We start from the raw sequence: 288,358 nt of genomic DNA, 5'->3' as shown, positions 1-288,358 counted from the left end.
ATTATTAATTTTGGAACCATTGGTGTTCATGATACTTAGAGATGGCCTTTTTGTCTTGGGTCTCTGTCCTTCCATCAGATATGGCTGTAATTAGTCAATGGATTCCAAATGTTTTACAGATCTTCTGATGAAAAGTAGTTCAAACAAGTAGCAATTTTCTTAGAAAGCCGAAATACTTGCATGTTTTTTTCTTCGCCCCCTACCATCTTTGAGTAGATCCATACTGTTATAATTATCTGTGCAACAGTCAAAGGGCAAGTGATTACAAGAGGGTATTTAAAAGCATGAATATGTATTCATATGCATGTATATAATTTGTACATATAACTCATTCACATTTATCATGTTTCTTAGCCTATCTCTTGTGGTTAGAACACCACGCCTGTCATACAAAACAATATTGTCACTATACCCTTTGACCCCAGTAGTTCGCTATGATTCTGTAATTATTAGGCTGTCCATCTAAGATCAAGGAAAGAGAGCCTTGTGGAGTTTTTCTTGTTGATTTCAAATTATTTGTGTATCTGCTCATCTCTAAATCTCTTGTTTGGATGTGAGTCAGCTGGAAAAAAAACCCCAAACAAACTCTGTCTCTGCTTTTCTGAAGCTGATAAAATTATATAATAATCACAGAATCACAGAATGGTAGGGGTTGGAAGGGACCTCTGTGGGTCATCTAGTCCAACCCCCCTCCCAAAGCAGGGTCACCTACAGCAGGCTGCACAGGACCGTGTCCAGGCGGGTCTTGAATATCTCCAGAGAAGAAGACTCCACAACCTCCCTGGGCAGACTGTTCCAGTGCTCCGTCACCCTCAGACGGAAGTAGTTCTTCCTCAGATGGAACTTCCTGTGCTTCAGTTTGTGCCCATTGCCCCTTGTCCTGTCGCTGGGCACCACTGAAAAGAGCTTGGCCCCATCCTCCTGTGACACCCACCCTTCAGATATTTATAAGCATTTCTATGGTCCCCTCTCAGCCTTCTCTTCTTCAGGCTGAACAAGCCCAGCTCGCTCCCTCAGCCTCTGCTCGTAGGGGAGATGTTCCAGTCCCCTCACCATCCTTGTAGCCCTCCGCTGGACTCTCTCCAGTAGCTCCTCATCTTTCTTGAAGTGGGGAGCCCAGAACTGGACACAGTACTCCAGATGAGGCCTCACCAGGACAGTGTAGAGGGGAAGGAGAACCTCCCTTGACCTGCTGGCCACACTCTTCTTGATGCACCCCAGGATCCCATTGGCCTTCTTGGCAGCCAGGGCACACTGCTGGCTCATGGTTAACCTGTCATCCACCAGGACACCCAGGTCCCTCTCCACAGAGCTGCTCTTTAAGAAATAATAATATATATTAATAATATATATTGATAAACAATATAATATATATAATAAATTATATAATTTTATATATAATTTATTATATAAAATTATATAATACGTGTCAGTTAGGCTGAGCAAAATAGCTTCCTGTTGCAAAATACTTGGTATTGAGTCATAAGCAGTAATATTTATTTGTATTCTTAAATTATCAAAAATTTTATTTAGTGTAAGTGCTGGATGATCCAAAGAGTAGAGAATCTGTCTCATCTGAGTAGCTCTGATCTGCCTAAAGTTGAAACAGTAGCTTTGAACTTTCATTGTGTGACCTGCTAAAAATCAGAGTTGCTCATGTTTAAAGCCTTGGGCATTATCTCCTGTGCTGAGTTTGTGTGGCAAGGTTTTGGTACCGAGGGGACTACAGGGGTGGCCTCTGTAAGAAGTTGAGAGAAGCTTCCCCCATATCTGATAGAGACAATGCCAGCCAGCTCCAAGACGGACCCACTGCTGGCCAAGGGTGAGCCCATCCAGGCTGAGCAATGGTGGTAGCGCCTCTGGGATAACGTATTTAAGAAGGGAAAAAAAAAAAACAACTGGCTAATGGCAATTGCAGCAGGAAAGAGGAGTGAGACGATGTGAGTGAAACAACCGTGCAGACACCAAGGTCAGTGCAGAATGAGGGGGAGGAGGTGCTCCAGGCACTGGAGCAGAGATTCCCTTACAGGCCATGGAGAAGACCGTGGTGAGGCAGGCTGTCCCCCTGCAGCCCATGGAGGTCCACGGTGGAGCAGATCTCCACGTGCAGCCCGGGGAAAGACCCCATGCCAGAGCAGGTGGATGCCCAAAGGAGGCTGTGACCCTGTGGGGAACCCATGCTCAAGCAGGCTCCTGCCAGGACCTGTGGACCCGTGGAGAGAGGACCCCACGCCGGAGCAGGTTTGCTAGCAGGACTTGTGACCCTGCGGGGGACCCACGCTGCAGCAGCCTGTTCCTGAAGAGCTGCAGCCTGTGGGAAGGACTCATGTTGGACAAGTTCATGGAGTACTGTCTTCCGAGGGAGGGACCCCATGCTGGAGTAGGGGAAGAGTGTGAGGAGGAAGGAGTGGCAGAGACAACGTGTGATGAACTGACCACAACCCCCATTCCCCATTTCCCATCCCCCTGCGCTGCTCAGGGGGAGGAGATAGAGAAAATCAGGAGTGAGGTTGAGCCTCTTCCTTTGGGAAGAAAGGAGGGGTAGGGGAAGGTGTTTTAAGATTTAGTTTGGTTTTATTTCTCATTAGCCTACTCTGATTTGATTGGTAATAAATTATTTTTCACCAAGTCGAGTCTGTTTTGCCCGTGGCAGTAATCAGTGAATGATCTCTCCCTGTCCTTATCTTGACCCAGAAGCCTTTCGTTATACTTTCGCTCCCCTGTCCAGCTGAGGAGAGGGAGTGATAGAGCGGCTTTAGTGGGCACCTGACGTCCAGTCAGGGTCAACCCACACACATACTCAGCTCCTTCTCACAGTCTCATGTTTTGCCTTTGAATGTGTAAAATAATTGTCTAATTTTAGTTATGGTGTCCTTCTAATTAAGCAACTGGTAGGTGGATCTGTGTGTTTGCATCTGTTCTGCTTTATCTGTCACTGCAATCTGGAATTTATGAAAAACAAATTGAAGGCTACTCACTGATAGTGCATTATGCACACCAGTTCTTTGACATCTGATTCAATTCACAAGAAATCTACATAGCATTTAGTAAATAGGCTATATACACCCCAACAGTTAGAGAGCTCCCATCACATCTGAACAAACTGCTTTCTTTCGAAAGGTGCCAGACATCTGCTCCCTTAGTAGAAATACCTTCAGTCCTGAAAGACAACTGACTAGAAATGTGGCTGGTTGAAGAGATTTGCTTAACCGTTTTTTTCAGTACACTTAAAGGAAAGGGGGCATCATCCTCACTATAGCCACAATAGCTCTTTTGGTCCTATGTGCACTTATTGAGAACAAATTAAATTTGCTTCTCCCTGTACCTATTTCTGTGCTTTACTGCATTTGTCTTAACACTGTATTTAGATGCACTTCAATTATTCCAGTTTTTTAATACTTCTGTTTGGCACTGTAATTCACAGAAACCCAGCCGATATTTATGGCTCTTTGCAAAGTTAGATCAGTTCATGTAATAACCTCCTCTGTGACCTGCTTATAATTTAAACTCCTTAGAGTTCAGTCAGAAAGTTTGATAGAATTTTGATAGAATTTGGAGAGCAAACACTTTATAATTTCCAGTCCTAAAGCTTATCTAATTATTTGAAGCTTTTACTTTGCTTTATTATATACTTCTGTAACAGTAAATGATCTATCTGGGATTATTGGCATTACTTGAAAAAATTGCATTTTATGCATAAGTTATCAAAGTTTGCATGGGTAGTTCAGTAATCAACTAATCATCTTGGCTCCACAAAATTCCTATTAAAGTCTCCAGCTGTTTGTACCTACTGAATGTTACTCCAGGATTTCTCTTTCTTCTATTTGTTTTTTTTTGTTTGGTTGGTTTTTTTATGAGTATTATCATTGTGTAACTGCAGGCAAATGTAAATAAAACTCGGGTACCCCTTTGGATCTCAGTCAAGTTCTGTTTTGAACAGAGTGATTGGGGTAGTTTTGTTCATTTCTTACAGCAGCCAGGACTACACCTTACAGGTTCTACATTTATATGCCTTCCCAGTTCGCTTACTGAGTGGCATATATCCAGTAAGTTACTACTTATCATACCATCTGCCAGCTTCACAATCCACAACTACTTAGCAGTACTGGCCCAAGGAAGTAATTATTAGATATTCTCACTCTGTGGGTACTCTTTATGGAACAAATTTGTAGTACAGAAAGCAGAAGGCATCATCTCATGCAGTTTATGGCACACCTCACTCTGGAAGTTACAAACCTTTATTTATTCATTCACTGCTGAAAATATAATATGCAGAGTTCCTAGTCTTATTTTTAATACAGTAGAACACTGTATGCTTAAAAGAAAAGTGATAATACTGATGAGAACTAGAACTTGGAGGTCCTTAACTTTTTTGTCACCCATCTTTGCCTCATTGAGGTAGACAGGTTTTGCTCTAGATTCCCTGAAAGAAAATCAGAAACAAAGTTTTTAAACCCTTTCTCTCAAAAATAACTTGAACTAAGAACTTAAATATATGACCCTTAAAAACATGGTGATGATATTTTAGTACTTCAGGCCTTCCTGTATGCAGAAATACATTCTTAGCTATAGCTTATCTTCTCTTTTACAATGACAGTGTTCCTTTGGTACAGCAGCATTAATACTGAAAGGAGAATACAACATAGCAATGACAGAATGAAGCCATTTAAAGGGAATGCCTTCTGTTGCAGGTTATCCTGAATGCAGAAGAGGCTTCATATTTAAATATTTAACAGATTTTCATTTCTAAATAGATGTAACATTACTGAAAACTCTGCACACCTTTTCTTCTCAGTGGTTGGATTTCAGATCCAGAAATGTTCCATGAAATAAGTGTTCCCTTGTATAAATGTGAAGTTGTTTTCTGTAGGAGGAGGCACGATGTTCAGATTCAGTGGGGTGCCAGTTTAGTAATTTTGTTCAAAGTGCATGGTGAGAATAATCTTTCTCCTAAAATGAAGCACAAGGATAAGTAATAACTTTTTATGCATGATAAGCATCAAAAACATGAGCCTGCTGGTCTTTGCTTTTCATTTTTCTTTACCTTTGTCTTTAAGTCAGAGCCTCCTGCAGTGTGCACACAATGTGATCAATAACCCAATAACTTTTTTCATGCAGTAATTATCTCTATGTGGTATTATCTGAACACTGTTTTTCTTTATTACCCAAAAGATGCAGGAGATATTTATATAACCAGCTGATCCCATTTTGGATGAAGCTGCTTCATGACAGCAGGAGAGAGTTTGTTTTAAATAGCCTTTTTAACAAATGCTGTATGGAAAGCTACTGTAGGCAGTACTTTTTTCTAAGGCAAAAATTATTCTAAATACTTCTGTGCACTTAAAACTTTATATTTAATTAAGTACAAAGTAAATGGAAGTGTCCTGTTAATTAACAGAATTTTAAGAAATTATGCTAAGTGAGTGTCTTTTAATAAAAAAGCCTATTCAGAAAATAGGTACAACTGTTCTGAAGTTCCTAGATCATGACTGTACTACTGATTTTTCAGACTGAAGACTTGTCTTAAAAAATAACATTCCTATCTGGAATACATTCTCATTTCAATGTCTTCTAATTTTCACAGATTGAGATCTTACAAGAGTCACGAATGATGATTCCAGACTGTCAGCGCAGATTAGAAGTTGCACATGCAGATCTTACTCAACTACTAGTAAGTACAGCACCAAAAAACACTGATCAGTAAATGCTGCTGATCAGCATTGATGCTGATGAACCTGGATAAGCATGCTTGTCTGCAGTGCAATTGCAGCATATTAGAACTGGATTGAAGAATTACCTTTTTATAGGTCCTGAGACTAGTGTCCTATAACATACCAATATTTCATTTTAGATAACTGTCTTTGCAGGCTTGGTCTTCAGTCTATGAAAACTGTGTGTGTTAGAATATTAGAAGCTGTCTTTAATGGAATGTACGCTCCACATAAACTTAAATATTGAACTAATAGAATGGACTCTGAATTCCTGTGCTAGTTGCATGATCAGAAAAAAATAGTTCACCTGCCTTAGGTGGTTTTCTAGATTATGCAGATTTATGTAATATGCTTGTAGTGAACAGAAATAGTGAAAATACTTTCTTACTACTTTTATTATGCTATGGGCAAGAAAAGAGACAGCTGAGTCCTTGCCAAGTACAGCTTATATGATTTATCAGTGAGGTGAGCGCAAGTGCCACATTTTTATGATACGAGTATCTGCAGGAATACATAGTATCTTGTACAAATATATTCACTGGAACTATACCAAGCCTGGAGACCATCAAGCTTATTTTAAAAGCTGACTTCCGATCAAGAATTCAGCTACACATGTAAATACTACTGTGAGGTTGAAAATACATACCCTAAAATACATACATCTGATGGCTAAAACACAAATCCCTTCTCAAAGGAGAACTCGAGGTTTCTTATCCTCAGGTAATATGTCTCTACTGTTTTCCAAAACAGATCCTCCGTATTTGGCAGGATTTAGGGTCCTTTTGTCATTCAACTACTTACTTCACAGTTAGCTGGTCTAGATTTCAGTGGCATGCAGAAATGGTGCTATTGATCCATACAGTGTGCTGTACAAAATAAAGACAAGGAATGGCGGGGAACTACTATTGTTGTTAAGAATTTGGAAGTCTTTAAGGGTTGCTTTCTGTGCTTTGCTTGCCTTCAAGTGCTTTTATTAAAATCATTTGTACCGTATGTTTTTTCAATTGTGAGTTTGCCTAAGCTTTTTCATAATGGTACTCTTGTTCCAAGGTCTGTTGTTACTCATTCCAGTTATGCTGTCCTTGGTTTTAAACATTTAACAGAATAAAATAAACATATGCCTAGGTCAAATCTACTCACACATGACAGCCATTATCCTAGACCTTAAGTAGGACAAAAGAAATTACCCATGTTTTGAATCATGTAGAACTAGTGTTTTCAGCAATGATATAGCCCTTGTTTCACACAATCATAAAATGGTTTGTTTTGGAAAGGACCTTTAAAGGACATCTAGACCAACCCCCCTCAAATAAGCAGGGACATCTTCCCCTAGATCAGGTTGCTCAGAGCCCCATCCAGCCACACCTTGAATGTTTCCACAGATGGGTCGTCTACCACCTCTCTGAGCAACCTGTTCCAGTGTTTCACAACCCCCATGGTAAAAAACTTCTTCCTTATATCTAGACTAAATCTACCCTCTTTTAGTTTAAAACCATTACTTCTTGTCCTAGATCACTACAGGCCCTGCGAAAAGTTTGTCCTCATCTCTCTTAGAAGTCCTGTTTAAGTACTGAAAGGTCACAATGTCTCCGCGCAGCCTTCTCTTCTCCAGGCCGAACAACCCCAACTCTCTCAGCCTTTCCTCATAGGAGAGGTGCTCCAGCCCTCGGATCATTTTTGTGGCCCTCGCCTGGACTTGCTCCAACAGGTCCATGTCTTCCCTGTGCTGAGGGCTCCAGAGCTGGACACAGGACTCCAGGTGAGGTCTCACCAGACTGGAGCAGAGGGGCAGAATCACCTCCCTCAACCTGCTAGCCACGCTGCTTTTGATGCAGCCCAGGACACAGCTGGCCTTCTGGGCTGTGAGCGCACATTGTTGGCTCATGTCCAGCTTTTCATCCACCAGTACCCCCAAGTTCTTCTTGGCAGGGCTGTTCTCAATCCCTTCATCCCCCAGTCTGTATTGACAGTAGGGGTTGCCCCATCCCAGGTGTAGTACCCTGCACTTCACCTTGTTGAACCTTCTGAGGTTCAGCTGGGCCCACTTCTTGAGCTTGTCCAGGTCCCTTTGAATGGCATCTCATCCATCAGGCATGTCAACTGCACCACTCAGCTTGGTGACATCTGCAAACTTGCTGAGGGTGCACTTGATCCCCCTGTCTATGTCACTGATAAATATATTAAACAGTGCTGGTCCTAATACAGACCTCTGAGGGACACCACTCATCACTAATCTCCACCTGGATACTGACCCATTGACCACCTGCCATGGTTTAACCTGGCAGTCAGCAACCAGCAACACATGCCTGCTCATTTGCTTCCCCCACCCCCCCATTCAGTGGGATGGGGAGGAGAAATGGACAAAAAGTAAAACTCATGGGTTAAGATAAGGACAGTTTAATAAGACAACAAAGGAAATAATAATACTGAATACACAAAAGAAGCAATATGCAATACAATTTTTCTCACCACCTGATGACCAATTCTGCAGACAGTCCCTGAGCTGTGATTGCAGAACCCACAGGTTTCCCAGAGGTCATGGATTTTGCTGAACTCCTGGAAAAAGGGTGAAACTTCTGGAAAAGTTTCTGTCCCCTGACCAACCCCCCATTCACAGGCTGAGCATGCCATCCATGGTAAGGAATATTTCCACTGGCCAGCTTGGCCCACCTGCCTGGCTGTGCTCCCTCCCAGCTCCTGAACACCTGCTCATTACCTGAATGTGGGAGACTGGAGAAAGTCCTTGGTTTCTTAGCAACAACTAAAAACTTCAGTGTATTATCAGCAATCATCTTCTACTAAGTCGGAAACACAGCAGCTACTGGGAAGAAAATTAACTTTATCCCAGCCAAAGCCAGGACACCACTACCCTCTGCATGCAGCCATGCAGCCAATTCCGCATCCACCAAACAGTCCATCCATCAAATCTGTATCTCTCTGATTTAGAGAGAAGGCTGTTGGGGGGACCATGTCAAAGGCCTTACAGAAGTCCAGATAGATGGCATCTGTAGCCCTTCCTGTGTCTGCTGATGTAGTCACTCCATCATAGAAGGCCACTAGGTTGGTCAGACAGGACTTGCCCTTGGTGAAGCTATGCTGGCTGTCTCAAATTACAGCCATGTGCCTTAGCACAGCTTCTGGGAGGATCTGTTCTGTGATCTTCCCAGGCATAGAGGTGAGTCTGACAGGTCAGCAGTTCCCAGGGTCCTCCCTTCTACCCTTTTTAAAAACAGGTGCAATATTTTCCAGTTTCCAGGGATGTCATCTGACTGCCACGATTTCTCAGATATCATGGAGAGTGGCTTGGTGACTCTAGAATGCATCTTGTTGGGTCCTATAGTTCCTCAGGTGATCTCAGACCTGATCTTCTCTTACAGTGGGAGGGACTTTGCTCCCCCAGTCCCTACCTTGCGGTCCATCCACTTGAGAGGTATGGAAAGAGAGATTGCCAGTGAAGACTGAGGCAAAAAAAGTTGTTGAGTACCTCAGCCTTCTCCTCATCTGTTGTTATCAGTTTTTTTTCATAGTTACCTTCTTAAAATTAATCTCACGGCAATTATTTTCAAAGTACTCAAAAAATTTGTTTTTAATTCCAGGAAAATGAGAAAGAATTGGAAGAAGCTGAAGAGTATAAAGAAGCACGTTCCATACTGGAGTCAGTGAAGCTGGAAGCCTAGAAGTTTTTCAGTACTTTCTTTATATGCATTAGCACTGGGTCCATTCCACACTTTGATTTGACTATGGCTCTATTACTATTGTTGACTTGCTAAGGTTCCCTTTATGCAAACCAGCCTTTCTCTAACTGCAAGATGCATCAAATAAAAGATGTTCTGAAACATCTGTGTGTTGCATATTCAGGCAAAATAGAAACATTTCACCTCAGTTACAAAAAAAAAAAATAAAGCAAATTTAATGTAAGCATAATAGTGTAGTAGCTAATATACAGAACATAATCTGAACAATTCAGTCTAAGAAACAGAGTTCAGCTATGTAAGGAATGTGAGGGACCAATAAATACTTTAGAATGAAATCGAATCACAGAATGGTTTGGGTTGGAAGAAACCGTAAAGATCAACTAGTTCCAGCACCCTGCTGTGGGCTTTAGAAGCACCTTATATTTGAAATAATTGCAGGCCATTATAGCATAACAATTTGTACTGAAAGAGGAGATGGACTAAATGACCCTTCAAAGTCACCAATATTTTTTCTATGATGTAATTTATCTGTAATTTTATCAAGTATCTAGTCAAGACCTAATTAAGAGCTGGTTCCAAATCTTTCTCGGTTTGCCTGGAGTTGATTCTTAGAGCCCAATTCACACAACTACCATTGATCGAAATTCTGTTACTTTTTCAAGAAATAGAATTTAGCAGCTGACTAGTATGTTCTTAGCTGGATCTGCTGGTAAGAGTTCTGGATTGAATGCTTTTCCTGAAAACACCTTGGCCTAAGTGAGGTTTTTTTGAACAAAAGCTCAAACCCCAGAAGGTGAAAGAGAACTAATGGGTAAGGGAACAATGCTGCATCTGCCTGGAAGACCACTAAAACATTATGTACAAAACCTGTGGTTCTTTCAGAATAGCTTCTCTAAACAGCAAGCAGTAAGTGCTGATGATGAACAAGAAAGCTTTTTACAGTAGTTTTTCTAGTTTGAAAGTATTCTGGCACGTTCCTTAAAGGCAACACAAAGCACATTGTACCTTTTGTGTGGTGCTATATTGAATACTCTTAATAAAATTTTTTGTTAATTTGTCTGAGTTTGGGTAAACTGCAGTTTCAGTACCTCTATTTGTGTACCTTAAGCACACCGAGAGTAATAAGTCTACTTCGCCACCACTCTTAAGCACTGCTCTGACAAATTATCAATACTACAAGGTTTCTGATTGACTGCAGAATGACCTACTTTTGAAGTGACCCCAGACCAGTACTAGACAGTGCTTAGAGGTGAAACCTTTTGTGACACTGCTATGGTTTCATAAGAGTACATGCACACCTTCTTACCAGCCCTGTGTCCTAGGCACGTAACTGCCAAACAGACACGCTCCATTCACACCACAAATGAACTGCTACTGACGGGAACATCTACCTTTGAATACTTATTTCAGTCAGCTTCTTCTATGGACCTTCACCAGGAAAGGTAGCTGGAATGGACAAGCATGTCTTTTAGCTGACTGGCTGCAGTCACCATAACAGTAACTCTACATTTGTGGCCACTGAGTGGAGTGCAGTGAATAAATGCTGAGCTGAAAAGGGGGTGTTGGGAGGCATTGTTTCTGCTGGGTAAAGCAGAAATTAAAAATTACTCTTCTTCAGAAAAGATAATCCACACTTCAGGAAAACAAACCCATAGGAAATGACGTGCCATTGCCAAGTACCACAGGAAATGCAGGTCAGCATAAAAACTAAACAGAGGGATGACCTATAGTGGCTGATGGACAACAGTTGTGACCTCTGTCCTCTTCAAACCTTGTCACTAGCTTTACTGATGCCTTTCAAAGTCTACCTGAGATTGATGAGCTGTATTTACCTTCTCGTATGATGGTACACACTAATTTATCACTCAGTTTTCATGCTGCACTCAATGCATTTTTTACATCCTGGACAGAGGTACTATCAATTATACCTCTCTTGCTGGTAGAACATGTTTAAGAAGTTTCTCAATTATTTGCCAGTTGAACAAAACGTTTGTGTTACTGAAGATTATAGCAGAACAGGAGTCCATGTTACCCTGACTAAAGAAATAAAAGACGTGATTTGAGAAGAAAAAGGTAGACTGAAAATAACAATTTGGAAGTAAGTTACCGTTATAAGTTCTGTGCCCATTGCTGTGCTCACGTGCTTGCTGGCTACTACCTGCTTTGAAGTTTACCCTTGCACAGTGAAGATTCTTGCCGTTTGATTCAAAAGATGTGCTGCATCTGAAATACAACTACAGAACAAACTTGGTACCTTCACCAGGAAACAAATATTTCGTAAGGCCTCATTTATACTGCATAATCAAAACTGAAAGGAGTGTCAAAACTCTGTCCTCTAATTAAAACTCCTTCCTTCACCTGAAAAAATTCCACATCTAACTGGCTAATTTGTAGGCCAGTTGCTTTTGTTATGTTACTAAAAATGTTTTAATTAATCCAAAGCATTTTCTTACCCAGCAATAATTGCCCAAGGCTTCTTTGACGGTAAGTTTCTTATATTCATAAAAGCAACCATGATTCTAAAACAATGTTTCTGATAGGCCTCTAACATATCACAGCTCAAAATAAAGTCCCTCAAAATAGTCTGCATGAAAAGCAAAACTGTGCAATTTGTTAGCATCATCTTTTGGGTTTTTGTTTTATAGCGTTCATGTTCTGGGAGCAATATCCAGAAAAAGAATTTAATTTTCTTCTGAAAACCACAGGTTGTAGTCGAATACGTAAGACAGGGATCCAAGAAACATCCACACTTGAGTACAAACAATGGGAAACACACCATTAAGCCACAAATCCCTTCCGCACCCCTACTCTTCTGGCTCTAACTGCAGTAACTAAGCTGCATCTCTCTCTCTCAGATTTGCAACCCTGAACCTGTGCTTAGAGTCCAATGTCTACATCAGTTACTTCTTCCAAAACACAAGCAGAGGAAACAGCTGCCTCTGCATCCTTTTACCAAACAGGTACCACTTCCTTGAAATATGGAAATCTGTTCTTATAATTGGCCACACTGTACTAGAGACCAACCAACAGAAGACGACAACTGAAATTTTATACTAAAATATTTTGGAATTACTCAAGAAGTATGGGGAGCAAGGCAAAACACAGTCTGGTCCAAAAGCACTTGCACAAGGAGCATCACTATGTACAGGTCATTTCTGGCCATCGCTTATTAGCATAAAAGGGAAGAGACTGAATAATGTGGTTTTTTTCCAATCAAAATATTGCTCATTGAGTTGAATTAGCTGAATTTCACCAAGATCACACAGCATAGGTTAAAAGGAGATTTATCGACTGAAACACATTTTCAGAAGGCACAGAGCGTGTATCGGATCCAAGACTTAAGTTAACATCCGACAGAATAAGCCTGCAGGGATATAATTAGCCACAAAAAAAGAACAAGGTACATCTCCAGGCAGGAGGCTCCAACATCTTTTGAAAAGCAGGTAGACCTAACTGTTTTGGGTTAAATCCTCAAAAACCATAAAGGTGGTACAGCACATCCTTTTCAGAAGTCCTGCTAAACACCCTGAGGTAGGGAAAGGGGACGGACTGCAGAGTGCAGAGTCAATTAGCGCAGTGCCACTGAATCCAAGGGGAAGCATTTCATAAATGTCTAATGCTTATGGATCTGCAGAATATAATGTACCCTGTGCTACAAACAATTCTGACACACTCTGTCACATTTTTGACTTTCAGGCAAGGGAAAGGTTTGAGCTTTCAGAATCGCATTCACAAGAGGCAATAAACTAAGCAAGAAGTTTCTAGCTAGCAGGAAATGTCAAGATTAGGAGCAGGCAAAGTACGGCTTTATCGGGCACGTAGAAGACCTATTTTCAAATCCTTTCTGCTTAACCTAAAGTAGAGGCTTGAATCTAAATCTGCCAGTTAAAAAACCCAAAACACACAGAGCTGTTCTGGTTTTGCTTAGAATAATGTACTGTTTTTGGCAGCCAATCTCCCACACCTCTGGTGAAAGCCTTCAACTCTGAGTTGCAGTCAATCCCACATTCCTCCAACTCCAACTGAACTGGCTTTAAAAGCCCAGGCTGAGACCTCTCCCACCAAATACCCAGCACTGACAGCTCAAAACAGTCTCTTAGAGAGTGGCGGGGGGGGGGGGGGGGGGAACAAAAGCAAGAATTCGAGTCCTTGGTCTAACTCAAGCAAGCAGAAGGGTTCAGATCAAGGGAAATGCTTAACTACTGGGCAATACTTGCCACCCATTCCTGGGGTCCTCAGAGTAACCACATTAGGAGGATACTGCTAATACCCCTCTTACATGGGCTAGTTACCAAAAGTTTGCTACTAGAATTGAAGGGTCTGACCACCCCAAAAGATGCAGTTCTGTTCAACTGACCCATATAGCAAAGCAAGTGAAAGAGGAAGTGCGTTGTATTTAATATGTGGGTGATACAAAGATGTTCAATATCTTGAAGGACCAGATAAGAAATCTAAGGGCTTCTGACAACTGGATAAAGTTGAGAAAATTGCATTTCAGTAAGAGCATATTTAAATATGGAAAAATGCAAAATGTTATATGGCAGCAGAAATTATCCGAGGCACAAACACAGCAAAAGGTACAAGCTAGACAGCATTTCTGAAAGAGACATAAGGGCTTTAGTGAGCTATATGCAAAACATCAGCCTAGCTCACAAGACATGGGCAACAGCCCTTACGCTCTCCTTCATATTAGTAAGGCTTCATCTAGAAGCAGCATCACAGCTAGAAGCTACAATTATAGGAATGAACAAACAGGAAAGATTCAGAAGGGAACAGTGAAAACTACCAAAAAGACAGAAAAATGGTCTCCGAGAAAGATGGAACAAATCCAGACGTTTTAGTCTGGACAACACCACGGGTGGCAATGGTGTAATAGTCTTCAAGCAGATACAAGGCTATGGAGGAAAGGAATGAACTTTTGCTCGGCATAAAGAGTAAGACACAATGAGCTTCAGTTACATTGAGAAAAAAAAAAGTTGGAAGGGTTCCTGCCTTCTCACAAAACGGCTAAGACAAATGAAGCTCTGGAACGGACTGCCCAGGCAGGCTACTGGAGATACGTTCCTAGGGGTCTTCTCTCAACCAAGCAGCTCTGTCACACATGGCACGGGGACAGCTGATCCTGCCTCATAGTTAAGCGCTAGGGAAAAGCATCTGAGGTGGACGGAGCAACCATCCGTCCCTCAACAGCACTCACCCCCTTAGGCTCACCCACTCACACAGCAATGTAGAAGGTAAGATTCACGGCACAGCTGCAGTGAACTACTCTGGCATCAGCGAAGAGGTGATCCCGAGAGCCCCCTCGAAGGGGAGGATTTCAGTGATACATACCAGACCTTTCAGACCTTGCACTGCACATTGCAGCGCAGTGGATTCAAGGAAGCTGAAAATGGTCCTCCTGAACGAAAGGACGAGGTTATGACCCAGATGATGTAATTTTGTCTGGCTTCCCACTTTTTATTCACATTTCTGAACACTCACCACTAATGCAATGCCAAAAACACCTTAAATTCCCACTTGCCAGTAGTATTTATTTTGTGCACAAGCGACTCATTCAGGCAAAAATACGAGGCCACAGGTTTGGACTGAGGCTGGAAACTGGAGGATGGAGCTTGCAAAGCACCAGAAGTGAACTGCTGGGCTGCTGGAAGCAACTGGGAGAGAAACAGCAAATTCAGCTGAAAGTCTCACCCTTAGTACAGACTCAGAGCAGGACTGCAAGCTTGAGGGAAAGGAGAGCATATGCTGCTTATGGCCTAGCCATCTTAATGGCCTTCCTCCCACCCGATCTCTAGAGCACCCACTCTTTATAAGGACACCACAAACAGACAGGGAGAACCACTCACTAGGTTCTCTTCCATGTGCAGTCTTGGTTATACTCTGTTATTATACATAACAGGGGCCTCATGATAAATCCAAATGATGGGCTTAGGGCTTCAGAGGAGATGGCACAAGAGATGTGAAACTGCCACCTTCCTCCAGTTTTGTGAATACGTATTCCACCACAGTGAGAAAAACAGCACTTTAACTTGCAGATTACTTGCTAGCACATCCTAAGATCCAGCATTTCAGAGCAAAGGTCACTGGACTTCACCAAAGTCCAAAATCTAGAACCACTTCGCATAAACATTAGCTTTAACGGGAAGAACGAAAACCTCAACTCCAAAACAGTTTTGTTTCCTTATTGTTCTGAAGTTCCTGTAGCTGTCACATTAGATAGAAGGAAACCAAATGACCCATAGAAAGAGGCTCAATTAGTAAGGTTAACAGAAGCTGAATAGGTTGAAATTGGAAAAATAAGCACATTATTTATGTATCAATTACTACTTGCTCCCCATTTCAACAAAAGGAAATAAAATTTTCTCATCCTTTCTAACAATCCAGAGGCCTCCTCCTGCCCCAGCATAATTAGTGGTAAATTTCACCACAGCTCTCCATAAGCAATCAAAAAGGCTACCTAATTAAAAAAAGTAATTAGTTTACACAGATAGATGTGAGTGGGTAGATTAGTTTATGAAAATAAAATGAAACTCCTCTGGATGCTTTTAGTGACTTGGCTTCCTGCTGTTTTACAGCTTCTACACATTTGCAAGGGAGTGGGTTTAAAAAAAAACAAAAAACACTCCATTTGCAAACAAAGATGGTACCTTTCAAAACCAGTTGATCAGACATACCAATTTTATAATTTGTCCTCCGTTTTCAACATAGAAAATAAACTTTATATTTTTGCACAAAAATCAATGCCTGCACAAAAGGACTAACACATTATGTTTCATTCTCTCAGGTCATTTACACAATACCTAGGTGTCATCATCCAGGTGCCAAGCTGAACAAATGCTGAACCTGGAAAAGGAAGGCTTAAGGGCTATCACTCACCACACCACAGGATTTGTAACAAGCCAGAACAGCTCCCAGTATCAGACTAGACCAAGGGCTCTTCCACTCAATCATCCTGCCACCAGCAGAAGCCAGGGGAAACACCCTGGGCAGGAATGCAGTTTTCTTAGGGTGAAAATCAACCCTCACACTCCTGTATGCCGACTCCTACAATTTCCCCAAATGCATTGCATCGTTGTGGCAGCAGCAGGGAGCTGTATTCTCTCTCTCTCTCGAGCTGGGGGACACAAAAGCCAGTAGCCAATATGCAAGGAAAAAAGTGTAGAAACGAGCATAACAGCCATCCTTGATGAGAACTCGGAAGCTCTGCCAAGAAGATCAGCGAGTTGGGAAACTACCTCCCTCAAAGGCTTTATCATGGCCAACAGATAATGATAGACCTCACCTCCATGAACGCATCAAATACCCTTCGTCACCTTCAAAAAAAAATTGCAATAAAAACTCTAACCAGCACAAGAGAGCAAGGTGCCTTCTGAACAGTGTGAAAAACCAGAACCTAAACTGTTACTCTTAGTTGAGCAAATTAAACAGCTGTAAACTTAAGTTTTATCCTCCTTTAAATTAAGAAGCTATACATGAAACTGAACATTTAAACAGTGATATCAAAAAAGATACAACTACCTATACTGAATTCTTTAACTGATTGGTTGTTAAAGGATCCAGAGACCAGCTCTCATTTTGTTTGCCATTGCTATTTTTGGAGTGCTACCCCTTGATTTGAGGAATATTGAGTCAAATGAAAATTTCTGGCTAACGTGCACTCATCAGAATCCAAACTGAAGACATCTGAAATTCCACACGTACCCACAGGCACAGTATGTGGAACAAGTGTGGGGAGGGGGGAAGAAAAAAAGCTTTCGGAGTAATCAAGATTAAGCAATTTTCACATCAAAGTTAACAAACCTCAGATTACTTGGTCAAACCAATTTTAAATCGGTAACTATCACATTAACTACACACTGTTCAGCAGCCCACATAAAGGGAGATGGTGAACCTAGTCCATTTCTGATTATTATTGAGCTTTTCCAGAGACAACATCTAAAAAGCCATCAAATTTGGTCCTCACTGTGCCAGAGTGTGTACAAATAAAGGCAAAAAGTAATCCAAGCAAGTCTATGGTCTCAATGATCATGTGAACACATGTATGAGACATGCAAAGACTTTCAAAAAAGGTAACCAAGAGCCTCAGCAAGGAAGAAACAATGGTGGCCACGCCATCTGGCCACCACTGAAAATGAGCTTCTTTCCACAAATAGGCAGAGTTGAGACTGCATTAATCTGGAAGAATGCAGTCTTACAAGAACAAATGACAGCTAGGAGAGCAGAGGTGACAACAGAAATCCTGTAATACCATACAGTAAATGGAACGTTGCTAAACTATGAAGGGTTCCAAGGCAGAGCCATTTCTCTCATGGGTAACAGAGGGACAAGAGGGGAGAACCCAAGTCCTAAATACTGGCCCCTTCAAACGAGCCTAGAACTGAGCTGACATGGAAACTAAACTACCTTCCTATCATGAAACTATATTCTTATCATTAAAAGGAGTACTGCCAAAGCAACATCAAGACACACCACAGAAATGAGAAGTCAAGGTAAGGAAGGTCATGCAGTTTTGCCAAGACTATGCACGTCCTGTGGATAAACAGAAGATTCCAGTCCCTTCTGCACCAAACATGTCACCATGTCACCTTTCTGAAAGGCTCCTATTCATTTTTAATGAAAGATTCAGCTGGAGCTAGACCAATACTCTCTATTTAGACTTCCAAATATCAAACTTTACTCAAAAGTTGCAACATCATCAGCTGCCTACGATCGAGAGCACTTCACAGCTGGCTTAATTTCAAAGAGAGATGCTACTCTTCATACAGAGGTCCTTCAGAAATGGACAATTTACTTGCAAGTTCTACGTCTCCTTGATGAAGCTCAAACAGGAAAATATAAGGAATGTTCTGTAGCTTCAAAAGGAAAACTCACAGAGTGGCCAGATGCTTGATGAGCCAGACACAAGACAAACTACTTTGTTTTAGAGTGATTACTAGGCAGAGCAGCAGACCGCTATTTGGGCCAGCTTACAAATAGCACCATAGTTTCATTTTGTTGTTCTTCAGCAAATCAATTAGTGCCTCAAATCTTTAGTTCACTTTTCCACAAAAACAAAACAAAACAAAACCCACAACTTAAGTGTTTTAAGTTTTGTTCTCCCAGTGGTGATGTCAGGATTATTTCAATTTAGTACTTCTGTCCTCTGGTGAAAGCTAAGCGAAAAAACTACACTTAACTGAAGAAACAAGAAGTACTCTATCATTAAGAAGTTTACACTCAAACACACAGGCTTCAGAACTCCTTCACAGGTTTAAGCACAGAAGTTAATCATCCCAGAATATTTTAAGTATGCAGTATGTTGTATTACAGGTAGTTAATACTGTTAATCAAGCAGAAGCAGTTATTCTTTTACAAGAGAACACACACATTGCAACATCAACATGTGAAGAGGTACTTTCAATCTCTAGATGGTTTTTTCCAAGTCTTCTGCACTAGAGCTCAGGTTGTCCACAGCAGTAAATCTGAAAGAAGTGCCCACGTGGAGAGGGCGGGATGAAGAGTAGTAAGAGCTGGAGAGCCTATTGCCAAGTAGTTGGACTAACTCTGGATGCATGAGAGCTGGGCTCCATGCAGAGAATGAATACAAATGTGTACCTCATGCCAAAAGGAAAACCATACCCTACCCTCCCAAACCCAACAGCTGCCTGAAAGCACATACACTGTGCTGAAAATGGAATCGTGGCAAGATGATCACAAAGGACAGAATGCTTTGCAATCCAGGGTAAAGACCTTATAAAGATGTCACAAGACAAAATGTTCATCCCCTGTCAGCTACCTTTTGAGCTACAACTAGGTGAGAGAAGTTTTACCAACACTTATATACAGACAACCCTTCTTTGAGCTCTCATTCCCACTAGGAATCTCAATAAGCAGTCCAAGGAGCCCGCTACTGTTTTCAAACATTGAGTTCAAAAAGGAACACACTTACCCTGACTGTATTGGGCTATTTTATCTCTGCCTCTCTAATTCTCCCCCTGCAGAGCAGAAGGAAGGCATGCTCTGAAGACAGCATAAGAGAGAAGAGCAGTGACAGCTGGGAGCCTTCTGAAGCAAAGAAGGCCGTTTGCAGGAGGTTTCCTCCCTCAGCATGTCACCATCCCCTACACTAGGCTCTCTCTCCCGCAGCCCCTCACTGCTTCATTAGCTGTAAATGATGTGGCTTAGGAAGGAAGCAGAACTTTATTAACATTCGGAGAGGCCAGCATTGCACACGGAGTGTCTATTTGCTGATTACTGGCAACCAAGCCCTACATCGTGTTCTGGCTTCCTCCCCAGTTTGGACACCCCAACACATGACTTTCTCTCTAGTTCCTCGCCCTCAAGGAGCGGAAATGAATAATAACACCACCCTTGCCTCCAACGCTAAAAAAGGACACCCACTAACTCCAGTCTAAAACCACTCTCACGCTGCCCATCTGTGGGCCTGACACCACCAGAGTATGAGGGTGGCAGTATTTATGACGGAGTTGCTGGACTTGGTGACCCAAAAGGCCTCTTTCAGCCCAGTCTTACAAGATGCCACAGCTGCTATCACGTTCTGCATCTTCTGTGGCTACAAGGCTAAACTCTTTCATGCCATGACTCTCAGGTGTTGGTTTCATGCAAGTTTACCCACCTAAGTAACAGCAACTATTCTAGGCTGAAAGTAGCCCACCTAAAGCAAACTTCATCTATGCCAGGCGCAGATAAACCTAGTCAGGCACCTACCACACTTGTGATGCATTATTGCTCCACGGTGTTGACTGAAAGCCTCTATTAATCAGATGAGTACAGTTTGCCCAGCGCTTGTCACTAGGGGATGAGGCACCTGCAGTCCGACCAGCTGCAATCACGAGCACACACTGCTCTTTCAATAAGGGAGGCAAAGGAGGTTCCAGGGCTCTAATCATCTCATGCCTGGTCACTATCTACAGCAAAATAAAATACTTTTTCTCTACAGTACTCCAGTCTCCAAACAGACTATTTCTCCCAAAAAGACCTTCTGCCCATTATAAAATTCGACACCTCCTTCTCAACTGGAGCACAAAGGAAAAACGGCTTTCAGTCCTGTAGCTGCTCCAGTAACAGAGGATACAAAATTCTGTGTGCCGAGTCCCAGCTCCCCTTACAGCACCCTGCTTACAGTAAACATCTGCTACAGTTAGCCTGTGCTTTCAGTTGAGAAGGGACATTTGGGTTTACACATGAAGAAGTCCACAAGAATTAGGCTGAGGTTTGTACGATTTCTTGCTACAGCTGGAGCATGAGAACACTGTCCCACATTCATGACAATTTCAGGAGACAGAGATGCTTCTTCTTGCAGAATGTCATTTCAAACACTGTAAGCTGTAACTGAAATACCAGCCACGGGCCATGCTAACCAGGAGGAGAGGCACGTGCAGGCAGAAGAGTTTGTGCCTATGCAGAGAGAACGCAGATTAAGCAAACAATGGTAGAAGGTCTGCTCAGACAAAAAGCTGAAAAAGTGTTTTTTGAGAAAACATTTATTTACCTCTTTCCAGCCAGCAGCAGTATCTCCCGAGAATCCTGACTTTATTTTTCTCCAAACATGACTTGCAATTACAACAGAACCAATCATCCAAAAACCCAAAATGGTTTTTCCTAGAAGAAAAAAAAAAAAAAAGCAGATTACAATCTTATGAGAGCTGTCCCTTAGGGCTACTTCAGAATTTCTAATGTGTCTGTGGTCATAAATGTAAGTGCTACCAACAGGATATCCTGAGCTAGATTCTGGCTGGCCTTGGCACATCTCCCCTGTCTCACAAAGGACCAAAATGGGAGAGACAAATGTCACCATTTGGGATGTACCTACATAAGCCGTAAAGAGCTTCAGACTACAAGCCACTCTGCATACACAAACATACTGAAAACACAGAGACAGGCAGTCAAAAAAAACCCAAACAAACCGAAAACCCAGCCAACGTCACCATGGTAGAAGAGCAGGACGAGGGTTCAGCCCAGGGGCCACCGCTGCTCCTGGGAGACTCTGCTCCCCCGCCGCCGAACACAGCCCTCCTGTGTTATTCGCTAATGTCATGCAGACCTTTTTCCTAATCAAGAAACTTGACCTTTACCGTCTACTGCAGGTACCGCGCTGAAAGGTGAAATGTTTTTGCTGATAATGAGAACAAAATGCAGATTCCATCTCCTTTTTAAGTTACTGAGAGCACAAGCAAAGAAAGAAAAATACCCTGGCTTTTATTTTATTTTGGCATTTCATATGCGAGCCGTTTTTCTTTATCAGACTACAAAACACCAGGACGTGCCCAATTTTACACTACTGAAAACAAAACAAAAAGATGGGGGCGAAGGCAAAAACAGCGCATCTCCCTCCGCCGCATAGCCGCGCCAGGGAAAGCCCGGCAGCCTGCCGCCCCGCTTGCCTCCATTTTTGTTCCACACAGCGGCAGGCCTTCGCCGCCAAACAGGCCCGCTCCCGCCCCGCCGAGCCCCGTCCCTCAGGGGCGGCGTGACCTCGCACTGTCCCGGGGCCACCCGCGCTGGTGTCACCGCAGCCTCTCCTCCCCCGGTGCCTGGCCTGAGCGTGGCCACCACGCCCCTTGCCCGCCCGCCTCCAGCCCGGCACTTGGCGCATGCGCGGCAGGCGGCGCGGCCGTTTTGGCGGCTTCGCGCTTGCGGTGGGTGAGGGACGGAGGGAGTGAGCGGCTTGGCGCCTTTCCGTGGGCGAGCCGTAATTAATTTTCCTGATTAGCCGTTTTAGGTAGAACCCGCATTCCCTGGCCCCGCCGCTCGCCCCTGCTTTGTTGCCCGCAGGGAGGGCGGGCTGGCGTTCCCCCAGCTCTGGCGTTTTGTTTCCCAGCCGGCTGGCGCGGTGGCCGCGCACGGCGAGGGGGGGCTGCGCGGGAGGGCCGCGGCGAGCGCCCGGTGCGGTGGGAGGGAACCGTTAGGCGTTGCTGCTGCTCCTCTCGTTAAAAATGGCCGCGCCGGTGGTTTGGGGTTTTTTTTTTTTCAAAAACCGGCCGCGGTGACGGCGCCCGTCCTCCGGCGAGCGGGCTGGCGGGGCGGGCCGGGCGCGGCGGCAGGGCGCGGACTGGGCCGAGGCCCGGAGCCCGGCGCTGGGTCTTCTGAGCAGTTTAGATATTTTGTGCAACTCCCGATATTCACCCAAGCCTCATTACCACCTCTTAATGAGACCCCTTTACTCCGTGACGTGCAACCGCTCCATCTCATTAAGGAAATCGCTCTTCAATGCTGATTATTTTATTTGCAGCCATAATTATATTTCTTTCGGCTAAATCACGGTTTAATCGAGCCCACATGGAGGGCAGCAGCGCTAATTACAGCGGGAGATGCGGCGGCGGCCGCCCGGCCGGCCGGAGGAGGAGGAGGAGGAGGCGCGAGGCGGGCGCGGGGCGGCGGCGCCCGGCCGGAGGGTCGGGGCCGGGGAGGTGGTCTCAAACACAACAACTTATTACTTCTAATTCCCCGACTGTCACCAAATCACCTGCACGAAACAAGAATCTAATTTTTTAAGCTGGCATTTCTGCAGATGGAAGATCGATTTTCTCTTTAGATTTCTCTAATTGAGTGAATATAGACGCCCCGAATTAGCCGCGCTCGGGCCAAGAGGGGAAGGGAAGGGGAGAGGGAGGGGAGAGAAGAAAGTCAACAAAAATCATCCTCGCAAACTAAGCCGTATTACCTCTGGAATTGCCCCCTCCCGCCCCCCGCCCCCCAACAATAAAGGAAGGTGGATCGAAAGGTCCCAGATTGAGTGACAGTCATATTCCTGGAACTAACTGGTTTTTAAAAGAAAAGGTTAGGACGGCTGGAGAATGCTAAGTGACGGCGCGGGGGAGAGAAGGCTGAGCTCTGAAATTGCTTACAGAATTACATTTGTTTTTCTTGTGATTTTATTAAAAGTCACTCCTCATCTCCAGAATGCGTGAAAATATCTACTTTCCACTCAGATACACCACATTAACTTGTTGGAGGCGAATTTGTTTGTTTGTCTATTTTATTTATTTGCCAGATAAGATTGATGCAGTCTTATTAGCGCTATATCTAGTTATAGGATAAGGATGAGATGTTTTCTTTTTATTCCTATTACTAGACTTGTCACCTAACCGAAAAACTGATATATGATTATTTATCTTGAGTAAACAGAAATCAGAAAAAGCAGCCGATTTAACACGTACAAGCAAAGTATGTACGTTCCTTGTTATTATATACCGGCTGTGTAAATGGAGGGATTAAAACCACGACGCTAAAAGGGACGAAGTCGCGCACTCCACCCCCGTCGGCCTCCGCTGAGGCCCCCCGTTCGTGGCAGCCCCCGGCGATTTCTTCACCGCGCCGGCTGGGGAAGGTTCTGGATTTCAAACACGCGGGTGGGCGCTAGGTAGATCCCTGGAACCCGGGCGGGGAAGGGTCCGTCCCCGGGCCCGCACCGCGCCGGGCACCGGCGCTGCCTCCGCCACCGGGGCAGCCCCGGTAACGCCGGCCCGGCCGCAGAGCCTGCGGCGCGCACGCCTGGCGCCGGGCCTCCGCCGTCTGAAGTTTTGCGAACTTCATTAATGCCGAAAGCCCCTGCGTGCATGCCTACAGGCAGACGGAGCTGGGGGGGGCGACTTCTGTGTGTGAGGAGTTTGCATCTGGACGGGAGAAAGCGGGTGGGGGGTGCCGGGAGTACCTTGGTGTTAAAACAGCTTACACACCACCCCCCACGCCCCCTCGAAAAGACAGGTTGTCACTGTTCTGACGATAATTAATTGATAGAAGTCGTCCTGTCGGTCTAAAGCTCCGCTGCCGAGAGCCTCCCCGCCGCCTGGCAGCGAGCAGACGGCCGCAGGCACTGCCTCCGCCCCGGCCAGACGCGGGTGTTTGGATAAATCGTCAAACCCGGGGAGCGCGTTCCCAGACGCGTTCGAGAACGGGGGACGGGAGAGACCCGGGCCCTCCCCGCCGGGCTCGGGTCGGCCCGAGCGGCTGCCGCCGTCCCACCCCCGGACGCCTTTACACTAACTTGGTGAAGTCGCTTCCGAAGAAGCGTGTTCGTTTACTGCCGCTGCCAAGTGCCGCGTGCAGCCTGGTGTCGTCAAGCGGCGATCATCATCGCGGTGAGCTCTGACCGGAATGAATAAACCGGGACGGGTAGCTGCTGCCAGCCCTGTCCTCCGTTCCCGAAGAAGTCATATTTTCGAGAGGGCTGACTGAAATAAAAACACGTGTTTATGTTTTTCCATTTCTTAAATCCGAATTACGCCTAACGAAAGGATATAGTTTGATTTGTCGTTTGCGTTTAGAGCACGCCGACGTGGAAATGTAAACAGGAGCCTAAGTCACTTGATTTGTTTTCTATAAGCAAATAACACTCAAAAGCATAGCTGTAATTTACAACGAATTAAAATTGATTCTTTTCATCAGGCAAGAAAACAGGGAAATGTGAGGTCGTTAATTATTGAGGGAGGCGCTTCTCATTAGAGCGAACAATGTTACAATGCCGCACTGAGGAGCGAGAACGTGAATAATAATATCCGATATTTCAGCACTACTGTCTGGAAATAAAAAAAAAAGAAAAAAAATTAAAAGAAGAAGAAAAAAAAAAAAGCCGCGCGAACAAACCAGGCAACCAAAAGTTACGTTTGATAAACGCAGGGAGCGTTGCTAAGTGTAATGGCAGCCCCCTTAACTGGATGGATGCTCAATAAATACATAAATAAAATATCAAATTACAAACCTTATCAGCCATTTACGCCAAGCCACCCAGCTGACTTTAGCGGTTTAACCTTATTTTACCGCGTTTCTCGCTCCAAATATAATTATTCTGACAAAAGAAGGTTCTGTTCCTAAATCAGAGCAATATTGGTTAAATACACTTGTTTATATTACAGCCTCATTCAATCAGGGCTGGGGTTTAGCGGGAGGGGAGGGGGAGCGCTCCGGGGGTTGGAAAGTTCTCTTCCCCTCTTCCCGGGTCACGGCCCCCGAGAACTGGAGGTGACCCTTGCTCCCGGGGGCGGCGCGGAGGGGAGAGCCAGGACCCCGGGATCGGGCCCGCCGGGCAGGGAACGGGTGGAAGAGGGAGGGATAGGAAAGGGAAGGAAAAGGAAGAGGGAAGTGAAGGAAAGAAAGAAAGGTGATGCGGGGGGGGGGATGATCTCCCAGCGCCTAGCCCCTTGGCAGGCGCTCCTGTAAGAAATTCAATCTCTATTTTTTATGAGAAGTAAACTGTCTAAATAAATTTTATTAGGGGCAACCAATATATTTTCTGGTAGTTCCCTTTGTTCCAGTTCTACGTGTGTGTAACAATCTAAAACCTATTTATTGAAGAAAAATAGCTGGATCCGTCATAGAAAATCCTTTTACTTTGCTGTGAAGTGATTTCTGAAGACGCTCGTGTCACTCCGAAGATTTTGGGCCTTCGTGCTAAAGCCTTTCCTTGTTAGGAACTTCAGTTCCCGCGATCATGTGGGGAATACTGTAAATTAGAGCAGGGAGAGGGCTTGACTGGCAGTTCTCTGGCTACGCTGGGAAAATGGAAGGGTGAAGGGGAGTGAAATCCTTGTAAATACACCTCCGGCGCTGCCCGGGCGAATTCGGGCCCTCGACAAAGCAGGAGCGCGCGGAAGCGGGGCACGATCAGGGTGTTTTACGTGTGCCCGCTTGTCATTTTCTGCCTGACACGCTCGGGCGCCCGCGCTGCCCGCTCTCGTCTCCCCCGCAGACTTCCTTCCACGATTTTCCCCCTTTCCCCAAAGACGATCGCGCTCCGAAGTCTTGGAAGAAATGATTTAGTTTGTTTATACTGCTATAAAAATCAAGAGCAATAGAAAAGTCATAAAATGAAGCGCGCTATCAATCACACCGCAACATTGTTATTCAGCAGTTACTAACAGAGATTGATAATCCTTTGATTTCATCCCGTTGTTATTACTCTGATGTGCCTGCACATTAACTATTACACTTTTATTTATCGACCTGGAGTGCAGGACGGCGCGGGAGAGGTGCGCAGACCCGCCGAGCCGCCCTGCCCGCCGGCACCTGCACCCCCCGAAACTGAGCCCCGAACCCCTCGGCCGGTCCCCGACGAGGGATGGGGGGCTCAGACCCGCGGAGTGCTTCATGCCCCGCAGCTGACGCCGGCCCCGGCCCCGCACCGCGACCTCGGGCTCCTCTCCGCCGGTCCCGGCAGCGGGCCTGGGGGCGGCTTTTGGGATTTTTCACTGCCGGGGCTTCCCCTCCTGCCCTCGGAGCTGCACAGAGACAACAATTTTCAAATGAGGAAAAAAAAAATTAAAAAAAGGCAAAACAACTGAGCCATTTCCACAATCCTCCATCCAACGGGGCGAGGGGGGGGGTGGTGGTGGTGTTAAAAAAAAACAACCCGAAACTCCCACCCCACCTCCAGCTCTCCCATTCTCTCTCCCTGTCTCTCAGCTAAATCGTGGCCCGGCTCCGGGTCTCTCTCCCCGCTCTCAGCGGCCGTTCCTCGGCACCCGGGTTCACTGTGACAGCCCAACGCCTCGAATCAATGTAGCCTGAGCGGGGATGAGGGAAAGCAAAACAGAAAGAAAGGAAAGAAAGGAAAGAAAGGAAAGAAAGGAAAGAAAGGAAAGAAAGGAAAGAAAGGAAGAAAGGAAAGAAATGAAGGAAGAAAGGAAGAAAGGAAGAAAGGAAGAAAGGAAGAAAGGAAGAAAGGAAGAAAGGAAGAAAGGAAGGAAGGAAGAAAGGAAGGAAGAAAGGAAGAAAGGAAGAAAGACAGACAGAAAGACAGACAGAAAGAAAGACAGACAGACAGAAAGAGAGAAAGAGAGAAAGAGAGAAAGAAAGAGAGAAAGAAAAGAAAAGAAAAGAAAAGAAAAGAAAAGAAAAGAAAAGAAAAGAAAAGAAAAGAAAAGAAAAGAAAAGAAAAGAAAAGAAAAGAAAAGAAAAGAAAAGAAAAGAAAAGAAAAGAAAAGAAAAGAAAAAGAAAAGAAAAAGAAAAGAAAAGAAAAAGAAAAGAAAAAGAAAAGAAAAGAAAGAAAAGAACCAGCAGCAAAACTGCCTTAGAGATCGGTCGGCCGGTTCCTTTGTCTCCTTGTTCAGTCGCTGCCGAAACCCCTGCACATCTGAGCTGCAAACAAAACTGCTCTTTCATCTGTTCGCGTGCGGTATTTACAAAGTTTTGTGTAAGTCAATTGGATGGCAGAAAAAAAAAAAAAAGCTATTGGCTCTGTATTATTTAACACAGACTTCACTGGGCTCCCTTTTTTGGTGGAAGCTTTATTTGCACTAAATGAATAATCTTAATTGCATCATTTTTGAATTAAAAATCGATGTTAATCAAGCTGGAAGTAGTAAATATCAGTTTTCATTGTGCCCGGGTAGAGGGTATTTTTCTTGTTTTGCAAATAAAAATGCAAGTTAAATAACTTTAAAAGGGCATTATGTTCTGCTACAAATACAATTGAAACGGATTGTTTAGGAGCGGATCAGAAATGGTACAGAATTTTGCACTTAATTTCCTCAGTTATCATTTACAATAAGAACCTCTTGGCTTGACAGCCAAGTCTAAACAGTAGTAAATTAGTACAAATTTATACTGATTTTACTCTAATAATCGTAATAAAAGCTTATAGATTTGGCACTAATTACATAAATGCCTAATGATCTTGAAAATTACTCTGGTTAGAAATATATTACTAATCTAAACTTTGTTGTTGGCTGGCTTTGAAAAATCAGAACATTAGAAATGGTTCGCTTCACTTGTGCAAAGCACTTTAAATTGTTCAAGTAGTTTAACATATTCAAGAGGAAAACAAAAAGATTTTAACTTTATTTACTGCTTTAAACCGAGTATTGTGGGCGAGCGGAACTTGGAAACTTTACCCGAAAAAACCAGGGCGTACGAGCTTGTGAATCCCGGCGAGGGAGGCAGCGCTGGGCTCGGCGGCCGGCCAGGGGACGCGGTGCTCGGCTCCCCGGTTCCCGGGCTGCGGGGAGCTTCGGCACCGGGCCGGCACCGAGTCCGGCACCGGGACCGGCGGGCGGGGAGCCCTGCGTCAGCCTACGCGGCCCGGGCCGCCGAGGTAACCGGCCCGAGTTTCTGCTTTCTCGCCGCCCCGCGGCCGTCGGGGCCCGGCAGCGCGTGGGTGGGTGGGGGAGAGCCGGTCCGTGGTCTCCGCAGCCGCCGCCCCCGTCGCCGGTCCCCGGGGCGGCCGGGGAGCGTGGCCAGGGCTGCCCGCCCCCGCGCCGCCCCGCGCCACCACCCGCGCTCGCCCACTTACAACCCCTCGGCGGGCGCTGGGCTGGCGAGCCACCCCCGGGAGCCTGGCCGGGCAGGGAGCGCTCCGAGGAGACGTTTAAAGGAAAAAAAAGAAAGACAAGACCATTAAAAAAAAAAAAAAAAAAAAAAAACAAAACAGAAAACGCGACAAAAATGACAGGTGACCCGGAGCGGGATCGTTTGGGAGAGAAGGGGAGCGGGGCGAGGCGGGCAGCGAAGGCGAGCGGCGCGGGGGACGGGAGCGGCGGGCCGGGCCGGGCCGAGCCGAGCCGTGAGGGGCCGCGTGGGGCGGCGGGAGGCCGGGGCGGCGGCGGCGGGCGGGCGGCGGGCGGGCGGAGCGGGGCGCTCCGGGCGCTGACATTTGCAGGCTGCCCTCCTGATTGGTCCCCGCGCCGAGCTGCTCACGGGTTCATTCAAGTGTTAAGCACCTCCCCGTCTCTCTAAAGGACATTATAATGCAAGAGACCCCCTTTTTAACCACACACCGAATTTTCTTTCATTTAGGCGATCTATATATATCTTATATCTTATATCTATTTTAAATAACTTAAGGCCGCTAAAATTTGGGGGGGAACAGCCTTCGCCCTGGAGCGGTGCGCGATGCTGTCTCACGCCGACCTCCTGGACGCCCGCCTCGGTGAGTTTCCCCCGGCACCCCCCCGCCCCGCGGCGGCTGCACCGGTGGCGGCGGCGGCGAGCGGGGAGGAAGCCGGGGCAGGAAATTGACAATTTGTTCCTTATTTTACCTTAATGCGATCTAAATGGGCTAATTCCTTTAAAAGTAATTGTACTGTATTAAAGTTTAATTTGATTTAACATCAAAAAAAAAAAAAAAAAAGAGAGAGAGAGAGAGGGAGACCTACGGAGTATGTAGATCTACAGCGAGTCGTGGATCATTTAATTTCTCTCTCCTCTATTTTTATATACATACCTACACGTTATTACTGTGATGATGATGATTATTATTATTTTAGGACAGACGAGCTCGATGGTATTTACTGATGAGTTCTGGGTGGCCTTTTCCTGCTCGCCTGCTCGCTTTCCTCTCCCCTTCTTTTCCTTTTAAAAAAAAGAGAAACGTGTGTATCTGCCTGTTGACGGTTATTCTCGCGTTTGTTTAGAGGAGCGGAGGAAGGAGAGGGGAAAGACCGGCCAGGGTGACCGAGGTCCCCGAGCGTCTGTCGGGAAGGTGAAGCTCCCGGCAGCCGGGCGGGTCGAGTGTTGTCTCTTTCTCTCCGTCTCTTTCTTTTACCAGCCCCACTGGAAAACCCGAGCTGAACCCGGCAAAACTTGCCTTGCTCCCCTTCCCCTCCCTCGGCCTCGCAAAGGGAGGCCCGGCGGGGAGCTGGTTATTTAAGCAGGAAGAGGAGCCCCTCGATGTAAACTTTTCTCTGCCCTTGCCCCGAGTCGCGCCGGGCCGGGGCCTCCGCTCGCCGCGGAGCCGAGCCGGGCTGCGGGGCCTGGCGGGCGGCGGGGGGCGGCGGGGCGGAGGCGGTGGCTGAATGCCTCTCGCCGGCTCGGTGCGCTGGAAAGCAGCTCCGACGGATGCGTGCCCGGCTGCAGGGGAGTGACCGCGGGTCCTTTGCTTCCGCAGGGATGAAAGACGCGGCCGAGCTGCTGGGACACCGGGAGGCGGTGAAGTGTCGCCTGGGCGTAGGGGGCTCGGACCCGGGGGGTCACCCGGGAGACATGGCCCCCAACTCGGACACGGTGGAAGGGACCACCCTGCTGCCGGGGGAGGACATCACCACGGTGGGATCCAACCCCAGCTCCTTAGCCGTCAGCGCCAAAGACCCCGACAAGCAGCAAGGCCAGCAGGGCGGCCAGAACGCCAGCCAGGCCGGGCAGCAGCAGGGGCAGCAGAAGCAGAAGCGGCACCGCACCCGCTTCACGCCGGCGCAGCTCAACGAGCTGGAGCGGAGCTTCGCCAAGACCCACTACCCGGACATCTTCATGCGGGAAGAGCTGGCCTTGCGCATCGGCCTCACCGAATCCCGGGTGCAGGTATGACCAGCCGCCTCCGCGCAGCGGCCACCCCCGCCCCGCTCGCCGCCCCCTTCCCGGGACCACCGACCGCGGCCGGGTCGGTCACAACGGGGCAGGCGGTGGGGGGGCGTTGAGGGACGTGACGACAGGCGGCGGGGGAGGAAACCCACCTCTAAACCCAACGCTTTGGGCTGGAAGCCTTGAAACAGGACACATTCCCCCCCCCCGCCCTTTCTGCCAAGCTGTCCCCTTGGCGTGTCCCCTCGCCCCCTACCCGCCTGCAACGCGACAGAGCTCCCACCCCCCACCCCCCCCAGCTCCACCGCCAAACTCGGGTCAGGAAAGAGGAGGAACAACCCGAGGGGGGCGAGTCTCACAGCCGGGCGCTACCGGCCGAGGAACGGACCCCGTCCGCCTGCGCGGGTCCGGCAGCGGCTGCGGGGGACGCTGTCCAGGGTGCTGACGGCTCCGCGCCCCGCAGCCCCCGCCGGCCCCTCGCAGGAGGGTTGCGGGAAGGCACACGGGGTCGTAAAGAGGGACTTCGGTGACAGGTAGGGGTAGCGAGTAACTTCGACATCCAGGCTGCACTTTGTTCCCTCAAGTACGTGCATCCATGAGCATAGACACAATTTTTTTTTTTTCACGCAGGCACAAGAGGAGCGATTTAGCCAGAAAAACGTAAACGAAATTTGGAAGGGGGGTGGGGGGTGGGTCCGGCCGCTAGACGGCTCAGACGCCGTGTTTGTGCGCGGAGGGCTATTTTAGAGATTTTCTGGGCGAGTCCCTTCCGAGGACGAAAGCCCGCACAATGGAAGTTCTTGCGGGATGCGTGTCCCCGCTCGGCACAGCGCGCCAGGAACGCCGCCGCGCTTTACCGCAGCCGGTGCTCAGAATTCCTCCCGGCAAGGCTAGGCTCCTCGGCTAAATAAAGACACGTCAAAAGAAACCTCCAAATGCGTGTTTTTATGAACGGAAACTGACTCCGTTCTCGAAAGCGACAGAAAATGCACGCCTGCGTTTAAAAAGTAAAACCGTTTGACTCAGCCTGCACAGGACTGTAATTAGTTTAAATTAAGAAAGGAATTAGATTCACAAATAAAATATAATTGGACAACTGACTCTATGAAAAAAGAAAACGAGGTCTATTAAACTTTATTGGGTTTCCCAAAGGTTAATGATACCAATTTCAATATTAGGAGTGTGGTAAATGAAGTAAAATATAAAATATAAAATGGAAATAGTTATTTTCTAACAGCACATCAAAGAAATTCGTAGGAAGAAAGACAAAGTGTTTTAATGGCCTCGGCATAATCTTAAACCAATGCTAATAGCTCGAGACTGCCGATAAAAACAGTTTAATAGAGTGGCAATTTAAATATTTTTTACAATAATGTTCCCTAGTTTAAAAAGTAATCAGATCAACATAACCTTCTTAATTAACACTTCAAAATGATTAACATTATGTAATCTGAGGCAAAATAATTCATGTAAAACGTATTTACTTCACAATCCGATGTATCACTGCTCCTTGACCAAATTTAAATTAAATAGTAATTGGTTTATGTTCTTATACAAGTACTTTACAGTTTTCTTTATAGTTAACAGATTGCCTACACGTTCCTTGTGGTATGTGGGCTCCACACTGATTAAGGGATGCTCCAAACAGTTAATTTATAGCGGCTGTATATGTTTTTAAAGGTTTTAGATGCTAGGATAAATCACCCCTTTCCTCATTTTGGATCTATATTTAATGTATATGATACGTTTAAATAATTATTAAAGTGGTTGGTGCTTAAACGGGAGTCCAATTCCACGTTTGATATCGCTCTGCTTTTCAGGCTGCTGCAATAAAACCATTCTTTTTATAGCATGCCATTATTAGAAACCAATTTCAGAATTATTTATAACCTGGAATGGCTTATTAAGCAGCAATGCGAGAATCATGCAAATTACGCGATCAAATGCAATATAATAAGCATAATCATTAGTCTCTAGCACGGATTAATTAACTTTCAATATTTTATTTACATAAAAACCAAATCAGTGAAATAACTTCTGCACAGTCAGGCTTGCCTTTCAATATTTTATACGAACAAAAATAATGTGCTGTAATTCCATTGACCGTGTCCCCCACAATGGTCCCGTCATCTGCCACATCTTAATAGGGGACAAGCTGAGAGTATTTTCTAGTTTTCTAATGGAATGAGAAATTGCATTTTCTTCCTCTCCCAGCACTATTAAAGTGTAATGAATTCGGCCCAGAGTTCACGGCTGGCTGATCGAAATGAACCTGAGATCTGAGCTTTAATACAGCTCTCCAGATTTCCTACCAAATCTTCACATTAATCATCCGCTGGATTCCAATGAGATCTTCATAAAGCTTTGGCTCCTGGAAAAGGAGGAAAAAAAAAAAAAAGAAAACCAAAAGTGATATTGTCTTCCCTTCTCTCTTTCTCTCTAACCCATTTATAGCTGGGGAATTAAATGGGCTATATATTTTAAAATACATTTACACTATGTCTATATTACTGTAACAGCAGACATCATCAGGGTAGATTTTTAGATTCCAACCTCCATTAGATTCCTACTGTTGTATTAATAATTTTCAGGGGCTAGCTGCATTTCGAAAGGAGCCCAAAGTTGCCAAACGCTCGTGGTTAATATATTTCTTGAGTTGTCATGTGTGCGTTTTCAAAATCTCCCCCAGGTTTTCCCTGCGTTTTAATCTGTCATACACTAATTTTCAGCTGGAAACGTTCACATTTTAAAAGCACATGCGGCGTAGCTGCGAGCGGAGGCGATCAGACCTGATGGAGATTCTCTACACCACCAGCAAACCATGAAACATAAAAAGATTTTGTAGCCGCAGCTTAACTATTAACCCTGAAACGTAACCGACGGTGGTTTTTCGATCGTTCCCGCAGCACCGAGCTCAGTCACGACCGCTCGCTCCCGCCGCCGAGCGCCCGTGTTTCCCAGCCCGGGGTCGCGGGGGGCTCCGGCCGGCCCGGACACCGCGCTCCCCCGCCTTCCGCCGCCGACCCGGTGCTTCCACGCTGACCGCGGCCCCGGTGACTGCGGCAGCGGCGCGGCGAGACCCCCCGGGTCACCCCGCTTGCACAAACCGCCGCCTCTTGCTCTAAACGCAGCAGCTCCCGGCGCGGCGGGGCAGGGCGGGGAGGGGGGGTGTCGCGGCGCCGGGCGGTGGGGTCGCCCGGGGCAGGGCTCCGCGCCGGTGGCGGATCTTCCACGCGAGGCAGGGACCAGTGGGCCGGGCGTCTGTTTGTTGTTTGAGTTATTTGGTGGGTTTTTTTTTTTTTTCGGCGGGAGAGGAGGCTGTCTCCCGGAGCCTCCCCCCGGGGCAGGGGAGCCGCAGGGGACGGGCGCATCTGTGGGGTTCACTGTGAAAAGTTGCAGCGGCCGTGGGGGAGACCTTGGGGGGGGGGGGGGGCAGGCGGCAGGAGGCGGGGCGGGGGGTCACGTCCCCGCACGGCGGCGGCTGACGGCGCTTGTCGCTGTCCCCCCATCCCATCCCACCCCATCCCCCCCCACCCCGTCCCGTCCCGCCGCCCCTTAGGTCTGGTTCCAGAACCGGCGGGCCAAGTGGAAGAAGCGCAAGAAGACCACCAACGTCTTCCGCGCCCCGGGCACGCTGCTGCCGACGCCGGGGCTGCCGCAGTTCCCCTCGGCCGCCGCCGCCGCCGCTGCCGCCATGGGCGACAGCCTCTGCTCCTTCCACGCCAACGACACCCGCTGGGCCGCCGCAGCCGCCATGCCGGGGGTCTCGCAGCTGCCGCTGCCCCCGGCGCTGGGCCGGCAGCAGGCCATGGCGCAGTCCCTCTCCCAGTGCAGCCTGGCCGCCGGGCCGCCGCCCAACTCCATGGGCCTCTCCAACAGCCTGGCGGGCTCCAATGGCGCCGGGCTGCAGTCGCACCTCTACCAGCCCGCCTTCCCCGGCATGGTGCCCGCCTCCCTGCCGGGCCCCAGCAATGTGACGGGCTCGCCGCAGCTCTGCAGCTCGCCGGACAGCAGCGACGTGTGGCGGGGGACCAGCATCGCCTCCCTCCGCCGCAAAGCCCTCGAGCACACAGTCTCCATGAGCTTCACCTAATGGCCGACGCCGCGTCCCCGGCCCCCCGCCGCCGCCCCCCCGCCGCCTCCTCTCCCACCCGACCCGGCCCCCGCCCCCCCAACACCTGACTTACCAGGGAGTCGACTCAGGATCTGGAATCAGGCGCCAACGGACTGGTTTGTGGGCCGTGAAACCCCCACCCACCCCCCAACCCCTTCCCCCGCACACCACCCGCCCGGCGGCTGCCTCTGCCCGGCGGCGGGAGAGCCCGAGGCCTCCCCGCGCCCGGCCCTGCCTCCCTGTCCCACTCCCCCACCGCCCCCCGGCGCTCCCGCCGGCCACCCGGCCGGCTTTGCAAAGAAACGCGTTTTGGATGTGTTTCCTTATTTTTTTTTTATTTATTTTTTTTTCCCGGTTTATTTAAGAACAGCGAGCTGCCGTCGGGGGGCGGCCGGGCGGGTCCGCGGAGCGGTGCGGGGACCCCAGAGAGAATCAAATCCGTTTCGATAAAACGTTTATGAGCAGGAGAAAGCGAGAGAGATGGGGAAAAAGAAAAAAGAAAAGAGAAGAAAAGGGAAAAAGAGAAAAGAGAGAAAAGAAGAGAAGAGAAACGAAGAGAAAGAAGAAAAGAAAAAAGAAGAGAAAAGAAAAGAAAAGAAAAGAAAAGAAAAGAAAAGAAAAGAAAAGAAAAGAAAAGAAAAGAAAAGAAAAGAAAAGAAAAGAGAAAAAGTTGCTCTTTGTAGAACAGACTGGGGGGGGGGGGGAGAGGGGGAAAAAAAAAATGAAGCAAGAGCACTTCCCCTGTTTCGGACCTTCGGTTTCGTGACAGCGGAGTTGCCGGTCCGCCCCGCCTTTACTTACGCATTTCTTTACGTTCCTGCTGCTATTGTCCCTCCCGCGTCTTGCGCTGCCGTCGGCGGAGCCGCCCCCGCCCCGCCCGGCCCGGCCCGGCCCGGCCCCGCTGCCCGCCCGCCCGCCCGCATGTGCCGGTCACCCCGCCGCAGGGCAGGGCCGCTGAAGGAATGAACAAACGATGTGAAATAGGATGTTTTGTGTAGATAAAGCATTCTTGTTACATACTGGTCGATTCGTGATATGTTTTAACCTTTTGTCTGTGCTTATTTATTGCATTTTGGGTTTCTTGATGAATGTTTGAGCTAATATAAAACATATTAATTGACTTTTCCGGACACCTTTATATCAAGTTAATGTAAATGGATAAATAAAAATCATTTTCAGTATGTGATATGAAGAACCATAGGTTTTGATGTGGTGTGTGAGATATGAAATGTGTCTTAAATAGCAGGCAAAAAAAAAAAAAAAGACGGGACTTGCTTCTGTGGAATTCACCAAGTCCTTTGTCACAAGTTTGGGGATAGTTTGCTTGCTTGAATTTTGCAATGAAGCCTTTCATTTATCACAGTTTTACTATTTCATGATTAATAAACTTTTGTTAATCTTTCTGTGTGGTTTATTTTTCAACTGCAAGAGACAGAGCAGTTCGGCCGCAAAGCAAGGCAGAAGCAAAGAGTGAGGGGGAGCGGGGGAATGGGACGCTGAGGGGAGCGGTGGCAGGGGGAACCTGCCTGTGGGCCTGGATGGGGGACGAGGGCTGGGAGGGCAGCGGGAGTGGAGGGGGGCTTCGCCCTGGACCTTTCTTCCAGCACTAGAGTGAGTGTGTGGCTGCTGGCAGGGCAAATCCTGCACAAGAGAGAACATTCGGTTTAGTTCCCTGCAAACATCGACACGGGTGAAAGGAAAAGGGCAGCACTTGGGCAAGCATTGTGCAGCCTGGTTTGGGTTTATCCACACATCCCCCCCCCCCCCCCCCTTTTCTTTAAGGCAATGCACTGAGATCTCTTCTTATACGTCAATTACACATCTCTTAATTACACACCTGAGAGTGCCCGGCTGCATAGGCACCCACAGAAGGGTCCTTGCCTACTTCAAAGTGCGTATTACATATGCATATTTAATTTAAAAGAGAAATAAAAGGAGAATAAATTATTGCAGATCCAGGCCTGGAGTGAGTCCGCTGGGGGTCACCTGAGGAAGCAGCCCTGCGCCCTTCTGCCAGAGCCTGCTGGCCCCAGCTGCTAAAACAGCCCAGGCTGTGCACACTGAGGTAGCACAAGCCAGCAAGACAGGTCCCACACCACCACCCGTACCATGAGCAACCCCTCAGGGGAGCAGGCGCTGGGCTCTGCCCTGCCTTCCATCCTTCCCTCTGCTTCCTGGCCCAGCCTCGGGCCAAGCAGTAGCCCCCCTGCAGCCAGGCTTGGTTCTGAGTTTGAAATTCATGACCTGTTTAGATCAGCCCTCAAAGATACAGGCGCACGGGGTGCGTGTGGAGCAGGGCTGGTCCGCATTCCCTCAGCCCCACTATCCCACAGCTGCCCCTGCATGGGCTGAGAAGAGTGGCGGCCCGGCTGGAACATCCCTCAGTCCTCCCAAACCCACAGTGGTCCCTGCCCCGTGCTGTGGGGTGCCGGGAGAAAAAGCCAGTCTCCACTTTTGTGCGGAGGAGTGCAAATCTCGTTCTGCTTCTTCCAAATGTATGGAAGGTTGTTTACAAGCATGTAATTTTTACAGCTGCTTTATATTGTTATAAGCAAGACAGTTTTATGAGGTAGGAATGTCGTAAAGTGTGGTATGGAAGATCTTTAAAAAATATGTGCTTTTTAAAGGTGGAGAAAAATGCTCTTGCTAGCTGGGAGCAGGGGATTGAGATGCAACCTGTAAGATCCAACTCTTGACATCAAACGCTGCAAATCTACGGCAGGGGCCTCACAAAGGCGCTTTGGTTGAATTCTCGCTCCTAAAACATCCATTATTTCCTCCATATTCTAATGCAACTGTTGTCCTGGTTATGAGCAAAGCTTTTTGATCCTACCCAACTTTGATACAACATATGTTTCCATGGCAATAGATCTTCATGTTCTGAGTCCTGGAGATTTTTGAAACGTTCCCTTAGCACCAGCTGAAGCTTTGCAACATAAAACATCTAAGCTGATGCTCTTACGTATTTAACATGGATGAAAGGAAGGGGACTGCAGGTTTCACTCGTACACGTTACAGGTTGTGTGTGAATGATTTTATTAGAAAATCTCTCTTGTGCTGATATTAAACGACAAAAATTCAACAGCACAGACTAGTTCTACCTCACAACAGGAAGAGCTTTGCTTCATTCACATAAAGTGATCAAAATAAATGAGTGAATTCCATATAAATCGAGAGGGAATATTTATGCTGCATAACAATTAGCCTATTACTGACTAAGTAGCTAACACCAGGCACTGGAGCTGTTACAAGCTGGGCTTATTTGCTTACCTTAAGCTGTGCTCCACCCAGCATGTAAATAGAACCAGATTTATTTTTGTGTAGATGGATTCATTTCCACACCACCACGTATGCACGTCAGTTTACTTCCCTCTAAACACAATATCGCCCCTAATGTATAAGGAATATACAGAATGATAATGTCACTGAACCTTTCATTTTCTCTCTTGATGAAATGCTTTGACTCTCTCTCTCTCCTCTCTTCCTCCCCTCAAATCCCCCTGGAAGGCAGAACCTGCTTTTACCTGCTGCTGGAGATTGCATTCACTGAGCAATTACTAACATTGGAAGAAAGTTTGTGCAAGGCAAGGGATCAGACAACACTGCAGCATGGATTATATTATTGTACTAGCAGCAACGAACCCTGCTCCTAGAAATGAAAATGTGGTTTAATTTGTGTTGTGGTCTTTAAATTTTCATTTTTCAGAATAAAAATCTCTGCACATGAAAATGTATCTTGCAGTAATGGAGGTATGGCAGTTAACCTGTCAGTTGAAAGTATGTAACCTTCCTTTTCTCCTTTTCATGACAAAGGTAATCTCATCTGAGGGCATTTATGTGAAGAAATAACAGCATGGCATGGTGAAACCGCTGGCTCATTAATCCTGGCATCTACTTCCTGCAGGGCTTCTTGATTAGTTAGATTCATTCTTTGGGTATTTCAGAGTTTTTGATTTCTCACCACTGGCTAGGTTCACTGAGTTCAGGCTAAATTGAGCCAGAAGCAATGTTTATTAGTAATTTTGTAATACAGACTACCCTAATAATTCAGTACAATATCTCATCTGAAATACATCCATTCACCCTAGCACCCAATGCAGTTTGCAGCTGTGTCAGAGAGGACTGAGAGAACACAAGTGATTTGGCATGTATTTTCTAAATTATTAATAAGAGAGCTAATAGCGTACTCTTCTTCATTTCCAATGCTGGAATTAAGATCCCCCCCTTTTTTTTTAAAGCAAGCGCTGACACAGAGGCAACTACCTCCTGCCTGCCATTAAGGCTGAGCTCAGAGCGGTCGGTCTGGGAAGCATGGCCTAGTTAGCCTTTTAGCATAAAGATGAAAGGGAGAACAAAGGAATTTTATTTTTTCCCTCATGTCTGCTGTAAATATGGGAAAAAATCTAAAGGCTGTAAAAGGAAAATGAAGAGGAGTCCTTGGAAATTAGCATCCCGTAATGTCACAGATCCATCTCAACTGTCTGATAGCTGATAACAGAGCCACAGCTTGGACAAAAGGGACAAAGAAGAAAAGGCCCCGATCCCACAGCCTTTGAAGCCCATGCTGACCTGGCTGCGAGTTCAGCAGATGCATGTGTGAAGATCTGCGGGACTGGTGCTCAACACTGTTCTGCCAGAAAGCTTTCCCCCATTAGCTACACTGTCTTTTCTAAAAGAAATGATGACCACACATGGACTGCATTCGAATGTCTGACCACAGCTTGTGCCACATTGGCTTATCCAGGCATAGGTGGGATCTGGGGCCTGAGAGCCAGTTTGTCCATGAATGCACACAATGCACCCCAAAATCTCTGGCCAAGACGGCCATGCTTTAACTCAGAGAAGCAGAACTTGCTCCAAAATATGTAGGACCCACAGGCTCCTTTTAAACATCACCCTAATGTTGGTGATGCAACCGTGAGAGGAAAACGAAGGTGGTGATGGTGGAGGGGGTCAGCAGGGGCAACACGGTTTTAATTTTTCACCTCCTTATGACAAGAGTAGCAAGAATAGCAGCAAGAGCCAGAGGGGCTGGTCGTGTCAGTGATGTGGTAGGGGACTGTCTCTGATTAACCGTCACCTTTTTATTTGAGTAGTGCTCAAGGGGCTGCACTAATAGCCATGTAAGGCCCCCTGTGAGATCTACATCTACTTCTCAGGGAAAAAAGGACAGGAGGATGCCTCTCTTCTCAGGCTCCTCACAGCCAAGGCTCATGCACAGATCAGCCCATCTTTGTCTTCCACCTGGTATGTTGTACAATGGTACGGGTGGGACGTCGCCTCTCTTATTTGCCAATAAATCGTGCCTGCTTCAGCTTCTCCCGAGACCATCTTTGAGGCTCAAGAGCTCTGCTTCACTTTTATGTCACATCATTTATCAACACTTATGCTTAAAAACATTTTTCAGAGTGAAAATTATGCTTTTACGAGCTTTGAAATCTGCCAGAGGAGAATCATTCCCTGGGAGAATGGAATCCAGAGATGTTTGTGCAGGATCTGCCATTGGAGGTTACACAACCATTCTGCAGCAATCCTCACCCTCTTTTGAAGGTCAAGAGGGAAAATGTAGAATATGCTTAATACACTATATGTGAGGGTGACGTTCTTTCCTGGCCCCCCTACACAGTTTGTGCCTTGGCGTATGAAGTTTGATTAGGCTTTTCTTGCAGCACTGGAAGCGCCATGGTAGCGACCGAAAAAGTACTTTGGAAAGAACAAACCACAGACTTTCTCTCACTGACGTCCTGCTACAGTGAATTTCATAGGCTGACGATGCACCCTGTAAGGACAAATTTCTTTTTTACTGGTTTCAATTTATTGTCCTTTAATATAATTTAAGTGGCAGCTATGATTCCCTGTGGCTTCTTTACAAGTTTTTAAGGTTTATTTTTTTGCTAACTTTTAAAAGAACATTTCAGAACGACTATGAGCACTCTCCCTTATTTTGGTATCTAATAGTTAAGAGGAAGAATCATCCCCCATTTCAAGGCATAAACATTACTTTACAACAAAAATCCTATGTACTGCAAGACTGTGATGTTGAGCTTCCTGCCTTACATCACAGTGCAGGCAAAACTTGATTTACCTGTAACACAAGGACTCCCCGTGTCATGGTAGCTAGAGGATTTGGTTGCGCCACAGTCATAGCCAACTTAAGTCAATGATACGCTGGGCAAGCAGGGGATGTGATATTCGCAGGGGGCTTAGTGTGGTCTAGTTGCTCTTTGCCACGGCCATGGCCATTACGTGGTGCTTTTTGGTGTCCCCTGGCTCCCAAGGCCAGGGCGTGCTCAGGGAACCCCCGGGAGGGAGGGAGGCTTTCACTTCAGCAATGTCACCTGGCTTACACGCTTGCGTTACTAGGCAGATATTCACTGGATTCAGATTTACAAACAAAACCTAGTGTAAAAAGATATTTCAGCAGCTACAGAGCCACAAAATGTCACCAGAAATTAAACAGCTTTGCTCTTTCAACTGGAGAACAAAATGAGAAGTCTACAGAAGGTCAGACATATAAAAATGCATTGAGATGATCAGGGAAGAACATTAAACTACTAAATAAAGAATTACACTTGGTACAGTTGGTGGCTCTACTCTTTGCATCTATTATAAGCAATAATTAACAGCCACAACTGTATTCATTGTCAGCTTGTGTTCTTACCTTCAGGTCTCGGTAGCAAATAAATGACTCATGCTTTATTCTTAAAATTTTAATTATTATAAGAAGTACTTGAAGACAATTCCACTCTATTTTACATTACTGTTACTTTGCCCTTTCTGCTTTAACTTCTGTGCAATTTTAAGCATGGGTTTACCTGAACTGTGACCAGAGAGATCCCCACCGCAATGGAGAACCCTGTGGGGCTCTGAGTGACCCCACCTAGGTGAAGACAGCTATGATGGAGATACCTTCCACAGCATGTAGGATCCTGTGTTATTAGCTGATTGCTCTGGGCTTTCTTCACACCTCACAGAAGAAGCTTCTGCCTCTGATGTACTCATTACGTGGTTTGTACCCTTGCTTAAATCAGACCTTTTTCATTTCTGTTGGAGAGGATTCTTGTCCTGTCTCCAATAAATTGCTCTAATAGTCCTTCATTCGTTATCTCCTCCTCTCTTAACCTCTCCAGCAGGCTGTAATTCTGTGGATTTTATTCGTGGATGTTACAGCCAAACTATTTCACCCTAAATATAATGTCAGCATGTTACTTGTTGATGCCTTCCATGCACATCCTTCTTTATGTTGTAACCCTTGATGGCAGCTGGTTACACCATTACTTGCTAAAGGAAAGTGTCCAGCATTGCAAGTATTTTTTTGAAAAGCGCCCAAGTGTCTTAGTACCTAAGTCTCCTCTTCGAAGTAATGTAGGATGCCAAGTTCCATCAGTTTTAATCCTCTTGTTACCTTCAACAGCTTCTTATCAAACTCCACAACTAGTTCAGAATTTTCTTCTTTATCAAATAACATCCTCTGAATGTGTTCTGTCCGAAGTCTCTACCAGTACACAAATCTCTTCTTTCCACTAATTGAGCTGCTCTGATCCTGGCCTCCTTTGACATTGAAGTTGCCCAGTTGTTCTAGAAGCACTCTTTCTGCCAAGCCACAAAGTCCCATCTCAGCTTTAAATCTCATCTTGATTCTTATATTTTACCTCTAGCTTCAGAATGACTTTATGATTAAAGTAGTTTGGGATCCTCCACGTGAAAAGATTATCTACCTGTCTGCTCCTGCTTTCACCAACGGCTCCAGGATTTTGACACTTTACATATTCTTCTGATTACCTCATGAATCACACCAGGTGAGAAAGGATTTAGTGCACTGTTCCTGGCTGTGCCTTTTGCCCTCGCCTTCTGCCATTGTCATGGGTGCCACTCCACCGGTGAACCGCTGTGAAATGACTTTGATACATCTAGGTCACATCTAGGTCTTCTCATTTCCAAAGTGGCAGAAAAAATTCAAATGAGCTGGCACTTGACTCATCAGCAAATTGTTCAGTGACCAAGGGCTTCCTCGTTCTAGGTACTCAGGGCAGTTTTAATCGGTCCTGCCTTGTATCAGGGTCTGTGCAGCAGTCGAAAATGCTGAAGGCATCCTGTTTGCCTCAGCACAAGTTTCTTGAGAGGTTTCCAGGGGAGCAGCTTGACCGGCAAAGGCAGTTGGAGTCCCATTTGTGCTCTAGCTGAGCTGCGCTGGCTGGACCAGCTGTGTGCGAGGCCAGGTCATTGATCCACACCTTTCAAGAGACCAACATCATCTTGGGAGCACCTGCATGACATGCCTTTTCCTAGGGCTGAGTGTGCCCTGCCTTGCACAAGAACACAACATATGAAAATTTCTCTCAGTTTTGCATTCTTGTGGAGAAATAGTTATAATGCAGAGCATTGTGGAGACCTACACTGTGCTGTGTTCGAGCACCAGCAGCTGACACATAGGAAGCTGGAGTATTCCTGACTTCTTGAATTGCTTTTGACTGCTCTGCTTCATAGCATTACCCTAGAGAACAAGTGGGTCTCGCTAAGGGTTATAGCAGCACTCCTGCATTTGCTAAAGGTGGATTTGTGTTTCACGTATTCCTAGTTGATTTGTGTGCCTGTACCAGTGCAGCTGGGGCTGATTTTCAAGGTGGTGGTACCTGAAGCTCCTCAAATTTGTGGTGGAGTTGTTGGTGTCCAGGTTCTCTGAACATCACATTCTCAGGTTGTTGCATGGGTCATTGGACCCTGGAGGCACACAGAAAATCCTCACATACTTCTGAAGTTTATTCTTATGGGCTGAATTCAGAGTGCAGTTTATAGTTGTTTGGGGAGAGCATGATAGGCACAAGGGATGAGTGACAGGCTTCCACAGCACTGTGAGGAGACCCTGTTCCTCTCCATTGCCAGGAACAATGCTGCATTGCCACAGCAGCCTTGCTCCAAACCACTCCTTGCTGACTTCAGTTTAGGTACCATAGTGCATTCAAATGTCCTAAATTTCACCAGTATCCCTGTGCTCACTCAAGGCATATCTCTGAAGACTCTAAAGAGCTACAAGAATAAGCCAACAGGAAATACAAAGCACTGGATTTGTGCTGAGTTTAGGTTGTCTGTAAACGGCTGGGTGTGACGAGTGCTGCTGCAGGACATTGTCTTGCACACTGGGATCCAGTGCCAGGGCTTGGAGTTCAAAATGCAGTCCCAGACATGATTCACTGGCCTGGAGTTTGTATTTGGTGAGTGGTAATAGCAATTTTAGAATCTTACTTGGTTTATTTACTGGTCTTATTAGCATGTGAGCTGCTTCATGTTGCCACAGAAAATGTCTGCTTGCATATGAATGTTCTTATGCTATCAACTGCTTCTGATACCTCACAGATTTTTTTCTATCTTCTCCCTCCTAATCTATTTTTTAGGCCAACAACCCTGCTTCAACGCCAGAATCTGCCTTTCTAGTAATGTAACTATTTACTGCATCATTGTGCTCTGCTCTCATTTCATGTTGTCATAGTCTCCACGACATTATTTGAAAATTGTCAAAACCTTCAGTGAGAAATTTCTACCAGAGGGAAAATGAGAAATGCAAACGGTGCAGCCTGGTTACCATGAAAAGGCATGGAGACTGAAGTCACGCCATGCCTCCACAGCATGACCAGCTTCTGGACTCGGGTGAGACACTCAAACCACATATGCTAGAAAAGCTGATGCTTGTTTCTCCTTCTCCTGTGTGTTTTCAGTACAGATGCTGAATTTTGCTCCAAGTCCCTCTGGACAGCTCTGCACTGTGTTTCCATCATTATCTTTTGTGTCTCGCAGTCCACAGAGTTCACTTCTTTCTTCAGCAAGAAATGTCCATGCAGCAATCAGTGAATTAGAATAAAAACAGGAATTGCTTATACGGAGCTGTGTATCCAGGGCTGAGGTAGCCTGACTTAGGCTAAGTGGCTTTAACTGAATCAAATGCACTAGATGCAGGAGAAGCAAAAATAACTTAGTGAGTATGTTGGGAGGTGTGCTTTTTATCAGCAAGCATCAAACATTTCCCTGAGATCAGTCCCCAGACACCTCTACCTACAGTGGCTCACAGTTGCTTTGTCTGTGTCAAGGTGGAGAAATAGGCTGGGCTGGCAGTGCCTTGTCAGAGCCCTTCGGCTGGGTGGCCTCTGCAGACTGTGGCAGCCCAGGATGTGCTACAACCATCATGCTCAGGGTAGGGAAGAAAAGATGATTTAGGAAGAATGGTACTTTTTGGCAATCAAGTGTTCAGGGCAGCTTGGCTACAGCAGACCTCTAGGATGTGCTCGCTATTTTCATACTGTTTTCAAACTTCCCTCTCACATGCCCCAGAACTCCACCAAAGCTAGCCCTGAACCACACCATGTTTCAAAACCCCTGAAGGTGGCTGCTGAGCTGCTCCGCAGCCTTGGTACAGAAAGGTGCACCTAGCACTGGGATGTCCCTGACTCCTCCAGCAGCAGCGCATATCTCAATTTCCATGAGCTGACTCCAGCCAGAATGGACACACCAAGGGTTAGCCCATTCAATTCGCACCCTGGAGGTCAGAAACACTGCTCTTCAGGTGTTACACCAGGGCTGTTCATGGCACAGACAGGAGCTGTTGCAGAAGATGCCACCACAGAAGGGAGCAGCTCAACCATTGCCAGTCTGGGTGATGCCTGCAAGCATTTGCTTCCCCATGTGCTAGTATTACACGGACAATGTCTTCTGCAATCTGGGAAACAAGAATTCTCAGAAACAAGAGATCCAGCAGGATCTCTGCTTTGTAACCAAACAGTTTAAAACTGAACTGGACAGAATGTTCCTCAGCTGTTTCACAAGCTTCTGCATAGAACAAGGTAATTTATTTCTGGAGTCAGTGCTGAGAGGACATGAGGGCTACCTGCAGCGGAAAAAAAAAAAATGTAGTGGTACACATTTAGAGCATCCCTGCTCAATAAAGAAGCCAAATTCAAACTGGTACTGTAGGTTTATGAGGCACAAAACTGCTGGATGTCTGCATGTCTTGCTCCATGTAATAAACATGACATTGTGTAATGCTTTATGTCCAGAAGTTTGAAAATCTCGCCCATGCGGTTACATATTGTCCCATATCCGACACGGTTGTAGGGAGGGCTTTTCCTAATGCTGAGAAGAAAAACATGTACTACTAAAAAAATACCCACCCCCCAACAGAATACACAATGAGTAATTTTAAGCTGAATCAATAATCAGAAAGTCTTCAGAATAAAGCTGGTGTCATTTTCTAAGTTTTCTTTGGCTAATCCAACGAGGCTACTAAGTATCGCCAAGTATTAAGGATGTGATGTTGAAAAGATTTTTTTCAGCTCAATTGTGCTGAATGGCAATTACACATTCTGAGCAATCATACAACTTCTTTAATCAAATGAAGTAATATGAAATTGGCTAGATTTTCCTCAATACTTTCAACTTCAGTAAAAAATACAATAATTAAACTCTCGGTACAATGACTTTCAAACCTGTGTGCACTCCCAGTCCCCTCCCTTCTTCTGTCTCTGGTTAATAAATCCTTATGAAAGCTGCCACCATGACTGAGACAGGTTGTGAAATTGTTTAATAATGTTGACTCAAGTAGTGACATAATTTGGAGACTTTTGGTTTTCTTGCAACATCTTTAAAGACAACTGCGAGCTGTCAGATGTGACAGAGCAGATATAGCTCACAGCAGTAGGCAGGAAGGTGTCTGTAGCAACGGGGACTCTGTATCCCTCATGGAGATAGAGGTGAGACAGCTTTAGGGGCAGGAAACCTCTGTGTTGTCCTCTTTCTCCTTCCCTGGTGGCCTGTCTTACAAGCCCTTCTTTGAAACACTTCTCCTAGGAGAGGGACAGAGACATGTGTATTGATGCCTCATATTTTGGAGATGGGGGAGGGTGTCCAATCCACTCTTCAAAGCCTGAGCAAAACATTTTAACCTGCTTGGAAAAAAAAAAATATCTAGTGGAAAGTAAACCCCACAGAGACAATTGCTTTCTCTATTCCGAGGAGCAACAGCCATGTCAGGCCCTGGGCGCTTGCTGAACCCGTGTGGAGTTGGCTGTTGGACTCTGGGAATATTTGTTTTACAAAACTGATCATTTCAGCAGGAAGACACAAATCTACTTTAAGAAGGAGATAAAGAAAGAGCCTGCAAGTTTCCTTCTCACTGTCGTGCTTTTTCATCTGTGAATGACATTAGCCTAACTCCAGCAAAAATTATCAGGGTGTATCTCAACTGGCTGTATATTGGGAAAAAAATCACTTTTGTTGTGCCTTGTACAGGAGATGATGTGAGTCTGAGCACCCTGGCTCTGGTGTGAGAACCACACTGTGTTTCAAAAGGCGGTTCAACTCCCACAAAGTACTGCAAAATAATAACATGCTCCCCAAATATCTTGTGGTTTTAAAAGTACGTATCTAATAAATCTGAACATTATCTGTTTAATTGGAGGTAAAATGCCTGTCTCAAAAGCTGGGCTGTAATTCTAAGGACGCCATGGAAAGGAGAAAAAAAAATTACTAGCACTAGTAACAGATGTGAAATTACATTAGATAAATATAATCATTAGTTTCAGTCTCACCCTGGTTAATTTGTTTGTGGAAATGTGCAACCCATTATTCATTAGGTAATTTTTCACACATTGATTAGAAAGCCATGTCGAATTGTGACCCAGCACATTGGGGTTTGCCTATCTTGCAGTGAACTATATCACTTACAATAGTGGAAATGGGGGACAAAATGTTTATCTCAGGCTGATTTTGTGCCAATAAATAAAGTAAATCAATAGCCAGTGAAGTGTGAACGGCATTTCTCTGCTGTATAATATGGTTTTGGGGGCAATTTGACATGCTACAAGGGGAAACAAGGGTCTTGAACAGAAAGGTAATAAAAGCAAATCATGCTGGTAACTGTTACTGAAGTCCTGTATTTTTGTCTACATGGGCAGCTTTAAGATGAGAAAAATAATGCACCTAACAGTCTAAAAACACTGACACACTCCCCAGCTTTGTAAATACTGGGAATCAAATCCAGATGTGGTCGAGGGAGGAGCAGGTTTCTGAGAAATCAATGTACCCACGGATGCCAGCTCTGTGTTTAGATGGGACCCTGAACTGCGCTGCTAGTGCCAATGCTTCCCTGACAGCACTTGCCTCCAGTGACTTCTTCCCTCCAGTAGCTTCCTCTCTAGGGATTAAATTCTGAGGCTATGAATAGTTTTGCATCAAATTGCAGAAGAAGTATTCCCACATCCCCGTGAGACTGCTGCGCACAGATGCATCTTATTTTAAGTGGCATTTGCCGCTGGTGTAAACTGGTGGAACTTTCTCAGCTTCAGTGTGTTACACAGGTTTGCACCAGTAAAGAAGCTGACCCTTCATTACTGTTACTTGACTTTGATGTTTTGCCTTGGAGAACTGCGAGAAGTAAAAAAAGAAAGGAGAGAATTACACATTTATGCCTGGTGGCATTACACCTTGTTAAAATTATTCTTCCCAAAAGACAGTTTTGGCAATGCAGGTACATGATCAGTGGTTTTACCCAAGTTGTGGGGTACCTTGTTTTGTCCACACTGCTTCTCGACTCAACTAAATGCAAATGGGAATAAACCATATTCTTTTTTCTCTTTTTTTCTCTTTTTTTTCTCTTTTTTTTTGGCATTGCTATAGAGAGTGGCATAGATGTTGCAGTACAACTCAAGCAGGACTTCAGCAAAATCTCAGACCTTATTCCCAGATATCACTAAGGCTGGCATCAGGATGAAAAAAACCCCACATGACATACATGGGGAGAACAGCTCCTATAGCATATTCCAATATCTCCAAAGCACTCTGTGGATGAGTCACCTACAATGCCCTGCACAAACCATTACATCATTCGCAGCAGTCTGTATAAGGTAAAGTACAATGATAAACTTGATCTGGAGGAAATGCAGTGTAATAAACCCAGGCATTGCCAGCCAGGAATCTCTCCCACCTCTGTGCCCACGGTGCTTTGTGGGTCTCGGCTTCCTCCTGTGGAGACCCAAGAAGCCACATCTGCCCTGCAAGTGGGGAAAGCTCGGGGGCTAAGTGAGCCATTGGTCATTTCCCAGCTCTAAAACTGTTTAGTAATGCTGAGATTCTATCAGCCGTTAAACAGAATTTTAGCCAGTGCAAGCAGGTAGGAAGAAGTTATTCTTGTGTCACCCCAAAGAGGATTCTGTGCTTTCTAGTTCCTTCCTTCCTTCCCCACCACTCTCAGCTCTGCAGAGCTTGGGCCAAGCCAGGAGAAAAACTGCAGGCTATTACCTGGCTGGGATAATGAGGTCTCACTGCCCAGGTACCAAGTAGTTTAAGACAAGGTGAGTTGTTTAAGCAGCAGGTTGCAGGAGGGAGGCAGATTGCTTTAGAGAAACCTTTGGAGTTGGGAAGTGAGCAATTCCACTTCCTTTGGGATCCTGGCAGTTATTCACTTGTGACACGGTCCCTCTGAGGACGGCTGCCTGAGTATCTGCCCACCGGAGGGTGGGCAGCACAAAGATATTGGTGTGTACTCAGGCATCAGGATCCTTAGAATGAATCACACACTCTGTCTCCTGAAATTAGAAAGGAACTGACTTCTGATGTATTTTTAAACCAAAGTAAATAATTGATGTAATAAAAAATATCAATAAATCTTAATACCCTTTAAAATTGGCTATTAATGCTGCATTTGTGGTTTTCAGAGAAATCAAATTAAATTGTCTGAAACAGTTGCTACCTGAAGGTCTGCAAAATAACAGAACAACATGTCTATTAAATTCATCGGAGTCTCTTCTAACACCAAAGGAGCAAAAGCAATATATATCTGTTGATTTATCAGGTGCCTCTGCCTGGCATTTTAAGCCTCAGATGTTTTCTTTAAAATACAGACTAAAATAACTTGCATTTTTCCACATAATACAGACTGCATTAAGACAATTAACATTTAATTAACAGCAGGTTTTCCTCGGCAGGTCAGATTGAGAAGGGCTCACTGTTGTTGCCATAGAAAGTAGAAGGCTGGGCTGTTTGGTTTCCAGAAATGGAACAGCTGTGTTTGAGCCCTGACAGTCTGAAATTATCCTGGGCAGGCTATAATGCTCCAAAGGACAAGGAGAGGAGGAGGCTGTCAGTGTCACAGAGACCATCTCTTACTACTGGAGAATGTCATCTGCTTTAGAAGGCAGCAGGCTGTTGTTAGGGTATTTTTTTTAATTGAACTGACAGTAGAGCTTTAAAACTCCTGTAAGCACTCTGTAAGCTAATTTAACTGTTTTTCTCCGATACGCTTCTTAATTGCATGAACAGAGCAGTGCGATTATTTCTTACAGTTTTGCTTTTCATCTTTTATTTTTGTTGCTTCTCTTCTCTTCAGATTCTTCACTCTTTCTCCTGGTAGCCGTTTGGGGCTTGTTATGAATATTATCCAAGAATAGATAGATGCACGTGTTTTATTAAGAAGTCACATTGTTGCTCTGAATTGAAAGCTGCTATCAAGATGGTGCAAACAATATTTGTAAAGGAATCTTTAAAAATGACAGAAATAGAGAAATGAAGATAACAAGATAGATACAGTGAGTCTGTAATAACACAAACTAATATCTCCTGGGGAAAAAAAGGGGAAAAAAGCAATCTCAAAGGGAACTTGAAAGAGCATGGGGGAGTCCCAGAGGGTGGGTGGAGTTTGCCTTTTCCCTTCAGCAGATGCAATACAAGATTCTAAATGACGGTATCAGTGAAATGCAATAGCAAGAACACAACCGACTGTATTTTTCAATAGTCTGATTCAAGGCTTCGTGTTGCGGAAGGAGGTTGTGCTGGTCTACTGTTACACTTTGGCAACTGCAGGCAGAGCGGGTCCTACAGTCCAGGGCAGTCAGAGACAGAGAGATTCAGATGAAAAAAGCCCACAAATGGTTTAGGTTGTGGTTTTACTCCTCCCTCCTCTCCAGAGAAGAGTGATAGATCAGCTTTCCCTCTTTTGGGAGCAGATTTTAACCATCAAAAGTTCTCCATCTGTCCCGGTGAGTTCATTTATCCCCACATCTGCATATGTTTGCTAAAGAGCCTGGTGAGGAAGAACTGCAATGCAGTGACAGACCTTAGGGAAAGTGTGATCCCAGGAATATATAAACATGTATAATGCAGGTGATGTATGTATAATCCCAGGAAAGGGTATGAATCCAGATTACAATTTTAAAAGTATAGCTTGGTAACTGCTGTTTGATGCTGTTCCTCAGATTGTGGAGGAGACTTCAAGAAACACAAGGTACATGAAAAAACTAGTCTGCTGAGGGCACAGGCAGGAGCAACAGCTCTGCTGTCTGCGAGTGATCTATCCAGCCTGTCCCAGTGTGGCCCTTCAATGGTGTTAGCTAACACAGTGGGATGCACTGGTCCAGGAAGCCCAAGGCATGTGGCTTAGATAGATGCAGACGAGAAAGCCAGAGATGGAAAGCAGCTGGTGCTCTCTGCCTCTACACATTGGTGCCAGGAGCTGCAATAAGGAACTAAACTCTGTTTACATGGACCCTTTTGGGCTGCTTCTCCTTGTGAGGCTCTTGGGAGCACAGGAGGGCTGTGGGCATTCTCCCTGGATCCAGAGGTGCATTCAAGAGCCAGGGCTGGGGCATCCCTGCCCTCCTGGGTGCCCTCCAGGTCCTCTCTCTCCACATGGAGGGTTCTGCTTAGTGGAAAATGTCTCAAAAAGAAGACCAAGGTGATTTAGCACTGTATTTGTCACAAATAGCATGGGTCGGCATAGCTTCAGCTGAGGGCAGTGAAGAGTGCTGGCTTTCTCTCAACACTGGCTTGACTGCCTGTGAGGGTAGTGCTCTCAAAGCATGTGTGGAGTACAACACAGAGAGGGGGAGACAGCAGGTTTGTTTAGGTTTGTTACTTGCGGTAACTGATAGATGGTGAGAACCTGTCTACTTGGGGAAATCAGTGTAGAGTCATCAGAGGTGGGGGTTTCTGGAGAAACAGCTCCCCATTGCTCACTCGTGTTAGGCTGCTGACTAGAGCAGAAGGAGTTTTGGAAAGCTTCCTCTTTGGAAAAGACAAACCACGCCAAAACTACCCCCTGTGTAAACACCCTGTACAAGGAGGAGGAGGATCACTGAGATGCCCTGATATCTAGATTGCCTAGTGCCTGCCCTCCTCCTGGGGCCAGAGCGGCATTGTGTCCAGGGAGTAGGACTCCCGGAGACCCCCAAAAGATGTGCTCTGCATGGGAGTGAGCCACTGCAAGGAGTGCAAACTGCTCCTGGACAGGTTGAGTTGCTTCTGAGCTGGCCATGTAGGGCCCAGATGTTGTGAATCAGTTGCCATGCCTTGTCTCTCACCTTCCCATTTTTCTTTTGTTTCACCGTTATTATAAAAAATTGGGAGACGGCTAATATTACAAGTCCAGGGCAAAACTACTCATACGTTTAGTGTAAGGACATTTAAATATTTAAAGCAGATGGTTCCCAATGACCTTACATGTCTCCTTTATAAATGTATGTACTGTCTTATAGAACCATCTGCATCCCAATATGCAGCTCATATGTTTCCAAGTGTTTCCTCGTTAACCAGCAGAAAACTTCATCTTCCTTCCAATGTGAAATAAAGGTTCAAGCTCAGTTGCAGTTGTGCAAAGCAGCACTCCAGTTGGGAACAGCATTTAGCCCAGGACAGTGAGGTGTTGATCCCTTACAGTTTGCATATCAGATGGATCAATAATGGTGGGATTTGGAGTGCACTGGCAGGCTTCCTCATGTGAGCTGAGCCTGGGAAGTCCAATAGGAGAACAAACAACTTGCAAAAGCATAGCCACTGGTAATGACAGGGGATACACATTGCCTGATGTGACTGCATTGCCTTGACAAGGCTTTTTGTGAAGTGCAAAGCAATATATGGTTTCCCATCCCCCTAGATCAGCCTCACTCCTTGCTCTGTGCTTGTACAGAAGAGCAGAGCCAAACGAGTAAAAGCAATTTTCCATTCTCTGAGGGACCTGGGGGAGATGAGCTCTGATCTTGTGCTCGTCTCACACTCCCTTGATTCCCTGGACTGGCAGCCTTCCTGTGTGAGTTTCCACTGTGCAGAGCTGCTCTGTCATTAGAGCAATAGGCTTGCCTCACTTCTTTCAAAGAAAAATCCTTTAATTTTTTAGGACTTGCCCTGTGACTGGCTGTGTGCTACGTGCACTTTTTTGGTAGGAAATCATCTTAAAGAATCTTTCGTAAAACATATATAAGTGGCAGGTAGATGGGAAGTGGCATGCCTCTAATTTAAATTTCGATTAGAAAAAAATACAGAAATGTATTACATGAGAAACTGTTAAGAGTTGTATGGAATATTGTGTTTTAAGACCTATTGTAGATCTATGTCGGTGCCTGTGAAAGAGAGGATAATTAGTGCCCGTACTCTCAGTCATATCAGACTAAAGGTAATGGGGTGTAAGAAATGGTTCATTAGGCTCTCTCAAGTACTTTTACTGTGTCCATACTATTTATACCAGCAAAAAAAATTCAATGTCTTTAAAATCAAGTCAAAGCTTTCGCCTTAGATTCTTCAGTTTAAGAAATAACATTGAGTGATGATCTCTTAAAGTCAAATGGAAAAAAAAGTACATAAAAAACCCCCTTAAACCAGTTTTATTAGCATTCTGTGTCACTCCAATGCAGTCTCCTTGCCTATGGAAATCTTGGCTCTTTCATTTGTGCTTCCCTCTATACGTTTTTCTTGCATAGGGGAAAATTTGTGGACACAGGAGGCAAGAAGGCAAATGCACAGCATTTATTTTTGAGAAAAACCTGCATATGGAACGTCATTTGCTCTCTGGTCTGAACAAAAGAGCAAACTGTGTGGCGAACAGCAACAAATGTGAGTAAGAGAATGGAAACAATGACTGATAAAAAAGGGTTAAAAACAAAACAAAAATGTGTGTCTTGACTAAGTGGGGAGGACAGGATAGCATACTACAAACCTTTGAAGGGTACAGCTATCAAACGAGGGTGGGAAAGTTATTTAGGCTGACGAAGGAGGTATAAATAGGAGTAATAGGATGAAGTTAACAAAGGAAAAATTTAGGTTAAGAGTCAGGAAAAGCTTCCTGACAGCAAAATATATAATACAGGTCTGGAGCAATTTCTCACGGGAAGCAGAGAAGCCCCATCACATGAAGCCCTATGCATTTAAAACTAAATTGGAAAAGTATTAGAAAATATAAGGAGAATAAAATATCAGGCACTTTTCTGCACACCGGAGGCTGCACTCGGTAACAGAGGGTTTCTCCCCCCACCATTTATTTCCACTTTTTTCTGGTTCTTTGCTTACAATGTGCCATTTGTATTTTCTAGAATAGTAACTAGCACAGCAAGGGTAAATTTGGGAGTCAGTCTATTAGCATAAATTACACTATATATCTACAAGATAATAAGGGCATAGCAAAGACACATTGTACTAATAACTGCTCGCAATTCTAAGTGTACTTTTGAAGATACCTAGCTTTTTATTTTGCAGTCTAGGGCATCTCCATTTTCAGAATTTGGCCCTAGGTAAGTGCTTAGCCTGGTACCTTTGCAGTCTCCGCAAGAATTAAATGAGCTTTATTCGACACTGTACATTCTACATGTGGAATGAGAGACACCACTAAAACCAGGTGTGGAGCACCCACAGCTCCCACGGGCTTGAGGGGGGACTGGTGGTGCTCAACACCCTTTGGTGGCAGGTCCTACCCACGGCTCTTGGGTCAGCGGCTTGCGGTGCAGAGGACTACAGAAACAGAAGCCCAGGATTTTGAGCTTGGCATGGAAGGCAAACGTTTCACAGGGACAGAAAGTGCGAGCAGGACTGCAGGACACTGTGGTGGCCTAGACTGGTATCCCTCTGCCTTTGGGCACCAGAAAGGGGCTGCTTTTACCATTCTGGTTCCCCTGGGATGATACGTTTTTCATTTGACCTATCTAGGGCACAGATTGGCCCAGTGGCCATATTGTATAAGGACAGGTAGGACGCTCAGCTCTTTAACATACAGACAATGAACACCCGTACCCAGAGAGAATACACAATTAAGGCATCCTGATTAATCTGATATCACAGAACAGATATACAAGGGGAAATAGGCATATCGTGAAAGAGGTAAAGTGTAATTATCTACCTATGCAAAATATATACCAAGTGCAGTTAAGTGCCAATTTAAACTTGGGCTGTTGCCACCTGTTCTAAAACAGTCCCGTGAAAGGAAAAGCTTCTAACTGCAAAATATTATTGGGAGGTTTAGTTATATTGGCACCATAAATTGCCCTTGCATACATTTTAGAAGATGTGGCATCTTGGTTTTAGGAGATTAGGGTTTCCCTCAGAAGCACCTCAGAGGTTTTTGGATTTATATATACACAAACACATGTTCAGTAACCCATGACCTCTACCCAGGAAAGTGTTTATGCATAACTTCAAGTTAAATACAATTTAAATAGCAGTTAACTGCTCATACGTTTCAGATAAGCTTGTCCTCTAGAGATTTCCTGAGTACAGGAGCTTGAGTCTTAAAAGCCAGTGAATCAGAACATGTACTGAGCCCTCACAGGGTGCTGCACAAAGGTGATGAAGCTTTTGCGAGTGTCACAAGCACATGTAGGCTTTTGTGATGAGAAAGCCTGACGTTTTCCTGCATGCAAATGTTCCCTCATCTTCCATAGAAAGAATTTTTGTTTACCCTGAGGATTTAGATTTACTAAAATCAGCCTCTGCAGTCCTTACAGAGACCAAGGAAATGCTCAAAAGTCTACTGACTTCAATGCTTTTTGGATTTATTTTTTAATCCTGCACCAGGACTGCAGGACCCCACCATAATTACTCTGTAAACTGAGTATTGAGCTTTCAGAGCTCCCTGTGTTTGATATTTGCTCCGGGAAGACAAACTGAAAAATGGCTCATATGTCTTATGTTCATTTAGAAAGCAACAAGATCTCCTCTAAGCAGAATGCAGAATGCAGAATGAAAGCTGGTCTCATGTGTTAGCATGAAAAACATTTATCAAATGTTTAGTGAAATTCCAGCGTACACTTGCTTTGCCTCAAAACCATTCCGTAAATTGGCCTAAATTTGTACTACTTTTTAAAAAAATCTCCTCCATACTGTGGAATTGCTTAGGGGCTCCCGTAATGAGCCATGATCCTGCTGTGCCAGGCCCTGTGCAAAGAGAGAACCAAAAGACGATGCCTGTGTGGAGGAGTTGACACTGATTACATGTGAGAGCACTAAATGACACCTGCAATGTGTTTACTGCATGAGTTGAAAACTCTGGGCTAATTCTTGCTGGCACCAGCTTCAATGAAGGTATGTCAGGTCCCCAGTAAGCTGAAAAAGCATGGAAAATGCCAGCTGAGACGCTGCACCTTGCACGGAGGTACAGTGCATCCCCCTTGCCAGGAAGCTGCGAGGAGTACAGCACTCCTGCAATCACTCGCACTCTGCACGTTACAGACGTCTTTCTTGCCCTGCCATGACTCATTTCAGTAAAGCGAGGTACTTCTGCACAGAAGTGCCCTTTGTAATAAACTTTTGGACCATTTCACAATTTTGCACAGGGCACCTCTGAAAATAAATCACTTCTCATATGCTACTTTGTGGCTTTCTCTAGTTACACTTCCCCCTCCCTCCAAAATTCAGGGGAATTCCAGAACATTTTGCAATTAGCTAAGGATTATATTTCCTTATTTTTATTAATTTTATGTAAAGTGGGATTTATCAGTGGAGCATTCATTGACACTGACTTCAATTTATTCTGATGAAACTGACTGACATCTGTGTGTGCTGTTCATCAGTCATAATTTAAACCATTCTTAATTGCATTAAATGTAAATTAAGACATTCAATTTCAGCCATTATTTTTCATAAAACACTGTGAACTGAATTTTAGTGGGTCATGAGATCTCACATTCAAAATAAATAGGGTAAATTCGAAACTTACCATTGATGTTCATATTTCACCCTTTGTCGGCTGTATTTCTTTTGTAGCTTACTGGATTGGAACAATTAATTTTCTCTCTGAAGGGAACATGAATGGCTAAAGATGATGTGGCTGAGTTTTTTAACAAATGACTTTATCATTTCTAGATCTTGCTTGTTACCAAAATGTATTACTTATATTAAGAGAAAACGCAATTAACCTTTCATCTAAACCAAATGACAAATTAAAACAGAAAATGCAAACCATGCCAGAATCAGCCCTCTGATTTTGAATTCACAAGGCTACGCTGCTGGATTTATTTGCTGAGCTTCCTCGAGGAGGTTTTGCAAAGTAAAACCTGTTTAGCAACAAGGGCTTGGGTCGGGCAACGCTCAAAATAGCAAGAGGATGTGCAAACTGTCTTTGCAGTAACAGAGGGTGGTGTTCAGTGAGTGGGTTGGGGGACTGTCTGGGAAAGGTTGGGTATCTAATTTTTCAGAAGTTAGGACCAAGGCTCCCACTTAGTCCAGTGGATCTGGTCCCAAACGACTAGCACAGCAACCAGCAAACTCCAACAGTGATCACATGATTTTTAAAGTCGAGTGTGTTTTGCTCCAATTGAGGGATTGACTGCATGATGTGCCTTAATGGAGGGCACATCCCTGCCAGGCTTGCTTTTTGTTGGAGTGCAGCAGGACTTGGCTTGCCCCCAGCCTAACGTGGTGATCTCATCTATGCTGAACTTGCAGCAGGGAAAGTTGCAGCTGCCATGTCCGACCCAGCCTGTGCTAAGGGCATCACCCCCAGGGCGAGAAACAGCTTGTGCCTGTAGGGCTCACCCTGAGAAAGACCAGCAGGCCAGATCCTGGCACCTGGGCTACTGAGCTGGTTTGCAGCATGGGACTCTTGGAGAAGGGCTGCAGAGTTTCTCTCTCTGGTTCCTTGCTGTGGATTTGGACAGGCAGTTACCCAGCTGTTTGCCACTTTATATCACAGGACTGCTAGTCTGGGAGTGGGTGGCCTGCCGGTGTAAATGAGTGTCTGCACTGGTATGAACCAAACAATACATCCATTTGGCAAAACTTTCCAGCCCAGCTTTAGCACCTGCCTTGTTGCATCTCTTGATCATGTGCTCAGGGGATGCTGGTGTGAAATGGTGGTGAACCCATCTGGTGCCAGCTTTCCTCCCAGCCCATCATTAAGGAAGTCCCTGTTACATAGCAAAAGCCCTGGTGTGGTCCAAATTGGGACTCCAGTCCCAGGATTCACCCTTACAAATCACTGAGTGAAGTCTACTCTTGTGGCTATAGCTCTTCAGGAAGGGGTGCAAAAATTGGCTGGCAAAGTGGGGACCATAAACCTCCCCTTACACATGTAGTAAAATTTTATATAACTATTATATATGACATTTACATTCCCATGCCAGTTCTACTAATGGAGAATGAAATGTTGCAATAAGTCTGGAGACGGGTAGTGATGCAATCATTTTCCTAGTTTCTTGCTATTAATATATGTCTCTTACTCATTTTTAAAGATAAAGTAAATGAGAGTACTGAATATAAATGTCTTTTGTAAGTCATTGAGGTCAGTGAAGCATGTCATTGTTTGCAACTTGAATTCCATGAAAGCTCAGGCTGGCTGAGAGGCACACTATATATTTTTCTCATAAATAAAAACCACAAACAATATTCAGTATGTTTAATGATAATTATAAAATAATACTGTGTACAACAAGTTTCCAAAGCCAGAATTAGTGGAGAGTGCTTAATAATATGACCTTACAGAGTCATCTTTAGTGTACGTGATGCCTATATGCCAGCAATGTATAAATTATTTCTCTGGCTGTACGTTAGCAAACATTTGATTATGATTTATTTTGGGGTTCTCTGAAAGATGAAGTAAGTTCTTTAATATTAGCATTACTAATGATTTTAATGAGGCATTAAAATGTTGCAGTATTGTAGGAACATTTTTCTTTTTAAATATTATTTCATTAATAGTTTACATGAATGTTAATGTTAAATTGATTATGGAACCTGAAAGAGTAATCCACAAAATGTCAAAGTGCCATTAGCACAGTGAAAAAGCCCTCCAAAGGCAGGGATCTGGTAAGAGCTAATGAGATATCTCTGTACTGCATAACACTGAAGTAGCTTTTTCTAAAATTAAGACTGCAAATTAGGTTTTAATATCCTTCACTCTGGGACTCTCCAGCCATTTCAGCGACAGAGTGTTCAGCCTCACGCACACAAAAAGCCAGCTCAGACTCTGGGCCCAGAGACTCCCACAGAAATCGGTCTTACATATGTGAGCCTCAGTTAAAAACTTGAAAAAGACAACTGGAGAAAGATTTTGAAAAAAAAAATTCTTTCACAGGATTCGATGACTGCATTACCCACCTATCGACACCTCTGCAGAGCAGATCAGCTGTAGTGATCTGCGGTTGATGTGCAGTAAGTACTGCACATATCACTCTTCCGGTGAACAAGAAAGGGTATGCTGAAGACTTCCAGTAAACTGTGCAGGGCAAATTTCTAGCTAATGTGGTATTTCCTCACCCCAGAGGACAAATGTGTTCAGAGAAACGTTGAAATATGGTACATTAGAAAACCCAAACAACAATAGCAGGTAAAGAGGGCCGGAGAAGGCTCTGACACACATGTATGAGGTTCTCCACTGGTTCACAATTTTGGGAGACAGGAATGTTTTGAAAGACTTTTCCTACAGCGGCTCTTGCTTAAGCAACCAGCCCCTATGCTGGGGGCTCACCAACCCTGGCAGCTTTACAGGTGAAAAGTTGACATAAAGATGAAGTGTTCTCAAAAAATTTAATCTGTGTGTTAGATAAATCCATGCTGTTAGATGATGTCTACATATGTCTTGAATTTCCAGTGACAGTTTTATATTATAAGAAGAAATTAGGAGGTGAACTGGATCTTTTTATGGTTCCCCCCTAACTTAGTCCCATGCTATGGAATATATAACAGTGTCCAGGGATGCTTATTTGTGTAAGACCATCAGGTTCACACCAGAGCAAGCAGTATATTGTCTTTTAAGTATGACCATCAATAAGCTTGCCTGCCTGCAGTCTCCCAGCAGCCCAACAGCTGCTATGATATTCCGCATCAAGTCTGGACTACTGATGTCCAAGCCTTTCTCACATTTCTAGGATCCCGACTTCACCACCAGGACCAGTCTTTTCCCAGGACCTTTCAACAGGCATGGCCAGAGGTTCAGATATCCCAGGGGACAGCCCCAGGACAAGGTGTCAGGACAGGGGAGGTGGCCCTCATATCTTCAGCCTGAAGCACGCTGCAGATGGGTCAGGAGTTTGGCCCAGCACAGCACCCTTTGCTTACTTGAACTGCATCCTAAAAACAATAAGCCCTTGCATCATGGCAGCCAAAACTGTGAGGTATTGAACTTCTTGTGCTGTCCAAGCTCAAGAGGAGAACAGGAATTCAGACTTTCTATGGTTTGGGGCTGCCAGACACTGGCTCCCTTACGGGTGGTGGAGGGAGCCAAGTGCCCAGCCGCAATCTGGATTTAGGCAAGGTGCCACCCTGGCAGCTCTGGGCAGTGTATGATTTGAACAGCTCCAGGTGTCCCTCTTATGGTCTTCCAAACAACCACAATGCTCGAACAAACTCCAGGCAGCAGCAGGTGCTGAAGAAAACCCTGGTCCTTCACAGCCTGAAGCTGTACTGTACCACCCTCATCCCTCCAGATCATCTTCCTCTGAGCCAAGGCTCAGCCTGAAACAGAGCAGAGAACTCAGCCCCAGGTGGAACAGATCTCTCTCTCTCTCTCTCGTCCATGTAAGTCTCTTGAAGCAGTCTGGTAGCAGTAATTAATTAGCCCAACAACACCCTTAGGAAAAGTACTTCTCTGTCACAGATGAGGAAACTGAGGCTCCATACCCCATTGCTGCATGGGGCCCTGTTTGTCAAAACTGGTGAAAATACTTTCCTGGGCTACATGAGAGGACTACAATCCTTGCCCAAAGGAAGAAATGGTTGCTATAGACAAAACTCAATAGAGTTTTCATTATTGCTGGAAACAAAAGTGGTTGGGGAAAATACTCTAAATCCCTGTATTGCAAAATTCTTTCATGGATGTTAGTCCTTCTGCATTCCCCATAAAAATTCCTTTGGTTGAGTTCGTAATTCACATATTCAGAATCTATTTTTTTTTCATAAGTAGGAAAATTGGGTTGAAAAAGGGGTTGAATCACTTTCTTCTACCACAGCTTATTTGTGTCCTTTTGGTTGGAAAACTGGCTTGATGTGGCTTCGCCTAGTACATGGACTAAAGGCAGAAAAACTGGTCCTATGCATTGCTGCATTGCCAGAGTTCTGGATTTCAATTACCCCTTGCTCCTCTGTGAGGCAACGGGCAGCAATACACAGTTTTGAGTAGCCTTGAGAATGCACTTAGCTGTCGAGAGGCAGAACAAGGAGGCAGTGGTCTCATTCCTTTTTTCTCCCACTTTGGAAATTCGTGGTGGCAACCTTAATCATCATCCCAACAACTTTAAAAAAAACAGTTAAGTATTTAATAAATAGATATTTTCCAAGATTCAGGAGAGAGATAATTGGCTGAGAGAGAGATGCTTCTGCCTTGTAGGTGGAATTCTTCATTCCTTTCCAAGTCCATGTGGAGCTCTTCTTCATTTTGATTTCACTTGGGAGTTCTGTGCAGAAGCTTATGGTATGATCTGGTCTGTTATACTTCAGAGGTCACGTATACACTACACCATTTATTTATGTAATCTGAATATTCCAACTGGCATCTAATATATGTAAGTTACAAATCAGCTCAATATGAAGTTCTGAGTGCAACGAATATGTTTATCCTGTAAAGACCTGTTTTGTTAAAAATGAGTCATAAGAGTAATATGACACTAAACTGGATTGCTTTACTCCCTCTACTGTTGAAGCAAACCTAACGGCCTCTCCCTGCACTCATATGCAGAAGACACTTCCATTGAGCCTAATAGGTGATTTTCCCTGTGTAGACATCATAGGCTTGGCCCTTCATCCATTTCTAACGTTGGTGAATAAGCAGAGTTAATGTGGAATACTTTGCGATTTGCAATCCAGTGTGCTGGTTTCCTGCTAGAGAGAGCTCGGGGTGAATTAATTTTCAGCTGAATATGACACTAAGAACAGGATTTATTAATGTCCTATTAATGCAGACAGAGTCATACTGAGCTCTGGTGCAAATTCACTAGGATTCAAAGGGAATACACAACTGCTTATGGGGCACATGATCTGTATATGGCTAGTTCCTGCCACCAGATGTGGATATATAGGCAATGTTAAGTATTTTGTTTAACACTATACACTTATATTCATTACCACTCAGAATAATAAAATCTTCCCATTTTACAGTGACATTTATTTACCCCCAAGCATCAGCCCAGGCAGAAGAACTCCCAGTTCACTCCTGTATGTAATCTCAGGGTCTGTCATTCACATGTAGAAAACTCAGCTCTCTATTTAGGACAGTGTTGGTGAAAGATAGACATTTACAGGGCCCCTCTGCCCTTGAGCTGTTCCATTAGTGCATGGAAAGCACCTTGCAGCCTGTGACAAGCGCAGCAGATCGGCACTAAATCAAAAATCAGTGCCAGCCAGGGATCTAAGCCACCATGAAGGTCACAGCCATCAGCTGCATGCCATCTCAATCCAAACAAAACATGCTGGATACAGGGGGATTTTCACTACTCACAATAGGAGACAAACGTATCATGTTAAGAGTAATCCTCTGATAGCAGTGAAATGGGTAACTGACCTTTTAAATACTTTGGAGTATTTAATAAAACTTTGAAGACTGAGAAAGGAGGTCTTGGTAATTTTTGGGTGCTTTTTATAATGTAACAGAAACATTGGCTCTGTGCCACGGCAACCCAAAATATTAACAAAGAATTTCTCTTCCAGTGCTGGGAGAGCTTGTATTTTTTAAAAAGCTCATGAATTAATTCTCGATGTTCAGTATTTTTCCCTAAACAAAAGGTTTCTGAACAGGGGTTCAGAAAAATTTTCTCTATTGAATGCTAAGAAGCTTACCCACATATCCTTAAGTGACCGATTAATCTGGAAGACATTTAAGTGAAGACATAGTCTTGCACAATATCTTTCCTAAAAGTGTAACCCAAAGCAATGTCCAGAGTTGCATACTATAATAGCAGCACAAAGCTAAATGAGTGGAAAATAGAGGGATTAGAGATCAAGACGTTTAAGGCAGGCAGTCAAGGTAGTCTACTGCCTGAGTTGAAAGGAGATGAAGAGAGATTGAATGGCAGGATCTGAACAGACAAAGCTGTGTGCCTTCTCTCAGCCAGGCTGCGGGAGGGGAATCAGGTGTGTGGTGATGCTCTGTATGAAGCCCCACACTGGTATGGACATGTAGGGTCTGAACTTCTCACTGGGATCTGCGCAGGAGGCTCCTGTGTCATACATAGCTCTCTATCTTTCCTCCACAGAAAGTGGTGTTGAAAACGATTTCCCTCTACAGGATTCCTCAGGGTCAAGAGGATAGAGAAGGAAGAACAGTGATGGAGATGAAAAAAGAAATACTTCCTTCCCCTGTGACCACCAGTGGCTGATCTCCCTGCTCAGCCCTGGAGGCTGGAGCTCGGGGTCTCCTCTCCTCCCATGAGAGCTTGATCATTGGGTCAGTGGGTTGACGCACAGTGGACCTCACCACACAGGTTTCTGTTTCGGGTGCCCTGGTCCTCTGCAAGTTCCCTCTGGATTCACAGAGATCTTGGGGAAATTTAAGGGTTTGGGAGCTAAACCCCAGAATCATTCCACTGATTTAGCGCATTCTCTTTGGACATATTTTTGAGCAAACTCCCTAAGTTAGCACCTCCCTTTCCCAAGTCCCTTCCCTCAGGCTTTGCTCAGCGGAAGCCCTTCCCATTCCCTCAGGATGAATTATGAGCTCTGATGGACAGAGTCTTTATTTCTCCAGATCCACAGTAACTTACGTTGTGCAGCTAAAAAGGAAAAGATACAAGTATGCTTCTTGAGTGCCTGTGTCTGTGGCATACAGCATGTGTGGGGCAGCAGGATGTTTTCCCTCCCTTCACTATGCTAAAGCACAAAGCTCATGTGCAACTGCGTGAGAGAATGAGGCCTTCTTGGAAATAAAACAACCAGAAGAGGGAAGGTAGACCTGCTGCCTCTTGGAGATCCCTACCTCCCGCTCTGGAAAGGAGCATTCCTGTTAGAAATGTACATGTAAAATGAAAAGAAAGGCTCTGAACGGGCAATATAGAAACAGCATTTTTGTAAGCTACGTGAACTGATTTATTGCAATGTTCAAGCTTATTTTAGCTATGGTATTTCAGCCTTTGACTGATTAATTGGCTGTGTCATTAATTATACAGAAACTAATTTAAATAAGAAAAAACCCAATGCACTGGGTCAGGTTACAGGTTCATTGGTGCCCAGCAGTGGATACATTTTCTGAAGAAAAGAGTATAAGAAGCGGTGCACATACAGAAGTCATCCCCCCATACCGTACTTCCGTGGTGGTGGGAATCAGCCCCAGCCAGATGTTGAACTATCACGTTTAAAAGTCACCAACGGACCTAGCTCTCATGAAACCGCTTATTCCTTTCCTGAAACTATTTCTGTGTACTTTCCTAAATAAAGATGAGAGACTTGCCAACGCGTTTTTGGGGAAGAAATGTTTCTCGTAGAGGAGAGTGTTTGTAAACATGAATCACATGTTTACATCATATTGCTGCTCTAAATGTCCATTTCGCTACTAAAAACCCGTGCGCATCCATGTACACGCAGCTGACGAATAGATCATTTTATACAGGTTACGTACATCTTATTTTTGTGTCAAAATAATGTACCTCATCTATATACTTGCACACAGAAGAGCTCTGCAGCCGAGAGCGAGTACTCCGACCACCGGCTGCCAACGGAAGGCAGCGTCTTTGAAAACCCGGCGCCGTGAGAGCGCAGCGGGCAGCGGGAAACTCGACGGCGTTCCCCCCGCTTCCCCCGCAGCCCGCGAAGCTCTCCGGGCCGGCTGGGGGCCCGGGGCTGGCGCCGCGGACACCTGCGCTGTGCGCGGCTGCCACCTGCTGGCACCGGCCGGCGGGCCCGGGGCGGGGGCCAGGCGCCGGCCCCCCGCGCCCGTCCTTCCTCTCTGCGGCTGGGACCCAGGGTAGCGATTTTGTCTTCTCTGCGCCGGGGCTTTCGGCAAACCCAGGCGCATCTCCGAGCGGTGTTGTCTGGTTTGCGTTCTCCTTCACGGCGGCTCTGTAGGCTCTCGAGCGAGAGAGGCGCTTGAAAAGGTGCTGGCGTGGCGAGGTGTCCTTTCCTCTTCCCTTTTTCTTGGTAGTTAATCAAGTTTTTGTATTCGTCACTCATCAGGAGTCAGCCTGGGAGTACGCTCTGTTTAAACGCTCTGACTTTTTGCTTAATGCATCCCATCTGTTTCTGAAATAAATTGCAATAATCCGTGTTTAATGTTAATCAATGTATTACTAAATATGCAAATTATATTAAAAGACGTGGTTTGAAAAAGCTTTCATTTGTAAATATGGTAGCTTAAAACAGGAAGCATATCTAAAAGCCATTTAGATACAGTAGCCTAACTCTAACAGTGTGGCTGATTTATAAAGCGGTTTGCAAGTTGATCTTTCTCCCACAAGGGGATATGTAAAACTGTTGCATATCAGATTTTGTTAACATCTGATCGGTTACTGCTAATAGTGTAAAAGCCTAATATTCACAACCATGTCTCTTATTTAAATTAAAGCAATCTTATTCCAGCTTTCTAATTTTTGTGCTCATCCTAACATATGAATTTGCATGAAGAGTTTATGAATTACAGTGAAGGCAATTTGAACAAGGTTTTTAATCAGTGCTACATCTTAGCGTCTGATTTAGATAATTCATTGTCTAAGGGGCTCTTCTGGCCTCTCCTACTCCTCCTTTTCAGGGGGCCTGGTCTATGAAGCTGGCTGTCCCTGATGGTGCAGCCACAGTCTCTCCGCTCCAGCGTGTCACTTTGCAGCAGGGTCCTAGGCAGGGCCCCGGCGATGCTGCTCCCATCACCAACGCGGCTCCGCATCCCAGCTCACAGAGGCCCTACAGCGCTTCTTGTGCTGCTGTTAGGCATACAGTAGAGGGTTGTTGCACTTCTCGACTTTCCTTCAGGCAGTGGTGCTGAACGTCACGGAAGTGCATCTGCATGAAGTTTGCAGGCAGGGCATGACCCCTGTGTCCAGCCTCACGGCCCTAAGTGCAGGAAAGGAAACACTGGTGAGGAGCGTTGGAGAGAAGATCCATTTGGAAAGATGGACTAAGAAGGAGTAAATCTGGGACAGTTTTTAATGACCCTCTTTCAAATGACCATTTGATGACATACTGCTAAATGTTTGATGGCTTTGCCACAGTTTCCATGAGAAATTGAGCACAGGTGACTTTGTAGCTAAGTTTTGCTAAGTTTTGTAGATGTCCTGAAATGCAGACCTGGTCTTGTCTATACATGTGAGTAAATCTCTAAGGAGCTAAAAGTGGAAGCATGGTTAGCACAGACCCTGTGAATCCAAACTGTTGAGTTCCACATGGGTCTATTTGTGGCATCACTGCTACAGCTCAATAGCCCTGTAACACCACAAAATAGGTAGAGGGCAGGAGAGAAAGCAAGTGCTACTGATCTACTGTTATGCGTTTACATTCAGACATGTGGAAACATTCTCCTTTTTGCCCTGTAAGCTTAATAAAAGTATTTTGGGAAATGAAAAGCTGAGAAGTAAATAAAACCTCATACTTTCTCCTGGAGAGGAAATAAGAGGGACATGCGTACAAACAAGTGGATGCAAACCTGCTAGGGCAACAGCTGAACTACAGGGTTGAGGCCTATACTTGCCCACATGGCACGGAGCTCTGAGGGGAGGTTAAACTGATGAGCTAGTTGTGATTTCCCTGTCAGTTCCTTGTGTCAAGACACTTAGCGGATTAGTAGCACAGGTCTAGGCACTTCCGAGGGTACCCTGGGCAGGGTGACACAGCACCATGTCCCTCTTGGTGGGCAGAAGCCATGTCTGAGCTTCTCGCAGGAGGTACTTTTCACTGCTGCAACTCAGCAAGTTGAGTCCCCACTCCTGGGTCTGAAATAGCAGCTTGCTTTGACTTCTTCTTCACAAAGCCATGCTCTTCCTTCATGTCACGAAGACTGGGGTTTGCCCTCAGCCCTCTGGGGATTTCAGTGATGCACTGTGTTTGGTGACTGAGATTGCCCTCAAGGAATTTTTTTTTAATCTCCTCTAATCAAATAAAAAAGTTAAAGTAGCAACTAGGTCTGCAATGAAGATCCCTACTCATAGAGGATTTATTGACAATACCTTTGAAAGTACTGTTTAATATGCAAGGTAAACAAATTAAAAATCCCAGCTTGTGGTCCAAGGGCATTCGCAAATTAGAAATGACCCCCTGCATGCCCTGAAAGTGCTAATGATGTAAAAGCTGAGAGGAGCTGAAGCCTCCTGGGAGAAGAGAGCGGGTCAGAAGGGCTTTTGTTGAATGTACCAATCTGTTTGGCTTTGACAGGCTCTTTGTCTAACTTGGGAGATGACAAGAGGAGCTGAGCTGTCTGGCAAAGGCGGGGATGCCTGTTTGCACGAAGCCACAAGCTTTATGTATTCCTCATTTTGTATTCGCTTAACTGCTGGTACCTCTTGACTGCCTGAGACCAGAGAAAACACTCGCCAGTGCCTGCAGCTATGGGGAAAGAGAGGCAGCAGCCTGAGTCAGTATCAAAAAGGGTGATACAAGAAGGGTCTTAAATCACAAAGCCAGCAACCACATTTTATTTCACAGCTGTTTTCATCACAAAGGTGTGGGATCTAACACAGAGCTGAGAAATCAAAAGCCCATCCAGTAAACTGTGAGTCTACATCTCATTCAAAGGCTGTCAGAGGGAGTGGAATGCAAGTGGTGACAGTGTTGGTATCAACCAGCAATGCACTGGTGAGGTCTGAAGGCTGAGCTGGGTGTCTCCGTGCTGCCAAGGACTACATGTAGGACCCAGTCTTCTCTCAAATACACACTGACCCTCGACCTCCAAACCACACTGCTACTCAGGATAGGATATCCTGTCCTTTTTTTTTTTCCCCCCAGCTGGGCTGTTTTGGGGATTATGTAAATCCACTGGGAATTCTAACACCTTGCACAAGAAGGAAAAGCTCTGTCTCCAGGGGTGCATTCTCAATTTTTACTGAATCTATCATGAATTTGAATGAAGTTCTGGCCCTACTGACATAAAAAAAAGCTGCACCGTTAACTGCAGGTAATGCCAAGACGGATATCCAAATGCATATCCAGGTGGATATCCATGGAAATCCAGATGGCTATCTAGGAAGTGCAGGAGGGGGACCCTGGCCATTCTTGGCTGCTGTACAAAGGAGAAAGAAGAAATTGCCTCATCCTTTTCCTTTGCTTTGCTTGAATTCTCACTTGGATCCGGAACTGATCCAGCTAAGATACCATGTGGACACAACTGCTGCTACAACAAAAAAAGAGATGGTGGTTCCAAGCCCATAGTCACAAAGTAGCACTCGTAGAAATTGCAATGAATAAAATCATTCAACAATCAAATATGATTTCAAAAGTTGCTGCTGGAGAAGGCCTGACTGGCAGTGCAGCAAGTTGGCTGGATAGTGGCGGAGCTGATTCAGCTGCTTTGGAAGCCTTTGTTTAGAAGCCCCTGGTGATGCATTTTCCAGAGGCACTGAGCACTGACAGCTGTCGACAACCCTCTTCTGGTGGACTGTGCTCAGCACTTCTGAAATTGCACCTAAAGCTTGGCACCCCAAATCAAAGCACCCAAAAATGTGTTCATTTAAGATGGAGGCTACTGAGCTTTTTTTCTGCAAAGGTCCAATAGTGTTTAGAACCTTAGTAGTTCTTGATGGGAAACATATCTAGCTGCTGAACAAGTCTCTGGCAGAGAAGAGCAAGAGATTGATCAAAGATTTCCCTTTTTATGCTCTTAACTTAGTGAGTCCTTGCCAGTTCTGTCTCACATCCACCCTTTTGCTAGCTCATGCACAGGAGGTGCCCCTTGAGCCTACCAGGGTGTTGAACACGGTCAAAGATGCTGGGCCACAGCACCACCTTGTTTGGGTCTGCCCAAGAACACCCCCCTTTCTCTATCAGTTTTGAAGGGCCTCAGAGGTGGGAGAGCATCTATGGGCCTTGTATTTCCACATTCCCTGACTACAAGTGATAGGAGCTGTGGCTAGCCCCAGAGTAGGGATACTTGTCCCCTAGTTCATTCAGTCAGGCTGAGGTTGCCTAGATCTGGTGGCTCTGTGTAAAGAAACAGCTCCTGTCTGTGAACTGCGGTAACTGGGCTTTTTTGTCTCTCTGGGTGCATGCTGCATGACAAAATGCTAAAACCTTCTGACTCAGAACAGAAGGATCCACAAATGATTCTTGATGATTTTAGTGTGAGTATCATCATCTGAACTGTGTTATGTTTTACCATGGCTGGGTTACTACAGCTGAAACAGAAGCCATCTTATCTCCTGGTGAATTCATGATATGTAAGGCTCTGCGAAAGCAGCTGATCGTTGATTTTTAAAAACTGGTGTTCAGCTGAGATTTGAACTTTAGTCTTTACCAGTTGGGCTCAACAGTCCTCAGAGCCTGCATTTTGGTCACCTCAAAAACAGAAGTCAGTTTTTACTTCTGTGGATTTGCTCAAGGACAATCCACACAAAATTTCACATGGTATCTGGCAGACACCATCCTCTGAGTCCTTACTTAACTGAAGATGACTAGTGAGACAAAGTGAGACTATGTCACAGGGCTTGTGTTCTCACATGTCTGTGGACAAAAAAGGAGGTATAAACAGGCGTGTAAGCTCACAGCATTAGAACAGTAAAAAGGTGAGAAAGGAGACCCCAGCTGCTGAGGTGGAGAGTAAGAATATATCTGGGAAAGAATAAAAAAAATATTTGCAATTACAGGAAATCGCATAGACGTACAGCGAAGTACTTAGTTGCTCACGTTGTTGGCTTGACTAGAAATGAACGAATTAGCTATCGAAAACTAGCAGAAAAATACACACTGTGGTCCTGGTGCCTAGATGTTATAGCCAGTCAAATTTCAAGATGCTTCTAAACATTTTTAAACTGTGAGGGGAATCAAGCCATGGAGTAGCTTGACCAAACATACACCAGATTCTGTCACATGAGATCCCTAAATGCAGAGCAGCTGCATTTATGAAGACCTACTGTGGTTTTCCTGGAAGCTGTAGAAATGGCTGAGTGAAGTTTTCTGGTTGTATTGCATGGAAGATGAGAATGATTGAACATAGTAGTTCCTTCTGGCTTAAAACTTATTTTTGAAGACCTGGACTTTTGTAGGAAGAATGCTTGGGAAGAAAGAAAAGGAAGTGTCTAGAAAGGACTGAAAGCCTATTAAAATGTCCTTCAAGCTAGGACACTATGGAGACCAGTGCGCTCCTCAAGAAAGCAGTATTGAAAAAAGAGATAACCTAGCCCAGTGTTGGTATCAACACAGCCTGTTCAATTCTAAGAGGAAAGCAAGAGAGGACGAATATGATTCTGAGGATCCTTGTTTAGACAGAGGAACCAATTCTCCTGAAATTCATGTTGCTTTTACACCAGCTTTGTTCTTTTGACCAAGGCTCCCTGTCCCATCAGTCACCCATCTTGACTGTCTTTGTGCCATTCTTGTCAGGAAGAGAACAGTGTAAAAGAACAAGCTCTCGGGAATCATTCACGCATTAAGTGGAAGATTTCAGCTTTCACCTAACTTTCCTTGCAGCCCAGATGCAGCTTCTGCCTGTACTTGCTCTGGAAAAAACCAAGGCAAATTTCATACTGGAGGAGGGGAGGAAAGCCAGCACAGCAACAGGACAAATGACACAGCTGGTTAGCTGGCACTCAAACACACTATGCTACACCATCCAGACTCTTCTGCCACAAAATTAGCCTTGAGAGTGACACTCTTAAGCTTCCAGCTGTACATCGTGCAAGGATTTATGAGATCAAGGCCAAAGAAAATGGGGCCCTCTCCTGACTTAACCTTACTCATTACTTTAAGGGGGAATTTCTGTGAAAAGAGAGCAAAGGATATGGCCTAATACTGCTGTCTTTTTGTAGCATTTCTGTAGTTTCATACAGAGAAGGAAGTCAGAATAAGAAAACCATTTTATTTAATGACATAGTATGAATTAATATAGTAATATTTTTTAACCATGGTACATGTAGAAGAGAACTGTCCCCTAGCTAATCTTCTAAATCATTATGGCTCATCAATTATAATTTTTGTTTGAACTTATTATATAAAGTTGAATCACATTTTATTTCAAACTGTGCAGAATGAAATGGGAAACCCCCCCCTCAGTATATGATGCTTATGTAACCCACACTCCGGTGTATTTCTTAACTGGAGTGCTGGATTTTACAGTCAGACTCAGATATCACCTTTTCTGACTGAGCCTTTACTCCTTCAGATATCACAGAATCATAAAATCATAGAATCATAGAATCATAGAATCGTAGAATGGTTTGGGTTGGAAGGGATCTTAAAGATCACCTAGTTCCAACCCCCCTGCCATGGGCAGGGGCACCTTCCACTAGACCAGGTTGCTCAGAGCTCCATTCAAACTGGCCTTGAACACTTCCAGGGAGGGGGCATCCACAGCTTCTCTGGGCAACCCGTGCCAGTGCCTCACCATCCTCATAGTAAAGAAATTCTTCCTTATATCTAATCTAAATCTACCCTCTTTCAGCTTAAAGCCATTACCCTTTGTCCTATCCCTACATGCCCTTGTAAAATGTCCCTCTCCAACTTTCTTGTAGGCCCCTTCAGGTGCTGGAAGGCTGCTATAAGGTCGCTCTTGGGGTTGGAGAAGAGCCTTCTCTTCTCCAGGCTGAACAATCCCAACTCTTTCAGCCTTTCCTCACAGGAGAGGTGTTCCATCCCTTTGATCATTTTTGTTATCCTCCTCTGGACCTGCTCCAAGTCTTTCCTGTGCTGACGGCTCCAGAGCCAGATGTAGGACTCCAGGTGGGTTCTCACCAGAGCAGAGTAGAGGGGCAGAATCACCTCCCTCAACCTGCTGGCCACACTGCTTTTGATGCAGCCCAGGATACGGCTGGCTTTCTGGGCTGTGAGCACACATTGCTGGGTCATGTTGAGCTTCTCGCCAACCAACACTCTGCAGTCATTCTCCGCAGTGCTGCTCTCAATCCATTCTCTTCCCACCCTGTATTTTTGCTTGGGATTTCCCCAAGCCATGTGCAGGACCTTGCACCTGGCCTTGTTGAACTTCATGAGGTTCACACAGGCCCACTGCTCAAGCCTGTCAAGGTCCCTATATTTAGCTGCCTGCTTCCCAGTAACTTGACTGGAATGAATGAATGAATGAATGAAACATTTTCAAGAATTTGGCTTTGATCTCATTTTCTGGCCCAGAAGATTGCCCTTAAATAATGGACAGGCTATGCCACATGAAAACCGGTTATCCACGTGCCGCACATGGCATTTGGGTCTTGTATTTAAACACAAACTTGCCTTTTAATATTTTGGTGAGTCAATTCAAACAGTGCATGTTGGAAATGTGATGGAAACACCTTGCTAGACTGGACCTTGTCAAATAAACAGTGAAATTTCCTCATCACCCCCTCCCTCAGTTCAGAGAGCAGAGCAAGGTGTATATATCTTTTAATCCCACCTAATCGTATAGCTGAAGTGAGTACATAGTGCCCTTGTGCCAGTGTGGTGGAGCAACCACCACCTCTGTCCCTACAGGCCCATTCCAAAGCTGCCCATGTGTCATTGCACAGCCACTTAGGGTTTTTACTACCAAAACCTCACTTTTCAGCAAAAATCATTCTCATTTCCCACTCACCTTTGAGTAAGTGTCTCCATCATATACTAAGGAGAGCTGTTCTACCCTTTCCGCTTGTGTATCATTGAGCGGAATATTTGGTGTCATCTGGTGTGAACAGCCTTGGGGGTTATGGTGACTGCTCCCTGCTCACTTATGGGTGTGAATATATCTTTTCTGACTGAGAGACAATAGTTGTACGTAACACAGCGGGTCAGGCCTTGCTAGCATCCTGTGCACTGGTCTTTATAAATCCATATCTGTACTAGAAGTACCTCACCATTGTGGTGGCACAGATTAGTTGCACAGTTGAGTTGCACTGCCAGTGTATTCCTATGGCCAGGAACTGAGTGCTGCCCAAAGAGAAAGAAACAATTAACCGTAGAGGACATCCAATGACTTCTTTGCCAAGGCCCCAGAGGACACCGAGAAGTGACCCATCCTCCCGCTGTGGTGACTTAATGTGCTGTAGGTATTGAAGGCTTCTCCTGTAGCCACCAGAGTGTTCACTGCAGCTAAGGCAGGAAGGCTTTTTCCTTTTTGGACCACTTTGCTGCATGCATGAAACTTTACTATTATCAGCTGCCAGGCTATATTCTTCAAGGGGAACTTTTTGTGAGGGCAAAGGCATCTCTCAAACATTTTTGAATTAGGGAAGAAAGGAATACCCCGTGACTATTTCTGCACTTACTGTGAAGGGGACAGGCTAGTAAAATTATAAATCTATGCTTAACACTTATCCATACCCATACCTAAACACTACTAGAAAACACAGGGTGAAGAAATGTGATCAACAAATAGGACGATAACTAAACAGAAATACATCACATGCACAGTGTAAGACAGTCTAAAAAGGGTTATTCATAAGTCTATGGACAAAGATAATGGCCTTGTTTCAAAATCTGTTTAAATTCAAAGGAATTTTTAATTTGTTCAGTCCGAAGCCCAGTGATACTACCTGCAATTGACTACTATGAACTACAGCTTAGTCCGTAAGAATATAGTGAAATGACTTTTCAGATGTGCTGTTGAGAGTTTTAGGGCTGAAACACAACAGGATAGATGAAAATTCGAACTTTAAACTTTCCCTCTGCATCTTCAAGCTACCCACAATCTTACACTGCCTCAATAATTTGGGTTTTGGTGTTTAAGTAAGTGTGGTTTACTGTCTCCTCCTAAAGTACAATCTGAAATATATCCAGGGCATTGCGTAGCTATGTCTTTTATTTTTGACCTATTACATACCAATGTATCTTAAGCAGTAATTTAAATTAGCTCTGTTTGTTTTATTAAATATCATTACTTCGTATTTGTGCTGCTATATCCCACTGGAATCCTACAGAGGGATAAAGTCCCCATTTATCTGAGTGCTGTACAAGTACAAACTAAAACGTCCCACCTTTCAAAGAGATTATAATCCAAATACAAGTGAAAAGATTGCAAGAAGGCAAAGACGGGGCAACACATGGTGCATGTGATGAGGTGAGAGTTTTAATCAGTGCCATAAGGACAACTTGCAGCACATCAGCTCAGTGTTTTTGAAGGAAGTTGTGGGTTTTATTGCAAAGGGAAATTGGAAGAAGGGATTTGAGGGTGGGCGGCGAGGTTTTTTTGTGGGCAATCCTCTCACATGTTCAGTACAGTGTGGGAGAAAGCACATAGGTATTCACCAGCTGGGCATGAGATGGCTGAAAGGGAAAAACACTACAAGAGTGACACTAGACCCCAGCCATTGAACCACGAAGCTGATGGGGAAAGAAATGCTTCAGCAGGGAGCAACTCGGAAGAGGAGCTACCTTGGATAGTCCAAGTCAGTCTCTGTGGGACCTATCCCTCTGATGACGGAAGGAGCTGAAGACAAACCATCAGCACCCTCAGAACCTAAACTGGGTGCCTAAGCTAGGAAGTGCAAGTCATGCTCTTTGCAAGGGGCTGCCTGTTTTTACTCCTGAAAGGGAATGGAAATACCACCAGAATCCCCTCAGTTTCATGTAGCTATAATATCGAATTCTGCCTGGATTTCACCAGTTAATACCTATGTGTTGTAAAGTATTAGACATAATTGGATTTACACTTTTCTCATAAAGTTTTTGAAATGTAACTAATTTTACTGTATTTCTTATCTTTAAAATTTGCATGGTATCTTTTATTGAATAGCTGGTGCAGGGCATCATCAGTTTGTGGACTTTAATATCTGGAATATAGTATAATATACATGATTCCATTGAATGTCCATCAGATTTCAAGTTGGCTTTGAGGCTACTGCATTTGAATTACCAACAACTCACAAACTGGAAACTTGAAAAAAAAAACGGATTAGAGTACAGCTTTAATTTCTTTGTTCAAATCTACCATGAGGGTGAGGAAAATTTCTTTTTAAACAAAAGAATCAGAACCATTCCTTATGAAAACAAATGATTTAGAAAAACAAGGTTAGAATGCCACCTGGGGGCTTATATTGCCATCACACTTCACTTGAGATCAGAGCAGGCTGCAATTTGTGCTGTCAGATTAAAAAAAAAATTGTTTGCTCCATTTTCTTCACAAAGTACAGTCAGACTTTTAGGACCACACGAAAGTGTTTTTCCATTTTATGGTACCTGCTTCCTTAGTCCTTTAGCAAGAATATAATAGAATAAATCGGCGCTGAAGAAGCAAACCAGTTTGCTTTGCAAAGGGGAACACAGCAATATGGCTCAATGTAGGATACTCTGCTTCTTTTCACAAATACCTGTAAAGCAAACAAGATACATGAAAATAAGCATGTTTATTCGCAACATGCAGTAGAAAACACTAGATTACATCAGCCATACGACAGAGAATGTCACAGAGTTTGTGAAGGCAGAAAAGTGATCATTCAAGCACAAAAAAAGTGTGTAATGCAGCAAACCAAAGCATTAAAAATGGAAATATACAGACGACACTTCTAATCCATTTAATTGGTATAAAAGTAAGTCCTTCCTTGACTTCAAAATAGGGGATTGTGAATCCATTGTGGCATAAGTGAGAACTGACTCCAGTCTTTGCCAGAATGACACCTAAATACAAATTCTCACTATTAGAAACATATGGGCAGCCTCTCCCTACCATTAGTACTCAATGTGATACCCTTCTCCACTCCTCCCCAGTCTCTTGAAATTCTCCATGCAGGGGCGGATGGGATCACTGTGCTTTCCAACTCCATCTCAGATTATGTGATCAGCTGCATCACAGTTGTAAGACCCTAAAGCACTCAGGCACCTACTGCTGGATTCTTCCACTGAGTGAGCTGCTCCAGGGCCAAAGACCTGGGAACCTGACTGTCTTACTCCACGTGGTCCTGGAGGCAAGGGGGACTATGAGGGACACCTATCTCTAGGGGCAGAGCTTTTGTGTATTTGCCCATATCAGGGATCACCTGATCAACAGAGAAAGAAGGTGGCATGCAAAGGGGACCCCATATAATTGGGCAACATATGAGTTTCTAATGTGGCTTCCAGGGTAGCTGAAGCTGTTGACTGATAGGGGTGACAAAGCCTTTTCTTGCAGCCCTAAAAATCTGGTAAAATGTAAAACTTTTTATTTGCATTTATGAATCTGAATCCATGCACTTCTTTGACCCATGGGCAACTCCAGCTACTCTTGATGGAAGCAGCCAATCCCTTCTTCAGGAGAGAAACATTTCTGCTCTCAGAGACAACACTGTGACTGGCACTGCAGAAACCCTCTCAGAATGCACAGAACCAAGTTAATTACCACCTGTGGTTGACCTTTCATTCCCTAGCAAGTTCCTAGAGGAGTTTAGATCCAAGATTACCTAGATCAAGCTAACACCCCAGGCCTAGTGCAACCTGGACTCAGGCCAGGAGGAGACACTCAATGTGCTCGGTTGGCATTGCTGGATTATCTCCTGCCTTCCTGTTAAACCTCTATGTGCTGATGGTTAGATGCAAGTTAGGTGGTGATGTGCCAAAATGCATCAAATCCTTGAAGAAATGCTCCCAGTTTGTCCTGGTCTACCACAGTGACATTGAGCTGGCAAGAACCACAGGATCTGTTTTTACCTCAGCTCTTTTCATCACCTTCAGTCACTAAGTGAGCTGGTTAGACAGTGTGGCCTCAAGCACCAGAACGCTGTAAGTGACATTTAGCTGTGTTATCCTATCCCCCATCATCCAGGTCCACATTGTACTTCCAAGAGGGTCTATGGATTGAAAGGGATAACTTCTCTGCAGGAAAAGAATGCTTCTCTGAGTATTTGTATCCGCTCACCTGATCTGAGGAATGCAACATCATAATCTGTTAGCTATTTCCAAAGAGGGTGGATTTAGCAGCCATTGAATATAAGGAACAGCAGAATGGATTTTTAAGGCATGTACGCTGATAGTAGAGGAGTGTAACGTAGGCTGTGCATTGAAATATCATCTGTTGGTTGGACTACTCTGCTTCTACCTCTGTTTCTTTAATATGTGAAATAATTTGGACTGTATTAGATCACGACAGAGTGTGAAACACTTGCAGGCACTTTTCAACTGATGTGTTTATTAAACATAAGGGAAAATACTGCCTGTATTACACATGGATTTTGAAACTGAACCAGAACTAACTAGATCTCAAAGGTATATAGCTTATAGCATCTTTAAAAGAACACTTCCTACTACCTTCTTTGTAAAAATATCTCTAAGCAATTCTTAAAATAAGACTGATTCTAAACTCTTTACTTGTTTCTAGCTACTTTATTTGATGAACATAATCTATAGAAAAATGTGAATTGTGTGAATTCAGGAAACTGTAATGGGCTTCAATTTGTATACAGAGAAGCAATGTCAGTGAATTAAACAGCTTTTCTCTCTCCTATATAAAATCAAGTTCTGACGTACATATATGTCAGCTACACAGATCTATAACTGTGTGTTTTTTATGTGTGCATGTACATACAAATACCTATACATACATGCATGAAAGTTCATGCAGCAAACAAACTGGTCCATTTGTTTAAGTGTCTTGATGCCTACAGGAAACTAAGGCATTATGCAGTTTATTAGCAGGACTGCAGATGACTGTGTGAAAATCTTTCTATTGTTAATGACTATTGCAGGGATAACACGATGGGAAAATGAAAAAGCCATATGTGACTGTGACACAAAAATGATGGTGTTTGGGAGAGAGTTACAAATGCTAAGGATCCAAACCCCTGGTACTGCTGCACAGTACTTCTACTATGCAAAGCTCATAGGAACATTAATGTTCTCAGTCTAATGAAGTGATTGCAAAATGACTGTTTCTGAAGACTTGGGATATTTAGAGATTTATGTCAGTGTATTTGGTTGATCTAACAGAAGAAGCCAGGCAAGAGCTATACAATTAAAATGACACATTAGAAAAGTTAATTAAGAGAGCACAGATAACCCTGTGACAGTTTCTGTGCCTAATTGCTACAGCAGAGGCCAGGATCTCATCTGTGCTAGTTAAAAGTGAAGCCATTGTGCTAGAAGCTAGAAAAAAAAGGCACTCCTCCATCAAGCTGCAAAGGCCCAGGGACAAGAAATACTAAGTTTGTGGAAGAAAGTCTCATTTTGCAAGTGTAATCATAACACATGCTGCAAATTTCCTGCAGTGACAGTTATCCTCAGACAGACCCATCATTTTCATATCGTTGAAGTGGCTTTATGCAAGCCTTCACCAATGGCCTACAGTTGACAGCAACAAACCATTACATTGCAGAAGACACTCCATCTCGGCCTGGCAACTGGAACGCTGTGGTGGATTGCACTCTTTACCTAGACATCATAACAAGCATAGCACCTGTGAAAACTACGCTGGGAAACGGAACCATTGTTTCTGCTTGCAGCAAGTGTAAAAGACATTAGATGTTTGGAAAAACAACAACAAAACCAACAACTGTTCTTTCAAGTTTACAAGAAGGATTTAAAAAGAAGTATATACAAATTCATACACCATAAAAAGGTAGGGAAATGGTAAAATGGAGTAAAAGAGCCAGAAGCAGACTGCATTGCTAATTTAAAGAAGGAATTCGAAGATGCTCAGAAGCAGAGTTCTAAACGCAGGTCTAATTAATGAGACAAAAGGCACTCTCCTGAAGTCTATCAAAGCCATGCAAGGTTCCACATTCACCATGCAGGGACCTGGTGCATTTCTAGCTCCTGTTTTGGAGAATGCATTCCAGCACTGTTGTTACAAAGACTGTACACCACCTACAGCTTTCCAGACTTTGCCACAAAGGTCAGAGCTGTGTATTTATCTACAAAGATGCTGCTCAGTGTAGTACAGCACTGCGTTTTTGCTGTCCTGTCCCTTCCAGATGTGTGAATCATGATACAGCAGCATAGGTTAAAATAATCATGTATGGCAGGAAAGGAGAGGTAAAGCCACAGAGTGTATTTTCCTCACTGCATTAAAGAAGAAAGAAGATCCTTACTCACGTAGCTAACTTGAGTCAGCAGCAGTCCCTGTCCCCGCTTCCGGTTTAGTAAGTGCTGTCCTCTCTTTTTTTTTATTTTGGAGGGTATATCACAATGGATACTGTATTTGAGGATTACAGGTCATACAGCTGTAAGTAGTGTGCTGTGCAGTGCTTCCTTCCAATAAATGAGATGCAATGAAATGAGTCAACACTTGCCAGTTTGGAGAAGATACCATATTATTTAGGGAAACTGCTGAACAGCAGATTGTTGATGACAAAATATTACCATGGAAACCCTGGCAGATGCAGCTGCATGCACAAAGTAATCCCAACGGCTGTGCCCTCAGTCTGCATGAACAGCACCCCTGAACTGGGAATCTCACACAGCCGAACTGAAATAGAAAAGCAAGAGCATGCTAAAGCAGGAGTAAACATCTGCTTTAAAACTGGTTTATGGTTGTCACCAACTTTGGTTTGCTGAGAAGCTGCCAAGAGTTCACAGAAGTTAACAAAGGGCAATACTCGGGTTGCACGCCACCAACATTTGTCAAACTTGTGTCAGTAAAGCAGCACTTCATCCTAGGCCTGGGGCGCGTCCCATGCTTTCCACACACAGGTCGGTCACTGCTAGAAGCTCAGGTTTTGGCAAACCACCATTACCTCCTGTCTGAGGCGCTTGGGAAATTTCACGGATGTCTGATGACACCGTCTGGTGCTGGTTACTTGAAACGAGCGGGTGAAAAGGCAACAGGACACGGGAAATGTGTGGGTTCAGACATCCGCAGCGCCCGCTGCACAGGTCTACACGCGTTAGTGGTTTCTTTGTTACCTGCGTCTGCTCAAGCTTGGGGTTTCTGCGGCCTTCTGGGCTTGGTCTTGCTCCACACACACCCACGGCCCGGAACGGCTGCCCAGGTCACAGCGTTCGGGACAGAGGAGGAGCTGGCCTGTGAACTACGCGAGGCCGTCGCTCGGCTCGCCGGCGCAGCCGCATTGGGCAGGTGGTGTATTTGCAGGGTGTCAGCTCCTCCATTGTGGCAAAGACATCGCAGACCTAAGGGAGGTTCAGTGGAGGAGAACGAGAACAGCCACCGCCAAGGCAAATAAATCTGTTCACACAGAAACTTCTGGCGGTCGTTTACTTCAGGAAACGGGACATACGGTCACAACAGAACGGTAACAATTATTCTTTTGTTGCAGCATAAACTTCTTCTGAAACTGGAAGCCAGGGAGTAAAGCTCCGGTAAACATTCCGTTTGTCCGCTGGCAGCCCCGGCAGCGACACCGCGGAACTCCACCCCCCTGCCCCCCGGACTGCCCCCGCCCGCCCGGGCCTCCCGCCACCGCCCCCTCACAGCGCCTCCCGCCGGCGGTGCGGCACCGGCTCGGCGATCGATTGCTCAGGCCCATCTCGGCCCCGCCCGCTGGAGGGCTGCTCTCCGTGAGGAGCTCGATTAAGAGGGCCTTTCCCGCCGAGCGGCGGCGGGGGGCAGGCAGGTAGGGGAGTCCCAGTGCGCAGCGGGGTCGCGGCTGCCGCTCCTGATGCTGCGGTGGCTGATCGGCGGCGGCCGGGAGCCGCAGGGCCTGGCGGAGGTGAGGCGGCGGGTGGGAAGGGGGCAGAGCGGCGGGAGGCGGGGCCGGGAGGAGCGGTAGGGCCGAGGCCGGGGGCCGCCGGGCCTGTCCCGAGGGGCAGCCGGCCTCTCGCAGCGCGACGCTAGCGGAGGGCCGTAGCGAGCCTCGAGGGCTGGCGGGGTCGACTGGAGGCCGGCCCTCGGAGCGCCCCGGTCGGTAGTGCGAACAGCCAGGCGGCACCGGGGGAGTCGTGCGGCCTGGCTGTTGTTTGTGGCGGTCTGCTGGCGTTCCCCCTCGGTGTGTCGTCGTCCGCAGAGCGAAGCAGGCCTGCGTCGGGCGCCGGCCGCAGGCGTCCTCCTCGTCGCCTTGCTGGGGGAAAAGAGTTCTGCTGGGTTCGAGGCGGAGATTGTTGGGGCTTCCTTGTCCCTAACGCTCCGCGGAAGTTCTCAGCGCGGACTTAACAAGAGTTAATTGGCACTATTGCTCGGCTCCCAACACTTGGCGCTTCTGTAACCTAGACAGGTATGAGGAAGGAGTTGTTCTTCAGCTGCTGACCGTGAGCGGGCCACAACAGTGTCACGGCTGATTTCAAATGCCGATAGTTACTTCGGTGGAGGTTTGAGTCGGAGCCTATTTGCAGTGACGATGTCCGAGAATGCCTCTGCCCTTTGGCATCAGGCAGAGTGTTGGCTTTACTGCAGTCGAATTTAGCCGGTTTGCGTGCACTTGTTTTTACAAGAAAGATGGGAAGTGTACAACAGCTTTCTAAGATGTTAGAAAAACTGTAGAAACTAGAGTTAGAAAAACTATGTTAGTGTGTGTCCCTCTCCAAAGCTTACGCTCTGGCAATGGTTTAGTTGTACTGTGATTTAGTAAAGCATGAGTCAAGCTGTGGTCCAGTTCTTCCATTCTGCCATTTGTAGCTAGGTTAAACCTGATCCACAGGACTTCTGTTCACATTGGTGCCACTAGTTTGCTGAATGACAGTCATCATTTTGCTTATCTATGGAAAAGCTGAGTAACAAATATTCATAAGGGTTAGTCCCCAAACTCTTTTTGTTCTTCTTTTTTACTGTGTTGTGTAATATTTTTCATCTAAAGATCATCTTCATAACCATTTGTTGTCTCCGTACTCTCCTTAAACAGATAAGGAAGCTCGTTACAGCATGTGGGCTGTGGACTTATGGTGTTTGTTTCATGTGCTGTGGCTTCAGCCAGCCAGATGTATTAGAGTGACATTGCACTGGGTGAATGAAGAAAGCCTCTGGCAAAGCTGTCCTAAATTAATGAGGTGGAAAATTCTCCTTACCCTTTTCTTTTTTTACTATGGAGCTGAAGATCATGTAGACTTAAGCTCGTGAATTTCTTCAGCTGATGGCCGTGGCGTACCTCTTAAGCAGGGTGGCTCTGGTAATGGGAGCAGTCTAACTGCAGTAGCAGCATGGTCCGTATAAGCTAATCCGTCATGCTCCATGATGCATACATAAGTGTACCTGTATACTCAAGTATCCATATTTTTGGTGAATTGCTTTCAAAAAATCCCACTTGAAAATGCTTCAGATCACGGGGGTTGTAGGAAGTTCTGAAGCTGAGATGAATGTTGTGGGTAGTGATGCTTACAGGTCCTGCATAAAAACATGCAAGCTGGGAATGGATTCCATTAGCATCAGCATCTAGCTTTCTATTCTAAGAACTTGATGGTGCTAGAAGAGAGTTCAAGTAATAGTTTACATCAGAAATAGATTTCTTCGGAGAAAGAATGTGCATCTAATCCAACACTTTGGTAAATATTAATGAAGGTCTGAAGAGAGCAGAGCTTGTTGTATGACAGTATTGGGGGAAAAACTGTTATTTTGTTGTTATCTATAGTACTTCATCAGCACTGTACCTTTTAATATTCACAGGCATTCTTAGAATTAAGAAAAAAATAAGATTAGTCATGTTGCTCAAAGGAATTAGTACAGTCTTGTACTGAATAGGAAGCAACAACAGAATATAGACTTGGGTTGTTAATGTTACAAACTCTAACTTCTTCAAAGCAATGTTACCATTGTTTTGTGAATGCATGCTTCTGTTGGTAAATAAAAATGGAAGTCTTCTGACTACAGTGTTGCTAATGTCATCCAGTGATGCTGAGATTTGCTAAGGAGTTTTAGAAGTCTGAATTTTTTTTGAGGAATGTTGTGATTAACAGCTGAGCTCCAAGTTTCCATATTTGTCCAACTTTTCTTTATAATCATGCAGAATCTACTTGTATCATTTTAAATGGGAACTGCTATTCACACATAATTGCATAAAATGAGGAACAGTTGTTTCATGAAATGCATCAGATAGCACAAAACTAAGATAAAATCACAAGAACTAGCATTTTGACAACCTCTTCATTTTAAAAATAAATACAGATTTCTTTCTCTTTTTATTAACTTTGTCATTCTTAACTTCTGAAGAATAGTATCATAGTACCGATACAGAGGTAATAGAAAATAATTTATTATTCCTGCAAGAAAATATTGAAGTTTCTGAGGAGAATATGTTTGCCTTTCATGTAGGATTACCTCCCATGTATGCTGCATGTTGTATGGTGTTCAGTAGTTTCTGTTTTACAGTTCAGCTTTTGCTGAAGTCCTCAAAGAAGAGACAGTCCTGGAAGTAAGATGATGTTGACTGTCACGTAAAATGAATCTAGAAGGAAGGGAGTGATGTCACTGAGTTACTACTGAGCTATTTAGTTGTTTATTTGTTTTTTTTAAATAATGTCTAATAGCAAGTTGTTCCAGAATGTTTCAATAGCAGACAACTTTTTTGTATTTAAGGTCTTTCACAAACTGATGATTGAGATAAGCAGAACTGTAGTGCCTTGAAACTGCAGTCCTATGCAATATTTTATTGACCCTGCCTGGTGATCAGCTTGCTCTGAGTGATTGATTGTTCTTTCAATTATTAGTCTAGTTGGAGGTAATTGCAGATGCTGTTCTAGAAAATGATTAATATTTTTCTGTGTTTTTGTAAGTGGTTTGCTTTTGTATTTTGTGAATAGAGTCCCAACGGATGATTTATATATTATGTAACAGAACAGCATTTATTCTTATTCTTATTTATTTTAAATATGTCATCTTTATATAGGATTTAAAAATTGAACAGGAGATGAAAGATATGAGAGGTTCACAGACCTTTCAGAAGAGGTGTATTTTATGCAAAACTGAGTATAGGGTGAATTGAGTCTTGAAGTTGGCTCCACATGACAGCTCATGACTAAACTGGGTTTTCATCTTGGTGTATCAGTGATTAAAGACATAAAAAATGTGTTTGTTAAACAGAAGATGCTATATTATAATTTAAAATACATGCTATAGAAACATCTTATTTACTTGAAATAAGAAGACATGATCTTTTGTAATTATTTTTATTAAGGCAAAATGATATTTCAGAAACTTAATTTAATTTCAAATATAACTATACATTCACACATGTACCTATATGTAGATTGTTAGACATTACAAAGACCTGATGAAAATAATTATTTCAGTACAAAATAAATTTCGTTCCTTTTTCATGAATTTTAGAAATCATCTGTACAGACAATTGGTGAAGAACAAATACAGAACCCTTATACGGAGCTCCTTGTGTTGAAAGGCCATCAAGATATAGTACGATTTCTAGTGCAAATAGATGATTGCAGGTATGAAATCACATTTCAAATTGTTTCACAGCATCGTTGGCAATACTTCAGAGAGTATTTATGAAAATGTAATAATATTTTTAATCCTCTCTTTATTTTTGGTGGGGGAGGGCAGGAAAAGCCTAGAGTTAAAAAAGGCAAGGGGTGAACACTCCTTTTTCTTGGTATGATACTGTATCTTTTGGCTTCTCTTGTAAATTATAACTTCATGAGAAAATAATGGTGATAGAGTTAGGTTTCTTGGTACAAATTAATTTGTTTGAAAGAAATGCCTTTAGCTAGTTCAGCCCTTCTTTTTCAGGCTGTTCATAGGTTGTACATTCCCTTCTGTACATGCCACACTTTGTCCCAGGACAATACGCAGTAGTGTCTGCTTCAGTTCTGAGTGGATGTATGTGTTTCATGCATTTGCATTGATGACAGTGGTTATTTCACCTTTTGGTTCTACAAAATAATGTAATAGACTCCTACAGAAACACTGTAGCAATTGAACATGACAGTCTCAACAATATTGAATGTTGTTCTTCCTTTCTTCCCAGTATTTTATAGCACTTTCTTCTGAAACTCTAGTGCTTAATTCACTTGAGCTTCAAGTAATGCAATTTTTTTCAGAACTTACCAGATTTTGGAATTTTCACCACTTTGTTCAGAATGACTGCTTAGTAGAGTTCAATATATGCCTAATCTCTGCATTACCTGTCTCCTCCAGTTTGATCTTTTTCATTGCCGTACTTCTTTGAAACCCAACATTTCCTTTGTTTCTCTCTCCTAGTCTTTATCTTTGTACGCTGTTTTTGTAGATTTCCCTGACAATTGTTATCTATTCTGTTCTTAGTTCCTTGTAGCTAGGTCCAACTTTATTGTGAACTCTGAGGATGGAGTGATCTAAGAACTGGAAAACTGGCTATGAAGCAGAGATTAAGTCCCTACATTTGCTTTTGTCACTTTGGAAGTGTGATTGAGAGAATGAATTATGATAGTTTTACGTTACGGCCTGGCTTCTGTCCTAGCTTTGTCTAAATTAGCCTTGCATGTTCTCTAATTTATCTTAATCCTGCATGACAGGAAATATTTATCTGCCTTAAAAATAGGGTTGTGAAGCCTTTAGTCAATAAGAAGTGTAGTGACTCCTGGCTGATGTGGAGAATTAAATAGAAAACCTTTAGAACTAAGAATGTAATAGGCAAGAGTCTCTGTTAAGGAGCTGTAGTAATTTATGTCTTTTATGGATTAGGCACAGAAGGGGATTTCTAATATATTAATCAATACACTATATACAAAGTTAACATGGGTAAGCGTTTGGTTTATATCCTTGCAGTGTACAGTAGGTGTTTTGTGAAGGAAGGTTCTTTCCTTCCCCTATGCACATTGATTGAGCAGGTGGTCTCTTCTAAATTTGGAATGCCCACAGAATCTTCTTTTCTAAGAATTTTGTAAATGTGTATAGAAAAAATTCACAGAAGAGTTCATGGAGAAATTTTAGCTTGTCAGTTTTCATTTGTAACGTCATATATATTTATATCAGAAAAGTTACATGCATTACCGTAGAATTAATTTTTCTACGTTGTAGTAATCCAACAGAAGATTCATATAAAAATAGGAGAATCTTGTGGGTTTTTTCCACACTAGTTTATTTTAATAACGCTTCCTCAAAGCACATTTTTCCCAAAACACATACTCAATAAATGTCATTGGTTGTTACAGAAATACCAGAGTATTCTTAGACTGTACCCCCCTTTGATGTAAAGGGATCTTTTACCATTTGGGCCTTCATTGTATGGTAGCAGGTAAATTGTTGAAGCTAAACTAATGACAATCAGTGTAAAACTGAAGCCTGGATGGCTGCATTGAGGATAGGTTATAAAACAGCATATGGATAAGGAGTAAGTTATATAGCTGGTTAATATTCTGAGATTTTAAGGAGTTTAATAGAGTCGCTTCACTGGACAGTAATTCTAAGGTTTTATTTTTCAAGAATATAGTAGTTTCTGGATTGTTAAACAGCTGATAGTATTTTTCACGTGATTCATTTCAGTAAAATTGGTACTGTTACTCAGCTTCTGAAATGTTTTTATTTAGTTTCTGCAGCTATTCCATTGTGTGTTTTTTGTCAACTGTTGTAAGCCAAGTTTCACGCTTCAGGTCTTGAGATAATGTCATCTTATTGAGAATTTTGCAGAAGGATTTTCTTGTTTTCTCAGTGGCTCAGCTAAAACCAGTGAGTGGAAAATTTTCTCAGATTGGTTTCTGAAGATACTAAATAAATCCTGTATAAACGTAACAGAAAGCTGTTTTTTTTCTTCTTTTCTCATGTACTTTTTGAACATGAAGTGAGGGGTCATATTGATTGGAAGATCACTAAAGAAAGCTAAGCCTCAGCAAGAGTCTTTGAAAAAAATGGACTGAGATAAAATTGCATGTAATACTCTAGCATTTGACACATTAAACTAAACAGAGTTCATAACACATTTTAAGAATAGCTTTTTTTGTTACTTATTTGACCATTTCTTGCTCCTTCAGGAAACAGACAAGGTTATAGATGAGAGTGATCATAACTGAAAAAGAATCAGGTGACCCGTGAATCTCCACCTTGGTGAACAGAATGTGACTGCAGGATAACTGACTCTACAATATACCTTTATACTTAAACAGAAGTCCTGGTGAGAAGATGAGGAGGAAAATACACACGACAGCACCCTATTGAACTTGTGTGTTGATGAATTACACTCATGCCTCCTTTCAAACACCAGTTGCCTTACCCATATTTTGTTCAAGTGGCACACAGCTCCAACAATACGCAAGAAAGGAGTTGAAGTTTAAAGGGTTATTGCCGAATTGTGAAAGTCTTATTAAGTTCTTGACATTGTGAAAAAACAAGGTGTAATAGAGCTAAAAGGGAACTAAAGATTAATATTATCAGAGGTGTGCATGGAAGATTGTTTTTTGCTCTAACCTTTTTGAAAGAGGGGCTTAATTGGATATAAAATAATGAAAGATACAAAGAAAGTACAGCTTATGCTTTTTTTTTTTTCAACTATAATAGAGTAAGACAGGAGGATGTGTGGAAGAAAGGAGAGGGGGAACCCTGTTGCTTTATGCCTGAAAACTTAGTCTGTTAGCAAGTTTCACAAACATTGTGATGGCAAAGTGTTTGAAAGAAAGGACATGTAAGTGGTTAATGAAACCATTCAGAGCTGGTAACAGAAAAAAATTCAGAAGTGATGTAACCTCTCTTCTTCATCACTTTCTTGCACATAGTATCAGTCTTAGTTCGGTAAATATTATCTGTTTAACACACGGTGAAGGCTTAAGGCAGAAGGAGAAATGAGGAGGTAGGTATATTTGTAAGTAACAACTGAATGCAGTTTTTTATGGAAGGTCTTGCTTCTATTCTAGGCTTTGTGAACTCATGGTACACCTTGACTGGCATAGCTGGGAGGTGTGCTCCAGCTACAGTGTAGCTGTGGTGGTGAGAAGGTGCAAACCTAGGCAGATAGTTAGGTATTCACTCTAGCCTAGGGAAAAAGGTCGAATTTAGGTCAGACTTTGTTACTGTGAGATTAACATGCTAATATGAACCTGTTTTTTCCTCACATGGTATGCCTTCTAGCTGGATTTTTAGCAGAAGTCAAATTTAGCAGCTTAAATGGACTCCCTTTGGGAGTTCTTTTAAGCCACAGTTTAAAGTCATGGTAAATACTGGGGTCCTCCCCTTCTTGGCTGAACTTGGATGAGTGGTTTGTAACTTCTTAGATGTCTTGCAGTCAGTTGGCTCTGAATAACAGTATTTAATTTTAGAGCACACTGTTATTTTGTGTGTAAGATCTCATGTTTTTAAGTAAGAAAAATGGTTCTGTAATGTCGGAGTCCTATTTGTGATAGTATGTGTGGGAATTCTTTAAATGTACTGACTTCAGTTTATAAACTCTAATTGGGATTTACAAATATATGTTTATTCTTTAAAGCTGGAGTCTGATATATCTTGCAAATATTTTTCTTACATAACTCTCTACTGCTTTTCCATTCTGCTGTGCTGTATTGAATTTTTCACAGCACTTTTTTTTTCCCCCCTTTTTCATTTCAGGTTTGCGTCTGCAGGAGATGATGGAATCATATTTCTGTGGAATGCTCAGGTTAGCTCTTTTTTTTGGGGGGGTAGCTTGTGTGCTCTGGACAGGGTGAAAGTTGGGGAGAGGAGTTAGAAATGTCTAATAGCGAAAAGCAGAATAAAGAAGAATTGCTGCAGAGCTACTGTTTGAAAATGTGCAAGTGGAGGGAGTCTGTCTTAGTTTATAAAGGAGAGCTAGGAAGGTAAAAGTTGCGTGAACCCATGAGAACAGTAAGTTTTAAAAGTTAGACTGTTTTGGGAAGACACAGTGATTTTAGGGAGATCTGATATGAAATGATGATGTGAAAAGCAGAAGTGTGTATGAATTTGTGGCTTTAATTCTTCATTTAAAGTATGTTTGGTGTTTGCTGTAAACACCGAAAAGTTGACTGGTAACTCAACAGCAAGGTCCCAATGCTGCCAAGATTTGTGTATGTATATATTTAAGTTTTAAGTATGTTTTAGTGGCTCTATTAGCAATATCTGTTTGTAGTATAATTGATTAGACTAAATGGAGAGCTAACACATAACTGTATTGGGAAGACACCAAAGTTGGCCGAAGTTAAACATTTCATGCAGTGCAGAAACAAGGCCTTAATTGCTTGCTGTGATAAAAATCTTCCTATAACTTTTGAAAACTTTACTAATATGTTAGATTTATCATAGAAATAGTGCTCTGTAAGTGTAATACCCATTGTTCTGCTCTTCTGCTTTATGTCCCCATATCATTGACAAAATTACAGAAAAGGGATAAGCATTAGACCTGTGTTAAGGAGGGCTAGTATAAAAGTTAGATTGTTCAATAGGAAGTCTAAAAGGGAGACATACTGTTCTGTCTCAACTGTGACGAGTTATCAAACATTCAAATTAAGGAAGAAAGAAATCTCAGACTGTAAACTGTTTTAGAAACCTGAAAAAATTCTGTGGTGTTTATGGTGGTGTAACTTTAAAATACAGAAGGAGGAACTTGAAACTCTCTCTCTTTTGAGCAGTATCAGTGCTTTGCTGTTGTTGAAGGCCGTTTATAATTCTATAATTTGGAAGAGGTAATTGTTTTTGAATATTGAAAGCCACGTATGTGAGTATATGTACTCAGTGTTCTGAGAAGTTTGTAAATGTAAAACTAATTTAGATATCCAGCTGTAGAATTTTCATTATATTTTTGTTGAAGCAAACCTTTTATAGTTTTAATTTAAAAACTTAACAAATAAGGGTAAAGAAGTTTACAGTTATAACTACCCTGTATTTTAATTGCACGTTTAAAATGCCAGCATGCTTCTGCATATACATTTGTAGGGTTTCGCTGTCTAGCTAAATAGAGTAGAAGTAGCTGCAGTTATCTAAACCACCAACCTGAAACTATAGATAATGTACATACTAAATATTGTCATGAAATTAGCAGTACTGTGTTTGCTGTAAGTATAGGTCAAGCTTTTCTGTCATTAATCAAAAAAAATTACATTTTCAAGAGAGGGTTTGTCAACAAATCTGAATTACTGTAATATCCATTAAAAAGGGTAAATGGCCAATATTTGCATTAAAGTGAAACAAGTTTAATACAGAACTTAGCTCTTAAGGGCTTTTAGAGGTTTTTTAATTTTATTTTTAGAGTAATTTTTATTATGTGATACTCCTTTACACGTATACTTAATAGGTTATTTAATTCTGGGTAAGATCTTGAACAGTATTGAAGTTAGTAGGCAGTAAATTCATAAATTACTTTAGAAAGGGATATTTTAGAGTCTTAGATATTCTTGCTTTCGAAAGTCATTTGCTACCTATGTCATATGCTACAATAGGCATTTTCCAAATTTAACCCTTAGTTTTCTCTGCTTTTGTTTTTCAGACCGGAGAAAAACTTTTTGAGCTTCATGGACACACACACAAAATTACAGCTATAGCACCATTTTCTTCATCAGGTGCTTCTGAAGAAAAAAAGCATTTTATTTTAACAGCATCAGCTGATAAAACAGTTCTTGTATCCTTAGATCTGGAGAGGATTCAAATTTCTGTAGCCTTTTTGCTAGGTAGCATTGAGACAGGCTGCAGATTGTTTATAGGCTGATAATATCCAGTAGGCATAATTGTATTAAACTAGGATCTTACTAGTTATTGCTCACAAGTATATGCAATCCTTGCTACAAAAATAAATCCGTAACAGACCTTTATTAGTATGTCTTTTTGGCCAAATAATGAAAAGACAGTAGGGATTTAGTAGACTAAATTTCTGCATACCTATTTCCCAGTCTGTCACTTGGTTACAAACACAGCAGTTATATTTACAATATATAAAAACCTTTGTTTCCTTAATGAATAAAGTCAGGTTTGGGACTGCACTAGTGGTAGACAGATTCAGAAAGTGTCATGTTTCCATTCTACTGTAAAGGTAAGCTCAGGAAACCATAGGTATGTCTGTTGTTTTGTTGTATACAAGAATCTAATGTGTATGTTCATGGGCCATATAGACAGGTCTGTTAAAATGAACAGCAGTGTTTGATTTAAGAACAGGTACATAGTGAGTGGCTGAGAAGTGGGCACAATTATTAACTTGGTTTTTGGAACTGCTAATGCCTCAATTTTCTTTTAGAAAGCATGTAGAACGAAGTTCATTTTATGGCTTGGTTTTGTTACTGTGTTGGAAAAGGCAACCTACAGTCAAACCAGTTCTTGAATGTTAATAATAGAAAAAAAAACACTGAAAAATCAGTTTTTGCATTGTCGATGGAAAAAATGTAGCATATAGTGTGTAATTAATTTTGTATTTCTCAGGAAAGTGACACCTTAATCCTATATTTCATAGTACTTACAGCTTTATCTAGCTAAAGCTCATGATCATTTCACTGAGAAATTCCCGGTGGAACTTTTGCAGGGGACATATATCTGATTTTTGTTCTGCAGTGTTTGACAGTTCTTCAAAGACTGGATGTATGGTTGTCTGGAGGGAGTGATCTCTGTGTTTGGAACCGAAAATTAGATCTCCTGTGTAAGACCAGTCATCTTACTGATGCAGGTAAAAATGTAAATGACTCATTATAGCTGTTAAAAGTGCAAGTAAAATGGATCTGTATAATGATGCAAAACCAACTTGGCAAATTCTTTTTAATTCTAATGATAACATTATGTATTAGAGCTACTCTTCTTTTTTAAATGTCAGACTTAATCGTTTCTGAATTAAGACTGCTTTTAATCTCCTGTGCTGTGTGAATTTTAGAACATACCAAATCTCAGTAACTGTACATTAGCTTGGACTTAAAGGGCTAGAGCTTGGATGCTGATTTATACATGTTTGCTGTAATGAAGACCAGATCCTTTGGCTGGCTTTCTCTGTGAATGGGTAGGAGTATTATTGCTAAGTAAAGCTTTGTAGTAGTAGAACAGTAAAGACTTCTTTTTATTAGGAATGAGGTTTTTTGATGTAGAAAAATGCAGGTTTTGATAGAAATACAGTAAATGTAATCAGATGTCTATGTCAATCATGCTTTTCTGATAGTAAGCTTATATATTATCTGTCCATGCGAAGGAAATTGTGGCATATTATTGCCATAATTTACAAAGATATCTGTGAAGCTGTGAATCAAATTCTAAGCTGGAACTAATATTTTCCTTCTTTTTGTCATAGAATGAAGTAGTGGTAGGCAAAACCTTCTGAATCTTTGAGGATATTAATACTTCTTTTGGTTCAGTATGAAATATCATGCCAAATACCAGTTGGAAGTGGTGCTGTAGTGCTTAGCGTGAGGTGCTATTGAAACTTTTGTATAATGGGTCAATGGGATGTGTAGCATGGGGCCTCTTTTCCCTCCTAATGTCTTGCTTCCTGTATGGAGAAAGAGACAGATGGCTTATTCCTTGGGGAGTTTTCCTTTAATGATGTGGCAGCACAGACTGGGGGAATTCTGTGCAGGATGAAGGCAGAGTAACAGCAGGCTGGACATTTTATCTTGTGCCCTATTCTTCTTCAGCTGGCTCTGCACCATATTTTAGTATCGTGAATACTGTGGTAGTGTCAGTATCTAATAACTTTGGTACTGCGTATGTTTAGAGTCTCAGTAATTACCACAGTGTCCTTAATATTGCCCAGCATTAGGACAATATTAACTGTTTTTAAAATAAGAAGATTATTGATTCTCAGCTTCACCTCAAGTTTGACATTCAGAATTCTGCTGGATTCAGGACCAAAACTCCTGACTCTTAACTCCATGTGAGGTAATTGGTTCTCTTGCAATGCCATTGAACTTTCACTTAGGCAATATGCTTTTTTTTTAATGGTAACTTATAAGTGAAAGCAAGATTTTGAAGAACTTTAGTAATAAAAGAGTTAACATTTTGTTGTGTTTTCTTGCGGCCAACAAATATCCTTTTCTCCTGTATTTTTTTTCAAAGGTATCAGTGCTTTGGTTGAATTGCCTAAAAATTGTGTTGCGGCAGCTGTTGGCAAAGAGCTGAGTGAGTATGGTGCATTTCTGTTAAATGTTCGTGTTCCTCTATAACAGCTGCTTATCGGAGATATGTGTAAAGAGTACACTGCTGGAATTGTACAGGAAAAGTAAATGGTATTAGTGCGATTAGCAACCTTCTTCCTTTTTCACTTATATGACAAAGGCAAACAATAATGATCTAATTCAGAAATTTTGTTGAGATCTGCATGACTAAACTCTTCTGTATTCTTTGTTACTGTTATTGCCACCTCTTGAGATCTGATTGTGATGATCTACATTTGTCATTCTGGAGAAAGTATGGATCTTGTTGTCTGAGATGTCAGATACTGGGCTTCTCTAGAGTCTCCTTATCCCAAAATCCGAAGTATGAGATATTGCCGATTTCATTATAATGTGCAAAGCTATAATGAGACAATGTGATGGTTTCTGTTGCTCACTTGGAGACAGGGTTTTATATGTATGCAAACTGTAAATCATTGGCCAGCTGTTGGTGGAGAGTTTTTTTTAAATAAGAGTGTTTTTATAAAATTACTGAGACTTCAAAATATGGAAGAAAATCCAGGAGGAAAAGCAGAGCAGTGAATCAGCAAAACAACAGTCTTTGCTCAATATATTTAAACACTTACCTGAAAAATAGCAATCTGATATTCCGATCAAAGAATCACGAGCAAATTAAAAATAGTTGTCTTGTGTTTATACATTGGTATACAGTGTAAACTTCCATCTGAACTTCCCACAGTTCTTTTGTAGTGCCATTCAGATAGAATAAAAGAAATTCCAAGAATGGTTAAAATAAAGTCTTAATTCCTGGCGATGTTGATGACCTTGCTAAAGAATATCTTTTTGAATAGTAATTTGCAGTCAGATGAGTCCTTAAGAAAGATGTTTCACTTCTAGTTTACTTATCCATAAAGATGTCTAATACTTTTCACTTCTGCTTTCTGCAACTTCTGATGTTGACCAGTTCTCTGAATTTCAGAGTTACTGGGCTGAAATGTTTTATCCTATAGTTGCTGTAGTAAGAGGCATTAGTAATAACACTGAAATAATTTGTGCCCATTTTTTGGGGGGTTATGAGTGGTCATAAGTGGCTCTGCACATCTGTAACTGTCACACTTATGTTTTAGTTTGTGTCTTTCTGAAAATGATGTGTTGTATTTAAGCATAGGTACATTTTATTCTGAATGATAAAGCTTATTTAGACAATTTCTCTATATATCTTTAAAGTAATTTTTAGGTTGATTCCTTCTAATGATGGGTCTGAAGGCTGGAATGTCCTTGAAGTAAAACGCCTTGTAGACCATCAGGATAACATTTTGTCATTAGTCAGCATCAATGGTAAGGGTCGTTTTATAATGTTACTAGTTTCATTAGTTACCAGTGGTATATTTCAATTGTGGAGTTTTTATTGGGACCAAACTTTTAACTGGAGTGAAACTTCATAACTAGTAGATGTATCTTTCTGTGTAGCTGAAAAGGTAGTGAAATGTGAAAATGTAATGGCTTTATTTATGGATTAACAGTGAAATGAAACCAGGCAGGTTACCATGTAGAAAAGGCACAAAAGAAGCAATGTCATTGATGGGAATGGAACTCTGGGTCGTCTTCCTGTTGGGAAGGTTTGAAATGCTATTTTTTTTCTTGTTCTTTCTGATTCTTAAAATGGAATATACAATGCCATGTCCTTTGCAGTTGTAGTCCCAAGGTAACTGAAAGTTCTGGGTGTGTGGATGTGGGCCTGCATATAGGTGCATTATTTAGAGGCTCTCGAAGATGATGCAATCTCTGCTGCTCATTAGGGCAATACTGAGGTCTTGCCTGAAATTCTCTCTACTCTGCTACCAGCAGTGTCAATTGCTTCTGCTTTTCTCTTCCCTGTCTTTTTTTATGGAGCACCCCCAGAGCCCAGGACAAGTTATTCCTGGTGTGGTAGAGTGAGTATTTGTCCTGGGGCTTATTTGTGTCAGACTGGTTGGCACCAAGGGGCTGTGGTACAGAGGTAGCAAGAAGCTCGAAAGAAGAAAACTTAGATTCTGTGGTATTTTTTTCTGGGGTTTCCTGTTGCCGTTGTTTTCTCCTTTTTGATTACGAAGGGGAAGCAATGTTTGGATTAAAAAGACAGTATGTAACCTGTGTTAAGTACTGTTGAAGCAGTTCCCTTCCCTGTGTGATTAACAAATTCCTGAGCAGCTACTTCAATCTTGCCATTAACTCATCCATTTAATTTGTGATCATTATTTCTGTGTATGGCAAAGCCATACTTTGCTGTGTCTGAAGGGTGCTTATACACATACTTGTCCAAGGACTAGAAGGGTTTTGTATGTGGGCAGCAAATAAACTTCAAATACTTGTACATATTTCTGGTGGTCTTCCCTGCCTTTGCAATATGGTACTGTGAACTGTGGCCAGTGAATGTTCTCCATTCTAGTTTTAATTTTATAAGAGAGAGCTCGTCTCAGTTTGCTTATCTGAGCTATGCTAGGTAATCAAGTGAGCATTTACTCAGAGGGAGAGGTTTTTGTCCTGTCGGTCATGTACTGCACATTCCACATAGCTTCACTTGAAAATGGGCTCTCTTGACTTTCTAGGGTTGTAACTTTGTGTGAAATGATTTTTATGATTTTTTTATGTCGTGTGATTTCTATGTGTTTTTTTTCCCCCTCTAGACTTGACTTTTGTGACAGGTTCTCATGTGGGTGAGTTAATAGTTTGGGATGCACTTGACTGGACAAAGCAGGCATCTGAGTGCAACTTCTGGGACTCCTCTGTACAGCCAGAAATAAAGTTATCCCAAAGCCCAAATGAAACTTCAGTTCAACACTTGACATCTGATGAGGAGGTACAAAGCTTTAAACAGAGTAAACTACTTCAAGTGAGCTAGCATGACATTACCATAGAAGGCCAAGTGTTTTGTGTTTTCAGTTTGCTTGTTTCAGTATGAGATGCTTCTTTAAAACATGCACAGCTATTTTCATATAGTCAACAGTTTTTATATGACATTTTGGTCACTGAGCTGACTGAAGGTTGTAATATGTTGATGGTATGGGAACTAACATAATGGGCTGTCACGACAGCATTTCTTTTTGACTAACAAAGATTTATTAGTTGTTTACAGTACCACTAGAGAGAAATAAAGAGGAGGTGTGTGTTTTGATGGCACACATCTTGCATTTCCAGAACCACAGAATATGAAGTTCCCACAATAATGCGACTCTTGAACAGTTGTAGCGGAGGGTACTATGAAGTGAATTAAAAAATACGCCTATGCTTAGTAGTAAATAAATACTGCTGCTTCTGTTCAGATGGGCTATACTCAAATGTAAAGAGCCAAAATCCAGTCAATGGTAAGCGTACTTTGTAGATAGTGAAAGAGTTCCTAGAATATTTAGGCAGAATCCAGTTATTGTTCAGGAAACACTAAAAATCTTCAGGTTGTTATTTATGTTTGTGAAATATTACTGTTATTGGCAAAAGAAAAATGTTTCATAGTTGGGGTACAGTGGGATTCTGTTTTGGGGCCTGTAGGCCACTTGCTTGGGAATGAATAAGGAGGGGATTCCTGGAAATTGATTCGGAGATAAGAGCTCTGAAAAAATAAAAGCTGTGGAAAGCCTTAATGTAGGCTGAGGGCCAGGTAGTTACCTGTCACATTTGTCTGTGAAAAGAGCGTTGCTAAAACACTGGAGAGGTAAACACTGTGGGGTGTAGGCCTGAACTGAGGGAGATGTAGTTGTCTCTAAAGGTAGCATTTCCAGTGGTTTTGTTGTGGGTTCTCAGTTCTAGAAGGAGCAAAAAGCCAATCCTGTTCAGGAGAATTTCTATAATTTGGCTTCAAAACACTTTGATTTCCTGCTTGAAAGCTATACAAGATGTGTTTTAAGGGAGGGGAAAAGAATTCTGAGAAGTTCAGAAGTAATTAAAACTGTGGCATCTGCGGCTGCTGAGGACTTTCTTTCATTCATGGAACTAAACTAAAATAGCTGCAGAGTTTCATTTACGGTACTTTAGATGGTAGGAAGACAAGGTGGTTTGAGCATTACATCCTGAAATACAAGCTGCTTTTAGGGCAGAGCTGTCTGTATTGTAAAGTTCCTACTTGGCAAGTGGTGAAGAAATGTATTCCTATAATTAATTACTATGTTAAAAGCAGAACACTGTTCTTCATGTTAAAAAAAAAAAAATTTAAATTGGTATTTTCTCTGTTAGGAACTTCGTCAGCAGGCTTCGTAGTCAGGTAGTTGGAGAAGATGCACTTGTCTAGCTTGACACTGAGCTTGTAGGCAAAACATCATTCAGAAACAAATGGGATGGTAAAGGTTTGGCAGTAGGAGGAAACAGTGCTAAGGGGTGCATGTGCTGTCCTGATACGTGTGTGTGTGTTTTAACTTGCCTGTTAAGATAGGTGTACAATTTATGCTTCATCGTCTGTTATTTTCTTGGGGTTTGAGATGACCAGGGTTTTGCTGTGGCTTGTGTGTTAAAAAAAGTGATCTGTCAAGAGCATCGTTTGTAAAACAGTAAGACTGTATGAAACTCAAGAGAGCCTGTCTCAAGGTAGAAGACTGTAAGGGAGAAAAGGCTGAGATATAGGAGTGGGAGAGTGGTGTGAAAGGTCGTTGAATTGAGCCCCACACAAAACTAGGAAAATAATAAAAATAAACTCAGTGTGTTTTCCTTGATTTGGAAGAGAGCTATCAGAAATCTGAGCTTAGTTTCAGTGCTGTTGGAGCTCCCACCACAGATGTGTGTAAGAATAAACCCCACCCCCCCCACCCCCCCCCCCACCCACCCACCCACCCCACCCCCCCCACACACACACACACTACCAGTTTTACAAAATGTTGAGAAGTGTGTAGTATGAACTGCTTAGGAGACATTAATGTTTGGGCTGTGTAGATGGAAATAGGCCATTCAGGGAAAAGATCCAGCATACCATTACCTAAACAAGGTATGTTCAAAACCCACATATGGACTGAATGGAAACATTTTGCACTCCTCTGTTTGGTACCAAGTATTTATTGTGTGTATATACAGTTTGTCCTCTCTAAAATCATTACAAGTCATGGGAGGGTCCAGGTCCAGTGATTTGTAAACTGTTTGTTGCTTCTTAGGGCTGTGACAGTTACGAGATGAAATCCCTGCAGTTTTCTGAAGAAGAGCTTGTATGCAAAATGATTCCAGATCTTTGCAGTATTGTGTAATACCTTTCTGTGAGAGAGTTCCTTTTCTACGCTCAGTAGAACGCAAATGCTTGAGCAATACCTCTTTGTGCGGCTTCAGTTAAATTAAAAAAAAAAAAAAGGCAAAAATGCAGAACAGCTTCCTGTATTCTCAGTCTTTCTTTGTAAAACAAGAGTTTGTCAAAACACAGAGCATTATTTTAGTGTAAGAACATAAATGTTTAGTTGCAGAAATTTGTTGATTTGTTGGTATGCTTGGTTTCTGCTTAGACTGTAAGGTACAGGATGAAAATACAGAAATTAAACAGCTGCTCTGATAGCTGTGAGGCTATCTCTCACTTCCTCCAAAAAGTCCATATTTTTTCTATAACTTGCTGATTCTGTATGTTTGGGATAAAGCAGTAACACGAGGACAGAAACAAGCTATATAATGCGGGCTCAATGACATCATGGTACTGCTGGAAATCTATTACACACAGAGTGATCTTTCAGTATCTGTTTCTGTAAGTTGTTCCATTGAATTTTCTTTCCAGTGTGTGTTTGCTGCGATTGGGAAAGGCATACACGTATATAATCTTCAAATGAAGCGTGTGATTGCCTGGCAGAGAACTGCTCACGACTCGTCTGTACTGCACATTGAGAAGCTTCCGAACGGGTACGAGTCATGGTACATATTGTTAATGCAGTAAAGAAATGCAGAACTTGGAAGGGTGGCTAAAGGCAGTCTGAAAGCTATGCCTAATTTCTAGGGCAGGGACTTGATCTTTAGTTCGATCTGATTTTATTACATAGAACTTGTTGATCTGATTTTGAGACTGCGTCATAGTAATTCAGTGGGGGAAAAAAACTATAATCCACTATGCTTGATGTACAGGCTTGGAGTAAAATATCTTGGCTGTTTTCAGAATCGGACTTGGTAAAGCACTTTGGTCTACATTGTGAAAATATAGTTTAATGGCATTTTATTTCTATAAAGCAAAGGTCTATGGCATATTCAGCAAATATTTTTACTAAATATTTTGCAACAGTTGAAAAGTTTTGACAAGAAATTATAACTTCCAGTCTTTGCTTATTAGTGCTGAATTTCTAGCTGGAACTTATTTTTACATCCAAGTTGGACAATTTGCTGCATATATATAATCTAATAGTTGCATTGTTGGATCCCTTTATACTGGTGTTCAATGGAGTAAGAGTCTGCCAGAAGATAAAAGTTAGGGCCTTGATCTTGTAGATGCATGTGCTGCTCTAAACCGTTCCAAACATGTAATGAAAAGGTGTATCCTTCCTTTTGTTATTTTTCCGTTAAAAAAAAAAAAAAAAAAGTTTTTCTGTAATGTAAGTGAGCTCATGGAAGCCAGTTCATGAAACTGTGTTTCCAGAGTCTAGGCTTGTTATTTTTTTTGAGTGGTGTGCTTTTAAAACGCAATTCAACGTGTATTTTTTCCCACCTATTTTGCAAGTACGTTATAGTTTGTCCTGCTACAAATACACCTTGTTTTGTATGGAACATCTGGATGTCCTGCTACATTTGAGAGTTCTAGCAAACATGTAGAACCTGAGGCACTTTCTATCTCTTTTATAGAAACATCATAAGGTGACTTGTGCAGATGAGTACCCATGCTAGTGTTGCGTATCAACTGTTTTTACAGGCAGCTGATCTCCTGTTCAGAAGATGGCAGTGTGCGCATTTGGGAGCTCCGAGAAAAGCAGCAGCTGCCAGCTGAACCGGTTCCAACAGGTTTGCTAGTAGTGGGGGTGAAAAGAACATTTAAAAAGGATGACAGGAAACCCTGTATTCACTATGTAGGAATAGGGAGGCGTACAGGCTTTATAAGAAGATATAATGTCTTGTGTTCAATAAACTGGTAACAGATGTGGGAGAGAAACTGAAGAAGACATGGGTGTACAAGCCCTCCAAGATCTGATGTACCAAATTAGAAGGTCCAGCTGAAGCAGTTCTGTACTGTAGAGCTTATTTAGAGTTGTATCAGCTGGTTTAACAAAAAGTATAGCCTCTCCTGACAAACTTTTGGTCCACTTCTTTTAGTGAATAGTGCTGCATCCTCTACCATGCAAGAGTAAATAGTTGCAGGACCTTGTGAAGAAACCTAAAGAGAAGCTTGCAGATGAACAGCTGGCACAAAAAAATGTGTTGTCCACATCTCTTCTTTAGACTTGGAATGACATTGGGACTTACTTTGAGGCTGTATCCAGCCTCACTTACATACTACCTTTGGGTGTCCCAGTCCTCAGGGCGAGTTGCTAGTCTTTTAGGAAGTGTTTTCCCGAAGTACAGACATTGCCTGTGTAGTGCTTGCTGCTCCTTGACCAGGCCAGCAACTTCCCTGGGCACTGGTAGTTGTGGTCATGGGACAGGTGCTCTGGACAATGTAAGTAGTATTATGGACTGGGAACAGTAATGAGTTGTTACTCTTATGTTGAAATTTTTTTATTTAAGCTGTGAATAATTTTCATGATGTATCTTGTCTACCTGGCTGTTCAGCTGCTGATGGTAGTTTTTGCAAATATCTTTTTGCTGCCTGGGTTCATTTAGAAACACTTTTTCAGGAATGTTCTGTCTTCAGTATTGCTGGTGACAGCTGATCTACACAGGTCTGCTTCTTATTGTGACAAGTGGTATTTCATTTCACGTTGGAAAATTATAACTTCTATGATTGGAGACATTTGAAAGAAACCATATGTAATAGTAAGAAAGGTGGACTGCAGTTGGTTTGCTCCATATTTATTCAAAAGAATCCCCTGAGTAGTTGGCCATCTCTCCAGTTCTCGCTTGCACCAGGGCCATGGTAGAGCACACTTCCTGTTTTGTGTGCTAATGGGCTTGAGGGAAGGGTCAGGAAGAAAGTTTGGACTGCATTGTGTACGGAACCCAGCTTTCTTACTTCTGTCAGTAGTGTTACACAGTTCTTCCAGATGTTGTGGCACAAATACATATTTTCTTGCTATCTGAATGGAATGTGAAGTACTACCTTTACACTCTGGGTTGGCTGATAGCTATAAATCTGAAGGAGAAAGCCAGTGGGCGATATAAAAACAGGCAATTTCAGTGTCAGCCAGTGTCAGCCAGCACTCTTAATGCCTTAGGGCAGGACGTGCAGGGGTGAGAGAGACTGGCACCTCAGTTCTCTCTTTGCACAAATAACAGTTTAGGAGGACAGAGCAAAAGTAAACATCACTGTCTTGCATCTACCTTTGCTGTTGGGTTGGTTCATTTAGGCAGTCTTTGAACTTCTTGCTAAATCATATATTGTCTCATCCAGGTGACTAATTAGGCATGTTTGAAAGGACAAAAGACAGGGTTGCTTTGTTTCCTTCTCTCCTCAAGATTAAGAATCCAGACATAGAAATGCTTCACAGTACAATGCTTCTGTCATTTTGCCACACAGACTGTCCTGCTTTTAGACAGGCTCCTGTAGTTCTCTTTTTTAGCTAGAGAAAATAAACTGTGATTTTTGCCAAAATAAAATTTCTTTCCCCCCCCCCACCCCAGGCTTTTTCAGCATGTGGGGATTTGGAAGGGCAAACAAGCAGCCAAACCAAGCTGCTAAGAAGATACAGGAGAATACACCTATGTATTTCTTGGAGCTGGTTGGTGATTTGATTGGTCATTCATCAGCTGTGCAGGTGGGTCAACGTTAGTAAGAACAAGAAAAAGTGGATTTCACTTATTAATGTATTTTGGCAGTGTTTCTTAAACAGCTGTAACTTTCGTCTGGCTCTGGAGGCTGGGAATACATTGTTTGTGTGGTATATTTAGTGCAGTGTGAAAACAGTAATACATACTGACTTAAAGTTCTAGTGAGAACTCATTCACTGATGCCTGAGGGTTGTGTGTGCAAGCATACATGCTACAGATAATCTAGTGGGATACTGGGTTTCTTTATAGACCACAATACAGCTGGGAACTGTATGTTTGGTCCAGATTTCATCTTAAGTTTGCAATTTAAACAAATGCTCATATCAAACAAAACCCATTCAGGAATTTCCTAGCCCTCTGTGCTGTGAGCCTTAAGGAGGTCTTAATTTTAGATCAGATACTATTCCATGCTTGTGTCTGCCTAGTTTTGTTTTAAATGGCATTTTTCCCTGGATACCTTTTTGTGTTTGAAAAACCTAGTGGAGTGAGAAACCACTTTCTTGCACTTGACTTTTATAACATTCTTGGCAGGAGCAGGAGGAAGGGCAGGTAGAGAGGAGTGGTGTGGTTCTGGAGTAGTTTTGCTCACAAGTATTCATGAGACTGGATTTCAGAACTGCTACAGGTAAAAGCTGAAAGCTTTTCACTAATAGCTAAGGTGGACCTTTCTGCTACCGGGATTTCTGCAAGGCTTTCTGCCCCTCTTTACCATCTTTCTTTCTGAAAAACTGTTGAAAGAGGCCCTGTTATGAGTATGGAAAGTTGCTATCTAAGAATGAGGATGTAGGGTGTAATTCAGCAAGAGGCACAGCAAAGGAGATGAGAGGCACATGTTGGGGCTTTGCTGTGATGCTGCAGAGCCAAGGAGTAACTGGGATGATGGTGGATGTGATTTCCTGCAATGTTCTACATATGGAAAAGTCCCTTTTTAAACTCTGGGACGACTGGAGCAGTTGAGGCTGGAAATGTTGAGTAGTGATGTTGGTCAGAGATGTGGGCTTGGCCAGAGTATTTATACTGGAACCGTATAGCTAGTAAGTGTCTGTTTGCAGGCAGTAGCGCAATCCTTGGTCTGACTGCTTCGCCTGGGCGGATCCCTTCAACAAGCTGAAGAGTCAGGACACTGCAAGCATGCCAGAGTGGTGTCATGTGGCCTGGTTCCATTGGCTGTTGTGTTGAGCTGCAATTAGTGCCTAATTTTGGGCAGCCTTGTGGAAGTCGCTGAAGTCGGGGATAACTACATGACTTGTCAGCTCCATTGCTCTTGCAAAATCCCTCCACTGCTGCTGCACTTTTCTCCTGTATCGCAGTTCTTGCTGGTTTGGCTTCCTTTGCATGAGCAGGCACATGCTGATGTCACAGTTGTTTACTCTGATCCTTCCAGACCTGGTGATGGTAGCTTGTGCTGTTGTGTGGGAAAGGGACAGTGTTCCCAAGTGAACAGAACAGTGGCTTCTATTCCTAAGCAGCCAGGAGATCAGAGTTCACACAAGTCCCTCACTCTTCTGCTGACTTGGAACAAGTTTCTTCAATATTCTGTACCTTAGCTTCCCTATCTGTAAGGCTTTATTGCTTTTTCTAAACTGAGATCTTTCAGTCTGAAGTGCTGTTTAAGAGTTGTATCATGTAGGGATTTTATGACATCTCAAACATGTAGAAAGCATACATTATAATTTTGCATACCTATGTTCAAGCAGAACCATTTCAGACACATGTTTTAGTCCAGCTGTACACTGAACACTTGAGCAAGCTGACAATTGCATGTGAGCATCATGGTAATAGTAATAGTTTCATTGCAGATGTTCCTGTACTTTGGTGAACTGGGACTGGCTACGTGCTCTGCTGACCACCTCATCATTTTGTGGAAGGATGGTGAACAAGAATCTAGACTCCGCAGTCTAACACTATTCCAAAAATTGGCGCAAAATGGTGATTTGCAGCTCGCATTTTAAATTGCTCGAACAAAGGCTACATATGCATAAACTGGATGTGTGTTAAATGTGAACATAAAGAAAGTCTGAGCTACTGCAAGTGTGACTACCAGTAAGGTTTACACTTAATGTTATGTATTATATTGGAATTTTTATTAGTTGCTACTGTTGTCCTCGAAGGAGAATTTCGCATGTTGAAACTTACTTGGCTTACTCTGTCAGCAGAAATAGCTTTCTCTTGAAAGACTAAAGATAATGATGACACATTAAATGGTTTCTAATATTATTTCTAGTGTTTAAAAATACCATGGGTGGATGTAAAAATTAGTATTTGTGAAAATCCCCGGATGGATCATAACTAAATCAGTTGGGGGCATTCTACAGTGTTATGTGCAGAAAGGAGGCACTGAAAATATCTGAGGCTTCCTGCTTTATGTAACTTACTGCCTGAAGCTAAACTGTAGTCAGTGATGGCTCAGATTTATGTATCTACAAAAAACCTCAAAAGAAATAGTTCTCAGATAGAATTTTTGCATTTGAAGTTGCTATCCTGCACCAAGGGTAAGAGCAAGAAAGAAAAGTAGGCAATACCGATTTTTCAGGTTCTAATTTTTGGCAAAGCACGCTATAAAGATACTCCTTGCTTGCATAGCTGCAATTTTACCCTGGGTTAACCTACACTGTTGGTGTGTATACAGCACCATTACCATGTCTAGCATGAAGTGTGATTGGTTTACCTTAGTCTTTCCATGGTGCATTCATCAAATTAATTTGTGTCTAATAAAAAGCACTGGCATTACCGCACATTTTCAGAATGTAAAATACTTTCTTAAGCAGTAGCAGTTGATGTGTTCAGTACTAGCAAAACACTTTTGCCAGATGATTACTAAATTCTCAGCTAAACTGTGACTGCAGAGAATCTGCATGAAGTTTGTAAGGATAAGTTGTATTCTGGAGTTTGAATATAAAAAGCCTCTAAGTACACAATGCCTTTTTCAAGCCTGAGATAGTGGTAATCTGCAAGCTAAACAGGAGTAGGAAGAAAAAAAAAACTAAAACAAAAACCCCAAACCGAAGCAGTAAGCCTCCGCTCCAAAAAAACAAAAAAAGTAAAGTTAAACCCAGAACTGATACAAAGAAAGTGAGAGGGAGGATGAGATAATGAGTGACAAGTTACCATTTGAACAGAGAAGAGCTAGGAGGGGGGGGGGTTTGGGAACTTAGTGGTCATAAAGCCACGTAGAAGTAGGTGCCACTATCCTCAGGTCTACTTAGAAGATCCAGTGCTTAAACAGTTTCAGGTAAGTCTCATGCAACTTTTCAGTGCCATCTCTTCGCTTTAAATCAATGAGAACTGTTTTCAGTACAGGAGACTACAGGGTTGTAATTCCAGACTTAAGATCTAGCGGCTGCAAGTAAGTTCAATTAAAACAAAGGGCTAAGCAGATCAGACAAGAGCAGAAGCAAAAGAAGGAAGCTCCAGATTCCTAGAAGAAACCAAGGAGCCTTTTAGCCTTGTTTCTCCCTACCACCCAGAAGCCAAGCTTTGCCTCTCGACTCTGACCATAGTCTTCCCTGGAAGGCAGGGTAGAGGGACAGTAAAATTTTGAGCTGTAGTTTTTTCCCCACTTAGTCAACTTGTACAACTAGTCTTATTTGAGTGTAGAGCTCAGAATGATAGATTTCAAAAACACAAAACAGATGGAGAAATTGTTAAATTACTCTTATTTCAATTCAGGAAGGTTATGTCAGTGTTGAGCTGCATCGTATTTTCCTCGGGGGGGCTATTCTGTAGAGACTAGCATAGAAGTGTTTGGATTGCGGCTGGTGATAACATGCCTTTGGGTATATGGTATTAAACTTGGGGGAGGAAGGCACGTTACACCTTTCTGCCTGTCAGTCTGCATTGTTTCAGCTTGTCTTCATCAGCAAGTGTTGGGTTTTTGGATACCCCAGAACAAGCTGGGAGATCAGTTTCTCTTTGTCTCTTTTTCCGTTCTTTCAACTGAGAAATGACTATTTAGTTGTATAGAAGTGTTTGTTTACACATTGTTACTAAAACTTTACAGCAAAAGCTGATAAAACTTTGTGTTTTTAGCGAGGGTACCGCTATCATCAGTTACAACTAGAGAGAAGGACCATCATCTTCTTTATTATCTCTTCTTCCTATACCACGAGAACTACTATTTCATTTTTATGTGACTGCTTTTAAGTGAATACCTGGTAGAGAAACAGACCAATTTAACCGAACAGTTCTAGTCACAAAACTCACTGTGCATTTTACAGGGAGGTAATTTAGACTCAAATAGCCCTACCGGCATGTATAAATGTTTATCAAAAGTGGAGTTGTTCTCAAATACACTCCATTGGTAATAGATCTCCCAAGGGTCTCTTCCTTTAAAGATGGAACTTTGAGCATAATAGTGAACACAGTAAGGCTATACTTCCCACTCCTGTTAAGTAAGAGTTTGCTACCTGCTGTTGAGAAGTATTCCATATGTTAACGTCATGAAAGTAAATATCTTTATCAGACCTAACCTTAACACTTGTACAACTCTGAGGTGACTGTTTTAAGTATTTGTGCACTGACAATAGCATGAAACAAACAGCTGCTAATCAACTGGACAGGTTAAAGTCTAGGAGATCTGACACAACTGGCAGACGACAATTAATCTATGCTGATTTCTTTTGCTGTTGAAGAGGACATTTCTCTACACAAATTACTTTTTTGCTTAGTCTCTGACTGTGGGAAGAAACAGAGGATCTTGCAACAAATACACTGATTCCACATTAACGCCTTAACTTGTGAACCAGAACTGAGGCTGAACTTTATTTCTTAGGTTCCTTCCACCATTCACATTTTCTTCCTTGTGACAGAAGTGTGACAAAAATAATAATGAATTGAAATGTTTTACATGGATCTGGTCTTACAGTTTTGCTGTATTTAACGAAGTAAATTAAGATGACAAAGCCTTCAATCTTGTGAATTTCTTTTCTCTAATGCAAGCTGCAGTGAGCGTTCAGTCATCAGAATAGTTAAGGTACAACAACCACCAAGAGCACTAGTTCTAAGTAAAGGAATGGTAAAAGCAAACAGTTTTTGAAGAATGTTGCAATAGATAATAGAAAAGAATGAATAAACATACTTCACCAAAACCACCATTCTTCAAATATATACAGTGCAGCACTTTAATACACAGCAACTTGCCTTAGCTATGACAAAAGTAAGGTTCTATTACAATTCTAACAAAAATATAGCTTATATACATTTCTCTGCACATACTCTTTTAATGAATATTTCCTTTTGTTTCAGAACTTGGTACAAAACATACAAAAAAGGTTGGCACATTACCTGCAGTAAACAACCATCATTTTAACTTTTGCACAGCAACCTAAACTTTGGGTTTGGTTTTTGACTTGCTTTACTGGGTTCAGTTCGTGATACAGCACAGGGGAGGTAAAGAGTATGTACCAACACCTTTCCTTTTAATGACTAGTGGATTGCTGCTTCAACTGCAGCCACAGGTTTGGTGCTCTTGTCTGCAGCCTGGAGTGCACAGTGTTAAAAATCAGCAGCTCTGCTACTATTTGTTAACTGAATAGTCTGAGAATAGTCTAAAATTTGAACTCATGTTCTGCATGTGATTAAAATGAGATGTACAAAAATATGCATTTGTGCTTTGGGAGCTTTAGCATAAATTTAATCTCTTAAAACTAATGAAGAACTATGTTTGATTTCTAACTTATTTACATCTTTTGAAATACCTTTACACCACAAAACAAACAGCATTTTATTCAGAGGGAAAAAGTAGTACAAATTATAATGCTGTTATAAATTATAACCTGGAAGCTTTTTTAGAAAGTGACAGGTTCGTCCTAGAAGTGGCACAATATGTGGACTTATCATAAAATTTACATCAGTTTAATAAAATTGATGACCATGTGTACAAACACCACTTTATAAAAAAGGATGTTGATCAAGTACCACAACGGTTTTTGTGTAAAATTTGATGAAACATTGCACAGTAACATCTGTAAGATGGCAGAGAAGCATGTGGATGGCACGAATTATAGAGAACACATTATTTTTCCTCCCTTGTATGATCAATTTTAAGGGAATTTGACTCATATCAAGATTTTATATGAAAAAGAGAACAGGTGGGGCTCTGACAGTCTCTGTAATAAGAAGGTTGTTTTAAATGGTTCAGGGTTTGTTTTTTTTACTGTATCCAATTTATTGAGGTTACTTGTTCTACTGTACATGTTCTCTTTAGCACTGTGATTCAGAGAGCTGAAGAACATAGACAGAATTGGAGCAAATTTATGCTAGGTAAGTGGGAAGGTTTTATCCTTATTTGTCAACCTATTCTTACTCTACTGGTGACTAGATTACCCCTTTCTGAGAAACAGTTGTGTTAGTGAATACAGTTATATCAGTTACAAGATCTGACAAATGCATGTTCAGTATTAAAAATTAGTTTCAGAAGTACATTTTTCTGGCACAAAATGTTATTTCTAAAGAGCACTTTCTCATCGGTGGATTATTCATATGTGGATTATGTGGCCTTTTTGAAAACATTTTTCTGTAGGATTCAGATAAGCTTAAAAGTGATGAATAAAATATTTCCTTCTTGCCACACAGTCTTAATTTCACTGGAAAGGAAACGCTATCCCTCTTGTAGCTAAGTCAGTAAGTGATTCACAGTGAAACTGGTATATCAAGAGGTCTGTTTTTCTTGCCTTAGTGTCAGTTGTTATTTTCTGATGGGAGCCTGAGACTCTTGCACTTTAACTCATCCAGTGTTTTCCAGTGTTTGTAGTTATTAGCCAAGTGTTGCATCAAAACAGGCAGATGTGCAAATGCTGCAATGAACAGGAGCAACAGTTGTACTATGTGAACATAGCCCAGCCTCACCTGAAATTGGCATTCTCCTACTCTTTCCTTCCATCAGCTGTAAACTAATGCTAAAAAGGGAAAGATTTTTTCAGTGTTTCTCTTTCGAGCAAATATGTTTCTTAAAGTATGGCAACTTTATTAAATTCTGCTAGCATGCAGCTGCTGTGATCTCAGTTTCTTCTGCTCAGAAGAAATACGTTGCTAAAGGAAAAAAAAGACCTAGATGAAAAAAAGCTTAGTTTTAAGTCATTACTCCTGCCGCCTTTTGCATAGATTGTCTGGTTAAGTGCTCAACTTTCATAAAGCTGGTGGTGTGTGCAGTGAAATGGACTTCAGCAGCATCATTGCTTACATCTTATGCTGTACTTCTTATATATGGGTACTGCTGCTGGAAAAAAATGGACTTGGGGCCAGCTTGAGATTATTCATTTTAGTCTGTGGAAATCTGCCTCAGACCAAGGAAGAAAAAAGCAGAAGTACTTACCATCCCATGCATCGAACATATCTGTTATAAAATAATCAATGAAGGAAATTTGAGACTTGGGGATGCTGCAGGTGTTTCTGTCAAATACTGGCATTACAACAGGCAGACCCCGTCTCTTCTCTTCATCAGTCTAAGAAAACAAAACTCCAGTTAGCCCCCAGAGCTTTTCTGCCTTTCATGCTGGAGTAGCAAACGCCAGGGGATTAGATGAATTGCAGTAGGAGATTTGAAACAAACCTTAGTACCCCTGAGGTGAACTGCCTTAGTTTCCTCTGCTTTATTTCATCTGGAGTAGGGACTGAAATCAACATCTCTTCCCTTTCACAAGTACTCTATTACTGTAGTGCTGTAGTTGCTCTTAGCTCTGGCGAGACAGAATGGTTTTTTTCCGGTGACTGGGGCATGACAGCTAAAAATGGAAACTGGGGTTGCAGAGTCCTTTAGCAGAGGACGGGTTTGATCTCTCCTTCTTTCCACATCTCTAGTGTCTGTTTCACACCATTTGTCTTTTAAGTAAGAGGGATGTTGCTGTCGCTACTTTCTCTTCTTGTATCGGGTTATAAGATGAATAGAAGTAAGAGGTACCCTTCAACTCTGTGTCCACAACTGGAAGAGGGCTGGTTTTGTTGCGCTCACTATGGTGGAGAAGCCGATCACATCAACAGTCTTAGAATTTAATTACAGAGATCATTTAGAGTAGTGTAGGTGGCACCTCATGTTGGAATTGGGAGCAGAGCAGTCCCCGAAATGACCAGATGAGGTGAATGAAGAGCAGAACGGTTCTCAGCACCCCACATTACTGCAAGTAGGCTAGTGCCTAAGACTGGCAATTTAAAGTTAGGTCATGATACCTTGACAGCTAGGGAGATGCAATGTAAGTGATCCTTGTTCTTACCTAGGAAGCAATCAAATCTATTCACTGTGATTAGAATGAAATTCATGCACGTCCCAGCCTCTAATGACTGTTTTCTTTCAGTAGTAACTATCACATGTATGATCAGAATTTGGATGGTAGGCATGTCTGCTGTTCTGTCTCTCCAGTCATGGCTGCTGATTTCCACACTATCAGTGGCAAATAAAAGCTAAGAATCTATTAGTTGTTCAAATAAAGAATTGGAAGAGTATTTCACTTTCATGAAGCTGGTGCTTTTGGGTTGCAAGGACTGAATATTAAGAAAGGAAGTTGAGCTTCCAGTACTACCCCAAGAGATCTCATGGGATAAACATTTACCCTGCCTGCTTGTCAGCAGTACTGGCCTGTCACGTCATCTGCCTGCCGTGACAATAGTTCAGGAGCCATCTTAGAAGAGACAGGGCCAGCCCGATGATTCAGTTGAGGGCTTTGTCAGGCGTGGATCTTCGTGGTCTCTTCAGGGAAGGTTTTGGGACTAGAAGCTAAAATGGTGACAGTCTTGAGTTTCAGCCAATTAAATTGACTTAAGGTTAATCAAATAATTTTGCTTTAGCCAGACAGAGAAAGGTGAAAGTGTAAAACCTCCTTTCCACCACGCTGTACCACAAGGTAAGCAAATGGTAAGCAAACTAGGTAACTTTGACTGGGCTGACTTCTGCTGCATGAAAGTGAGGCGCCAGTTCTGACTGGGGATGAAAAGCATGTGTCTGGACTCTGTGGTGATGCCAGGCAGACCTGGTGTGGAAGAGGAGACCAGCTGATGTGCACTTTCTTATGTAACATCATAGTCAAATTATAAAAATACACGTACCTGTGCAAAATACTCCTCTGAAATCCTCACTGCCCATTCGATACATAGCTCCAGAGGACGACATGGATTTGCTACATCTGCACATTTAATCATCATACGCTTGATCAGTGTCTGGTTATCTGGAAAATTCTTTATATTGGCTGTACATTCACAGTCGCTGCCTTCGCTCTGTAAAAGACAGTTGGTTACAGGGGCTGGTGGCCAGCATCTCTGCTAGCAGGAACGAGGGCATCATTATCAGCTCTGTTGTAGTTAGGCAGTAAGTAGGCATCCAGCCTGACGCCTTCTAATTTCACGCCGAGCACCAGGAATTTGGAAGAGAAAGTGATGTTAGAGAACTGCAACCTTGCTAAGTAACTAATGGTAGGCCCATTACATATGACCATTGTGGAGATTCTCAGAATTAATAGCAGAGTTTATGAAATAAAGGAGTCACAGGCTCTTTATCAGCTGGGATGAGTTACCCTTCTCTGCCTGCCAGCCTTGCCCTCTTGGAACAGGACCAGGATAGGGGACGCGTACACCACTGCAAGCTGATAAACCATCTTCACAGCTGAGTGTTCAGATTTGGGGGATGGGGGTGGTAGGGAGCTGCTTCATTTTGGTGAGTTTCTAGAGTTTGGTTTTCATTCATAGATGAGAAAACTGAGGCATGTACAGGGGGTGAACCGACTTGCACAACTGACTGTTTCTTTTACAGGCAGAAAAGCAGGTCTGCCATTCAGTTCCAGTATGTTTGAGATAAAACTGCCTTCTCTGTGCCAGATTTTGAACCCTCGACCTGGAATACTTTTTGGTCTTAGTTACCAGGTAGGATGAAGTCTTAGTCTATGAGATTAACAGCAGGAAAATGAAGGAGTGGCAGACTGACTGCAGAAAGTCTCTGCTTGCTAGGCAGTAAAATACCAAACTGCTTATTGGCTGCTCTGGAGAGCAGGTGGAGGGGACAGAGTAGTTGTTAGAAGTCTGCTGTGTCATCATCTTCTGGTCTTGAACAGTTTAGAAGGGCACAGGTATGTTATGTTCCTTATCAAGTAATAAAAAGCCTCCACCTCAGCTCACCATGGCATTAACGCTATTCTCAAAATAATATATTTGTGTAATTATGGCCTCCCTTCACTGCTAAATTCAACTCTTGAATCAAAAGTTGAACGTAAATACTTTTTACCACCGTGGCTGAATTAATGGCTTTGTGGTTTATGAGAAGATGTTTTGCAGTGACTCTTGCCAATTCAGGCATTAATCTTCTAACTTTACGTTTAACAGTTAATTTTTTTTTTTCAGCATGGATAGCCCAGCAAAGAGCTGCCCAGCAAATTAACCCTGCTCCTTGACTGCTGTTCAGGACCAAAAATAGTAAGAGCCACTGCTAACAATAAGAACAACCTAATACGGGGGGAAAAAACCAAGTCTGTAACACAAGTGGTTCTATGCTCCACTTTCATTGCTCTCCAGCTCTTGTGTGTTTTAAAATAGCCTCTGCTATAAACTGGTAAGATAGAGGAGAGCGAGTCAAAGAAAATGTTTTCTATAGGTTCAAAAAGCTGATTGCAGTAGAATGTATGGAGAGCGTTTAAAAGCTCTTTAGGAAGTGCTGGAACAAATGCATTCATGGGCTAAAAGGGAGATTCCTAGGCATGTGTTCAGAGCTTGGAAACACTGTGGTTTCACAAGCTTCACTGAATCTAAATCCTGCAGGCCAATGTGGGGATGCCAGAAAACTAAAGAGATTTTGAAAGGGTGGAGGTGGAGGAAACATTTCAGGAAAATGCTTAAGGTGTCAGAGGGAAAAATGAAGCACTATGAGAAGCCACATTTCCCAGTGACATCTCAGAGGGCTTTTTTAGAAATTGGTGGAGCTAGCTGCTATCGGGTCCACATACGAGTACAGAGAAACCTGAGAGCAGGTAACTACACACCACCCGCTGATGTGGATCTTCATTTCCTCTGGGCTGTGATCTAAAGTGAGATCCCCACTGTCCTGGCTTAGCCTGTGCCACGAGGGCAAACCCACAAAACACAGCGCTGTGCTGGGAGTACAGTGCAGAAACTGTGATGGGGGCCTGCAGCACTGCACAAACCGTGTCTCCCTGTGCTGTGGGACTTGTGGCACTAAAGATGATCAGGCTGACGACCCAGTGCCACATCCAGGGAGCTCTTGGAAGAGCTGAGAAGTACAGTGAAAAAAGTCCGCGGAGCCACTGAAGTTCCGCAGCATCTGTGGTCTCCAGCTCAGACTGTTCAGAGAATGGAGCTCAGCAGTCCCTAGAAGCAGGTCAGTTCCACTGAGATAAAGGTGTCGGTAAAGTTGTAAACCCCACTGGTCCTGACTGATTTCTGCAGCCATGTCAGTCTACAGTGCAACAAGTCCAGTTACGGAGAACAGGCAAGCTACTTTTACTTATTTTAGTATCACTGACCTTCAGTTAGGTCTAATTTTTTTTTTCAAATGTTTTTATCAAAGTACTATTTTCAGTAAGCTGAATCATAAGATGGCTTTTGCTAAGGTGAGTACACTGCCCTGGAGAACCATGTCAGTCACTGAGTGCTCAACCTCAAAAGGCAATAAGAGAAGACAGAGAGAGGCCTGGGCTGGGAAACTCGGGCATCTTATGAAATGCACCCTGCCTGGTGACAGAACATTAGGGTGTATAACTGATAGGAATAAAGGCCCGGACATCTCTTGGTACAGTTAGGAATGGGGAGGGGGAGGAGAGGTCTCGGCAAGCAATGGAATTATTCCTCATGGCTTGAATGCTCCAGATCACTTAAACACAAAACCGTCAGGGCAGGTTCCTCAGTTACAACCCTAGGCTTAGTCAAATCCCACTGTTTGGAGCCAGGACCGTGGGCACAAGTGCCGACCTGACTCCCTGCAGAAAATTTTGCATGTACAAAAGCACCCACCTGCATGCTTTGTGAGCACCAGATGGTTTTGAAACCAAGACTTATAAAACAAAGTATTTAAACTACCTGAGAGCAATGCCAGACACAGAAAGCAAGAAAATAGAAGTATTTTTTCACATTTTGAGGTGTGAGGTCACAAGTCCAACTGTGTGTTTGGGGCATTACCACAATGCAAATTGATACAACATGAATGAAAATTAAAGTTGTCTTGGAAGAACGACACTGAAATGTTGAAGGCATAAAGTCTTGCAAGCACTTACATGTGAGCTGTTCTCCTCAGATGCCATTGGCTTGTTGATGCTGTTCACAAATTTGTTCACGTGCTCAAAGTGCTTTGTCATCTCTGTTGCCAAAACCATATCGATAATGGCCTGGCGCAATGTCCGGTAGTGGTTTCTAGGAAAGAAAAATAGTTCCTGCTCACAAGCCTACCAGAGTTCTGTCCTTTCCTCATCCCTGCCTGGACAGCACTGCAAAACGCTGCTCAGGGGCTTCATCCCCATGAGCCGGCACCTTCAGAGTGATGAACCATCTGGGGTTGGAGGAATGGACTCGATCATGCCTTTCTGGGTTCCTCCAGCTCTGAATTCCTGTATTGCCTTTTTTCTGTTATTTTTACCTAATGAAAACCAATCCTCTGAAGTCAATAAAAATTTATAATTCAATTTCATGATGCTGTAACACTAAGACACCTTCTCCAGGGATGGCACTGACACATTTTGATCTTACTGTATGTTAGCTTGGAACTCAGATTTTTTTTTTTTTTTTTCCAAAAACTAGCAGGTAGGGGAGGTAGTTGAATTCATTACCTGTGTGGGGTCAGACTCTTCCCTTTCAGATTTCTTTCTCTCACACCCTGTCCCTGCAAAAGCTAGGCTGATGCAATGGGAGCTCCCAGGCTACATGGGAGCATGGCTGACAGCACCCTGCCTCCAACTCTGCCAGAGCTTCAGCAATCTCCGCCACCACCCCTTTGTGTCCTGTATGAATACAGCAGTGCCAGCAAGCGTGAGGCCACGTGCAGACACAGCATGCAGCATCTGGCTGCTTGGGTGGAAACACGTGGACCAAAAAAGTAATTTCCAGGATCCTGCAATGAAAAGGCGGGGCGTCAAGATGTGGCCTTGAGGCTGCCAACGAGACCATGCCAATGTAATCCATAAAAGATGATCAAACATCTCTATATGCTTCCAAAAAATACAAAGTGGAGATCGGGGGGGGGGGTGTGGGGGGGTGTGTGTGTGGAATTAAAGCCTTTGTAAAAATCAAGTCTACATAGGATTCTGGAAGAAGTTAATGTCGCTATTGAGATTGTATTTTCTGGTTTAGAAGGTAGGCTCTCAATCTGCCCCAAACGAGCAATCCACACATACACACTCCTCTCTATACCAGACCCACCTATCAATATTCTTGAAAATGTTGCATTTGCTGTCTTTACTTGTAAGCTGAAACGCCAGTGCCGTGTGATGACTCTCTAATACAGCTGTATCATTGTAAAGGACAGCTAAGTCACTGCCTGCGTTGCACAGGAAAGAGTTGGTCCGTCCAGGGTGGTCTACGTCATGGATTGTGGCAGCTATCAATGCAGCGACCTCATCTAAATGGTCAAGGCTTCCCTATAGGAAGAGAGAAAAATTATGAGATGGCATAAAAATTACAGTAAATAATTTCTGATGATTTCCAGGTACCCACAAACACTGAAGTGTGAGTGCAGGGATTCTACCTCCTTGCAATTGTTTTCCACTCACTGTGCCCACAGGTTACTTCAAAACTCCTCCTCCCACCCTTAGCCAAACCCTGTTTCCTTAATGAAGCTTTTTACTGTGTTGTCACTTAAGCAGTATCTTTGCACTATATCCTCTACTGGTGGATGGATGCTCTAGTGGTGTCCTTTCACTTCATGTGCCTGCCTGAATGCCTCCGTACTAACTGCTCCTATACAGCTTGTGTGTTGTAGAATAGGATGGCGTAGACTGTTTCAGTTAGAAGGGACCTACAACGATCATCTAGTCCAACCTCCTGACCACTTCAGGGCTGACCAGTAGTTAAAGCATGCTATTAAGGGCACTGTCCAAATGCCTCAAATGCTGATAGGCTTGGGGCATCAACCACCTCCCTAGGAAGCCTGTTCCAGTGCTTGACCACCTTCTTCGTAAAGAAATGCTTCGCAATGTCCAGTCTAAACGTCCCCTGATGCAGCTTTGAGCCATTCCCACGCGTCCTATCACTGGATCCCAGGGAGAAAAGATCAGTACCTCCCTCTCCAAAGCTTTGGAGCTTTACTATCAGCTGTTACTTACAGCTGGTTACCAAGAGATAGAAAAGAGCCAGGTTTTTCCTCCCTATTGTTGCTACTTAAAAATGTAAATTCCTTACTCGTATAAACAGACTCTAGAGAAACTTTGTGGGCTGCAGGCATCACAGGAAAAGACTTCAAGGGCAGAGAGACTTTATGAAGCCAGGACCATTATTTAAGTAAACATCTGACTTTTGAGTGACATACATAAAATAATAAACACACTGAAATCCTAGCCCCAGGGACTCCTCGGTGATGGTTATACCTTAACTCTCTCCTTCCTGAGAAAGAAGGCAGTAGCGTGCAGGACATCCGCCGCATGCGTGGAGTTGTGGTATGAGTTGGAGGAGTGGTAGTTGGCTTCAATCACCTGCAGCCATGCTCTCAGCGTTGCTTCTGGGCAGTTTAAAAACTCAGAGACCCCAAACCGGGCAAAAACTTTTAAGCCCAAATACACTAACGGCCTAAAAAACAACAGAAGAAAAAAAAGCACTGCTGTATAATAGGAACCTCTGACATTCTAGAGAGTGATGGTTTTGACAAAGAAACCAACGAGACCTTAAACATAAAAGGTGAGGGGGAAATGTTAAAAAATCTTTAAATTGCACATCTATAACCTCTCAAAAGCCTGGCCAAGGTTACCAATTATTACATCTACCATCCTTTCAGACATTATTTTAATATATTTTGTAGAAATGGTGCAGTTCCACTAGAGTTTCACCAATTCTTGTGGCTTCAGAAAAAATTCTTAAAAGCTCCAGTCTTTTGTAGTTTTAGTATCTGTCAATCAATCAAAAATACCTTTCTTTTTCTGAGGAGAAAAAGCAGACTTTGAACATGACACGGGCACATCTCGAAGGCTAAAAAGCCCTAAGACAAAAAGCATCAAATGTTTCCTGTTTCAAATAATCCTGTGACTTCAGAGGGTCAGATTTCTACTGCCTGACTATTTGAAGTTAGCAATACGCAGAATATATTTATGCTTCCCACAGCAGCTCTTAGCATGCGGTTACTATTTCATGTGAACTCTTCTAACTTTAGGAGGACTGGCTCACCTACCCCCTGCCCCCGCCCCGCCCCCCGAATTTCAAATGTTAGCAGGCAGAGGAGAAGCCTGCTGCTTTCTTGCTTCAAGTGGTATGGACTAAGCAGAAGTGGTGTGTCCTGCATCCCCGGGTGCAGAGGGAATTTGAGGTCTGGTGAATGTATTGCTGGGGAGGACAGTGATGAGCCTGTGTGTGAAACAGTAAGTAGGGCAAAATCTCTAATATTGTTGGTTTTTAAATCCAAACCCACTCTGGGTTGTTGTTTACTCTGTGTTGCCTGTGACAGGTCTTATCTATCAGCCACATTTTTCACTCCTGTAAGGTGATCTCCAGGGCTCCTGAGCTGAGAAAGGCATAACCAAAAGCCAACATCAGCAAATTAGAACCAGGCAAATGCAAATTCCAAAAATGGCCATTTTCTTCAAACAAAATACAAGAGACCTGGTAGTCTCTCCAGTTCTTTGCATCTTGGAATGAAAATCACTTTTCTTTGTGGATGAATATTTATTTTTGTGGTCTGCATGATCTCAAAACTACTGGCGTCTTCCTTCATTATAAGCTTTAAAGTCTGAAGCTCTTGATCCTGTCACTGGTTTATCCTCAATCCCAGTTTTTTATCCCTATAATCAAAAGCCCCAGTTGCCTCAGAGCTGCCTAAATCAGAGGGTGATTTAGGTGGAGGATGGGAGAGACTTGCTTTTTCCAGCATGACCATTTGCACATCAGCAGGAAAGAGAGGCACCTGTGGGACATACAGCATGTAATAACACCAGACTGTGCCAAACAGTGTCACCTGGACAGAGTGGAGGGGAGTCAAGCAAGGTAGAAGTTGAACAGGAAACAATCCTGGACGGCTGCAAAGGCTGTCAGGGAAGACAACAGTCTGCACAGTGCTCTGCATGACCTGTGCTCGCATCTTGATAGTGGTGTGTGTTTCATTATTTAAATGGGACATAAGGCATCATACACAAAAAGAAAGACAACTCTCACAGATTTGCTGTGCCTTTCTTCAGTTTTTCCAGAGCAAAGCAGTTTCTGCTGCAGCTCTTCAACAACCTTTTTGCAGGCACCCAGGGAAAGGAGTTCAGTACCTTTTATTTGTAACAGCCTCCAACTCAAAAATATTGAAGTCCCAGCTTTCCTCATTATCCAGGAGCTGCGTGATACAGGGTGGAACATCACTGATGGTGTTTGGCACTGAAAGGTGGCTATGACTCAGGTTCATATCTGTTGAAATGGAATTTGGGAATTACAGCACTTCTGAATTATTTTTTTCCGTCTACATGCAGAATTCCATTTAGAAAACAACTATTTTTCAGGAAAATCAACTATTTTCCTTACATGATAAAGTCTGTAAAAGCTTATAGTATATATGGTTTATATTATTCAGATTATTTGGACATGAACCGAAAAGATCAGCGAACATTTCTTTGAGTGACAATTTTTTTTTTCCCTAGTCTGATTTTCTACATTTTGAAACATATTATTTTAATTATTTGAACCTGCTTCAACTCCAAAACGGAGGCAGTCTAGCGCTTCTTCTGCAGTCACTTAGACAACCATCTCCAAAGACATACATCCCACTGCAAACTAGGTTGGAGCTCTATGTCACTAGCATCTACAAAAGAAGTCACATGGGCAAAGGGAAGTTTAAAATGGTGGCTTACTCTTAGAAAATACATACTCGTTTCCTGACAGTCTTCTCAAGCCATCCTGAAAAAGCAAGTTTATAGTCAGTTTTAGGCAGAGTATCTGTGCATCATTAATTGCAAATACACTACAGCACTTTAGGTACTGTATGCTGGGTACTAAAAGCACTGCTCCTATTGTAGCACTACAAGAACTATCCTTGTTTTAAGGTCTTTCAAAACAGACAAAAGGATCCAAAGAACACTAGTACGAAATCTCCAGAAAGGATATTATTAACTACACAGTGTATTGCCCTCCTTGACACTTCATTGGCACCAGCAGGATTTCATCATTCAAATGAACACTATCATTTATTTTCATTTGCTTTATGTTATTTTGCCAAGGACTAGCCCAGTGTACGTTACAGGTGAGGTAAGCCATGATGAAATCTAGGTGGTCTGTCTCTGGCAGACAGTGTTGCTGCTGTTACAGGACCAAAGTCAGAACCTGATTAAAGTAACCTCACTCTTACACTGGACCAGCTGTAGAGCAATCCCTCAAATCCCATTTAAACTTCTAGCATTTCTAAAAAGTATCTCCTTGAGACAAATCAGATTGGATTATATAGTTTCTAGTGGCAACCATGCTCACTTACGTAGGAGGATGAATGCACCCAACAAACTGAGATGTGACCATATCTTACTACGTGTTAGTGCCTACTATTAGTAGAGAGGCCAGAATACTGAAGTGAATGGTGATGAATTACGAGTCCCTGTCCCATTGCTTGTGAAATTTTAGCACAGCAAAGCACTGAACTGTGATGTAGGACACTGGCAGCAGTAATTTCATCTTTACTAATTTACTCACAGTCATCAGACCTCCAACAAGATCACTTGTGTGAGGATCTTCATCTTTGGTACCTAGCTGAGGGGAGTAAAGTTCTGTTGTCCGCAGGATTTCCAGAACTCTGTCCAAGGCTTCTGCTACTGTGATGGGGCTGTTTTCCTGGGCAGCATTAATTATGTTAATAACCTGAAAGCAAATTAAGAAGGCAGGCGAGGAAGAGTGAATGGCACTTTGCTCTTTTCTTATTACAAAATCTTTTTTCTTAGCTTGATTATGCTACTTCCCACTTAGCCAATGCTATGTAATTCCCTATAACCCTTTAAGTACAATTCTGAAAATGTGGATTTGTGTTCTGATTCCCTGGGTTCCATCTGTTATTTATAACTGGCAGACTCCCGGGAAGTGAAAGTAGAAGGGTGTGAAATATCTGAAATAGTTGCAGGTGGGTAGACCGAAAACTAGCCGTGTCCCAGTCCTTCAGCATCACCAGGGCTGCTCAGAAGCAATCATTCAGACTAAAAGCAAGCAAACGTACTCTGGCATGCGACTCAGATATCTTGAGATTGGTTGTAAAACCTTAAGTTTCTCAATATGAAAATGAAGGACAAAGAGCAGCAACAGCTGGGCTGTGGTTGAGGGAGGAGAGCCTGACTCTTCTTTGCCTCCCACCTTGCATCTCAGCCACAATCTGGGAACGCAGCAATAATACAGCAGCAGCAAGGACTGCTCCAGGCACTGCCAGGACTGAGAGGTAGAAAGCTCTGATGCTGTCTTCTCCAGCAACCAGAAGCTGCTGCGGGCCCACTACAGCCCTCTCTGCAGGTACGCATGGGGAGAGGAAAAGGAAAGGAGTCAGCTGGTCTAACAGGCACGGTGGTGCTGGGAAGTAGAGCTTGATGCCACGAACAGAAGATGGAGAGACAGGGAAAAATGGTTTGAGGGTGTGAGATGGCAGGCACTCCAGTTTGCGGGACAAGTGATTGTGCAGCTGGTTTGTGACAGCAGAGTTTGTGTAACATGTATAGTGAAGAAAAGACTGCAGGAAAGTGGAGGGGAGAGAATATGGCATCGGTGCTCCCTCCTCTGCATGCTATGTTATAAATACCAGTGGTAAAAGCAAACATGAGACTGGAAGCACATGTCCTCCTACACATGCACAGCCCAGCAGAGCAGGGACCCCTTCCTGCTACAAGCAGTGCGTCTAGCAAGGACAACCTTTTCCCCTTTTAAATATTCTTCCTTATGACTAGTATTTGGAATGAGATGCAGAAAGTGGTAAGAAAAAAAACCTGATTTATATTATTCTGTTAAATACAAGGTGCAGGAAACTCCTGGCTGTCCTGCCAGAAACTACATACTTCCCCATGACAGCAACTCCAAACTCTTGAGTTTATGAGAGGGGCAGTGCTCAGGACTCACCTTTGTGATAGGAGCTTCTATTGTCATTGAGTGTATCCTTGCCATGGAAGAGTACCATCGGGCCTGTAAACTTGGAGCTGTTGTGAAAGAGAGCACCATTTACATGCCACAGAGTGTAAATCAGATGACAGCATTTATAAGAGTGCAGAAGGCTGTCAGTGGGGAGCAACATGACAGAATCCAGCCTCATCTCCCATTTGTCTTGTATCTCTGTTCCTGCAAGTTCTTGCATTACTGTTTGATCTCTTGCACTGTTGTCTCTCTCCTTTGCAGCCACCTCTCACTTCTGCTGTCAGTTTTCCTGTCCATCCATCACTTCAGCTATACTGAAGTGAAGCTATACTTAAGCTGTATTATACTTCATGCCCAATACTGCCACTCTCCCTTTGTTTTCAGTGGATCTCTGTCAGACATGGCTCCTCCTTTGAGAGTATATGTGTATCTGTCCCTCATCTCAGTGACACAGCTGCTCTAATGAAACCCATTCCTGCCCATAAGCTGTGCTTCTCTTAATGCATACTGGGGCAGAAAGAAATCTCTGCTACCACTGTCCCCACCCTAGCAAGCAGTCACAAATGGGGTCAGGAGCAGAAGTACTGCTCTCAAGTAACCAGCAGCAATAGATGCCTTCATATCTCACACTAATGAAACCAAAACATTTGTTCGGGAGCACAAGCTGCAGCTTTCTAAGAAAGGTGGAACTAAGGCTTCAACAGGTGCTCTTTCAGCAGGCTGCCCCCCTCCCGTGGCACAGCCGCTGCTCTCCATGAAGGCCCTGTGCACTGCATGCATTGTGTAGTGATGCTGGTACTCATGCTGGGGCACTGTTTTGCAAATCAGAATAAATAAATTTTAGAGCAGTTATAAAAAACTGGAGTAATCTCTGTTTAATCAGCTGTGAATCTGTGTAGTTCCTCTTTCATTCTGCATTTTTATTGCCTAGGGCAAGTCTGTTCTTTATTTATAACATAGTTCTTGACAGTTTACTTTCTTACCATCACTACTTTGAGATGTTACTGACTTAACATCGGTTGAGTCTTTCCTTCTGTTCTTGCATTTGAAGGAATGGGTTTCTGTAGATACAAAATGAAAGCTTTAAAAATGCATCAAATGAGACCTCCACAGAGCCTGTCTAAAATTCTGAACATTTTATTAAAGGATCTTAATGATACCACATTAAGTAGGGGAAATATTGTAATCTCTGCACATCAGTGACTCAGCATCTATCAATTTACAGCAGTTTGTCTAAAGTCACCTGGAAAAACATTTCACAAAGAAGTCAAGACACTTTATGGAACAGGGGAGTTGCTTCACCTAAATTTAGCTGCCTAAAGGAAGCAGTCTTTCAGGCTGTCTTTAAGGTGGTTGTCAAAGATCCTGCTTTAGAAGGGATGACTCAGGCAGCTGGGTTGAACCCCTCCTGCACCTCCCCTTTGTTCTCCACTGACTACTGAACAAGCCTGAGTTTAACTGCCTAGAAATTTAGCAAGGTGAGAAAAATCCCGTCTCAGTCTACACTCTTCCAGCCCAAGCAAAATTCAGACTCAGACAGCTTTTGCTTTTAATTATAATAATTGTTTGTACCCTGTGTTTAAAAAAAATCCAACATACTGAGAATGATTCTAAACAATCAATTCAGTTGGTCTGAAAATTAACCACTCACCAAGCTGTCATTCTTAAAACTGCCATTTTGCTAAAGCAAAAGAAATTATCACATCCAGACAAATGCATTAGCTGGATGAAATGCCTGGAAAGAGCTTGGACAAGAAAAAAGAAAAAAATATTTGGCCAAATTTCATTTTACTCCAAAACATTAGTCTGCACTCTCCTTTATGTTTAAAAACAGCAACCATGCATCTATGCACCTCTTTGCAAGAGTCTCTATAGTACCTATTCCCAGAGTACCTGAAATGCCACTCAGAGATCAGAGACCCCAGCAAGCATGGAGATAACCGCCACATGAAGAATCAGCAATATCGTAAAATTGATATTCTCAACATAAGGACTTGGGGGTACTGGTGGATGAGAAGCTCAGCATGAGCCAACAGTGTGTGCTTGCAGCCCAGAAAGCCAACTGTGTCCTGGGCTACATCAAGAGAAGTGTGGCCAGCAGGTCGAGGGAGGTGATTCTGCCCCTTTACTCCGCTCTTGTGAGACCCCACCTGGAGTCCATTTTATTTATTTGTTTGATAGGACTACACTTTCAAACTCCTTTCCTGCATTAACATTTGGAGGAGTTTAACATAAAGCACTTGAGTGGGAGCAAACACACATAAGCATTGCTGTGAGTGGCAGTAGCAGATAAGACAACTCTCCTTGTTTTAAATACCAACTAGCAAGCTGGAAACTTTGCTAGTGCCACCTAGAGAGTCACAGGTACATAAAAGCTACTCTGTGCCATACTATAATTCCATGTGAAAATTTTTAAATACATAAATTAAAAATTGTCCTTTACCTGGTGAGTGGAATGTCTACCCATCCAGATGTGTTACAAATCACACAGTCACAAACAGCACAATACACATGGATTATTTTTCTACCCTCATCGCATACTGGCATATGTCCATGGATCTGGGAATTTATTCCTGGAGCACAACCATGGAGTGCAGGGAAGGATAACCTACATCATATACACATGAATCTAAGGTGCCTGCTTTCACTACACTGCAGTCATCAACATGACTTCATGGCATGTGGCTTCCCAGCCTTGCTGAAATCTGTGACAATGAGCAAACCTAAATGCCTCACATAATTGATAAAACACATTACTAAGCTAGTAACTATGTGTTAACTAGCAACAAATGTTCTTCAGCTTCATTCACAGGTGTTCTCACTTTCCCCCATTCACAGGAGAGAAACAGTGAGAAAGAAAACCTGCGTTTATGACAGGTACACAGGAGCAAACACTTTAACACATGATGGATCACTTCTGATGGCAGCAATGGTAATGAGAGCAGCAAGCTGCGCATATGATCTCTTCTCTCTCTCCTGCCCGTTATTATTTGGCATCACAAGGGTCTCCAATGCTTGTACATATTCTTATGCTACTTGAAAAAGTAGGGGATATCAAGCAGTCACTTCCCCTGCTCTTGGTATGTTATATCCTCCTCCCACGTGAAAACCAGAAGCTGCCTGACATTGCACAGCGACCTTGCCCAGTGTTCTGTAGCACGAAGGGCCTTGGGTGCCACAAGGTAACAGGGCATGAGAACCTGTTCCCTCAGAATTAAGACAGCAGTGCTGCATCTGTCTCAGATCACTAGAATCACAAGCTTAAAACTGGCCTTTAGTGCCTCCTTCTTCAGGGAAAATGGTTATTCCAAACATTACATAGGATTGAAGAAGAGGTTATCCCCTTATACTCCACACCTTTAGTCAAAAGCTGTCTGAAGAAGTTACTGAGAGTTTGAACATGCTGTCTGCAAGTAAGCAAACCTGCCTGAGACATGGGGCAAGGGTTGTGGAGACACGCTGCAAGAGCTCAGTGCTGACTGGATGTGACTAGCTCTATCCTGGACACTACAGAGAGCTGTCTTAGCCCTGTGCTGGGACCAAACCAATGGCCTGCTGACAGATCCTAAACTTGGAAACACTAGGACAGATCTGCTGGCACAAATCAGCACAGCTCCATGTTAATTTCAAACAGAAAGAGGTGCCAAGGTACACCAGCTTCAGGATCAGCCACAGTGTGTTAGTACAATGAAGAGCAATGCATTTTAACTCCGAACGCACAGCAAGAGCTCTGCACAGGAGATTGAATTATTAATGGCAGTTACAAATCCAATTCGTGGTGCAACATCAGAGCAACCGGCATCTGTCATTGGCCATCTGTTCTGACCACTGGCTTGTCAGAGGGAAGAGAACTCATCAGAGGGAAGAGACAACAACATTTCATACCAGCAAAGCACCCGGCCACAACCGCAAGCACAGCGGTATATAAAGGTAAATGATAGCATTCTAACCTGACTGAGAACTGTCTCCTGTGTACTTCTGATCACCGTAACTCTTGTAGAGCTGAAGATGCACCAAGAGTAAAATACATATGTAAGGAAAAATAATACAAAAATATTTTTAAAGGGCTACATTCAACAATGTCCTTATCCAACATTTATTAGTTATTTTAAAAAGAGAAGTGTTTGGCAAAGACTCTTCTTTAGGTGTAATTAGATGCAGAGAAATAGTATGAAAGTAAACAGAAATGCAATTCAGGAAATCAAAGATACAGTAGTGCTTTTATGTGCCAAGTTCCTGTTTAATGCCTGTGTCTCCCTGCAAGGGAACTGACATTTATTTTCAGATAGTTTTAAGTGCAAATTGCATATGAACCAGAAAGATTCCAGGAATAAAACACAAAAAGGAAAAACAATGCTAAAGCGTTAATTTTTGCCCTCTGTACAGTAATTTAAAAACCATTTTCTTACTACTGTGTAAGCTAATATTGCATGCATCCTTTCATGGGTCACTGATAACCCACACTTCAAAAAAGCCAGTTACAAAAACAACTCTCCAGCAGCTGAAGGGTAGAGGTACGCGTCATCCATCAGAACTTTATTTCCACATAATTTTTAATCATCCTCATGAATGAAAAAGTTAAACATGAAATCTTTATTTGTGCTTCTGAAACGTCCCATGTGGCTCTGCCGATAGTTATTGCAATCTTTCTTAGAATTTCAATAGGATATTTCCATTATCTTAAAGTTTACATCTACTACTTTGTCTACAATGACACAGATTAAATGGTCCTCTGCTTTTCCATCCTGCTCAGAAACAAAAGTACACTCTGTCCAATGCATGATGCTTTAATATCTGCTAATTGCTTCACCCTGTTCCTTCATTACGTGGTTACAAGAAAGTATTTTCCAGTTAATAGGAAAACCGAGCAGAACTTTCAGTTCCTCAGGTCTTCCTTCTAAAATCAGCACGTGACATATTTAGGTATAGCTAACAGAGACACTGAAAAAGACCAAAAATAGTGCATTACTTCTTTTACTTTATTCACTAGACAAGGGATACATACCTTCTACTTCACATGAATAAACCTCAGTGCTTGACACTGCACTTACACATTATTCATCACACAGTGTATTTCGGTGTCCAGCACTGTCATCTAACCTATGGTGAATGGCTCCTCTGACCAAATCCATCACCTGCCTACACAGCAAAGCACTAGAATGCATGGAAGCATGAAATCCATGGCTGCAACCTGTGAGTTAAAAGGAGAGTACAGCAAGGTTGCATTTATGTGCTCTTAGTGTCCATATCATTTTGTGACAGTGCATGCTGCAGGGTCCTTAGAGGGATTATTCAGGAAAGAAAGGAAAAGAATGATAGAAATTCTCTTTTTCATCATTCTTGCACACCTTCCATCTTTTTTTCCTTTTTGCTGTTGTGGGGAGGAGGGGAAGAGGGTGAAAGGGAAAAAAAAGAGTATGGAAAGAAAAAAAAATTTCAGGAGTGGCTTTATGTAATGAATAAGAAGAAAAAAAAAAAGGGAAGTCCTGTGCTTGTGCTCCATATAAATCTTGTTCAAGGGAGTGTAAGGAATGACTCTTCCTCCAGAAAACCGATTTGAAAAGCTTAAACACCTCTCTTGTAATCATGCAGGAACTCTCAGAGAAATCATCTCATCCAAACAGAGTAAGATCGACGAAGATCATTAGATATGGTATAGTGACGCAAGGCATCTGGACTGCTCGTTCTGGTCCCAGACTGGAGCTTATCGCAGAGCCCATAGATATACCTCTGTCTACTGCACAAGTGGCAGAAAACTTTGGCACAGTCATTTAAGCACTCTACTAAAAAAATAAACCACATTTCAGTTCCGAATACTTCTCTTACCCCTTCTGCAGGCATGACCTGAAAGAGTCATGTAAGGTAAGTTATGAGAAAACTTACGCAGTTAATCTTGGGCTGATGTGTTCTTAAGAGGAGAAACACCACCTCTGGTGTAAATTTATGAATGTGTAAACACTGGCCTCTATCCTGCCAGGTCTCAAATTGACAAAGGCAGCATTAATCATTACATAGGCTTCAGCACATGGGAATAGTCACATGAAAGTCAATCCCCATTCGTAAATCTTCACTGTAAGAATAGTTAATACACTCTCAGATGTATTTTTTTCATGCAAAAATCTAACATACTTAATTTTTGTATGTGATAAATCTGGAATAGATCTCTAATCATACTGTGATATCCCTTATGGAGGCTGTCAGTAATGACAAAGAACATGTCTACATTTTTTAAGGTTAAACAATGCATAATAATGTAGGGATGTTTTTTAAGTCTGCATACAGTGTCTGAATGCTGAGATCAAGCCATTTATAACTATGTTGATGCAGTGGAACATCAGACATTTGCATCAAAATTTGAATCATGACAGCTTTTACTCTTATTTAGCTCAGTGCTAAATAAATAATTTGTTTGATTTCCTTTTACCTTTCCATAAGGAATTATCTGTAGCTTGAAAAGAAACCTAATATTTTTTTAGGCAGAGTTCTACTGCTGCAAGTATTCAGGCATGGATTTTAGGAAAACTGCAGTGTCCAAATGTTGATCAGGATTGATACCATCATGTTAGTGTTGCTACAAAAATAACTCTAAGAAGTCTTGTAAATATAAATTAGATATTCCTATACACCACCATCACTGCCCATCTAAAATGGAAAAAAAAAGCCAACCCAAAATTAAAACCACACCCGCACCCCCAAAACTCCAAGACACAGAATTTTTCATGCAATTTAAGTGCACCTGGAGCTCTACTACAGGCGACAGATGCTTCCACCACAGAATAGAAACAGCATGATTACCTAGTTCTGTTGGATGCATCTTGTTTTTTCCCCAGTGGACTTTAAATCTTCACAGACCATGCCTTCTGCTAGGCTGCAGTTTTTAACCTTTGTGATAGATCTCTACGTCTGTGGAGAACCCTTTGAAGGCCATATTCTCTGGGCTTACCAAACGTGTAAAGCTCCCCAGACCTATAGTTGTGTTAGTGCTTTATTTACCAGTAACTGCTCATGAACCAATACTAAAAAATGTGCATTGATGGTGCTTTCCAACAGTGCCAGCAGTACAGAGGATATGAATGTGGCACTGCACACAAGTCACTAACTAAAATTTGTTAATTATGCTTACTGGCTTGGGCAGCCCAGTGAACAGGGCAATGAAAAACAGAAATAAAAAGACTGTATCTATAGTCCTACTGGTGCTTTTTACAGATGGCTGCAAGTTTGTAACTGTTTCTTAGAGATTATCTTGTGCTAGGAGTATCACATCCACACTTCCCTGTACCAGTCTTTCAGCTATGTGTGTATTATATAAAAAACATCAAGTTTGTATCTCACTTTCAAGTCAACATCAAAGCAATGAAACAATGAAAATGATGAGGTTTAAATAATGAATTAAAAAGAAATATATGTAACTTTAGTACTGCTCCTATTACAAAACTTTGTTGCGCTCTAGCCTGAGCACTTTTAAAAGTGCTAATTTATCCTGCTACTGTAAATGATACTTTGCTGCTGATACTAAAAGCCACAGTTTAGTTGAAAGATGAGGTCAGTTTAAAACATTTTGAGCATTGTTCTTCAGTGGTAGTTGTTCAAAGTTCTTCCAAAAGTTGTGCAGATTTCTCTCTTGACTTGTTACTACCTGCGCCCACAGCAACTTGCGCAAGGGGAATGGTTTCAACAGCCAGATTTTACAGAATACTACCTATGAACTTCTTCCAGTAGTAGAAGCTTTCCAACAAAGTGTTAATATTCAGTATTGACATACTGAAGAAGAGACAACTAGAAGCAGTAGCGACTTTCTAAATACCTTTTATGCACAAATGTCTTTACCCGCATCATGGATAAAAGCACATTACAATTCTAACTAAACCAAGACACATAACTCCTCCCCAAAAGAACATGGAAACATCATGATTCCCAGGCACATCCTCAGTCTAAAATGCTCCCTGCTTTCTATCTCACCCCTACAGACCACAGGTTAAAGATAGATTTCACTTCTTTGCTCACAGAAGTGCAAACTTCTTTACAGGCCATGTACTAGAGTATTTTTGAGGCAAAGCATGTGATATGATCATTTGCTTCTGACACTTTCAGAGTGGGAGAAGCAGGAGCAGATGACAACAAACAGCTCCCCATGCCACCAGCCCTGTTGCAGGACCTGCTTGGGTGGACATCTGCCCGGACTGCAGAGACCAGGGTCAACAACTGCTGCTGGTTTACTTGGGTTATGACTTGGATTACACCCCTCTACAACACGTGTTCTGATAAACATGTAACGTCTCAGGTCCTGCATGCAGGCTAAAATTTATTCAAGAGCCACACGTTGGCAAACCTTGTGACAGCTCAGCATAGGTCATTATTAGACATAAGTACACCAGATCAGACTGGCAAGAGCAGCTATAGAAAAAAAGCCTCTGAAATCTCTTTGGACTATGATCTATGTTGCTCCACAGTATCGCAGACTCAACTGTCACATTCGTGCTCCAGAGAATTAAAGCCTTGCTTTCTCTACTCAGCAGTCCTACAAAAGGAGAACAGCGCATGCAAATGCTGAGGTTTTCTCACTTGCTCCAACAATCAATGAGAATCTTGGTAACAATATAGATCACATCCTCTTGGAAAAATATCAATTTCTAAACAAAAAAAAAATCGGTTTACTAAAAATGAGGAACATTATGACATGAAAGAAATATGATACCTGTTTGTTGTTTTCATTGGTACAATGCAGCCTTTTGAGGGACACAAAGTGTCTTATTTTCCTAGCAAGAGAAATAATCACTTGTTACCATATCAAATGGTAAAAAGAGAAGTGAGGTGATACACTGCTATTTTCTAAAGCAGAGGTCTCCGTGCCTTCATGAAACAAGATACCAAACCCAATACCAAACAGACAACTGGGCGACAAGCACTCCTTCAGCGTTATAGCTACGTTTTTGTCCCAGGACATCTGATCCTTTTGCTCCTGCAGGAATCCACCTGCACATCTGGGTGCAGAATTTGGCAACGTGCCCATACAGCACTGCAAAAGTGGGAGCACATACAAGCACACACACAAACCAGGGGATTGCCAGCTGCTGATCCTTTCAGCTGACCAGGTAGCAGTTTGAATAGGCAGAATAACTTCATAAAGAAATGCATGGTAACATGAGCCTAATCATCAGCTTGCAGGTATCTATAGCACTATTAATTGTTGTGGCTTTATAGTTCTTTTAGCCAGCATATGATGACACCAAAATGGACAAAAAGTACATGACCTTCTCAACTTCGCTTACTCTTTCCACATTGCTTAAAGTCAGCAGTTATATCACCCTGCTACTCAACATATGGAGGTTCATGTCAAACTTACAGAGGAGAGAAGGCCCTGAAAACCAGAAAGCAATTATGTTCTGGACGAGTTAGTTACCCTCCTTGACCGATCACAGGTGTTATCTTCACATGCTGCTGGATACTGTCTCCTGATTTTCTTCTAGCATAGTAAAATCCTTGCCATTCCTAAGCAAACACACAGAACAAAGACAGTATCTAAGAATATATAGCTTGCAGTCAAATATTTATTTATTATTACATAGTCCTTACATAGTAAATAATTACATATTATTTCATGGTTGTATTTATTTTTAATTAGTGTAAAATTTATTAATACAGAGTAGCACTTTTAAAAGGCATTTTCTAACCTAAGGACAGTGTAAATATGTTTCCCTTGTGAGAGAGTATACAATTTTTACAAAGAAATTTAGGCGGCATCTACTTTGAGGCATTACAAACATTCTTGGTAGGTACCATCATAAGCAGTGGTGGCTGCAACGCATCCAGAGAATATCTCCCCTGGGAGCAGCAGAACCAAACTCTGTGCTGACAATTCAGCTTTGAAGTTGTCAGTCGTCAAGCAATACATATGCTAAATTTCAGAAGTGTTTGACCTAAGAATGTCCTTCAACTAACTTTAGGTAAGCAATAGCCTATTCTCTCTCCTTGACTGTTTTCCTATGACCATGGATATCCAAGGCACTCTAGATCAGCAAAAGGAAGGAACAATTTCTTGATGGTATCTCTTATTCTGTTCTTCCATGCAACTGCCTGTTTCTCTGAATGGCCACTAATGTTCCCTCCATCCCCACTGCTACAAGAAAGCATCAAGAGGATTGAAGGCTAACCAAGAGCCATATATGCACAATCCTTAAGCAGTCCACTGTGCAGAGATAAAAGATAGAGGATCCTCTGATATGGACTGGAGAAGAAAGGAAGCTAAAGCAGAAGGCTTCTCTCTCCTTACCACCTCAAAGAAGAGAGATTTTAAGGAGGGAACTACTTAGCAACAGAGTAAGATGAAGTTGGAAAATGGGTGGAAGATACCTTCTCTGTCACAGACAAAGATGAGTGATTCAGAAGACACACACGGCCTTCGAGCAGGCAGTGCTACCAGCGGGGCAGCCTACGTAAACGAGGAGCAAAGCAGGAGTGGTCTGCAGGTGCTGCCAATGAACCAAGGTGAACCTGCAGACAACTCCAGACAGTGACCCCTGAAGCTCAGATCATTGCTGGAAGTGACTCAAAGGTTCAAGAACTCCTCAAAAGGTTCAAGAACTCCTCAAAATTCATGAAGAAGATTAGATAGGGAAGGGGGACAGATATTTCTGCAACCCATGGGAGGTGGGATAAGAGACTGTTGCATGTATTAGGGGAACACATGATGAGGAACACATAGTGCTTTTGTGGCCCATCACCACCACGACAGGAGTCCATGGTGCGCTGCAGATATTCGAACTGTAGTTAGAAAATCAAACCCCACTGGGTGCTGGTATGTTTTGGTCACAACTGATTATGGCACATGGTGCTTAAAGCATGCAGTCAATGAAGGCTCTGCAGTTAGACTTCTTGGCTGGATGATGCAGCCACCTGAGAGACTGACTGATGGACAAACTGATATGTTCCAACTAACAAAAGCTCCACGGGCTCCAAGCGAAACAGAAACGGAGAATGTTCTTACACTGATCTTAAGCCAACAGATTGGTAGAGGAGTTCAGCCAGATCCTAAAAGTAAAGCTAGAGAAATCTCTAGTCACTTGTCTGAGGCATGGGCTGTTTGTGCTCCTAAGACATCTGAGGAACAAAATTTTGGTCTTACACATCTACTCATGAATACCACATCTTGTGTTCTTAAACCTGGAGCATTAAAAATAAAGCAGAATACAAATTGAAAGCAATTTTGCATGAATTTGTTTTATTTGCTTACCTTTCCTTTTTTAATAAAAGTGTTGATAGTGTCTAAAAGATCTGGACAGTTTTTATCGCTTTTTGGTAGTTCAGTAAGTTCCTTGCCAATAAGCTCTCCCTTGTGATATCCCATCATCTGTTCAAAGGCTGGATTAACATACTGCCAAAAAAAAAGTACCTTAGGATAATATGAAAAAGAACATACTTAAAGGATAGTTACTTACATGTAACTATCAAAATGCTACAAGCTATGTATCTAAAGCCATAATCACTGTCCTGGGTTCAGCTGGGATAGAGTTAATTTTCACAAGAAGCTGGTTGGGCTGACCCAAATCAGCCAGTCAAATAGGATGTTCTGTACCATGTGATGTCATGCTCGGTATTTAAGTGGGGAGCTGACTGAAGGATGGGGAGATTTGCTACTCAGGAGCAAGCTAAGCATTGGGTGGTGAAAACATTGCACGTTGTATATTCTTTTTATCAGTATTATTGATTGTTATTGTCTTCTCACTTTGCCATTCTTTTAAACTGTCCTCATCCCAACCCACGAGTTTTGCCTTTTCCTTCTGATTCTCATCCCCATCCCACTGGGGAGGGGGAGGAGTGAGACAGCAACTGCGTGGTTCTTTGTTGCCAGCTGAAGCCAAACCATGACAACACATATCCCTACAATTCAGGGTTTACATATAAAAATACTATGTAATGGGTAAATATTTTATTCAAGTAAGAAGCTGAACACAGAAGGTGATATGTAAGCTGTTATCAGAAGGCACAGAAAGAGAACAAACTCTTTACTATACAGTTGTGCTACAGATTTTGTGCTGGTTTTACCATAGGCAAGATTACTGTACTAAAATCTATCATCTACATAAAGTCAATGAATGAAAAGTCTTAAAAATTCAGCAGGCATCAATGTGCAGCATCCAGAAATAAGGCAGTTCACTGCACAGAGCTTTCTAATGGGCAACAAAACTAAAATACTGAAATAGAATAAAAACTACTGAGTAAAGATCTCTTTGGGATTTCTCTCTCCCAAGTTCTACAAAACAGTTAATCTTTTCCCCCCCTACCTGAATGACATGATCTTCACTGGTTATTTCTATAGCTTCCTTACAATGGTCTAATGCTGTAAACACTGCATTACAAGCCCTGAAATTAGCAAATGATTCGGATTAGTTTTATTGTTAGAACGTTTTGCTCACTATAAATACGTTACTATATTGTACTTATCAGTAGATGCATCAGAAAGTGGCAGGTTGTTTTGACTAAACCATGTTGCTATCTCCATTATGATTTTTTTCAGGAAACTCAGCTTCAGGCATCCCTGTTGTTCACATGTTTTTACTGCAGATCACATTGTAGAATTGCTCATGGGTATTGCAGCACCTTAATAGTACAGTTCTTTCTCCAGACATGCTCTAGACATTGGGAACTAAAAATTAGCAGTAAAAATAACAAGCGGCAGTTACATCAGAATAGAAAGTTTTGTGGTTGTTAAAGATAGGGAACACCAAAATCACCACAGCAGATACATACAAAGTTTTCAATACAGCAAATAGATAGGCACTGTCAAAGAAGTTGTAATACAAAATAATTAAAGGAAACAATTTAAGCCACCTCAGCTTCCCAGCCCCAAAAGTATAAATTTTCCTGTTTCCAAGTAATAATTCAGTGTCTTGATTTCCATACATACTGATATTTATTAAGGGCCAAAATGATCTTTGTTTCCCATTTTTTCAGGGCTATCCTTGAACTAAAGCAGGAAAACAAAAGCCTTGCTACAAAACCTAAATTGCTTAAATTAGAATTTACACAGGATAAGTTTAACAGTAATATAGGCTCCAAATACTAGAAAGAAAAAAAATAGATATACAGGAGAATGCATACTAGAAGAAACAACCCAGGCATAATTGCTTTGATAGATGTCAGTACTTCATCTTTGATTTGGACTAAATGCAAACTAATTATCTTCTATGTACCTCTCATTGAAGGGACCATAAACATTCTTGTATACAGTTATTACCTAAAAGGAACATCTTGCTCCTTGACTGCATAGTGGGGTTTGAATTAATACCGATAAGTAGAGAATTAAGAAATATAGGACAGTGCTAGTTCTGCTCATCAAGAAATAACTGAAAAACGAATTTTCTGTTCAGAAAGTTTATCTTTTAAAATGCTACTTCATGTCCCCAGATATTAGTACGAATGTTACTTATAAGCATTTCTTGTGCTTGTTACATGACAAAGATTATTTGACTATTCAACTATCCTGGCCCTGCATCTATTGAACTCTTTAATTAACTATTCTGGGACTGCATCTGGCAGCAGCAGTAGCAAACCAAAAAACACTACCATCATTTTTTTTCATTGTATTTTGCAATGCTGCCAAAGGTTCCCAAACCAGTCATGTTCAGAGGTAATATGAATGTATATACACACACATAAATATAAAAAATGTGTATTACCAATATACGAGAGACACGACAACACAGAATACTTTTTATATAATGCTACTGTTTACCTAAATTAAAAGGAACTAGAGTCACGGTTTATGTAACTACGTTTAAGAAAGCAAAAGCAAGCAGAATAACAAGTTGGTGGTATATTGCTGTTTCCATAAACAATATGGATGAAAGAACTGTCAGTAGATGAAATGCCACTGGAGACTGACATTGTTTCCTACCAATTTTAATGAATTTTAAGTCTTTTTGGGTGATTGCTATAAACAAGCTTGCAGAAAAATATGGTAGCCAATATGAATCAGGCTCCCTGTGTTGGAGTTTTAATTGTCTGCGTTCATAATTGACACTGCTCATGTAGAGATGCTCAAACTGTATTTGCATTTTATTCTTGAAATGAAACATAAACTACAATAATTATGTATGTGAATGACAGCTTAATCTTTCTATACAAAACTGATGTTTCTGATCTAAGCTGATTTAATTTAGAGGTCACTCATTTCATGCTGCATTTACAACTGAAAACAAGCCAAGTTGGGACCACAGTAACACCTAACTAACTTCTAAAATTTCTCAGATTTTTATTTTCCTGTTTTCGAAAACACCTATTAAAAATTGTATGAGCCCAAATTCTATTTTTTTCCTTGAAAATTTCACTGTAATTGCATTCTGCTTGCACAAACACATAGTCACTTGAACACGAAATCACTCTGGGATGAATATGCAAAGGAAATTTTAGACAAATCTACTTCTTAAACAGAGACACCGAAACCTGTAGAGAAGTGACAGTATTTTCTGTAGCTAGAACTGGAATTAATTTATGACACCCAGGGAACTACATATTCTCTGCAGTACACTCAACTTCAAGGGCTGTTTTTTCCATATAGTTGAATAGCAAACATATTTACATGCATGTATAAGCACTTGTGTTAAAAATAAAATTAGTCACACAAAAGAAAAAGTGATAAGGGAATGAAAGTCATTTAATTTCTCACTAAAATAAAAAACTGTGCTCCTGGCCTACCAAGTCTTGCCCAAGCAAGAAAATAAAAATTCAGGGTATGAAAAGCCAGATCAAGATTGAGTTCAGCTCATGCTATCAACTATGAAATCTCACTCATGAGATCAAGAATGATTTTGTGAAGTTTTACTGGCATATAAATTTGCAGCCCATCAACTTTACACATTACACAGCATTTTTAAAATGCTACCCTTGCTATTAAATGAGCCAAAGTCATTGTTCTGCAATATTTCTGCTAAAGGATCTTGCCCTGGCTGTAATGCTGGTAGTAATGGTTGCTAGAACATTGCCAAATTCAATATGGGTGCCTCAAGATATATGGGACACAAGCAAGCATCAGAATAAAGGACATGTACTACATTTTGCATGAAGGAAAGCCGTCATTTAAATCACCAGTGAATGAAGCATACACAGACCAAACTTTCTAAGGGTATCATTTACTAAGGAACATAAATTTGTCCTTTACAAAATAACAGAAACAGGAAATAAGGGTATAGTATATTAGTTAACAAACAAATGCAAAGCACATATATGTATAGCTGGGGAGAAGCAGAAAGTAAACTGATACAATTATGTAGACCAAGCAGGTGATTCTTAACGCTTCTACATACCGTAATTTGAACTGAGACCGCACTTCCCCATGTTCTATTTGAATCAGTTCATTGTAACAAGCAGTTATGCTGCTGTTCTCCATGAATTGCTGAAAGACAAATCAAGAGTGCATGAAATATATTGGAATGTTATTTCTGTTCCTGCATCTAAAATGCTAACCTTATAAAGAGAGCTGGCATGAGTCGAGCAAAGGGCCACAAAGGTGATTAAGCATCTCTCCTGTGAAAGGCCGAGAGAGCTGGAACTGCTGAGCCTGGAGAAGAGAAGGCTCAAGGGGGGATTTCATTAAGGTATATAAATATCTGAAGACAGAGTGTATGAAGACAGAGCCAGCCTCTTTCCAGTGGTGCCCAGTGACAGGACCAGAGGCAATGGGAACAAACAGAAACACAGGAGGTTCCCTCTGAACATCGGGGAAACACTTTTTTTACTATGAGGATGACTGAGCACTGGCACAGGTTGTCCAGAGCAGTTGCAGGGTCTCCACCCTTGGAGATCTTCAAAAGTTGTGTGGGCATGGTGTGGGCAACCTGCTTTAGGTGGCCCTGCTTGAGCAGGGAGGTGAGGCAAGGTGACCTCCAGTGGTCCCTTCCAACCTCAACCATCCTGTAATTCTGTAAAAATAAAAAGCTTTAGTTGTACCTTTTGTGTTCAGTAATCATCTTTTCCCACGAATTATTTTCTAGTTCTTAAGACAGCATGGCTATCTAAATACAAAGCAAGTATAAAAATATGCTAAAACCTCAACTGTGAATTTTACCATTTGGTTTTAGCAACCCAGTTAAAAACAAGTAATCTAAAAAACCCGAATTCAGTCTCATATAAAACCGGTATTGCCTTAATGTTTCATTTTTAACATCTATCCTTAATTCAAATGGAAATGGAATACCTTGGAGACATAACACATTCATGCTAAAAAAAGAAAACAAAATTAATGATGTTTGGTATTTCATTTGTTTTCAAGCAAATATTGCAGCAGAAGCTCAGAAGGTGAAATAAGTTTGCTCTGCAAGTAATCTTACTGAGTCGTCACTGTGAATTCAGAAGTGCAGAAAGGTATACAAAGTAAGGAGGATGCTGACAACAGTTAACAAGCTTTTGTGTATTCCAGATGGGAGAGATTATCCACTCTTTGTTAGGCAAAGGTAGTAAGCAGAAAGGTCTTGTGCTTGGTCCTGCTGAAATCAGGAACTTTATGTTGATGCAAAACAAGCAGATTCTCTGACTTCGGTTGAGGTTTACTGCTCACTAGTAAACTTCTGCTATGAAGAGCTAAATCACTCCTTTAGAAATACATACACCGATGCTAGTTTTCACAGAAAATACCCTGTGTTGTCACTAGTTCTCATTGCACAGCTGCATGCGGAGTCAAGAGGCAGCACTCAAACCTCTGAGTAACAAGGAATGGCTTTTAAGAAATCTACACTTCTCTCTTGTATGAAAAATGGTTGTTTTGGGAACAATGGCTTAATCCCAAGTTTCCAGCAAAACATGAAAAAGTAAAATTAAAAATAACTGTTGACATGGGTCTGCTTCATTCCTTAATATTAAGATCTTAAAATATTTCTGTAACTCTCACTTCACACACTAAGTGAATGCATGGGAAACCAAAAGGCACAATATCAAGTTGGCAGAAGCAAAGGTGCAAATGATGCTGTGTTTTTGCATAATAAACTGCCTGCAAACAAACTTGTCTTCTATAGCACTGTAGATTTAGATTTTCAGTTTTAGGGCGCTTTTTTAAATATTCAAATATGCTCGTGCTAAAAGAAAATCAATGTGAAAACAAATCTATCAATAATATACAATTTAACAATGATGGCAACCTATTTTACAAACTAAACTTACTAGAACAGACTAAATCTCTTCATAAACTGAATTTTAAAGTAGTGCTCTTTACTGACAAAATCAAACAACTGCTGTTTACTGACAAAAATCAACGACTATCTTGGCACAAATCTTTGGCTCAGAACCAATAATTGCAGCTTGCTGAAGTGCTGAACCTACTCCTAACTGTTGTATCTAAGTTTATAGTACTAACGCCTTTCATTCACTGGCTCACTCAAGGCTGAGGAATCAGCTGGGACCTGAAAAAAAGCAGGAAGCATTTCCGTTTTCTAACCTGTGCATCTAAATGAGGCACAAGAAGATGAAGATCTATTAACTCTCAAATATTAGAAGGCAGACAACAATACTTTCTCTTAAAAAAGCTTAGTATTTATACAGTACATTTTGATATAACAAACATATACTCTTAAATTATGTTTTACTTCATGATAATTGTGTTGTATTGTTCTCCTATACAGAACTTGACACAAGCCACAAATGTCATCAGCTAGTAGGAATGCATCATTCTTGCTTAGCAAGAAGTACTAGGTTTAATAATAAAGATTTATTTTGTTGCAAACCAGAAATTTTTAACAGTGAGTGGTCACTGAGGATTAATATTTGGTTAGGAAAAGAAGTTCAAAATACAAGATTGTAACTTAGTAACCGCAAACATTAAGGTCCCCTGTTTGCTAATTTAAATCGTAGCTAAAAATCAGCCAGGAGGCCAAATCACCATCCTAAGTAGGCCATCACTGTTAGATTTACAAGGCTGAAAGGGAAAAAAAATCATGATAATGAATGTACTGCTGTAACAATAACATTAATACACAAACACAAAAGCTGTTAATGATACAAGGGAAAAATCAGAAGATGTAATAAAATAGACTTTCATGAGAAGGAGGGAGAATAAACAGAAATAATTCAGCATAAAGAAAAATACCAACGGAATGTATAAAATGAACAGAGAAGACTCCCAAAATCTCTCTCTGTTTCTGAGATATTTTAGTGATCATAGTGATCCAGATCTGGGCAGTGATCAATCATCACTGATTTTATTAGAAAAAATTAGGAAGCGATGCCATTCAGAGGGACCTTGACAGCCTGGAGAGGTGGGCCTGCGTGAACCTCATGAAGTTCAACAAGGCCAAGTGGAAGGTCCTGCTTGTGGGTCGTGGCAATCCCAAACACAAGTACAGGCTGGGTGGAGAGTGGCACGAGAGCAGCCCTGAGGAGAAGGACTTGGGGGTACTGGTGGATGAGAAGCTCAACATGAGCCAGCAATGTGCGCTTGCAGCCCAGAAAGCCAACCGTATCCTGGGCTACATCAAGAGAAGCATGGCCAGCAGGTCGAGGGAGGGGATTCTGCCCCTTTACTCCGCTCTCGTGAGACCCCACCTGGAGTCCTGCGTCCACCTCTGGAGCCCTCAACACAAGAAGGTCATGGATGTGTTGGAGCAGATCCAGAGGAGGGCCACGAAGATGATCACAGGGCTGGAGTACCTCTCCTACAAGGACAGGCTAAGAGAGTTGAGGCTGTTCATCCTGGAGAAGAGAAGGCTGTGGGGTGGCCTTATAGCAGCCTTCCAGTACCTGAAGGGGGCCTACAGGAAGGATGGAGAGGGACTTTTCACAGGGGTGTGCAGTGATAGGACAAGGGGAAATGGCTGTAAACTTAAGGAGGGCAGATTTACATTAGGTATTAGGAAGAAATTCTTCACCATGAGGGTGGTGAGGCACTGGCACAGGTTGCCCAGAGAAGTTGAGGATGCCCCCTCCCTGGCAGTGTTCAAGGCCAGGCTGGATGGAGCTCTGAGCACCCTGGTTAGTGGAAGATGTCCCTGCTCATGGCAGCGGGGTTGGAACCAGATGATCTTTAAGGTCCCTTCCAAACCTTACCATTCTATGATTCTATGAAAATTGATTTCTTTAGGACTACTTACAATATATATTATAGGTACACGCAGACACAGAAAGAGATTACTCTAACGTAAGTACACATGAAGGTAGCAGAACATTTCAAAGCAGAATGATCAGCTACTCACTGCACAAAAAAGTTTTGTGGTTATTTGCAAGAGTATGCTCCCAAAAAGATTAAAGGGGTTCTTCAGAATCTTTAGAGCCAAACTTGATGTAAGAAGCTTGATTTTGTCTACAAAACCCTGCAAAAAGGTGACAGATTAATTGGCTAGAAGCTCAGACTCTTTACTAATCAAGTTGGAGATGCATTTAGAAGAAAGCCTCCACCACATAGAGCTATCACATTCAGTGTTTTGTCAAGAGAAGAGGAGGATGATGAGGAAAAATAGGACAAATGCTGATATGATGAATAGTGATAATGCAAAATAAAGCTACCAGAAAGGTTGGACTGTAGAAATAAAAACAGTGAAGAGATATGAACAGATATGATTTTCCAAAAATAAGTTTTGTATTCCTGCTGAGGAAGAGATTCCCTGAAAATACTGTCTCTCTATTTGAAGAAGGGTGTTTTTAAATCTTTCTCTGTGTGTTTTTTTTGTGTTAATGGGTTTAGTCCCTACTGATCCCCATCCAAGCAGAAATTATTCCCATGTCCACCCCACTGTGAAAATAAGGTCTTTGACATCAGATATGTTTTAAAGGCTTAAATAATTCCAGTAGGGAATTACTATATTATGCAAGCTCTCAGATAAATTTGGGACAGCTAGAGGGAATGGTTAGAGCAGCCGTGAAGTGCAAAAGGATTTTACTTTCCTAGGCCATGTGCCACTGAGATGTTTTTCAGAGTTGCACAGTGTCTCCTCTGGTTCTCCTCAGTACTATACCTACAGTTATAATCTAGCCCACAAAACATATTGCCTTACATTGTTTTTAAACGAAACACCAGATTTGAGAAGAAATTAAGATTTCTTTGAAAAATATTAAACCCCCCTCCTTTTTTTTTTTTTTTTTTTAAAGAGAGAGAGGGAGAAAACTACACTAAGAAAACACTGGCATTCTTGGGCTGACTTCTGTCTTAGTCTCAACTTTGCCAGTTTTCAGAACATGTAAGTACTTCAGAAGCGCTTTTGCATTTAATGCTTTTGCACCCACAGTACCCTTGCAGGAGAGGCAAGATCTATTACCTTTTTTTGGAGATGAGGTGTAAATGGTGACCCTGGTGCATGTTTTGCTTTGTGAAGAAATTCAAGCTAAATATGAGTTAGCTCCAGATACTGGATTCAGTATGAACATATTAGTGTGAGATTCTGCCTGGGTTAATTCCCTTCCTTCTCTCTTTTTTTGTACTATAGTCCTAACTATATGTAGTTAATTCTCCCTAACTACAGTGTCCACTGATGTGTTTCTATCACTTCAATATGTAACCTTCCTTATGAACAGCTAACTTTAATATTACATCTGATTTATATTACATTAAGTAATGCTAATATCCATCCAAAGCCACTCACACAAATGTTGGAAGAAGGTAAGCAACTGAATGTAGATTTTCAGAGCTGAGAACTCTTGCCTTTCTGCTCTCTCATGCAAAGCTATTTTGAGAAACAGTATGAACACTTATCCTCCCTTCTGCTGCCTCTACCACTGTCCTGAGATGAACGGGTGCAAACCAACACAACAGACCTCATAAAAAAAAATCTTGTTCACGTCAGGAGGAGCTGAACTAGGCTTGTAGTCCATTAGAAGAGGAATCCCAGCAGTCTGAGGCACACAGAGATGTCTGGGTGACTAGTCAGCACACTGCAATACGCAGCACACATTAATCAGGGTCCCCCATCATTAATCTTAGTATTCCTGCTTATTCTGGAAGGATTAGCTAGATCGCAGCGTCTCTTATTTCATACAATTCTTGGATACACTGTTGAAACGGAAAGAATACCTAATCAAGTGCCACTGGTTTCTCAACAATAAATTTTTGACAGAAGCAAATGTATAGTTTTCAGTTTGAGGAAGCAGAAGTGTCTGTAATTTATGAAGCAGTTGTGGTTACTATATTAACTACATAATTTATACATACCCTGTCAAAGCCTGCATTAAGAAGGGGAAGAACAGAAGTCTCTTCTTGGTCAGGAGATCTACAAAAAAAAAGCATAGAATCATAGAAGTGTTTAGGTTGGAAAAGACCCTTATGATCACAGAGTCCAACCATTAAACTGGCACTGCCAAGTCCACCACTAAACCATGCGCCTTAGTGCCACGTCTATGTGTCTTTTAAATACCTCCAGGGATGGTCACTCAACCACATCACTGGGCAACCTGTTCCAGTGCTCAATAATCCGTTCAGTGAAGAAATTTTTCCTACTATCAAATTTAAACCTCAACTGGTGCAACTTGACACCATTTCCTCTTGTCCTATTGCCAGTTACTTGGGAGAAGAGACCAATGTCCACCTCACTACAACCTCCCTTCAAGTAGTTTATACGTATAGAGACTTAGGTCTACCCTCAGCCTTCTCTTCCCCAGACTAAACAACCCCAGTTCCCTCAGCCGCTCCTCATAAGACTTGTTCTCTAGACCCTTCACCAGCTTCGTTGCTCTTCTTTGGACATGCTTCAGCAACTCAGTGTCTTTCTTGTAGTGTGGGGCCCAAAACTGAACACAGTACTTGAGGTGTGGCCTCTCAGTGCTGAGTACAGGAGCATGATCACTTCCATACTCCTACTGGCCACACTATTCCTGATACAAGCCAGGATGCCTTTGGCCTGCTTGGCCACCTGGGCACACTGCTGGCTCATGATCAACCAGTTGCTGACCAACACCTCCAGGTCCTTTTCCACCGGGCAGCTTTCCAGCCACTCCTCCCCAGGTCTGCAGCTTTGCATGGTGTTGTTGTTTCCCAGGTGCAGGACCTGGCATTTGGCCTTGTTGAAAATCATACAGTTGACCTTGGCCCATCAATCCAACCTGTCCAGATTCCTCTGCAGAGCCTCTCTACCCTTGAGTAGATCAACACTCCCGCCCAATTTGGTGTCGTCTGCAAACTTACTGAGGGTGCAGTCAATCCCCTCATCCAGATCCCTGACAAAGATAGTAAACAGAACTGGTATGTTGTATGGTCACGCAACATCTAAGAAAAAGGTAACATCTATTTTACATAGTTACCTAAACATAATGAATGCTGTGAGAACACTTGCATTAAATACATACATAAAATCATACTATTACAGAAGCTGATGCTATAGTTTCTTTTATAGGTATTTGCAGCTATTACTACAACCTGATAGTTATTCCTACAGCAAACCTGACAGATACTCTACAGAAGTCCTGTGTCTTTTCACAGATGCACAAGGGCATTACAGAAAGAATGCAGGAAGAGAATAAAAGATGTCCTGTTATTTTGTATACAGAAGAATCTAAGAAGTGTTAGTAAGTAAAAGGTGAAGCAAATTGTAAAGTCTTGCTCAGCAGCAAACTTCATCTATTTTCTAATCTTATAGATTATAATCTTATCTACAGGAATAGTTCTTCTCCCACCACTCTATTTCCTAATATTTCAATTGAGCTAGGAAATAAATAGAATTAGAATGGATTCTGTAGTGTGCAGAATTTTTAATAATGACATAAAGGTCTCTTTTTTGAAGGTATTTGATAAAAATATATTTAAATCAGTAAGAATTCTGCCTGAATACATGGGGTATGAATTACTGAAGAAGGAAAAAATTCTGGTGAGTTTAGTGCCAACAGATTTGAAGTTTACTGCAGTACCCGGTTCCCTAATAACCACAGTTATTTGATCGAGTTATTTCCTTTAGAAAGCAATGCACAGCTTTATTTATTTTTTTCCTTTAGAATCCAACTCCTAGCTTCCTAATTTTTTATAGAACCATAGAATGGTTTGGGGTGGAAGGGACCTTAAAGATCTTCTAGTTCCAACAACCCTGCCATGTGCAGGAACGCCTTCCATTAGACCAGGTTACTCAGAGCCCCATCCAACCTGGCCTTGAACACTGGCAGGCAGAGGGCAGGAAGCTTCTCTGGGCAACCTGTTCCAGTGCCTCACCACACTCACAGTAAACAATTTCTTCCTAATATCTAATCTAAATCTACCCTTTTTAACACCATTCTCCATTGTCCTGTCAACTACATGGCCTTGTAAAAGTCCCTCTCCAGCTTTCTTGTAGGCCCCCTTCAGGTACTGGAAGGCTGCTATAAGGTCTCCCTTCTTTCCTCCAGACTGAACAATCACAACTCTTTCAGCCTTTCCTCATACGCAGGGTGTTCCATCCCTCTGATCATTTTTGTGGCCCTCCTCTGGACCTGCTCCAACAGCTCCATGTCTTTCTTGTGCTGAAGGCTCCAGAGCTGGATGCAGGTCTCTAGGTGAGGTCTCAGCAGAGCAGAGTAGAGGGGCAGAATCACCTCCCTTGACCTGCTGGCCAGACTTCTCTTGATGTAGCCCAGGATACGGCTGGCCTTCTGGGCTGTGAGCGCACACTTCCAGGTCACGTTGAGCTTCTCGTCAACCAACACCCTGAAGTCCTTCTCAGAGCTGCTCTCAATCCGTTCTCTGCCCAGCCTGTATTTGTGTTTGGGATTGCCCTGACCTTGCACTTGGCCTTGTTGAACTGAATGAGGTACACACAGGCCCACCTCTCCAGCCTGTCAAGGTCCCTCTGGACGGCATCGCTTCCCTCCAGTGTGTCAGCTGCACCACGCAGCTTGGTGTTGTCAGCAAAGTTGCTGAGGGTGCACTCAGCCCCACTGTCCATGTTGCCAACAAAGATGTTAAGCAGTGCCTGTCCCAATACTGTCACCTGTGGAGCACCACTCATCACTGGTCTCCACTTGGACATCAAGCCATTGACTGCAACTCTTTGAGTTCAATCACCCAGCCAATTCCTTATCCACCGGGTGGTCCTTCTGTCAAATCCATGTCTCTCCAATTTAAAGACAAGGATGCCATGCAGGACAGTGTCAAACGCTTTGCATATTTAGTACAAAGCCATTTATACATATACATTTAGTATACAATCCATTACATTATGATCCCCTGAATGTGATAGGGATAATACTAGTATATATAAACACTAAGTTCTCAAATACTTAAATAGGTCACATAAAACATCACTAACCCATTTCAGGTAAAATAATATGAAACAATCTATAAGGCTTGCTAGAAGATACTTTCTGTTATTAGATAACTATTATACATAACATGCTTACAAAGTAAAATAAAAAATTTTTCACAAAACAGTAATACTTACATATGTGGAACCACAGCAAGTATCACAGAGTGCTCTGATGGTTTTGCGGCACGAATAGACCTGAGGAAACAAAAATTTCTCAGTTAGACCACACGCTTACTCAATGTTACTCTGAGTATCTTCACAGACAATATAAATGCAAATCAGGACTGAAAGACACCATGGAGGCTCAGCTTATTTGGGACAGACTGCCCTGAATGCATGGGTTGAGAAAGATCAGTCTATACAACACATTTTCAATACCCATTAGCTAATTTAAACAAGAATCTCCACCACCTTCTTCCACATTTAGCATTGTCCTTCTAAATAATGTAAAATCTTCTTTAGAGGGTGAGAAGTGCTTTTGTGGCATGCAAGTAAGAAAAAAGGGCCTAGAAAATATATACGATAGAATATCTTTTATGAAATGCTGAATAAACAAAATATTACCACTTTCCATATTATTAAGGAAGTGAAAAAAATATGACCACCTATCAGAAGAACACTCCATTCACCTTCTTCTGGCTAAACATAACTTTTTTCAATTGTGTCATACTGTCTTGAATAAACAGATTTTAGGTTTATTTGTTGGTCTTTTAGAAGAACTTCCATCAGCACAAGTATTTGAGCTTTAAAATGCTCCTTGTCATGAACATGGCGAATTTCAGCTCATGATGGACTCAGAAGCATGGTATGGTGTATGGTACAAAATGTCTGCTTCAACTACCCCGATACTGAGCACTTGCAGCCTTAGAGCTGCTACCAACAGCCATGTGGACCAGAAGAGCGATGCAAACTTTTGTGAAGAACTGTCAGTGCCTGACCCAGTGGACAAACAACCACATTCCTTTGAAACCCTGTAGCTTCAGGAAAGAAGTAGGCACAGACAGCTGGGAATTATTTTACAGCAGCTCTGGCTTATGCTCTGAGAGAAGCCTGTGACCTAAAGAGGCAGTTCTACAAATCAGCTTTGCCAAAAGTGTATTTTTCATCTTGTTCTCCTCTTAGAGATGTATGCAAACCTCTCAGCCTCAGTTCCCAAATTTCCACTTTACTATAGTTTTGGATGTTAATTTTTTTTTTCTTTTCTATTTTTTCTTTTTAAAGTTAGGAGGTTTGGTTTTGTATAATATATTCTGAAGTGAAACATAAGGACCTTTAAGTTACCTGCAGATATCTTGTGCATCAAAATATCTGGAGTTCCTGTGATCTATAACAATTATTTCCTGGTGCTTATCAAGAAAACATTCAAGTGCTGACTCTGGAGTCCGGGCAATATTACACCTGTATCCAGCTCTGTCACAAGCCCACCAGAAACCATCACTTTGGTTGTCTTCTTTTGCAAAGATCAGCAAAACCTGCAAAGAATGCAAAACAGCAGCACCACATGAAACATACAAAATAGTTCTCTGCACATCTACTTTGAAAGTGAGAAGATTGCACTACAGACTGTAAAACAGCTGATGCAGTAGCACAACTTTCATAATAGAGTGATCATCAATAGACAGTCAATAGTTAACTGCGTAGGACTTATATTTAGGACAAAAGCAGCTACCAGATGATGAGCCTTTTCTCATTCATGTTCGAATTCAATCAGCAGCCACCCAGAGTAGGTGCGTAGGTGTTCAAACATTGTTACCACTCTCATCAGACCATCCCAGCTACACACACTTTTAATTGTAATAAACTGTCTGAAATGCAACTGCCTTAATTATTGCTCTTTAGGGACAAACAATTAATATAACACAGTTTTATTCATTATTTCTCCTTAGATGTACAACAAAATGGAATTGACCCATATTCTTTCAAGACTGAAAAGAACAACAGACAAACAGGTATGGACAAGGCTGGGTAGCAGGAAAAAGACTGATTCAAACATCATGGTTTTTACCCAATAAATTGTCCCTAGTTATGTAAATATACGAGGTAGTTTCGACAACTTCAGCTGAACACTTAAAGAACTGCTCACACAAGATCAGGTATGTGCATGCCAAGGCGCTATTCTAAAAATCAAATTAATGCTGTAAGAGGTCTGTTTGCTAACTGACACACAGAATATAGGTTGAAAACAGCTGTATTTGTGTGCTTCTTGTGTGAAAGAAAGAGTGTTTTTAGGAGAGAATAAATTTTTCATCTTTCCCCTATAATACATATATTGTCAGCATACAAATGACACAGCTAGGAACACAAGTCATGTAGACAATCCCTTTCACAATTTGCATGTATTTACCATAGCAATTGATCACTAACCATGCCACCCTGTGTGACAGTTGAAGAAAAAAGGTTAATTTAATGCAAATACACTGTGAAAAAAAAAAACCTCAAAAAGTCAAATTTATCCACAGCTATTCAAACTGCACAGAAAGGCAGCAGCCAGAGAGTAAATTATGTATGAAGGAAAATTATCTTGATTTCACAAACAAAAGTAATCCCCTCACTTCACTGAAACAACTTGAGCAAAATATGCAAAATTTCATCCCAAATGCCCATAAGAAAGGTCAATAACTTTTCACATGTGCTACTCTACGCAACTGTGGTGTCACCACATGAAATTAAAAACCATCAGCCTAGAAGCTAGAAAAGGTGACCATAACTTTTCTCTTATCTTCAGCTGTCTGGATTGTTAAATTCTAAACAACAGATAAATTAATTAATGTTACTGTGGCAGGACAACCAGCCAAGGTTTCACCAAACAGTGGAAGATAACTATGTACTAGAAATTTCCACAGATATTAAGAAAGAATTTAAAAAGTTTCAATTTACTAGAAAGAATATTTTTTATTGTAGTTAACAATAAGCAGATTTGGGCTGCTGACACTTGACATCCAAGGTAACTGCTGTCACTGTACCTAGTTGTTGATTTTTTCCCAGCCTTCGAAATGTTGGAAAGCAGCGACATGGTAGAGCTGCAGAATTTCTCTGTGGATACAGAATTTTAGGGGTTGGAAGGGACCTCTGTGGGTCATCTAGTCCAACCCCCCTCCCAAAGCAGGGTCACCTACAGCAGGCTGCACAGGACCGCGTCCAGGCGGGTCTTGAATATCTCCAGAGAAGGAGACTCCACAACCTCCCTGGGCAGCCTCTTCCAGTGCTCCGTCACCCTCAGAGGGAAGAAATTCTTCCTCATGTTCAGACGGAACTTCCTATGCTTCACTTTGTGCCCATTGCCCCTTGTCCTGTCACTGGGCACCACTGAAAAGAGTCTGGCCCCATCCTCCTGACACCCACCCTTCAGATATTTATAGGCATTTATTAGGTCTCCTCTCAGCTCTCTCTTCTTCAGGCTGAACAAGCCCACCTCCCTCAGCCTTTCCTCATAGGAGAGATGCTCCAGTCCACTCATCATCCTCGTAGCCCTCCGTTGGACTCTCTCCAGTAGCTCCTCATCTGTCTTGAACTGGGGAGCCCAGAACTGGACACAGGACTCCAGATGGGGCCTCACTAGGGCAGAGTAGAGGGGCAAGGAGAACCTCCCTCAACCTGCTGGCCACACTCTTCTTAATGCACCCCAGGATACCATTGGCCTTCTTGGCAGCCAGGGCACACTGTTGGCTCATGGTCAACTTGTCGTCCACCAGCACACACAGGTCCCTCTCCATAGAGCTGCACTCCAGCAGGTCTGCCCCAAGCCTGTACTGGTGCATGGGGTTGTTCCTCCCCAGATGCAGTACCCTGCACTTGCCCTTGTTGAACTTCACCAGGTTCCTCTCCACCTAACTCTCCAGCCTGTCCAGGTCTCACTGAATGGCAGCACAGCCTTCTGGTGTATCCACCACCCCTCCCAGTTTGGTGTCATCAGCAAACTTGTTGAGGGTACACTCTAACTCTTCATCCAGGTCATTGATGAAGAAGTTAAACAAGGCTGGGCCCAGTACTGACCCCTGGGGGACACCACTAGTTACAGGCCTCCAGTGCCACTGATGACAATCCTCTGAGTTCTGCCATTCAGCCAGTTCTCAATCCACCTCACTGACCACTCATCCAGCCCACACTTTTTGAGCTTCTCTATGAGGATGTTATGGGAGACAGTGTCAGAAGCCTTGCTGAAGTCGAGTTAGACAACATCCACAGCTCTCCCCTCATCTACCCAGCCAGTCATGCCATTGTAGAAAGCTATCAGATTGGTCAAGCATGATTTCCACTTGGTGAATCAATGCTGACTACTCCTGATAACCTTTTCCTCCATTTGCTTGATGATGACCTCCAGGATAAGCTGCTCCATCATCTTTCCCAGGATGGAGGTGAGGCTGACCGGCCTGTAGTTCCCTGGGTCCTCCTTCTTGCCCTTTTTGAAGATTGGAGTGACATTGGCCTTTCTCCAGTCCTCGGGCACCTCTCCTGCCCTCCACAACCTATCAAAGATGATGGAGAGTGGCTCAGCAACGACATCCGCCAGCTCCCTCAGCACTCGTGGGTCCATTCCATTGGAGCCCATGGATTTGTGGGAGTCCAGATCGCTTAAGCAATCCCTCACACTGTCCTCCTCGACCAAGGGAAAGTCATCCTCTCTGTAGGCTTCCTCTCTTACCTCCGGGGCCTGGGATTCCTGAGGGCCAGCCTTAGCACTGAAGACTGAAGCAAAGAAGGCATTCAGTAGCTCTGCCTTCTCTGCGTCCTCTGTCACCAGAACACCCACCTCATTCAGCAGCAGCCCCACATTATCCCTAGTCTTTCATTTGCTGCTGATGTAGTTGAAGAAGCCCTTCTTGTTGTCTTTGACATTCCTTGCCAGATTCAATTCCAGGTGAGCCTTGGTCTTCCTCGTCGCATCCCTGCATGCTCTGACCACATTCCTGTATTCTTCCCAAGTGGCCTGTCCTTCTTTCCACATTCCACGGACCTTCCTCTTCCACCTGAGCTCCGCTAGAAGCTCCTTGCTCATCCATGCAGGTCTCCTGCCTCCTTTGCTAGATTTCTTTCTCAGGGGGATGCACCGCTCCTGAGCATGAAGGAAGTGATATTTAAACAGTGACCAGCACTCTTGGACCCCCCTGCCTTCGAGAGCCCTGGCGCACAGGACTCCTCCCAGTAGCTCCTTGAAGAGGATGAAGTTAGCTCTCCTGAAGTCCAAGGTTTTGATCCTACTTATCGCCCTGCTTCCTCCATGCAGGATCCTGAACTCGACCATTTCATGGTCACTGCAGCCGAGTCTACCTCTAACCTTCACATCCTCAACCAGTCCCTCCTTGTTTGTTAATACAAGGTCCAGCAGAGCGCCTTTCCTTTTTGGTTCCTCCACCACTTGCATCAGAAAGTTATCATCAATGCTTTGCAGAAACCTCCTCGACTGCATGTGCCTGGCTGTGTGGTCTTCCCAGCTGATGTCAGGGTGATTGAAGTGCCCCATGAGAACCAGGGCCTGTGACTGTGAGGCTGTTTGCAGCTGCTTGTAGAAGGCCTCATCAACTTCCTCCTCTTGGTCAGATGGCCTGTAGTACACACCCACAATAACATCACTTATATGATGTCTCTTAATTCTAACCCATCAGCTCTCGACTCGTTCTTCATCCACCCCCAAGCGAAGTTCAATGCATTCCAGTTTGTCCTGGGTTTGGCCAGGACAGGGTTAATTTTCACCGGACTCCAGGAAGGGGCACAGCCGGGGGGTGGGGGCTGACCCCACCTGGCCAAACAGAGCCCGGTATTCCATACCATGTGACATCACGCTGGGTTCCGGTGGGGGGGGGGGGGGGGGGGCGGCGGGAACGCACTCGCGGCTTGGGGGGGCGCGGCGCCGGTCCTGTTTCGGGAGAGCGGCTGTCTGGGTCGTACGGTTCGTTGTTGTGTTTTCTCCTTATTTGTACCGTTGTTGTTACTGTTTCCCTCTGTTTGCTGTTCTGTTAAACTGCCCTTATCCTGACCCACCAGTTTCTGCCTGTTTCTTTTCATTCTCCTTCGCACGCCGGCGGGGGGAGGGGCGGCCGCGTGGCGCTTTTGTTGCCGGCAGCAACCGAAACCAAAACATTAGATGTGGCGCCCAACGTGGCGCACGGATAACGGCAGAGCTGAACAGCGGGTGTTAAAACTGCCTTCTTATGTTTTGTTAAATTTTGTTATACGCGTTTTTCTGTGTTAAATAGTCGTCGGTAAAAATGTTTCTGTCTTTCATCAGATGGCTGTGGTTTTTGAATCCTTATTTGCAGTATGTATTCAATGCCGTGCTGTTCATCATCGCTGGGAAAAAGATCAGGATGATAATTTTGCTGTACTGTACGATGTCGACTTATGACATGATAGCATCACTGTGTGTGAAATTAGGCTTGTATTTGCATGCGGCACTGAGGTCATTTCCATACCTCGGATCCTATGTCTTAGATTTTGTGAATAATCAAACCTAGTCTGTGGGGAAAACCGAAGGGGATACCCTCCCCCACTCTTTCGCCCCCCCCTCTCCTTCAGGCCAGTCCTAACGGCTTTTGATAAAGTACCCGTGGGATGCTCAGGGCAGCACTCTCCTTTTGTTATGCCTCCTGAATGGGTTTTGGTTTTTGTTTAGGGTTAAGCAAGTCGTTAAGAACATCGTGCAGAGACCTGCCCCGGGGCCGGATAGCTGTGAGTGGCTGGGTGTGTGGGACAGCATGGGCAGGTGTCTAGAGCAGTGGGCACCCCCGATGTGTTTTAAACTCACCCCTGAACAAATACAGAATCCGGACAATCTGGTAAAATATCTGAAAAAAGTGTGCTGCCACCCTGGGAACTCCAGAGAGACACAGATCACCACAATGTGCTGGGGTCTGGCCCACGCCTACCGAGCTGCCTTGTTCAACACTGTTCAGAGCCCTAAAGGGGAAAGCGGGGGGGAGGAACGAAGCAGCAGGCACTGCGACTGGCGCTGCCCCCCTAGCCAGCCCTGCAGCCCCTCAAGCCCAGCAGGCAGTCACAGCCCCCCCAGCCAGCACCACCGCTGCCACAGCTGCAGGGTCTGCCTCGGTTTCCCCGGCGGGCACAGCAGCTGCTCCAGCCCCAGCTCCAGCTGCAGGCATCGCAGCTGAGCCCAATGACCAACCTGTGCCAGTAGCAGTTGCCCCCGTAAAACTAAAGAAAGATGCAAAGAGAGCAGATCGCTCCGGGAGGGATGACGATGAGCCAGGGTCATCACGGGAGATAGAGACAGAGATCATCACCCGGTCCCTGTCCCTGGGCGAGCTGTGAGACATGCGGAAAGATTTCAGCCGCCACCCAGGCGAGCACATTGCCACCTGGCTGCTGCGGTGCTGGGATAACGGGGCCAGCAGCTTGGAGTTAGAGGGCAAGGAAGCCAAGCAGCTGGGATCCCTGGCCAGGGACCGGGGCATTGACAAGGCCATTGGGAAAAAGGAACAAATCCTCAGCCTCTGGAGGAGACTTCTGTCAGGCGTGAGGGAGAGGTACCCCTTCAGTGACAATTTTGTATGCTATCCTGGCAAGTGGACCAATATGGAAAGGGGTATTCAGTACTTGAGGGAATTAGCTGTGCGGGAGCTGGTTTACTGTGACACAGACGATGAGCAGGTACCCACAGACCCAGATGAACTCCAGTGCTCACAATCCATGTGGAGGAAGTTTGTGTGGAGCGCACCCTCCTCATATGCCAACTCACTGGCAGTTGTAAACTGGAAAGGTAAAGACGCACCAACAGTGGATGAGGTGCCTGTCAGACTTCACCAATATGAGGAAAGTCTCTCTTCCTCCCTTGTCTCAGCTGTGGAAAAACTGGCCCGGGAGGTCCGACAAATGAAAGAGAGTAGGTCCTACTCCCCACCTGTACGGGCCAGTGTCTCAGCTATTAGGGGCAAGCGTTTCTCTGCTCAGGAGAGGGAATACAGAGGCTACACACCACGGGGCACCCTGTGGTTCTACCTGCGTGACCACGGAGAGGACATGAGGAAGTGGGATGGAAAACCCACCTCAAGTCTAGAGGCACGAGTACGTGAGTTGCGAGGTAAAACAATCACAAAAGGGGACTCTGTTAGGAAAAATGCCACTCCGGTTTCCAGCAGCCAGCTCTCCAGACCAGGCAGACAGTTTGACCTTGATTCCGATCCTCTGGAGGGGACCTCCAAGTCATTTTTACAGCAGGTGAGCAGCAATTTCTCTGACGAGGATTAGAGGGGCCCTGCCTCCAGCCAGGTGGAGGAAAGGGACAACCGTGTTTATTGGACGGTGTGGATTCGGTGGCCTGGCACGTCAGATCCACAAGAGTATTGATAACTGTAAATGTAACAAATGTAACATGTAGGGGATGTTATCACTTCAGGTTGTCAGAAACAAGTCTTGGTTCTTTGTGAATAATTCCCACGGTTGCAAGACAAGGGACTCCTGAATAATCCCTTTAGGCGCCTGGGCCTTGGGAGAACAGGTATGCAAACTACAGAGATAAGGAGGCTGCAGGATAATCTGAAGACCCCTGCCGAGAGACGCCAAACAAACATGTGCGACGGACATTACCATATATTAATGAATTCTTGGAAAAGCCATTACTATGATAAACATTTCTTGGAAATGTAATGAATATGTATGTTAACATAGCATAAATACCTAGTAACTGTGTCTCTTCGGTGCACACGTTTGGAGGAGAGATCCCCCGTGTGCCCGGCGCCGCAATAAAGAATACCTGCTTAATAGTCTGCCGACTATTGAGTCTTCAATTCTGGCTTTTCACGGCATCAGTATAAAGCTCTAGTGGACACTGGTGCACAGTGTACTTTAATGCCATCAGAGTTCAAAGGGTCAGAGTCCATTTGCATTTCCGGAGTGACGGGGGGGTCCCAAGAGCTGAGTGTATTGGAGGCTGAAGTGAGCCTCACTGGGCAGGACTGGCAGAAGCACCCCACTGTAACTGGCCCCGAGGCTCTGTGCATCCTTGGGATAGACTATCTTAGGAGAGGATATTTCAAGGACCCAAAGGGGTATCGGTGGGCTTTTGGCATAGCTGCTGTGGAGACGGAAGAAATTAAACAGCTGTCCATTTTGCCTGGTCTCTCGGAGGATCCTTCCGTTGTGGGGTTGCTGAGGGTTGAAGAACAACAGGTACCCATCGCAACCACAACGGTGCACCAGCGACAGTATCGTACCAACCAAGACTCCCTTGTCCCCATTCACCAGCTGATCCGCCAGCTGGAGAGTCAAGGAGTGATCACCAAAACTCGCTCACCCTTTAATAGTCCCATATGGTCAGTAAGAAAATCTACTGGAGAGTGGAGACTGACAATAGACTACCGTGGCCTGAATGAAGTCACACCACCACCGAGTGCTGCCGTGCCAGACATGCTAGAACTTCAATATCAGCTGGAGTCAAAGGCAGCCAAGTGGTATGCTACAATTGACATCGCTAATGCATTCTTCTCCATCCCTTTGGCAGCAGAGTGCAGGCCACAGTTTGCTTTCACCTGGAGGGGCATCCAGTACACCTGGAATCGACTGCCCCAGGGGTGGAAACACAGTCCCACCATTTGCCATGGACTGATCCAGACTGCACTGGAAAAGGGTGAAGCCCCAGAACATCTGCAGTACATCGATGACATCATTGTATGGGGCGATACAGCGGAGGAGGTTTTTGAGAAAGGGGAGAAAATAGTTCAGATCCTTCTGAAAGCCGGTTTCGCCATTAAGCGAAGTAAAGTCAAGGGACCTGCACAAGAGATCCAGTTTTTGGGAATAAAATGGCAGGATGGGCGCCGTCAAATCCCAATGGATGTCATCAACAAAATAGCAGCTATGTCCCCACCAACCAGCAAAAAGGAAGCACAGGCCTTCCTGGGTGTTGTGGGCTTTTGGAGGATGCACATCCCAAATTACAGCCAGATTGTGAGTCCTCTGTACCACGCGACCCGGAGGAAGAATGATTTTGAATGGGGCCCTGAGCAACAACAGGTATTTGAACAAATTAAACGGGAGATAGTTCATGCCGTAGCCCTTGGTCCAGTCTGGTCAGGGCAAGATGTTAAAAACGTGCTCTACACCGCAGCTGGGGAGAATGGCCCAACCTGGAGTCTCTGGCAGAAAGCACCAGGGGAGACTCGAGGTCGACCCCTGGGTTCTGGAGCCGGGGATACAAAGGATCCGAGGCCCGCTATACTCCCACTGAAAAAGAGATTCTGGCAGCATATGAAGGCCTTCGCGCTGCTTCAGAAGTGGTCGGCACTGAAGCACAGCTCCTCCTAGCTCCACGATTGCCCGTCCTGGGCTGGATGTTCAAAGAGAGGGTCCCCTCTACGCATCATGCCACCGATGCTACGTGGAGTAAGTGGTTCACGCTGATCACCCAGCACGCCCGAATGGGAAACCCCAGTCGCCCAGGAATTCTGGAGGTAATCATGGACTGGCCAGAAGGCAAAGATTTTGGAGCATCGCCAGAGGAGGAGGTGACACGTGCTGAAGAGGCCCCACTGTATAACCAGCTGCCAGAAGATAAGAAACAGTATGCCCTGTTCACGGATGGGTCCTGTCGCATTGTGGGGAAGCAGGGGAGGTGGAAGGCTGCTGTATGGAGCCCTACACGACAAGTCGCAGAAACTGCCGAGGGAGAAGGTGAGTCCAGCCAGTTTGCAGAGGTGAAAGCCATCCAGCTGGCTTTAGACATTGCCAGTCGAGAGAAGTGGCCAGTGCTCTATCTTTACATTGACTCTTGGATGGTGGCCAATGCCTTGTGGGGGTGGCTGCAGCAATGGAAGAAGAACAACTGGCAGCGCAGAGGCAAACCTATCTGGGCTGCCCCATTGTGGCAAGATATTGCTGCCTGGCTGGAGCAGTTGGTTGTAAAAGTCCGTCACGTGGACGCCCACGTCCCTAAGAGTCGGGCCACTGAAGAACATCAAAATAACCACCAGGTAGATCAGGCTGCTAAGATTGAAGTGGCTCAGATGGATCTGGACTGGCAACATAAGGGTGAACTGTTTATAGCTCGGTGGGCCCATGACACCTCGGGCCACCAAGGAAGAGACGCGACACACAGATGGGCTCGTGACCGAGGGGTGGACTTGACCATGGACACTATTGCACAGGTTATCCATGAATGTGAGACATGCGCTGCAATCAAGCAAGCCAAGCGGGTAAAGCCTCAGTGGTATGGAGGATGATGGCTAAAATATAAATATGGGGAGGCTTGGCAGATTGACTACATCACACTGCCACAGACCCGCCAAGGCAAGCGCTATGTGCTCACAATGGTGGAGGCCACCACCGGATGGCTGGAAACCTACCCTGTGCCCCATGCCACTGCCCGGAATACCATCCTGGGCCTGGAAAAACAAGTCCTGTGGCGACATGGCACTCCCGAAAGAATCGAGTCGGACAACGGGACTCACTTTCGCAACAGCCTCATAGACACCTGGGCCAAAGAACACGGTATCGAGTGGGTGTATCATATCCCCTACCATGCACCAGCCTCTGGAAAGATCGAACGTTACAATGGGCTGCTAAAAACCACTTTGAGGGCAATGGGGGGTGGGATTTTCAAAAATTGGGATACCCATTTAGCAAAGGCCACCTGGTTGGTTAACACCAGAGGGTCCACCAACCGGGCTGGTCCTGCCCAGTCAAAACCTAAGCACCCCGTGGAAGGGGATAAAGTTCCTGTAGTGCACATGCGGAACATGTTAGGGAAGATGGTTTGGGTTAGTCCTGCTTCGGGCAAAGGCAAGCCCGTCCGCGGGATTGCTTTTGCTCAAGGACCTGGGTGTACCTGGTGGGTGATGCGGAAGGATGGGGAAGTCCGATGTGTACCTCATGGGGATTTAATTTTGGGCGAGAATAGTCCATAAATAAATTGTATAAAGTTAGTTGTTAAACAACCCTGTCACTGTCTGTTATCACTGTTATAATTGTTATATTTTGTACCAGTAGTAGCATAGTAAGAATCGTCCAGATTAAAGAAGGATGGACTTTTTCGATGAAAACCTAGCAGAGCACAGCGATGATGGGACTGGACCTGGTTTTCAACAACTGGCATCCAGCAACTTCATCAAGATCAACATCTCCTGCAGACTGTGGGCACGGGCCGCACCAGATACATCAGCCGTGAGCTCCGGATGCAGCAAGCGACCGCCCATCACCACACATCACCTCCCCTGCCACGGAAGACCATTACGACAGATGGAGCCTGAAGTCATGGATTAAATGAACTCAACGGACACTTTAGAGTGATGATCCATAGACTACGGGAATGATATCCGGAGACAGGAGAAGTGGTGGTGATCAACTGGACAATGGGGACCTGGGCATGACGGAGATGGTATGGAAGGGGTGGATAATGTCCTGGGTTTGGCCAGGACAGGGTTAATTTTCACGGGACTCCAGGAAGGGGCACAGCCGGGGGGTGGGGGCTGACCCCACCTGGCCAAACAGAGCCCGGTATTCCATACCATGTGCTGTCACGCTGGGTTCCGGTGGGGGGGGGGGGGGGGGGCGGCGGGAACGCACTCGCGGCTTGGGGGGGCGCGGCGCCGGTCCTGTTTCGGGAGAGCGGCTGTCTGGGTCGTACGGTTCGTTGTTGTGTTTTCTCCTTATTTGTACCGTTGTTGTTACTGTTTCCCTCTGTTTGCTGTTCTGTTAAACTGCCCTTATCCCGACCCACCAGTTTCTGCCTGTTTCTTTTCATTCTCCTTCGCACGCCGGCGGGGGGAGGGGCGGCCGCATGGCGCTTTTGTTGCCGGCGGCAGCCAAAACCAAAACACAGTTGCTCCCTCACATACAGAGCAACTTCACCACCTCTCCTTGTTGGCCTGTCTTTCCTAAAGAGTCTGTAGCCATCCATGACAGCATGCCAGTCATGTGAGTTGTCCCACCACATTTCAGTGACGGCGACCAAGTCGTAGCCGTCCTGCTGTGCAATGGCTTCCAGCTTCTCCTGTTTATTGCCAATGCTACATGCATTGGTGTAGAGGAACTTGAGCTGGGCTGTCGATCTCACCCCTGACACTGGGATGCCAAGCCTGGGCTCATCCCTAGTGAGCAGCTTTACCTGGATAAAGTCCCTATTCTGATACACTCTTCTGTTCGGTTCCAACTGCTTTTATTTTTATTGTGTTCCTAGTTTGGTCAGTACAATAAGGTTCAGAAAACAGGGGGTTTGGGACATGTTTTTTGATATCTTCTTTCTCTCAACTTTCCTAGTTTGGAAAGAAAGGATTGCAAAATGAAATAATTTACCAGCTGTAAAATAATGGAGCTTAATTAAACCACCCAATCTCCCACTGGTACTAACTATCAGTGTGTGAATCCTTCTGAGACTATTAATTTCAAAAGGTTTATTAAAGTATTATTACCATGCTTTCTCATTAACATTCATCTGAAACTTACTAAAAATCACCAAAACATAATGTACCTAGAAGTGTATTGCAAGATACACTCTCAAAGTCAAGATAAAAATATAACAATCCATATAAACAACACTGTCAAACAAAAGCTTGAATTCGATCTGTGTTTCTTGGCAAAGAAACCATGTAGCTGTTTTTTGGTGTATAATTTGTGAGTGTTACTGTAAAAAGATCATTTTACTCAGTGCTGCCCTGGTTTAGCAGCACCATGGACTTCTCCGTTGGAGACCTTTACATTTTTTGGTGATGTATTGGAATTTTTACCATGTTTCTAACTATTTGCTTCACACAGTGATTGCATGTCTTGTTCCCAGTTTATCATACAAATACAGAAAACGAACGGAGATTTGCTTTAAAGAGCTTTAAATAAAACAAGAGACACCAACCAAGTACAGCCACATAGGATAACACAACGAAACTGAGAAAATTATGATCAGCAACTTAAGAAGTAAGAATAAAGTTACTCAATTGTTTTTATGTTATTGTATCCCAGCAAGAGAGTTTTAAGCTGGAAAACACATAGTGGATCTGAATTAAGTTAAGGAGGAGCTCTTGTTGCACCGAAAATTGACATGGGGGAAACAGTAAAATGCTGTGCATCAGCATGCTTTGTTTGCAGCTCAACAGCGAAGATCACCATCATCAGAACAGAAACAGAGTTTGACATCAATGTTGTGGAAGAGATGGTGGCCAATGAATGTCCTAAGAGGTGAGAAAATGCAATATTTGAATAGGGGATACATCCAAACCTCTATCAGCCCTGGTAAACACTTCTGTAAAAGGATAAGGCAGCTTTCATATGTGCACTAAATGTTTATAAAAACTACCTTTCTTCTATGTCCTCTGGAGAAAGCACATTTACATGTACTTTTATCATGGTCATTTCTAAGGTCTCAGATCCAAACCACGCCTATTTGCAAGCCTTGGTACAAAATTGGGGCAGACATGCACGCTGCGTGCAGGGAGGGCATTTGGAGTCTCGGAGCTGGTAGATTTGCTTGGGACTCTTCCCCTTGGCCCTTAAGGCCAGCAGCACCTGGGTCACATTCTAGTACAAACCAAACCACATACATCCTCCAACACAGATGGTCATGAAGTCCGGTGAGAAATCTATTAAATAGTTTGTGGCACGTCACAGTCACAAGTTAAGGCCACCTCTCGGACAAAAACTAGGGGCCCTTTCGACGTTGGCACAGGTGTCCCATAACAGCATAAAACACACACCAGAATAAAATGAACATCGCTAAGAGGACCCCCAGTGGCAACTGTTTTAACAAATTAAATTGATTTATCAGACAATTGTGAACACGATTAAGCACTCACAACTGGACATTTAAAATGTGATATTCAGTAGCTGTTTGCACTGCACAGAGAAACATATAACTCTATTGTCAAGATGGAATAAAAGATTAACACATATTCTTTAAATGCATGGATGTGTGCAATACTTGCCAAATTAGCTGAGGCAACATGTCTTGCTCCACAAAAAAAGGAGGTGGGTTTACATGAAGTGTTTTCCCTTTACTGTAAATAAGTTAGTGTATGGCAATGTCTTTATGGAAAACTCTTCAGTTAACGGTTTTACTTAAGATCTGCTTTCCTCTTTACTTTATGTCTTCTATGGTAGTACCATAGATTCTTACTTGTGTAATGTAGGGACAAAATAACATCTACACTTGACAAGATACCAAGAAGAATGTCAAATATTTTTTAAAACAACAAAAAAACCTCTTTCCCTTCTGATACAAAAAAATTTTCATTTATAACAGCTGCCACTGGTGCTATGACATTTTAGCAAATCCAAAGTAAAATCCTGACATAAGCACTGAGAGTATTTGTATTTGTTAAATATCTGCTTGACCATCTTTCTGAAGAAGAGTCTAAAGACCATTTTTCTGTGAAGAGGTCACACTTTTATGCTGAAATTCCTTGCAAAACCAGACTGATCTACTGCTGAAGCCATTGAACATAAACTAATAGTTTCATCAGATCAAGTCATCATTAAGACTGAATGCCTAATACAGAAATAAAAATGTAAAGCTTTATGATGCATAGACATGATTTATTTTCCTTGAGAACAGCATTTCTTCTGCATGTAGGTTTTTCCTCTCAGAACCACATATAGGGGAAAAAAAACCCAAAATAAGACAGAAAAGGTGATTAGTGAATAAATGTCTCTGTATTTTACAGAGTTAAGTGACCCAACAGTTAATTCAAATGAATGCTGTATCACTAGAGCAATGTTAAAGACTCAGATTATTTCATTTCCTGTCATCTGAGATCTCTAACACCTACTGTAAGCTAAAAAAAAAATCACGCTTGGCATCTGTTTACTGGCACAGGAACAAAATGTACAGAAACAGAAGCAAGTATGGGTGAGAGCTGTTTCTCCTTAAGCTGAAATTCAACCTGTCTTGTTGGAAGTGGTGTGATGTCTTGGACTGGTGACCTGTAAAAGCACAGTTCTTTATTCTGTTGTGCAAAACCCAGCAAAACTCAATGGGTACTTACACTTTATAATGGTGCCTTCTGCTTTGGTGTATCAGAACTGAACAGTTTTTAACATGCAGAGAAGCAGCTCTTTCCCCTGCTAACGCACATATACACACACTCCTATTGAAAGGACATACAGAAGGAATGATTTGACGTTAACAGAAATCTAAACACCTTATTTACTCAGTTAATTTACTTGTAGATCTCTTCTCAAGCAAACAGGCAAACCAAAACACCAGTTTCCCATCTCACAGTCCTTGCATGAGTAAAGTCAAAACATTACACTTAACTATAGGGGTTGGACCTTAATTTCTTCACCCATTAACACTAAATTTAGTGTATCAGGAAACTGAAAGAGCATCTTACCTGAATTGGATCTTGTGTCAGTCTCATGGGCCCAATTTGTACTTCTGTAGTTGAAGCCTGCTAAAGAAGAGTAATACAGATTTTTTTTTTCCAGTCTGGTTCTTAATAAGATAACATTTTACATGCAAGAATGAAAGATCAAACAGAACCATGAAAGACTTTCAAAGGCAAGCATGCAAGTGACTATCAACCTTAATTTGGTTGCTTTGAAGTGTATCTTTTATGAACATATTTTAACAAACTCCTAATTTTCTTTTATTTGCTTTTAAGTTAAAAACTGTAGGGTTTTAAATAGGGAAACAAGAAACACCACTACCTTTTCCCTCTTTCCCCAACAGACTGCCTTGATTACAAAGAAGGACTTCTATTTTGTGTAAAACTACAGAAAGCTATTTTTTCTGGCCAAAGATTCCCTTATTCCTTTAAGTGTAATAGAGAACTTGTATTAAAGGTCTTGTGACATATATTCAACAATAATATTTTAATGGGTTTAGGTGGAAAAAAAGTGACTTTTCAGGTGAGAACTTGTTTGGATTGCAGATTAAAAATTGTTTTCCAGAAGCGCAGCCTTTAGTTTGCCATAAAAATCATTGCTACGATGTGAGCCATGATATTTTCAGAAGACGTGAGAGTGCATCATAACTTCAAGCTACTGCAAGTTAGCCAGCAGACCTTGGCTGTGGCTGCTTTGTTGCCATATTTCCTAGGAGTTGGACTACCTTAGTACTTTTTGCATCTTGATATATTTCAGTACACTTCTGTACAATACTAATTTGTTTCTCTTCAGACCATTAGCTACAGAAGGTTGTTAAGCAACTGAACAATACCTATGTCCTCCCACAGATACATGTACTTAAGGAAAAGAGTCTTTGAACCCTTAAAATATTGTTCCCCTCATGTATGGAGGATTATTTGCAAGTTAGCCATCTCCAGAAGGGCAGATTCTCTGCTTTCCAGGTACCAGTTAACCCAGGTGCATGGTGCAGTTGAGTTAAAGCAATCACTCCGCAAGCCATGCAATCTGAACAAAACTCTAATTGTAGGCAGATTCCCAGAATCATTCCCTGACACACAGGAATCCTGGAGCCTTATTTCTGCAGCATTTTGTTCTGCGGTGCTTTTTAGTTTGAGCCTTTTGTCCACATATTACCTTATTCTTAAATTTAGTATTTTTCAAAGGAATGGATATAAACATTCAAAATGGATAAAGTTACCAGTATTCAACCTTTTTTTCCTTAGAGAATACAACACAATGTTAAGTATTAACAGTCTTGCCTGCATGTGAGACTGTGGTATTATGTATAGCTACAACTGACACGTTGGACTTTCATGCACCACTGAGCATCAATTCTTCTGAGCACAACAATGTACGTCAGAAGGTGGTAACAGGCAGTACTCCAACAGATTAAACTACAAAGCCTACCACTGTTTTCCAAAGCAAAAACTGCCCCCAATATAAGTGTAGTTAACCTCTCCTTTTCTCAAATAAAAGCTTTGCTTCCCACGAGCTCCTGCCATAGCAGAATGTAACTTAATGCCAGTAAGCGTATCAGAACAGAAATGAAAGTTAGCACCTGTCACCAACTGTGAGTTATGAGTAAGGTTAGAGAAACAGTTCTCTGAAAGCTCCCAACCCCTCTTGACCTCTACCAAAAAAGAAAAATAGCACATTCACACTCCAATGGTATTATACAGGAAACCCTTAAATACATATTTTATCATGATTCATTTTGCTTAAAAAAAAAAGTTTTAAAGTAGTCTCACTAGGTGAATCTGTAAGAATACACAACAGACTTGGCTCAGCATCAGTGCAAAAGCTGCTTTTTTCACATTGCACAGCTCTGATTGTCCCAGCATGTATTGATCAAGAGCGTGGCATCCTCCACAAAAGACAGTTACAACACAGATATTTATATGATTATCCATTTATTCATGGTATTAGTGAACTGACAATGAACGCCTTCCACTTTTCTGCTACTTCAGAGGACATCCAGGTTTAATTACTCTGTTTTGTCTAAGACGGTAGAACTGTGTCTAAGACATAGATTGATGCAGGCAAGTCTATTAGTCATTTTACAGAGATCTCTTTATAGGGTAGCCACTTCTTTTAGCCTGGTTATTTTAAAAAAACAACAAAAAATCCACACAACTGTGACTCAGGGTTTCTCTCCCTGCTGCTTCTGTGTCAGCATCATGAGTAGAAAATATATCAACAGAGGGACCTAAAAATCAGGGTCTCTCTCTCTTCCCCCCTCCCAGTTTCAGGGTGTTCCTGCCTTACTAACAGTAGGAAAGCTTCATGAGGATTAGAAAATCTGAGAGCCCTGATGTAGCTGAACTTGCCCCTGTCCTGCTCTGAGCAGACATGCTAGGGTCGGAACCACATAAGGATGCAGAAAAGGTGCTGCTGTATCTGAAAGATTGCCATGTATAACCTTTAAGCCCCTAAATTGCTCAACTTCATTGCTTATACAATGCACAGAAACATATGAGACCCTCAGATTAAGACTAGTAATGAATCTGAGCATAAGAAGGATTAACAAGCCTGCTCATCAGATACAGCAAAAAGTATGTCTGAAATCTTCCTTCCTGGACTTCGAGTTCTGAGTTTTGTTTACAAGCTGAATCAGTCCCTTGGATTTACATGCCCAGATTACTCTGGGTACAAGTGACTGTCTCAATTTTCTCTTTCTAAGTACAGCTAGAGCAGGCAGCAAGAACGAAGACATGAGTGCCTGGCATTCACAAAGGTCCTATGGATCTCTTCTTGGCCTGAAGGAACTAATTCCAGAGCTTGCTAACTCCCAGAAGAATCTGACCATGTGAACATTGCGTATTAGTGATACCACAACCATACATCTGCTCGTTTCCTGACTTAAGTGAATATCTCATTGCTGATAATTTCCAATTTAAATAAATCTCTCATTATTTGATTGCCTGTCAGGAAGGACTGCTAATAGATCTGCAACCTAAATCAATTTGTACAGTAGCTCATGACAAATTTTTCTGGTAAAACATGTGGAGACAAGAATGGTTCGAAAGAGGTCAGTGAGAAAATCCCTGATTTCAGCGAGCAGAGGAACAGACACAGGGTTGGACGCAAAGAAATAAACTAACCATCTGGATGTAACAAAAGCTTAAAAACAGTGAAGAAATTTTTGTTTTAACATTTTAAACTGTCCGATATTATTTTCAGTATCATTCTAACCTCTTAGGCAATCTCCACAGGAATCAGCTATTAATCAAAGAATAAAAGAAAAAGTACCAATTTCTTTCTTAGAAAGAAAGAGTACTTTCTTAAATCCTGTGTTTTTCTGTAAATCAGTGATCACCATAGTATCATAGCAGTAACATTAAGTAAAATGCACTTACTGCTTCATTAAAGTTCCACCCTTTTAAATCACCAATAAAATAATCATTACTCCCCCATACAGGTGCAGACTTTCAGCCCCTGCAGTTTAAGAATCCTCAATAATTAGTAAAACAACCACTGTAAAAATAATGACTAATTAGTACAGCACAATCTTCTTGAATAATCCTTCATTGTTGCAGAGCAAAAACTGCAACTAGAGCCAACCAAGTGGTGGAGCAAAGGTGTTGGTGAGTTCAGCCTCTTGGAAAGGCTCAGGATGGATGTGCCTGTTGAGAAGTATCATACAGACACCAAGGTCCCTATGGGCACCCTTTCGCCCTGAAGACTCCTGTCCCCTACCCACTGGATCTTCTTTCCCCTTTAGCCACCCCCACATGATGCATCACTTCCCTCACCTCTGTGGTGTGTTTTCAGACCTCTGTTACTTTGGTTTTGTAAGTGAGTATCGGGACTCTCTGTTCAACCCAGCCCTCACTGCACTCCTGCGTTCCCCTGGCTCCATCTCCCCATCTTTGCTAGGGCTTAGTTGCATTTCTCTCCAGCTCAGCTTTCCTCTTCTACACCACTGGTGAGGGTTGACATCTCAACCCATCCTTTGACTGTTACCATTTCCGTATTCGATTATACCAGTATTTTCAACCTCAAACCCCTTCCTTTTTTTTCCTGGCCAAAATGCAGTCCTGAAAAGTATTACAGCCATGTGTGATCACCACACTGGTCTTAGTCTTGCTTGATTCCCTCACATGACATAAGGGCCCACAGTTGTTCTCCAACATCACTGGCCTGGAGCTGGTGTCCTGCTCCTCTTCCTGCTACAACACACCTGACCAGGGCATACAGCTTCTCTTCCACTGTTCAGCAACATTACGCCCCTCTCTTCTTCTCCTTGCTTTCTTCATCTTGTCTTTCTTAGCAGAACTATGTTCCAATCTTTCTCCTCCTCTTTTACTTTTTTACCACTTCTAGTCCATTCAGCTCCCATGCACTGGCATTTTTCTACAGTTTAACACTTGGCTGCTTTTCCTCTGTTTGGAGTCTGATGGGTCAGACTTCTGTTATGGAAGCTCCCAGAGTTGGCAGTGGCTAAGTCAACGCCACTGAAGCCTTATTTCTTCTAAACAGTATGTATGTTTGGTCATTATGTTCAGTTACTAAAACAGTTACTAAAACAGTATGACCTTACGTTAAGCTTAGAGCTGAGCTATCGAACTACATAATGCTTCTCTGGACTCGTCAGAAGGGTGCCATCTGGCTGGCACGAGGGGAGCAGCTGGTGGGGCAGAATGAGTCGACAGCCTTCTGGTGGGGGCCAGGCAAACGCAGGGGATGAGCAGCTCAGAAAGCAGACACACAAGCAAAGTGGAAGCGTCAGGAAGGGGAAAACGGAAAAAACAGAACTTGACAATAGAGTTGGTAGAGAATGGGACCCCCTGAAAAGAGAGCTAGGAGAGTAGCTGTACTGGTGACGAGCAGGGGCAGCCGGTCAAATGAAAGAATCAGGGAAGGATGGAGTCTGGAAAAGCCACGGAGGTCAGGCCCAAAGCCATCTCACTCAGGGCAAGTCTCCAGCAGGAGAAATGTGTAGTCATCTATCCGGTTTGTTCCCTCAGCCTTTTCCAGTTTATCATTTAGGGGCTTCTTGAGTCAGAAGTGGCATCTTTATGAAAAGGGCTCTTCATTTTTCTCCTGTAAATCCCTCCCTTCTTTAACACACATAACTATGTAGACAGGTCAAGCTGTTCCCTGTAACAGCTGAAGCTGGCAAAGAGGCCTGAAGTAGCCAGCTGACACTTGTAAAATAATTCTGTGAGTTCTGATATAACAAATGTGAGCCTGATACAAAATGATAATTAAAGTAAGAATATTATATTAAGACTTTTTGCATTCTGTAGACATTTTGATAGCATCTTCCTTATGAATACATTATGATAACAGGAAGTAGAACAATCAAGCAGAAAGACACTAGTTTGGCATTATTTTTGGTAAATTTGGCATATAAACTACCATTGTCAATCAGTCCTCAATTGTGCTTACAGCAGCAGCTGCTTTCAGACCTGTCAAGGGAAAATAGACTACAAAAACTCCACAATCCATGCAGAGTAGTCCATGTCTCTTTTATTCCTATAATTTGCAGAATAAGGCTTCCAACAGAATCTGGAAGCAATCCTGCACGTTTGTATGCACAATTTCTCGCCACATATATTTTTCTTACATGGATTCAAGTCTCATGATCTGCACATTGGTCCTACTAAGACCAGTACTACAGTTCTGGTTCTTGATGTAAGCACCAAATAGATTTGGTGTCCAAATTACAGGTGATTGAATGCACTTGACTAGAACATCCCCCAGTAAAACACCACAAATCTCTGGGGAGATTTCTAACCCCATTCCCATGTCCTTTTTAGAAGCTCTGTGAGGAACAACAAAAAGTCAGTCAGACCAACCAATCTTGGCCCAAAATCCTCTCTCCAGAAGTGGCCAAAAGCAGATGACACACTGAAAAAGGCACAAACAGAACAAGCACAGAGTGACACTGTCCCTTATGCCACCTAAGCTCGATGTTGATAGCTCATCTCAGCTTATGCTTTCCTTACAGAAAAAGTCACACTAACTCTTCTTCAGCACATCATATTGTCCATTTACCTACCATATCTACTTGTGCTATGTTTTATCTCTAAACGTATGGTCTTATCCAGTATGGAAACAGAATGTAGTTCCTAGATGATCTTTGGTACCCTCTAAGGAAGACTAGTGTGTCATTATCCAGTTTTTACTCCTCTGGCACCAGTTTAAAGAACAGGTGGCACACCTTAGTTAGTAGTTCAGCAATTTCAGATTTATGTTCCTTGTGAACTCCTGGTTCAATACGCCAGCTGGGTCCTGGCAATCTTTCCTTCTCCTTCACCTCCTCCCTACAGCAGAGAAATACATGGCCCACATCCCCAGAACTACTACCCACATGCCTCTTGCTCAACATCAGAGTGCCCAGAGAGGTGGCTCAGATGACTTGTCAGCTATTCGCATTGCTTGAGAAGGGCACGGTCTCACAAGATATAGTTATCATTATCAGTGCATTCACTGTCAGTGAAGTTTTTAGGCCAATGACATAAAAACCCCAAAGTGTAACAAAAATGTTATAAATAAATTTTAATAGGTAAAATATATACCAGGAAGACATCAAATTACAAAATGCTACATTACAGTCTGATACAAAACACTTCTCTTTCAAGAAATTCTATCCTCAAAGCATTCTGTCTTCCTCACTTTAAATTCAGTATTGATTTTAAGGAAAAAAAAAGATTATATTCCTTAATGGGTTTCTTGTTAATGTTTTACATGCAAGTCTACAGAAACAAGAAAAATGCAGCATAGTTGGCTGATTTCCTGCCTTTTGATGAGAAAACTAACCATTTATTCCTCTTTACAGGAAGCTACTCTTAGGTATTGCAGGTTCCTTGTTCTTGTGTTTATGCAGAAATTTAGAAGTATGTTTGCTAAGAATTGGCTGGATTCCTATAACACAGGAATAGAAAATTTGAGAAACCAAACTGGCTATGACAAGGTATCTTTTCAAGACAACAGCTTCTTATGCACAGATGCTGTTAATTTGTTCAAAAAGGAAAAAACTGCACCAAACATCCAAAGAGCCAAAAACACCCTGTGGCATTTTTTCCTAATTAGGGGGCTGAGTCATGGCAAAAATCTAATGCATCAACTTCCAGTAGTACTTTGACCAGGTATTGCTGCTCACAAAGCAGCAGGACACATAAATTAAGAGCATACCTTTCTCCACTGACTAGCTACTGTGCCTCAAGGTCTACACCAGTAGGAAACTTCCTTCCCTTCCCCCAAGTACTCAGAAACTGAATAGGAAGAAGGGCCTGACTAATGTTTAGAGATGCTCAGTGAAACACCAGTAAGTAGAGAATCACAAAACTGCTGGCTTGAAGGGAGCCCTGAAGGTCATGTAATCCCCCCAAGTGGTGCTATCACAATGCTAGATCAGGTCAAGCATGCCTGGGCCTATCTGTTTTCAGCATGGCTGCTGCTCAGACAGTCAGCTCTGAGCTCATATTGACAAGAAAGGAATTAAAATACATAAACTGGCCAAGTGCTTTAGCTTTTGAACTACTGTGTAAGAGAAATATCTGCTAACATAATATAGCCCTATGTTATTTCACTCCTTTTCCCTACCTGTAAAATTGAGTAAATTCAGACCAAATTGGCACCTTTTTCTCTTTTTTGAAGACATGCAAAAAAATTTCACTTTGAAATACTTTCAAAACTGACATCGAACAGACAGCATGGACTCCTCCAGAGATACGAAACTTCAGTAACTCTCAGTGTAACTATTGTGGCAAGTTGCAAAATGGTGGCTTCTTTAAGAAAAACACACTTGCACATTTTAATCCAGCAGCACACAGATAATAAAGAGACAGGTTTGTGTCACAAACAGCAACGTTTTTAGACTTGTGAAAAGAAAACTAATTACAAAATGCAGTCCCCAGTGAAACTGAGTTTATTTTGAACATTGACTTTGTCAACAGAAGTTTCTCTGAAAGTGTATTTATTTTGTTAGCACACACATTTCACTTCACCAAATACACATGGCAGGAAAGTTACGTTAATGTCCTTGCAATGTGCAGAGGCATGGGGAAAATAAACTTTTCCAAACATGTGTCAAATAATGAGAATATGCCCAAGTCTTGTGGATCTCAGCATGTTGAGACTTCTTTCTGTAAATCCATTTATCATTAATGCCCATGCTCAGCTTTCTAACAGCAGCAGTTACACGCATTACTGGAGAATCCAGTCAAATCTCCTTACATCAGTCTTAGGGAAAAACACAGCAGCTAAGCCTGAGCTGTTTCAGAAATACTCATACTGGCATTTAGGAGAGAGCAAAATCCAAAGCTATAAACACAGAAAGATTTACAAAGTGACCTTATTTTCATCTTTGTGTGTTCAGGTAGTCAAAAAAGCAACCATTGTGAGGATAGGCACAAAGAGCCAAACAAAACAAATTCATGTTGCCGTGTAAATTTATGATGAACCCACAAGTTCAATGCTGTATGCCATCTTTTATTTTCCTTGAAAAACGTGAACTAAAACTAGAAAAATTAAAGAGAAAGCAACAAGAATAATCATAGATATTCCAAGAATTCTTTGGAGAAAGAAAAAGACCAGGCTGCTTCTGTGTCCTGGGTTTGGCCAGGACAGGGTTAATTTTCACTGGACTCCAGGAAGGGGCACAGCCGGGGGGGGGGGGGGGCTGACCCCACCTGGCCAAACAGAGCCCGGTATTCCATAATTCCATACCATGTGCTGTCACGCTGGGTTCCGGTGGGGGGGGGGGGGGGCGGCGCGGTGGGAACGCTCTCGCGGCTCGGGAGCGTGTGGCGCTGCTGCGGTCCGAGAGAGCGGGTCTGTTTCTGTCGTGTTTTCTCCTTATCTGTATCGTTGTTGTTCCTGTTTCCCTCTGTTTGCTGTTCTGTTAAACTGCCCTTATCCCGACCCACCAGTTTCTGCCTGTTTCTTTTCATTCTCCTCCGCACGCCGGCGGGGGGAGGGGCGGCCGCGTGGCGCTTTTGTTGCCGGCAGCAACCGAAACCAAAACAGTTAATTTGGCGCCCAACATGGGGCGGGGATAACGGCAGGGCTGAGCAGCGGGTGTTAAAACTGCCTTCTTACATTTTGTTAAATTTTGTTATACACATTTTTCTGTGTTAAAATAGTCGCCGGTAAAAATGTTTCTGTCTTTCATCAGATGGCTGTGGTTTTTGAATCCGTACTTGCTGTACTTGTTCCCTGTGGTGCTGTTCATCATTGCGGGGAAAAGGATCAGGATTATGATTTTACTGTACTGTACGATGTCGACTTATGACATGATAGCATCACTGTGTATGAAATTAGGCTTGTATTTGCATGCGGCACTGCGATCATTTCCGTACCTCGGGTCCTATGTCTTAGAATTTGTGAATAATCAAACCCAGTCTGTGGGGAAAACCGAAGGGGATACCTTCCCCCACTCTTTCACCCCCGCCTCTCTCCTTCAGGCTGGTCCTAACGGCTTTTGAGAATTTCGAGTACCCGTGGGATGCTCAGGCCAGCACTCTCCTTTTGTTATGCCTCCTGAATGGGTTTTGGGTCTTGTTTAGGGTTAAGCAAGTAGTTAAGAACATCATGCAGAGACCTGCCCCAGGGCTGGATAGCTGTGAGTGGCTGGGTGTGTGGGACAGCATGGGCAAGTACCTAGGGCAGTGGGCACCTCCGGTGTTTTTTAAACTCACCCCTGAGGAAGTACAGGATCCGGACAAACTAGTAAAGTATCTGCAAAAAGTGTGCTGCCACCCTGGGAACTCCAGAGAGACACAGATCACCGCAACGTGCTGGGGTCTGGCCCACGCCTACCGAGCCCTGTTCAACACTGTTCAGTGCCTTAAAGGGGGAAGGGGGGGAAACGAAGCAGCAGGCACTGCGACTGGCGCTGCCCCCCCAGCCGGCCCTGCAGCCCCTCAAGCCCAGCAGGCAGTCACAACCCCCCCGACCGGCACCACGGCTGCTGCAGCCACTGCTGTGGTCCCAGCTCCCCTGGCGGGCACGGCAGCGGCTCCAGCCCCAGCTCCAGCCACAGGCACAGTGACCAAGCCCAATGACCAACCTGTGCCGGTAGCAGTCGCCCCCGTAAAACTAAAGAAAGATGCAAAGAGAGCAGATCGCTCCGGGAGGGATGACGATGAGCCAGGGTCATCACGGGAGATAGAGACAGAGATCATCACCCGGTCCCTGTCCCTGGGCGAGCTGCGAGACATGCGGAAAGATTTCAGCCGCCACCCAGGCGAGCACATTGCCACCTGGCTGCTGCGGTGCTGGGATAACGGGGCCAGCAGCTTGGAGTTAGAGGGCAAGGAAGCCAAGCAGCTGGGATCCCTGGCCAGGGACCGGGGCATTGACAAGGCCATTGGGAAAAAGGAACAAACCCTCAGCCTCTGGAGGAGACTTCTGTCAGGCGTGAGGGAGAGGTACCCCTTCAGTGACGATTTTGTATGCTGTCCTGGCAAGTGGACCAATATGGAAAGGGGTATTCAGTACTTGAGGGAATTAGCTGTGCGGGAGCTGGTTTACTGTGACACAGACGATGAGCAGGTACCCACAGACCCAGATGAACTCCAGTGCTCACAATCCATGTGGAGGAAGTTTGTGCAGAGCGCACCCTCCTCACATGCCAACTCACTGGCAGTTGTAAACTGGAAAGGTAAAGACGCACCAACAGTGGATGAGGTGCCTGTCAGACTCCGCCAACATGAGGAAAGTCTCTCTTCCTCCCTTGTCTCAGCTGTGAATAAATTGTCCCGGCAGTTCCAGCAAGTCAAAGAGGATATGTCCTAGTCCCCACCTGTGCGGGCCAGCATCTCAGCTATTAGGGGCAAGTGTTTCTCTGCTCAGGAGAGGGAATACAGAGGCTACACACCACGGGGCACCCTGTGGTTCTACCTGCGTGACCACGGAGAGGACAGGAGGAAGTGGGATGGAAAACCCATCTCAAGTCTAGAGGCACGAGTACGTGAGTTGCGAGGTAAAACAATCACAAAAGGGGATTCTGTTAGGAAAAATGCCGCTCCGGTTTCCAGCAGCCAGCTCTCCAGACCAGGCAGACAGTTTGACTTTGATTCCGATCCTCTGGAGGGGACCTCCAAGTCATTTTTACAGCAGGTGAGCAGCAAATTCTCTGACCAGGATTAGAGAGGCCCTGCCTCCAGCCAGGTGGAGGAAAGGGACAACCGTGTTTATTGGACGGTGTGGATTCGGTGGCCTGGCACGTCAGATCCACAAGAGTATAAAGCTCTAGTGGACACTGGTGCACAGTGTACTTTAATGCCATCAGAGTTCAAAGGGTCAGAGTCCATTTGCATTTCCGGAGTGACGGGGGGGTCCCAAGAGCTGAGTGTATTGGAGGCTGAAGTGAGCCTCACTGGGCAGGACTGGCAGAAGCACCCCATTGTAACTGGCCCCGAGGCTCCGTGCATCCTTGGGATAGACTATCTTAGGAGAGGATATTTCAAGGACCCAAAGGGGTATCGGTGGGCTTTTGGCATAGCTGCTGTGGAGACGGAAGAAATTAAACAGCTGTCCATCTTGCCTGGTCTCTCGGAGGATCCTTCCGTTGTGGGGTTGCTGAGGGTTGAAGGCTGTTGTTACAGGTACCCATCGCAACCACAACGGTGCACCAGCGACAGTATCGTACCAACCAAGACTCCCTTGTCCCCATTCACCAGCTGATCCGCCAGCTGGAGAGTCAAGGAGTGATCACCAAAACTCGCTCACCCTTTAATAGTCCCATATGGTCAGTAAGAAAATCTACTGGAGAGTGGAGACTGACAATAGACTACCGTGGCCTGAATGAAGTCACACCACCACCGAGTGCTGCCGTGCCAGACATGCTAGAACTTCAATATCAGCTGGAGTCAAAGGCAGCCAAGTGGTATGCTACAATTGACATCGCTAATGCATTCTTCTCCATCCCTTTGGCAGCAGAGTGCAGGCCACAGTTTGCTTTCACCTGGAGGGGCATCCAGTACACCTGGAATCGACTGCCCCAGGGGTGGAAACACAGTCCCACCATTTGCCATGGACTAATCCAGACTGCACTGGAAAAGGGTGAAGCCCCAGAATATCTGCAGTACATCGATGACATCATTGTATGGGGTGACACAGCGAAGGAAGTTTTTGAGAAAGGGGAGAAAATAGTTCAGATCCTTCTGAAAGCCGGTTTCGCCATTAAGCGAAGTAAAGTCAAGGGACCTGCACAAGAGATCCAGTTTTTGGGAATAAAATGGCAGGATGGGCGCCGTCAAATCCCAATGGATGTCATCAACAAAATAGCAGCTATGTCCCCACCAACCAGCAAAAAGGAAGCACAGGCCTTCCTGGGTGTTGTGGGCTTTTGGAGGATGCACATCCCAAATTACAGCCAGATTGTGAGTCCTCTGTACCACGCGACCCGGAGGAAGAATGATTTTGAATGGGGCCCTGAGCAACAACAGGTATTTGAACAAATTAAACGGGAGATAGTTCATGCCGTAGCCCTTGGTCCAGTCCGGTCAGGGCAAGATGTTAAAAACGTGCTCTACACCGCAGCCGGGGAGAATGGCCCAACCTGGAGTCTCTGGCAGAAAGCACCAGGGGAGACTCGAGGTCGACCCCTGGGGTTCTGGAGCCGGGGATACAAAGGATCCGAGGCCCGCTATACTCCCACTGAAAAAGAGATTCTGGCAGCATATGAAGGCGTTCGAGCTGCTTCAGAAGTGGTCGGCACTGAAGCACAGCTCCTCCTAGCACCACGATTGCCCGTCCTGGGCTGGATGTTCAAAGAGAGGGTCCCCTCTACGCATCATGCCACCGATGCTACGTGGAGTAAGTGGTTCGCGCTGATCACCCAGCACGCCCGAATGGGAAACCCCAGTCGCCCAGGAATTCTGGAGGTAATCATGGACTGGCCAGAAGGCAAAGATTTTGGAGCATCACCAGAGGAGGACGTGACACGTGCTGAAGAGGCCCCACTGTATAACCAGCTGCCAGAAGATAAGAAACAGTATGCCCTGTTCACGGATGGGTCCTGTCGCATTGTGGGGAAGCAGGGGAGGTGGAAGGCTGCTGTATGGAGCCCTACACGACAAGTCGCAGAAACTGCCGAGGGAGAAGGTGAGTCCAGCCAGTTTGCAGAGGTGAAAGCCATCCAGCTGGCTTTAGACATTGCCAGTCGAGAGAAGTGGCCAGTGCTCTATCTTTACATTGACTCTTGGATGGTGGCCAATGCCTTGTGGGGGTGGCTACAGCAATGGAAAAAGAACAACTGGCAGCGCAGAGGCAAACCTATCTGGGCTGCCCCATTGTGGCAAGATATTGCTGCCTGGCTGGAGCAGTTGGTTGTAAAAGTCCGTCACGTGGACGCCCACGTCCCTAAGAGTCGGGCCACTGAAGAACATCAAAATAACCACCAGGTAGATCAGGCTGCTAAGATTGAAGTGGCTCAGGTGGATCTGGACTGGCAACATAAGGGTGAACTGTTTATAGCTCGGTGGGCCCATGACACCTCGGGCCACCAAGGAAGAGACGCGACATACAGATGGGCTCGTGACCGAGGGGTGGACTTGACCATGGATATCATCGCACAGGTTATCCATGAATGTGAGACATGCGCTGCAATCAAGCAAGCCAAGTGGGTAAAGCCTCAGTGGTATGGAGGACGATGGCTAAAATATAAATATGGGGAGGCTTGGCAGATTGACTACATCACTCTGCCACAAAGCCACCAAGGCAAGCGTTATGTGCTCACAATGGTGGAGGCCACCACTGGATGGCTGGAAACCTACCCTGTGCCCCATGCCACTGCCCGGAATACCATCCTGGGCCTGGAAAAACAAGTCCTGTGGCGACATGGCACTCCCGAAAGAATCGAGTCGGACAACGGGACTCACTTTCGCAACAGCCTCATAGACACCTGGGTCAAAGAACACGGTATCGAGTGGGTGTATCACATCCCCTACCATGCACCAGCCTCTGGAAAGATCGAACGTTACAATGGGCTGCTAAAAACCACTTTGAGGGCAATGGGGGGTGGGACTTTCAAAAATTGGGATACCCATTTAGCAAAGGCCACCTGGTTGGTTAACACCAGAGGGTCCACCAACCGGGCTGGTCCTGCCCAGTCAAAACCTAAGCACCCCGTGGAAGGGGATAAAGTTCCTGTAGTGCACATGCGGAACATGTTAGGGAAGATGGTTTGGGTTAGTCCTGCTTCGGGCAAAGGCAAGCCCGTCCGCGGGATTGCTTTTGCTCAAGGACCTGGGTGTACCTGGTGGGTGATGCGGAAGGATGGGGAAGTCCGATGTGTACCTCATGGGGATTTAATTTTGGGCGAGAATAGTCCATAAATAAATTGTATAAAGTTAGTTGTTAAATAACCCTGTCACTGTCTGTTATCACTGTTATAATTGTTATATTTTGTACCAGTAGTAGCATAGTAAGAATCGTCCAGATTAAAGAAGGATGGACTTTTTCGATGAAAACCTAGCAGAGCACAGCGATGATGGGACTGGACCTGGTTTTCAACAACTGGCATCCAGCAACTTCATCAAGATCAACATCTCCTGCAGACTGTGGGCACGGGCCGCACCAGATACATCAGCCGTGAGCTCCGGATGCAGCAAGCGACCGCCCATCACCACACATCACCTCCCCTGCCACGGAAGACCATTACGACAGATGGAGCCTGAAGTCATGGATTAAATGAACTCAACGGACACTTTAGAGTGATGATCCATAGACTAAGGGAATGATATCTGGAGACAGGAGAAGTGGTGGTGATCAACTGGACAATGGGGGACCTGGGCGTGACGGAGATGGTATGGAATAAGGGGTGGATAATGTCCTGGGTTTGGCCAGGACAGGGTTAATTTTCACCGGACTCCAGGAAGGGGCACAGCCGGGGGGTGGGGGCTGACCCCACCTGGCCAAACAGAGCCCAGTATTCCATACCATGTGCTGTCACGCTGGGTTCCGGTGGGGGGGGGGGGGGGGGCGGCGCGGCGGGAACGCTCTCGCGGCTCGGGAGCGTGTGGCGCTGCTGCGGTCCGAGACAGCGGGTTTGTTTCTGTCGTGTTTTCTCCTTATCTGTATCGTTGTTGTTCCTGTTTCCCTCTGTTTGCTGTTCTGTTAAACTGCCCTTATCCCGACCCACCGGTTTCTGCCTGTTTCTTTTCATTCTCCTCCGCACGCCGGCGGGGGGAGGGGCAGCCGCGTGGCGCTTTTGTTGCCGGTGGCAGCCGAAACCAAAACATTCTGCCAGGAAGAGAGGTAACTGAGGAACAGAACAGGCATCTATGAAATTAATGGTGTAGAGCTAAATGAAGAATGACTCATCAATAGTCTACACAATACAAGAAATATGATGCTTTCACTTAAATTATCAGGCCACTCGAGGGGGTGTTGTTCAAAAAGCAGATGAACAAAATTTACAAAGTTAGGCCCCTGTGTTGCTATGAAACATATCAATAGGAACATAACCTCAACTCAGAAGCCTCTTAGTTATAGGTTAAGAGAAGCCCAGGGAGAGATTCCTCTGTATCTACTTTCTTTTATGTCTGTTGTGTAAGGCTCTTTGTTCTTGCTCAAGACAAGATAATGGGCTGGCAAACTTATGGTTCAATAGAGTAGGTCAATTCTTGGGGGTGGTTATTAAAACTGATACAAAAAGATACACAGTGAGTTTCAATACTGGAAGATTCAGGTAATATGATCTTACATTATGACTTGAAATGGCTAGAATGCGAATTTGCAGCAAGCTGCTAGCTAAATAATCCTCCTCTTCTTCCATCAGCTCTTGGTCTAGGTAAACACTCACAACTTATGAAGTATACTGTTAGTGTGCAATCACATAATCATTTTAAAATGTAAAATTAACTTTGCCTTCCAAAGCCTGACTAAGAAAAGACATCTGGAAGTTGTCTGTATACACCTGAAGGGCTGCAAGCTCAGGATTTGCTCTAGAGACTGTTCCATTCCCTCCACCTCACATGGAGGGTGCTGCCAAAACAAATTTCAAGTCCCACTTCTGTGCTGGGTTGTGGGGGGCATACTTCCAGGGCTCTATGATGTCAGTAAGAGTTTGCTGGAAGACAGTTGTCATATTTGAAATTCCTCCCAGAAATTAGCAAAGGAAGAAGTTAAATATTTTAATATGTGAATATTCACAAGTTTTCCACAAGTCTACTTCTACTAGAAAAGGACAATCTGTTTCCTTTCTCTTCATCCAGTGTATTGCTGGCTTTGGCTGCTGCTTGTTGGAGGACTATTTTAGTTCAGGGAGATTTTGACAAGAAACAGTGTGTTCTTAAATAATTTTATAACACTGTTACAGTAGCAGATAACCTACCTGGTTTGTTACTGAAGGAGAAAATTTTAGTTATTTTGGCTTCCACTGTTTATCTAACATAAAGTATACAGTGTTTTACTCAAAGTGAACAAATTAAAATTGAGCTGAATTCACAGGTTCTCTCTTGCCTTCAAAACCACCAAGATTATGACCCTCGATAGCCTGAGAGCCATCCGAAGAAGCACCTCAAATACCAATTTGCAAATGCACACATAGGTACTATGGACTCTGCTCCAAGGGACAAAAGGAAGACAACTTTTCGAACCAAGGTATGCACTATGTTTTTAGTCTACCTTTTCTCCAACACTATTCAATGCAGAAACCACTAGCTATCAGTATCATCCTTAAGCTGGAGTGGTTAACAGGCTTCTTCAGAGATGGATGCCAGCATCAGAGCTTTGGCTTAGTATTACCTTCCTCTTGTTTCTTATCCCAGGATGGCATAGCTGGAAAGAATTTCCTCCTCGTTCATTGAGGTCTGTTTACATCTTCCTTTGCCAGCTACTGTAAGGCTTCTACATATTATCTCAGCCTAAACCCAACAGTACATTCCTCTTGCTGGAACACAGGAGGGTAAAAAAAACCAAATAAACCCAGAACAAAGATGTTCTGATGAGCGCTAGTCACTTACTGAAGTTTTCTGAATTGTGTTTCACTTAGAAAAAACTGGGCTGTGAAATTCGATCTACATTTCACAAAAATACCAAAATAAATTCTAGTAAAAAATAGGGTATTCCTCACTTTCTTTGAAGATATAAAGTTCTCTCTCCCTGACTCCTTCACACTGCCAGATGGTTTTTGCTTTGCAGTTCTTCTGTCTTGATTATTTGAGTCTGGGAACAGGCAGATGAAGACAACTAGTTTGGCCTTTTAATTAAAACTTTAGTATCTACAAGATATGCCTTAGAATTATACCTAGAAACTGTATTTGAAAAATGAACAAAACACAACAACAACTCCAACACGTAAATACGCAGTACAACCACCAATAAACCAAATATTAAATCTTCCCAGTTTTTCAGGATAACAGATACGTATGTGCACTTTTTCAATTACAATCTAGCATTGATTGACTCTACAATGCAAAAATAGCATTTAAATATATGTCTAAATTAACTATTTCACCACTGATCCTTTTAACAGAAACCCACAGATAAAAGAATTATTCCCACGGCAGACCCTACCATCTCAAGTATCAGTGATGCTGTCTCCAGTAACAAAGCCTCCAGAACAACACCAACTGTTATTGTGCATCTACAAATTATCAACATGAAAGTCTGTGCCATGTCTCACACTAAAAACTGTGCAGACAACAAAAATCAAAGCCAAATTCTCATCAAAATAAGCAACTCGGAGGCTCTCATGCTGACTGAATAATTCACAACCACATTTAATTCAATTTAAGTTTCTATTTGAAGTTTGACAAAGCCACTGCAGATAATCCAGACAGCAGCAGTAGTGTGTGAATCTAAGACTCCAGTACTGACAAGTGAATATCACCTTCTGGGACGTGCACAGTGCCTTGCCCACTGGCAAGTCATCTAACTGAACCACGTGGATGTTACCCAAACCCAGCATTTTCACCCTCTGTATTCTGTTGTTCGAGATTAAAGTGTTGATGAAGCTTGTCTCGCATATTTAGGTTGTAAATCTCAGAGGCAAAGATCACCTCTCACTTTTATAGTACCACACATAGTAGGGCACGCGGGCTGACTGATCGAGTAAGCCTTACCCAAATAGAGATGAAGAGTGAGGAAAAGTAGTAGTATTTATACAAGGTGGGTATAGCAGTACACGTGAAGTGGTCAGAGGAAGGGGAAGCTCTGACCTAGTGGAATAGAATAGCAGGTGTTAGATGTACCTGAAGTATTCATACCTTGCAAAAAGTATGAATTGCCCTGATAAACCTGGAAAATTAATTACCCAGTCTTACAAACTTGAATGCAGTCATGTTAATTTCAGTGCCCTTACTCCACCCACAAATGCTAGTAGGACCAGCATCTTATGTTAGGATTTAACTTTTGCATACTGCTGCAATCCAGATAAGCTCTGAAAAAGTATAGGAAAAAGGCATTGCATAGTCCTTCAACTGGCCTGCTGCCCCAGAGCAAATTATTACTTATGCAAAAAGTAATAATCATTTTGGTATTACTCATCACTATTTCCACAGTGTGCGGGGAAATCTTTAAAAGCTTTCTGCAAAAAGACTTTTTTTGGACATTTTATTCCAGTCTTAACAAGAAGAAGCACCACCAAATTTAAGTGCCACTTTCCAGACCGGCATTACAAGAGTCATGCCAATGTTCTACAGAGCGCTCTTACTGCTACTCCCGTTTTTATGTACTGACATCTATTTGAACAGAATACAGTCGTTTTACTCCACCATTAGAATTGTCCATCATTAGGATGTATTATGCAACTCAGTCCCAACAAAACGGTGAGAGGACAAAAAATTTACAGTCATATTCTCCACAGATAGTGAAACACAACTCTCTTGCAAATGTCTCAGGAACCACTCTTCTCCCATGGCTTCTGCACATGCACCGTGTGAACTTCTAGACTCCAGAATTAAAAGCAGAAGATCTGGCTGCTGGATGCAGTGTTAACTGCCACACTTTCTCTCCACAAACAGTAGTTACAGCTGCCTATTGACAATGCACCTTATATTGCAGAAGCTAAATTCTGTGCACTGCAGCCTCAGCATGGCAATCTGTTTAATTTTGGATTATGAACAATTTCACTAGAGACAAAAAGGGCTTCTTGTACAGTTAAAGGTAGCATGGCTCAAATGCTCAGAATTAAGCAACTGTTAAGCAACGGGAACTATATACATATCATGAACTGTAGGAGAATATTAATCTCCTCTCCAAGACATCACATGAGCAGTTTAAAGCCTGACACTTTCCAACCACCCTTACCAAGAAATCCTGTCTCTGAAAGTCATAAAAGATTTTGGTTCCAATTCACTGACAAAATTTTCACCTGCAAACCTTTTATAAGGCATGATCTCTTCATTTTAATAGATTTGACTCAGTATCACATACAGCTCCACTGAAGAACTGCTTATGCATAGATTATTCACAATCTAACATGACAGTCCATGAGATTACAACAGAAAAATATATTGCTGGAGTTATCTGTTACATATCTCTTTATTTTATAACTGTCTTTGGATGGGTTCTGCAAAGAAACATGTTGTATTTCCTCTTAATATTGTACTTACTCACAAATGCATATCACAATATTGAAACTAGTAACTTCTATAAATTTCTTGCTGAGTTACATTCAGTTTTCAAAGAAGTTGAGAAATATTTGATTGATATAAGCTGGAGGAAATGAGCTGACGTGAAAGCCAGGAGAGTGATCTGTGTAATCATAGGCCCATCGTATTGGCACTCATGTTAAAATCTGTTCCAGACTTGTACGGAAGAATAAAGACATTGAGTTATATTGAACAGAAGATGCAATTCAATATCATTTAACCAAACTTACTGGGTCACCCTAATATGAGTGCTGATAAAAACGTATAAAACAATAGAAGTTATTTTCTAGAGAAAGGAAACTTAATAAACCTGTCCTGTTCAAGACTGATGAAAGGCATTTGTTTGGATGCCACATGAAAAGTTATTTAAAAAGCTGAAGAAAATGGGGTGAATAAAAGAAATTCAAGGTAGGTAGAGTAGCAGAGAACCTTCAAGGCAGAAGTTGTAGAAATGGTCTGAAATTCAAAGAATATGAAGTGCCACACTGTGTACTTATGTATGTTGATATATGCTAGAAGCTTCTTAGCTGAATACAACAGAAAAAGCAGAGCTGACAGCCTAGGACTCCCAGCAATAAAGTCAAAGAGGACCAGAAGTAAACTTTTTCAAGGTTTTGATGAAACTAAAGGGATTATAGAAGGCGGCTTCCTAGAGTTGCAGGGGCCAGCTCTTTGACCCCAGAGTCCTTTCCAGAAATTGCATTTTACTTCACATGACAAGTTACTGTTAAGTTTAAATTCTTCCCCAAAACTAAATGAGATGTTGGGCTGGGGGGCCTTCTAAAAAAATACATCTGTAATGAAATGTCTGTAATTGTTATGGTCATTGAACATAAAAAGCCCATTTCTGGGCACACATAAAACAGTCAGACTAGCTCACTGGTCCCGTCTGCAGAAACCTTGTGATGAAGCGATAACGCAGTATAGACAGCCAGATCCTCTGCACTGAGTGACACAAGAGCATCGTTGATTATTCCAGTTATAGCACTGCAAATATACTAGTACTTCTCCTCACAGAATTTAGGCTACAAGTCTTCAGATCCTCATAAGATTATCAGAAGCAGAAATTTTCACATATGCAGCTCTTCTTGGGGAAATACCATATTTCCTTTTTAGACCTTTGTAGCAACATGGAGCTAACCAACTGTTCTATATTTAGCTGCCAGACACAGGTTATAACCACCCCAAGGCTGTTTTAGACTCCTTCAGAGTGCAGTGACCCTGTGGAAATGTAAAGTCAAACCAGTGCTCTGGTTTTTCCAGTCAAGCTGGATGGTTCTACTTGTGCGCCAAAATATTTTGTGAAGTCAGGCTTCGATGGATGCCAGGATTGCAAACACACAACAGGTGCAATGGCTCAGACTAAGCCACCAAACTAAAGTCTCTGAGAATGGTCAATAATGGATAATACGTACAAGACTAGGGCAAGCACAGAAGATACTTCCTGCATCCACTCTCCACCACAGGCCTTAGAGATTTACAAAATAAACAGAAGTCACTTTTGATTTATTAATCCTCAAAAGATCTCTCCTTCATATATTTTTTCAGTGTCTCAGTGAACTCGTGTTACGTGCTCCAAGGAACATTACCTCCTTTTTGTATATATAGCTGTGAAGCACAGCACAATCTGACACCTTCTGTAATTTGCAGTCATTATGTTTTTCACAGTAACTGCCATATATCAGGTACAGATTACTTGGAAAACTTTCGTTAAAAAAAGGAAAGACATTCGTAGTCCTCAAGGTAAATAAAGTCATATTTTCAAGTTAGTGTGAATCAACATATCCCTGAATCTACAGTAGGTCTGAGACAACAGCTCTGACAGCCTTCAGGGCTATTTAAGGCAATTTAACAGTCAGCATGGTGAACTTATCTTGCAGAGAGATCTGTTCTGAAATGGGAGTTTGCCTTGCAGACTCTGAAAGAAAAGTGGCCTTGATAGACTACCTATGTACATCTCGTCCAGTGATTTTTTTTCCCTACAGAAACTGAGAAAGCTGCTTCTCAGATCCAAAATTAGAATAATCTGATTTTAGGGAGACCTTAGGAAAGGAGCCCACCAATAAATTAGCAGTAAGAAGAGAAAGACGGTGAGAAGTTATTTTGTTATTGGCGAGAACTGTAGGGATTTTCTATAAGAGTGCATTGTTGACCCATTTCAGCATCTTTTTTTTTTTTTTAAATGTGCAACGAATACATACAAAATGCTGAAAAAGTGCCATTCCCCCAGAAAAGTCTGAGTGACAGGTTATGCTTAATATTTCATGCATTAGAAGTTTCTTGTCTTCTAATTCCTCTCACAGCTTCCATTAAAGAGTTACATATATTTACAGATACAGTTCTTCCCGTGAAAGTTCTAATGGAATACATTTGTATTAACCAGCATTCTTATATTTCACTTTACAAAAACAGCCCAAGGCAATATCCTTTGCCATTAAAAATATAATTAAAAAAGATAAAATAAAAATTTAAAAAGTCATTCCCTAATCTGATATTTTAATTTCAATCACAATGTATGCAGAAATATTTTTAAATGATCCAGTCACTCTTACCACATTTAAAATATGATCACCTCAAAACACTTACCACAGGCCAGCTACGGAATAAAAGTTTGGAAGTTTTCAGAGGATAACTAAAAGCAACTCTATGCACAGTTCCCATTTTTCTCCAAAGTGGAATCTTCATCTCTGGATTGGGAACTATCCTTCCAGTCAAGAAGAAGTCAGCTAGGAGCTTGCTCCCTCTTGCGACACTGAAGCAATGTCTGTGGTGGCGCACAGTGAATCCTCATCGCAAAGCAGGAACTGTCTCTGCAGCCAGCCATCTCGGGGAAGGCAAACACCATGGCATTAAAGGCGTTGGGCCATCTCAGAACTTGGGACACAGAAGTCTCAAGCTAACTTTGCCTATATCAGGTCAGAAAAAAAGTTTACCCTATTTCTACACGTAATAAAACTTACAATTTCGTAGTTATCAATCACGTTACCAGATTAAGAAAGTGCAAACATGATGTTAGAATAGAAACCTTGCCTATTCGCAACAAGTAAGAACTATTTCTTGATTTCTCATGCATGCCAATTACTTTAATTGAGTTTTTCTTTGTTGCATAAGACATTTGCTATAAATTGCGATGAAATTTTACTCAGGTTGAAGTAACTAGATTATACGATGTACACAGTAATTTCACTGGTACACACCACAAATTATTTTATTATCCTTGGAAGACTAATGCAGATGCACTAGTCTGCACTAGTCTGACTGTGTACAGATATAGAACAAATACACTCTACTTGGCAAGGATTAGAAGTGAGCTATAGTGAAAAGACAAATTCTGAGAAAATGAAACAGCTGCAAGAGCATCTATCTTATTAAGATGGCTTGGTTTAATGATTGTGTATGCTGCTGTTGAAAAGTAGACTGCAGACATTTCCATCTGAGATTATTACTTATCACTGGAAGGTGTACAGCATGAAGCAGTGCAGAAGTCTCCATGAATTTTTATGTACAGCAGAACACACACGATTGACTGTTGTTCACTTTAACTTGCCGTTGCTGACAGAAATATCAGGTAAGCATTTCATTCATATGCTTCCTCATATGACTAGGTTCTCTATGAAAAGAAACACAACGACAACAGATCGAGTAACAGCTTACTAGTCCAATTTAAATCCTTGCTTGGCTTCTTTTGACTGATTTGGACTCAGAAGCAAACCCAGTCAGAAACCATATTTATTTAAAGGTAGCTTGCTAAATTCTTCACCTTAGTGCTCCACTTCATCTTTTCCTTCAAAGAGAACAATTTTCCATTTCTGTATGTGCTCACTGAATACATCTGCAAGCATTAAACACAGACAGCGAAGCCAAATCTGTATCAACACTAATGATGTTATGGCTGATGGTAAGAAAAGTAAATAATCACTCATTTTATTTTTCACCCTGAATTTTGATCTAACAGTGCAACCTCTACCACAGATGCAAAACAGATCATTGCAAAAAGTAAAAAAACCGTATCAGTTACCACATGAGAAGGAAGAGCAGCAGCAAGCACTGCAATCCCATTTGTGGAGCCTGTTGTAGATCTGATCCAGTTCTCCAAGGCCACCTACTCATCCTTTACAACAGTGGCACAACTGAGGTGTTTAGACACCTGGTCAGGCCCCTTAGTACAAGGCTGGTTGTGTCTCAGCAAAAACTATGAAGTCTCAGTCCTGTGCTTCCAACCTCAAAAGCATACATCATTGGGCTGTAGTTTAGTGTTGTCAGTGCAGCCAGGTGCTGAAGCATAGACCCAGCCTCCCAGCTGTGTGATTTACAGCTGACATTGCTGTAATCATTGGCCCTCAAGCTTTAGTAATTTAAAGTTAGTTTAAAACTACTGTGGCTATCTCTATGGTAACATGCCTTTGGATCTCCCAAATGCAGCATGAAGTGATCGAAGTATAGCATTGCCAGACATTTAGATATTTTCCAGCTGGATCCTCCTAGCCACCAGAAAATTTTCATTTATTAGAAATAAAGCCTTTTGAAGGAGGAGTAAATCAGGTGGACATTTTTATCAAAATATAAATAGAATCTGTGTTTGACTACAGAAAGTTCTGATTGACTCGAAATGTTTTTCCTGAATTTTATCTTTGAAATATTTCTCTTGTTGAAGTGACATTTCCAGATAAGCAGGAAATACAATTCCCACTAACTTCCAGTCAGCATACAAGCCAGTTGCCAAGCAAATTTGTGAGCAGACAAGCAGCAAAAGTTTGGAAGCAGTCTAAAGAGGATGCACAGAAGAATATCCTTCCTGTTTTACACTTAATCCTGTGATCATACAGTACTTTCATTGCTGCCTAAGTCACACATCTGTGTCATGATTTTTTCCTGTCCATGGCACACATGCTGGTAGCAGAAAAGAAGATATGCTTACTGTTGTTAGATACTCATCAGTTTTGATAGTACTTGGAATAGACAGATAGAACTGCTGTCCTCCAGACTGAGAAAGAACATGACTGATCACCAAAGAATGAATGAGGAGACTAGGCAGCTGGTAGACACAGGATGTGAACAGTGCCCAAAAAGAACCAAGAACATTTAAATGTACCCTGCTTTGATCCCATTCTCAGCAAAGGCAACACCTCTGCAACTGGTCAAATTGGGGGGAAAAACCCCCCAGCCATAACTGGAGGGGAGATACCAGAAGATGGCTCACCCAACCTGTAAAGAAGCATAATCAAGTATGCATACAAATGTACAGAAGGATCACCCATCATCCAAAGCAGGCAGACTGTCCTCTGCTGAAAGAACGAGTGAAAAATAAGAATCCTATAAGAGAGAGAGTGACAGAGCAACAAAAGAGTGTGGTGGCAAGAAGCACTGCTGACATCTCCCAGTGATGTAAATTTGGTAAGTTTCACCTATGCCACATCACAACCTCCTTCACTCATCAAGAAATACTGAACGCTTATCAGGAAGAGTTAAAAACAAGGGATTCAGAGAAGCAGCGCTGCCCAGCCCAACTACCATCTACAGCTAAAATAGCCAACGACTGCGTGGGAGATACGCTGCAAGCTGTTTCGATCCCTGACAACACATTAACCAGAAAAGGAAGTATCATGGTCCAATCATTTATTTCTACTGAATTAAAAATGAAATGGGGGGAAATATTCAGAAAATTTGAATAGCCTTTGCCCTTTTCTGTCTTCCTATCTGAAAGAGGCCAAATCTTCACCTCACTGATGTCAGTAGTCTTTCCAGGTGCAAGATTTGCATCCTAACATACAGAGTGGTGACTTCAGAATTTGGCCATTTTTACCAGACTAAATGTACGAATTGCACATTTCTGCACTGAGACTGGAAGTGCAGAAAGGTACAAAGTTTTCTGTTGTACCATCGAACACTGTTTTGTATTTTAAGCTCTTTCATTAGAATTTGAAATAAAATGCAGTTTTTCCTTCCATGATTAGAAGTGATACACAAAAAATCCAGACTACTTCTTGGTAAGCACCTTAAAAAATAATAGTATTTATCTTCTTCATGTTCTGGTGTTCAGTTAGAAAGATAGCTCTGCTAAATGTTCTAACAATGTGTGTCCACAATGAGAGTTAACCTGATCTTCTGTCCTAGAAGTTTCTGAGGTGCACAACAGCTTATTGCTGCTCTTTACCTCTCAGATAGTCCTAAATCTGCCTGATGACAGTATCTTGTAGGAGTAGCTCTCCAGCCCAAAATCAAAGATGATCATACATGCCTAGTATCTGTTTTACAACATCAATAACACAAACTGAAACACCTTGCAATGTGAGCAAGTTTCCTCTATTTTCCTTCATTTTGTTCAAGTGGATCCTGTGCAGCTATACTACCTGAGTTCCTGAATAAAACAGGGGTATGTGGGAGACTTTCTTTACTTTATTGCTGTTTAACATACTATACGCCAAAAACCATATGTGTATCATAAAACACCAATTTGTAAATATACATGTATCTCAGACTTGGATAGGTAAACTGCATTACATATTGACACCAGAGAATAAGCATGAGCATGGTAATTTAGGGTCACGCTTTCACAGATGACCATCTGCATTAACCATGCAGGAAAACAGTGTTCTCTGATAAGACTATACATGTGAGCTACAGGAGCTCCTTTCAATTTTAAGCTATCTGCAGACTACTTGCAATCAAATGAAAAATAACAATAAAGTGAACATGAAAGGATGGCCTTAAAGGAATTACTTTCAGCACAGCAGAGTTTTCAAATTTAAGGCAAGGCCACAGATGTCTTATAGCTTTAAGAGGAAAAACAAATGCTTGATCTAAAAATAGCCTCTTCTACAAATCTGGTGGAATCCATGAAAATGATTACCTTTGTTGAAGATGATTTATTACTGAACTGTTTGAACTGTATGGATGGGCCCTTAGCCACCAGAGGGCTGTGCATCAGCTGTTCTAGTTATTGCATATCTGCAAAGAGGCAACAAAGGAACCTTCCCAGGATAGGAAAGAAACCACCAAATGTAAACCCAAAGTCTGAAACTGTTGGTTTGAACTATTTTTTAGGAGACTTTCTCATCACCTGCTAGTTTTTCTTCCTGAACTCTATAAGCATGTGTTGGGACAAAATGGTAGGTATTAGGACAAAACCCAGGAACACATTACAATACAAGACTTTGTTCCACATACATTCGTGAGGGCCCAAATCCCCAGAGCAGCACATAGTCTAATTTATTGCAGGATCTTACCAGAGGTCATACAATATCCTCATGCTTTCTGGTTCAGTGTAACAATTATCAGTCCCAGTAGTTTTTATTATTGATAATTTTGTATTTTACTGTCTTAAACATCTGGCTTCATACCTAAAAGAAAAAGTCTGATATCTCTAGCAGCAGAATGCACAGAATCTAACTTAAAATGATGAAATCATAAATATATTATTTTTAAGACTGGCACAACTGTCTTGAGCTTGAGTCTTTAGTAGTATCTACCAAACACATGGTTTTCAATCTACTAATGGTGTGAGAAACAAACAAGTTCTGTTGCTCACTCCAAGCCCACCTGAAGGACCAGAGCAGTAAAAGGTAGCTCTATCACACTGAAATGAGCAAAAATGCCAGAATTACACCACAGAAACTGTTGCACCAATGAAGTGACAACAATTATATAAAGTGGTTTAGAAAGAAAAAACTGTCCTTAAGATTAAATTCATTCCCATGCACCAGATCCACAGAGCTAACACACTGCGTGAGTCCTCTTCTGGCAATATTGTGTCTGGGCCTGGAAAATAGGAGTCCATGCTGTCATTTCACAAATTTGTACCAGAAGCATCTCTGTATTACAACAATTTTGATTGCGATGCCCTGCTTGCTGGTTTGGTGTGTTTTTTTGTTGTTTTGGTTTGATTTTGGTGGGATTGTTTTGTTTTTGGGGTGCTTTTTTTTCCTCCCTTCTGTCAAAGCTCTTTCAGGACAACAAGACCCTCCAAGAAAGTTTATTTTCCTGTCTTATAGTAAAATCACTGATTTAGCTCCCAAGATTCTTCCCCCAACTATCATGACACCACAACAAACCATCATGGTTTGTCCAGAGCATTACTTCAGACAAGGAGAAAAAACACGTGAAGCAAAGAATTTTTTTTCATTTCAAGGGGATAGAGTGTGCACCGGCAAACAATCTGATTAGAAGCCTTTGATTTATCTAGACAAATATTAGATACTTCTCTCTTGCTCTCAAATATTAAATTACATAGCTTTAGGAGACCTCTGCTGTCAGCAGTGGGGTGGGAAATAAAACCAGAGAAAAGCAGAGACTATTAGGTGACTTCAGGCAGCAGGGGACACATTGCTACAACTTTGTAACACCATCTATGCATTTCCTGTTGAAATTAAACCCATGCATGTTTGAATTGTTTTGGATTGATTACTTTCTTTTCACTTGAGCAGCAATGCTGCGCTCTGCTTAGCCCATCTCAGATCTTCACTTCATCCACCTCTTCTCTAATGATCCACTGCACCCTCACAGTACTCTAGCTGACCTTTTTTATGTCTGCAAAAACCTCCAGAACAAAGACAGCCAAAGGTTTCTTGGGTTTCAACCGGTGCACTGTGGCTGCCACCCAGCACTCTGTGGGGACGGGAGCACAGTTCAGCAGCTGCAGACCATTGCCCCATGGCCACGGCCATGGCACCATATCCACGAGAATGTAAGAAACCAAAACTTTTGAGATGTCTTGCTATCCTGGCCTCCCTCACTTTGCAATCTCAGGCAAAGGGAAGCAGCCTGAAAGTAGCCCGTGGCAAGGTGTTCAACATGGCAGTTACTCACCTCTTCCACGAGTCACAACACTGCTTGGCACATGACCACAGCCCCAACCATTTAACACGTGAATGGTTTTATTCTGAAACGGAGCATACCACCTTTTCCTGAAAGCTTGTGTTATTTCCAGACATCATTAAACAGCTGTTTAGGAAATGTCTTTCTTTGTGACAGGAGGAAGTAGTGATTCATCAGGATGGGAGTCTTCAGAATGCATGGATTTCAGGGAACTGGTCTGAGAGCCCAGAGGAAGAGAAACCCACAACAGGCAACAGTCCAGGAGGCAGGAGACTCATGTGGGAGAACGTCTTCAGGCTCTTTCAAAACAGAGAACTGAACTTGTGTGTCTCATCTCCAGAAAACTCCCTAGCTACCACGCTACCACCCACACTTGGATCTCTGAATTTCAAAAGAAGTTTGATTCACTTTGGAAATGAACACATACAAAAGTTAAAGCCTCATCTTCCCCTTCCTTTTCTAAAAAAAATTTCTTGGGTTTCCTGGCTAGCACAATAGCTTGATAAGTTGCATTTCATAAATGGACACAATGATTACTAAACGTGACTGCAGGAAAACAACAATCATTGACAACATTCAACTTCACAGTGCCTTCAGGCAGCCTTTTAAATCTGTCACAGGGGAAGAAGAAAGCCTCTTTTGCTGTCCCTGTGGCAAAACGGCTGACCTAAGAGCAAAGGGAAAATGGAGTGCTGGAAGCAACTCCAAAGGTAACTTCAGAGACCTCATGCCCAATTCCACATTTGATTAAGCTGATTTTTTTATAGCACTAAAATGTATGCTGCAGGTAAGTGCATCACAATTTTGATTAAAACATGCACAAAAAGAGAAAGGAATCAGACCCTGCCGCTCCAAATATAAACAAATGAATTGTATTTAAATCTAACAAGTCACAGCTCTACATGCAAAGTGGCTGTGAGCACAGTTTGTTCCTAGGCTTATAAATAGCTATTGAATAGCTTGTTTTCCAATAGCTACATTGCTTCAAAACTCCATTCTGCCCATTTCAGCTCATTGCCTTACCTTACAGTGGACATTACAGACCCTACTAATGCAATCTCTCAGCTAACTGTTTTTTCTTTGGATTTCTTATTTAAACACAGTTTTGTAATGTCTGTACACTTGCTCACACTTGGCTGCATTCTCTGTGAATTCTGTGTGCTGGAGTCCAGGTGGCCCAGGTCTTTGCAATTCCTGCTCCACTCTTCCATGCTATGAAATCAACTGACATGGGCCCAGTTTTCCCATTCTTTTAGAAAGCAAGTTGCCTCTTCAGATGCAGTACGAATCCAGGGCAAGAGATCAATGAATTGTAAACCTACATCAAAATTAGTTCTCTATTTTCAAAGTGAGTAACTCAAATTATTAAGAGCTTAACATTGAGACTGATCCTAAAGTAGCACCATTTAGCTGAGGGGCTTCTCAGCATAAACCTAATCTCTACCCTTTCTATATTCAAGACATGAAATATTTGGCATTGGATGGCCAAATCAGTGAGTAGAGATATACAGGGATTTTTAAAAATAATTCTTCAGAACAACTCTCTGTTCACAGCGTCAGAGCACAGAATGTCTCTAATACATTTTGTTCTTTTATAGCTGACAGTACAGGTGAGAAAGACACTTATAAATAATTGAAAGCTGATGGCTGGGGCAGTGGTTGACACAAATGGTTGACCTGCAAGGGAAAAATAAAGCTTGTGAGCAAATGGACTAATGGTCCTCTCAAGTGAAGAAAGTTACCTGCACTCGACTGTACCTCCAGAAGGCTGTGCAGCATGCCATCTTACTCAAAATTAATAATATATCTCTGGACAGCACTTCTTCCTCACACAAAAGGAAAGGTGCCTCAAGCTTCACAAGCCAAAAGCACCACTGCTCTGGGGAAGTCGTGGGATATCCTGTAGAATTAGCTTGTCGTACTTTATGGCCTGTGAGAATTGCCCCAAAGAAGATGCTCTCAGAGAAGCAAGGGGACAGTCAGCTGTTGCTGCCCTGCAAGGCTGGTGACTTACTGGGCTAGAAATGCGCCTACTAAACTGGACCAGAGGGAGACAGTACTACACAAGAGATCATCAGGTGGCAGCCATTACTGTAAGCTCATGCCCTCAGCCACAAAAAGATGCACTTGAAACACACATGCTGTGTTCCACAATGCTCCATACACTTAACTTTACATCAGTAAAGCTGACTGTTGATTTTCTGAAGCCATAATCCTGCTACCATGGACTTATTTTGAAATCCAGAAAATACTGGGTTTGGTTGCCATGATAACACTCCCCCAAAAGAGTTCAACTCTGCTACACCATAAAATACTTCACATGCTATTTCCTAGCAACCACACAGGTACATACAACCTTTGCTCAAGGCAATTTTAGAAAAGTTACATGCACGTTAAAGATAATTGTACAAATTAAAGATAATTCTACAAATTTCACATACATCACACATCTTTCACTTCAGGCTACACCGAAAAACCCTGTAACTGAGACAGACTTGAATCTTTCAAAAAAATAAGAGAAGTGACCAACAGGCAGACAGGAAATACAGGCAGAGAATGATCTACATTGAAAGTAAAGTGCCCTGAGATCTGGCAGTAGTGTAGGTGGTGCAAGAGCAAAATTTAATGTGGAGCATGGTTTCTTTTCCATCTGTGGTTCCCTTTCACACTACTACTTACACTTTCACCAAGTCTTACCCTCCTGGACTTGACTTTTCAAGGAACAACACTTTTGAGGAAGTACACAGATAACCCAAAATGAGAATACAGTAGTCATGCAAATAGCATGTCTGCCTTGTACTATGAAGGCAGAACACATCACTAGGATCTAGAAACAATATTCCTTTTAAATTCTATAGTCTTTGGGTATCATTTTACAAAATTCAGGACTACTTCACAGAACATTACCAAGTCATTGAAAATATGTACTTGCATTGCTCCTTACTTCAGGAATGCCTGTGCTGTACGATCCAGCCTGGTACAACTACCTGACCTAATAACCCATGGAGGTAGAAGAGGTACAGCAACTTGTCTGAAATAAACTCCAGGAGAAGCTGAAGGACCCCCACCAGGGACAGGGAACATTTTTGCAAGTCAGGTGCTTAAATGCTCATTACAGCATGTAGGGCAAGCTCATCATCTCAACGTGACAGATGTCCAAGGTGTGGAGGGAGCACTTGAGGCAGCTAAAAGGCAATGTCTACAAGAGATGTTTGGTAGCTTTGCTTCTCTCTTAGGCTACCTGCAGAGCAGATGTGATGTTTAGTTTCACAACCTAAACCTGCTCAATTATTCTGTTGTCTAAACCACTCCTGAAAGTATGATAGACAACTAGACTCTTCCTCGCCTGAAGGAGAGGAGTGGGCACCTATGTGCCCATTTTCTGTATCACACCGTAGCCATCCTTCAGGGCTCTCCGCAGCAGGAATTCAAACCTATCTACTGCATCCCAAGAGCATGCACTATTCCCCAGGGTATTCTCAGCTTGCATTATGTCTTTCTCTCTATAGGTGGTGAGCTTTGTTTGAAATCCCTCTGCTCTGCATTCAGCGTAATTGTGGAGTATTAGAATTTGTCAAAAGATCACATCAAGCTCCATAGCAGGTAAAACCTCAGAGTTTCATTTTACACATAGCAAATAGTACAAATTAGAACACAGATGCTACTAACACTTAGTTTACCTAAAACTGTTTGGTATTTTGGGCACTGAAAGCAAATGTTCCAAAATAACTTTTTACTGGAGGACTTAGAGGGGTGAAGGGGTCCTGATATGCCTGTTGACTCTCAGGGCCAAAATGATTGAGGCTCGTTGTTCTCTTACAAGTTTCCAACACTTCTCTTTTCTATACAAACTAAGGGAGGGGGAGGGAAAATGCATTTTATGTTTAACGATATAAATGAGTATCGCCCAGAACAGTTTTGGAAGTTCAGAATGTTGTGTGACTCAATACCAAGTAAGTTTAATCTACCAGGCTGCTCTTTTTCCTTTCCCAAATGGTTTATAATTTTCTGAGGAAACAGTTTTCTCCATTCTGTAACGTTTCTCCTGTCTAGCATTGCTTAAGAGCACAGCTACAGTGCTTGTTGAAGTTCACCTGCACCATCTGAAGGAGGAATGGAACAGTCAGGTAAGGAGCAGCAAATCTTTCCAAAAGTCCTTTTAGTGTATTCATTTAGGAAGCCTGGGCTTATTCCAAGAAAAGCACTTCTCTACTAGAAATTTTTTACGGTAAGAGTTATTCAGGCCATCACCTCTCAGAGAACAGCTAGCCTAAATTCAGAAGGATCTGCACTGTAACACAGTTCAAAATTTTTGGCCTGCTCATGTTTTTTTCTGCCAGCTTTGCAGCCCCAGAGTATGCTGAAGAGGACTCTGATGTCTTAGGTGTCCTATTGAGTTGTGAAACAGACCTTCATCACACTTACTTGCAGAGCTGGGAGGTTTATTTTTGAAGTTTACCCTACATCTTGCATGTTCTATTTTCTACAGAACATACTACTAGCAGCCATGTAAACAGCAGTACACTTCAAACAAAACAAGAAGTGCAAGAAGTACAGTGACTTTTCCTACATGATACTGCTTTAAAGAGAAGAACTGTACTTGAAACCAAGGCAATCCTTAAGGTTGCATTTCTCCCAGACCTGTGGACCTGATGCAGCTCTCTCAGTACCTGGATTTCCTAATGCTCTTCATAGCACTTCGTATTCATATGTGGCAGCTGCATCCTTTTCCCTATTGCCTTAGATTTTTTAAAAAATCATAAAAGCTAGGTGCTTGACATATTGGGGCACATTGTTCTTCTCAATGCTTGCACCTTGGAACTTAACACAGACCAACAAAGAGTTACTGTCCCATTGTATGTCTTCTAAGTTCTGAGCTTTGCTTCTAATAATTATTTTGCTGTAGAAAAGCCTGAAAACTCTCAAAACCTGTTCCTAGTGTGACTGTCAAGAGAAGTTCAGAAACAGATTCTTCTCTTCCACAAACAACACAGCATAAGAAGAACCAAACCATTACAGCTGCTGTTCTTGTCATTTCAAGAAGAAAAATAAGATAATGTAATCAATAGAAGACTGCAGAGGTTTCGATTTTTTTCCTACTAGACTACATGCTAGCACCAAGAGCCTTAAAACCTATTTGTTCTCGTAGTCTTTAAGTTTGGCTAATGTTGAAGTACAAGATGTTCAAGAAAAGCATACCTATGCACATTCTTCTGCTTAGGATTTGTATATGGCCATAAATAAAAGACATATATGTAAACAAAAATAAACATTAATTATTTTTTCAAATCCCCAAGCAAGTATTCAAGAAGCTGTTTACTTCTTGCTAAACAGCTGGTACTCTTGCATTTCAGAACCAGCAGTAGCTGAGCAATGGGTCAGGAAACCATTATACACTCAGTATCATCTCATGCTCAATGTTATGCTTCAGCCATGTAAGCTAAACACCTTGTGTCTTTATACAAAGCTGATGTAGGGTTTGAGATATTAACATTGTTTGCTGTCATGATACTGTTTGGTTTTATTGAGGGCGGAACACATGCAAGGAACATCTGGTTTTTACTGGAGTGTTTGTACCCAGGTATCTTAGTAACATAGCGTATGGCTGGACACCATAAACTGTGGGTCTTCTTCCAAACTAGGGTGCAGATGCATCTTGTAATACTTCACAAGTTCACTTAAAAGCGTGGTAACAAATACCTACAGGTTACCTGCCAAAGATCTTGAGATCCACAAAGAAACGCACATGCGCTAGAACTGCTGAATAGTTACTTGTAACCAGAGTTAGCACGATGCGACCAACACATCTGAATGCTCTGAACACTTCAAAACTTTTTATTAAGGACAGAAGAAAAGAAGAAAACAAAAAAATTTGTCTTTGTAGCTCACCCCAATGAATATAGATTAGATGGACTTAAAAAGTAAGGTTTAGGTAATCCATATATTTTAAGTGACATGGGATCATTTTTTGTTTTTTTATTTTAATTGCACCAGGTTCAAATCATTATAGGTTGATTTTCTTTAACGCCAGTTTAATAATATGGTATGGAGGAGTTTTAAAATATTGTATAAAGATAGGGTCAAACGTAAATAATGCAATACTTCATTGTGCAAACAACTAAAGAACAGTTTAGAAGAGAAAATGAAGACAAACAAAGCAGCATGGTTTAAATGGGTTGAATAATGACACAACTGGAATATTATATTAATATACGATAGTGCTAATAGCCTTTTGACTTGTGTATTTGTTTTGTCTGCTTAATATAGTTAGATGAGATTTCAACACAGCTAATACATGCAATGAAGCACTACAGCAGTTAAAACAATGTGGTATTAGTAGACACTTTTCTGTACCAAAATAACTAATACTTTTCTTCATTTTTTATCCTCTATGGGCATAAATGTTGTTATCACGTCCTACTGAAGAACCATATTTCCATACTTTTCCATTTCTTATAGCCTGTCAGGTATCAAGCACTATTTTGCCTTCATGATAGTTTTGTAATATCCTAACCTTGCTTTGGTCAGACAAATGCTCAAGAATGATACTAACCTGTAGGAAACCATGTCAGGACTAGCAGCAACAAGGGAGATTCTAACTCAGTTTAAAAATTATATAAAATATTTTACAGATCTTATTTCTTATAAGAATGGAAACCTTTCTGCTATATCATTGAAGCAGTTGTTAAATAAATAAAAAACCCCATCATTTCCCTTAGGTGTTTGGGACTGTAAAATCATAAAAGGAACTAAAACTATCCAAAATAATATTACAGTACCAATTATGAAATTCAAAAACATCTAAAATATGTTCACTTTTAATAACCAAAAAGTTGACAAATGTATTTATTTATAAGAGTGCATGATGAAAAAAGAAATAATAAACAACTCATAAGAACAGAAAAGGGCATTACCACTTTAAAAAAAAATCCTTTTTTCAAATCACAACTTAAAGAATTGTGCAAGAATTTCTATGTTGCTCTCCGTTAAAAAATAATCATATTTTGTCTTAACTATTCTGCTCTGAAACATAAAAAAAAAAAATCCCAAAATCCAAGAAATACAACAATTTTTTTTAGTCCAGTCCTGCTCAGACTTTGCCCCTGTTGCTGATTATGCAAGTTCTGCTTCTGGATGAGTAAAACTATTAATGTCACTGCAGGCAATTCTACAAGTTTCTCACCATTTGAACAAACTGACTATAGGTTGTAGCGATGTTTTTCTTTTTTTCTCTGTGAGCTCTCTCACTTATGTTTTTCTCAGATGACTTCTGGATTTTTATAAGTTGTAGAAGATCATACAATCTTTTAATGTCTTAATTATATTCTAACAAAACACCGGGATCTGTTTAAGCCCATGGAATTACTTTGCGACACAGTATCCTGCTCTCTCAGTACAACAAAAAAGCAACCTAAAGTGCAGCTGGGGTCATGACACCATTTGTTTTGATGGTAAGCTTTGGAATAGGGCAACAAAGCAAAATTTATTTCTTAGGAAACTTCCAGGGAAGTTAATGAAAAATCTAGTCTGAGATTAAAAAAAGGGAAGGGGGGAAAAAAAAAAAAAAGAAAAAGAAAAAAACACCCCAGAGCAAGCGTCTCGGATGGTAGCTGCTAACCTTCGGCGCAGACGCTGACGAGCGGGTTGCGGCAGCGCCTGCCTGGGCCGCGGAGGGGGGACCCAGGCCCCCCCGGTCCGGGCGGGACGACCCCTGCCCGCCCTTCCCGGGAGCACCCCCTCGCCCTGCACCAGCCGTGCGAATCACAGCGGCTCGCTTCTCAGCCCAGCACCCACGCCTAGCAGCAACAGTTCGTCTAGCCAGGCGCGGGCGGGGGTGGAAGGGATGAAGAAAACCCAGCGCCAAGTAGGGGCGTTTTGCTGCTGAGAATCAAGCAGAGGGAGATGCTATTCCGGCCTATCGACGCCTCTCCCAGGCGCCCGCTCCCTGCCGTCCGCCACAAAGCTCGAACTGAACCCTTCCCCCTTCCCCCTCCGGGCTGTAACTCCAGCACCCGTCTCGGCCCAGGAGCGGAGGGACCCCGGGGGCCCCCGGCGCGGCCCCTCCGCAGCAGCAGCGCCGGCCCGACCCGGCCCGGCCGCCGCAGCTGCGGTGAGTCAGTGGGCACCAGGTCAACCCGCTCCTCGCAGCTGCATCCCGCCCGCCAGAGCATCCTCTCTCTCCCTGGCGGAGGCGGGGGACGCTCCGGCTTCGTCCTCCCTCTGCCGCGGCCGGGGGGGGAACCCTCGCCGGCCCCTCCGGGGCCCTCCGCTCCGGACCGAACGCGGTTTACCTTGGCGCTGGCGTCGCCAGTCTGGGTCTCCGCCTCGACGCCGCAGCAGCGGGGGGCCCGGGCCCGGGCCCGGGCCCGGGCTCGGGCTCGGGCGGAGGCGCCGGGCTCCCTGCGGCGGGGGACGGCGGAGGGCGGCGGGCGGCTCCGGTAGGCGAGGGCGGAGGGGATGGAGTCGGCCGCGTCTGTCTTGACGAAGAGGCCGTGCAAGGTGGCGGTGCCCTGCGAGATGGTGGTGGTCTGGTGGGGGGAGTTGGACTCCTCCGAGTCCCGGCAGTAAATCACGCCGCTCTGCGAGACGTGGATGCTGGGGGCGCAGCCCATTCCTTCCTTCGCTCCCCTCCGCTCCCACCGGCCGGGCCCTGGGGCCGCCGCCCCTGCGCCGCGCAACCCCGCACCAGCACCACCCCCCGCCGGCGGCCCGGCCCCGGCCGCTCCCGCGGCACCTCCCCGGGGTGCCCGCCCCCCGCGCCCCTGCCCCGCATCGGCAGCGCCTTACAGAGCGCCGGCGGGCACCGGGCCCTGCGGGCGGGGGGCGGGAAGCCGCAGCGCGGGCGGTGCGGCCCCCGCCCGACTCCAACAGAGGGGCTGCTCTCCCGCCTGCCGTGCGTACAACGGGACACCCCTGCCGATCGCCCCAAGCGCTTCGGGGCTTTTTGCTTTTTGAAACCAGCTAAATATACCTATTTCGACAGCCAAAGCGCCCCTACTTTTCTTAGCCACGGGAGAGCAAATCTCGTTTTTCTGGGGGGACTGCCGGGAGGAGTTCGGAGCTGCAAGCTTGGAAAAAAGGCCGGGGATTGTTCCACAATTTTTCATTCTGTTTTTCAATTTAGGCCAATATTCAAAGGCACAAACTGCTGTTTTAGCCTATAGTCTGATAGACGCCAATCCCCGTTTCCAGTCTCTGGGGATATCATCAGGCAAAATGCTTGGTGCTGTGGAGATTTACACACCTTCTTAGCTTTCCTCAGTGAATAGTTCCATTGACCTCAGTGAAACTACCCATGAGGCGTAAAGCTAAACATGTGGTTTTTAAGTCTTCACAAGATTTTGGTTTAAATCTCTCTGTTTTCAATGGCACTTCATAAATCCTTCAAGAACTGGTAATGTCATCCAAGCAACATGCTGCCTGTCTAATAAAGCATTTATCTGACAGCCAGTCACCAACGAACACTTCTATATATGCATTTTCTTCTCCGTGGAGTGTCACCTGATGTTTGATCACCTAGTTTTTACTCAGTGATATAAAAACCACCAGAAATGTGAAGCACAGCTGGTGCAAGTATCGTGATGCTGAATGACAAAGTGCTCTGAACATGTTCTTTTCGCTCCAAACGCTCCTGAAGCACTTTCATCGCTTAGAGACCGGTTTATTTAGAAGCTATGGCTTCACAACTAAAACGCCTCCATTCAGAGAGGCTGTTTGAGCCCTGAGCCTCTGTCTCCACTGATCCAGCCCACGGGTCACTGTGATTATGGCAATAAGGACATTCACCCATCAAGAACTGCACCGAGATCACCAACCTATCTGACAAACTGTGGTTTTCCAGTTACCAGAGAAGAGCCTGTGTTGGCCCTAGTAATCAAATTTCCCTAAGTAACTTTTTTCCCCGCTAGCTGTCAGTGTTCACAGTCCAAGTTGTGGCTCGAATCCTGCATATGCTGCATGTTTGCATGCTGCCATGCTGCTCTGCTGGTGGCTGTCTTTGAGGACCACCTTGAAGACAGACAGTATGGGCGAAATGAAGCAGACTACTCTTCATCACCCAAGCCTGCAGCCTTTCTTGCTGCTTAGGCTGCAGTTCTGGATGAGACCTTCTAGTCTACTGGAGCATAATGCACTTAGTTGCAGACAAAATGTGTCCTAAAACTGCATTTAATAACAAAAGAGCAACCAGTTGTATGTATTCCTCGCAATGTTTTCAAGTCCCTCTTCATTTCTGTTAATGGTTGGAAAACTAAAGTTTGGGATTTGAATTACCTGCCCTAGAGATTTGCAGCAGAGCCAGGAGCTCAGGAATGCCACTCAGAACCCATACATTGGTGTAAATGATCTTGCCCCAAAAGAGTTCTGAGAGTTGTTGGATGGTCTAGTTTGCCTGTGCAAAGCACCCAAGTACTTGAGAGAAGTGAAGGCTGCAGGATGGGGAACTACATGGACTGCTGAAAAGCAACTGAAAGCTGGGGAGAGTAATTTAATGCTTTGTCTGACAGCAGAATCACAGAATCATAGGATGGTTGAGGTTGGAAGGGTCATCTGGTCCAACCCCCCTGCTCAGGAAGGGCCTGGGCATATCTGGATGGCTTTTGAATGTCTCCAAGGACGGACACTCCACCACCCCTCTCGGCAACCCATTCCAGTGCTCAGTCACCCTCACATTTCCCTCCTGATGTTCAGAGTGAACCTCCCACGCTTCAGTTTGCGCTCATTGCCTGTGGACCTGTCACTGGGCACTACCGTAAAGAGCCTGGCTTTATCCTCTGCACCCTCCCTTATGGTATTTGTATATGTTGATGAGGCCCTGTGAGCCTTCTCCTCTCTGGGCTGAACAGTCCCAGCTCTCTCAGCCTCTCATACGTGCAGCACTCGGAAGGAACTTTGAGAGACAGAACAAGCAAGTGGTGATTAGCATGAGCAGAGGGTGGAGTGGGGCAGCATGGGTGGGTGCAGAGGAAAAGAACGACTGTTTGCTGCTGAAATAGGAAGGGATGAAATGAAAAGTTTAAGATTCCTTTTCCTGACATTGGTACTCTTCCTGCATCTTGCCTGCTGGAAGACAGCCATGGATTTACTGAACAGGAGGAAGAGGGAATAGTTAAAACACATGCATGCACACTTTCACCACCTCTTATGGCATGGTCAGGTCATGCTCCTACAATCATCGCGCTGCAGTCTGTCCTGACTGATGCCCACTAAAGCGGAAGGCTTTCCTGTGAGCAGCATGTACTAGTTCAACTAGAGACTTACAGGAGGGACAGTTAATGCACTGAAGCAGACCCTGCTCTCAGAAATGCGTATTTAGTATGGCCCCAGAATCAAGCCAGTGCATCCGACCACTGGAAGATGTTCACATGCACCAGTTTTTCCGCTACTAAAGAACCTTCTCTGGCTTTAGTTGCAACTGTATAAATCCTAACAAATGTTATGGTCACAGGAAAGCAATGACTTACACATGTGTAATTTCAGCATGATGAATTTAAGCATATGAGTGATTCTGGAAGCTGTCAGTGGAACCCTGAAGTGTCTTTTTTTTCCAGTAAAAAGCAGTGGTTATACATTCTCGATGGTGTTTACACCTGCAAATCCCTCCACAACGAGGAAAATACACTTCTCCAAACTTTATATCCCTTCCAAAGCCAGCCATAGGCTTCACTCTGACCTCAATATTAAGGGTCTATGCTATGACTAGATTGGTAAGTTTATGTTGGCATTATTGGAAGTAACATCTGTAAATCCCTGTTCATTGCAGCAAGAATATACTACTTCTGAGGTCGCATTTTACAGAGACTTAAAAATCTGGTACTTGACAACAAGTTACTGAAGACAGTTACCTCTATTCATGGTTCATTTACTGTAAAACCGGTTTAAGAATGTATAAATAAGCCTGTACAAAACAACAAAAAAAAAGAATTACTAGGCTCTTAGGAGGCTCAGCAGTTTCACAGTCCTTTCACATTGGTCCAACAGATTTCTAAACTACAATAAAAACTAACACACTGCATACCCAGATTAGAGCAAAGTAAATACCTAAAAACTATTTAAATTACCCAGACTACGTGCTGTGTTTTTAACTTAAAATAGATAATAAGGAAAATAATAATCATGGCAGCTAGAATAGAACTCTTTTCTGTATACCTCTGTTTTGTTAAAAACCCCATCTCTGTAATAATTTGATAATCAATAATAGATTATCAAATGCTAACCTTGCACTTTTACTCATCAACAATGCAAGAAATGACGGCGCTTGGAAAACAGAAAGATATTAAATACAAGAGGTGAAGGTTATTTCTCTTGCCTCAGGAAGTGCAGAATGTATTTTTCAGTCCACAAATCCGATGACTGTCTCAGCAATGTAATCAAGGGTAACTCCATTCAAAGCAATGATCTTTCTCCAACTCCACCAAAAAGCAAAATCAAGTCCTATTTTTTTTCTACCTGCCCAAAACTCATCTCATTCCATAACTTTGAAAAATCACTTGGTGCAGCAAAACTGTGTTTTGATTTACCAGTGGTTTGTTATACTGTGTTTGCATACTAAATTCTGTGACTGCTGTAAATAACAATCTCCCAGTAGCAACACCCAACAATAAGATACCACCAGGCAGGTATTGCTCAGGCAGAATGGGTTTCCTGGGATTGCTTGCTAATCACATCATAAAATCTGACTTTGGCCTTTTACAACCGGATTTTGACAGGCTTGGACAATGCCAGCTATCTCAGCTTTCCCCAGAAGTTCATAAAATACTTTGTATTATGGGTATTTTGCAAGCGGGGAAACAGAGTCACAGAGAAGCCTGTTGCCAAGCTCACTCCAGGGAGCCGAGATGAAGAGGCAGCTCAGTCTGGTTCCCTTCCCACTAGCAGTCCTTGCTGCTGTAAGTGCCGCAATGGACAAACTGTGCTGGGAGTGGACGGAGGGGCGGGGGCCTTCCTCCCCTCTCCACCTTCTCCCCTCCTTTGTGTTTGAGCAAGGAAGATGATCTGCAGCTCCTGCCCTCCTCTCCTCTCTCTGCAGATGTTTCTCTTTCCCCAGGGGCAGAAGATGCAGTCCTGGGCTATTTCTCCTCACAGCTGACAGGCAATGAGGTGCCTCGCGGATGCAGATTTCCTCCTGGGGACAGACACCTGCAGTCGTTTTCCCTAGAACGGGCCGACTTAGCACTGCCCTTCCCATCAGTGTGCTCTTCAGAAACACAACAACCCTTTGCTACGGCTTTGAAGAGAAGGAGCGATGTATAGAAATACACAGCAACTACAGGCTTCAGCCGCCAGCAGTAGCATTATGTGTTCGCACCATTGCCCCTGAGGAGCTTGGCTTTTGGCAGGATGGTGGCGAGATCCTTCTAGTTATGAGCAGGTTTTCTAGGACGGTAGTGATCGCATCACATTTGAAAGGCTGAGACTTCTCCTCTCCACAGAGACTTTCGGCTCGCCTTTGAGCAGGGCTGAACCAAGTACTTCACAGCACCCAAAGTCAAGAAAAGCCACAGCGGTCCTCCTGCCAGCACTGAAAAGTCCCCGCGGAGACTTCAGCGGTCGTTTCCTCACAAGAAGCTTGTTCTTCGCTCGTTATGACTGTCACAACACAGCTCTTCTCCCGCGATTTATTCTTCCGCGGGAATACCCAGACCCCCGCACAGCAAAACCCCCCCGGGTGGTCGCGGCACCCGCGGGCAGCCCCCGGCTCCGGCACCGGGCCCCGCCGAACGCGGCTCCCGGCCAGCCCGGCCGTGCGGAGCGGGCTCGGGCCGGCGCTCCGGCGGCCGGTCGGTCGGACGCACCCCCGCCAGCCCCCGGAGAGGGGAAGGCCACCCCGAAAGTGCCGGCACCCGACGCCGGGGAGCCCCTCGGCCTCGCCTTACCTTGCTCCCCGGCCCGTTCATCCTCCGAGGCGCGGAAGGGAGCGGCACCGGCGCTCCGCCGCCACTGCCCAGGTGAGCGCGGCGGGGCGGGACTAGAGCTCCCCCACCGCCCCCCCGGAGCTCCCCCGCTGCCCCCCGGGGCCGGCCCCGCTCCGCTGGAAGGGCTCCAGGAAAATCAGTTTTGGCCTCCGGGGCTTCGCCGGCGAGGGAAGGAGGGCGAAAGCGGCCCCCCGCTCCCCGAGCCGCCCCGGGCCCGCCGGCCTCTGCCCCCGCCCGCGCCCCGCACGGATCGTTGTCTGCCCCGATCGGGAACCCGCGGTAACGGGGGAAACCGCTCGGCGAAGCAGGGTGTGCTAGCAGCTAGGCAGCCTCTGAAACAGGCAAACCTCTGCCGGAGGTGGGACCACAGACATACTTCGAACTGCCTGTTTTCATCCTTGAGATACTCTAGTCTGCAGCAAGTACCGGGCAGGTGGCATCCGTTCGTCTGGGGAATGACACCTTTGGGCTTGACTGGACTTGACTCCCTCACTTGGTTTCTCTCTCTCCTTCGTGCTTTAAGAACAGTCTGTTGCTGTTTTTCTATTTGGAGTATTGCTGTTTCGTGGGAGTTAATTCGTAACTGTCAATACCATCGTTGCTTTGTAGCGGGACCCAAGGCCTCGACAAGGGAACTGTAGAAGGTGCTCAGCAAAGACAATTAGAAACAATCCCTACCCAAAAAAGCCAAAGGCTTGCACACAAGACGGTGGAGAGCATATGAATGTCACAAAAGCAGAGCAACATTAAAGATGAGTGGGAGCTGCGGGACAGGTAGTGGTCAAGTCACAGCAGCTTCCAAGCCAAAAACCCACAAAACCACAGACCACAACACAAAATAAACCCAAAGGACTGAACCTGTGCAGAAAATCAGTTCTAGAGACGAGAAGCAGAACCCGCGTGGGTCAGCAAGTTGTGCCAGACTGAGGCTAGGGACTGTGAATGGCTGCCCTACTTCTAGGGCAGAAGACACACAGTCAGCAAACACAGCCCTCCTTGAGCTCCCCAGAAACCCTAGACAGCGCACATGTTGAAATGTCCTCGACAGCAGGTCAGAACATCCCCCCTTCTGTGGCCAGATGTCTGCAACAGCTGTTGTTTGGGAGCTCATGTCCTTGGCACTCTCTCAGGTCCCGGTCCTCCATGGGTGGGGTGGACGGGAGGTTTACTGCAGCCTCAGCTGCACACAGCCACGTTCTTGGATACCTGAGACTACAGCCCTGGTACGGTCTCAGAGGAGGTACAACCTCTCCTCTTCAGCATCTCTGCACGAGTGCCCGGTGTCGGCCAGCCTGTAACTGCAAAACTCAGAATCAGCATTGCCCGGTTGTTTCAAAGGATTGTCAGACAAGCATGCATCACAGCCTGCCCCGGCACCCTGTTCTCCCCAGGCAGACAAATCAGGGACTAATCAAAGCATGACTCTTACTCATAGAATCACAGAATCGTTAAGGTTGGAAAAGACCTCTAAGATCATCAAGTCCAACCGTACTCCTGCCATCCTGTGCAGCCAAGCTGCCTTCCCAACAAAGACCCAGGAGACAGAGGAAGAATCTCACCCAGACATGGTGTCATGACCAGGGCAAGGTGCTCATCTAGACACAGTGGCTCAGAAGCACCCACAGTGCTAAGGTTTGGATGCTAAGGTTTGGATATAGCCACGCAGACTTATTGCAGTTCCCCCACATGCCTTTCCCTGCATTTCTCCTTGCACGGTCCCCTTCAAGCTGATGCGGCTCTTGAAGACTCACTAGAGGAATGCTGAGACTAGCCAGAGCATCAATTCTTTACAAGCACTGGGAAGCTGACACGGGAAACACAGCGCTCTCAGCCCCATTGCTAACAGCCACGCTCAGTATGTGGCAGACAAATGGCATTTTGCGTGCACTGCAAAAGGAGGACACCATCCTGCAGCAACCATGCTGTCAGTCAGGTTTTCCCTGAGCAAAGAGCACAGGCATGGGTCCCCTCGCTTTTTATTCACCCGCGACTTGGCACCAGGCTGCCAGGACTAACTGCGGTTTTCAGAAGATAAAAAGTAACTCAGTCTTTCTCTCTGGAGAAACAGCCCAAATATAGGGGATTATTCTGCCTGCTTTTCTTTCAGATGTAAAAAAAGTGTCTTCTTTTTCAGTACATTTTGCATGCATGTAGATTTTAGCATGCACTAAGGACCCCACTTTAGGCTCAGTATACTCCTCCCACTGAACTTAATGGGAAAGTGGCTGTTTATTTTTTAATAGGGGTGGAATTAGGCCCTTCATTTGAACTTTATATCTTTTTTATTCCTTTATTTATTAGTCTGTTTCATCATTCTTAATTTGCTTCTGCTGTGTTCTGAGAGCATCGTAAGTACACTCCAGCGTCCTGAATAACATCTTTAAATTCTAGTATGCAAACATTGTGCCTCCTAGTGGGTAATGTATACGGACTTCAACATTCCTTCAGGTTGCATTTTCATGCAAATTTCTTGGGACTTTCTTCTGTTAGTATCAAGGAGGTAATTGCCAACATTTTCATCACTCTGGGAGTCCCTCAGTTTTTTCCTGTGCTGTTCACTTTGCTCTTTCTTGCGCACAGACAGTTAGGTTCTGAACATTTGGCCTTTTCTGAACATTTGGCCTTTGCGATTTTCTGTGCTGTGCATAAATCTGCCATTCAAACTCCTCTCATCCACAAAACTGTTTGTGAGGAGCCTGTTCCTGAGACATTATTGGAATCCTACAAATAGTAAGGAAGTGAGTGGTTGTGTATCTCCCTGAGTGGACTTCCCTGACTACGTCATCTGTGCCTCAGTTGTACCATGACAGCAATAGAGTTCATGTTTCTTACGCAAGCAAAATTCCCACTCCACAGATTCTGGGAATTTTGAAAGAGGTATCCAAGACATGCCACGGATAAGACCCAGGATACTGTTTTTGTTGGGTGAATTCTCCAATCTATGGAAGCAAATCATAAAGTCCAGCGGCAGACCAGTAGGTCTAGGTACAGCAAAGTCCAGAATCCGTTTCTGCCTCCTTACCTGACTGCAGCCTGTCTGTAGCTCCAGCTCAGAGCATCCACATGAAAAGACGAGCTGTACGTACCTGCCGGTGGTCAGGCTGAGGCGTGCTTGCCCAGGCAGTCCTTCCTGCCCCAACTGCAAGGACCACAGCTTAGTCCTCCTAGGCTCAGGCAGACTCAGATTAAGTTTGCACTTGAGTGTTTGGCACTAGCAAAGCACACAGTAAAACATTCCTGGTCTTGCAGACAGACCCAGTCCCAAGAATGTCATTCTCACTCATTTCTCTGCCATCAGAATTTCCTCCTCTGATATCACAATAGGTATGAGTAGGATGTCTTTGCCACTTAGACAGTAAGTTTTTTTTTCTTTTTCATTTATATTTGGCCAGCACTGAAAATGCTGCTAGATCTCAATAGATAAGAAATAATCTAAAATTAGCTGTGCTTAAAATGAACAAACAATTTTTATCTCTGAACATACATAACCTACATGCAGGTTAGAATATTAATCCTGACAAGGCCGTGATTTGCCAGACTGTAAGCCAAATTGGAGCACAGAACACAGTTTCTTTTTTTTTTTACTTTTGTATTCAGTCCTTATACACTAGCTCGGGTTTAATCTCTCGTCAGGTTTTCAGGTCACCACAAGGACAAACAGAAAAAAAAATCATTAAAGGTTGATGTTAGAAGCTGAGGCAAATAGATATCTAACAATAATCTGTGGCAGAGCACAGCTGGGTGAATAGGACACTGCCTGATGGAGATTTGTCATGTGATGTGTACTCAAAAAAGCGTTGCTTTTGTCACTGGCTAAGAAAGAACCATTCTTCAGAGAAGGAACTGTCATTCAATAGTAGTAATAGTAATAATGATAACAAATAGTAATAAAAATAGCAATAGAGTTGCATTCCTGAACAATTCACTGCCATTTTATATCAAAGATAAAGCTGATAAAGCTGTGGGCTTTATGCTGCATTTTAGGTGGCTGGTTCTTGGACACACACTGTATTTCCTAGCTCTTCACCTGCTTGATGCTGTCTCAAAAGCCTTCAGGGGAACTGCAGAGCTAGTCTTGTCCCATACTGTCACACACCTCCATGGACTTTTTGATCAAAAAAAATGCACAAAAGACATGAGTCACTCCCAGTCCCACTTCTTGAGCCTGGCCTGTACAAACAAAGGGATGGCACAAAATGATCACTGGTCACTTGAGAGTGAGAGGTCGCTGTTCAAAGATTTTCCAGCAGGCTTCGGATAGTCCTGATAGCCTTTGACTTTGCTGGGACAGCCAGTAAAATGCTGCAGGATCCTTCGTTAATCCTGTTGTTATCTATAGGCTTCAGAGTGTTTCAATTATGTAACTTGCCCTAGTTCATCTTCTGCAGTGTAATCTTTGTATGCAGACAATGCCATAATATTTTAAGTACATATCAGCTGATGCTGTAAATTGCATCAGTTAATACGTACAGTAGCTTCTTGTCTTGCCTTGGAGTGGTTAAGTTGGTTGGTAGACAATCTATTGATTGTTCAGTGTGTCCTCAACTGACAGTCTGATTGGAGTCTTTTAGGTTAAGTAAAAAGTAATGAACTATAAAAATAGCAAAAATTGCATAGGAAATTCACAAACTACAAGCTAGAAAGCCACAAACACCACAAAAGCAAACAATCATGAGGGATATCACTTCTCTCTAGTCTTACCGCAAATGAGAAGAGAACACTATGCCACGCTGTGAAGAACTAAGGATACTGAAACACTCAACTCAAGGAGCCAGTCTAGCACAATTAAGTAGCACTAGGCCATTTTTACCTAGTACATGGAACATACACCTCACCACGTATTTCACACAAGATTTTCTCTCCCTCAGGTATATTTAGGACACCTAAGGGCAGGTCCTTTTCTCAGTGAAGTTCACATGAAGACATTGTCTTGTTATTTCATCATTAGGCAACACAAGGCTTTGTGGTGTGGATCATACAGTCCTCTGCTGACTCTGGAATAAACTCTGCCACTAGTAAAACCAGATGGAGGAGGCATGCTCTAACTGGAGAACAGTTTTAAGTAACCCAGTATACTTGACTTGTACTGCCATATCTTCGAAAAATAAGGCATTGCAGAGCAAACTCATATTGAAAGCAGTGTGAAATAAAAATCTTCTCTACCTCAAGCAGAGTTCTCCGCACTTCTTACTGTCTCCCACAAACAAATGTTAGCTGATAGCATTGGGGATTTGCTGTTGAATATCCATTGACATTAATTTTGCTATAAAATAGTATTAGGAGTATTCATGTTAGCCATCACAGGGAAATTCCTCTTCTACTCTTTTTGGCAGGCTATGTACTTACTAAAGATATTTTCCCTTCTGGAAAGACATGAGCACGGCTTTCAAGAGCTAGAGTACTTGGCAGAACTCTGCTATTTGGCCAGGGCACAAAAGAAGAAAGCAACATGAGTCATTTTGTGCTTGTAAACTCTCAGGGTAATGCTTCAAATACACAAACATGAATTCCACTATTTTACAGCACTCTACCTCAGGACTATGTTGTAAGCAATTCTTTGTCAAAGATGATGATTACATCACAGACTGCACAGTTCTGTGACACCCGTGCATGGATGGACAGGCATAGGGCTTCTGCCAAGGCAACTACGATGAATAAAAACTTCACGAGTCATTAACATTTGTAAAGCTCATCGGGGTTATGGGACAAAAAACAATGTCTGTGCAAAACAGGTATTAATACGATGTTTACAAATGGATGTTTCTGCACCTGCTAGAATACAAATATTTTAACAGGTGCACTTAAAATCTCTCCAATGCTATAGCTCTGAGAAACCACTACCCAGCTGATCATATAGATGCAATCTGGTTTTCTTCTCTCTTTGCAATAATGCAATGAACCTGCACCAACACAATCACTCCTGAATAACTAAGGAGACAGACGCAGCAGAAGAATCCATTTTTTGCATGCCACAGTGTCTAACCCAGAGCCATTGCACCAAAATACTGGTAACTGATCTGCAAGTCATGGCTATCTACAAACAATTTCAGTTTAGCAAGTGTGAGTCTCTTCTTGGCCCTTTTGCTTTCTACTATACACATGGATGAATAAGTGTAAGCATATACAAGAAAAAGTAACATTCCATTACTCTAGGAATGACTAGAGCAATTTAACTTTAGAAAACCTTGTAGTGAAGATCTGCTAGATTCAGCAGTTGGCAGAAAAACAATGACTGAACTGTTCTACTTTGTGTCACAATTAAATTGTATATCCTTTATTATAATACCTACGCTTGTCTCATGATGTCTACAAAGTTAGCTGTAGTTATGGAAGGCTTGAAAAAAAACAATTTCCAGAGCCGGAACAGAAAAGCAGCAGCACTTAAAAAACAAAAATAATAAAACATACCAGTTCCTGAAGGGGTATGATGGAAGCACTGCACATTCTTCTCTGAGCTGCAGAAGCCTATCTGAGGCACAACAGCTGCAGTCTGCTCATTTCCACAAGCAATGAAGTTGTCTTGTGTTGCCCTCCAAGCAGCATCCAAGAGTCTTCGCTACAGCTTAGTCTCTCTTCCCAGCTGTGATAGTAGGGGTGTTAAAGTTATATCTGTACAAAGGGCAGAGAAGTCTTTCACACAGTGCAAATCAGAGCATAAAAGGCTGAGGTGGGTTCACGGCACAATGCTGGAAGTGTAGCAACAAAGAGGCGCAGTCATCCCATGCACAGCACCTTAGTCTCTCTGTCCTGAAGGCAGCCTGAAATTCATAAACCTGGGGGATGCAGATCAACGAACAGTTGCGTACCAACAGTTTTACTCATGAAGTGCAACATGGTATCCGTAACTGTGGTGCCAAGCCAAGGGCTCCCAGGCAGGTTGCAGCCTGCAGCTCACTGTGCCCGCAGACTCCAGCGGGGTGTGGATGAATTGCTGGACTGGTGGCAACGAGCTCCTGCCTACCTTGCTTCCTTCTTTGCCACTGTGCTGGGTTGCTGTATGTGCCCTACATGGCTGTGTAGTAGAGGTATATATCTGCTTCCTTCTTGGGAAGATGGCAGGGCACCCTGGGTTCTGTCGGCTGCTCTGGTTACAACAGTTGCATGTTCTCCTTTAGGAGAGTCAGACTGAGCAATCTGCTCACAGGCCCCTTATGTTGCAAAGGTTATATTCTAGTCATATCGCATAGACTGTGAGACCTCCAGAGCTAAGCACCCCTGACGGAAGTCACAGACAAAGGCGAAGTCACTACTCAGTTGAGTGAAGGCTTCCAATGTAAGGACACAGGGTACAAAAGCTACGACTCCTCCCCAACTCTGCTCTGGCAATGGAAGGAGCATAGGAAATCGCGGGTCAGAGGGCAGTCCTACCAACTTCTGGAAAACACCTTCTCGAAAACGTAACGAATTCCAAATGTAAAAAAACAGGCTTTTCCATTCTCATCTAGAGTGCAAGACCATTCGCAACAATATACAGCTATTTGCAGTGTGTTTGCTGACCCAGACTGTTTCCACCCACAAATCAGGTGGGTAAAATATTTTTCATTTACAGTCAGAAAACACTGTGTGCAACATTTCCAGACTCATATCAATAAACTAAATTCAAATCCATTTTAAAATCTGACCTTTAAAATGACATAATGGGTTTCTCAGTGCATTGTATGAGAGTGATTATTTTTCCATAGTGGGTAATTTCAGATAACAATGAATACCACAACTTCAGCTAATGAAGGAAACAAACTCCAGGAAAAAATATCACAATCCCTTAGACTTATGACAGTACCAGTTAATTTTCATTAAAAAAGAGATGTGCTGTTGCAGAGACTATCCTGCCTCTGTTTCCCTTCCAACTTCTAAAATAATCCCATCACTTCTCCCTTCCCTTGTATCTTTTTCCTCTTCTTTCTTTAGCCAGTTTCTCTCTTGCAGTTTTTGACCCTTTCCCACTCCTGCCTACAGGGATACAGCTTGGTCTTCTATTCCAAAAAACTCTTTTGTCAGCAATAATTGCTTTTCAAACTATTGTCTTCTCTCACCTCCAAATTTGTGGACTATGCTGTTTGCTTTCTCTACTTCATTTTCCTGTTACTAAACGGTGATCCATTAGATCGGGTGTCTGGCTTATGCTTTCTCTCTCTTCCACCAAATTGTTCTTTTCAAGGCTGAGCATGCTCTCCATCTACACCCCATAGTGAGTGTATGACTCCCACATACTGCTGGAAGAGTAAGTAGTGACAGTGACCATTCATTCACAGGGCTATCAGGATTTCTCGGTCACCTGAGCACAACCAGAAGTACAATTCTACACACAGGAAAGATCAATTGGAAATGAGGAATGATCAAATACAGCCAAGGGAGCAAAATCATCCCACAGCAGTTCTGTCTCTTCCTAACTGCGACCAACATCGCATGCTCAGCCTATCTCATGGCCAAGAGTAGCAGGATGATCAGTGTGAAATTAATCTAAGAGCATTCATATGATACTCCTGTTCATTGCAAGAAGGTCATCATCTACAGCTACCGCTGCTCTTTCACTCACATGGATCTGAAATGAGATTGATAGAAAATACTGAAGGCAGATGGACTGCCTTCTCATCATCCTTCCTACAAGCAGTAGTTTAGCATCAGCTAGACCACCATTATACAGATACGCTTGCTTCAGCAGAAGGTCAGCAAAATGTCCCCGAAGAAATGTGATGCCCTGTTCTACAGAGGGACAATGGACAAAGCATCAGAAGTACAGTCCGGCATCAAAGGGCATCATTGAAACCACAAGAAAACTCCTTGTCTTTGTCCCTGAAAGACTACATTCTTAGCCCAAGTAAGTAAAAACTCTGGTTTCCTCTGGACCAATTTCATCCACAACATGCCTTCAGAGCTGTATACAGCAAAGGCCCTCCGTTCTGTACACACAGGGTGGTCAGGCACTTTTCCTGACCTCTTTCTTAACAGACACCTTACCTCCTTTTTCCCACTGATCTCTGAACGGCCTACAGTCACACATGCTTTTTCTTCTTGTCTATCTGGTGCTCTCTTTCCTCGCAATACATTCATTCCTGGAATCCCCTAAAAGGTGGGCTTATTTTTTTTTTTTTTAAGATATATCTCTCAAACCTACCTTTAATTAAATAATTGTTCTTTATCTTGTGTTGACCTATCTTCTAGACTGCAGCAGAAATGGAAAAATGTAACATTTTTTGAGTTTTGTTGGCACCGTGTAGGTATGTGGTGTTCCACAGATTATTTAATTACTGCTAAAGACTAGCTCAGCTACGAGGCTGGTTGCTAGCTATTCAGCTTTCCTGATTGCAGAAAGTTTCCTGTCCTTGCCCCTGGAGAGCATATAAACAGTCTATGTGCAAGGTTTTCAGAGTCACCACAAAGGCTCCCACCTGGTGGAGGCTTTTTAACATGGGATGATGATATTACACAGTACAATGAAATGTACTTACTGGAAGAGTTGCAACAGTTACCATGCATGAGGCTTATGCAAGTGCTGTGTATTTGCTTAGGCTTCTTAGTATGGGTGACAAAGTGAGTAATTTTAGAATGTGGAATGTCTTCTTGTGTGGGAAATGCAAGTTAATAAGTTTGAAGACCACAAATACACCTAGTTCTGGGAGAGGACAGAGGAGTGAGTAAGCCAAGAACTACGTGTTTGCTTACCCTGAAATAGTCCTGGATTCCTGGATTCTACCATACGTATTTTAATCGCTTGGAAGCTGTTATTTAATTCTGGTTTCACGTTTGCAGTGTGGTAAGTCATGTTTGGCTATGACGTGAGGAGCAATGAGACTATTTGCGCTGTGCTCACAAATGCCATTAAAATAGCACCAAGATGATGAACTACTTACTCATTCAGCAAGAACCTCTTAGCTTGCAGAAGCTCTAAATAAAGAGACAGAGGGAAAACAAACAAGCACACAAACAAACCAGCCAGAGCAAGTAGCAAGATGAGAATTAAAGCCACAACTAGCTGCATGAAAGCCAAAAATCCAAAACGTGGTGATTTATAAATTCCCAGTGATACTGCTATCTGAGCACCCTCTAGTGGTACACGGTTGAGAATAAATAGCTCCAGAGATGGAAATACGATCCCACAGGAAAAAAAAAATCAGCATAAGACGTAGTGTCTCCTTGACTTTGTTCAGACAATTAATCACTGTATGTGTGTTTTCATTTGGAACACAGAGAAGTAACTCAACATTCAAAACCAATTTCCTTATTTATCTCTTAGCATTGTGTTCACAGCCTTTCCTTAATTTTCATGTCATCCGACTGGTTAAAGGTTTCTGTTCATTTAAAAGGGTTCTGTTGATTTGGTTTAAACTCATGTTCTTCGGAATGGGATATTAGAATCAAATGAAAAAAAAAATAAGCCAGTCTAAAAATACAGAGGGAAGATATGGAGGGAACAGAAGTCAACCCAACTGATTTCCAATTCCTGTTGTGCCAAGGTATATTTTCACTTAACTGCAGATACACGCTGAACTTGTTTGGTTTGAAGACAAGGCTATTCACTATTTTGCACTTGTATTTAGCCTGGGAAAGGAGCAGACATTGGTATAATCATTCAGTGATCATTCATCACAGCTTTATAGTTCAATATTTTTCAGGAAAATTTTCAACTTAATTTATATATGCATGGAATATACTTCCTGTTTGCTCTTTTCCACATTTTTTTAACTTAGGTCTGTTATTGGTTGGGTTCAACATAGAAGAAGCATACTCTACTAAGACCATGATGCTACAATTATGAATTATTCTTCCTGTAAGAAAATTTAAAAAATTCATCTCAGATAGCATGACATCTCTTATTTCTTATGGAAATCTCCTACACTTAGATTTCTAGATCCATCAGACATTACTCCTGGAGACTTTGCCATAGTGAAGGCACTTGTCATCAGGAAGAGTTGAACTGGTGGTGCTAGACAAAACTTCAGCATTTATGTTCTCCTGCCTCAGCGGTTGTGGGCAACCTCCTGCATGGCAGCACTAGCCTACACAAAGAGAACAGCTTCAAGGAAGATGGATATCTGTAACTATGGGGAGGCTTAACACATTGAGGCATCAAATCAATACCAGAGCAGGTCCTAGGCTCCTTGAAGAAAGACAGGACCATAGATGAGGCTCCCTAAAGCGGAGATCTCTGTCTTCAGTACCTGTATTGCCAAGTGACTGGATTTGGCCAACAACAACAAAAAATGTTGGCTTCAGAAGGGGAAAGGCAGCTCTGTCCCACCACATCCCCCATGGCTCCTAGCCTGTGTGATGACGTGTGAATGGAGGCACATCTCTATTAAATCACACAGCTGAAGACATCCCTTACCCTCAACAGGCCTTGTCGTCAGTGCTGGGACTCTTGGCTCCACCCCCTCTTCTTTTGTTCTCCACGGGGAGCATGGAAAACACATTCCACCTCTACCACGCCTTACCTGACTGAGCTTCCCACATCAGGGAAAAAGTGTTCGATGAGTATATTGCTGTTGATTCCTATGGAAAATAAATGTTTTCTCAGGGTTATGGCTCGAGAAGAGAAATGGAAAAGATCTTATGCCCTGGATGGAAGGCATGGAGGACAATTACTTTCCCAAGTAATCAAAACAAAACCAGTGTAAAATATCACTTCAAAACTGTCTTCAACCTGGAAGGTGGAGATCTAAATTCTGGAATATTTCAGACAGTTCACAAAGTCTTGTGACCTGACTGTTGCTCAGAGTCCTGAATAGAGGATCATAGAGATGATCTACTAAAAATGCATATTCCATCTTAACCAGTCATTCACTGAGGGAAAAATCAAAGTGAGGACCCCAGCAAATATGTCTAGTTTCCAATTATCTCTTCCTTTTTCATCTTCTCCTTAGATATGTGAGAGAAATAATTTTTACCTTGATCATAGGATATGCAGCCAGAGGGGTCATTTAAAATAATTTTAAAATCTTTCGTGGAGCATGTATTTGAGAAATACAAACGGGAAAAAAAAATCTTCAGCACAGTTAATTACAGTTAAAATGGATTTGGAAGAGAAATTACTCATATGTTAAAGGCAGCCATGAAAAAAATGTAATGAAATCCAGACCCTGATCTGCACTTACCCTGGTCTTCACTGGTGTAACCCTGCTGCCTTCGGAAGAGTTTCTCTCCCATTACACTCCTCTGAGTGAGATGAGAATCAGGCCCACAGCCTACCTGCCCACCCTTACCATGATGATGATGATAACGATAATGAAAAAATTAATGGACCTGGAGTCAGTATTAAGAATTGTTTGTACCTAATACTAATTTTCCTCATGTCTGTGAAGCCCTCTTCTTGACGAGAAGGAAAACAGAACAGTTACCAGCTGTTCACATAATGCTGAACACTATAAGGGAAGACATGCATGTTAATGAGCTGGAGGAGGGGAATCAGAAGGGGCACTCATCAGTGTGCAGCTGTAAGTTCAAATCCTTCCTCTGAGTATTTTGGAAATTTGATGGCATGTCATGCTGGCAGATAGGCTTGAGACTGAAATCAGTCCTGGACAAGGAAAACAACGTTTCCAGAGTTTGCCTCTAGCCCTGGCCAGGTGAAGATCAGCCTGTATTTCACCATGCTGTTAACAGTATTAGGACAGATATTTTCACCACACGTTGCATTTTATAAAAATTATTATTGCAGTAACAAATCAACAGTTGAACAGGGATGACCTCATGGGTCCAGCAGAAAATAACAAGACAAAAAAGAAAGAGACATCTAGATGAGTGCTGGGAGTAGAACAATGACGCCCTTTATACTTTCTGGTCACACAAGCAAATTGAAGCTTAAAGGCTTGCCTGCATGTGGAGTTGTAGGGTCTTCTCTCAAAGTGTGATTTAAAACCTGATGTAGCTGAATTAGTGGAAAAGCCAGTGAAAAGCAGTCTTCCCTTAGTTTAAGCCCAGCTTATTTTCATTAAGTTTCGGTCAGACCAGCCAAGCTTATGCTAAAATACACCATTTAGCCCAAAGTAAGGTCTGCATATAGGCTTATAGAGCTTTAACTAACCCACCTCAATTGTGGGCAAACAGGACCTGCTCCCAGGTCTTGTAAGGGGATGGACTCCAGACTACCACAGGTACAAAACCTCAGCTTGCAATTAATTTCCTCCCAATTTTCTGTAAATAGTCTGAAGGGGCTTTAGGTTCTTGGGGAACCTCAACAACAACAGTCCTGGTAGCTTTGTGAGAAGACAAATTTGTTCAATTTGCTCACCCTGAGCAATCTTAAGAGACTAATCATCAAAACTGAGCAATGTTAAAGGGTACGTCTGGAGAAAGAGGCCGCCTTAAAATGATGAAAATGTCCCTGCTCATTGTAGGGGGACTGGACTAGATGACCTTTAAAGGCTCCTTCCAACCCAAACTATTCTATGATTTTATGAAAAAGAAAATCTTGCTGTAGAGCTTTTGACCTGCTGAGGATTGCTTGGCCACATCAACAGGTGCCAATCCACAGATCTATGGATTATAGTTCTATGTAGCCAGAGGTAAGACTGACAATATGAAGGAGAGTATTTGGTGTAAAACAGAACAGGTGGTGTAAAAGTGTATAGCTGGGCTTATGCTGATTTACATCAGCCAGAAATGCCTTTGGGTTTTTTGATGTGTAAATACGTCTTTACAAAAGGGTGAACATTTCATAGAAGGATGCTCACTTCCTAGGTTTTTATTTCTCAGTAACAGATGTGGCACTTAAATCAGTACTGCAAGTTGTTACATCAACCTCTATGACAGGGTCAGATTGAAGAGAGGCTGCTGGGGACACGTTCTCTCCTGATTAATATGAAGACAGAGCCTTTTTTTTTTTTAATTAGTGCAAAGAGGAGACTGAAGAGAAACTTTTACCATATTCTATCTCTGTTTCTGCAGGAAAAACATATGCTACACAGCAGTCAGCACTTCTCAGCAGGAAAAACTGGGATGAAGAACACAGAGAGATGTGAAATTGGAGAAGAAATGGAAAACATGATCAAGGGAGATAAATTCGAAAAATCATTTAGAAAAACTCAATTTCCTAGTAAGTTCTAGTTCATCTCACAGAACACACCAAAATGAAATGCAAAACAGGGAGCCCGACTCCATCAAGATGCAAAGATTGCACAGCATGGAAGCCAGTGAAATCATATGAATTCATTTAACTCTGAGACAAAGTATTCAGGAAAGTAAAAGCTTCTGTTTCTTTTGCAAATGGCTGCAATGGCTGAGCTTGAGAGATGTACCAACAACAGGATGAAGTGCACAGTTTAAAAAAACCCAAATACAAGTGTTTTAAAATTTACAATTGAGGGCAGAGAGAGATTAATTGATCTGATGCCTGCCTGACCCACAAGATGATCCCTACTTGACTGATCAAAAAACAATGCTAGTTGCTCCTGAACATGTTCCCTACAGCACTAAACAGCAGAGAGAACAAAGCTGGAAGAAGCTGCAGGAGATCTACTCTGGCTGCCTTCTTGGAGGCAGGACATGGTACAAGATGAGGACCCACTGGGGACTGCTGTCCAACTTAGAGTTACAAACTTGCACTCTGCCTGCAGATTTCATGACTCTGGCCCACAGAAGGGGAAAGTTTTCCAAACTCAGTCGTCTTTTGCTGCATATTAGGGTCATTTCTACTTGTTCTTTCCCTCACAGATATGGCAGATGACTGGTTACTATCCTTTTCAACACCATGCCTCCAAAGTCTTTGGCCACATCTACTCACTTCTCTTTTTTTTTTGGACAAACAGACCAACTTCTTCAGCATGACCTCCCAACAATGTTTTCCAGTCCTCTAGTCATAGGGTACTCCAGGCTACTTCCAACCTCTGGCACGGTACCATGTGAGTGGAGGGGATGCATACAAAAAGAGATTTCTGAAGGCCAAATGAATGCTCAGGCTGTTTAGATGAAGCTGTAAATAATCGGGAAAACTACTGCCATTCACTTGGTGAAGTCAGCCTTTGCAGAATTTCCAGCACTCTTCCTACATGCAGACCAAAGGCTTTCGTTCTGCAGAAGCATGAGGGCAGAGGTGGGTAAGTCACTCTTACAGCGTGAGGAAACCCAGGTCTTCTCCTGATCAGACAAGTAGCCGGCCAGACGAGTAGCTGCATTTTTCAGCTGCCACTGTAATTATAAAGGGTACTGAAGCCACCAGACTGGTGAGAATGGACTCTCTGCACCCCTGCAGTCTGCCTCTGGCTCAGCTCCCCACAACAGCCCATGTCAGGCCAGTGCAGAAATCTCTTCTGCACCTGGAAGTTGTTGTGCAGGTGCACTCCTCTGTGCCATTGCTCTGATCATAATCCCCATTGATGTGGCCATGCTGGAGATAAAGTGGTCTCCACCATTTGCACTCCTGGTAATAGTGTTGCTGCCCGACAGGAACGAGGCAATGGTATGCCAGTGCACAGCTACTGCATGACCACTTCTAACAAGAAGCAACAACGAAAAGCACAGAGAAAATTTAGCGCAAGGAAAATTTATCCATATGGAGCTGAAATTCTCAAGATTGGAATTTGGTCAAAATACTTCCCTGTGTGCTGAAAACCTTATGGAAACTTTAACAGCACAAAGAAGTTAAGATCTTGGATTTTCACCTCTTCTGGAAGACTACAGCACATTAAGATAACAGCCACATACTGATCAGAGCCTTCAAAGCTTGGTTTTGGATTTCAAAGCACTGAAGTGTGTTGATTGACCTTAAATACACGAATAATGAAGAGGACAGCGAACATAGCTTCACTCAGGGCAAACAGTCCCTGCCAAATTTGGTGGACTTCTGCGACAAGGTTGCTGCATTGGTGGATAATGGTGGAAGAACTACTGACATCATGTACCTGGACTTGTGCAAAGCATTTGATGCTGACTCGCACAACATCCTTGTCTCTAAAATGAAGACACATGGATTTGATGGAGGGACCATTCAGTGGATAAGGAATTGGCTGAATGGTTGCACTCAAAGAGTTGCAGTCAATGTCTTGATGACCAGGTGGAGACCAGCTACAAGTGGTGTCCCTCGGGTGTCCACATTGGGACTAATATTATTTAACATCTTTGTCAGGGGCATGGACAGCGGGATTGAGTGCACCCTCAGGAATTTTGCTGATGACACAAAGCTGAGTGGTGTGGTTGATGCTCTAGAGTGAAGGGATGCGATCCAGAGGGACCTTGACAGGCTTGAGAGGTGGGCCCATGTGTACCTCATGAAGTTCAACAAGGCCAAGTGCAAGACGCTGCACCTTAGTTGGGGTAATCCCAAACATGAATACAGGATGGGTGATGAGTGGATTGAGAACAGACCTGCAGAGAAGGACTTCAGGGTACTGGTGGATGAAAAACTGAACTGAGTCAGCAATGTGTGCTCATAGCCCAGAATGCCAACAATATTCTGGGCTGCATCAAAAGCAGCATGGCCAGCAGGGCGAGGGAGGTGATTCTGCCCCTCTACTCTGCTCTCGTGAGACCCCACCTGAGTACTGTCTTCAGGTCTGGGGCCCCCAGCGTAAGAAAGACACGAACCTGCTCAAGTGGGTCCAATGGAGGGCCATGAAGACGATCAGGGGGCTGGAGCACATCGCCTGTGAGGAAAGGCTGAAAGAGTTGGGGTTGTTCATTCCGTCTGAACATGAGGAAGAATTTCTTCCCTCTGAGGGTGACGGAGCACTGGAACAGGCTGCCCAGGGAGGTTGTGGACTCTCCTTCTCTGGAGATATTCAAGACCCGCCTGGACAAGGTCCTCTACAGCCTACTGTAGGTGACCCTGTTTCGGCAGGAGGGTTGGACTTGATGACCCACAGAGGTCCCTTCCAACCCCTACCATTCTGTGATTCTGTGATTCTGTGATCCTGGAGAAGAGGATGCTCTGCGGAGACCTTATAGCAGCCTTCTAGTACTTCACGGTGGCCTACAGGAAAGATGGGAGGGACTCTTCATCAGGGAATGTAGTGATAGAACAAGGAGTAAAGATTTTAAACTGAAAGAGGGTAGATTTAGATTAGATATTAGGAAGCAATTCTTTACTATGAGGGTGGTGAGGCACTGGAACAGGTTGCCCAGAGAGGTTGTGGAAGTTCCCTCCTGGAAGTGTTCTAGGCCAGGTTGGATGGAGCTCTGAGCAACCTGGTCTGGTGGAAGGTGCCCTGCCATGGCAGGGCAGTTGGAACTATCAGATCTTTAAGGTCCCTTCCAACCCAAACTGTTCTATGACTCTATGATTCTATAACTTGAAAATTGTAGGTGACTGATGTGCTTATATTTGAAATCACAAAAGAGTCATTTATTCAATCGTTGACACGACTTGCTGCAGCTTCTTCAGCCTCATGTTCATGCACTAGTTGTAACTGCACTGCTCTAAAACGGATGGTGCAGTGCAGGCAACATGAAAGTCCTAATGATACAAAGCAGGGATGATCCAAGGAAGAGCATGGGATTTTTGGTGCAGGCCAGAAGATGGGAAAAGGAGTCACGAGTGGGGAAAGTGAAGAGGCAAAATCCAATCCAGTTGCTTGCTAGCTAAGCACTTTCCCTCCTGTGCAATAAAAGCTGTAGAAGGACTTTGCAAGTAAAGAGGGCATGAGAATACAATTATACATTAAATTGTGAAATGCATTGAAACAACACAGCATCATGCAGTTAAGCATGCAACAGCTGGAAATTCTGATAAATGTTCAGGTAACTGCAGTTCTTGAATTTCTGCAACACTGGAGGGCCTGACTACAATGTTAACAACATACTCTTCATGTTGATTTTGTGTGCGATATAAATATCAGTGTGCTCAGCCACATTTTCGTTACTACGTCCCATTCTGAGGATCTTGGGCTGGGGACTTAATTCTTTTCTTTTCTTATTAACACTAGCGCAAACTCCAGGTAACTGCATGAAACTCAAAGAAGTGCCATCATAAAAATAACAGATGAAAATATCTTTGAAATAATACCCTATTCTTACCTAATCAACAAAAACTTACAGTGGCGAGTAGCTGGCAAAAGACCACTGTGAAAGCCTAAAGTGAAGACCGCCATCTTCACTTTGAAGAAAATGATTTTTTTTACTCTAAAGGAGCTTTGTAGATTCCAAAATAGGCTTTGTAAAATCATTGTTAATTGTCAGATGATTGAGTCACTCCCACTGAAGCCACTAAAAAACTGTACCACTGCAGCTGTCAAGAATTATGGATTTAAGGGTCTATTTTCAACGGCCTGTAAAAGAATATAAAACATGTAATACTTCAAATGCGAAATGCGCAATCTTGAAAACAAGCAAGCATCCTGACACCTGTAACATACTGCAATTTGGCTGGCACTATGATTACACCAGCTATTGCTGCAGCTGTCACCCAAAATGCTGAACACAAGCAGCGGGTAAATACTTCATTTAGGTGAGCAAACATAACATGGTTTCTAAATGAATGATGATAGACAGATCTTCCCTGGCTAATTGCTCTGGTGCCACACACACAGGTTGGCAGGAAGATGGTGCTGTGAAAGAGGAACAATTTCTCAGTTTGGGGTCATGTTGTTCCTCCCATGTCCGATACAAAGACTTAAATTTCTCCTCCAGCTTGCAGAGTTAGGGCATTTATATATATGTGTAGACTTCTGTACCAACATGCACACTATTATCTATTTACCAACACTGGCCTTTGAGCATCTGGGGCCAGACCATTAGCTAATGGAGGTTAGCATGTACTTACTGAAGACACGGTGACATCCCAGTTGAGACTTCTGCCCTTATATTCTAGAATTTGTAGGCTGCACTTCTGAAACCCAGACGCACTGTCTGTTTCCATGTCTGCATAACAAACCTTTATTTCTACGTAAAATGAATAAAAACCAAGGTGAACAAAATCACATGACTCATTAGTTAAAATCTACCAAGAAACCATATTCTTTACCTAAATCAGTTGTGACAGCTATTAATAATCCTGCCAGCTGTTACAAGAGGCCTCTTCAAATGTACTAAGATCTCAGCTTAAAAGTCTCCTGACAATGCATCCACTGCAGCATTTTAAAAATAGGCCTTACAACTAGTTGAGCCTTCTTAATCTTTATTTGTAATGACTAAAGTGATTTATCTAGGCTTCAACAGTTCATTAGTTTTAATGGTGAATACTGGGGATTGGACTATTACCATAAGCAGATGTCAGCAGTGTCTAGGGGAAAGGAACTACTTTCCTGAAGACAGGTCACAGGACAGCAAGAAAACAGGTGAGGCTCATGTCACTTTTTGTAGACAGTTGTTTACACATTGCTGCAACGTTCCACCATCCCTCAAATAACTCCAAATATACAGCCTTGGAACAACCAGTTAACCTTGTTTTTTCTGGAAGGTCTGAGGAAGAGCAAGCAGCAGCTACCCAAAGTGAAAATTATTACAAGCTTAAAACCACATTCAGTTTTCACTCAACTCTGGCTGTGGCAAAATTCAATGTAAATGAGCATGTGAACAAGCAATGTACAGATTTCAACTGTCAGCCCACTCGCAGGGTCTCTGCAGGGTGCCACACATACAGACATGTGAGAAAGCAGATATAGCTGAAACTCATGGTCATCTTTCACATGTATTTCTCCATCCAGCCAAAACTTATACAGAATATCTCACCCATAATAAATCCCAAATATTGCAAATTCACCAGAAGAGCTATCCTTCTTTAAATACCCCCAAAATTTGACACTAAAGACAAGCAGTGGATAAACCTATTTTAAACAACTTGTGATTTTCCTCCTGGTGTGTACTGTGAGCAATTTCCAAGTTGAGTCTTTGCTGTATAAAGACAGATGCCTAAAATGAAGCATTTATATGGTAAAATGAAAAATGGAAGTACTGTCTCAAAAAAAAAATCATACTTTTCAAGAACATCCCAACGGTACTCTCCTTCTCATGAAGTGCTTTAAACAAGCTCTAAAAAGCTGGATGGGGACCTTGTCCACCCAATTATCTTGTGCCCAGCTAGAACAAAGACAAGAAGCCCATCTCTAGTGTTTCCTGGTTATCATTTCCACATCTCACTGACCTCCTTGATAGAAAGCTTAACAACTGCCCATGGTCAAATAACCCAGCCAGTCAAAAGCTCTCCTTTCCCACAGAAATCACAACCAAAAAAATTGAACCTCTTGGTTAACGCAGATCAGAAGACCTCTCAAAAGAATCTCCAAACAGAAGACATACTTTGGAAACACCTCAGCAGTGTTTTTCCTGCCACTGCCTTTGTAGAGGATCAGTGCACCTACATCACATCGAGCAATCGTCTACACATAGTCCTACTCAGACATGCCTCTGTGCAAACGTTGGGGAACACCAGGACTTTGCACATCAAGCAATGGAGAATTGCTCTTTATAAAGCGTGTGACAATGTTTCAAAAAGCCAAAATGGCCCAGAGCTTTGCCGCTTACTTGTGCATTGCATCATTTTTTTTTTTAACCTATTTTTTCTTTGCTACACTGAACAGAGGAATGTTGGACTTGCCAGGCTAGAGGAGAGTGTTGACCTACGGTGCCTGTCACTGTGGCGGCACCAGCTTCTTCAGGCAAAGTTTGATGCAGTTTTGTTCCAGCCTTTCCACTCCATAGGCTGGCATTTACACTAAAGAATAGCCACTTGCGTACTTTCCAAAACTCGTCTTTAATATTTACCATTCAGACTCCTCTTGTGCTTGCTGTTCTTCTTGCACCTTAACCTCTTCTGGGTCATGAATCCTGACCCCAAGGAGAGCTGGTGAAGGGTAGAGTGGACAGCAGATTGTTTCTTTCCGTTAAGTATTCAACTGCCCGCTCTCCTTGGGCTTTTTGTTGGTTTTCTTGCATTCAAGACTTCTCTGCCTGCCTAGATATGTCTATGGCCTCCATCCCTGTAGTATGCAACTGTCAGTCATCTCCTCACTGCACCTTCTGTGGTAATCACAGAACTGCAGAGCGGTTGAGGCTGGAAGGGAACTCCGGAGCTCACGTTGTCCAACCCCCTGCTCAGCCAGTTGCCCAGGTCCATGTCTGGACTGTTTTTTAATATCTCTGAAGAGGGAGTGAAAACAAGTATTGTTACTCCCATTGTGCAGATACAGAATCAAACAGCAAGATTAGGGGTTTGCCAAGGAAGTTAAGCAACTGCAACTGTAATTTTGGTTCACACTAAGCCTTATGCAACATCGCTGGGCACTTTAGAGACTATCCCCGCCTGGTGGCCGCACAGGCTGAATACAAAAGACAAAAGGCTGAAAAAAACAAATCTAGTGAGCAGTGTGATGGTGGTTAACTCCAGCATGTATCACAGTTTCACTTAATCAGCACTTTGATTTTTTTTAAGGTGGGTAGAAAGTAGCTAAATGAAAAAACCTGATGATCCAAACAAGAAAAATTAGCCAGGGGAAGCCGAAAGGAAGAAGAAGGTGATGGGGGAAAAGTTTGAAGATGAACAGATGTTAGTCCAAGAGTCAAAGTGCTACAAAATCTAGCCTGCCCACCTGCGCCGAATTTTTAATCTCACAAAGCCCAGCAGTTCAGGTTTGGCCAAAGCACGCTGTCTGCAGTAGCAACCAGGCCTGACCTAAGACTAAGACAAGGCCAGTCCACCGCCGCCCTTGGTTAGAAAATCAAGGGAGAGCAGAGAAGGCTGACGAGCAGGGGCTGTGTGGCATTTGCAGTAGAAGGGCCGGGAGCCGCAGACTGAGAGTCAGCTCTTCGGGGGCAAGAGGGGGTCTGCGGGCCCGCGAACCGGCTCCTCAGCCCACGGCAAGGCTGGGCGGCGGCGGGAGGCAGGCAGGGAAGCAGGGGTAGGAGGAGCAGCAGACTCCAGACCAGCGCGAGGCGCGGGGCCCGGTCGGCGGCGGCAGCGGGCTGGGCGGGCGGGAGGAGACGGCAGAAGATGGCGGCGGGCGCGGCGCGGAGGTAAAGGCTGCCCGTGGCGGGCCGGGGCTGCGCGGCTCCCAGGGCTGCGCGTCGGGGGCTGAGGCGGGCGGCTGGCTCGGGGCCGGGGGGGAAGGGGCCGGCGGTGCTGCCGGGCCCGGCCCGCAGCCCGGCCTCCTCGGCGCGGAGCCGCGTGTGCTCGGCCGGCCATACCGCTGGCTTCCCGCCCCGCCCGCACCCGGGAGCTGCAGGAGCGGCGGGGGCGGCAGCGTGTGCTGGAGCGAGGGATGGGGGAGGCTGGGCCGCGGAAACCCGCGCGCGGGTAGGCCCCTCAGCAGAGAGGGGCAGACGGGGTGAAACACGGTGCGGATGGACAACACTTGTAAGGCGGGAGGCGGGTGAGGAAAAAGTCTCTTATTCAGTGGTCACAAAGATCCACAGCACTTACAGAAAGTCCATATGAAACAAAATCTGTTGGTATGCGCATTTAAAGACATCTTGCTCGTAACAGGATGCTGTTTTTCATGTCTCTTCCTGCTGCTGCAGGTTTGTTACCTACTGCCTGAAAGCCCCTGCCTGTACACTTCACACAACCAGCTGGAGCAGGAAAGGGGCTGTTATTGCTAGAACAGAAACCCCAGTTTTATCTGTGGTATGTTTTGTAGAAGTATTTCATACGCGTACACTAGTACAGAGGCCCTATTTGCACAGGTGTTTAGCCCAGTAGCTTTCGCGTGCAGGCGAACGCGCTCCTGTTTTTACTTGCAAGCTGGGTTGTTCAGCGTGGAAGATACGAACATACCTACTCTTAGTTTATTTTAAATGTCAGAAATATGTCTGGTAATCTGCTGCTTTGCAAAATTCACTATTAGGACTACAGAAAATAGTGTATATAAACTGGTGAATGTAATGTTATTCTTAACAGCTGTAGGATTACGTAAATTGCTAGTGAATATATATGCACACAGTAAACTGCTAAAACATTTGACTCTGGATGTACAGAAAAGCAACTTTATCTAAGTGATGAATATTAAGTATGGTAAGTTGGAAAAGACAACAGGATGGTTGGAGGACTGAGAAAGTAAGACAGTTAAACTTCATGCTGTATCTTACTGGTTGTAGCCTCCTAAATTATAGTAGTGCAATGGCAACTCATGTTCCCCTCCTGACATGAGGGAAAGCAGTACTGCATTTGCACATAAGGCTTGCACACCATTGGTGGCTTTCACCCAAATAATTTGTACTTAAAAACTTTCTAAGAGGTCAGTCAAGTAAGGGATGAAAAGCCCTGTTCAGCTCAGTAAAAGTCTTCCTACTCCATAAAGGCACACAAGTGCTTGATGAGGATTAGTCAGACTTTATTTTCAGTTTTTTGTTAGCAATGCTGTGTGTATTAACAGCACTACTTTTTCCACTTTCCTAGGCAGCATCAAGAGGTAAAGGGATTTGTCACACCAGCGCTACACTGAGACTGAGCTTTGACTTTTTGTATGGAACTGTTTGTTGAAAGAGGAAGCTGCAGTACTGAACGCAGTCAGTGCTTGGCTGCATGAGACCGCACCTCTCACAGAAGGCAAATGATGTCTTACTTCAAAGACTTTATGAAATGCAACCAGTTAAATCCTTTCAAGTTTCTTCTTTGCAAGGCAACAATAAACCAGTGACTGACTTTTCTTAAAGCTGTTAGTTTAATAATTGGGGAGAGGGAATGCTCAGGTTCCTGCTAAAGTACTGTGTACAAGATGTCTTGCTCTCCCTTCAGATGAAGATTTGTAGTTTGATTTACTATCAAGACCACAGAAGTCAACGGTGGAAAAAAAAAAAAAAGGCAAAAACTTTCTTTTAGCATACAGAGGCTTTTTCCTCTTAGTAGCAGAAGTGCTGTTTTAGATATGTGGTGAACTAAAGCTTAATGTAGCTGTTTCGTATAGAAAAATTTTTTTTTTCACAGCTAGAAATAGGTAGCCCTTGAAAACGTGAAGTTGTCAATATACAGGAATGCAACAGAGCGTAATCAATAATTCATAACTATCACTAAAACAGAAAAAACCCAACTGCTTACAAAGGCAAACAGTGAACTGATTTTAATTAAGCAATACTGCTGCGGGCCTTCAGAGTGCTTGTAACTATCTTCAACTCTACTGGTGAAGTAAGGCATGCTTCAAGTTAAGAAAACTTGTGTGATTTAATTCTTTAAATAACAGTTTGAATATTTTCCTTTACATTGTATGCATCTAAAGATATATTTAGATAACTAGCTAGCAACTTGTCCTGGTTTTACTCAACAGTGCTTGACACTTGTCTGCATGATCGAGTAGCATGATGAGACTGCGAGGTTTCCCTTACTTGGACAGATATCAGTACTTTAACTTGACTAAACCAGGATTTGTTACCATTTTAGAAAAGCAATCCTATCCAGCATATGCACAAGATTGTATCAAGAAGCACACTGCTTGAATTGACAACGATTTATTGTGTTTAGGAATATTCAATAAATACCAAGCTTTTCGCTGCAGTTTGGCAATCCTTCCCCACCAAAAAACCAACTGGTTGGTTTTTTTTTTTCTGGCATATGCTCCACTGCCAGCAATGGATGTGTCAGAACAAGAAGTTAGTAAATAATACACATAGACAGCAGTTTTCTAAACATGCCTCCTCTTTTAAAGGCATGATACAGATTTACTAAACAAATCTGAAGTTCTTCACAGAAGAAAATTTTGCTACAAGCCATCTCTGAACATTGTTTTCTTCACCAATGCTAGTAGTTTATTTCATGGAGTACAATATTTATTTTTGAACAGTACTGATGAATCATTTAAAACCAAGTTTTTTCTCCCCTTAAGGTAAGCTGCGACATGTGACTAGTACTGAACTCTGCTGAGCATTTCATGGCAATCATGAATAGGCAGAAGAAAGGAAAGGCAGTATAATGCTCTTAGTACGGATCTGGGGGATTTTGTTTCTTTCTTTGTTTCCGCTTGCTTTTAAACCACTGTTCAGATGCTAAAGGTAATAATATTTAAATTTAACAAATGTTTTACTTTCCATGAAGAATTGTGTTAAAAACACAACTGAAGAAACCTCCTGCTTATGATGACAATCACTTTCAAGTACTTAAGTTTGAATATCCCCCTAAATTCCATTCATTTTGTATTAAAAATGTGTTTTTATAAAAGCATGAAGACTACAGAAAACCAAATAACATAATAATCTTGGATAACTTTTTCCACAACTGTATTTTACATATCACCAAACTTCTGCTTTAGCAAAAGAAAAGAGAATAAAAATAAATTCTCTCCTAACTATTTACATACAGGAATTACCCTGCTATGGGACCAGATACTTTAGTCTACAGTCCCTCTAACCCAAGGTGTAATCTTAAGAGTATCCCTTTGTGATTTAGGTTCTTGGAAGTTTTCAGCAAACCTTTCTCTTGCTTTATCCCAGTTCTTTTTATTCTTGCTCTGGATGATCTGAACATCTTCAATTGAGGCTGATCTGCTGGTACCCAAACCTGCATGCGTCTTATGTAACTGAAGCTGGATCTGTCAAATACATTTAATATTTTTGTAACTGCAAGTTAGGTATTTTAAATACTTTAAATCATATTTTATAATAGTAATTCCACCCTCGCTCCCCACATGCTTCTTTTTAAGGCTCTAACATACCTATATCATACATGGACATGTAAAGTACTGTTAAAATGAGGCGCCAGATCACCACCTCAGAACCAGAATTTTGAGTGCTGAATGATGTCACTTGCTACTAACATTACTCTGAAGTACTCCTCACCAAGAGAATAGCCTGTAATCCCTGTGCAGTGGGGCTACCATGGCTGCAACAGAGGCTGGGAACCTGGTGGCTACAGTGACTTCAGCCAGCTTTTCCTCTCTCGTGGCCTGTCACCTAGCTTGATTTTTGTGCTGGATCAGCCTCAGAGAAATTGAAGGATTCCACCATAAGCCCATCTTGAAGTCACATAACTTAAAATGATTTCAATCTTCCTCCAGACTTGGTATTCAAATATGAGATTATTAATTCAATGACTAGACGCTGTCTGTACTCCCTTGCTTAGTTTCCTAATAAACACAGATATTAATGGCATTTTCCATTGAAGGGACAAAATAATTGAAAAATTTCAAAACATTCATCGAGTAAAAAATGATTTGAGATTAGTCCTGCTGAGATTATTCCTCCCTAGCCAGTATTTTTAAATGTTTCAAGTGAATAGTGGTTTACAATTAGACATTTTTCACTGCAAATACATTTCTATTGCTTTTTGCTCCAAGTAAAAACCAGAGACACCTACCGGATCCTTCATACCACCACCATCCTTGCCCAGGCCTTCCCCTTTCTTCCATCCCATCTTCTCCAGCATTTTATGTCCTTTGTTGTTGTTGCTGATTTCACTTTGAAGAAAGTTTAAGATAACTGATAAGCATGAGTTAACACAAAGAGTATTCTCTCCACACAAATACTGAAGGACAGGAACATGCATGCATGTGCTGCTCTAGAAACCAGAACTACTATGCTGTTCCTACTTCCATCGAGAGCTATCCAGAAGACCCTAGTACTACCTTTTGCAAGCTCTTCCATGGATGTCTTTGGTTACCAAAGCTATCTCAAGCCTCTGCTCAATACTGACTTCCTTAAAACTCCTTCTAAACTACTTGCTTACTTTAGAGGTTAAAAGACACAGCATGTGTGGGTGGGAATTGACTGCACCAGGCAAAAGGCAGTATCACTACCTTGCCACCAAATCATCCTAACAGATAATGTCTCTCCTTTTACTAACTTGCACTGTCGCTCCTTTTACTAACTTGTGAGCACCTAGAAGTTCATATTTCTTAAAAAATAAAAATCCAAAAAGCAACTACAGAAGCAAAAGAATAATCAAAGAGGAAGATTAAAGTAAGCGTCATTTAAGAGGTATGTAAATACATGTCCTGTGATAGGCTGGATATTGACAATGAAAGAAACTGCAGGTGAAAAATTTGTATGTGTACCTTTACTGGGACTGGATAGAAAAAACAGAAATAGAGACACTTGAAAAGTAGACAGTATTTAAGTGTCAATAGTGCAGCTGGGGCATTCTTTGGTTTTTTTTGAGTTGGTGATAAAATGCCCTAAGCAGCCTTACTGCCAAGTTGAATTCTGTATGGAAGGTGAGGAGCTAATAAAAAGAGCACATGAACTGGGAAGTGAAAATAGCTTGCTATTTTCTAGCTCTCCTAACACATTATATACAAGTAATTAATAATCTAACAAACTGTAGCCTAGTAACCAACTGATATTTCCTTTATAATATTTTTTTAAGATTCAGGACATGCAGGATTCTCACCCCCCCCCCCCCCCCCCCCTTACATATGAACAGAAGCTGGACTATCATCTCTCTGGAAAGTTCCTTCACTTCCAATGGTCTCTCTGCGTTTTCCTGCTCTGTCTTTGTACTTTGGATTCTTCACTGCTTTGTTGTCTTCATATTCTGTGTTCTTTATAAGCAGATTAAATGCATCAAGGCAAAGAAAGCAGGCTTTAAATTCTTTATTTTTCATAACTTCACTGCTTCCCTCCAAAAGTAAGGCAGCTTCAGCCTATTTCATGAATTCTAAATCTTGTAACAAAAAACTATAGTTCTCATTTAGTAGTTTCTTAACTTACAGACATATCTTGTGAGGTATGCTATTGCCATCATCACATAATAATACAGTATTGTCGAATTCATTAATTTCACAATTTTCTCTTGGTATGAAGAATCAGTTTCTCCATATTAGCAGAAAACCATACAGACATGCCACTGGCTTTTTGTTTAAACATTCAGCCTGTTCCTCAGCAACTATTTCTTCAGAACAGATGACAGAACTAAGCAAGTGCATAGACTCTGTATCAATATTATTTCGGTAGCTGAAGAATTTGAGAGAAATGATGCCATTCTTTTTTCTACGTCAATACTTATTACAACTGCTAGATGTAACCCCATAGTTAAAATAATCTCTAAAACAAAAGTAACTTGAATACTTATATACTGCATTGCCTGCACATTCATGTTGGCTTTCTTCTATGGCAAAGCAGAACTAAAATAAAAAACGTAAAAAATGTCCCTCTTCCTTCTATAATTTTTTTCAGTTGCACATTAGTTTTCCTTTCCAAATAAAAGATAGCACTGCAATTTAGTGCAAATTTAATCTGGAGAAATCAAAATAGAAATGTCTTAAGAAAACTTCACCTCAAAAGGATGAGGAAATTGGCACACATTGGAATGGATCTTCTTTTCCTTAACAGAAGCTTCATGCCTCATTACCATCATCTCTCTTTGTAGATGTTTGTACATAATTATTATTTAGTGTACAAAAACCAAGCTTGAGTTAAACCACCAGGTTCAAGTCTGAGTGCACTTGAAAACTTCCCTTACTCACTGAAGTCTATGGCTTAAAATTGGAATCACAAACCAGATGTAGACTTCAAACACTTAATCAACTTCTACTGTAAACTCACCTGTAAACCATATTTTACCCGTATTTGTTTTAAAGCTTTTCTTCTGACTAACTCTCTCTCTTCTTTGCTAAGTGCTGGGCAAACTAAAAGGAAAGACACAGGATTGAATTTCTAATTAATAATCTAACAATGTTTTGAAACATAAGACAATTGTGAGAAATTTTGTTCTAACATTATTACACATTATCAAGAATAAAATACATCATCGTGTATTGTAGAACTATTCCTAGTTGACAAGAAAATTGTACTAAAACTGAAGTAATTATGTTTATGAAGTAAAGAGCTATAATTAAAAAGATCCTTTGATAACATAACTAACCAGAAGATTCCTTTTTCCTGTCCAGGCGAAGATGTGCTCTGACTTGTCCCGGTTCACATCCATCACAGGTATCACTGCCAGGATGTATGTGAAAAGAAAGCACAGTTTCACCAATCCTCACTTCATCTCCATGCTCCAAGATGTAGGGATCACACTTTATTTTAGGCTACAGCAAAAGAAAGTTTTGGCAGCCATGTTAATTAGTTAATGAAGGGCACAAACTCTATTTCGTATACAAGTATGAATACTGCTCATAATTTAGTAACTCAGTTTGGTCTCACAAATGCAGGCAAGTATTTAACTACAGTGGGTATTTCACTCTAGCAACTGCAACTCTAATGGATTTTTCCAATTAAACCAAACATGAAGTATTGTAAGTGGCCCTAAAACCAGAAGGGATCCAAGGAAGAGACTAACGTATGAAAGAACGCACATAATGTCACTGTTCGTGATTTGCTGTAACATATTTGTACTCACCTGGAGAATCTGATTGCCATTAACAACTGTTCCATTCTGACTGCCTTGATCCACAAGAACATAGTTCTGCAAGTCGTTGTCAAAATACACTTCTGCATGGAACTAATAAATAGAAGCCTAAGTGAAAGTTTCTTATTAAGCAAATACTTCACTATTTATATTCTATATTAAAGTAAGATTTCAGAAAACATTTTGAGGCCTTTTAAATGAGTGGCCCTGGTACTCGAAGTTTACAGAGTATTCCACGCCTTATGATTTCATCCATATGAAATGTAAATGAATGGGCTACAACAACATGAGCTACAGTATACTAGTAATAACTATTTTGACCATAAACTGATTTAGTACTGAAAAAGCATACGCTTCCAATGGGGCAAATAAGCTTTACTTAAAGGACTGCAAGATTCAGTAACACAGCATTTTTAACTGTTCTTATAAATAAAAGGATTTTTTCTTGTAAGGTATGTTACAGCATTCAGTTTTTCCTCTTTCAATTAAAAAACATCTGATCTTGTTCTACAGCTTCAGGTTACTTGGTCTTTCATAGCTGAGATTGCTCCCTAAATGCCATGCTTTTGTAAATTTCACATAATTCTCCTTCACCTGCATCTTAATGCCCAGGACACAATTACTAGCCATCATTTGCTGTTCCTTTTATATCCATTCTGATATTGAGTCTAACAATCTAATTCTTTTTGTTTGCTTTGTTGTTGCAATTCTGTATAGGTATTGCTCCTAAGCCCACACAGAACAGAGAAACACAGCTCCTGGCCAAAAACTTCCAAAAACGACTACTGAGCAAACCAAAGTATCAAATTCTGCAGAGTTGTAAAGACTAAGTATCTGTCACCTGCTAAGACTCCCAGTAAAAACCAGAAGTCTAAAAAAGTGACAGTTTCAAATTTGACAAGCAAATATCCTTTTTGCTATAGTTGAGGAGAAAAACCGAGTCAATCTGTGAAGAAAGGGTTCATTTAAAAGCAAATCTTTTCTTATGTCTGAGCAATAGCAGTTGCTACATTCAGTAATTAAAAAAAAATCAAAATAGTATTTTGTAGATTGGCTAGCATTTACAGCAGGAATACTACCATAATGGTGGAAAGGCTGACTAGCTCATCCAATAGGTAATTTAATTTCTACCTCTGTTTTATTGGACAGGATGAACCGAAACTTCTTCTGCAGGGTGTAGTGTTGTCTTTTAAAATCTCACTTTACACTCAAGAAAAGCAAATGCCAAAGTGGTCCACAGCTATCAAATATGAATAGTGAGGAAAACAAACTGGTAGTTAACTTTTTGTTTCTACAGATATGTCATTTATCTTCCTGCCTTTGATTCCTTATCTGCAAAATGAAATGACTTTTTATATAAACAGTCAGGTATCCACAAAGTATTAAAATGGTAACATTACAGAAAAATAAAAGCCTTTTGGGTTCTTTAAGCACCCAATTTCAAATACATGCCTGAAAAAGTCATTAATAGCAGGGAAAGATTTGCTCTGGAAATTATTCAGTATGAAATACGGTACATGGCTGATTAATCAGAACTATCATCTGGAACAGGCATAGTAAAGCATTATTTCAGCTACTTGCATTTGCAGATGTTTTTATCTTTTTTGTTTGTTTGTTTGTTTGGATGACACATCTTTGTCAATCTACATTTTCTTTTATTAAGAGAGCTGTATTGATGGTCTGTGTTAAAGTAGTTTACAGAGCACATAATTTATCTTTAGTCTTTCTTAACCGGAAGAAAAATTTTCCATTACAATCTGTCACTGAAAAAAACTGTTAAATTTTCAAACTCCTTGTACATCATTTACATATTTATACCGGTGCCTTGAAGAAAAATGAAACAAAACCTGTTGCTCTGAGCTAAACTGTAAGGATTGGATTACTTTATGACAAAGTTCTAACTAGCTGACATCCATAGTTTATATACCATTAATACTTAACAGAGGAATACATTTTCCTCAAGTTCAATAACTAAGAAATAAAAGATTTTAAGTGTAATTTTTTTACTGTGCATTAAAATGTGGATTAGTAAAACTCCAATTTATAAAAATACTCAGCTTCCATAGACTTTGAAATCACACTGCTGTTTGTGTTAAATTCCTGTTCAGTAAAATACTATATGCTTTCCTTTTTCTAATTTCAAATGTTGCTAAACCCACACCTCATTCTAAAAGTTCTTTAAAAAAATTACCATAAGATTTTGCAAATTTAAAGCCATAAAATCTAAAGCTTCATTCATATGCTGTTCTACCTTTCAGCAGACAGAAACGAGTTACCTTACTGACTCCAACTTCAGGAATCTGAAGTGTGTGTCCAACATCTTTTTCTCTGGAAAGGCAAGTTGATACATAAATCACAACAAAGTAGAAACAGGTCTAATAAGTGGTTTACAAAAGGTGTATATCAGTTGAACCTCAATACCATGTTTCTCTTCTGCGCTATTAGGGAGCTTTACAGATGTAAAACACTGTGTTGCAGTATACACAATGTAAAGACTTGCTTCACGTTCCTTCTTCCATCTAGAAACTGTACACAGTAGGCAATGAATATATGATAAATATGTACCTTTAAATTTTATATATAAACCTGACATTTCTAGCTAAGCTTTTATACTCATATAAGGCCTGCAAATAATAGTCTGAACTCTGCATCCTTCAAGCTCATCTTGGCATCAGTCTTCAATGCTGAAGTTGTATTCTTGGTATTCAAGAATTATGCAGGTAATACAAGCAATGCAAGAGTAATCTATATAATTCTTTTTTTTTGTTTTGGTCAAAACCACTGCAGCAGGAGGAAGGAATTTATGTATTAGTGTCTTAAACTAGGGGATGAAGAAGAAATGCAGCTAGCAAAAGCTTGCAAATTGCAAGCAGAATTGTCATCTGTTAATCTTCACATAAATGTACCGAGAAAACTCCAGCTATAACAGCAAATCAAAACACATCTATCAGCATTAGATAAAAGCAGCTGAAAAGGGGTGAGGTTTTCAGTAATCATGGAAGAAAGTATTAATTCATCATTAAATTTGTCATCCACAATGAACCAAATTTTTAATTTTTTTAATATTAGAACTGGAAGAATGCATACAGGCTAGCATAAAACCCAACTCATTTAAAAATGATGAACCAACCCTACTAGATTTTGAATGTGTGAGGAAGCCTAGGATATGCTTCCTTGTGACCCTGAATTTGTGAAGTGTGTCCTTCCATTTCTGAAAAAGTTACCTTAGTGGCTCAGGAAAAAAGTTTACTTAATTTCTAGAAAAGCAAGTAAAGAAGTTTTCAAAGAATGACTTCCAGCTATGCTGCTGTCAGGACTTGGACACAAGATCAAGTTATCACTAACAAATTTTCATGTCTGCTGAGCTACATAAACTGCATATGCTGCTGTCACAGCAAGCATGACGTTATGTGACATGACTTAAAATTCTTGCTGTGGGCTAACCTAACTCAGAGTACCTAACAACTGCGGCTTGCTAGGAGGACAAGTACGAAAAGTAGCGACAAGGAATCCAGAGTGGCTTCCACATCTTTCCAAGCAAGGTACAGTTTCGAACTGTATATAATAAATTCCATGCAGTTTTACCTTCCAATTGTAGCAGGTTTCACAGCTGTGATAATATAAAGTGATCCAGTCTGCAGAACTGGCGATCTTATTACAATTACTCTGATACAAGGAGGCCAGATCTTTTCTTCATCTATAATTATAAAAAAAATGATGTTACTACCGACAAATTAGTTTTACCCCTATAATCCATAGCTTTCAAACAACTGATATACATTCAGCCATCATCTGCCTGAATTCTACACAAGTTTCAGAAAAAGAAATGTGTAAGCACATCTGAAAGAAAACTTTGATGAGACTACTGTTTCTGAATACACACTAAAGTATTAAAAATGTTTTACTAATTCTGGTTATTTACATGTGCACAACTGTTTAGTTGTGTGTATAAATACACTCACAGAATTTACTAGCATAAATATATGGACCACTATATAACAGATTAGAATTAATTATTAATCATAACAGATTGGAATAAAAATTTTACTCTGAGAAAAGTCAGCAGCCTTTTTTCACCACATCACAAACCTAATGCATGTAGAAATTTATAGTTGATAATTTCTACATGAAATGTATTTTGGCTGTTTTTTTCTCTTACTAGCACTATCATAGAATCATAATATAGTTTGGGTTGGAAGGGACCTTTTAAAATGTCCCTATGCTAAGAGGTCCCTAAAGCTCACTATGCACCGAGATAAAACAAAATAGACGAGCCTACAGATGCATAAGCTTTTTTGCCTTGGTATCTGCTAAGTAATTATATTCTAACAGCTGCACGAACTTTGTTGTTCATGTACATTTGCAGAAAGTCTCCAATGATCTTGGCTAGGAATAGACGTGGTAAGATGGGAAGACACTAGCTCAAAAGGTACTAGGAGGAGAGAAACTGTCTCCAGTTTTTCATTGCTCCAGCATTACTGCAGAATTGATTATTAGAAAATAGTAAGAGAAGGAAATTTAATCTGAAGGCCTGATGGTAGCAAACCCATTCTGAATGGCATTAATCCTTCAGAATCTGAGTAGCTGAGAAAGTAAACTAATGAAAATAGAAGAAATAAACTGACTCCTTAACTGTGAGCAGGGCACAGGCTGCAGTACAGACTTCTATAGGTTGTATTTCATTCTGTGATGTCGAATATCCTTTGTGTGTACCTTGTTCCAATTGGTTGCATTACGCTTTCCACAAGTTACTTTTTTTTTTTTTTTTTTTTTTTTACAAGAGACCATTCAGTTCTCAAGGAGGTCTTAAGGACCTAGGATAACACTTTCTTTGGTACAAAACAGCATACAGGTTTCCTCTCTATACCCATTTCTTACATGTTTCCACTGGAATACAAGAAAAACAGGATTTCAAATAGTACCGAGTACTCCAGATTCATCCTTTTCACCACAGTGGATTCACATTACATGGAGTTACACATTGATTGTTTATGAACAGCATCAGGAATATTACACATTAATTGAAGAGAGTTACTACAGGGAATTACTGTGAGGTATGTACCAGAATCTCTGTGTTAGCTACACACTTCCTTTTCTCCTGTCACTATCCTGATCTAAACAAATCTTATTCTACCCCTGAGGTTTCTACACAAGCAAAGGAAGTTATACCCCTAAACAGCTTTTACAAAAACACCACTAATTAATTCTGTCTACCGTGCAAGTAAAGAGAAGGAAACAAATATTGGTAAGATATAGCACTTTTTAATTCAAAATATCTCAAGTCACATGCTTTTTATTTATTTTTTAACTATCCAAACAGGTTTCTTGTAGTTTGTTTTTAATGGGCTCCTGAAAAAATACAGTAATATCATACATAAAAGCCACAATAATTCACCTTCGTCTTCTGAGTTTTCTGAATCAGCAGTTTCTTCACTTGTTACTTCATCCTCACTGCTGTAGGCTTCGCACTCAGAATCTGTAATTTCACCTTCTTCTGGCTCACTCACTGTGTCTGCTGTTCTACTGTCATCTGTATATGCTGCAGTATCAGGTGTACTTTTGCGTGAATGTGAATTTATACTGTCTGTAGAAACTGATTCTTTGGCTGTCAAACTGCTTTGTGTTTTTGCATCCATTTTAGTCTTCTTTCTTACATTTGGAGATTCTTCTTCTTCAGCAGAACTTACTTGCTCAGCAGCGGAAAAGCAATTCAGATTGTTAGATGATTGCTGTTCTTCTGTGTCCAGATCCTGGAGGGGAGTTATAGAATGTTACATTCTTTACAGACTGAGTTATTCTAAGGTCTGCTATCAGCCTGGAAGTAAATCCTTCACTAGGAAGAATTATTTTTACAACTATTAAAGAATGGTTACATTTCCAGAAGTTTAGCACATGCTAAACTAAAACAGAACATTTCAGCAGAAATACTTTCATATCCTATTAGACGTGTCTGAGACCATCTTCTATTTGGGAAAGCGTGACTGCACTCCTCTTCTAAACTTCACTTATTCCTTGCTCTTTTCTCACACAAAACTTAGGATCCTTGTCCTCACTTTCAAACTTGTACAACAGCATCTTGAAAATTTTCCAGTTTTGCTTTTATGACACTTACTTCTGTCCCTCTCTTACTCAATTCTTGCAACTTGTTTAAAAGTTCTTTAATTGATCTTCATCATATCTTCCACCTGTTTTTGTCTTCTCTTATTTTCCACAATGGTCAAGAATATCTGGAATGCCCACCCATGCTTGCCTAATGACTGATTCTCCTCCTTTCAAAATTGCATCTTTAACAAAGCCTTTCATCAAGATACTGTAGAGAACTTAAGTTTAATTTATGCTGAGTGGAACAGTTCTACTTAGAATCCATTATCTACTGCAACAAATTTCTCCACTGAGTACCAGACAGATTAGATCACTGCATGTTCTTCCATTGCCACTTGATTTCATCAGCAGAAAAAAGACCATTTTTTTAACTGAGAAATCTAAAGTTTCAGAGTAATTTTTCCAGAGTACCTTGAAAATGTAATTCTTAATCTAGTAGCCCTGATGACTGTCTTGGGGGGGGGCAAGGAAATAACACAAATGGCTTTAAAAGATAAAGTAAAAATCTCAGATTTTAAGTTATTTGCCACCTTGGATTCAGAATGAGTGGATTCAATTGCCCTGAATCGTACCAAATATTGCAACACAGAAGTTGAAATAAAAACCATCCTTGAGTTTAAGTTTTTGTATAGAGCATTTTACATTTCAAGATACATGAATTAATGTGAATGTTAACACAATGGAAATTAAAGAACTTTCACTTTTCAGATCTGTAAAAACTCACCAGGGGTACAGCTGTAAGACACACACAAAAATTCCTCTCCGCCCAGCAGCCAAAACGTTGGATATGACTTTACAGCATACTTTTGAAACACTTTCAATAAGACAGCAGATTCTCAGGAATAATCAGCAACTTTTAAAAGGCCTCCTGCTTTAACTGAAGGACTATTGGTTTGTTTAGGCTTTCTCTGTAATGCACTAGTCCTCTCCCTGAATCTTTTAAGTACTGGAACTAGGAAGGAACAGGATCGCAATGTCAGAGCCTGATGTTGTTTATTTTAAGTAAGAGACGTAGTAATCCTACCAAAAGTAAGATTATGCAGTACATACACGTCAGACACATTAATACCATTAGAAATCTTTTTCACAAATCTGATTATTGCTTTTATGAATGATCTTTTCCAGTGTAATTATCTTTGTCTGTACTGTTTGGTATGGATATTAGATTGATACCCAACATATCAAGGTGCTCTGGAATCCTAAATGTATTTCTTTCCATAATACTGTGATCCACCAAAGTTTTATTAATCTAATCTGAAAACATAGAAACTAGTCTTAGCTTAAATCACACCTGAAGCAAAGCAACAGATGACTGATTCACTGATGCCCAAGTATAATGCTCCAGCCACACAGCTCTTTCTGCACAGTGAATCCAGTGATACCTGTTTTTGGCATCAATTCCAAATTAGAAAATAAAAAGGTGCTACTTCAAAGCCTAGCTACTGGAGAGTAGACTCTGTTCTGGGTTGAAAAGAGGAATTTCAAAAAACACTCCTGTAGACTGACCTAGGATTCTGTACATACGTTCTGCCGATATGACCACTAAGCCTGTTCTCAGCAGTTTCTATATTTTTTCCACTGTTACTACAATCAACTGTTAAGAAAGCAAATAAACTAAATTGTTCTTCAAATAAACTAAATAGTTCCAGTTTATCAGTACTGATAAAAATGTAATCTTTGCATTTAGAAATCCTTGCACAAAATTGAGGATTGCAAAAATTGCATTGCTAAAGACTATGTATTTTAAGCCCTTTATAATTTTGCAGTTTTGTAGTAAAATGCATGTCTTGACGATGTCTAACCATTAAGCCTGGGATGCTGAATGTATTCTTATAGCATGTGAGGGGTTCTTCACTTCTGCTGAAGAAAACCTTTTCCATTACATATGACTACTAGTACTAACACAAAATACACATAGCATGCATGAAAGTGTAACTATGCAAACAGCACCTAACACCTTGCCTCCATACAGCCACTGCTTAAAAAACAGGAACCAGCAGTTAACAGAATATTCAGTAAATATCATCCTGAATGACCTAACAAGTACTAGTAATGCACTTCATTTCTCAATAGCAGGATATTTAACTCTTCATCCCAAACTCATTATACAACATACAAAGTATGCGCTCATTATAACCATGTTTGTTACACCATAATACTAGGCACATACATTCCTTTGTATGTTGCTTTGCTTGTTATATCTAAATTGTCAGTAGACCTAGCCCAGCAGCCATACGCTGGATATAGATTGCCTCTATGTGGTTCAGCTTTGAAAAAACTTTGTATCTACTGGGTATCGCCACACTATCTTTGGCTTTTCTCTCACTAGGCATGAGTAAAGTTGAGAGGTGCGATGAATCTGATCTGTAATGATATAATTATAGAGGTTGGAAAAGACCTCTAAGATCATCAAGTCCAACCGTCAACCTAATAATCACAGGGCCACACCAGACCAGGGAGTTTCCCAGCAATGTTTCTAAGCCAGGCCCCAGGGAGGCAGAAGACATCCCTGTGGGTTGGGTCTGGTTAAACTGTTTCTTACTGCAGGGTTGAGCCAGTTCATATTTCTGCACCCCTGACAAAGACAGCCAACGGTGCAAGTGAAATCAAGATTTTTTTAGTGTCCCATAAGGAGTGACCTTTTAAGAATTACAAATCATGTTCGTGTGACTAGAATTGATGGTTTTGCTTTACAAAGAATAAGCCAGAAGCTACTGATTACAATGACCTTCTGAAGTGCAGATTGGCCTACTTACAACACATTCACAAACAATCATAGTAACTGAAGTGATTTTAATGAAAAATTCAAAGTATTTTAAGCATTTAACTATACTTTTTGCTTTACTGGGACAAAGACAAACATTCGGTCTTTCAAAACTTTACATTTTCTGTATTATGCCTGATTGACATGCATGTTCATGCAATTCTTTAACATGCCTATAAATTAGAATTTGAAAATTATTGTGACCATAGTTAGCTTAATTCTACAGACCATTAAACTGTATTGTTTTCTAAATCAATTTATTTTATACAAAACATAAATACATACAAATACAACTTTTCAGAAATGAATAGTCTGTTGCTTCTTAGTTTGCCAGAGGTTCAGTAGGTGACTTCATGGAACCATGGGTAAACACCTTCATCTAAAGGGCTGAATGTTAGATCTTTAGCGCTGACTCTCTCAATTCGAAATATTAATCTGAAATTCAGTATTTTACTAAAGAAATATTGTCAAACAGTTTTAAATAGCTCCTTCACTCAGATAACTAAACTTTCACTTGCTAGCACTGTTTCACAAGTATTTGTTACTGTCTTCCACCCTACACAATATCTGAATTTCCAATGCAAAAAAAAAAATCTAATTAAAAGCCAGAAGATGAGTAAAACTCTTCCTATATCATCAAGAAGACATTTTATACACTGCTGGACAGCTCTGAAATACATGAAACATTAATTTGCCTTACCTAAAGAACAAGTAGTTTGTTTAGTCAGGATACCCTATGTTCATACAGTGACACTAAATGCGTCTCTTTCCAAATATTCTAGAATATCATCAAAGTTTTCCTCAGATGTTTTAGTTATACGGTGTTTCAAATATATTTCAAAGTTACTTTGCAGATGAACTGATTTTGATCAAATAGCTTAAAAATATTATTAATTCCTTTAGGAAAATAGATATCTAAACATAAACTACTAGATATTTTTCCTTTAATAAAAACACCAAGGTTAAAGGTAAACATCCACAGACTAATGTGTTTGGTGTCTCAACTCTACCTTCACCAGAAGCTGCCAATCCAAAAGAAGAAATCTTCAGATTAGCCATGGTTTCTGTCAACTGACGTACCTAAAGATGGGATGAATATCAGCAAAAAGTAAACTACATGTGATTTAAAAAAAAAAAAAAATAAAAAAAATCACTGCTTCAAGAGTTCTATGGGAAATACTACTACAAAAGCCTTGTCTCTGCTACATAAGTAGCTAGGATGCGTCTATAATGGAGAAGAATATGGGGGAAGTTAATTTTGAGCACCACTCTAGAATAAAATTTATTAGACAGTAGTTTAAGAATAAACTGTAAAAATAATTTCTGGGAAAAAAATGGCATATGTCAGACCCTGCATCTAAATTTTGGTATGTATTTCTAACAGCCCAAATCCAGCAAGTAGAACTACATGACCACTATTGCACACGCTCTATTCTCCAACCTCTACAGAAGCACTGGATCTAGATATTGGGCCACATTATCACATTATCATTGATGCCACCTTGTGATTTGGTTTGTTTTGACTTTCTTTTTTAAGAAAAACTTTTCCAAATTTACTTATTTAAAGGTTTTTCATGTACAGGAGATAATGATGGTATTTCTTGCCCTACTGCTTTTTTGGCCCACCACTGCAGAAAAGTATCAGAACTGAACTATATGCCTGAAACTTCCAAAGTATTCCACCCATGCTCTTTATATGAGCTGCACAGAGGATATCTAATACTTCATCCTGGCAAATAAAATTCCTGGTTGTCTACTGAAAGCAAGCATGTGGGCAGCATGCTTAGTTTCACATGTCAAAAGAAAACTATTTGTAATATAGAATTTTGGTGGCTGAAAAGAAAGAATCTCTTTAAAGAAAGTTCTTGTATAAATCAGAAACATCCCTCAAGAGATACTAAGCACAAGAGGTCCCCTCCACTGTTTTTTTTCAATTAGAGTTACATTCATTTTAGCAGACGCTCACTAATGTTTTCTTGTTTGGTAATTCAGCTTGTCAAAAATTAAAGAGTATTTTAACAGATTAATTTTATTCTTTAGAGTTTCAGATTTATATTACTTTTTCAAGAATGCTGTAATATTTGTGGAGAATACCATTTCTGTATTGTTAAGCATCCTAACTTACTACTTATAAATAGATACTAGATGTAAGATAGCTCAGCACATAAAATTCTTCACAATTGCTACAAACTAAACTGCAACTAAGAACTGTGCTGTGACCAGAAACAGCAAGTTAACAGATTGGCCCAGTTACGACTGTTCTTAGATTAAAAAGAGATCAACTGTGGTTTATAGGAAGTCATACAAAAATGACATACGATTTTTATAAAAACTACATAGCTACCAGTACCATCTACGTAGGAATATTTGCTGTGATAATATACACATGCAGCTGCTAAATTCCTTTATTTCTTGTATTTGACAACTTTTAAGTAATGTTAAAAAGAGAGAGAAGTTTAACAACCGTCTTGCGTACTTGAGGTTCTGTAATTACTGCTCACTGCCTTCCCCCGCTTCACATGCATATTCTTATAAACCACCTCATCTTTACCCAGGAATAATAATGTTCAAGGGGTGTATGACATACTCCCAAATTTAGATCTAGTATTGCTTTATTTATCACTGTAATTGGTCTGCAGACCAGGCAATAAACCAAACCATTCTCCCGCTGATACTGGCTCTAGAAAAAGAAAGTTGAGTAAAACCTACTTCAGTCAAGAAATTAAAAATGTTTGGAGGCATTTTTCAGGCTAGCAGCACAATTTAATAACCAACTGGGAAAAGCAATAACGAAGTACTAATCTTCAAAATAACTGTTGCAACTTTAATAATTTAATCAGTATTCAGGCATAGGTTTTATTTTACCTTAGTATGTTTTTTGTCAAGAGGGACGAGGGAATGGAAGGAAAAGGGAGTAGGCTGGGCATAAGACTGTAGAAAAACATTTCAATAGACAACACTTCAACTACAAAGGTCTACTTAAAACCAGACATTTTTGGTTTTGTTTTAGAATGTAAATAATACAGTAACTAGCACGAACTAATCAGTGCCTCTACCAATACCAGAACAAACCGGGCAACGGTAATATTGCCAAGAACTACCAGGCATCTATGAACTGGCTTGTGCAGCTTATAAACTATTTTTTCAGTTTCATAACAGAAAAATCGGTACTCTTTTATTCTAATAAATCAATCTTTTATCATAATACAACTTTTTTTAAACTAATGAACGAATTTCTTATATGATTAAGAACTGCACAACAATCAAACTATTTTAACTCAGCTACAGAAAATATGACAGTAAGGCACTTTGTTTTTTCTAAATCTAACAGTGCCTTTACATAGAAGTGCACTGACAAAAAGGCATTCTTTTCTTTTTTTGAAGTTTAAAGTGGAGAGTAATTGTTTTAAGTTTCACTTGGTATTCTCCCCTTTTTTGCTTAAAAAGAAAACAGAAAAGGCCTTGATTCTTACTATGACACTAACTTTCACTTACTGTTCACAGATACAAAGATCTATGCACTACTGAATCTGTTTTAAATATTTTTCCTGTTATCTTACTGGTCAAACAAATGAATTCACAAATAATTCACAAATTAATTTGCAAAGTCCTCAGCTCACTATCAATAAAACACATCATAAAAAGTGGATGTTTACCTCCAACCTTGTGACTGTGAAAGCTTCACACAAAAGATCTGTTAACAAGACCATCTATATAAAAATATATTATAATTATAAAATAAGCTAAACACAAGTAGCTATTTACAGTATAATCAGATGACAGAAGCGGACTGTGATGAGATCCTAAAAAGCAGTCAACATTATTTGTTAGATGAAAGCTGTGTATGCCACAGAACTTGTATAAATACACTTGCTGATTTAGGCCAATATGTAACAGTTCATCACAGAACAAAATTTAAGAGATTTATTAATTGCACTATATGATAAAGGTTCATTTCCACAAGCTTACCATGATGCTTTCCTGACACATCATGAACAAAGTTCTGTATTAACCATGCTTCTTCAGAGTGGCAGAATGCTAATTCAGCAGTTGCACACAGCATGCCTAGAACTCAGATGCCGGTGAAACTCCTAGCTTCAACTGCATTAGCTCCCCTCTCTTAGGTCTAAAGGATTGTTACACTTAGTGTTGCTAAGTATCCACTTCAAGCTTTCAAAACAGACTAGTTTCTAAATGAAAGGGCATAATGAAAAACAATGTATTTACAAAATCTGTAACTGATCAAATACCATCACCCACGTAACCTACCTTCCCTGGTTCTTAATGTGAACAGTTTCCATTTTCAAATCTTTCAGAAGACCTGACTACTGATACAGTATTTTTAAACTCCGTTCTGATGCTATGTAATTATTATGTAAAAGTACCTGTACACTAACATAATTATTTCAAATTTCAACCAATCATCTTGACTGAGGCCTACATAATGAAATAATGCAATGGTTAAAGCAATAGTTTTAAAAGATGAAAACTAAGGAGCACTACAAACTAAATAAATCAATACATACAATTAAATCTTAAGTAATAAAACAAATTTGCAGAATAGGACCATTCAAATTTGATTCAACATTAATAGTATTCATTAAGAAAATGCTTCTTGAGGTTCAATAGCTCTGTTACAGTAAAATTTCTGGTGCTTAGGAGTGAGTAATTTTTCAAGACAGTCACTATGTACTATACTGCATACTTCCTGAGCAATTGGAAAAACAACAGAAAGGAAGTTATGTTTTTTATAACTTAAAATACAAGTTAACTACAAGGGGCATTTACTAAGATGTAAAACTTATCCCCACACTATGGACAACAAAAATGTATTGACCAAATAAAATCTCATAGGAGAGCGTAATAGGAAAAGAATTAGAACTTCACAGACATTTCATCAATCTCAAATGCTGGTTAAGATACAGTAAAACATCAACAGAATGAGCTTTGCAACTGAGTCACAGAGAGGGGGTGGTGTGTGTGTGTGCATTTTCAAAACCTTCAGTCATTTTTTTATTCATCACATGAATTAAAAAAAACAAAACCCAACAGTCAACAACAAAAAAACACAAACCAAAACCCTAAAACCAAGACACTGAGGTAACACTGAATTTCTGATGTAAATACAGTCCACACAGTAGCTCGAATCCAATCTAGTGCTTGCTAATCAGAGAGCTTCACTGACACTCAATTTTATGCATCTATACAGTTGTGTTGTAATAAAATCAACATTGAAAATGTGAGGGAATCCAAGCATAAAGTTTCACCCTTAAACACTCACTAGGAGAATTATTTGAACACTAACTACATGTTAGCAGCCTGCTGTATACAGTTTAAAGATATTTGAATCCTTCAGAAAACAAGCATACATCCTCTACATAAATTAAAACCCCACAAGCCCTAAATTGCATCATCAAAAAAAAAACAAACCAACCCCCAGGTTTTGCATTTTCTATCTGTCAGTTCTACAGTTACCTTATACTCATTTGCAGTAATCCGCTCTGGTTCTTTTCTCTTCTTTTTCCCTTTCTTCTCCTTGCCGTGCTGAGTACCAGAGGTCTGATAAGACTGCAGATCCACTCGTGAATGAAACTGGTATCGGCCGCTTTCCACATCACAGTAGTAATAAATTCCAGTTGCTGGATCATAATACAGTTGATTTTCCTTTATAAGAAACAAAGAATGATGTTATCATTACTTCAGTAAATACATTGTCCAAACAAACAGCCAGTTAATAAGCAACTACATACTACGTTTAAAAAAAAAAAAAAAAAAAAAAAGCTCAAACGTACTGAAGAACTGTGGTGGCTTGACCCTGGCTGGCTACCAGGTGCGCATCCAGCTGCTCTCTCAATATCCCTCCCCAACAGGACCGAGGGAGAAAAATAAAAAGAAAAGCTCATGGGTCAAGACAAGGAGATCGTCATCATGGGCAAACCACATCTGACTTAGGTGAAAATAAATTTAATTTATTGCCAGTTAAGAGAGTGCTGGAAGATGGGAAACAAAGACAAAACACCTCTCACCATCCCTTTTTTCCCCAAGCTCTACTTCCCTCCTTCATTCCCAACTCCTCTACCTCTCTTCCCCCTGCCTGAGCGGCGCAAGGACATGAGCAGTGGGGCGTTGCTCCTTCCTCCTCATACTTCTCCCCTGTCTAGCATGGGTCCTTCCCATGGTTTGCAGTCCTTTAAGAACTGCTCCAGCATGGGTCCTCCATGGGCCACAGCTCCTTGAGGAGCTGCTCTGCTGTAGGTTCCTCCACAGACTGCAGTGTGGATATCTACTCCAATGTGGTCCTCTTCCATGGAGTGCAGGGATTTGCCTGCTCTAGTACTTGAAGAATCTCCTCCCGCTCCTTCTCAGACCTTAGCGTTCGGAGGGTTGTTTCTCACCCCCCCCAACCTCCCAAGCTTCCCTCCCCCAATACACTGCGCAGTGTTTTGCCCTTTCTTAAACATGCTTTAACGGAGGCACCACCAGCTTCTCCAATGGCCTCACCTGTGTCCTGCAGTGGAACTGGCCGCATCCAGGCAGCCCCAACCTCTTCTCACAGAGGCCGCCTCTGCAGCCCCCAGCCCCACTACCAAAACCTTGCCAGAAAACCCAATACAAGAACACTTCCTGTAATTCATGACAGTTACTGAACAAGAAAACATATTTTGTGTAATTACACCATAAACTGTAATCTATAGCCCCAAACATTTATGTATCTGACTATATGCACAAACTATGTCAAAAGCAATGGTATCATTTAAGACTTTAAAAATTACGTCCAAAAGCATCCCTGAACACAAAACAAGTAGTTTTGTGTATCACATGCACCTTTTTTTCAGTTGAGTTGAATCCAGTGCTGCAAACAAAACCTCTGTCTTCATTACAGTAGTTCCACTGGGATTTGTGATAGCGTATATATCTACCCATATATGCACATACATATACACATACCTCACAGGACAAAAAGAACCTCCCCAAAAGCTTACGAAAATCATACAGCAGAAATTAACCACTAAGAAATTCTGATCCAGGGTCTGACATCTTTTTTCTAAAGAAGTACTTCTTCTTCGGTAATATCAAACTAGTTGGTAACCACACTCAGGTAGAAGTTACAAGTATTTAGTGCATTTTCTCTCAACACACTTTTCATTGTGAAGAAGCCACTGACTTAGTTCAGCAATCTGTCTTTTTCTAAACAAGTCATCTTTCAGCTCAAACTTTTAAAGAGTTACAAAGCAGCTTTACAGTACAACATGTCTACAATGGCAAGCAAGTCAAAGATCTAGCAGACATCAAAAAGAACTGAACTAAAAGATACATTTACATCTTAGCCTGATTATCTTTAATTCAGCCGAAATAATTCAACAACTGACAAACTTCCATTGCTGTTCATCTTCAACAACATGTTTTTCAAATCATAGAGTCAGCTTGGATCTTAGTTCCTGGCTCACATCCACTTTACTACTAAAACTTTGCAATAGAGAAAAAACACCAATGGTGTTGAAAAAGATCCTTACCGAATTATAGTAGAATCCAGTGCTATGGTCATAATACAATCCTGTATTTTCATCGTAAATAAATCCGGTTTGTGAAACAGCAGCTTCTGCAGCAGCTCTCAAGCTCTCTGCCAAAGAACCCTCTGGAACTGAAGTATCTTCTGCTTCCTGATATCAGAAAGTAAGAAATTTTCTTTTCAAAAGAACCTCGCTGGTTCTTCAGTATTTTACAATGTCCTATTTTAAATAAAACAAATTGGTGCTCTATGCACTTGATTCAAGCACTATTAAACAAGAAGGCAAAAATTTAGCTGTAGTTTACTGATAAACTCCTACTGATTTCAGTGGGACCAAGACTTCATCCTGTGCCTTTTGTTTTCCCCAAGCTTTATTCAAAAGTGCTTCACGTCAAAAATATACACAGCGAGTATCTCTCAGTACATTCCTAAAATAGATTTCTGCTCTCCATTCCATTTCAACTGCTAGATGCTAAGGCACAAAATCAGTTAAGCAAGTAAGATGAAGTAAGTGATAGAACAGAAGGCTGGATAGTAGGAGAAAAAAAAAACGAAACCGTAATAAAATAAACAAATAGAACCCCCCCCCCCCAACAACTTTATTCTCCTAACACGTTGCCTCCTTGTATCAATGAAGGAGGACAAAAAACAGTACACTTTAGGACAGTCTGCATGGCCATACTGAACATACTCTGCTGACAACAATATGCCATGCTTCCAGTCTAGGTAGGACATATGTTTTAGAATGTGCTTTTTTGTTGCTTTTCAACAAATCCAGGAGTATGTTACACTTGGACCATACTACACAAAGAACTAGTTTCAAAGCATAAGGATGTTCGTCTGCTATCATTAGCACTATACCATCACAAAAAATCATTTCATACAATGACATCAAGATCAAAAGCACATCTTTTAAATGAAATGAAATATTAATAGAGTGCTGACTTAAAAATTGGTAAAACCCCATACAGTTCTATAACCTGTGAATTCTGGATGAAATTTTCCTCTTCTCCACTTTCAGCAATTTCGGTGCTATCCATCCTTAAAGGAATACTATCACCTGTCTGTGATTCCTCTGTGGAATTACGCTCAGTGCCTTCAGTCCCATGATCGTGCTGCATTGGCAGTTCAGATGCACAATCCTGAGCATCACTGTGATTGTAATAATTTTCATAGTAGTAATAGTCTGCAGGAGCAAAAAAAAAAAATTGAAGCTGCATAAATTAGCAAAGCAATATTTTACACTATGCAGTTTAAGGATCCTAAATCTTCAGCTGGAAATTTATGCATGAGTAGTCTAATGAAAATCAATTATTAGGTAGTACCTCTGCTTTGAATTTATTCTACTCTTACTGAACAAATTAAGTCTCACTTCAACATACTTTAAAAACCGGTAAAACAGGTACGTGTGTAAGGTATGAGATCACTATGTAACCGATTACTATGGCATGAATTCTGCCACAGTCCACGCTATGCTTTATCCTGTTCTTAACAGGAATGGCTTGAATAAATAGGAAATGGTCCAAAAGACAACGTCAGGTTACTGAGTTTACCACAGCTAAGGATACAGACTTGAAATGTATTTTATATTTAAAAAAAAAAAATCAAAACAAGATACTGCTCTAGATGCCCATTTAAGCAACGACCACCCTCTCTACCTGCTTGTGACCACACAGCATAGTCTTCTGTCTGTACTTCTACACTAGACGTATCCTTCTCCTTCCTATTATGGATTTCCTTAGTGAGCTCTTCAACCTGAAACAAAGACAGCATGTAACAGAATACAATGCTGCATTTTAGGGGTCTACATCAGAAAAGAGTGTCAGTCTGCTTTACATTCTATAATTCTAACCAAACATAACTGCACCATATTTATTTGATCTTTGTTCTGCAGGAGACAATTTACTACTTCAATGGTTGGCATAACGAAAACCATAATCGCTGCTCACATGGGGTGTCACACTAAAGGCAAGCACTTGTGAGGAAAAAGAAAAACTTAAACGAGGTTATGCTGAAAATACCCACGCTGAAAAGTTGAATTTCAAGAAAAAAAACACTGTTCTATGGTGGCGAACTGTGGCATTTACGAAACTTCCCTATTTCACTATAGGCACCCATGGGACAGCTCTGCCAACCTTCCTTCACTTCGCCTTGTTTATCAAGCTCCTTTCCTTCTGCTAAACGCAGTTTTTCTTTCCGACTGCGAAACCAAATTGCTGACCGAGAAGCCGTTATCATTCTCCCCCCCCGCCCCGACTTGTCGGGCCAAACGTTGAACGCCGGCTCGGGACAGCAAGCTCCAGCCAGCAGCAGCGGCGGTGGCACTGCCCCTGGTCACTGAGGCCCCGCAGGCCGGGAGAGCCCGGCGGGCTCCGGGCCCGCCTGCGCCCAGCCCGGGCACGCCGCGGGAGGCGGGGTACCCGGTGGCGAGGTGACGGCCGCAGGGATGTCCGACGGGGCTGGGGCCTGTCCCGGAGGGGCAGCCAGGGCCGGGGGAGCCGGTTCCCGGTGCGGGGGCCTACCTGTCTCCTCAGCGCCTCGCCGCCCTCCCGCGCCTCGCGGTAGAGGCGCTCGGCGCGGCGCAGCCGGCGCTGCGCCCGCTCCAGCTGCCCGCGGCAGGCGCTCAGGTCGGCCTCCAGCGCCGCCACCCGCTCCCGCAGAGCCCGCCGCTCGCCGCCGGGCGGGGAGGCCATGCCCGCCCGCTCCTCAGCGCCCGCCCGCCGCCCGCCGCCCGGCGCCTGGGACAAAGCGGCGGCCGCGGCCCCGCCCGCCTGCCCCGGCCATGGCGCCCGGCCGAGCGCGAGGGCAGCAATGGCGGGAGCGCGCGCCCTCCCCCCGCGCGCGCGGTCAGAGGAGCCTGGGCCGGTGGCGCCGCCGCTGCCGTAAAAGTTTCCCCGCGGCGCGCGAGGGCCTCCCCAGTGGCGGCAACGCGTCGCAACCCGGAAGGCGCCGCCAGGAGCCGGAAGTGGCATGACGGCGCGCATGCTCTTAGCGCCAGCTTGTGGTTGCCAGGTGATGCGATGGGGCGGGCGGGGCCCGGGCCCCCTGGAGGCGGCCGCGGGCGGGGAAGCTCCCGGAAGAGGGCCGGAGGGAAGCCGGGGTGTGGCCAGAGTCCCCGGAGGGAGCCGGGCTGTTAAGCTTGGTGTCCGTACGGGGCGGTCTCGGGGTTGGAAGCGCTGGAAGTCTGCCAGGGGCCCGAAGCCCGTTAACGGCCGCAGCCGGCATCTGTGCTTGGTCACGAGAGGGAGAGCGTGTTGCTGTTGGTCTGCGCCGGGGTTTAACCTGCGACACCTGATGATAGAAAAGTAATGTCGGGACGCGCACTGTTCTACAAAAGTACAGCGCGGATTTGCTTGCTCTTTTTTTTTTTTTTTGTTCTGGGGTCTTGAGATTGCTTAGTCTCTGCTGTGGCAAACTGCCTCAAATCCTGGCTGGAAGTTGCAGTGTCTGGAGAGTATTGCAGTTGTAGCCATCTGAGTGGTGTTCAGGGCTGCTCTGTTAGATCTGTGCTGAGAACTGCAGTACTGCAGCCCTGAACAAAATTCTGCTGCTGGGATTGCTAGAGGTGGCTGCAGGGGGTTCTCAGGTTTCCCCCCACAGCCCCATCTCAGTATGGTAATGTTCAGACCCTTACCTCACAGGCTTCCCGTGAGCACAATGCTTCTCAGTTGTTAACAAACTGTGAGTGTGTCATCCTCTGTCACTTTTGCACCTTGCTCCAGAAACAAGAAGTCATAACCTAACAGTTTTCAGACCTGAAAACAGCGAACGCATTACATACATGGACATCATCTCCCGCTGGCAGATGCATCGCGAACAATGCACCACCTTTAGAGGAAGTGAAGTAACATATACATTTCCTATATCTGTATAGATATTTCATACGTTTTCATATATATATTTCATGTATGTATTTTTCATATAAGTCTTTTTTTTTTTGGCCTTTCCTTGACTGCTGGATCTCGCTACACTCAGAGAGTCTCCAAAGGGACAAGGGCTTTAAAGTTTGCGGTGTGTCATGATGCAGGCCACAAAGTTGTAGCCGTGCTTCTGTGGCCTGCTTTTTGGCTGCTGAACACAAGGGCGTGGCTTATTGCCTGCCAACCTTCTGTCACAGCATCAAATTAGTGATTGTTTTTGTCACTGCAATCTAACTAGGCAGTTCTGAAATGTCTTTAGTTTGGTCTTATGCCATTATTTACTAAAGCTTGGTAGCAACATGCAACTACAATAGGTTTTGGGTTAGACCTCACTCAACAGAAACACACTTGAACCTTATGTAGCCCTTGTGTAGAACAGTCAGAAGATGAGGTAGTGCTACATTTGTTCACTTGTTTCTTGCAGCCACTGAAATAATGATCCATTTCCAATAAATAATACGCCCAAAGGCATTTGAGCTTGAAAATCACAGTATGTTGCAGTCTTATTTTAGAATGAACACTGCTTTCCACTGCAAAGGCAAGTGGGTCATGTACTTATGCGCAGGTCCTGAAGTATCGTTCTGACCAGAAACTGCCAGAACCAAATGCTCGAACTCCAGAGGGTGGCCTGCCTATGAGAGCAGGCAAGAGGGAAATCTGCAACTATTGATATTCTAACTGAAAGGACATGGGCAAAATATATATACAGTTTGTCTTCTTCAAAGCATTTTGTAAAAGGGGTTAAAGCTCTAGTGTGGGCAATAGGCTCAAAGAGACGTTAAAACAAAAAACACAGTTTCAGACCTCAGTTTTGCTCCTCCATAGTTTCTCATTGGAAAGGCATGTTTTATAGGCTGCAATTAGTGTACTGTTTGTATCAAGAAGTGTTTCATTTCAGGTAATGCTTTGGTTTGTATCAAGATGTTTTCACTTCATGTGTGTAAGTAAACAAGGACCTAAGTGGGAGGAAGATACTTTCTGAAAGAGTGGAGATTTCATCCACTGCCTTGTGTGAAATTGTATGAAGTTCAGGGAATCGCACTATCTTCTTATTAAATGATTGGCCGAAAGTCTGGCCTTTGATTGGCAAGTCATATATCTCATTGTAAAAATAATGGATTATAAAGTTTAAGCAGTTAAAAGAGGATGAAAAATTATACCAGCACTTTGAAGATCACGTGTTCCTAAAGGTTTGCAGCAGGTGAAAATGGAGAGGGTGGAGGAGATGTACATCCCTGCCAGCTGGGGGAAGTATATTGGGACTCCTTGGCTGTCACCACAGCCTGTTGTTTCACCGTGACTTGCTGTCAGGAAGCAGCAGAGGGGAACAGCAGCAGACCAGGTGGAGGAACAGGGGATGCAGAGTGTGATTTGCATCTGTGTGCAGTGGCATTAAGTTTGAGAAAGAAGGAGGTGGCAGCTGTCACCACAATCTGCCAGCCTCCAAACAGGCCTCTTGGTTAGTGAATGGTGCAGCCACAGGTTGAAGGTCTCAGTTCTGCTCTTCCTTGATCTCATGGTGAAGTCAATCAGTCGGCGTCTCTGAATGTGCCCCTTTGATGCCTATATTCTTGGTGGACCCTTGGCATGGGCTGATGAGCTGCTGTTGCAGCCATCCCTGTCCATACTCCGTGCTCCTCTGGGATGTGGTAGTTACACTTGCAAGCATAGGTGGCATCCCAATCCAGCTAAACAGAAAACAGGTTCCTTGTTCCTGCACCTTCTGTGTTAAAGGGAGGATAGGACTTCACTTGCAGGGGCGTTTGCAACCAAAGAGCAGGGGATAGCAGAAGTAGGATGAAATGGCTTGTAGGAGGCATGGGCAGCAAGGCTGCTGAAACACAGACTGTCTGGCTAAGAGCAAGATACCCAGGAGAGCTCTCTTCCCCACACAGTTATCGTGAGCCCAAACCTGCATGAAAGAAAATGCCCCTGTGTGTGCCGCGTGAGCAAAATATGGGAGCCCAAAACCTGCAAGGAGTGTCTGGAGGGATAGCAAGGGTGAGAACACAGGGCTTTAGCACTGCCTGTTGTTTCCCCAGGCTGATGCCATGCAGGAATGGCCAAGAGTTACAGGGAGATGTGCCAGACCAGCATGCATGGCCCCTGGGTTTCTCTCCCTGCTCCCTCATTCTGCTACTCAGGTGGAGGATGTGGTCCTCTTCTGTTGCTGTTTCCAGGTTTGTCCTTCTCCTGAGGGGCAGTGCAAAGAGGCGAAGGAGGTGGAGGAGTGCTTGAAGCCATCTTTGCCATCACATTTTTCATCACCTGGTCAAACCACAGTCCTTTTACAGCAGTAAATCATTAAGGTATTTCCATCTTCCTCTACAGTGAGCTGTGAAAACAGACCTGCTTGGCCCTTTCTTGCTGTCTGCTGCTGCACGTCTCGCACCATCTGCCTTTGCCAGTGAACTGTGGACCTCTCCCTGCTCCCTCAGGGCTTGGCTGCTTTGCTCAGCTTTCTGCCTCTTCACACATTCTGTTCACTCATGCAGATATAGGCTGCTTGCCTGCAGTAGCTGTCACTTTACATGTAACATCAAATTAGCTGCCCTAACCATGCCCTGTGCTGCACTGGAATAAAGAAAATGAGGGAATCTCTGAAGAGAAATGGCTCTTTGTGATTTTGCTGTTTCAGTAGAGGGTCATATGCCTGATCAAAAGAGCCTCTCTTGACTGAGGGAATTGCTTTGTCCCACGTGTGAGATGTTAAAGGCTTCTGTGAGTGTGATTTCACGTGTGTAGCAATGCAAAAGTTCTCTGTCATAAAAGTGAGTTTCAACATAGCCATTCCCAATTTCATGCGATTTGTAGGCTTGATACTCCTTATCCTGTATCCTGGCACATCTCCTTCTCCATGTGGGTTGCTGGAGCCAGTCCCACTGCATTGCAGGTTTGGGAATAGATGTCTGGCTCCTCTTTCCTGGGTTAAGTTTCTTAGGAAGTGGGGATAATAAGCCTGGCTGATATTTGTTTCTCACCTTGCAATGACATGGAGATTCTCCAGAAAGTTGTTTAGGTGGTGATGATGTGCCTCGAGCTGTGGATTTTCACAGGGAAATACCCAGAAGTCTTCCTGGAACTTAATGGTTCTTTCATCAGCATATCATATTTGATCAGACGATGACATATACGAAGTCAAGCAGGATCAGGAAATGCTTGTAAAAGGCTGCAGGGTGTCACCAAGAGGTCAGTAATTTTAGTTGCAATTCATGCTATGTAGACTCTTTCAACCAATGCTGACAGCTTGTTTTCAGCCAGCAAATGGATTTTAAATAGAATCTGTGAACTACATCTTGGTGGTTTGCTTGGTACTGCTTGCTTCAGTCTTGCTGCAGCATCTCTGAACCAGTTTTAAGATACCATAAAGCATATCTTGACTTTAAAGTTTCCACACATGAGGTTCCTTTTGTCCTTGCATAATGTGTAGCCGTCTCCCCTCCCAGCATCCTGAGGCTTCTGGGTTGACACAGAGACCTACTGCAAGTAGGGGACCTACCTGTTGTCCTACTGCAAGGGCAGGCACCTCGTTCGCAACTGGGATACTGCTCATGTGTTGAGGCACTCAAGAGTGCGACACCACAGTACACAGTACTGCTGAGCTTAAGTCCTTTGAACATATTTCCAATATTCCTAGTGCTTCGGACCGTACGACATTCCAAGATAAGCAAGTAAAGGAAACTCAAAAAATCCAGACAGAGTCTAGCCATGACTTTGAACGGTGCTCCTTTTCCCGTTGCCTTTCTCTGTAAAGCAGCAATGTAGAAAGAAAGTAGCTTTTACCACTAGATGGCATTTAAGGATTGTTTTTTTTATAATGCCCTGAAACTGTCCTGAAAACTGCCTAACTAGGCAAAATGATGGAAATCTAACCTAAGTTTCTTCCTTTCCACATGCAATTTGTGCTTGGGCACACAAGCAAGGTACTGATGTAGAAGCACAAAAACAGGGCTATAAAGTTTACTTAAATGAGCTGTGGAAGCCTGCCCTATGCTCCTCAACCTCACCAAAGTTTTCTTAAAGAGCAAGCAAAAGCAGTGCATGCAAAAAAATAGCAAGTCTGAGCTTTGTTGAATCAACTGGTGCTGGAGACAGCCACTGAAAATGGCTTGTTGCTGTGCCTTGAGATGGTCTGATCTAAGGGCTGCCAGCACAGTAATAGAACAAGGCTTGCCTGTTGCCTCTATAGTAATTGGTACCCTAGAGTGAGTGAGGCACCTGCGTCGAAGAGACAGTCAGCTTCTCTGTACCCTTCTTAGGAATCACTGCTGCTGGCAGATATCCGTATCTCTAATTCCGTAGAGTGAACAGACACCTTAACATAGGTGCCCAAGTTGCTCCCAAGTTGGAATGGTCTTCTCAGAACTTGTTATTGATGTTAGCTGCAGAAGAATAAATATGGATGCCCCTGTCTTCCTGTACAAGCAATAGCATTGCCTGTATTTTCTCATTACCCACTGAGCAGCTCATCTCAAACAGCACATGCACATACAGAACTGTTGCTGTGAGTCACTGTCCACCTGCTAGCAGGGACAGGTCACAGAGGCAGCACCAATCTAAACTCCTTGGCTTAGATGCTAACTCAACTCCGGTCCCACATTTTGTAAAGGCTATTCAACTTTTTTCCAGTGACATAAAGCTGTCAAACATCTGGTGTCTTCACTTAGTGATTACAAATAAACTCTGACAACTTTGCTCAATTGCAAAGGCAAAAATAGATTAATGCAGGCAAGAGTCAGAGTAGTAAACGTAGGCTGTTCTCTGAAGACAGAAGAGCTCAATACCAGGGGTTCAGGCTGCAGATCCAAGAAAGAAGAACATCTGCTGCTAATGATGCCAAAATTACTGCAGCTAACTTCCTCTGGAATGCTACAGCCTCCTTTAACAAGGATGACACAGGCACGACCATTATGGTGGATGTCTTAGCGTGTGTCATGCACGCCTCCTTATGAGTGCAGCAATGGGAGAGATTGTTCTTTCCTTTCTTGGGGTACTCTATTGTGGTGTCCAATGCCTGTGATATGCTTGCACCCAAGGAACACGCCTTCTGGCTCTACTCCTTCCAGGTACCCATGTGCAGTCCCACTTCCATCCGCTCCACCTGCACTTTTGCAATAGCCCTACTGATGCTCCTCCTGCTCCTCACCCCGGCCTCTGGCAAACCTTAAACTAACAAGGGCCTGGTGATGACATAGACATGTGTGGTCTCCCTTCACTCTGTGTACAGGGCCGTTCTCTGCTCACAGCGTGCCCCAGAAATCGTGATGACTGTGGTTGATGATGGGAAGAGACTGTGGTTGTTACAGGAAGAGAAACAGTCACTGATCAGGGCTGATCCAGAACCAGATGGCTCAAAAGCAAGAAAACTGCCTGTGACTTAGTTATTATGTGATAGTGGGGCGGGAAAGTCTGCCCATCTCTCCATGACTGATCACACTGTGAGAACATGCGGATGTTACACCTATTTGATCTTCCATACTTAGATAGCAGCTGTGTGAGTTACAGTCTTCCTACTTCCCCCCTAATGTTCATGCTACAGGTTGTATGATTTTTAAGTTCTCGTTTTAATGAAGGAACAAAAGAAACAGAGGAATATTGGATGGTGTGCAGGTGTGAATTTGTAATACATTGTAAACACATTGGTGACAATTAAAAGGCTCTCTTTAAAGGTATTTTTCCTTGCAAATGGAAAATCTGGGTCATTGTGGCCAAAAAAATAGAGATGATTTTGTGAGGGAAGGTGGGAAGCAACCTCATCACAGGGTTAATTAAACTGGCTGCTTTGTTCAGCTGACTCATATTTCATGAGAAATTCTATAGGTGTATTATCAGTTAGTTAAAAAACAACTGAAGTAGTGATCGCAGAACTGCTGTAGTAATTTCTAGCCGTGGAGAGATGCATGTAACTGTTTATGTTGCAATGCATTACGTTGAGACTGTAATTAAGAGCAAATCAGGTGTGACCTATTTTGATAAGTACGCCATATGAATTACCTGATCTTCCACTGGAAGCCTGATGAATTAAAATTATCTCAGTAGCTTTTTTATCTGAGTAAGAGCCAAATTGGATTTAATCTAGTTAAAACAAAACCCGATTAATTTTCAACTTTTACTATTAATTATTACATAATTAAATGAGATCCAAATGAAACTCCATGTCCAGGCTATCAGCAGTTTTGATATGAAGCCAGATTTTTATTTTATACATTTCTATGGGCTGAGACATAGGCAATACATCTGATTTTTATCTGGTATGTAATTTTTTTCTGCAAAAATTACTATCTTTTGTATTCTGGGCTAAAGTAACATTTAGGATTGTGGGTTTTTAGCTCTTTTTCATTCTCAGCAGCCTCTTGAATCTGATTCATTCCTCACATCCAGAACAGCCACCATCTCTTTGGAACGGAACAAAAGTTGTGTCAAATAAGCAATGTTCAACATGATATCCTGTTCCCAATTATGCCCCTATGATTCTCTTGTGGTTTCTCCTCTGGGAGCTGGTGTGTCCTGGAAGAGAACATCCAGGCTATAGTTTTTTCAGAGTTTTCCCTCTAAAACAGGGTCTTTCAGTATAAACTCTAAAAGGATATTTGTGGACGTACTGTAGGAACTTGCCTCTGCATTTAAACTGTGAAGTTGTATTTGCACATCACATGTGCACATTTGAATCTAAGAGGGTTTAGTGCTTTCATCATGCAAAATGCAATTTTTTTGAGTCATTCTACTTAGAGGGACATACCTTATGTCCCCCCTGTATTCCTCATCAGAAATATTTACACCATCTTCCCAAAATATTCCATGAAGTTCTAAAACAGACCAGGAAGAAAATTTATAGCAAGGAGGACGTGAAGCATCACTGGGGAGGCTTTGCTGTTGAACGGACACACCGTACTTTGGGTCAGTAGCTGAGGTTTGGCTCACCTCTAAAAATGCTGCTGGAAAGCTGGAGAAGGGAGGTGTAGCAGGTGTTTTGAAGGTATTGCTGTGTATTGTGGTGAAAATGTCCTGTGTTTCTTTTCTCACCACCCTGCTTAGTAGGCTTCCCAAACATCAATAAACCATGAAAATCAGCATTTCTTTAATATGAGCAGAGCCCTGAAAAAGTTCTCTTCTTACTGACTGTTAGTAAAGCGCATAGAGTACGCAGGAATGCATCTGTGTTTTGGCAGCAGGAAGGTTAGCAGGGAAAATTCCCCTGAAACATGGTTTCAGAGCAGTTCTCAGCTCAAATGTTTTTCGTCTACCTCAGAGGCTATTACAATTATTTCTTTCCACATGGAGATTCTTCTTGCAAACCAGCTGCTTCCAAACCTTGGATTTAACCAGGATCTTGTCTTTAAATGGTATTTCTTGGCTGTCTTTTTCTCAGGCACTTTTCCTGGATTTTTGATAGAACCAGGTTGGAAGTGATATCAAAAGATCATCTGGTCCACTCTTTCCTGGGAAAGGCAGCCTAGGTGAGATTATCCAGCAGCCTGTCTGACCACATCTTGAAAACTGGCAGTGATGGGGGCTTTAACATAGCCCTGGGGAGGTTGTTCCAGCAATTGATTGTTCTGGATTCATGCTTACTCGTATAGGTGGCTCTTACCTTGAGTACTGTGGAGTCCCTCACACCAGAACATTTTAGTCCTTATTAAATCTTCCTTCATCATTCTGTCCTTCTGGTGACATACAATGGAGGCATAGCACAATGGAGCTTTACTTCCAATATAAAAAAGGAGGTGAATGCGAACTTTGTACAGATTTATCACAATAGGTTTACCATAAATACATATTTTTTTATTATGACTTAACAAGTTAAGACTTTAAAAAGTCACAGTTCTCATGCAGATGTGTACTGTGCAGTAGATCTCAGTGGAGATTTCACTTGCCTCCAAGCTGCCAGAGAAGGGGACATGGCAGCTCAGGGTGAGCGTGAAAAGGAATATGTAGGAGAAGGTTATTCCCTGGGAGGTAACGGTCACTTTTCCTCTTTTTTCCAACACATACATGAAATTCCTTTGTTAGAATTATCTTGATAATGAATAGCCTATACTGCTTGTTTTCTACTATATTGTTCTCTTAAATCGCCATTTTGATTTGCACATGCATATACACACACAAGTCACCACAAAATTTCTGTAAAGATCCCCATCAGCTGAAGAGTGTTATAGCTGTCTCTTCTTATTAACCACACTGAAGCTCACTTTTTGGACCACTTGTTCCAATTCCAGAGTGCCAGTTTGCATGCCCAGTTTTTGAAGGAGTATGAGACTGGCTACAAGTGAGACCAGCAGAAAACCAAACTTCTCACTGTTACTGAAGTGTTTGATACCTGATCCAGCTACTGAATTAGTGATGAGAAAACAACTCTGAAATAGTACCAAAACTGAATGAAGGTCTGAATTATATATGATGCCACTAGCTTTTTTTTCCCTCTTTCTTTACTCTCCTGTTCCCTGCTGCTAATGTTGACTATGCTGAGTCTTTCAGCAGCCCTCTTTTTCACTGCAGATGGAGCACAAACACTTCCAAAAGTTACTATTCATGCATGTAATGATGCTCATAACTCAGCTACTCATGTCAGGAATGCTGTAGTATGAAATTGTGATGCTACCCTGTCATGTCTCTGTTCAAATGACTTCTTGGCCGTTAACTAGTCCCAGCATCATAATTCTAGGGAAAATGTCTATATTTTCCTCTGCCTAATGAGAAAGCTTAGGGAAAAATTCTGTTACTACATTGCCAATGCAAACTAATAACCGCTTCCCTGAGGAACATGCTAATAGCTTTTCAGATGAGAGGAAAAAATCTGCCTTGTGCTAGCTTGATTTTTCAAGATATTTTAATAACAAATAATTTATCTTTTACTGGAGTAGCCATCAGTGACAGAGATACAAAAATATTGCTGTACTTTTTGGGTAATTTTGAACATGAAGGGGCCAGTGGCATGGCTGCCAGTGGCAAAGGTCTGTGACTTTGATACATGCACCCTTGTTTAATGGCTCTTCAAAGAAAGCTGGAGAATTTCACAGCATGAAAATTCTTCCTTATGATCAAGTCTCTTGGACCACTGGCGTGATTTAACCCTAGCCAGCACTAGGAACCACACAGCCGCTTGCTCACTCTCAACCACTGGGATGGGGAGGACAACCGGAAAAAAGGTGAAACTTGTGGTTTGAGATAAAGACAGTTCAATAGAACAGCAAAGGAAGAAATAATAATAGTAGTAGTAATAATAATAATAATGATAATAGAATATACAAAACTGGTGATTCACAATGCAATTGCTCATCACCCACTGTCTGATGCCCAGCCTGACTATGAGCAGCGATTGCCACGCCCAGCCAGCTTCCCCCATACTGAGCCTGACGTCACATGGTATGGAATATCCCTTTGGCCAGTTTGTGTCAGGTGCCCTGGCTATGCTCCCTCCCAGCTTCTTGTGTACCTGCTCAGTCGATAGAGCGCGGGAGGCTGAAAAATCCCTTGAGTTCATATAAGCACTGCCTCACAACACCTAAAAACATCGGTGTGTTATCAACATTATTCTCACACTAAATCCAAAGCACAGCACTACATCAGCTACTAGGAAGTAAATCAATGCTATCAGCTGTGGAGTGGTGAAGTTTTCTCCTGATTGCCTCAATGCTTCTGTCTCTCTTTAGTCTTTCTGATACCCAGCAGGGTTGTGTGAAGGAGATGGACTGCCAGGCCTGACTACAGGTGGTGACACCTAATGGAAAAGACCTTCTCTGAACTGCTCAGGGGTGATACGTGGGGCCAGGGGATAGCTCTTTCAAAAGTCATCATCAGCAACTGGGAATCCAGGCCCTCAAGCCTGGATATGGTGAAGGAAAACGGGATCTGAGATTGCCTAATGGGAAGAAGAGGGGGATGGATGGGACATGGCATCTTCTGAGGTCAGGCCCTTGGTGAAACTGGTGCTACAGAGAGACAAGAAAAGTTCTTTAGCGAAGGGGAAGGGGAACCTGTTGTGGTCTCAGGTGTCAGTGTCCCAGGCCTACTGTGGCAAGTGAAGCAGAAGTAGCAGGAATGCGTATTAACATAGCAACTTATTGGAGCACAGGGCAAGTTGCCACCTTTCCCATCACCTTGTGTCTGTCATAGCAAATGCAACCAAGTGCACAGGTCTGCTCACCAAGACTAAGATTCTCTTTGACTGCTTCTGCACTGGTGCCCAGGAAGGCTTCTGTGAGGAAAGGCAGTCCCTCTCGCAGTGGTAGCAGGGCAGCTGACAGAGCAGGTGGAGGCCACAGCAGCAGCAGTGGCCACCTCCTGCGTGTCCCCAGCCCTCAGCCTTAGCACAATCCTGTGACTGCCTCTTGCACATGCAGAAATCAAATGGGGAAGTGAAGAGCAGCTCCTCAGCGATTTCGTGCTCCTCATGCTTCCACATCTGCATGGCCAGAGCCGAAAGACACCAGCTCCTCTGCCAGCTGCCCACCACCCCAGGGTGGTGTCCAGCAGGGTCCTGCTGTCCTGCACAGGAGCAGCAGAGCCACAGGCATGGGAAGTGTGATTGTACAAGGGTGCCGTCCTGGGTAATTGTGCTCAGGACTGTCCCTAATTGTGCTCGAATTTATCAGTGTTGATGCAGCTGTGCTGTATTGCTCTTCAGCCTCCCAGAGCTTCTCCTCAGCTTCTGAAGTTACACAAGCAAGCCTTCTCCTTGCCTACCCCTGCATAGCCATATGCAAATACTGAAGGTATGTGAGGGGACTCTTCAAGACTTGTGACTCTCTCCTTGACACCTGCTGTCCTGAGACATTGTGGTAAAACTGAGATTAACGAGAATCTTTCAGGGATTTCTAACAAATACAGTTTGTCAGGGGGGAGTATCTGAGGACTCACGTGGGCTTCTGAGATGCTCCAGCTCTCAGAGGAAAGTACATTGCTGTTTAAAACTGCAAGATCTTACCAATAGGGTGATGTGTGGGAACTAGTAGCTGTGAAGGACAGCAGCTAAGACCTGAGCACAGCGAGGTTGTATGTCCGGACTTAGGAAACATCTGGTCTGCCTGCTTCATCTGTGACTAACCCCAGCTTTTAAGTGAAGAACTGTAGTTCTCCTGACTTTTTAACCTTAAAACATCACAGACATAACAAATGACTAACTGGCTTTAAATAATTAGCATAGTCTTGCACACTTATGCTCCAGATCTTCGTCCAGGCTAAAATATATATTACCTTTAGCTGAAATCCACATCCTTTAGTGACAGATTTAAGGCAGAGCTAGCTCTTGCTGCTGCCTGTAAAGTGCCTGGACCTGGATCCTGCACAAAAAAGTATTACATTAACACGGCTGAGACACTCCTAAGACTGGTAACAGACACCACCAGGGCTAGGGCTTTGCTTTGTAAAAAAACCTGCTTGCTAGCAACTGCTATATATACATTGCTAATGCAAGACACGCTGCACAGAACAGATAAAGCTTCAGAGGCAGATCTTATGGAGCATCCAACACACACAAGCGACAGCTGCGATACACTTTCAGTTGCTCCCCTAATCAGGCTAGAAAGGCCATGCTAAAGTATTGAAGACATGTAACAGACTGTTTGTCTGTCTTCTGCCTTTGCCTACTAGTTTAAGCACATCACGAAAAGCTTTTTATACTTCTCTTCAAAACAGCAAATTAAGTATAAAGTTATGTATATGGATCTTAATTCTTTAAGTTATGCCTACACAGAATTTACATGCAAAGGTGGTAAGATTCACAAAGGACTTACATTCAGAGTTGTCCTCTAAATAAAATAGAAACTTCTTTAGTGTGTAAGTACACTATATTTCTTAAGATACCTCTGAGATACCTGACTACAGTGGTGGCAGATATGATCATTCCAGGCTGTTCAGAAAGACGCTTTGATCCTGTTAGGTGATGGTAGACTGCAGCCCATGCACATGCTGCTGACAGCATGGTTTTCCAAGGTGATGTGAGCTTGCTTCGTCTCTCTGGATGAACCCCAGCCCCTGGCCTGAAAGCCCAAGTGGGACTGCAGTTGTTCTAATGTGGTCACAACAGGGAGAGTCATTTAGTAGTCAGGCTCCTATTTTCTATCATAGCCAGAAAATCTGGCAGTCACTGATTGAAAGAGTGAAAAAGAAGACTGGGACAGGAGTTGGAGGCAGAAGAAATTTGCTATTCATATGATCAGTGGCCTTTGATGTGCAAAGATCTCCCAGGTCACAGGAAATCAGAATGCCCTGAAATGCCCCTCAGGTGCAGGAGGTGACTGGCAAAAACTCTACACGCCCATATGTGGAAGAACACATCAATGCTGAGCAAAGGTGTCAGTAGCTGACAGAAGGCATGCTTTACATGTGTAGGGCATGGCCAGTCATTACACTCCTCCTACAAGCCCACATGAGCTGATGCAAACAGTTCTGTATGTTCTAAGTTTCACTGAAAGCATCTGTCTCCATTATATAAGATTCCAGCTTCAGATTGTTATTTTTCAAAATAAAAATGGAGAGCACCTTGAAATCCATCTTTGCTATAAGAAGCTGCAAATTGTTAATGCTCAGTGTTCTGTGCAGATGTTATCAGTGCATATAACTCAACTTTTCAGCCATCATGGTAATGGGACGTGGTAATGTCCCAAAAATTCTGTATTCTTTCCTGTGGCTGAGAAGATGACTTCAGTAACTTCGCTAATAAAATGCTCCATAGACATCCTGGAAAATCCTGGCCAAGCAGATGTTTACAAAGCCCTTTCCCCCAGTGATATCTCTGTGAAATCCTTTGAAATACAAATTTTTAAAATTGAGAGCTTCAGAGGGTTCTTTAAATGATGTTTCCCCTTGGAATCCAGTAAGGCGGCATCTGCATGTTTCTGAGAAGGTTTTCAGGTGAAGTGAACCATAAGATTGATCCCAAGTAAACATTCGTCTTTACCTAGAAATGGCCTCATTACTCAGCAGGTCATACATTCATTACTGGTTCTTGTCTCAAGAGCTTGCAGAGTCACCTGGCGTCTCGTCTAAGTGTTTTAGCACTGGCAAAACTGGATATTAATGATTGGCCCTAATAGGACCACATTGTAAGGTTTGATTGGAATGCCACAGAGTAACTGGGCCATCTAGAGCTGACCTGCCCGAAAATGTCAGCACAGCATGCGGCTATTGAGAGAGTTAGGCGCTGCTGTTTCGATTAGTCATTTTATGACTCTATCCCTAAATCCATCCATTCAGCCTTTTTTTGGCTTAAAGCCAACACCAGCTGCTCAGGCTGGGAACTGCCTTCTGTTAAGAAGACCAACGGAAATGTTGATTTGTGCTGTGTCTATCTGAAACAAAGATCAGCAGGGGAGACTTTCTTCCAATCACAAGTGAATTCAAGGATGTGGTTGACAGGCAGGCCACCACTGTACCTTATAATGACTCTAGTTAGATCCCCAGCTGCATAATTTAATTGCAAGTTAAATTAAGATGTTGTACAAAGAGGGTTCCATATATAGGTGTCTTCCTTTCTTAAAATAATCCTTAAAAAGCAGTCACATGCCTAAACCCCTGTGATGTGGCAAAACATTTCTGTCAAGCCATGACAGGTACTGATGGGCTATGCAGTATTTGAATGCAAATCTGACTCCAGCTCCGACATTATCAAGATGCCGTCTGTTGAGGTAGCTGTCATTGGGGTCATCTCAAAAGTGTAGTTGCAGATTAGATTAAATATAGAGGTCACAACTGTAAACAAAGTGAAGTGGTTACCAACTGCGGTGACTGATTTCAGAAAAACGTGGAGGTCTCCATTTTTCAGCAATGATATCCATATTATCTGTGTCTGATTATAGGACTGTAGGATAATTCATGTTGGAAGGGAGCTTCACAGGTCCCTATTGCAACCTCCTGCTCAGAGTGGGATCAACTATGATGTCAAAGCAGGTTACACAGGATTTGTCAAATTACTTCCATGTGCATCAGTCTCTGCAAGACTTCTGTGCAGCTCATCCTTAGTTTTGATCTTTGCCCTCACCTCCTTTGCTCCTGATCAGTCTGGACATCACATACAGATGTTACACTCAGCAAGGCAGTCTCCTGAGTTTGCACTAAATTGTTTAATGTATGTGTTAGCAAAATACTGGAAAACACAACACAAAATGCCTCTGTGCTCATTCATACCTAATTAAGTAAGTTCAATTCATCCTTAGCTTTGATTCTTGCCTTACCACCTTTCTTCAAGCTCAGACAGGATCTCACACAGTAGCTTTCAATTTCTGCCTTAAAAAGTGTTTAGAAAAATGTACTCTATTTCTTGGCATGTAACTGTCACTTTAATATGAATGTCTTGAAATTTTTTTTTAATACAAAATAATGATATTTCTGAGCTGCACACTAGCAGCAAGTCTGGAGCAATAGGCTTGACAGCTCTTTCACATATGTCTTTTTTATGTCCTCAAATACAGACTTCCAGTTTATTTTTTATGCCAATAGATGTATCTATTGATCATACCACAGTCCAGGCTTGGCAATTGATTAGAGAGTTGTATGAATTTGCTACCCTATTTCCAGCAGAGCCTGCCACATCATTAATTTTCCTTGGATCTTAAACAAATGATTTTATACTTTTAGGCATTTCAGAGAGATACCTCCATTTATTAAGCTGCAGATGGCACATCTTTAATGCAATACCAGCAGAAACATTTCCAAATCAACACCAGTCCTTTCTGTCTGTGCAGGAATTGATCTTTGAACAAACTGGGGAAGGAGCTCCACACTGAAGCAGCCTGGATGCCTGCTGCCTGCAAAGGGTAGTGCTCATGCTGGAAGTTACCAGTGCTGGATAACTTCTTTTGCCTGTTCTTCAACTTCTGTGTACCAAGCACACTCTCCTCTTGGGCTGAAAGTATGACTCAGACCTATGTAAGGAAATATTTCAAGATCCTCATGAGTCTTAATCATTATCCTCCACCAGATGTCAGGGAGCTTTCAAACTTTTTCAGAGGCAAAACTCCAGTTCTTATCCATCCACTCAGGGCTAATTAAAATATGGTCTGGACAAGACCAAATATACCTAGAATGATTCAGCACAGGAAGAAAAATTGGTAGCAAGACAACTTCTGTGAAACATTTACTGCTCTGCAGACCACAAACGTTCAGAGTTAATGTTGCCACCCTTTTACACAGTAACTTTAATAAGCCATCCTTTTGTTTCTGTGCTTATGAGGAGTGGCTTTAAATGTATGTAATTTTAAATTTCATATTACCTTGAATGTCTGTCTACAGGACCCACAAGGCCATTTTGGACAATCAAGGCTGAGCTGCACTGGTGGCTTTTGCACAGCTTTCCTGTGTCCTGCTGGTCAGGCTGGTATGGAGCCATGTAGCATATTTGCCATTGAGCAGATAAAGACTGCCTTTGCCACCACTCCCTAAAGTCAGGAAATGTAGGAACAGTGTCCAGAAAAAAAAAATTTGTTGAAACAATTAATCTATGGGAATTGCACTCAACAACAGGGTGTCTGAGGGATAAGGTTTCTCTCTAATGGGAGTTAGGAAGAGGGTTTTTTTGTCTTTGTTGGTGAGAAGTCAAAAATTGTATATTTTTACAGACACCTGAGAGACTTACTAGTCATAATAGAAATCCTTGCATAAAATTGAGTTTCTACCAGCATCTAAATAACTATTCAAAGTGAAAACCATCTGCATTATTCCGTACAGTGGGTAAAAAAAAGAAATATAAATCACACAGGATTCAAGCTGAAATCTCATTCTAGTGACTAAGACAATTGTTCCCAGAAGAAGCCTATACATGAGACGTAGGATAACAGAAATATAACTAATCATTTTTAAAACCTGTAAATTGTAGAGACTCCTTTTTTCCCCCTTATCTGCTTCACCAATGCCATCACAAAGTTATCACCCATCCAACAGAGGAGGTGGCACTGCGGCAAATACGTGCAAGGAATTGGGAAAAGGATACTGTGATAAAAAGTAATTATGCTATATAAAAAAATATATTTCTCTGTAGACATTCATATTAAAGTGACAGCTGCATCCCAAGAAATATGGTACATTTTTTGTAAATGCTTTTCTAATGTGGAAATTGAAAGTTACTTTGCAAGATCGTATCTAAACCTGAAGAAAACAGGCTGGATTTCCAGACTAGCTGACAAGCGTATGTAGCAGTTTTTCAATTTGTTCTGTAGAACTGTAAGATTCTGGCATAAAAGAGCAAAAATGAAAGATGTATTCAGTAGCTCTTGGGATAAGCTGGTGTGAGGGCCAAAAAAGGGAAATAAGGGAAGAGCTCTGCATTCCAAATGGAAGCTCTGGGCCTTTTTCTTTGGATTCTGAGTGATCAGATTTCGTAATTTCTGCCTGATCCTTTGTCTTCAGGTACAAGCTGCTAAACTTAAAGGCTTCACAAGGCAATGGATGGGTAAATTATGACTTGAGCTGTAGAACTTACGTGATATATTCAATTATGTGCAGTTTAGCCTGAGCTAATTGGCTGGCATAAATACAGTTTTTTAAGGCTTTTCCTTGGGATTTTTTTTGCAGAACTGAGAACGTTTGTTTCCTTTTTCTTTAGTCACCTAATAATAAAAGGCTTCAGAAAATGCTCGCCAAGAGAATAATGACTATTTGGAATTTGCGTTTTCCTTTTGAATGATCATTTCAAGGCAGACTCACAAACATCTTACCAAAACACTTCCCATGATTTCTCTTGGGGGAAGGTTCACTGCTGCATGTGCTGCCTGTACATATTTGTTTGTGTTTGGCTCTTTAGGGAACTAAAACTGAATAGAACAATTTCAAGGATACCTTGATGACTGATAATGCCTGAATATCAGTAAATACTGGTCTGATTTAGTTTTTTGTCTTAACACCTAAGGAAAGATGCAGATATAAAAAATGCCAAATGCTACGTACTCATGAGCCATTAGTCTGTCATAAACATTTGGGTGCATTCAAGAAAGGACATCACAGAAGTGGGCTCATATTTTATTTGCAGGATGTTACTTCATTTCAGTCCTCATCAGTTCTTGATGTTTCAGAGAATGCAAGGACATCAGCTGGGATCTGAGGTCTTTGTCATACCTACAGCTAAGTGATTAATATGAATTTTGGAAGGACTTCCTGGTTCAGTTATAGCTACCAATGGCACCTGTGCTGTAGTGCTAGTGTAAAGCATTTCTGCCTATCCCATGCAGTCACACATTACCATCCCATTGCGCACCCCCTTGTTTGAGTCTGTCCAATCCTTTCTGGAAATAGCTATATACAAAAAAAGTTTGCTTTTATCCTGCCCCATTTTCTTGTTCTGCTGTACAGTGCCACCCCATTGAAAACCTGTGTCAGCTCAGCTGTGTGTGGGAAGATACAGGATGAGATCACCAGTACAGCCATAGGTTTATGTCAGGGGTGATGCACTTGGTCAAGCCCTCCCTCAGCAGAAAAAAGGGATTTCAAAATGCCCTAACATCTGCTGCTGCTGTGATGCAGCCAGGCAGGAGCTCAGATCTGTGACTGGACCAGTTGTCAGATCCAACGGTTGCAGGGCGCCCCAGAATATGCTTACGTTCCCCAGGAGCGGATTTGGGTTTACATCCGTAGCAATGTGAGGGAAGGCAGGGACAAGTGCAGTAGCTCTCAGCTCAGAGGGCCATGCCACTCGTAGGGGGACTGAAGCTGGGAGCTTGGAGCCTGCCTCACTTGCTGAGGGCAGGCAGGAAACTCCCACGGAGCCGGCAAGGCTGGGAAGAACCTGGGAAGTGCCTTGATTCTCAGCTCTCAGGAGCTGCCTCCAAATATCGTCCCTAATTTCTTAAGCCTTCCCTCTCTGTTCAGTAAACTCCTTTTATTCAGCCTGAAAGTGTATCTCATATTAAGACCTGTTTCAGGTGCAGAAGGTAGCAGGTCCCTGAAGTTGCCTTACTTGGGGAGGCATGGTTCTGAAACAGAAAAGCTGGCTCCTTTCCATCACCAGGTTCTTCTTGCTAAGGGCAGATGTCAGTTTGCAACCCAGGAATATGAGGTGTTTGTCAGAAAGAGAATAAAATTGCCAATTTCCCATTGCTAATGGCAAAGCCATGGCTAACATTTCCCATTCCAGGGTTATGGCTTATCCATGTCCTGTTTCTTTTCTATGTCTGCTTCAGAACTATTCTAATGGTGATTTCTGGTACTCGATTAGTGACTCAGTGGCTTTAAATTGGGCTTTTAACTACAGTGATGCCATACTATAATCGAAAATGTTTTAATTCAGACCCAAATTGTGTTGGCTTCTTAACTCTGCCTCTGACTAAAATAATTAATAGAATAAATGGGCACTGAAATATCATTGACAGACAATTTAGAAGTATTTTAAATTGAAAAAAAATAGAGTTAATTGAACATGAAATATCTTTCAGCTATTTGAAGTAACAGTTCAGATGTACTGAATACCAACCCCCTTCCTTCTCCTGAGCACAAAAAGTACTTGTTTCTTTTAAAGACCAAAATGTCATGAATGCGCCTTTCAACCACATTTGTTAAGTAACTCACTGAGGGGTGGTTAGACAGAAACACAAGTTTTAAATGTTCTTCATTGTTTACACTGCTCATTGTATGGGCTTGGAGCTCATTCACGCCAATTCAGTAAAAGAAACAACAGTTATTTCCATGACTCACAAGCAGTCAGACAAATATGGAGTGTTTAGGTATCAACCTGAAATTTGCTTTCCCCTTAAAACAAAAACAAGTTCACAGCACTTTGGTCATAACGCTAGTAATAACAGAGTAGTAGTAACTGCATTCAGGAACTCAAAATGTTGGTGCAGCACTCCACTGTCTCTACTCTTGTGTCACAGGCTTTGTCTTTGCCAGGTACTGGATGAGACACAATCAAGTCTTTCAATAAGATAGATCAGCCTAACGTGATCACCTCCTTTGAAAGTTAACTAAGATTTAGGGGGTTGAGTAGAGACCTCTACCAACTTTGTAATTTGAAAACAAGTGCTATTAATGGACAGCTTTCTTATGAAAGACACAAAACACTTTTCATTTCAATTGCCTATTCTGCCAATACACTAAAAGGCATCTGGGATGTAAAGGATTGGTTTCATTTAATCAGCATTTGTACTTACTTATCAGTTTAGAGATTTAGTCCAGAGCAGTGTCTTGCTGGCCATCCACTAGAATGGCATTATGGGTGATACTGGGGATTTTTGGAGGAAAGATTAGGGGGACAGCTGATGCATCCTTTTGACTGTGAAGCCTGAGGCAAGACAAACATGCAGAGACTGTAAGAGTGAAGAAGAGCAAAGACAGAAACCCCAGCTCTGTTTCTGGAGATGAGTCTCTTATTCTCAGCTTCACTGCAAGAAAAATGCAGATGTAAAACACAACCCTGTTAGAATTTCTCTGGTCTCACAAGCTCATGTGGAGCTTTTAAGGTCACCCGTCTTGTGGGTTTCTGGGTCACAGGCTCCCAGCCGACTGGCAAAAGATACAGACTAGGGCATGCTCAGAAGAACAAAAAAATAGTAACATGATAAAGAAAAAAGATTTGTGAGGAGGGCGACTCAGATCTCCCACCCTGTTGAGGAAACAGCTTTCTCCACAAGAGCTGGCAGCATCTTGCTGACCACAGTGGCCAGTTCTGCATGGTTTTGTTTGGTCACTGAGGCCACCCCAGTCTGGGAGCAGGCCACCCGAGTCTCCACATCTTGGGGCCCAGTGGCTTTTCCACAGCATAACAGGTACCCCACCACCACATTTTACACAAATGCCTCAGCACATGACGTCGGCTGCTGTGGCATTCTCATCAAAGCTTGTAGAAAGAAGAGAGCAGAGATGGGAGAATATGGAGGTAGCACCTCTCACTGTCCTCAGCTGGATGAGGTCTTTCAGCCACATATTTTCTTTCTGTTTTACTACTGGACATTTTAGTTTGGCCTGCAATCATATCTTGATTTTACAGCTCCCAAAGGTGGTGTCTGAGGGATGTCTGAGGATACAAATCCTGCTGGAGACTCTTTTTTGACCAAGTAAGCTAGTCCTGTCCAGGCTGGTCCATGCTGCCTGCAGAATTGGGTCCCTGGAAGAAACTGTCCTCTGAAACATGCCCAGGTTTTGTACTGAAGAGATCTGGTCCAGAACAGAGGCTGACAGCAGGTCAACAACCGCCCACTGTGGATGGCAGGTGGATCATCAACTCCATTTGGTTCCTGGCAACCTCTTATTAAATGATGCGGATATTTCCAGTGAATCCCAAGAGTCAACAGCCAGGATAACAAGTCTATGCCATTCCATTCACATATCCTCCTGCTTCATACACTTAACTGAATTTCCTAAAAAGGGAAAAATGGCTTCTCTGTCTCCAGTGACAGGACAAGGGGTAACAGGCACAAACTGAAACCTCGGACATTCCATCTGAACATGAGGAAGAACTTCTTTACTATGAGGGTGACAGAGCACTGGAACAGGCTGCCCAGAGGTGCTGTGGAGTCTCCTTCTCCGGTGATATTCAAAACCCCTCTGGATGTGGTCCTGCAGCCTGCTGTAGGTGACCCTGCTTCGGCAGGGGGGTTGGACTAGATGATCATCAGACATCCCTTCCAACCCCTGCCATTCTGTGATTCCGTGTCTTGATTACCAAGGAGTAGCTGTATTTCAGTATATAGTTTTGGCCCATAGATTTTCCCATCTTGCGATTACCTTATTTGATGGGTGTGAAACCAGGCTTTGGCTTGGGTTAATTTGATGTTATCTATCTGCAACACCTTTGCTATTAAAAATAATGTCCTGTACCATTGGACTCCAGTTCCTACACACATCTTAAATTATTAGCTCCTTCCACTTTATTCAAGTATAGCAAAAATAAATGAACTGAAAAACCAAATACCATTACAGCTAAAAGATGATAGTACTTTGTATCCCTGAGCTCATTCTCTTTAAGTCAGCATGCAGAGAAGAAAGGTGGAGATTTTGGACCCTTGCCAGGGTCCCAGTTAAAGACCAATTTATTTTTAATTATTTAACAGACAATGTTGAAAATACAAATACCAGTGGGATAAAAAATGGTTTATGTAAGTAGCAGTGGGAAAACTCTGTGGTAAACCAGAGGTGGGACTAATCCCTTAACAGAGAGGAGTGAGTAATAGCAGCTGAGTCAGACAGAGCGAGGTCTTGCTGGGTGCGGAGTACCTCCGTGAGGACCTGAGCATTTCTGCTGCAATGACAGTGGTCACTGCTGGCAGGCAGGACCTACGTGAGCAGTGAATCCTTTGTGCGCTGAAACCTATGAAGATGATAAGGACTAATAAAGGCAAGTTGGAGAAGACAAGACAATTGAAGGAACTGCTTAAGTTTCTAATGAAAACTGACCAAGTAGCTTCTTAGCTACCTGTGTTATCAGAATTATCACTGAGCAATGTACTACTGTGGTTAAAAATACTTCATGGCAGTCCTACAAAAGAGAAAAATAATCATTACTATGCATTTATTTTAAAAGGCCAGATAACCAGAGTGCCATTAATCCAGAAACAACATCAGCTAGAATAAGAGACCTATTTCCAGTGCTCAGTTAAGATTGTGCCACTTGATAGCTCTCGTTAAAGGTGTGCAACATCAGGACAGAGTTAATGTGCCATTTCTCAGTGGAGCTATTCACCTTATGGTATCAAGTTGCTCCTTGTTTCTCCAGCTTTCCTTAGAAGGCCACATAAATAGAGGATGAGAGGGATGTTGATTCTGAGTCTTTTTCCTAGATATTAATACCAAAGAAAACAAGACAGGTAGATTTCAAATGCCCAGACTATCCTCTTAGGCTTGCAAGGGGAAGTCATCTCCTTTAACATATTCTGTTTAAAACCTACTGGCTCATGGGTTGTCCCTGGAAAGCAAAGGTTACCCACTGTGTGATCCCAAAGCACTATCAGATGGTTAATTAGCTGTTGTTCCCTGTTCTTCCCAACAAATTGGGAAGGGCTCAGGCTGTTCCAGTGACTTGCCACTGCCAGCAAGGAGAGATCGTTTTTCCGCCTCTCCCAACCTAAGCTGCCTGTGCCTGCCCCCAACGTGCAGTAGGTCACTGGATCCTTTGCTGAGCTAAATCGTCTCCCTGGCTCGGCAGAGGACTGATGTGACAGGTTAGTCAGGCATGTGGCCCAGGGGAGGGCTGGACACATGTTGGAGAAGGCAGAAGCAGGAAGAGGAGGCAGAAGAGGAGACGAGCGGTGTGACTCCAGCCTTGGCCACTAGCACCCTCTGGCAACTGGGCAGTCAAAATGTACTCATTTCCTGGCTTCCTTTGTTTTTAGAGGAGAAGGAAATGTCTTTAGAATCTCCATCCACCCTGTCTCCACCGTCATGGGGGGATGACGATGAGATGAACAAAACTAACAGGCTGGCCTCAGCTGCTGGTGTGTTTGTGTAAGCTCCTAGCACCTCACCTTGGGTGGTCTGGGGTCTCTGTGCTCCCTAGCAGTGTCCTGGCTCTCGCCTGCCTGCATACTGCTCCTGAGGCAGAGCAGTTTCTTCCCTGATCTTGGGGGGAAAAGCAAGAGAGGTAAAACAAACCATGCTACAGATTCTAGTCAGATGTTCCCTTTTATACACAGACTTCATGAATAATGCGTTTTCAGTATCAATGCACATCAGTGACCGCATTTTGTAGTCTTGTATTTGGGAGAGTTTCCAATTAAAAGCAAATTGCTGAAAGAGACTTTCAAGTTTATTTCATTGAAGGAGAAGAAATGAAGGGTAGCTGCTTGAGATTTGACAATAGCTGAAGTGATTTGTAAGCACGAAGCACGCAAAATAACATTTAATTAACAGCAGCAAAAATAGAACATCACTTTGAATTTACACAAGTTCTCTTGTTCTGCGTATGCACAGTGCCCTTTTTTTAAGTTTCTCTTCTCAGAGAACTGTATTACCCCTCCATTCCTATAGAAGATATACTAGTCACAGGTTGGGCAGCATTTCCTGTCCCTTTTTCAATACTCATGGAGATTTCAATACTAACCTGTAGCGTCTGGCCCCAGCAGTATTTTCCGAAAATCTCAATCTGGAATCATTTTCCTTAGAGTAGGTAAAGTGACTGTTTGTGTAGGAGAAATGACAAATAAATCCTTAATTTATGATGGCTGTGAAGACGCTTACTTATAAAGTGTTGCCTGAATTTGAAACATCCCTGTCGCTTAGTCAAGCAATATCTCCAGAGCACATTGAGAAAACAGGATTTCTGCAACTCAGGTGATGATCCTGGGTTCGCTGGTCAGCAGAGCCAAACAGACAGGTTTTTGGTGCTACTCTCTGGATCGGTTTTGGATGTCTGCTTCAGGGAGACCTGAACCGCAGTTCCCAGTCACTGCTTCTTCCTGCCAACCAGGGAGAGGGCCCTGACAACATGGATGACTGCAGTTGTGCAGATCATTCAGTAAGACAGAGACGGTCTTGGCTCACAGGACTTCTCCTGACCCTCCATCACTCCAGTGGTCACTACAGATGGGAAACTCCTTCCCACAGCCTCTGCTTAGCATATGGTGTCATGGTGTTGCAGTCTGGGTTCAGTTCCCATCCTGCATCAGGATGCCAATGTTGAGATGCCACTGAAATGGTCATCATGTCCACATCAGAACCATTTCCAGCCCCTCTGGCAAACTGCCTCTTCCTTCGTGTTGAAGCAAGTTGCCGCTCCCTTCATGCTGAGCATGTTGCTGCTCCCCAGGGATGACATTGCTGCCCATCTGCTTTGAACTCTCTGATGCTAGGCTGATGCCAGGATGGCAGCTGTCTGGTGGGATCTGTGGTGTTGGCCAGGGTGCCTACCTCATTCACTGGTCCTATTGTCATGAAGAGGGTGTTTTAGACCTAGGAAACAACTGGAGGGAACAGATGCTGCTGAGCAGCCAGGTTGTGGCCTCTCTGTCCAGGGGGTACTCCAGCCGCCACTGGCCAAGGCCCTGCGCAACTTGGTGCAACTATGAAGCAAGCACCCAGACAATCTGCCAAGGTCCTCTCCACTCAGAAGAACTATGTGAGGCTGGGGACTGCAGTGAGCGCACACTGTTGTGCGTGGGGCCAGGCCCTCCTGCAAGGCTCCCTGCAAGGGGGTGGCATTTACACCTGACCTCATCTCACTGAAAGTAATGATTCCCATTTCTCTTAAATGAAGAGCCAGTATTTTTCCATGGCTATGAGTCCCTCTTTTCCTGTTCTACCATGAATCTTCCCACTAGTGTCCCCTGCTGATGTTCTGCTGGAGTATGAAAACCAGTAAGCAATCTGCACACTGAGTGCGCTGTACCCGCTAGGTCAAGCTGCTCCTCACTCGCTTTTGTGGCAAACACATGCTAGTTTAGCCGTGGTGTCCACTTTCGCTTTTTTGGTGAGTTAGCCTACTTTGGGTTTTACTCCAGTTCTGAGTTTTGCAAGCTTACTTCATACTATACTACACCTCTGGGAATTAGAAAATGTCAAAGAAACGATGTCCTAATATGAAAAATAGAAGTAATTAATAATAACAGTAAATTGTAGAGGAATTAGTGGTTAATCCACTAGTAATCAATAACTAATTATGCATAGCTATTAATCAATTGTGTAAGAAACATCATCTTATGTATGATCTATTTGTGTGATCATGTTATCCAAGATTAAGCAGTGATCTAGTTTTTGTGACTGTTGTTTTAAAGTTAGTGTGAGAACTGTTGGCTTTTCAATGATCAGGTATCCTGCATCTCTGTAGAAATATAATCATACCCCTGGGTTATGATGAACCAGCCTGGCCTTTTCCACTTGATGCAATGCAGACTCCAATGTGTCCTCTGTAAAGTATGCAAATAGGCGCTTGCCAGAGCTTTCCCTTCCTGATCCACTTTTCCTTGCTAAGACTGTAAGAATAACCGTTCAAAAAAGCCAAGAGATGGGAACAAACTCTGATGGATCACATTCCTGAATTAAGCTGTTTTAGAATAAGAACAAGCCAAAACCACTGGGGCAAATCCCCCAGGATTCAGTCTAGCAAATTCTTCATTTTAGATTGCATCATCTAAACAGCATTTTCACTGCTTCCTCTGCTCCCCAGAAAATTGTACTGACTGTAGAGACTGACAGCTCAGATGGCCTGAGAATGAACAGCTTTTGCATTTTTGTAATCCTCGTTATCTGTGTTCAAACCAACCAAATTATGATAGTAAACACACAGCAATTTCCAGGTTTTGTGAAGAATCTATTTCTAACATAGAAAATCTTGTATTTGGACAGGTAGGGGTGATACTGCTGTAGTGACAAGTGGAGCAGCCAGAAACAATCTCCTTCCAAAGACAGCTACATATTTTGATGTAATGAGATGATAAATGTGTGCATCAGCTGATCAAGAATGGACTCTATTAAGGAAGGATGGCTCTGTAAATCTTCCCAGATTTACTTCTTCTCTTATTTTGAGGACCCAAATCTTCCTGCCTCTAAGCTGGTCTTTTCCAGTTTTGATCATCTCTGCTGCCTAAAGGAACTCACTGTACTTTAACAGGCGTCTTTTTTCACCAGTAATGCCAGTAATGTTGCTACTCAAAGCTCCAGCTCAACCCAGGAGCTTGCAGCAGCGTGAAGGCACAGAATCTTTTGTACAATAAGAAACTGCCTACACATTCCCAAAGGTGAGGCTGGAGCTTTAATTAAACAGTCAGAGATCCCATTTGGTTATCTCTTCATCTGGGACACTTCATTATGACTTCCAATTGATTGTTGTATCTGGTGGGACTGAAGGAGGATTAACTGTAAATCTAACTAAATTATGGCAGAGTTAGAAGCATGTGTTACAAATCTCTGTTACCTCATAAAAGAGCTGTATTTCCAAACCAAAATACTTTTAAGAGAAACCAGCAACTTGAGTCTGTGTTCAGACCTCCTCCAAGAGGTGCCTAGTTTAAAGCTCAGTTTACTACAGCACCTAAATTTGATGGAGATTGAAACCAAGAGCTACTTACAGATGTTCCTCATTTTGTCATGTGTAATATCCTCACAGAAGATACAACAAAGTGCTTTGAACCTCTTTGTTGTCTTGTCTGCTGGATGAAGTCCTTGGGACCTCAAAAATCATCAGAAGAGTATTTTTTCCTTGTAAATATAGACTTCCTAATTAAAAAGCTTGTAAAACCTTCCCAGAGAGGTTAGGTTTTAATTGTTGCCACCCACCCCCAGCTCCACACTGAAGGGCTGTTTGAGATCTTCAAGATCCATGTCCAGGTACTTCTGACATCAGGAGGTGCCTGGTTTGGCTTGCAGTTGGTGGTAGCTGCGGGTTGTGGAGCTGCATGTCTCCAGCTCCAGTTGGCCCAGGCACCTCGTGCAACTTCTCACCATCAGAAGTGGTTTGGGTGCGGAGGCAGCAAGGTAGGATCAGCTGAGACTCTCAGCAAGTTCTCCATCAGCCTGTCTGAAGCTCTGACATCTGAACAAGATGTGGAAGGAGTCAACATCACCCAGCTTTTTTGTCTGCCAGCTCCACTACTGAGTTAAGCCAGCTCTACTGTGCTGGAGGTATTGGCTGAAATGTGTCAGTTCATTAAAGCTGTGTTTTCTAAAGACAGAATAATTGTTCTTCAGACAAATGATTATGATCTTTTATCACCTGCCATTGTGATGATTCTGTAATTTTTATTTTTGTTGTGTGATAAATAGTCATACACTTTACTATTGCCTCAGATTGTTTTAATAACTGAGCTTTAGATAATATTTTATTTAAATATATGCCAGTGCCTACTTGTAGGTGCGCCTGTCCAAGGTATGTGCAGTGGCCAGCAGGCCTTGATGGCCAGATTGGATGACAGGGCAGCTTCTGCTGCTCTCATACACACAGGAGAGCCCTCTCCAAGCACCTCCTCACCACCAGCAGTGGGAAGTGTCTCAGAACAGGGAGAGGCTCAGTCTAGACATCTCCCATGGGAGAGGAGCTGAGATTGCACTTGCTTGACAACAGTTTGCTCAGACTCACCAGGAGCACTGGGGAGCAGGAGCCTTTAATGCATCAGTCTCCTGACATGGGACTTCAGGACCTGGGCGAGGCGGAGCTGGAGATGTGACAGCAGGGAAGGAGGAGAGCTGGGGGGCTGTGCCTGTGGGCTTGAAGGCCAGAATATGTTTCTCCTCCAGCCCTGGGGGTCTCAGATCCTGGCAGGAGGTGGTGTTGCTGAGCACCATGCTGCTTTGGGAAACCTTCAGCCACCAGCCCCTGGATGGGACCGGTGAGTGGTGAGACACCCCTGAGCAGCGGTGTCCTGTGTGAAACAGGCACTAAGTGCTTGACCTGAAGGACGTGGTTGGGTCCTTCAAAATGCTGTGTGAGTCCTGATGAGGGGCACTGAGTACCAATGTGTAGACAAACGGCAAATTTTGCTTATAAAACTGCTTGCTTTCCTGTCGAGGGGCAAAGTTATAAAAAAACTATTAGTCAACACTGTAATTGATGGTTTGGTGGTAATTTGCAGCAGCACGGTACTATGAATATAAATTTTATTCAAAAGAACAGATAATGAAAACTTTTCATTTTGTAGTGACTCACGTGTAATACACTGCATTTCCTTTAATAGGAAATGATGTGCGTACAAAATCCATAGTTGCTATGATTAGTTGTTGCTGATCTTTAAAGATAAGAAGCAAAGTGGGAAAAAAAAAGTGAAAACTGTCAATTTGTCAACAAGAAAGTTACTCAGATACCAGAAGTAATGAGGCTCTGAATAAAAATGACTATAATGAATCACTTCCTTGAAGTATAATTTAGCTTGTGTTCAGAACTGAGTAAGTACAGCTTTGAGGCCCTAAGAAGTGTGCATTTCATGAAGGCAAGGGAAATTTCTTCAAGCTCTTGCAAATTAGTTTGGTCCCTGTTATGTAATTGGTGCTGCATATATTCCAGTGCAGAATAGCAAAGTTCGGAGACTGACGCCCTATCTGCACAAAATAATTTGATCCCTATAGGTAGCATGAAATCCACTTGCCGTATGAATACAGTGCGATGTGATGGCCCTGGAGATGTGTTTTAAATTTGCAGGAGTAGATATTCTGTGGGAAGCAGGTTATACGATGAAGAACCTAATGTGTTCTGCAAATCTACTTTCCTTACCATTCAGCCTCTGGGAGACTCCTTACTAACTATTGATCAAAACTGCATCACAGAGACAGAAGAGCATGATTTTGTAGAATCAATGTTAGCAAAGCAGATATTAAAATGTTTTAAAGGTCATTTAGACCACCATTCAGAAAGACCACACTTGTCTTTTTCTGAGTGGCTATTTTCATTGTCAGTCGTGAAAGAGAAAGATCAACATTAGTTTAGCAGAACAACTCTAGCTTAAAAAAATTATTGGATATTGTTATGGGGAGTTGCACATTGCTGCCAAGAAGTCTGTGATTTTTTTTTCCACCAATTTAAGAACAAAGACTCTAATTTTGGGAACATACGGTCACCTCACAAAGCAAGAAATCATTGTAACTTCTCACTATTGTCAGTCTTTCTAAGTTACAATTCTTCTGCTGAGTTTTTACCTCCAAAGGCAGCAATTCTAACTTTAATAAAACATTTCTACTGCATCTGTACTTATTGAAAATAATTCTTCATTCCTGAACAGGTTTTTTTTCTCTTAAAAATCCCCCAAATTTTGAACAAGTCTCTATCTATTCCAGTATCAAGACCTATTTTACGTGGCTTTTGGCACATGCTCTGTTTTGGTACATACCGAAACAATGTTCCCCCTTCCATTGCCAGAAAGCTCTTGACAAATGTTATTTCAGCTGACTGATTCTTTCAAATGCCCAGGGGTACTTTTACAGGGACAGTTGCTCTAGCTTTTTTCACACTACCATCTTCTCTGCTGTGTCATTGCAACAACAAATCTTGTCACTCCAATCTTCAAAAAGGGCAAGAAGGAGGACCCAGGGAACTACAGGCCGGTCAGCCTCACCTCCATCCCGGGAAAGGTGATGGAGCAGCTTATCCTGGAGGCCATCATCAAGCAAGTGGAAGAAAAGAAGGTTATCAGGAGTAGTCAGCATGGATTCACCAAGGGGAAATCATGCCTGACCAATCTGATAGCTTTCTACGATGACATGACTGGCTGGGTAGACGAAGCGAGAGCTGTGGATGTTATCTACCTTGACTTCAGCAAGGCTTTCGACACAGTCTCCCATGATATCCTCCTGGGGAAGCTGAGGAAGTGTGGGCTGGATGAGTGGTCGGTGAAGTGGATAGAGAACTGGCTGAATGGCAGAACTCAGAGGGTTGTCATCAGCGGCGCTGAGTCTAGTTGGAGGCTGGTGACAAGTGGTGTCCCTCAGGGGTCAGTACTGGGCCCAGTCTTGTTTAACTTCTTCATCAACGACCTGGATGAAGAGTTAGAATGTACCCTCAGCAAGTTTGCTGACGACACCAAACTGGGAGGTGTGGTAGATACACCAGAAGGCTGTGCTGCCATTCAGCGTGACCTGGATAGGCTGGAGAGCTGGGCAGAGAGGAACCTGATGAGGTTCAACAAGGGCAAGTGCAGGGTCCTGCACCTGGGGAGGAACAACCTCATGCACCAGTACAGGCTTGGGGTGGACCTGCTGGAGAGCAGCTCTGCGGAGAGGGACCTGGGTGTCCTGGTGGACGACAGGTTAACTATGAGCCAGCAGTGTGCCCTGGCTGCCAAGAAGGCCAATGGGATCCTGGGGTGCATCAAGAAGAGTGTGGCCAGCAGGACAAGGGAGGTTCTCCTTCCCCTCTACACTACCCTGGTGAGGCCTCATCTGGAGTACTGTGTCCAGTTCTGGGCTCCCCAGTTCAAGAAGGATGAAGAGCTACTGGAGAGAGTCCAGCGGAGGGCTACAAGGATGGTGAGGGGACTGGAACATCTCCACTACGAGGAGAGGTTGAGGGAACTGGGCTTGTTCAGCCTGAAGAAGAGAAGGCTGCGAGGGGACCTTATAAATGCCTACAAATATCTGAAGGGTGGGTGTCAGGAGGATGGGGCCAAGCTCTTTTCAGTGGTGCCCAGTGACAGGACAAGGGGTAATGGGCACAAACTGAGGCACAGGAAGTTCCGTCTGAACATGAGGAGGAACTTCTTCTCTCTGAGTGTGACGGAGCACTGGAACAGGCTGCCCAGGGAGGTTGTGGAGTCTCCTTCTCTGGAGATATTCAAGACCCGCCTGGACAAGGTCCTGTGCAGCCTGCTGTAGGTGACCCTGCTTCGGCGGGGGGGTTGGACTAGATGACCCACAGAGGTCCCTTCCAACCCCTACTATTCTGTGATTCTGTGATTCTGTGAAAGGCTTACCACTGTCGAACAAATCTCTGCAGCTGTTATTAATTTATTTCATTTATACCTGGTAAAGATGGAAGTAATATTTAAGCTGAAGATCTATTGCGTGGTCTTTAAGTAGAAGAATTTTAATCATTGAATCTTAATTAAGGTGGGAAATTCAGCCTCCTTCTGGGGAATTAATTAAATTATTTTTTCTGAAGAGCCACCCTGTATTTCATATTTGTACAGAAATGCAGGGGTTGTTCATTCATGTCCTGTATCCCTCTGTTTTCCACGGCTGAGATTCCAGCAAGAATTGCTGAATTTTTTCCCTTTCCCTGCCAATTTCTAATGGCAGGTTCCTTTGTAATTTTTGGGATGCTGAGGAGTTCTTCAGTCATTGCTTGAGTGTTGGCTGACTCATGGCATCATAGAATAGTTTGGGTTGGAAGGGACCTTTAAAGGTCATCTGGTTCCAACCTCTCTTCCATGGGCAGGAACACTTTCCACTAGACCAGGCTGTTCAAATCCCCATCCAGCCTGGCCTGGAACACTGCCAGGGATAAGGTATCCACAACTTTTCTGGACAACCTGTTCCAGTGTCTCACCAGCCTCATCTTAAAGAATTTCTTCCTAATATCTAATCTAAATCTACCCTCTTTCAGCTTAAAGCCATTACCCCTTGTCCTGTCACTACATGGCATTGCATGTAAGTCCCTCTCCAACTTTGTTATAGGCCCCCTTCAGGTGCTGGAAGACTGCTATAAGGTCACTCTGGAGCCTTCTCTTCTCCAGGATGAACAGCCCCAACTCTCTCAGCCTTTCCTCATAGGAGAGGTGTTCCATTCTTCTGATCAACTTGGTGGCCCTCCTCTGGACCTGCTCCAACAGGTCCACGTCTTTCCTGTCCTGAGGGCACCAGAGCTGGACACAGGCTTCCAGGAGGGGTCTCATCAGGGTGGAGCAGAGGGGCAGAATCACCTCCCTCACCCACTGGCCACACTGCTTGTGATGCAGCCCAGGATATCGTTGGCTTTCTGAGCTGTGAGTGCACATTGCCAGGTAATGTTGAGCTTCTCGTCAATCAGCACTCCCAAGTCCTTCTCTTCAGGGCTGCTCTCAATCCATTCTCTGCCCAGCCTGTATTTGTATTTGGGATTGCCCTGACCCATGTGCAGGTTCTTGCACTTGGCCTTGTTGAACTTCATGAGGTTTGCACAGGCCCACCTCTCAAGCCTGTCAAGGTCCCTCTGGATGGCATCCCTTCCCTCCAGCATGTCAGCTACACCCCACATCTTGGTGTCATCGGCAAGCATGCTGAGGGTGCACTCAATCCCACCGACAAAGCTGTTAAACAGTGCCAGTCCCAATACTGACCCCTGAGGAATGCCACTCCTCACTGGTCTCCACTTGGACATCAAGCCATTGACTGCAACTCTCTGGGTGCAACCATCCAGCCAAATCCTTATCCACCAAGTGGCCCATATGTCAAGTCCATGACTCTCCAATTTAGAGATAAGGATGTTGTGTGGGACAGTGTCAAATGCTTTGCACAAGTCCAAGGTAGATGATACCACTTGCTCTTCCCTTATCCACCAATGCAGTAAACCCATTGTAGAAGGCCACCAAATCTATCAGGTATAATTTGCCCTTAGTGAAGCCATGTTGGCTGTCACCCATCACCTCCTTGTTTTCCACGTGCCTTAGCATAGCTTCCAGGAAGATCTGCTCAATGATCTTGCTGGGCACAGAGGTGAGACTGACTGGCCTGTAGTTCCCCATGTCTTCCTTTTTTGCCATTTTAAAAATGGAGGTGATCATCAGTTCAAGTTCAGTGGTTTTCTTTCTAATGCTAGCACGGTGCTCCTGTGCTGTGTAGTGCTGTTGTGGTACCATGCCAGCTTTTGCAACACTTCTCTGGGGAAAAGTTAGCGGTGGTGCCAAATCAAAAAGATGAAGAAAAGTGCTTAATTCTCAGACATCAGAGTCTGCACGAAGCCTGTTACTCACACCTTCTCCTGGCAATTTCATGAGTTTTAACATTTGTTGTGACTTTTGGTGATTTTGTGTACAGTAACAGATGTCAGAGTGTCCAGATCCTGGACACACAATTTCTTCTGAAAGCCAACTTTTCTGTACAGTGCCTCTTCAAAGACTTCTGTTTCATTTTTATTCTTAAGATCTTGGATTTTTAGTTCTTAGGAGGCTTTCCAGCTCTTGTAAGCCTCCAGACTACAACATTCTTAATTGATAAGATGTTTTCTTGCTTTTTTGAACAGATATTCATGTTATTCACATATTTCTTACAAGTGAATACAAGAAAGAGAGCTAGATATATATTCCTTCTGCTTTCTTTTTTTTTTTTCATTTACAAACTTTCAGTTACCTTTTTTTTTTTTCCTTGCAGTGCTTTTATTGCCTTCGTTTCATTTCTTTTCATTCACGAGGATACTTATTTCCTTGCTTCTCTGGAACGAAACCCTGGAGGAATTGTGACATTTGACATGTATGAGCTGACTTCTTGTGACTGAAGTTCTGCATCTCCTGAAATGGCGGGGGCCTCCATACATCCAGGTACAGAGATTGAAGTGACTATTGATTTTCCACATGAGGTAGAGCTTAAAGCATAGACCACAGAATGGCTAGATGGCTGGGGTCCAGGTTTTTCCAAGACAGCCAACAGAGGGGAGTGATGTGATTGATGGTGCTGCCTAGATTTATGTTGATTAAAAGGAGTAGGTGAAGTGACAACCAGTTCTGCGAAAACCACCGTTCACTTGAGTATTATGCATGGAGCAATAACAATAGATTGTGCTGTCCTACGCAGAGTGTTGTTTTTCATTCTCCTCAGTCTATAACAGTAAGTTTTCTTAGTAAGAGAGTCCATTTCTGTATACTAAGGAAGGAAAAATTCAAAATCTCTGAACATGAAGTGTTTTTTCTATAAGGCCTTGGTGTTTTGGAGGTATTTAACTCATGTTAGGATTGAAAAAAAATTACTACATAAACCTGGAAGGCGGCAAAGGCCTCTGTTGAATGAGGTGGGTGTCATGGTGACGGAGGATGCAGAGAAGGCAAAGCTACTGAATGCCTTCTTTGCTTCAGTCTTCAGTGCCAAGGCAGGCCCTCAGGAATCCCAGGCCCTGGAGGTAGGAGAGAGAAAGCCTGAAGAAAGGATGACCTTCCCTTGGTCGAGGAGGACTGCGTGAGAGATCACTTAAGCAATCTGTACACCCACAAATCCATGGGCCTGATGGAATGAACCCACCAGTGTTGAGGGAGCTGGTGGATGTCACTGCTGAGCCACTCTCCATCATCTTTGATAGGTCCTGGAGGACAGGAGCAATGTCCGAGGACTGGAGAAAAGCCAGTGTCACTCCAATCTTCAAAAAGGGCAAGAAGGAGGACCCAGAGAACTACAGACCAGTCAGCCTCACCTCCATCCCGGGAAAAATGATGGAGTAACTCATTCTAGAGGTCATCATCAAGCAAATGGAGGAAAAGAAGTTTATCAGGAGTAGTCGACATGGATTCACCAAGAGGAAATCATGCTTGACCAATCTAATAGCTTTCTACGATGGCATGACTGGCTGGGTAGGTGAGGGGAGAGCCGTGGATGTTGTCTACCTCGACTTCAGCAAGGCTTTTGACACTGTCTCCCGTAACATCCTCCCAGGGAAGCTCAGGAAGGGTGGGCTGGATGAGTGGTCAGTGAAGTCGATTGAGAAATGGCTGAATGGCAGAGCTCAGAGGGTTGTCATTAGTGGCACTGAGTCTAGTCAGAGGCCGGTAACTAGTGGTGTCCTCCAGCGGTCAGTACTTGGCCCAGTCTTCTTCAACTTCTTCATCAATGACCTGGATGAAGAGTTAGAGTGTACCCTCAGAAATTTTGCTGATGACACCAAACTGGGAGGAGTGGTGGATACACCGGCAGGCTGTGCTGCCATTCAGCGTGACCTGGACAGGCTGGAAAGTTGGTCAGAGAGGAACCTGATGAGGTTCAACAAGGGCAAGTGCAGGGTCCTGCACCTGGGGAGGAACAACCCCATGCACCAGTACAGGCTTGGGGTGGACCTGCTGGAGAGCAGCTCTGTGGAGAGGGACCTGGGTGTCCTGGTGGACGACAGGTTAACCATGAGCCAGCAGTGTGCCCTGGCTGCCAAGAAGGCCAATGGGATCCTGGGGTGCGAGTGTGGCCAGCAGGTCAAGGGAGGTTCTCCTTCCCCTCTACTCTGCCCTAGTGAAGCCCTATCTGGAGTACTGTGTCCAGTTCTGGGCTCCCCACTTCAAGAAAGATGAGGAGCTACTGGAGAGAGTCCAGCGGAGGGCTACAAGGATGATGAGGGGACTGGAGCATCTCTCCTACGAGGAGAGGCTGAGGGAGCTGGGCTTGTTCAGCCTGGAGAAGAGAAGGCTGCGAGGGGACCTAATAAATGCTTATAAATATCTGAAGGGTGGGTGTCAGGAGGATGGGGCCAAGCTCTTTTCAGTGGTGCCCAGTGACAGGACAAGGGGCAATGGGCACAAAGTGAAGCATAGGAAGTTCCGCCTGAACATGAGGAAGAACTTCTTCCCTCTGAGGGTGACGGAGCACTGGAACAGGCTGCCCAGGGAGGTTGTGGAGTCTCCTTCTCTGGAGATATTCAAGACCCGCCTGGATGCGGTCCTGTGCAGCCTGCTGTAGGTGACCCTGCTTTGGGAGGGGGGTTGGACTAGCTGACCCACAGAGGTCCCTTCCAACCCCTACTATTCTGTGATTCTGTGATTCTGTGAAAGGCTGAGGGAGCTGGGCTTGTTTAACCTGAAGAAAAGAAGGCTGAGAGGGGACCTTATAAATGCTTATAAATATCTTAGGGGTGAGGGTCAAGAGGATGGGGCCAGACGCTTTCCAGTGGTGCCCAGCAAGAGGACAAGAGGCAATGGGCACAAACTGAAGCATAGGAAGTTCCATCTGAACATGAGAAAGAACTTCTTTACTTTGAGGGTGACAGAGCACTGGAACAGATTGCCCAGGGAGGTTGTGGATTCTCCTTCTCTGGAGATATTTGAGACCTGCCTGGATGAGGTCCTGTGCAGCCTGCTCGGGGGGCTTACTAGATGACCCACAGAGGTCCCTTCCAACCCCTAACATTCTGTGATTCTGTGAAATCGCACTAT

General features: G+C 42.9%; 5 protein-coding genes and 1 non-coding gene across 12 annotated transcripts in view; 4 read left to right on the top strand and 2 right to left on the bottom strand.

The window, feature by feature from the left end:
- TBCA (tubulin folding cofactor A) overlaps nucleotides 1–9,549 on the top strand; it is a 34,365-nt gene extending 24,816 nt beyond the window's left edge. The window contains exons 3-4 of the mRNA XM_075410648.1: nucleotides 5,585–5,671; nucleotides 9,308–9,549. Coding sequence (XP_075266763.1) covers nucleotides 5,585–5,671; nucleotides 9,308–9,388 — 168 coding nt within the window. The 3' untranslated portion in view covers nucleotides 9,389–9,549. The remainder of the gene's footprint in view (nucleotides 1–5,584; nucleotides 5,672–9,307) is intronic.
- A 19,685-nt stretch (nucleotides 9,550–29,234) lies between these two features.
- On the top strand, nucleotides 29,235–34,731 carry OTP (orthopedia homeobox). The gene is made up of 3 exons (XM_075411736.1): nucleotides 29,235–29,271; nucleotides 30,229–30,638; nucleotides 34,198–34,731. The coding sequence occupies exons 1-3, from the start codon at nucleotides 29,235–29,237 to the stop codon at nucleotides 34,729–34,731; spliced, it is 981 nt and encodes a 326-aa protein (XP_075267851.1).
- A 45,713-nt stretch (nucleotides 34,732–80,444) lies between these two features.
- WDR41 (WD repeat domain 41) lies at nucleotides 80,445–107,765 on the top strand. The gene is made up of 13 exons (XM_075410688.1): nucleotides 80,445–80,582; nucleotides 84,125–84,240; nucleotides 88,325–88,373; nucleotides 90,195–90,326; nucleotides 90,672–90,734; nucleotides 91,247–91,358; nucleotides 92,732–92,794; nucleotides 94,015–94,125; nucleotides 95,454–95,626; nucleotides 98,501–98,622; nucleotides 99,617–99,705; nucleotides 101,479–101,612; nucleotides 103,425–107,765. The coding sequence occupies exons 1-13, from the start codon at nucleotides 80,532–80,534 to the stop codon at nucleotides 103,575–103,577; spliced, it is 1,368 nt and encodes a 455-aa protein (XP_075266803.1). The 5' UTR covers nucleotides 80,445–80,531; the 3' UTR covers nucleotides 103,578–107,765.
- Nucleotides 107,766–108,303: 538 nt separating this feature from the next.
- On the bottom strand, nucleotides 108,304–198,311 carry PDE8B (phosphodiesterase 8B). 4 transcript variants are annotated; one of them, XM_075410684.1, is made up of 22 exons: nucleotides 197,935–198,311; nucleotides 161,261–161,320; nucleotides 146,274–146,464; nucleotides 145,128–145,187; nucleotides 141,941–141,998; nucleotides 136,119–136,207; nucleotides 133,098–133,176; nucleotides 132,047–132,187; nucleotides 130,217–130,305; nucleotides 129,512–129,572; nucleotides 124,767–124,818; nucleotides 121,800–121,877; nucleotides 120,805–120,881; nucleotides 119,407–119,571; nucleotides 118,578–118,623; nucleotides 118,002–118,137; nucleotides 116,130–116,328; nucleotides 114,967–115,184; nucleotides 113,829–113,964; nucleotides 110,662–110,829; nucleotides 108,938–109,067; nucleotides 108,304–108,419 (listed from the first exon to the last, which is right to left on the bottom strand). In XM_075410684.1, exons 1-22 carry the CDS (start codon nucleotides 198,253–198,255, stop codon nucleotides 108,304–108,306), a joined length of 2,670 nt encoding a protein of 889 aa, XP_075266799.1. In that variant the 5' UTR covers nucleotides 198,256–198,311. The 4 variants fall into 4 exon arrangements, with proteins under 4 accessions (XP_075266799.1, XP_075266800.1, XP_075266802.1 ...); XM_075410685.1 differs by having other exon boundaries at nucleotides 161,261–161,317; XM_075410687.1 differs by lacking the exon at nucleotides 108,938–109,067 and having other exon boundaries at nucleotides 108,367–108,419.
- A 28,148-nt stretch (nucleotides 198,312–226,459) lies between these two features.
- On the top strand, nucleotides 226,460–226,588 carry LOC142358976 (small nucleolar RNA SNORA47). The gene has a single exon (XR_012762015.1). It is a non-coding gene; the product is annotated as a small nucleolar RNA SNORA47 (small nucleolar RNA).
- Nucleotides 226,589–228,605: 2,017 nt separating this feature from the next.
- Nucleotides 228,606–251,762, bottom strand: AGGF1 (angiogenic factor with G-patch and FHA domains 1). Of its 4 annotated transcripts, none has more exons than XM_075410523.1 (14): nucleotides 251,592–251,762; nucleotides 250,728–250,824; nucleotides 250,050–250,255; nucleotides 249,074–249,220; nucleotides 247,035–247,223; nucleotides 238,089–238,443; nucleotides 236,279–236,390; nucleotides 234,970–235,021; nucleotides 232,685–232,786; nucleotides 232,208–232,373; nucleotides 231,889–231,971; nucleotides 230,758–230,885; nucleotides 229,703–229,802; nucleotides 228,606–228,938 (listed from the first exon to the last, which is right to left on the bottom strand). In XM_075410523.1, exons 1-14 carry the CDS (start codon nucleotides 251,760–251,762, stop codon nucleotides 228,738–228,740), a joined length of 2,109 nt encoding a protein of 702 aa, XP_075266638.1. In that variant the 3' UTR covers nucleotides 228,606–228,737. The 4 variants fall into 4 exon arrangements, with proteins under 4 accessions (XP_075266638.1, XP_075266639.1, XP_075266640.1 ...); XM_075410524.1 differs by having other exon boundaries at nucleotides 250,130–250,255; nucleotides 251,592–251,676; XM_075410525.1 differs by lacking the exon at nucleotides 250,728–250,824 and having other exon boundaries at nucleotides 251,592–251,668.
- Between the last annotated feature and the right edge of the window lie 36,596 nt (nucleotides 251,763–288,358).

This window comes from Opisthocomus hoazin, chromosome Z (assembly GCF_030867145.1).
Source record: "Opisthocomus hoazin isolate bOpiHoa1 chromosome Z, bOpiHoa1.hap1, whole genome shotgun sequence".
Taxonomy (NCBI): domain Eukaryota; kingdom Metazoa; phylum Chordata; class Aves; order Opisthocomiformes; family Opisthocomidae; genus Opisthocomus; species Opisthocomus hoazin.
Note: the sequence above shows the minus strand (reverse complement) of the source record. Positions and strands in the feature narration are given on the sequence as shown.

What these genes read in the sequence shown, in the direction of transcription:
- OTP (XM_075411736.1), top strand. Translation starts at nt 29,235, where the DNA reads ATGCTGTCTCACGCCGACCTCCTGGACGCCCGCCTCG. An exon ending in CCTCCTGGACGCCCGCCTCG is followed by an intron (nt 29,272 to 30,228) that starts GTGAGTTTCCCC and finishes TTGCTTCCGCAG; the next exon opens with GGATGAAAGACGCGGCCGAG. An exon ending in TCACCGAATCCCGGGTGCAG is followed by an intron (nt 30,639 to 34,197) that starts GTATGACCAGCC and finishes GCCGCCCCTTAG; the next exon opens with GTCTGGTTCCAGAACCGGCG.
- WDR41 (XM_075410688.1), top strand. Translation starts at nt 80,532, where the DNA reads ATGCTGCGGTGGCTGATCGGCGGCGGCCGGGAGCCGCAGGGCCTGGCG. An exon ending in CAGCTGATAAAACAGTTCTT is followed by an intron (nt 90,327 to 90,671) that starts GTATCCTTAGAT and finishes GAATAAAGTCAG; the next exon opens with GTTTGGGACTGCACTAGTGG. An exon ending in AGCTGTTGGCAAAGAGCTGA is followed by an intron (nt 92,795 to 94,014) that starts GTGAGTATGGTG and finishes ATATCTTTAAAG; the next exon opens with TAATTTTTAGGTTGATTCCT.
- PDE8B (XM_075410684.1), bottom strand. Translation starts at nt 198,255, where the DNA reads ATGGGCTGCGCCCCCAGCATCCACGTCTCGCAGAGCGGCGTGATTTAC. An exon ending in CTTGCTGTGGTTCCACATAT is followed by an intron (nt 141,999 to 145,127) that starts GTAAGTATTACT and finishes TTTTTTTTGTAG; the next exon opens with ATCTCCTGACCAAGAAGAGA. An exon ending in AACATCTCAAAGTAGTGATG is followed by an intron (nt 120,882 to 121,799) that starts GTAAGAAAGTAA and finishes CTTTCACAACAG; the next exon opens with CTCCAAGTTTACAGGCCCGA.
- AGGF1 (XM_075410523.1), bottom strand. Translation starts at nt 251,762, where the DNA reads ATGGCCTCCCCGCCCGGCGGCGAGCGGCGGGCTCTGCGGGAGCGGGTG. An exon ending in AGAAAACTCAGAAGACGAAG is followed by an intron (nt 236,391 to 238,088) that starts GTGAATTATTGT and finishes TTATAATTATAG; the next exon opens with ATGAAGAAAAGATCTGGCCT. An exon ending in GGGTAAAATATGGTTTACAG is followed by an intron (nt 230,886 to 231,888) that starts GTGAGTTTACAG and finishes CTGCTTATAAAG; the next exon opens with AACACAGAATATGAAGACAA.